Source organism: Apus apus, chromosome 4 (genome assembly GCF_020740795.1).
Source record: "Apus apus isolate bApuApu2 chromosome 4, bApuApu2.pri.cur, whole genome shotgun sequence".
NCBI lineage: Eukaryota > Metazoa > Chordata > Aves > Apodiformes > Apodidae > Apus > Apus apus.
Genome location: NC_067285.1, coordinates 99499556 through 99768651, shown reverse-complemented (window position 1 = coordinate 99768651; position 269096 = coordinate 99499556). Strand labels below are relative to the sequence as shown.

Genomic DNA, 269096 nt, shown 5'->3' with positions numbered 1-269096 from the left:
AACTGGGCAGAGTTTGTTGTAGCTATGAAAGCTACCAGCCAAACTGAAAAGCAAGCAGGAAGGATCCACCTACAAGCACAGCAGGCAAGGGGAGGGTGGTGTGTAAAGCTGTTCTATTTTCTTTAAATAGAAATTGTTACAGAGAAGAGGTCAATGTTTTGGCCACAGCTTGCTTCTGCCAGGACTCACTGGATTTCTCACAGGACTTTCACCAAGTGCTCTGTGTGTGCCTCACCAGAGATTTTCCAGTTGAAGGCCACTGCGTTGCTGCAAAAGGCAGGCATTGGGATGGGTGGGAGGGTAACGTGGGGAAGAGGCAGAGCTGCCTGGCTGGTCTCTCCACATCTCTCATTTAACAGGTTCAGATACCCCTTGAGTTTCATCTCCTTTCCATCTGCTTTAGCTTCACGTTCATGACACCAGGGTCTGGCCAGGGTCTCTTCTCCCTGCCTTGGGTGCCTTCCTTCAGACATGAAGCCACAAAGGGGAGACTTTGGTAAATGCCCTGTTAGTCCAGGATGTTAAATTATAGGGTTAAAGTATCACCAAGATATACACGGCTTCCATGTGCTCCTCGATCACTTCCCATCCCATGTCAGTAGTTTCTAGAGCTGGAACCCTCAGGCTGAACCCTGGACTTCAGATTAAGCACTACTTACTTTCCACTAAAAAGTTTTATTCTGTTCTATGGAACTTGACAGCACTGTTGGAAGATGCAAAACACAGATCATCTGGCGTATTGTGTCTGGACTGAGAAGGGGAAAAAATAATATAGAGATACATAAGTTTTAACTGCATGGTGGCAATATTTTAGCAAGAATAGAGTGCCAAACTGTCAAGTCCCCATCCACACCCCAGTGAAGATGTGAGGCTGTACCCCAGCAAACTGACTCGTTACTGCTGGGATGGAAAATATTTCAGTACTTTTCTTTGAAAATGTACAGAGATGTTAACACTTAACCGGTGAAGATGCACACTATCTGCCGTGGTCATCAAACTGTATCGATGAGTCAAGCATGACATTTCAACTGTGCTTCACAGTTGTGTGAGGAAACAATCGCAGTTAACTCACGTCCGCCTCTCACTAAGAAGGATCACACAAACCCCACAGAGGCCATTCCCTACGTACGCTCTCGAAATGGGGCTGACAGCAGCTTCAACTGCTGCGTGGGTCTTCTTCCGTGAGCTGTATTTCAGCCTTTAAGGTTAAATCCGGGCTAGCATGACATCATCTGTCCAATGTTCCCATTTTGCATGAGAACATGGCACAAGTTTGCAAAGGTTTTGAGCGCTGTGTGGAGTGAGTGTACGGGGAGACCCATAAGAGATTATCAGGAACCACAGCAGTTTTACACCAAGTTTTTTAAAGCACGGGAGTAGTACTTGCCTGAAATGTCCTTGTACAAGGTAAGAGTTTCCTTTAAACAGAACTGAAAATTGAATACTCTTGCAGCAATGCTTACAGGCAACTCTTTATCTATAAAGGTATCTTCTTAAAAACTGAAGTCTAAATGAATGCCAAAAGGCAAAGATTGATAAATAGGCTGTCATTCATGATTGTAAAATAGTTTAACATCCAAAGTTCAGAATAAACCATCAAAATAAATGGTTGGAAGTCTGAAAATTCAGAGATAGTATCCAGTGATTAACTATGTTATCTCCATTCCTAGTCACAGGGAGATCATATCTGCAGTAACAATTTCATTAAATTCCAGGTACACCATCAGTCCTGCCCTCTGCCTGCTAGAGCTTTGCCATGGCTTCTCTTGCAGTCTGCTCTGGGAGCTGAATGCACCCCAGCCTAGGCAGGAGCTCTTCGGTAAATCTGGTTGTTCTGCCTGCCAACATTGGTCTCAGACTTACAGCATATTGAAAACAAATCGATTCACTTATTGGTCTTCTGGTCCCCAGCACAGGGGAGCTGGTACAGGGCAAGTTGCGTTGATTCCGCTGGTTTGCTTCACGGCTGGGTCAGGGCCAGGATTTGGGACCTGGTTGTAGAGGGCAAAAGGAGAGAAGTTTGTCAGTCTCTTGACTATTTGGACAAGTTGAAAAGATATATTTTTCTTGTATATTTATTTTATGGAATTATTTCTAACTACAACCCTCAACATAAATGAAAACTTCCCTGTTATACTTAAAAATCCAAATTGTATCTACCTCCCAAGGAGGCAAAGCCCAAGCCAGCATGGCAACCTGCAGACAGGTTGAACTGGTTTGGTGCAGCTGAACTTCTGAACTGGAGCTGGATCACATCCCACCACTTTTAAGCACAGAAAGTGGTAGCCATGTGGCTTTCTCCACTAGACCGCAAAAAAACCACCCTCAAAGACAGTGTCTGGAGCCTGCTTAGACCGTCATTTAGGCTGTTTAGTAGCAAAGATTAGATTTGGGGCGTTCTCCAACAACCTATTGCATCATCATTTACTCCCATTACTACTACTCCAACAGATTTCAGTGACCTTTGCAAAAATAGTATCAGACTAGACTGACATATTTGCTTGAGAAGATGCTAATCAATATCTATTTTGTTAGCCAATATGGTTATGTCTCCTATTATTGTGATTTATTTCAGTTTTGTTGACCAAAGGTGGTTGAACAGGTGATAACAGCACTGAAAGTGGCAAGGGTTAATAAATTCAGATGAGGTTGTCATCTTATTACCAGAGTGCAGGAAGTGAAGCACAGCCATTTAATTAACCTAGTCGCAATGAATTTCATGCAACACGCAGTTAACACTTCATCTATTAAAACTGCAAAGCAGATGGTAGTGAACAGTTCTGTCTGCTGTAAATAGAGTACCAATTTAAATTACTTGCTGCACAGGATTTTATAGGACAAAATTATCTAGTTATTAAATGGTGAGATACATAATAATCTCTTTCTTTTAAGCCTTGCATATACCAAACTCCTGGTACAATAGTACAAAACTCAATTATTTCCATTAAGTCCCCAAAATGGCAAGCTAAAAAAAAAAAAAAAAAAAAGTGTGTGATACAGCTTCATATGCACAAAACTATTTAAACACTTCTGGAACTTGCCAGCTCTTGAAATTACTTCATGTACAAAATTGCTGCCCTCACATAAAAGACAAGGCAGAGATGCTAGGAAGAAGTAAGAGGCTCTTCTAAAATCATCATTGCTTCAGGACTGTGTGAAACCCATTTTTCAGCAGAGAAGCAAATGTTTGTTTGAAATCAGAGCAGAAGCCCAGGAAGAAAAGGAAATCCTGAGCCAGCTGAGCAAGTAGGTCATTGCAGCCCCAGGGGTGTGTGGCTTCCACAGTCCCAAGCAAGGGCAGAAAATTATCTTCCCACTCCTTTGGAGAAAACAGATCTGACGGATCAACCTCCTTCAGCAATCTCCTTCTCCCTCTGCGGATGGAGGCTTGACAACAAGGCTCTGCTTCTGGCGAATAAGGTTCATTAAGCTCACAGAAAGCTAGAGGGTGTGCATTCATTTATTTGAATGACTCTTGGACACTCCTTTATTTGAATGACTTTTTCCTTAGAGAGGCAGAAGGCAAGTGTGTCCTTTGTCACCTCCTCTGATTGCTCTGTCCACTGAACCGCTGGCAATAGCTATCAGAAAGTCTCCAGAGATTTGAGGCATCACAATCCATGACAAAGGACATAAATTGCTCTTTTCACAGATGACATCCCGCTTTATCTCAGTAAAACACAATTCTCTGTTCAATGCCTGTGGAAGTCCTGAAACTTCTGAGCAAGGCTTCATGTAAATATGACTAAATCAGAGGTGATCCTTATACAATCATCCAGTGAGATTTTTTTCATCGTCTATGCTATTCATTGCCAGAAGAATTCAACGATGTATGGTACCAGCCCCATCCTACTTAAACAAACTGCCACAGTTCTTTTTTTTAGCCCTTCATATCAAGGTCAAGAGCTTCATTTTTGGTGGTACATAGCAGTACAGGTTTGGTGTGGCTGTATCAAAAATGAATCACATGTATTGTCCCAAGCAATAAGTAACATGCAGAAGAGACCACAAATCAACTTTCTGAGGCACAGAAAAAACAAAAAGCAAAATGAAGCCTTAGCCCCAATGGGAAAATTTTGTTAGCAGGCACTTTTACCTGCTCTCTAGGGAAGAGCGTGCAGAGCTCCCAGCACCTACCCCTCCGCCTCAGTAGTGGGAGGGAGCATTTGACTACTCCTCAGCCTTCACGGGTGGTTTGTGACAAAGGCTTATGGCCTTTCTGAGGAGTACAGGCAGATCTAGAGACCATCCCATTGCTTCTGGGAAGAGGACAATGACATTACCTTTGTGCAGCCACACTCACCTCCCAGCTCCCACAGATTCCCACAGCACCGGGACACAATGCTTAAAAGACAGGAAAGAGAGGACTGAGGAGCAGAACATGGTCTTTCATCAAGACCAAAACCAAATAAACTTTGAACAGTTCAAAACCAAATTCTATTCAGTTTCCTTTCAAATATACTACAAGCTATTTCCATTCATTACTGCTGAAGAGAAATGGACAGCCCGCCTGGTGCAGGAAACAGTGTCCTAAGTCACAGGAGCTGCCATGGCTGCCAAGTGGGATCTCTGCCCTTCTTCACTCAGAAGAAAAGAAGAAAAAAACATGTCAATACTTCAAGTTTGAGAGTGGCAGCATTTAAGCTGCTCTAACTTATTCTCAATCCATGGATACCAAAGCACATCAATAATATCAATATTCGCTGCCTGACAACTTCCCCCTTTTCTTTAAACATCATTAGCAGGGTGAAAATGAAAACAAACACTTCTAAAACTGGAAGATACTACTGCTAGACTGTGAAACAGATTAAATTATTGATAGGACATTGATGGATATTGATTGGATATTGATGCATTTGTTAAGATGGGTCAATATTATTGATCAGTCTGAGATGCTGAGGCATTTCAAGGCAAAGTGGCCAGCCTGGACCAACTCAAGAGGTCAAAGTCAGGCCTAGAAACAAAATTTGTCTTCTGACTACCAGGTCAGTGCTTTATCAACCAAGTGCATTGCTCTTTAGTATTTTCATTTATAATGCAGATTAGGTGGATGAGAGAGAAATTTAATCATTTAGAGTTACTAATAACTATGCTAATGTGTTCAGATAAAATAAGAATTCACATATGCCAAAAGCCTTTATAGTGTAATAAACTTCTGTTATCTTTTGAGGTGTGCAGTACTTTGATTTTCATATACCTTTTCCTCTTTATGTCAAGTGCAATCAAAACATATTCTTTTAAAAAGATTGCAAAGCTCAAGACTGCTGAACCTCTTATCAGTAATGCTTGTGGGGAGTGCTGGCAAACTACTTTGAATAGTGGGCTTGGGGGCTTGGTCTTTCTTTGGTTGGTTGGGGCTTTTTACTCTCTGACAAAATGTGTCAAACCAGTTAGATAAACTGGACTTTAGAGATGGCAAAGAGTTTGGAGAATATTCATTTCAATGGGTCTGAGACTTTGTGTGTACAGCAACATGAATCCTCTTGGAATTTACTTTTATTTCCCTGCATATGACCAAACACCTGCTTTGAACCTCTGTCTAGATTCCTGTTCTTCACACAGCACAGACACATTTATACAACATTTTAAGAATTTTTTTCTCTTCTGCTGCAGACACAGGTGCTAATCCCATCCAGAGGTCTCTGCCATCATGTGTGACACCTGCAGCCTTACCTCTGCCTGCCGCTCTTTTGCTGCATCCTTCCCACTGCAACCACAGACCTCAGAGTCACAGCTCCTGAGGTGCAGATCAGGCTGAACATTTTAGGGAGCAAATGGCTTTTGTCTAAAAACATCTCCAAGTGGTGCTGCCACTGGAACAGGAGGCCAGCCCTGGAGCCCAGCAGCCTGTTCCAGCATGGCCCAGCCTTATCTTCCTTGGGGAAAAGTACAATCCTCTTCTTTACTCTTGCGCAGCCACTGCCTGTATGGAGCACTTCAAAAGCAGAAAAGTGAGAATTTATGGGAAAAAATCATCTCAGAGGGATAGAGAAAAAAAATAAGAAGCCAGAATTTGCTGTTAAGTTCAGCCTGCACTAAAAAAAAGCTCAAGTCTATTTGGAGAAAATAAACTGTTTTTCTTTTTTTTTAAAAAAAAAAAAAGGAGATCTAGCAAATGTAGTAATATTATTTATTTAATCTTCTTCACTTAGGAAGAAGGAAATATCAAAAAAGTTCAGTCAGTAAAAGGAAAGAATCACCTCTCAGGTGGCAATAAATTAGCAGATACTAAAAACATCATCAAGAATAATAGAAGGTCTTGGGGTTTGTTTTTTATAGAATCATAGAATGCTTTGATTTGGGAGGGACCTTAAAGATCATCTAGATCCAACCCCCTTGCATTGGTAGGGGGTTGCACCTCGCACTAGATCAGGTTGCTTGGAGCCCCATCCAACCCTTTCAACAAGACAATAAAGGATAACTAAAATTAAAAAGCATAAAGCAATGATGTCTCATTCTGGATAAAAGCACAAGCCTCACTAAAGACATTAAAACAGGAACATTCCCTAAAATCGGAAACCTAAAAGCCTCTCTACCCAGTCAACTTTTGTGAATGAGTGCAGACATCTCTCTAAAGGGACAGCTGCCAGCACAGGAAGAGGCAGAAGTGCTGTGGAGGACATCTTCAAGGAAAAACTGGAAGATGAGTCTACTAAAGCTGAGGTAGAAAATAGAAGGAAGGCTGATTAAGAAAGTGCAGATCTTAGACAGTACATCAGGGAAAAATTTCTACCTGTTCCCATCTCTGTGATGATGCCCGGATTATATTTGGTACTTGAAATGTTGTCATTCCCACTCTGCTAAGTATTTGCCTGTGAGAACCTGTTTTTAAACTACAAGGTTAATCAGTCATGCTGGAAAACAGTGCTAGAGAATGGAGACAAAGTGACTGAAGTGTTGAAGTCTTTCTTTAAATAATTTGAAGAATTTTGATATTTTCTAAGCTAACCTTAAAATTCAGATTCCAATGGCTGTATTCTTTATGCAGGAGAGCTATTGAAAATAGAAGGTGATGGGAGGATTTTCAGTATTTAACATTTTCCTGCAACTATGAAAATAGCCAGGAGGGAAGATTCTTAGGCAGAGGTGAAGCTGCCACAGGAGCTGGGAGAACCAAAGCCTCTGGTCCCAAAACACCACCCCAGATGCTTAGGGGCGGTTAAAGGCTTAGGGCAGGAAACTGGGTTATGTTCATCCTGGCACAGGCTCACTGGACCAGTGGAGATAACAGTCCTCTTCTGCTTTTTTCCGCTCCTTAGCAAAAATGTCATAACTAAGTGCAAGGTGTGAGTATTGAGGAGGAACATTTCCTTATCTCTTAATTAAAAATATTACAGATAAAGGGTTTTTTTCCTTACTGCAAGTTAAGTAGAATCATAGATTTTTCCAGTCTAACCTTTTATAGGCCGGGCATGTGATATGTGGTGAGAGCCATGAGAGGCATTTAAATTACCTCTTTTGAGGCCTTGTTATGCTTATTTTAGTTTCAATAGAATTGGGTCTGTTCCATATGTCCTGATTCACTACAGGATGCTTTTCTTGTTGGAGGAGTGGCTCTGTTGTATCAAGATGGTACTGACCTCATTTGTGAAATCAAGCATCAACTCAGTATACGGGGAAGTATCTGCCTAGCATAGCTTCTAACAAAAATCTCAAAAAAGGAACCATTTTATACAGGTTCTATTCAGATTAAGTGAGAAAAAAAACCTCCAAATCTTATGTAATGTCCTATCTCATAGACATTTAATCTTCCATTCCCCTGATTAAAATTTTAATCAGAAAAAAACTCTCATCTGAAATAAGAGCACTACTGTATTTTTAACAGTCTTAGGCTTCTGACAACATGAAAATACAAGATGCTGAAATTGCAATTGTAAGACTGGATAGCTCTTGGTTTTATCTCTATGAGTGAGAAGAAATGGATGTTGCTATTATCTACATGTTATTATTCCCTATTCACAGATACAGAAGAGAGGGAGAAGTTTTGCTCCATTGTAACTAGCTAGACATTATCAAGCTGTATGCACTATGTGAACAAATCAACCCGTATTTTAACAGCTGTAATGTTTGCAGAGCTATTCCTTGAACTGTAAAACAAACAAACATACAAAAAAATAGTGAAAGATATATCTGAGGTACCCTCAATAAAAAGCTGTAAAAATGTTGGTTAGACTACAGCCAATGACTATATTTAGATATATGTTTCCCTGAAGAATGCAATCAACTGAGGTAAAATATTATTGGTTGGTTTATGGCTCTGCTATTTCCCTTTTACTTCTTCATTCGTGTGCATGTAGAATAGAGCAAACAAGCATTTGGGTGAGGAGCCGTGGGGACAGGCTGAAGAGGGGACTGTGAACAGGCAGGTACCAGGGTAGGGGCTGGGTAAGGGGCTGTTACACACTCATCCTGCTCAAAGAAGCTTTGGGAGAAATCACTCACCCCCTGTGGTCCAAGGTCAGCCTGCACCAGTAGTACAGAGCGGCACAGAGTCAATCAAATCCTTTCCTCTAGGTGTTTTTTCACCTGAAGAAATTGCAGTGGAATTCAACTGGCACTTGCCTGAGAAAGCTCTTTTGAAGGCTGCAGAGATTTGTGCACATCTGTGCCCAGACCTGATGCCGAGTGAACACCACGTGCATCTCCGCTCCCCTGAAACCAACCACGACATCACTTCAGCCAACGTCAAGCCATCAGCAAAGCCTGCCAGCGTGGACACACTTGAGCAAGGCAGCAATGCCAGCAGCTGTGGGCTGTGGGCTGCTGCCCATGGCTCCTGCCAACGCCTGGTCCCAGCACGGCCGAGGACACACGTGCCTGGGTTGGTGTGGCCTCACAGCAGCTGCCATCCAGCAAAACATCCAAGGGAAAAACTTCTTGGCATCGATGGACAGACTCTTTCTGGCCTACAGCAATGAACATGGGAGTTTGCTGGAAGGAAAAAGGGAACAGCAGCAGTTTTTTGGATCAGCAGCTGGAAACAGAGAGGCCACGTGGGCCGTTTCTCAACTTGATCATCCTATCTGAACTCTGTTTTAAAACAGGGAAAATGTGAAGCATGCCTGAAATCTGACAAATGGTGCAGAAGATTTCCAAAAAGAAAACTACAGAGAGAGGAGATATTAATAGTCACCCACCCTCGGAAGCTTTTTGTGCTCACTGAGCAGGGCTAGGAAGGATTTCTCATGGTGTAGCATTGCATATTCAGTAAAGATAAACGGGCATTTAGATTATTGTCCAGAGCATCCAGGTTTGACCATTGCTAGAGACAACATAATACCCTGCTACAGATGGATCCATGGCACACTCTGCTATGGCAATTTCTGCTATGATGAATTTCCAGGAATATGGAGAGTTGCGTTAATACTGAAGCTATGGCTGTCTCAGCCATGGCAATGGATCCTCCAAGTTACTTGTCCCAGCTGTTTAAGAGAGGAAAGGCAGATGCTTTCTGCCTTGTTTTCTGTTGCTGTTTTTAAATGTAGGAGATGCACATGATTAAAGCAAAGTGTCTACATCTAGACATCATATTTTAACCTCAGGCTGTGTGAAAGAGACAGAGACAGCCAGAATATATTTGTTTCTGAATTAGTGTTTGTAACAGTTCTACAAACACTCAGACAAATTCATAGTTAAAAAGATAGCATCAATGTTTCATTTAAAAGCCTCCTTAAGGAGTTTCATTGCATTATGTTGAAAATGCAATCTTTAAAAGAGCCAATGTCTGAAAGTTTGGCTTATTTCTCAAACGTGTCAATTGGTATTTTCCTTCATTTGACCTATTTATCTTAAAACATTCATAATCTGTTGGGGGGACATCCATAGCTAAATGTCCAATTTGGTTTGTTTGTTTTTTAAATCTGCCATCCTGTTGCCAAGAAATTAAACAAACAGATGCCACTCTTTTTGAGGGGCTCCATTAAATACAATGCCTTATGCACCATCTGCTGGGTCTGCAGCAGCAATTAACAGCTCCATGTTATTCCCAGAGCAGAGCTGACAGCAATGGATGGTGCCGGGATACTGGCAATTTCTCCTTCCTGCTCCTCAGCCTCTCTCTTCCAAATACCTTTAACACAGTATTTCTGCATAAATGAGTGGATCTGCTGAGGGGGAAAAAAGTTATTTGTTCTCCAAATAGTGATGGATTAAAGTCCTTTACAGACATTACACATTTTAAATAAGGTGCATATTCAGCAGTAATGCCTGAGCTCATGGATGTCAGCAAAGGTAACACGGGTAAAGTTTGTTCTGCATCTTTTGGAATTGTTCTCCTCCGCAAGGGTGCACACAACTCTGCCCTTTTGCACTGCTGGTTTAAACCCACTTGGGTGGGAAGCCACTGAAAATTTCTACCTGTCTTTGATATCTAGCTTGAAATACCTGGGTAGGCTCAGCCTAGTGAGCAATCATGAATCACAAGCACTGGGTGTGACTCATGTCCCTTGTCTGACAGCCAGGCAAATGGCTTTGCACCAGTAAAAACTCCTGGAGATTGAGTCTTTTCTTGGCAAATGGTCCTCTTCTTCACAGGGTAACATGGACTGCATGGGTTTACTTTATTGGCTGGGGCATCAGTCTGCAGCCTGCAACCCAGCCTTTTCTGATGGCTGAGCAGATTGCTTACTTACCCTAGAAAAAAAAGAGCTTCCCTGGCCTTTTCTTCAGTGATTGTAGCCTCAGCACCATGGCTTTTTGTGGACTATTTGGCCTAACTGTTAGTCAGGCCCTGCCTGAGAGATGTGAAGGCATCAGGAGCTTCTCAAGGCAGCAGAGGACTTTTTAATGCACTAAAAGGTAATTTAAAAACCTCAATATACCTGAGGATTCAAGTTTCCTTTTGAATTGATACAGAAAGTCAACTTGCAAACACACTAGCCTGCCCATTCCCATAGCTTCTGACAGCCCTCCACACATCACCATGTCTGTCTGAACATCAATGTCTTCCTTCAAAGCCATGAGTTTCTTCCCGTAGACATATTTACTTCACCTTGTGTGAAAAATGCTTGATGCCATAAAAGTGTAATTGCTTTATTTTATTGTAGAATCCTAGAATTGTTATGGTTGGAAAAGACGATTAAGATCATTGAGTCCAACCATTAACTCCACCAAACCCAATGTCAAACCATGTCCCTAAGCACCATACCTACATGTCTTTCAAATACCTTCAGGGATGGTGGTTCAGCCACCTCCCTGGGCAGCCTATATTGCAGTGTTTGACAGCCCTTTCAGTGAAGAAGTTTATCCTAGCATCCAACCTCAACCTCCCCTGGCACAACTTGAGGCCATTTCCTCTCAACAGTTGTTAGCAGGGAGAAGAGACCAACCACCACCTTGCTACGGTCTCCTTTCAGGTACTTGTAGAGAGTAATAAGGTGTCCCCTGAGTCTCCTTTTCTCCAGGCTAAACAACCCCAGTTCCCTCAGCCTCTCCTCATAAGGCTTGTTCTCTAGACCCTTCTCCAGCTTCATCAACCTTCCTTGGACATGCTTCAGCACCTCAATGTCTTTCTTGTCTTGAGGGACCCAAAACTGAACACAGTGCTCGAGGTGTGGCCTCACCAGTGCCAAGTACAGGGGCACGATCACTGCCCTAGTCCTGCTGGCCACACTAATTCTGACACAAGTGAGGATGCTGTTGGCCTTGTCCACCTTGTCCACACTGCTGTTCTACTTTCAACAGGTTGTTTGTATTGCTGCAGCAGCAGAAGGATTTCTTTGCCTCCATTTGTCAGGCTCATACCTGTCCTCAATACAACTTATTTCTTCTCCGAGGCATGTAGGAAATAAAGGAATCTTGGGGCTTAACATTTCAGATGTTCAGCCTGGCCACAGTGTGAGTATAGACAGGTGTATGTTATTTTGGAAATTAAAATTTCCATCCTGACAATAAATCTGTATGGTAATTATCCTTATTGCTCTGCATGGTGACCATCTGTAAAGGCGATCTGAACTTAAAAAGGGCATCTCATAAATCAGATGAGATTTAAAATCTTCCAATAGTTTGCAAATCTGTCCAGTATTTTGGGATTAATTGAAGAGCAGACAGCTTAATACATTAACCTTTCACCTCTCTGGGCCTGGGTTCAAAAGCTGGCTTAGGTCAAGAAGTAAAAAATTAGATTGGTGATTTTGTCTTGGTTATTGGGAGTGCTGGGGTTCAGGAGAGTCTGGTTTGTACTGCTCACAGTGCCCAGTTCTTTTGCCCTCAGGGTTACACATGTCTTGTCTGCTGCTGGCACTCTGTTACCAGGGTACTACTTCAAGAATAAAGTCAGGTGCCTGAGCAGTCCTGTTAGTAGGATATGGTGGCTGTAAGAGAGGTCAGGAAGCATCAAGGATGGTCCTACATGTACAGTGAGTGTAGCGCCCAGAAATAGTGTATCTCCTAAAATTGAGCCAGGTCACTGAAGGGTTTGCAGAAATGCTGGGGCAGAGGATGACAGGAGGGGACATCCCTGTCAGCCCCTCTGCAGCCCTGCTCAGCCTGGTAGATGGCCTCAGTCATTGTTGGTCCCCTTGCTCCAACTCCACTGCACACCATGTCCTCCTTCCAAGCCTTGCCAAGAGAGCAACATTCCAAGGAGGCTGGTGAGTGAAGCTGGGGTCAGCAAGCATTCCTGAATTTCTTTGTCTGTGTCTGAACTCGATATAATGCAGTGACATGCAGCAATACAGTCTGTCCCTACCCCAGTTTCCTTTGGCCTGTGGAAAATGGGGATGCTACAGAGGTCCTTGCTGCAGCCTCAGCTGTGTGACACAGGGTATTTTGTCACTCAGCAGTGACCCTCAGTGTCCTGTCCTCACTGACTGGGAGGCACAATCTGCTTTTCAGTGATGCATTGTTGCTGAAGTTGAAAATGTAGCTGATGTCCATACAGGTGGTATGGCTGGCAGGTTGGGGTTGCCCCTTGCCCACGGCCCCAGCTTGTCAGCAGCTCATTTACAGTGGCTTAGCACTGACTGCTGGTGGCAAAACAGTGATCTGCACCCATCTTGAGGCTGGGGAAAGGGACTGAGCAGTGCAAATGTCAGCAGCAGACATCTCTCTGGGGAGCTAACTGCACTCTGAATCCTTATTGAACAGCACTGGATCAGGAGTCACTGGATGGGGCTGTCCCTCTGTCTGTGTGCAAGTATCCCCATATAGATTTATGTTCCTCACACCCTTCAGACCACCCTTGAGAAATACCCATGAAAAAATAAAAATTACCCGTGACCCTTGGCTTTGACTTGTTGACCTCTGCCTTTCCCCTGCATATGTCCTGTCTGCTCAGAATTTGCCATCTGACTAACGAGATTGGGTGAGATCTCTGCTCTAAAAGGACACTTGAAAATAATGTGATTTTCCGGAACCCACAAACACACACAATCTACATTTCTCATGTTGGGTCAGGTTTTTTGGCTTGTTTGGAACACATGTCGTTCTGGGGGGTTTTAACCTTACAAAAAAAGCATTTGTTACTGATGCAGGTCAGAGGTGAGATGAAAAACACACTGTGAAATCCAGTGATAGAAAGCTTAATCATTTATTTTCTTGCCTCGGATCTTTTCACTTGTTCCAGCTGGTTCAAAAGCACTTGGAACGTATCAACAAGGATTACACGACTGAAAACAAACCCTTGCCAGCAGCAGAACCAGACCGACAGAAACAAGACAATAGTCTTTTTCATGCCACAAAAATGCTACTAAGAAGCATATAGTTCCATGTGTGCTTCCATTCTCCCCACCTCCTGATTAAACTGTGAAATGCTATTTACTAGCAAAGATTATACTTCACTTTTTAAGGGAATTAATATGATTAAAGAGTTGGTTACAAAGTGATGATTGAAGTTCCAGCTATTAAAATGTACATCAGTGTGCAGGGAAAATAAAAAAGGCACTGAAATTCTTTTCAAACCCAAGCACCAGGTGCGTTAATTACATTTCATTGCATGTTGGTTTATTACTGCGGTCACTTGTGCCTTATGATCTGCATTAACACCTGCGTTCCATGGATATCTTGGTATTTCACTAAACAAGATGAATATTGGCCAGATGGTGACTCCACTAGGAAGCATTTCACATACATTTTCCTGCTCTGCACAGTTGCCTGTAAAGGAATCCTGAATGTCATACTACACCAAAGCAAACCCAAAAGCACAGCACTGAATTTGAGATCAACTGCCATCACAGCATATCCACACAGGATCAGGGGATGGCCAGATCCAGGCCTTGTAACATGGATCTTGCTAATAAATCCCTCGCGTGTAGCGCAATGGCATCGATCGTACCAGCACTTCACCCTGTGGGGTGACCCTGCCTGGTGCAGAAACACATTTCTATGGAAAATTGGGTCAACCCAGGTCTGAAACACTGAGTACAGATGACTCGGTGTTTTATTGGTGTGGGTTTTTTTTGTTTTCCAGGTTGCATACATGACCTTTCCTCCTCCACAGCACAGGTTAGTTAATGTACAACTAGCATCCAGCCCGGGGAACTGCCACGACAGCCCAACCACTCCTGGCACCTTCCCCTTTGACTAAAGAAAGGAGCACTTCAGGAGAGGCAGGATGGGTCATGGACTTCACTGCCTTGTTACTTGCACTTTCTGGCCCTTGTCTAACACATCAGAAGTTACCTGCTGACCTGCACAAGAAAAGAGCAACACATCTCAAATTTCACACTGGCATGGTATTATGTTGTTAAAAACTTGAACAAACCTTCTAAACTGTGCAATTAACACCTACCTCAGACTCACATCAACTTAGAAAACACAGCATTGTTGCAGGGCACTCTCCTCTGCTGCCTGTGAGCTTTGCTGTCCTTATTTGCTGCTGCTGTAGGACAAGGAGAAGGTTTTACCTGAGCAAGTGAGAATATCGAGGACATCCATGCTCGTGCCTTCTTTTTACATTCCTTCACTTTTGGCTGTGGGTCAAGCACTATGTAACTATAGCAAATAAAGTGTCAATACAAATTGTCATATGATCAGAAGCATCCAGCTTTTTATGGTCCCAATGGTTTTGCAGTGCTCTTGCCTTCTCTGGGAGCACTAGGAGGAGCTCTGGGGGCACAGCCTGTGCATGCCAGCTCCCTCCTCTGGCTGCTTCTGCCAGCACCAGGAGTCTTCCAAGAAGTTGCCCTGGCCCACTTTTGGGTAGGCAAAGGAGGGATGGTCTGGGTGAGGTCCTCACAGAATATGGTCCCTGGGCTGTTTCCCCCTTCTCCTTCTCCACTTCCCTGATCTCTCCCTTGTGGCACAGCCCATGGATCCTCGTGTTTGTGTTGAAGTGCCCCGTGCCTTGCAGCTGGGAGAGCTCAGGAATTCAGATGATGATGCCTCTGCAAGAGGCCAAGCTGGCACAGGGGGTCTGAGTGGAGAAAATATAGCAGGATGGCTGGCAGACAGGGGTACAGAGTGGGCACATTGTTTTGGAAACCCAGGACTTACTCTAAGGGCAGGACATAGGCAATGCCTGACAATTGGCTTCCTGAATTCTGTCTTTCAGGAAGTGGGTACAGGATCAAAGAAATCCCCAAACACAGTCTCTAAGTCAACAGACTGATGAGTGCAAACAAAGGCAGCAAGGAAAGTACAAGCATTGCCAGTCACCCAGCTCAGCCCCGTGCTCAGGATGGATGCAGAGCACCCACCAACTGGCTCCACGGAGGCTGTGGGCAGCCCAGATCCTCAGCCTGCTGGCATGCAGGGATGACAGCAGAGCTGGCAGCTGCCATCCCCTCTGACAGCCGAGCTCTTCAGCATGATGACCCCGTTGTTGCCCACAGAGGCACGCAGAACCAGATCCAATCTACGGGAACAACAAGCCAAAAAAACACAAATTAACTCTCCCACCTTTTCCCCAGGCACGTTTCCCCTCGAGCTGCTGTTTTATAGAAGACCAATATCTCACTCTTGGAGGTGTGCAGGCAAATCCTATTACAGGTTGAGATTAACCATCAGTCAGATAACCCACCAGTGCAGAGATCAAATATAAAAGATGTATGTTGTGTGTCATCTGTTTAGCAACCTTAAATTAGCTCACATGGGTGGATGGTGCTGGCCAAATGGCAGAACATGTGCTGCAAATGGAAATCAGAGTCAAAGCAGAATCCTGTGGGAGACTCCCAGCAATTTTGAAGCAGCTACCTTATTACCTAAGCAATTTTTAGGGACAAGCAGAATTCAGACCCAGCCGACAACGCTCTCTGGTCCCACCTTGGTGAAAGTACTTCATTATTATTTCAGTAGTGCCTGGAGAGCTTTATCTGCTGCTCCAGTTTCTCTGCAAAATCCCTCTCAACAACCAACAATAAAAGACATCTCCTGCGAGGACAGGCTTACAGTTTAATTTAAGACAAGGCACAGGAAGTGGAAGTAACAACCAACCACAGAGATGAAAAGGGAGAAGGTGATGAAAATGGTAGAAAGCACTTGTCCTCAGAGTCCCTGTATGTCTACATATAAATACTACATACAGATTAATGTGTGCACAGAGATTTTAGAAGCCCTATAGACTGAATATGAGACATCCAGAAAATAATTCATAAAAGAAATGCACACATGGGGTGGAGGGCTGGAGGATGGGAGAGACCTGCCTTGTGCCCTGCTGGGGAAGCAACGCACAGGGGTGGGTTTCACTCGGCTTCTTTTCATATCATGAGCAGCTTTGGCTCCATAGGCACTTCTCTTATCAAGTCACATACCTGATTACAAACTACCTTGTTTTTCAATATACATAGTATAAAGAATTGACCTCATGGCCTTGGTCTGGGGAGCAGAAGATATAGAAGCATTCTGCAAAGCAACCTGGAGGGATGCTCAAATGAGCCTCATGTGAAAGCCAGGCACAGGGATGGCTGCAATGCTGCTGCGCTGGACACAGGCCAGCCCACCAGACACACAGGGGTTCCTCAGGCCCTCAGCCATCCTCCTCAGCAGGGCCCGGCAAGGATTGCCCTCAGGAGGAGAGGCAAACCATTACAGAGATATTTGGCCTTCCATCTGGAGCAAAACATAATGAGGCTGTCTCCCTTTTTGCTCCTTCAGGGCATGGCTGCAACCAAGCCAGGAAGCAAATGTCTTGATAGCAAAATTCACCCCAAAGGGATCTGTTTCATTTTATATTGTTCAAAAAGTTAATGTTTCTTTTAAGTCTTGCTGAACAACTACTGCATTGCCTTCTTTCTTGCTGAGCCCCCACCTGGTTCCCAGGTCCTGCATTGCTTACCCATGCATGTGGGTGAGGAGGTTCAGCCTGGCAAATGCACAGGGGAATCAACACATCCTGGACCTCTCCTAGGGCTGTAAGGAGGTGAGAGGGTGGTTTAGAACAGCTTCTAAGGAAACTAGGTGTACTGAGCCTATCTCCTTTCTTCCTGCCCCCCAGCATCATGGTTATGGTAGGAAACATTGTTCAAACACACATAACTCAAGAAAGGTACTCTAAAAGTGAAAAATAATTTGCAGACCTACTGATGGCAGCAGGATGCTTTGAACATTTGCAGATTTGTGTTTGCTCAGGGCTTGGGGATTCTCAGAGGAGCCACAGTAATGCCATTGAAGTGCAAACTGCTGTGAAGGTGACTGTTGTAATCAAAACCTAGTGCTTGTTTGGAAGGGACATCTTAAGAAGCAGAGAGATAGTTTTGAAGAGATCACTTCCAAAAAGAATAGTAACATTTCCTCAGGGTCAACAGCAACGTACCCTCAGATGAGGAGATTCCTCTTTATCCCCAAACTCCTAGCAGCACAATGTGCAGAAGTTTCTCCTGCAACCCCAACAATGTGTAATAAAAATTCCCTTTGAAAAAAGAGCATCTCCAGTGATGTCTACAGGTTTTTGACTTTGCTCTTTCCTTCAAACACCACTCGTGATGCCGAGCACTCATTCTCCTGGCCTATTTGTTCCTGGCAAACAAAGAGCAAATTCCCCTGGGTGCAGCAATCCATTTTTAACACTCCGTAATTATTTAGGAAAATGTTTTGATAGGAGCAATGAAAAACTGGAGCATTTCAGGTGTCCCTGAGAAAGTTCTTAGAGCACCACGTGAAATGGGGACATAAAGTCTCTATTTATGGCAGTACCCCCAGCACTCCCCTACCCTCCCCCCCCAAAAAAAAGTCCACCTTTTCAACTGTGGCATTTGAATCTATTTGCAATTCATTCAACAGCCCCATCTGCCTGTCATGTCCAAGTGCAGAAGGCACAAAACTCCTACAAAATGGTGAGGGAAGGGAGAACACCAGGAATCTGCTCCACAAGCGTTGCAGGTGGGGCAGGTCTGGAAGAATGTCCCTGTCTGAGTTATTATCTCCTTCTGTCCTCCCAAAATCTATGGACTTCATATGTTAATTTAGCCTTCTGGGAAGCCCTCTGATGGAAGACATTGGGGCAGAAAATGTAAGAGACCGTAGCAGGAGACTTGCAGCACTATGAGTTATACAGCCCAAAGGCACAAAAGCTTCATACAGCCAAGGAAATATGTCTTCTGCTGTCCTTTGGCCAGCTGAGAACATCAAGGATGAAATCCAGAAGCTAAATGTCAATGCAATTTTGCTACGAGGGTGTATTTTTCTTTGAAGCAAGCAGAGGCATAAAACCACTCAGATGAAGTTTGTGCACTCACTGCAGCTGCCTGCAGATGTGCTGCCTGCCAGCTCCAAAACATGTCACCCCCTCTTCTTTTTCACCCCCAAATATTAGTGTTCAGTGTCTGTGATGCTGTGTTGTACCCATTTGTAGGGGTGAGCCACTCACACTGTAAGTAGTAGATGCTGTGTGCAGGGTGCATTGTGCTAAAGAAGGAGACATGGGAAGGATGTAAGTACAAGCAACGGAAAAAGAAAATTAATCAGGAATGAAAGCGTTATGGCTCAGTTGTCCTCAAAGGACCCGTTCTTTTTCAGGGAGTATGCACAAGTGAAATAAAGGGGGGGTTGGGGGAACCCATACTCAGCATCCTCACTGCCATCTCCTGGTGGACCGAGAAACAGCCCTATCCCTGCCCCGTATATTAGAGCATTTCTAACACTTCAGTCACTGTACAACCGCAGACCCAAATGACAGTGTCAGGAAAAGGCACTATCTGTATTTTGGAAATGTGCTGCATTCTAATGCCAGAAAAGCGTTGGGGCAGCTGGTGTTCTGCACTGAAACCAAGGGCAAAATCCCCCTGCCTGGGCGGGGAGCAGGGTCCATCCCCACATGGGTGATTAACATTTATGACACCTCTGTGGCAGCCCCTCGGTGGCAGGAACGAGGTATCAGCCAGAATTAGAAACCCATCAGTACATACAATTTGTCGTTTAGAAAAATTCTCAAGTGCAATCAGGAGCCGAAAAAATGTTAAAACAGTAAATGAAATGGGCCAAGATGGATAAATCATATTACCTGTGGATCAACGTACCAGCATTTCTAGGAGAAGAGCAGGTTCTGCAGGTTTGTGCTAATCAAAATTAATCACTCTTTTTCACATTATACTTCTTGCAAGAGGAAAAAGATCTTATAGATGCAGAAAGCAACATACATAGGAAAGCAGTGTAGTGCTGCAGGGCACTAATCCAGCTGAAAACCCAGATTGCCCCAGCTCCTTGCTGCAGGGTCAGCATCTCTCCTGTACCTTTGCTCCTCTTTCCCAGCTAATGCTCAGGAAATGCAGCGTCAGGAGCTGAGATCAAAGCCAAGGAAGAGAGATTTGACTTTGCCCTCAAGAAGGGATTAAAGTGAGTAAAGGAAAAGTATTTGGAAATAGAGTTCAGCCAAGATACCAGTGATTTTACACAGTTTAAGAAGCAGGAGCTTTAGTTCCCTCTCCTACCCTGTGGAGGCAGGTTGCAGGCAGCATTCCCTGCTTGGCTCCTGAAAGCATCACTCAGCAGTTTTAAGTACGTTATTGCCAGGATCAGTGTCTCCTTTTAAAGGTGAACCTTTGAAAAGACACCTCATCAGTAAGGCAGCATGGCAAAGCCCATGGCACATGGAGCCATTTTAAAGCTTCATCTGATGGGGCTGGTATTTCATGCACCTCTCAGGAGCTGAAACCTATCACACAGTGGCACTTGGAGAGGAAATATTGTGACAGCTTTTATTTCTGGTGAAATACACCAAAAAAAGACAGAGTCAGGTGGCCAGGTGCAGAAGAGAAAGGGCAGGGAAAAAGCAGATTTGAGCTGAGAGAAAGCTCTTGTTGCACTTATCCAGAATTGCCTTCTCTCTCCCTTGCTGTTTTCAATGTTTCCCTTCTGCCTACTTTAGCCCCAGGATAAAAATACAGAGAATCTTTTAAAAGATTTTAAAAGAGAAAAGAAATCCTTTCTTAACTGAGATGTAGGTTATTGATTTCTGTCTGGTAATAAAAAACAAACTGAGATCTCTAGCTCAGGAAAACTCCAGCACAAAGAAAAGCAGACTTCCTTTGGTTTGCTGCTGTAGGTTGGGTTGCATATCTCCATGAGACAGTATTGTTCATCAGGTTCCCCAGTATTTCAACCTCTCATGCATCACTCTGGGTTCCTCAGAGCACTGTACCGAGAGTCCCACTCCCAGTGGGACACGGGTTGGTCCCAGCACTGCTGCCACTGAGGGCAGAGCAGCAGAGGAACATCTGTGCCTCTGAAAGCCAAGGCATGGTGCCCACACTGGAGCTGAGGCCAGCTGCCGGGTGGCTGGTCACCCTCAGATCTTCCAGCACACTGGATCTGCTGGACCTGCTCCCAGGAAGAGGATCTGGGTGGGTGACTTTTAGCGTTAGAGCTTTTTAGTGCATGTCATTTTGAGAGCTAACTAGCACATGCAGTTGCACTGGCAGGTCTGAGAAGATGATGAATTTTAGGAAGGAAGAAAGGAAAAGAGAAACAGTTTTCAGCTCTTCAGCTACACCGAATTCTCTTTAGAGTCAAGTGATGCCACTGCAGTTCTGATCTGATTAGTATATTCCATCCGTTTGACTTATTTTGCACAATTACAATTGCTTTTGTAATCACTGGGCAGAGATAGATATCACAGATCTTATAAGAACAAATTATGTATTGCTAATTTCTGAACAATGGACAGAGAAGCCACATCTGAATGATTAGGTTAATTCCTGAGACCCCCAGTAGTATCATGCAGCTACCTCAGTTAATTTAGTTACAACAAAATAATGGATCCTACAAGTATACAAACTGTCATAGTTCAAAATTTAATTAATCTTATCATTCCTGGGTTACTTGCCCTTGCAAAGAACATACTTCCTTTCACTCATTTGTTTAGCTGTTCATAAATATTTCAGAAGTCTAAACTCGTTCTGTTGGCTGTGTTATAGTTTGTTGCTCCAGCTTTACAGAAGACTTTCACCTTGGGTTCAGCCAGAAATATACATCTTGTAGGCTATCAAGAGAAAGATGGCTATGGTTTACATTACATATATGCCAGAGAAATTCATCTGTTTGAAGAAATATGGACTTGTCGACAAAGTTTCCTCTGAAGACCTAGATGGGGTCAGAACATGAAGGTATCGTGCCAGCACAAGGGGTGGTGCTCAGGTGACTTGCTTTGATGAACAGCCAAGAGGAGGTGCTCCAGCAGGCAATACTGGTTATTTCATAGTGGGCAGAATAGTTTTGGTTGCATACTGAGAGAATATTTTTGCTCTCCCATTAGTTCATAGAATGTATGTCCTCAACTAAGGTGGTCAGTAGTCTCAATCCTTATTCCTACATGGATGTAACCAAGTGTGTAATTTCTGCTCATATTGATGTGGAATCAGTAAACTCTGATCTTCCAAGCTTTCACCTGCAGTGGTTTCTTGTGGTCATAAGCTCTGCAGGAAAGTGTTATTAGAGCTCCTCTTTTCTATTTATCACAACTGAGTAAAAAGAAACTGTTACCTTATATGGTTCATTATTTTGTATGCCACTCTCACGTGCTTCCATTGCCACTTTTTTCTTACTGGCCACTGCTTCATGCCTTTCAGAGGGGGTTGGAATGAGACTGTCAGGCTGGGAAGGAAAGACAGCTCCTTGGTTTATGCTTCAGGAGATGCTCAGTAAAGCCAGGAGTGTGGAGAGGGGAGACAGAAGGAAAATGTATGGGTGTATGGAAAATCCTACATACGAGGCACCTCTCATGCGAGGACTTTGGATGAAGGTGGAGGCTCTGTATCAGCCCACACTAGCAGATTGCGTTGTCAGGCTGTAACCAAGCAAGATGCTGCCTTGTTATCACCCATGTGCTCAAATGCCTGGCCAGGACATGCTGCCCCTGTGTGGCTTTCCAGGCCAGCATAGGTAGGTCCTTCTTGCAGAGATAAACCAGAGGGGCAGGAGGGGCCCTGAACAGCCAATGCATCCTTTGCAGTGCAGTCTCAGATGCTCTCCCTGCAATGCCCTCTCTGCAGCCCTGGGCCCAGCTGTTGGTCCTGCAGCAATGCTGACCTTCCTTACCATTTGTTCCTTTTTCTCTCTCAAACACCTTGATCTTTCTCTAGGCAGCCTCTTCTATTTGGGAAGGAAGGGGAGACAGCCTCCTGTTGTAACTGCATGGCCGATACTTGCCCTCCACAAAAGCTTGAAACTGCTGCAACGCTCCTTGAGAAGCACCAGCTGTCCAACCAGCCAGCTCCAAGCCAACAGTCTTGCTTCATATTTTGCAGAGATCCCTCATTTTCATGTTATTCTGTGCTGTACATAGACACAAACTCTTTCCCATAGATTTTTTTTTATCTACTGATTATGCATAGCCACTGTAACTTACTTACCAGTGTGCTGTTTGTTGCCTGGTCCCTCCCTGGCTCGAGCTGCAGATGAACTGGTTTTAACTTGGTGTAACAGGGAGTCAGGCCGTGCCTGCAGCTCTGGATGGTGCCCATCAAACCAGGCACATAGCACATGAACTTTCCACTCTGGAGGATTTTACTCTTTATTTTTTGCAGGGTGGCAAGCTCAAAGACAACTCAATCACTGATCTGAACTCCTAGACATTGCTACAATAGCACTGACGAACAAAGGCAGGCTTTGATTTATGCAGTGAAAACAGAGTGGGTGGAAATGTCTCAGGATTCAACAGCCCATGTTAAAGCTCATCCTTAGTCCCTGTAAATTATGCTCATCTTAAAAGCAAGCTTGGAGCAGCAAAAATAAATTGGGGTATTTTGTGTGCTCCCCTCCCCCCCTTTCATCTTCATGCCATCCTCCAGCCTGACACCAAGCTCACATATTTCAGTGGGATGCAGCATTTCAAACCTTTCATATGAGAATTTGTTGTGCTCCCAATTCAGTTTTCTGAAACAGTATTTTTTGTGCTCCCACTTTGGATTTTTTAGACAAACAGAAACCACTGCAGTTCCTGTTTCTGCAGAATCAATTTGTTTTAACCCAATAGTTTGTTTAATTTACTGAAGCTGTGGCTCTAACACCTGCAAGGTACATCCTCGTATAATTTTCCAACAAACAGGCAACAATCCGATAGGAGAATTAGTTTCCTTTTTTCCCTCTTTTTTTTTTTTTTGTTTGGTTTTTGTTTGTTTGTTTGGGTTTTTTGTTGGTTTTTGTTGTGTTGTTTTGTTTGTTTGGGTTTTTTTTTGGGGGAGGGGGTTGGTGTGGCAGAGCTGCTTTTCAGTAAAGATGCCAAAAAGTTCTCTGCCCAAACAGTGAGTTTAGTGTGTTTGGCTTTGGGATGTGAATATTTTTACATTTAGTGTTATTTTCTATTAATAATTTTACATCTACTGTTATTTAGCAACAGTTTTTACAGGGTTATTTTCCTGCACTACTTAGAGATTGCTTCACAAAGGTTTTTAACAACTTTTTGCCTGGCTTATTCTTTACTGCATGCATTTGTCCTTGAAAAACTTAGGAAAAAAATGGGCTAGGGGATAGAAAGGCTTTAACTCTCCTGGCTGTACAGAAAAGGTTGAAAAGATGGGTTTATTTCATACAAAAGATTCAAAAGCCAAAAGGAAAAGGAAGACTCCCACATTTATTGTGTTTAACATTTTATCACTTGGCATTGGGAATAGCTGAATTCATGAATTTTGAATGTTTGGAAGTGCTCTTCTTATAATCACAGCCTAAATCAAATGCTAGTGGCAATAATCAGATCTGTTTTTGGAAGCTCGTAGACAAGCAAAAAAACCTTTAAATTACTTGTAAATGTGCAAATGAAAGCTTTCCAAATGACCAGATGAGTGAGAGAGACAAAATAATTATGCTAAATACATTTAAATTGGGACTGCAAACAGTTTGATCATATATTCTAGGCATGTCCGACCCAAGCAGTTACTATAAACCCTCAATACAAAAATGAAAGGCACAGCACCAGGTCTGCACACCTACTGCTGAACATCAGACACTTCTTTTGACAAATGGCTGCCTTTTTGCTGGAGTAATGTTCACTTCAAAGACTAAACAAAAGAATGATTCACAATAAAAACAACATCCTTAAATTTCCTGTGTTTAGCTCTGCAGATGCAGGGTGCCTGCAATCATGCTGCTCAGCTCCGGCTGCTGCTGTAAAATCCGAGCTCTTGTCTCTGCGCAGTGCTGTTCCAGTTCTGACGTACTTCTTGTAACATAAAATAGCCTGCTAACTGCAGAAATTAAATGTTTTGGAACACTGCTTTCCCTATAATGGAAAAATCCTTCAGGGGTGTATAGAGGATGTGTTTAGGGTGTATTTTTTATACCTTAACTGAATGACTTTTACGTGTACTAATTCATTTGACCACTATGATTAAATAGCTGTATTTTTACAAATTCTACATCTTTTGCCACTGTCTCAGATAAAGGTCATACAATAATTCCACAACTGTTGCACCAGAGAGTCCACCTGGAATACTGTGTCCAGTTCTGGAGCCCCCCCACACAAGAAGGGCATGGAACTATTGGCGAGAGTCCAGAGAAGGGCCACAAAGATGATCAGAGAGCTAGAGCACCCCTCCTATGAAAACAGGCTGAGAGAGTTGGGCCTGTTCAGCCTGGAGAAGAGAATTTTCCAGGGAGACCTTGTAGCAGCCTTCCAGTACCTGAAGGGCCTACAGGGAAGCTGGGGAGGGACTTCTTACAAGAGCATGTAGTGAGAGGATTGGGGAGGGAATGGTTTCAAGCTGAAAGAGGGCAGATTTATATTAGAATTTAGGAAGAAATTCTTTACTGTGAGGGTGGTGAGACATGGGAACAGGTTGCCCAGAGCAGTTGTGGATGGCCCCTTCCTGTAAGTGTTCAAGACTAGGTTGTATGGGACTTTGAGAAACTTGGTCTAGTGGGAGGTGCCCCTGCCCATACAGGGGTGTTAGAACCAGATGATCTTTAAGGTCCCTTCCAGCTCAAACCATTAGATTCTATGAGCTATTGTATTTTGTACCCATTGTGTTAGCATGAACATGAAAAATCTACTAGAAAACTATCACCACTGTTTTCTCCAGTGCATGCTCAAGGACTTTTGACCTCCAGTGCCTCAGCTGGCTTGGAAGTGATGAACCACCGAGACTCAAATGAACAGGGGAGCTCAGTCAACAAGGAATGCTTTGGAAAACTCTTACCACCAGGCCAAAGAAAGGAAGAAATTGTTGTAAATCTGGACATAATCACTTGGCTTAAGCCAAGTGCTACAAGATTAAGGTCACCTACTTGGTGGTCCTAGAGATGTCCCAGCAGCACAGGGTGGCTCAGCACCTAAGAAGAACTGCAGCCTTACTAAATCCCAAAATGTTGGCTGGATGCTACAGGCTGTTGGAAGGGTGCCATGCCTATGAGGTTTTGTGCTCACATGCCCTCATCTCCCTGGCCTCTTTCAAGGGTTGGTAGAGCAGCACACCAGTCATCCCACAGCAGACCTACACCAACGTGCCCATGGGGGAGGGATGGGGAGCAACTGGAATGCACAGGTGAAACCTCTTGCCTTCACTGCTCATTCATAAAATTAGGATAAAAAGCACTGTGCTCCCACAGGAGATATCCTGAGCTAAAATCAAAGCCACTAAGTGTTTGAGTGCTTCAGTGGGCATGCTAGCACCCAAACAGGTATTCTCCAGACTGCATATGGCTCCTTCAGTCCTGCACACCACTAAAAGTGAGTCTCCTTCAGATCTGCAGTCCATCTCCTTCCTCAGGAGACTGGCCCTGGCTTCCCTCCCTAAGCCTTTGTGTCCCCTTTCCTTGTGCCTGCCCATGAGCTATTTCTACATGGAAATAACCTCATCAGCACATAATTCACCCCATTTATAGTGCAAATAAAGTGCTACCCAGCTTCACAGTGGCAGCATTTTGTAGCTTAAAAATGGCTTTTTGGTTACTGCAAATAGGCAGTAAACTGATATCCACGTTGCTTCTTCCATCTTACTGCTTTCATCCCAAAAAGCAGATAACATTCTTGTTCTGTATTTAAAGAGACTTTTCTTTTAAAATTATGTATCTTGAGGTCAAATTGTTGGGTATTTTCTCATTTGCTCTAATAGCAACCTGAAATTCCACTACCACAAGTAAGTTTATTATTTAATTTTCTGTATTATGTTACTAATTCAATTTTTTCTAAGAAGAAACTTCAACAGATTGCTGAAAGCTTGATATTGCTGAAGTAAAATGTGTATTCGATCCCACTCAGGAGACCTGCAGGTGCTGGCAGGGACCTTGAACAGGTACTGAATTCACAGAGCCGTATATCCAAAAATAAAGAGGAAACTCTGTGATACACTAAGACCATTCTTGGAGTTAAACAACAAGCCAAATTACATATTAATCTTCATCAGCAAGAGAGAGGTGTGCCACACAGCTGCTATTGAAAATACCAGGGGGGATTAACATCTCAGATCTCTAAAAACTAAATTTGAGATGTTAAAAAAATGGGAGAAGAATGTACTCCTTTGAGCACAAGGACTGTGAAAACAGATGGAAGACGCTGGCATTCTTCCTACTTTGTTTTTCTTAAAGAAAAAGGCATCTTCTAGATGACACTGTATACAATTTCCCAGTTGAAACTTTGAACCCAGCCCTCTAGTTCATCAGATAAAACTGTCATTAAGGCCCCAGACAGAAGCCTGAAACATAAAGGCCTCCTCCTTTCACCCACGTGAGAGGAGCCACAAGATGGCCAGCTGTGCCTGAGCTCCCGGGGGCACCATCCCGCAGCCGCAGCCCTCTTGCTAACACCACTTTTTATCCCTAGGAGTTAAAGCTCATTCCATTGGCACATTCATCTCCGTAATGAGGAATTAATTTCACACACTAGTTTGCAATGTTAAGGACTACGGAAAGATGTACTTTCTAGTTTGTAACTGCAGCAGAGAATTCAGTGCCTGGGTTCAGCTTTGCTGCTTTTTTGCATATTGAATCCCTTTTAAGGTCCCTTTTCTTTCCTCTGCATCTTTGCCTTGCTTCCTTCTTCCAGCCCAGCAGATGCCTCTTGATCCTTGCAGGCATTTGTGAGCTCCCTGGTCCTTTCTCTCTCATGTGCACAGCCCTGGGACTTGAAAGCTTCCCACCAGAAAAGCACCATAATATGCTTTTCTCACTTTGACACAAGGGAGTCCCAAAGGCCTGTAAGCATAGAAGATATTGCCAACAGCTAGGTTGGCTTTGCTCCTGTCTCACCTGTTGGCTGGATTAAAACAGAGCTCAGACCTCAGCTCTGCTTTTCTGGTTTTTGTTTTTTGTTTGTTGGGGTTTGGTTTGTTTTGTTAGGCCTGAACTGTCATTTAGGTAATGCAACAACCATTTTTAAACCCCTATGAAAGAGATTCACTGAGTTTTGGAATATCTGGGTTGAATGGTTCAGGCTGGTTACCTTTCTGATGTTCTTCTGTCTTGTGTTATTTACAGAGCAGACCTGGTAATGCAGCCACGAAAGCAGAGGATAGTGTTGGTGTAATTGTGTTAGCTGCTGTCTGGTGGCAGAAAGAGCACTCCATGCCAGCTGGCCTACTTGGGTTACTACTTTTCAGGACCATACTGTGAGACTGCAGCCTCACCCTGATACTCTGCACCCAGTTTTCCTACAGCAAACCCTCACATCAGTGAAAGCTGTGGGCAGTCTGGTCTGTGGGGGGATATTTCCCAAGTTTTGTCAAGCTGGCTAAAAAATGTTAATGTTTTCCAAACTCATTTGAAGTCTAGGTGAGGGGAATTCATTAGTTTCTTCAAATGAAAGACCTATAATCTTTTAAGTTACACCTGTAGGAAAAGAAAAAAAAAGTGTTTGATTCTTTTTTTTGTTCAGCTGACTCCTGGTCTTGGTCCTTTTGAAAGCAGAAAAGTTATGGGAAGAAACTATAATGCTAAGCTTGTTTTAGGGCAGATCAGCTCCACCCATTTTCACTGATGTGCTAGAGCAACCATTTAATTGCTATCCTGGCTTCAGAAAATTAAAAAAAAATTAAAAAAAAATATTTTTTTTTTAAGTTATTGGACAAAAACTTGGCTTTGGAAAATAAATCAACTGATACTCTTAGCTTGTACACAGGGCAAGGGGGATGTTGAAGCCTGTCCACTGGGATATGCTGTTCAAAGACTGCACTAAAGGGTGTGCAAAACCAGGCGGGTTTTGCCTGACTAGGCAGATGAAACACCAGCACTGCAGTCCCTACTGATGAAGAAGGAGCTTTTAGAATATCCTGGCAACCACAGAGTTATGTTTTAGCCTCGCCAGTCCGAGATCACGCGAGCTGGTGATGCAGCCAAACACGTTAGAAGCAAACTGTAGACCAAGAAGAATAAAAGCAACGAGGGACAGAATGGCCGTCCCAGGAGCTAAAATCATGGTGGCATTTTCAAAAGTGCCACCAGAGGGCAATAACAGGCAGAAAACGAGCTAACCTTGGGCTTCCCGGGACTGGGTGCTTCTCGCTTCTCGTCTCCCAAGTGATGGAAAGGCCTTTGCCTCCTCTGTGGGGGGAGAAAAAATTCCCCCTGATTTGCCTTGCTCAGCCTGCATGGAAATGCGAGAGGAGTTTTCATTTTAAGCCTTTGCAAAGACTTCTTTGCATCCGGCAGGAAAGCGGGCACCCGGGGTCCCCCTCCATCCCGGTGTCTGAGCCCCGCCGGGCAGGGGCGGGCCCGGGCGGGCAGCCGGAGCGGAGCCACCGCGTGTCCCCGGCAGCCCAAGGCCACTTTCCTGAGGGACAGAGTCCAGGCATGTTCCCAAGTCCTTCTCCTCTGGGGCAGCAAATGAAGCTGCTAGAGGCACAGCCAGTTTTCAGCTTGGTTGTTTGTTTGGTTTTCCTAATGATGTTGGCTTTAATTAATTTGAAGGAAAATTTGGTTGGATGGCTCTTGTGGATATTGATGCAGCAGAGGGAACTGGGCTCATTCTCAGGAATGAGGTGCAGATGTGTTTGTGGAGGTGCAAGGATTTCCATGTTGGGAAGGAGACTCACCTTCACACATCTCTGCATCCCTGTATCCCCACAGCCTTGATTCTCCACATCCCAGCATTTCCACTTCCCTGCATCCCTTCTCATCCCTGCCCTACACATCCCCACATCCCTTATTCCCCCTATTCCAAAATTCCAGCAGCCCCTCTGCCCTGATCGTGGCTTATCTTCACTGCTCAGCAGCAGACACTACCCTCAGTGAGTGGCTGGGTAGCACTCATTTGATCATTTCTGCCCATGGAATTCAACTGTGACAACAGCCAATGTTGCTTTTACACCACTTTTTTTGTTGTTTTTTTTTTCCCCCCCTGAGGATTAAAGTAGCCACTAAACTAACAGATTATCTGGAATACAGCTAAGTGGAGTATTCTGTTTCCATTGCCTTTTCTTTGAGGAGGGGGCAGGGGAATGAGTCATGTTATCTTGAAGTAAAATAATTTTGAAGCAGCAGATGAGAATTTGTGAACTCATGCTGAGACTTTGGTTTGAATCATGGGAAGAGTGACTGGGAACTGGAGCCTCCCACATCACTGGGGAGTGCCCTCACCCTCTCAATGATAAAATAATCTCTTTGCTGCTGAAAACATTTACCTAGCCTGTGTAAGGCTCAATTTACAATAGAGAGAGGATCCACCCAAGAATGTCCTCATGGCTGGACATCAGGATATTTTCCTGGAGGGAGGGACGGATGTAGAACTCCTGAAGCAGAGGAAGGAGTTGGTCTCCTACACTTCATGACAGTAATTTTATAATTTGTTTTGCATCATCTTTTAATACCAGTGTTAAAAATAGTAAATATTTTTTTCCAACTCAAAGCAGTTCTTACCTCCTCCTCCATTTTTCCTTTTATCTTGCTTGAAAAAAGGAAGAAAAAGCAACATTAAATATTTCAAAAGAGCTTCACTCCATTTGTTCTCCCAATTGGCAGCTGAATAAAAAAAAAAAACATGAGCAGCAAAACCCTTATCCAGACTTTTTAACCAAATATTAAAAGGCATCAAATACGAATGTTTGAAAATAGCAGATTTCTTGTTTGTGGGTAGCAACCATACACACACAAATTCTAACTAGAGTGGGAAAGAGTAGTTTAGCTCATGTGAAAAATAGAGGGAAGTGGTCAGATAGAGTTACCTCCTGTATATCATCGAATCATAGAATAGTTTGGGTTGGAAGGCTCACCTTAAGGATCACCTAGTTGTAGTCTCCCTGCGATTGGCAGGGACACCTTCCACTAGACCAGGTTGCTCCAAGCCCCATCCAACCTGGCCTTGAACACTTCCAGGGAAGGGGGCATCCACAGCTTTCCTGGGCAGCCTGTGCTAGTGTCTCACTGCCTTCCAAGTGAAGAATTTCTGGTATGCAAGGAGAAACATCAAGCTGTGCTCCCTTTCTTGGCATGATTAGCAGAATGTATAGAGATCTTCCGTGCTTTAAGCAGTAACGATGGCCTTGTGGCATGCTGGGTGGAAAAAAACAAACAAACAAACAACTAATTTTAAACAAGAAGTTACAAGAAAAAGTCACCCCTTTCTTAGCAAGTTATGCTCAACCCCCTGTGATGCCTCATCCCCTCTAAAAATTGCCGTTTCTTCTTGCACTGAACGCTGGCAGCAGGAGGGGGCCTGGGGTGGAGGACAGCCTCTCCCTCCCGCTGGAGGCTCTGGGAAAGCCGCCCCGGTACCGCACGCTGCTGCGGTGCCCGTTCTGCCCCCGGCGGGCAGAGGAGCATCCTATCCAGGTGGTGTTTGAAGCTTCTGCTCCTCCTGCACGTGGATCCCTCCCTGCTTCCCTCAGCTGATTCTCTCCAGTTCTGTGAGTTTTGTGATACCACGTGTCCTCAAATGTGTGTCCTTCACAGCACCTGAGGGCCTCTGTAGGGATCACTTTTGGTGGCCAGGAAGGGAGTTTCCCTAAAATCCCAAAGTACACCTAGGAGTTTCACATCTTTAGGTTTAATCTGCGGTGCTGGGAAAGAACAGCATTTAACCCTCACTGCTTGGGAGAAGTGATTCTGAAGGTTCTTTAAAAGACATTTGGAAAGTGAAGAGAAGTATCTTTTTTAAAATAGCAAAAACAACTTATCAAAATAGTTCCATTTTTCAGGTGTTCCATTCTCACACTAAGGACAGGCTTTCAGCAGCAGAGAGGGCATCAAAGAATCCTAATTAAAGCTGCAGTCATGCTCTCTGCATTAGGGGTCATTTGGGAACCAAAGTAATTCTCCCTCTCAAAGATGAGTCTAATACCTATGAGTCCACTCAGGTACTTCTGCTCTGGCAGAGTAACCCTTAATGAGCCCTCTTAAGCACTGCAAAGAGGCACAAAGAGACATGAGTGCAAAAAGAGACTGAGTCCATGATTTCTTAGTAATTTCTAATGATGTAATTCTTGTGCCTTGCAGTACTATTATTCCTGGGTTTTTGGCTGAAGACATTTGAGAAGCTTCAAGAAATTCTGGAAAACAGCACTATGGAAATTAGAGGTCTCTCTCATATCTGTGGGGATAAATACATTCACAGCTCAATTAGTTACTGTGGAGTTGAAATGCTGTCCAAAAAATAAAAGGGGTGGAGAACAGGAACATTTTGGAACCAGAAAAGAAAGATATTTGGAATTTTTTTTTTAATAGAAACCCTATAGAAAACAGGTCACATGGGACAGCAAAAGGATATCCTCATTTATCATCACTAACAAGTAACAACATTGTAATTAAAAACAGATTCCAGGATACTGATCTGTTTATTCACTATAGATTGATTGAATTAGCAGTGAGTTAGGAAACATAAACATGCAAAAAGATTAAAAAAATGAAGGTATAGAAGACTTGTCTTTTTCCTTTTAGACTTCCATATTCAAATACACCCATCTTTTCATCTAAGACTGCAGGCTCTTGTCTTAACGAGCTGCAGTGAGCTCGTTAAACAGCCCCCTGCCTTCGCTGGAGTGGAGCATGGCGGTGATGGGCTTTGCAGCTTTCTGGGCTTGTTACCACTCCAACTTCTGCCGAGTAGTACGAGTTTCCAAAGTCCTTACTGTTCTTCACATTACATTTGTACCTTCATTTCCAAGCAGTGAAGGCTGAGCCGGAGGGCTGGGTGAGGACGGAGAGCAGGGACCCAGCCTCTGGCAGGGGCTGTCTCCCATCCCTGGACAGCAGAGCTGCAGTGATGCTTGTTTCCAGCAGTGGCAAGGAAAGCATCAGAGCTACTCTCCTCCCCTTCCCGCTTCTATTTCCACTAACACCAGCATTTGAGCTGTTGTCCCTAGGGCCTGGCTGAAACCATACAGTCCCACCAGCCAGTTCTGGGCAGCTCCCCGTTGCTGCTTCAGCCCTTCTCTCCATCCACACCTTCAGCCCAGCACTGAGCTCTGCTATGACAGCAGTGGGGCAGGAAGGAGAAGAGTTTCCAAGTCCTTTCTCCAAGGGCAGTGCCCCAACAGTCAGGCTGTGCAGCCTCCATCCCTCCCACAGAGAGTGATGCTGAGAGTCGGGACAATATGGGAAGAGATCGTAAGGCTGTAGCATCTTCTGCTTGAGGCACTCTAAATAAGAACCTAGAACGAAGATTTATGGACTGGGTCTCTGTTTCTTTAATTAATTTTAAAATATCCTGCAAACCTAAATCAAATCGCACTGCCCAGCTCAGTGAGTGCACTCCCTGTCTCAGCAAGAAATTGCAATATCGCTGCCTCTGGCCATGTTCACAGCCCAAGCCGAGCTGTGGTGCCTGGTACAGCCAGCATGTGCCACTGCCAATTGCTGTGGGCTTTGCAGCCTACAGAGAAGAGGGTGGTGATGCCAGTGGGTGATAACACCTTCAGCTGCCTGGGTCTGACCTGTAGTCTTGTGTGGGTGGGCACCTCCAGGGCCAGTGGCCACAGCCACACACATGTCATATCCCTCCCTGCTGCAAGGACTGACTCCCTGCCTACTCCTCACTGAACTCCTTTGCACTGCCTTTAGTGCATCTTGAGCCCTCCAGTGACACTTTCAGCTTGTTAATTTGGGAGAAGAAAGATGCAAGTTCTTGCTGGATGAGTTCATCCCAGGTTGATGAGATGAACTTGCCCACAGAGGTGCCCAATGAGTGGGAGGACCAGAAGCAGGAGCACAGGGCAGGGTCACTTAGGATGAATGTTAAAACCTTCAGCTGTGCCTGCTAAAGTCCCTTATGTAAACTTCTGGCCTTTCTGACACATCTCTGAAGAAAGGTTTTTCTGCTAATGAAATTTTCCAGCTTTTTAAGATAAATTGCTCATTCTGGTCAGTGCAGTTATGCTACTTCAGCAGGTTTAAGTAGTCAAGCTAATTGTGACAGCAATGATTTGTTTGTTCTGAATTAGATGTTTCATTTCAGAAAGTTATCATCTATATTTTGTTACAATCGGTGTCAGAGAGCTGGTCAGGAACTGTGTAAAGCCAACAGCCTACTCACTTGGAAGGCTTCCACAGACAATAGTTTTATGAACAGAAATTTAATGGCATGGATCTTTCCAGACTTTCCAAAGAGGCTGAGCTTAAATTATTATTTTTGATGCTGAGTCCTTGTAGTTAGATATCTTCTGGTAACACAGGCTGCCTCCTGCTCCAGTGCTGTACAGTGGTGCCGTCAGTAATTAATTGAGCTTCAGCCTCCCTGATTTTTTTGTCTTAGCTTGGGGAGATGGAGTTGATTAACAATTAAAAGACTCATTTTTCCATTGAATCAAAGAGCATTAAAAAAAAAAAAGAGGAAATAAAAAAAATAAAAAAATAAAAAAAGGAAAAGTAATGGCACCCTCTGATAGCAGTTTAGCAGCCGGAAGGGCAGCCTGTCAGCCAGCCAGAGGAGGAACAGCTGAAATTAATATACATGTGTAACCATATGTAGTGTTTGGCTTTTTTAAGCAATTGCAAATTTATCCTGTAGTAACTCTGGAATCATTTGCAGGAGGGTGCCTTCTTCAAACCCAAACCAGCTGGATGTGCAGCCAGGGAGATCCATATTATGCCTCATGTGCAAGGCTGATCTTTGCTGGGTCATGGAGACAGCTCTAAAGACTGTTTGGGTGACTGTCTCATGGTCTGAGCACTGAGATGCACTCGGCAGCTGCCCCTTCTGCCTGAGAGATGCACAGATCAAGGGCCACACTGGGTAAACTGGAAGTCAGGACATTTTCTGAATTCTGTAGAAAAACTGCCCCTCTTCAGGCAAGGGACTTTTTCAGTTTCCCCGTTCATAAAAACCACCCTCATCAGATAAAGCACGTGTATTTTTTTAAATGTTTTTGTCTTCCTGGTTATATATTGCATTAATTCCGTACAATTCCTGTTCTTACTGGAAGTATACAGCCTTTTCTTATCCAATTGTCTTTTAGTACAGTGACTAATTGCTAGAACTTAATAATTAGTTTTGAGACTGGGTAACTGGTCCAAGACTCATCCAAATGCCATACTTCTTTCTGAACAGGTCTGTCAACATTTCAACAAAAATTGTTGTGCTTGTACACTTAAAACTTCACTTTTCCAGTGTTTTGATTTCTTTTACAGTGAGTTTTTCACCAATGCTCAAGACTAATAGTGCTTGAAACACTTCCATAAACCTCACTTTCGAGGTTTTTGTGATGTTGTCCACACCTCCTTTATTTTGAAGAATTCACTCCTTGTCTCACACAATTAGAATAGACACAGAACTCCACATCCAGGGGCTCAACAGTCTTTTATAAATAGCCCTTGTCCTGGGGAGTTTTATATGCAGGTTGAGAGCTACCCTGAGCCTGAACAAGTTCAATTCTAGATGTCTTGCTGCTCAGGAAGGTGCCCTGACCATCAGACTCTGGGGTGCTCTTCCTAAGGACATCCTTTACCCCTCTGCTGAAGCTATGCCACACTGCAGAGGAGAAGCTGTGAATTCACTGAGCAAATGGGACCTTTATTTTCTCTTTAGCCCTGTGAGTAGCGTGAGAAACGTTTGTTGAGTCAATGAACAGGCCCACACAGATCCTTCAGCGAAGCACAGTTTATTTACATTCTTGCAAGAATGGGTGACCTAAATAAGTAGGCACACCCATAGCAAGGTGAATAACGGTTTATATTCCCTATTCCTGACGCAAAGTTCCCTCCCCTGTTTCCCCACTGGCTGGGTACTCCAGGGTTTACAGCCTATCCAACGCTTCAAATTATCCTATAAATTTCCTGCCCTTGTTTACACATTCCATTCTAGCAGTTTACTTTTTACCTTTTAAGGTAAAATTTTGACCTTTCTTGCCCCCTTGGCTGTCTTCCCAATTAACAATCTACTGGTGTCATCCTGCCCTGAGGAGCAACATAGAAGTAGCTTTGTTCGGCCTTATCTTGGGCCATAAATCCTTCTCCATGTTCAGATGCCCCAGACGGAGCCCAATTAAGTCCCTCAGTTTCTTGGGCCGTAAACCACTCTTGGTGTAATTGGAATATGCAGATATCTCACTTATCTCAAGCAAACTATTATATTCCTAACACTAAAGTATATATATATATGTGCTCAAACTATATATTCCTAACACTAAAATATAAATATATATATATATATATATATATATATATATATATACCAAACCTGACACTATGTTTCTAACACTAGAATGCAAAATCAACACTACCTTTCATTTCTAACAGTAGGGCCTTCCTCTAGAGATGGTGGATCTTCTTTCCTACCTGTGCTTTTAGAGCTGTTTTGGTACCCATTCCTAGCACTATCAATACTAGTGTTAAAATGGACATAGCACTCACCCCTGAACACTCATGGGCTGAACACTCATGGGGATGAGCATTTCATGCTTGACATAAAGAGTAGGAAGGCAATCTGAACATGTGCATGGGCACAGCAGAGTGGGCATACTCTGGAGAACCTTGCTTGCTTGGAAGCTGTAATTAAACAACTAACTCTGTATCAGCTTGTTCAACTCTCTCCTTTCCCCCCCCCCCCCCCCCCCTCTTCAAATTCCTTGGCAAAACTGAGGATGGTATAGTTAAAAGTAATAGATTACAGGGGAATAAACAAGGAAAATATGAAGTTTGTGTTTAGCTATGTTAAATTAAAGGAGCTGGCAAACTAGTCAGAACAAAACTAGAGATCAACAGTAGATATTAGATCACTGTGAGAAACAGGAATATTAACTGCTTTGTACCGAGGTGATGGGATCACATTAAATTACGAATTTTCCCAAAATGTTTTATCAAAATACTGTAATATATTAATAATTTGTCATCAGTTGTGAAGTCCAGGCACCTCAGGGAACTTTTCAAATTCTGCATAATCCTCAACGTCTGTGAGAAACACAATGAAATATACCCCATTCTTAATTGATTCCTTTTGCACCACATTTTTCACACAGACTTGGCTGTTGGCCTTTCTTTGCTAAGTGAGGGTTTCAACAAGTAGAGGAGATGGATGGCCAAACCAGTCAGCTACAGAATATGCAAAAGGTCAAAGCGCTCAGCTAGCACACTGCAGACTGCTTTCAGATAAACCAAGCATAATAAATGGGATAGCTTTGTCTTTGAACAAACAAAACAAGGAAACTAGAAAGTAGTTCAAGCTGATAATGTTTCCTATATGACTTGAAGTGCTACATACATAGTCCTGTGGAATATGAAACAGGTTAAAGTCCTTTCCTGCCCTATTCGGTTGAAACAGAAGAGAACAAAAATAAGTAACTTGCATCTGTGATGCTGAATAGATTTGCATCAACATCTAAAGCAAATTTAGATTGATGTGTGCAAGCAGTGAAATGTTGTTAAGCTTTGTGAATAGTTACAGCATTCCTCTTCATAAGGGATTTGAATGAGGGGCTTGTAGAAACATGACTTCTCTAATGTACCTTTTAGTCCTGGGCAGTGAACTTAGGGCAGGAGTGCTTGTGTACTGCTGCTGCCATGGTCTCTGCTAGTGACTTCCAATGCCAACAGGCCTTCATTGCTGTAAATGTGTTAAGGCCTAGGATTTAATGTTTTGGTGGTCAGTGCTGGGGAGTTCCTGCCCACGACATGGCAGTAGCAGAGGGGGCTGTGGGAACTTTGTTGGTGTCAGAAGAGCACTGAGGAGGGCCAGCAGAGCTTGCTTTCTCGCATGTACAAACCCAATGCACAAAGGAAGGGGAAACTGTTAATAATGCTCAGAGGAAGTATTTGGTTTCCCAATCCTCCCAAATCAGTATGTGTACTAAGTTTAAATGGTTCTCCCTTACTTTCAGACTTATCTTTAGTTGCTGCTTGACTGCACTTGGTAGAAGAGAAACAAATAAAAGCTGTTCTTACTACACTAGCTTGAATATCAAGCATGTTTTCATTCCGTCTAGCTAATAGGAGTAGAATATAAACTGGTGGCTTATTTAATCTTCCAAAATAAAGGAGACTGATAAACTGAGACCTAATGGAGAGGAAGCTGTAGTGCCTCTGGAGGGTACAGCTGTGCATCCACCCATGACACAAATACAATAATCTTGCTCTGAAAGGAATGTGAACTGACATATGTGGGCTTTATTTCTGTTTCCATCATAGACTGTTTGTGTGGATTTGGAAGAAAAAAAAAAATATATATATATAAAACATCTCTATAACCTGTGAAGAGGCTTCACCTCAGCCCACATGAGGTCCTAACTCCCACGCTAGATAATCTGAAGTTAGACCTTGTTTTGTCAACTATAAGGAAGGACCTGTAGCCAGTGATACAACCTGACACTTCCTGAGTAACACAAATGTCCAGCATTTAGAGAACAGATACTTTGGTCTGCGTTTGGCACAATGGTCACTCTCACTTCTTTGAGAAAACAGTCTAACCAGGAGAAAACAAGATAGAACATTTGGACAAAGCACTGCTTTTTGCAGAGGCTGTCAGCTTTACCATGGCCCCACTCATGTCAAGAGCCCTGTAAATCTCACTAGGTTCCAAGTGATGGCCTGAGGCATCAAAACATCTTTGCAAGTCTGGGATCTGGTGTTTAAGACTCCTGCTGTAAAAGTGTGCTACTGAAGGAAAAGGGAGGGGAAAAAACAGCAAAAACAGGGAAAAAAAACCTCAACATGTGGAGGTGTGGGCAGGTGAAGTGAAACTCTAACAAAAAATATTACTTGCAGATGTATAGTGGAGGCAATGGACCTGCAATACTCTGCCCCATTAAGACTCCAAGCCCTGACACTGGGGTGATCTGACTCACTGGAGGGTGAGAAACACAACATGCTGTGCTGCTTGCAACAAATAGCATTTGATTTCAAAACAGTACATCTAGCAGAGTTGTTCCAAGCTGTTCCAAGCAGATAAGATTTAAACCCTGCATGTTAGTTATACACTGGTGAGTAATGATTCAGTGAAGGTGCAGAGCAGAGTTGTTTTAGTTAGGTAATCTCAGTGGTTGTGTCTCGTATAGATTAAAAATGCATGTGGAGTTAATCCATTGGCACCCAGATGCCTCCCTGAGGTGTGCAGCCCCAGCACCTGCACAGTCATCTGGACACGAGCTGTTCATCATCGGTATATTCCAGTCCTGCAGCCATTCACTTCTTGGGTATCTCCAGATGTATGCACCAATTGGGAGTCATTGAAATCAGCATCTCTTAAAAGCAGACCACAAATACCTTCCTTTTCTGTTTCCGTACAACTGAATTTACTGAAGTTTTCACACTGATCTGTTTCTTAGATATTTCTGTGTTATGACCCGGGGAATACCTCATCAGCTCTTCTTCTGATCAAGCTGTAAATGCCAAGAGCTAGCTATTGAAAACAAAACAAACCCCCCACCCCTCAAACAACCAATCTAAGCAAAAACTTCCATGTGTTTTGACATATTTCCATGTGACAACTGATTTTTCTTCTTATTTTGGGCCACTGAACAATGTCATATTTCTGTTTACCTGGATGAAGCCAGTCTTCATTTACACCACTCTGTAGGAGGGGAGAATTAGGCTTCTGGCTTTTAGCAGCTCTGTGACCTCCCAGAGTGTGCATTGTTATAGGTGAATCAGGAATTTAATTTGCTGATCAAATGTGAATGTATGTAATTGAGTGTTAAGCTGCAATGTTTGTTAAATGTTTGTATTTTTGTTCTGTTATGTAATGGTTAATGTTGGAAGTTATACCTTGTTATGTCATGCTAAATGCTGACAGCCATATCAGGTATATAGAATTATGGGTTGTATAACTTTGGTGTATAGAACCATGGGTTGTGTGACATTTTGATTGACCGTGCAAGTCCCGGAGAGTAGCAACAACAACGCAGAGAATGGAATTTTCCGAGAGAGAGGCAGACCCCCCCCTCCAAAACGGCGGGAAAAGGGATGGAATTTTCTGAGAGAGGGGTCGACCTCCCAAAAACGGTGGGAAAAGGATGGAATTTTCCGAGAGGGGTGGACCCCCCGAACGGCGGGAAAAAGAACTGTATAAAAGGGACCCCCGCGCAGAGCCATGTGCGCGCCGTTGGCAGAGCACAGACTCTCCGGCCGCCCAGCGCTGGATCTCGGCCGCCCAGCGCTGTTTGCTCACCTACCTCAAATATATTGATTAATTTCTAAATTCTTTTCCTGGCTGGTTATTGCTGATTACATGCATTGTGCCATATAAACCTGTTCATTCGCTCCCTGTTGAGGCAAGGTGACTCCTGAGCAGTTACATTCACATCTTGGCAACTGAACTCAGTATTATCTGGATGTAAAAGCATTCAGCCATAGCACAGGAAAATCCCAAACTCCAGCATCAAAGGATACTTCTATTTTTAATGCCACAAATTAATAATTCCTTCCTGTCAGCAAATAAACTTCTTAGTGGTTTGCTGCAGATGAAGGATTTTGTTTGATTCCTGGTTCAGATACTTGTGTTGGAAACATCCTTGACACTTACTAGAACATGCTGAATCTTAAAACACTTTGGTCTGAGAAAGGACTTAAAGATGTCACCAGGCAAAAGTCTCAGCTGCTTGCCACATGAGAGGATTAAACACAACAATTTGTCAAGAGTGTGACAGCCATACTCCTTAGAGCACATTTACTCATTCATCTATTACATGGATTCAATTTTTTTTTGTCTTCAAGATGCAACAGCCTATTATGCAACGAATGTTCACACTTAGAGGACCATATGAAGACTTGCATGCACACGTGAGGCAAGAGGCATTTTTTCCCCCTTGAAATTTCTCTGAGATGAACGATTCCTTTTTTCCTAACCCCTGTGTTAGTGGCTGTGTTGTACCTGTGAGGACGTGAATGCCAAACACCATTTCCCAGTTCAGCTGCTGCAGCTAGCAGCTCCATCCTACCACAGAGGTGTCTAGACAAAGCCAAAAGCAAGAAAATCAATGTTCTGGTGAACTGCTGAACTATGAAATAGTTGCCTAGAATTGTAACTTTAGAGGGATTAAAAATGAGCCTATCACAAGCACCAGTGAGCAAGTCTATAAAAATATAATCTTTCTTCCACAAAACATGACCCTCTATTTTCTGTTGAACACTTAACCCTCCAAGGCTTGCAGAGAGCTTTGCGGTCCCTCCTCCACTTCTACTGTCTCCCACCTCCAACGTGGAAAGCCTGGTAAACAAAAGAAATTAGTTCAAATCCTTCCTTTTAAGACTCTTACTATGTTGGGAGCTCATGTCCCCTTCCATCTGACAAAGCTTTAACTTCATCTTCCTCTTTAAGCCTCTCTCTCTGTAACATAAGAGGGGAACTGCCGGCTGCTGCTGTAACTTTGTGCTGGGGGTGTGCTGGTTTGGTTTGGCGGGATTTTTGGTAGCGGGGGAAGGGCACCAGGAGTGGCTCCGGTAAGAAGCTGAGAAGCTCCCCCAGCTCCAAACCCAGCCAAGGAGCCATTAGAGGGACAATAGATGCGCCTCTGCCTTTAACATATGAAAGAAACGAGGCAAGACCTGAGCAGAGAAGCACTTAGTAGGTAGAAAAAAAGAAGAGCTGAGCTGGGGAGGTGAGAGCAGTGCTGGCGTGAAGATCCTGGTGGTTTATGAGGAAGAAGGGGAAGAAGGTGCCCAAGCAGAAGTTTCCCTGCAACCCATGGCGAGATGGCAGCTGTCCCCCTGCACTCCTGGAGGAACGTGGTGAAGGCGCCAGGAGGGCTGAACTTGGCCACTGGACTTGGATTTTGTGGCCAGTGGATTTGCTGCCTGTGGGCTCTGATTACGCAGCTTTGGAAGACCCCGGCACCAGGGGAGTTTGTTCCCGAAGCAGCCCGTGACTCTGTGGGAAGCCCAGGCTGGAGCAGCTCCGGATCTCGTGGGAAGGACTCATGAAGGAGAGGTTCGGGGAGGACTCTCTCCCATGGGAGGGACCCTGTGGGGAAACAGGGAAGGACTGTAAGGAATCCTTCCTGAGGAGGATGGTGCGGCAAGAACCATCAGCTTGTGAACTGACTCTAAACCCCATCCCCTGTCCCCTGTGCTGCTGGGGGGAAGGAGGGAGAGAAACCGGGAACAAAGTGATTTGGGCCCGGGAAGAAGGGAGGGGTGGGGTAACATATGCGAGCCCTGCTCTTTGTGTTGCCTGTGTCCTGTGTGTGTTTGATTAGTGTGAGATTAAATTACTGTTTTTCCCCAAGTTGAGTCTGTTTTGCCCGGGACCTTAATCGTGAAGAACCCTCCTTGTGCTTTGTCTCGACCCAGGAGCTTCTAGTTGGGTTTGTCCTCCCCAGAGTGTGTGTGGGGCAGGTGAGTGAGCGGCCATGGGGCTGGTTCTTGGTTGTCGCGTTGGGCCCAAACCAGGACACTGGGCCACAAAAGATACATGCAGGTAGTACCGGAGGGCATATAGCGTTAAGAGCTCAGAATAAATATTTTATTTTTAATATTGTTGCTATATAATTAGTGGGATTAATACTATTTGCTACTTCACTAATGGCTATTTAATCCTTAATCATATTCCTATGAGGCAGGTTAATGAATGGAAGAGAGGAAGGCTCAGTTCAGAGCTAGCTATGAATCAGTGGCAGAGCCCAGGCTTGTAATTCCAGCCAGTCTTCTCAGACTTGTTAGAAAACATCCTTTTTTTCCTATTGGGCAGGGGCTACATCCTCGTCTACTCCAGGAAGACTCATCTGGAGGAGAAAGCAGCATCTCATGCTTGCCTAAACAGGAGCAGAAAGAGGCCAGCTTTGGGCAGTGCTGCTCTCCTGATGATCTTTGAAAGTTTTAGGTAATACCTACAAGAGTGAAAAAGACAAGAGGTGCTAGTACCTAAAAGGGTATGCCTAATGCCTGATCACAACATGAAAATTAAGATACAGAAGTCATGTAGGCTGTTTCTACAGTGCATTTAAGTGACAGGATAGGATGATATTTGTGCTTTCACTGTTGCCCACCTGCATCCAAGTTGACCAGCAGATCCACACAGTAAAATGAAAACATTCCAGTAGCTATACCTTGGGGAAAAAAATAAAGACTAATCAAATCATATATTGAAGTTTTCACATTACCATGAGATTTTTTTTTAACAGAGTATTCTGTCTCCTGGTTATTATCATTTATTATCAGAATGAAACTCCACATAAATAAATAAATATATAGATAAATAAATTGGTTATCTTCAAGCCCTTTCTCCCATCATTGCCAGTGGTATTTTATCTATATTGATTGAATGCACAGGACCCTATTTTTTAAGTCGCAGTTACAAATGCTAAATAATATTTATTGTCATGTAAATTAGAACATTCAAAGGAACAAGATCTTTCATAGCCACTTCAAAGGGAGCATTTTGTCATAGGCTTGTTTTGTCACAGAAGATTCATTTCCTCTCTCAGAAGCACCAAACACCTTTGCAAATTTCAATCTAATGATTCCATTTTCACTTACAGTAGTTTCATGAGAAAACCGAGCTGACAAAGCCAAAATAACTCAATAACAATTACAATAAACCTTATGCCACCTTAGCATCAGCAGGTCGGTTGGATGCATTTCCAAAAAGTGCTCAGAGATTTGGGCATAGTTTAAGATAGCTTTTCAGGAGTCTCAGTTTCAGACAAAAGTTTGTTTTGTTACTACTGTGGAAGCTCAGAGACTTCATTTCCCAAATCACAATAATGTTTTATAATTTGGCTTTTTGTTGCTTGCTTTTAGCTACTCTGCAGGGAAGACTCATTGGCAAAAGGAGACCTGTGTCAATTCATGAATGCACACAGTGTGTGTCAACTATACCTGGATGAAAGAAATTCCTTGCAAAAAGGAGAAATTTGACATGGACACCAGCAACTCTCCTGCATGAACAATATTTCATATTTACCACTGTCTTAATTTGAGCAAAGCAATCCCCAGTAAGTGGATGCCTTTGAAGATCAAACTCTGTTATTTAAAGCTTGACAGTGTCTCAGAAGATAGCATTGCCATGGGTTTATTTTGAAACTCTTAAAAATCACATGAGGGAGCAGTTTGGGGTTATGCTCAGCCATGAACTTCAGCTCTGGTGTCCCACCCCTGTTAAAGGGACACCCTGCATTGCATTAGCAGAGGAAGCCCAGGAGAAAGCCCTTGAACCTGTCCCAAAAGCCTCAGACCAAGGACCAGCACCTTGAAAAATACTGGGAACCTTTTGGCCAATTTGGGGCTCCTTTGGGAGCTCTGAGCACTGTGTGTCTTTGAGGCTATTGCTTTCTTCCTCCAAGTTGAGGCAGATGCTGCTCCTCCTAAATCATACGCTGAGGGGACTACATGCCAGAAGCAGCATGATTTTTTCCTCTTCTCTGTGACTTTACTGCAAAGGAGACAACTTAGACAACATGCTTTCCAAAGATGATATAACATAACCCTGGGGAGGCTATGTCCCAGGTCCTGTTAGGACTCTGTCATACTACTTCAGTCTGAAGCATACGCCTGCTCCTTGCTCCGTGGCATACATCGAGCTCCTTCCAGCAGGAGTTTTACCGCAAGCTCACAGTTGCTTTAAATTAGAAAAGTTGGCAAGCATCCGAGGAAAGGAGTGGGAGCTTATTTAGCAGAGACAGTTACAAAACTCAATACAAGAGCATCAAGCTTCAAATAAGTCTTCATGAAGTACGTTATTTGTCATCGCAACATTTAACTTTGTTTTAAAGGATTTTGCATCACCAAGAGTTACAGGTTGGAGTGAATTTACACCTCTTATGACACTAACCGAAAGAAGTGTGTTGCTTTCCCTGAAAAGCCTGTTGTCATCTGCTCGACTGTAGAGGTAAGTTGTAACTGATTCTACTTTGCTATTCTGACTTCCCTGAAATGCATTTGAAGGAGGGAATGGAATAGAGAGACCTTTCAGAAAAACACAGTTTTTTGCTGGGTTACATGTGATTCTGTTACCAACAGACTGCAGCACAGCTTCACTGAAATCTGTTTATGTATCTTGTCTTGCAAGAGAAGAGTAATAAACTTGGACGTTTATGAACATAACATCACTGTCTGAAAGTTACCAGGCAGATTTTTTTTTTTTTCTCAAAAATCAAGGACACAATTTTCTGGCAAATAAATATTTTTAAATGTCTACCTTTCACAGGGTTTAGGGTGATTGAATTGCTTAAAGTATTTTTAAATATTTTCTCTATTTAGCTTTACTCTTACATTCCATCAGCCCAAAAAGAGATTATTGGTTTTTCCCTCGTGAATATTTCCAACATTCCAAATCTTCACTTTAACCTTTGCTGCTGTGGTTTCATAGAAACTTGTTTTTTTAAAAAAATATCTAAAATCCAAATAAATAATTTCGCTTCAGGGTTGTGCTCTTGCAAAGTTAAGATCCTGCATTTAACGTATTAAATTCTCACAAATATATCTATTTGTTATTTTGTTAGGGTGTTTCTTATGTTTGGTTGCTTTTTTTCAAGGTCGTTTAACTTCTTGTGCTTCCACTGCTACCAGCAGCAGGCTTTGTGCCTGCGTGCAGACTGAGGAGAGAACGTGTGTTGTTAAATATAAATGAAATGCTAAGCATAAGTGATTAAACACAACCTTGGTCTAGGTCGGTGAGAGTGTAAAGGAATTAGCAGCTTCTTGCTCCCTTTTTCCCCCCAGGGTCTCTGTTACCATTATCCAGGCAATGCTGAGGCAAGGCTTGCCTGCATGTCAGCTGCCCAAAACCTGATACTCAAAAGGGTGGCTAATTTCTCTAAGCCACTCGCTTTCAAGGAAATGATGAAGCTTTTCAGGCTGAAGTTTTAGGAAAATGTGGGTGTGAGTGCAGCATTACCCACAGCCCTTGGAGCTCTGCAGGCTATGGAAATTGGCAAACAGCAACCTGCCTGAGGAATCACACAACTATGGTGTCATATAGCATGTTGCATTAAAGAGGATAAAATCCCTTCTTCCTGTAGTGCCTGCCCTCTGTTTTCCTTGGCTTGGGACTTCAGCTGTGCTACTGGACCAGATTTTCCCAGGTGGGAATACAAGGCTGTCAGTCCCCCTGATGCTGTGTCCCCATCGGCTCTGCTCCACCTAACACATGCGTTCAAGAGTAGGGAAACACAGAGTAGGGAGGGCAGGAGGAAAGGTGCAGAAAAGCTAAACTGGAAGTGGAGGAGCTAATGGGCCTTCCCACTGTCCCAGAGGAAGTCCTGAAAGCCTGGCTGCCGTTGAAGCTGCCCTTGGGGTCACTTTTGTGCTAAGTGAGTAGCTCACTATCACCATCCTCACTGGTCTGTGGAAAGGTAGAGCTAGGGACATCTCCATCAGGTGTCACCTGGGTGAGGACTACTACAGGGATTTAAAAGGGTATTCCTCTCTCTGAGTTGCTGACTATTCCTTGTCCTTCCTCCACAATACACTGCCAATCTGACAGGTAGGTGAGAGTGAAGGTGGTGAAGGCTGGTCCAACTCTGTGCTTCCAGATGACACAGGAGACAGGATGGTTTCTGAAACTGAGTATCTCAGCCACAGGGACTGCTTCCACCCGAGCAGCAATAACAGAATAATGCAAACAAAGTATGTAGTGTTTGTATTATTTCATCCCTTGTGTCATCTCCACACTTCACTGTTGCACTTATCTACAGTTCAGTCACAGTGGCAAGGTGAGAAGGTGGATGGAAATTCACAGAAATGCAGACTCCTGACGGCCTGGTTTGGGTGCCTGCAGATCTTCTGTCCTATTTTACTGTGAAAGAGCTGAATTACATCCTTAATTCTCTGTGACATGTCCATTTCTCAGGTCTGTCCCAGGCAATGCTAAGCCTTATTTCCAAGGTTCTTAAACAGATGCTACAGCAAGTTTACACGTACTGTCATTGCATGATGAAATAACATCCAAGCTACCGAAGAGAGACATTGCAGATGATAAAATGACAATTTAGATTAGCTGGAAAATCTTAACCTCACAGAGGAGTGAAAATCCTAAGGCTGCAACCTTTTATACAAATAAGAAGCATTAAAAACAGTGTTTTGGATCCCTAGAGGTTTCTTGTCACAGATACAAGGCAAGTCAAACTCCAATTTATCTGTTGACTTGGAATCTTCGTTAGTTGAAAGGACAGCAAAGCAATTGTGTGATTGCCTTGAAAGAGAAATCTAGAGGCTTTGCAGACTTGTCTTCATTATCATACCCAGAAAATAAAGGCTGCAAGTGAGATAATTTCTGGCCAGATTCACATTTTAGTTACAGGCATCAGGCTGCATCTGTCAGCAAAAGGCATTTCATTTCAGTTCACAGTCTCTCTGAAGTAAGAGGTGCAGATCACTAGAGTGGTTTCTCTGTTGGGTTAAAGAAAATATCCAGATTACTCTGATTTCCAAATGCTGCAGTAAATTGTTTGGGTTCTTAAATTAGGATTCAGCATTAATTTGGAAGAGCGATGTGAATCTGTTCCTGGGTGTCTAGGCTCAAGCCTCACCTGATGTTGGATGCAGATGGGAAATCTCAAAGCAATGAAGGTGGAATGCAGAGGACCTGATTCAAGTCTTCAAAAATACTTTACGATTTCAGTAAACCCTAGGGAGGGTGAGGGAACAGGACCATATGCTCAGTCTATACTTTTCTGTGAGGTCTATGCTTTGGGAAGGGCAGAACAGTATAAAACTGATTCTTATCACAGAGAGTAATGGGGATAATTTTTAAAATGGAGGAATAGACTGTGCATAATAGCAAAAAGATCCTGGCACTGAGAGGTATACAATTATAAAATAATCCAGAGGGAAAGTTGGGAAAAGTCTCATTGGCTGGGATGTTTCACTTACTCTGGGCAAACCTAGAAAAAAATCTGTGGGGAGCAATCTCCTAGGCTGAGAGATGTGAGAATCCATATGTTGTGCTGGCTTAAATGTATTGGCTCATCTTCAGTCTATCTACTGGGTTTCTCTTCCTCATCTATGTGAGTATCACATCTCTCAGACCTGAATGGGGCCTACAGAAGTGGAGGCCAAATCTCAAGCAAGATTTAATGGAGATAGTTGATTGTGTTTGGATGCCATCAGGCCACCCATCCCATTTTCAGTTTACACTCTGACCTTCCTCTTTGGAGAGACCCCAAAACCAAAATCAGACACCCTGCAATAAACAGGAACATCTGGCAACAGTCTGAGCTTAAAGCTGGGGAAGGAAGGGAACTGTTCAGTAAGGGGATGTTTTTCTCAAATGTATTATAATTCATGCGCTCTGTTTTAGTTCTCAGATTTTGCTACGTTCTTTCAATAAAGATATTTTTCTTTCAGAAAAAAAAGGAGAGCAGAGAGGGTATTAATAATGAGGTGAGACCTGAAATGTAGTTTAAAAAATGTGCAATAAAAACAGGGAGTAACGATGCTATAAAAACAAGGAGGGCTTGAAGGGCAGAGCTAAAGAGATGTGTGTCCGGCCTTCTCACCCCACCTCTTTCCATTGGTCAGATGGGCCTCAGAGCTGGCTTCAGGCCACCATGGGCATCTCATCACTGCAGCAAACGGAAACCTGGTCCATGCACTGCTGAGAGAGGGACATCCTTTTTTTTTTTTTTTTTTTTTTTTACCCTTTGGAAAAAAGAAAGTCTGGACTTCTTCTGGATTTGTCCAGGAAAACTCTCCCTTTTCTTGGAGGGAGATGCTCCCTGTGCTGGAACATGCATCTGCTATTCTCACTAGCAATTGCGACTCAGGACCAAAAGTCTTTTCCCTTTTCAGCAGACTATAAAAACTTGATGTTACGCCAGCCTTACTAGCCCTGCACTGATGTTCCTGCACAGTGCCGGCCTGCTGCACTTCAAGGCACCTGGGGATTGATCCTGCCTCCCCAACACATCCCAGACTGCTGTTCCAAGTGCTTTTTCACAGTCACTAAACAGTGAAAGTGGCTCTTTTGGGACTTAAATACCTAGGTTACTTTTTGCATCCATTGCTTATTTGAGACACCATGTCATTTGTGATCTGCTACCTTGCCCCTCCCTTCTGCATCCCCAGAGAGAGCAGGTTCTCTCTGCCCAGGACTGTCCCCCAGGTCTCAGGTAGGGTCTGCTACACACCCAGGTCTGTGGATGTGCAGAGCGTATTTTTTGGTTTCTGTAGAGGAGGGGCTGCATTTAACTATATTGTAAGTTTTTCATCTGGATTATGATGTTTTGCATCAGACTGGGAAAATCCCCATTGGAGGCTGCATTGGAGGTTACCTTCAGCATTCTAAGGGGAATTAAGAGTTTCCCCTGCAAGATGTTTAGGATATCTCCCTGCACAATGACAGGCCATGCCCTTTGTAGCTAACTTTGTGCCAAACTGCAATTCAAAATTTCTGTGCCTGGATTTTGTCAGACAGAAATACATGTACATTGCACTGCATCACACCTGAATGGTGCTTCCTGCACTGCCAGGAAGTGTCCAACTTGTACGATGCTGTACAGCTGGTCTGAGAGTTTGCACTGAACCTGGGGTTTCTTGTTCTGACAGAGCCAACAGATTATCCAAAAATCTTGGTTAAATGCACATAATCCTCACACCCATCTGGAGAAAATATCCAGGCAGAAGGAGAGGGCATCTCAGGAACAGGAGCTGTTAGAAAACACCCAGCATCTCAGTTTATCCCTTTCTGCAGGCGTGCTCTGTCCTTGTGGACCAGGGCTGACATCTGAGAGTTTTGATTGCCAAAGGCTGAAAAAAGTGTCTGACTGGTGTGTGTAAAACATCTGTTTCTGCAGCCTAATAGGGCACATATTAAAACCCTGCAGTGAGATCCAAGCCACGCTGAGGTCAAAATGATTCTTGTGGTTCCCTTTGGCAGGGTGCCATAAGGCAATGCACAGACCAGATCCGTCGTGGTTGCAGCTCCACAGATGCCCAGGTTATATTTGGATTGCTGCATCTGACAGGATTTAGCCCCAGCTTTCCAATCCTGCAGATAACAGCTTGTAGCCAGGAGGATTGTTTTCATACCTGCTGCACAAGGCAAAAACCCACGTGAAGCACTTTGACGTGTCTCTTGGCCATTTCCAACCTGCCTTGGCAATTGGGAGGTTTTATCACCTCTGCGGGGATACACCAAGGTTGTAAAACCTCTCACTCCCCTCAATTAGCACTGTTTTCTTCATCAGAAGGGCTGTCAGGGCTGCTTACTGCCATCATTGCTCACACTTGAGCAACCTCAGCAGTGACTCTGGCATGAGGTTTGGATTCCTTGACATTAAGACTTGATGATCCCATAGCAGAAACAGTTTTGCTTGCATGGAAGAACTGCCAAGACACCCTTAAAAGGAAGGCTCTGCTGAGCACTCACCACTGGAGATGCTCAGTGCTGCTCCAACATCTCCAGAAACCATCCTGAGCAAGGCCAGGAGTAGCCATGTGTTTCCCCTGCCCTGCCAAATCCCCATGCAGAAGGGAGAGGGCCTGATCTTTTTGGACCCCATGGCCAGAGGTCAGCAGGACCATGCCCCGGTACCGAATCCTGCCCAGCGCCGGAGCAGCCTGGCCAGCTGCTCTGCTGTACGTGCCCCCTTCCCAGTGTGTCAGCGGAAGCAGATGTTTCTAATTTATCACTAAAAACAAACAACTTAATCCCCCAAATATGCAGCAGTGGAGGGTGAGGAGGGGCCTTTCCACTTAAAGTTGATTTATAAATTGGATAATTAAGGTTAATTTGTCCGTGAATGAAGCAAATATGTGTCAGATATCATTACCAGTGCTTCCTCCCTCAAATTTTTGTAAGCCCTGAACATTCAAAGCCTCTTCAAGCCTGAGGCAATGGGACACGTTCCTCTTCCGCCAGCCAAAAGCGGCTGGCGCTGCTTCCTTTCATCAACAATCCTAATATTTATCTATTAAGGTCTTCAGAACATTATTTATGTGCAGCAGACATTGCAGCCCTCCGTTGCACTGATGCCAGAAGCAGGCCTCAGAGGCAGCTCCAGAACACCCCTTCTCACTGGTGAAGACATGACAAAGGCTGGAGCACGGCGCACAGACCAGGCAGGACTGCACTGGGAACCCTCACAGAAACAGCATTTGCTTCACCCAACAGAATGGCTGAATCCATCCATGGCTGGATGAGAAGGGGCTCAAGTCCAAACCCATTCCAGATAAAACCAGCCATTTTCTCAGTATTACCTATGTTGTGTCAGTGAAGGAGGCCACAGCTAACCTCAGGGCAGCTGTACCTCAGCATGTGCACAGATATTGAGCCATCATCCAGCCTACAAACAATAAATGTACCCTACATCTTCTGACACCTACTTCAGACCACCAGTTCTACTGCTTACAGCTTGTGTTACTGTTCATTTAAAAAGGCTCTTTTCCAGGCAGCTTGGCATCTAGCCACAGCACATCTGCCATGCACAGGCAGTACTGAAGTAACAGCAATTCAGTAGCTTTGAAAAGATCTTGACAGCTCCTGGAGACATGGCAGTGATGCCAGCCCAGTTCTGTAGAAGGGCAGAATTTGGGGGCTGCAAATTTGGGAGGTCTCTGAGCCTTGGAGCATCTGTGAAAGGAGATAAGAAAAAGCAAGTCCTTTTGGCAATAGGACAATCAAAGTGCCTGGCCATCCACAAAACAAAAAGCACAGCCAGCATAGAGTGCTCAGAGAGGCAGGGAGAGGGAGGCAGGGCTCCTTGGCATGGTGTTACCTGAACCCTGGGGGCTTGCAGGTTTATTACCTAAGACATGAAACAGGAAGAATACTGCGTTCGATCTGCAAATTGCTATGCTGAACCTAAACCTGCTTCATAGGAAATTGATGGCTCTACAGATTTCTTCAATTGCACCTTTAAAAACAGGGTTCACTTAGATGTCCTCTCCTAATAGATGCTGCAGTGCTTCCCATTCCTCATATGTCAGCACTCCTGCTGCAGAAAGGGAGCCAGCAACATAGGCTGTGCTCCCCCTGGGCTCTCACACACAAAGAAGCCCTTGCCACCCCAGGCATGGGGGTGCATGTACTGCAGCCATGGCATAGCATGCTGGTTTTGGAAGTTTGGTGTTTCAGGTTTCATTGCAGCAGCTGAATGTGTTGCAAGAAAATGTAAAATAGCTTCGTATGTAGCTTTTTGCTAGGCGCGTGGGAAATCAAATCTTACACAGGAGTGGTGAGAAGGCTGTGGGATGCTGTTGCAATGACTAGCACTCTTCTCTGCAGCAAGTCTGTTTTGCTGTAAGCAGCATCTCCTGGGGCTGGAGGAGTTGAGAAACCCTTCCCCTCCGTTGTTTCTATTAAATGGTAGGACTAGCCAACATACCAATATTGCAAATAACTTCTCATCAAGTTTGAATGTCAAGTATGCTGAAGGAAAGAGTGTGAAGGAGAAGAACAAGAGAAAAACAGAAGGAAAACAGGATCAGAAACAACAGCAGTGCTAAAAACAGGAACCAGAGCCCTCAGTGCTCTTCTCTATTACACTCCCGTCCCACCCATAGACAATATCTATTAAGCGATCTGGGAAAACAGTGGGTTTGAGAAGAAAACTGAGGACAACTGGAACAACACTGAGCTTGAACAGAGCTGAAGCAATTCTATTTTTGGACTAAACAAACAAACAAAAAAATTAAACTCAATCCAAACAAGTCTGTATTACTTAAGCAGTTGTAAGCTATATGCAATGAGAGCACCAGCAGAAATCATTCTGCAAAGCTGTAATCTGCTTTTCAGTTTTGAAGCCTTTTCCCTAATGAAGAAACCATATGCCATCACATTACTTTGTACCAGTGATGTAACCCTTTAACTCTTTCAAACTGGACTGCACTTCAAAGTACACAATTTAAGTGGCTTCTTCTCTACCTAGGTAAGGAGGTGCCTTCCTTCATGCTGTACTCGTGAGGGATTGTCAGGGAAATCTTTATGTCAGCAAGCCTCATACTTGCAGGAAGGAGACTGGTTGGAGCTCGTTGCAAGAAAGGACCATTTCTCTTTGGTATTTTCAACAGTTTGCTCTGAAATAGCCTCAACCTCACTCCCAGATCTGACAAAAAGACTGATGGATTTTAAACCTCTCTCAACTGTCTGAATATGTCTTAAACATTATATTTTGGGATAGTAATTTTTGTTTCTGACTGTGGTTTCCAAGGATTTAACTTATGGGAGATTTGATCTGTTGCAAAAAGCATTATTTTCTTAAACTGTCAAAAAATTAAACATAATGCTTTACTTTCACGTCAAAGGTACATGACTAGCAGAGTTTTGATGGAAAAATACCACAAAGTACTGATAGAAAGTATGCTTTCTAATTCCCAAGAAGTTTGTTTTCTATTCCTACCTCTGCTGAAGCCGGCAGTAGTTGAAATTAGTTTTGCTTTGTCTGAAGATACACCCTACGATGGAAGAGAGAAAATCCCCTTGCCTTAAAACATAGAATCATAGAATGGTTTGGGTTGGAAGGGACCTTAAAGATCATCTAGTTCCAAACCCCCTGCATGGGCAGGGACACCTGCCACTAGATCAGGTTGCTCAGAGCCCCATCCAACCTGGTTTTGAAGACCTGCAGGAAGGGGCATCCACAACCTTCCTGGGCAGCCTGTTGAAGCATCTCACCACCCTCACAGGAAAGAACTTTTTCCTAATGTCCAACCTGAATCTCCCCTCTTTAAGCTTCAGACCATTGTCCCTTGTCCTCTCACTACACACCTGTGTAAAAAGCCCTACCCCAGTTTTCTTGTAGGCCCCCTTCAGATGTTAGAAAGTTGCTATAAGGTCACCTTGGAGCCTCCTCTTCTCTAGGCCGAACAGCCCCAACTTCCTCAGCCTGTCTTCATAGGGGAAGTGCTCCAGCTCTCTTATCATCTTCGTGGCTCTCCTCTGGACATGCTCAAGGAGTTCTGTGTCCTTCTTATGTTGGGGACTCCAGAACTGAACTGGACACAGTACTCCAAGTGGGGTCTCACTAGAGCAGAGTAGAGAGGGAGAATCGCCTCTCTCAACCAGTTGGCCACACTTCTTTTGATGCAGCCCAGGACACGGTTGGTTTTCTGGGCTGCAAGTGCACATTGACAGCTCATGTTAAACTTCTAGTCCATCACTACCCCCATCTCCAGGCTTCTCCCAGGTTGCCTGACCTCTAAATGGCAAGGTTTATTTGAAAATCCTTTCTGACACTCAAATGCAAGATCCCACAGCTCCTCAAGAGAAGGCACAGGATGTTTGTATCTAAGCTTAAGATTTGCTTTTGATGTTTTTAATTATATGTATTTTTGATGTTCCTAAATTATATAGTTCAGTGAAGCGTCCAAAAACAAATGTTCAGCCCCCATGGGGTATGGTAAAAGGCCTAAGGATGAGCTTTGATGTGGATATAAATCCATGATGTAAATGCCAGGTCTTGAGTCATCTTCCTGGGGCACCCACATGACCAGACAGGGAATATATATATATGCTCTTGCACATTTTTGAGCCAGACCTTTAACTGTTATAAATTAATTAAGCTGCCTTTGCAGTCAATGCAGCAGTACCAATTTATGTCCACTCAGGATCTGGCCACTCAGATTCCAAGACTGAGAAGTTATATGGACAAGATGTTACACACTACAGGTTTAAAAAGATTGGCTTTTTAAACATTAATGACACACTAAAATTGAAATAAATTACACACTAAAATGTCAGAATTCTTCTTTTTAATGTGCAATTTGAAGCATCAACAGGAAGTTGCAGCTCCTGAGTTTTTGCCCGTTGTTCACTAGCTCATATACTAGCTGAGACCATGTGAACAAGTGCCGTTAGCATCTCACCCTAAGCGAGATGTCGCTGCAGCCCTGATTTGGCTGGCTTGACAAGTCTGAGCAGGAGTGTAGCATGGTTTCCAAGACAGAGGTTGGCAGTATGGGCCATCCACATGTGGGTTCTGCAGAATCATAGAATCATAGAATCATAGAATCCTAGGGGTTGGAAGGGACCTCAAAGATCATCTAGTCCAACCCCCCTGCCAGAGCAGGGTGACCTAGAGTACATCACACAGGAAGGCGTCCAGGCGGGTTTTGAATGTCTCCAGAGAAGGAGACTCCACAACCTCTCTGGGCAGCCTGTTCCAGTGCTCTGTCACTCTTACAGTAAAAAAATTTTTCCTGATATTCATCTTAAACCTCCTATGCTCCAACTTGTATCCATTACCCCTTGTCCTATCACTGGTCTTCACTGAAAAAAGCTTAACTCCATCGTCTTGACACTCACCCTTTACATATTTGTAAACATTGATGAGGTCCCCCCTCAGTCTCCTTTTCTCCAAACTAAAGAGACCCAGCTCCCTCAGCCTTTCCTCATAAGGGAGATGTTCCACTCCCTTCATCATCTTTGTGGCTCTGCGCTGGACTCTTTCAAGCACTTCCCTGTCCTTCTTGAACTGAGGGGCCCAGAACTGGACACAATATTCCAGATGCGGCCTCACCAATGCAGAATAGAGGGGGAGGAGAACCTCTCTTGACCTACTAACCACACCCTTTCTAATACACCCCAGGATGCCATTGGCCTTCTTAGCCACAAGGGCACACTGCTGACTCATGGTCATCCTCCTGTCTACCATGACCCCCAGGTCCCTTTCACCTACACTGCTCTCCAGCAGGTCAGCCCCCAACCTGTACTGGTGCATGGCGTTTTTCTTCCCCAAATGCAAAACTCTACACTTGCTCTTGTTAGACTTCATCAGGTTTTTCCCCGCCCAAGTCTCCAGCCTGTCTCAACTGAATCGCTCCAAGAAGCAGAACAAGTCTGGGACAAACCTGTGACCCATGCAAATTTGTTGTTGTTTTGTTGTTGATATTTTTTTCCATAAGTAATATATCATTGCTTTTCTATGTGCCGTTTATATGTATACTCATAGGACCAGGCATAAAACTAAATGTGAGATTAAAGTGTGAGAATCATGCATATGAGCACCTTGATTAAATATTTTCATTTTTGTTCCTATCTTTCAAGACAAGACTATCTTGTCTTTCAATTCTTCCCAAGCCCGCCTTCTGTACAAACTGAATTTCAAACCCCAAATTGATTCCAGATGTCTTAAGTATATTTTTCCAGGCCTGCAATTCAAACAAGTTACAGCAATACTCACCTTCATATAGTTTTTGATCTTTCTAATATGAGTTCTCACTGACAGCAGTAGAGAACATGAGAACTTTTCCTGGTTTCCAAACCCAACTTTTCTAAATTGTATCCTGTTCCAGATTGTCAGAAGAGCTGTATTTTGAGGATATTCATTCACTTGGTGATCCCTAGTACAGCTGCCCACCACACGTCCAGAAGGAGGATTAGCACTTTTTAACTTTCCCCCACTTTCAGCTTCTCACTGGAACCCATTACGATAGCTGACATCTCACAAGTGCTATGTTACTTTGCCCCTTGCCTCAAAAATTGTATGTAATAGCAGGGTGGCTCTTAATACCTGATAGCTAGCTGATGGCAGGAATGCACAGAGGGGTGACAACAGGTAGGATGCCAGCCCTGACTCAGTTTCTTAGTCTGCACAGACTATGTGAAGTCTGACAAATAATGTCATTCTTATGCCTTAGGTCCACATCTGTAAAATGAGATAATATTTTTTGGCATCCATGCCAGGTAAGTCTAGTCAAATGATTGGCTTATCAGATACTGCAATAACCAAGAGTCTGTAATTACCTTGGGAAAGGGATGCAAAATCCCTCTTTATCACAATAATTGAGTCGGCTCCTTGCTCTTGAGGGTAATGGAGGTCAGGTGCGCTGTATGGAGTGGAAAACCCTGAATGGTAGAGTCATGATGGCACATACTGCAGAGACAGCTGCCAGCTGATTAGACCTGCTTTGAGCAGATGTTGGATGAGATAAACTCCAAAGGTCCCTTCCAGCCCAAATTACTCCTGTGATTCTAACTCTGTGCTTCCACAGATACATCCTCTTGGGGCCCTGGAGACCATGCTGCACACCCCCAAAGTAGCCCTGCAGAAAACAGCTTGTCTCCATCAGGGATATAGCAAGTCATAATGGACCAGATTCAGGGCAGCTCAGTGCCTCCACCGGAAGTACTCATGGCCCTTGAATCTAGAAACAGTGTGAGTGCCTTTGGGTAGCACTGTACCTCCACAAAGCCAATCTATGTTATGGTTTATTTCCAGATCACCATCTAAAGGGCTAAACTTTGCTCTCTAGTTCACATTTACCTGTCATGTCACCTTACACTGCCACTGAATCAGTGCTTCAGTCCTCCTGGCCCAGCCTTTTCATGCCATAGTGAAACTGAGCCTTGTGGTTCCTGCTGACCCTGTGTATGTTGCACCTCTCATGAAGTAGCTCAGTGTGGGCTTTGTAAAAGCTTTGTGAGCTGACATTCAAAATAACACCTGCTGGGTTGTATATCCCTGCAATGCCCAAATTTTAAAGCTGTGCATAAAATCAGCCAATTTCAAAACAAATCTGCTCAACATACTTGAAAGGACTGTGTCACATCTGACATAGGGACCTACTTCCTCAGGGTCTCAGAGGCAACCATATGGTGACATGCCAGCAGAGCAGTGTTCCCAGCCCACAGGCAGCACAACGCAACCAATGTTCTGGAGGGTGTTTGAAAATAAATGAGAAACATAAGACTTTAATTTACACATAACGGTCTGCACGTCTACCGGGAAAAAAAAAAAATTTAAAGTTTTTGATGTGGTAGATTATGACATGGACTTCAACCAACAGGTCTCACACATTTCTTCATGCTTTACAGCTTCTGGGGTCCTGGCCAAGCTTCCACTTTCACAACTGCAATTATAACTGTGACCCATAGTTTGTGAACTGTTTTCTTAACTCCTATATAAAAGTCTGTGAATGCATATACAGTACTCAGTAAAGTAGATTATATTATCAGAGACTTCTGCTGCTTCCACTTGAAAGACATGATTTCACATGGCCACTGTAAAAAACTCAATGCCTCATGGCTTGCAGGGCTTACACAGCTGTGTTGTGGCTGAAACAGGCTGGGGGAGAAAATACACTCTTCATGCACAAGGGCTGCAAGTATACAGTGGTTTGGTGCTTCCTCAGGTGAAAGCCAGGAGCCCTGGGGCAGAAATGGAGTCACGCCTGGAGGTTATTGGCTGGCGCTCAAATTTGTGGTGTGTTTTAGGTGCCTATACTGAACAGAAAAGATTTGGTTCTCAGAAGCTAGGTATATATTCTGCTTGTCTCAAAACACTTCACGAAGAGGCAGGTAATAGCTCCCCCACCGGTTTTTAAGTTTAGCTTCTTGTAATCACAGACAGAAAGCTGGATGGGATCCTGATAGACCCCAGTAGTGGGGCTGTTGTCTAAAACTGGGGTGTTGGTTAGCAATCCTGTGTGCTGCGCCTTGTTCCTACAAACCAGGTCACAGGGTCTCTGCATTGTAAAACAAGATTAAAACTGAAAAATCTCAACTATTTTCTAAAAATAGAAAGGCTGAACTGGGAGAGAGGGAGAAAACGTGCTTGCTGTTGGCTTATCAGAGAGGGGAGAGGTCTAGTCTAGCATGGCAGGTGACAACAGGCTCACCCCTGCATAACTGAGCAGGAGCCAGTGCAGGGCCATTCAGCACACAACTAAGCCCTAGATAGGAGACTTGAGCCCACTGTGGAGAAAAGGTGTTCTTCTATCTGAAAAATAATACTTACACTACTTTTCAAGCAATAGCTTTCAAACAGGAATTTGATTGAAAAAAGGCAAAAACAACAACAACAAAAACACCAAAAAAACAATGCTAATACTTTGACATTCAAGATTTACGTACATGTTTTGATAACTCCTCCTATTTTGAAAATGTTAGTGAAGAAAAGGAAGAGGAAACAGCAGGAAGAGCTGAAAAGTGTCAAAATTAATTGTACACTGAAGAATTACAGCATTTGACAAAGTGGATATAAATGGAAATTAATTGAACTTGCAACTTTCATTCAAAACAATGTATCACTGCTACTCATCAGCTACAACTGGGAAAGACAATTTAACTACCAATAAACAACTCTGAAGTTGTACATGTGTTTTACTGTCTTAATATAAAGTCAGAAAAGAAAAAACAAACAACCAAAAAAGAAGCAACAAGAAAAGCTGAGCCCAACTCTGAGGTTCAAGAAAAACCTTGATAACACACATAAAATATGTAGAGGTTTTCTAGTCGATTGTCACACAAGGAGAAGAGCACACTAGACAAAAGAGATAATTTGATAATTCTTCATTAAAAACTATTATTTCCTTAAGCTAGAAATGCTTATTAAAATTTTGGAAGTTATTTAAATATATATGTTTCAGAAACCTAGGAATACTGCATTTACGATATTTTAAAGTTTGATTTTAGACTGTAAGTTTGTTTTCCTTTTTCCCTCTTTTGCAACTGAATACAATGGATTGAATTATGACTTTACTTTCTTATCTCTTTCTTATTGCTGCTCCTTTTGCTATGCCTAAAATACAGAGTTTTTTGCATCCTCTTCATAAAATTTGTCCGCATTGTCTGGGAACTGAAGGACTGTTTAATGTCTTTATTCTTGTGTATATATTTTTACAATGGAGTGGGAACTTCTTTTTAGCTGAAACTTACATTTACCTATTTTAAGCTACACCATTATTCTGCTTTTTATATTTGCCTCACTATTTGTTCTACTGAGAACTTGTGCCAAAAGCTATGCTTGGTTATATCGTGTTTAATAAGTTTAAGCAAACCAATGGAAAGAGAGAGAGAAAATAATTAAGCAGATCTTTTGAAGGAGAAAAAAACATCATCTGAAAAACGCTCATTTTGCTTGCAGGCGAGTCATTGCATTTATGATGTCCAAAATGCTGAACTTCAGCCTGGGTTACATTTCCTGGCTGAGAGACAGAGATTCTCAGAAAATTGAGGTTTGAAATAGAAAGTCAGCAGTAACCCCATCTGGAGCTCAAGGAACCTCAGCAGAAGGGACAGAGCTGAGAGCACTGCCACTTGGGAGCAGTGACCTGAAATAGAGAAGCCTGTAGTTTTGTTATGTTTTTTAAATATGTGAACAAAATAAAAGCTGCAAACAGTCACTGTGTTTTCATTCTGCTATGCCTGCACTAGCAACATTGCTCACATACCCACCGGTACAGAGCATGACATGCCACAGTCTCTGTGCTCAGATCGCTCACTCTTATGTTACTGCTCAAGTATGCATTCAGAAAAGAGCCAGCAGATATACTAGATTTATTCTAGTTGTCAGGGTCAAGAACTCCTTTTTTTTCCTCAATTCGGCTGAGACGGAACAGTTTCCTCGTAACGCCAGACAGCCTTTCTGCTTTGCAGTCCACTGTCAGTGTTCACCACTGATAAAAATACATGTGAGAGCATTTTTAAAGGAAACTATTTATGAATCTGAAGCACCGGTGAGTTATGTGCTGTCTCCAGTGCCAAAGTTAGGAGGCTTTCAGCAAAGCACAATATCTACATGCACTGCAATTCTGACTCCAGCTGCTGGAAGCTCTTGCAAGCCATGTAAGTAAAGGGCTTCATTTTGCTGAAGTGAACGTTGTATGTTATCTTGCCTCATGAAAACTCTGAGATAAACTAAACTTCAGATTCACTTTCTAATACTAGTAATGTTGTCTTGCTGCTGCTTTGAATAATGCACACTTGTTAGCACAATAAATAGATCACTTACCTTTCTAGAAATGTTTTGCTTGTGAGTAATGCGAGGAGCAGAATCTGTATGCAGCTCAGGAAAGCACTGCTTGCTTTTCTGATCACCAACAATTTCTATTTTCTGTTTGCAGTCGGCACGGAGAACTGTCTGATTTCTCCGATCTCTTGTTACTCTGATTTCAAGGATAATGGGAAGCTGGCAGGAAAATGCAAAACCTATGCAAAGGAAAACAAAGAGCAGAAGGGTAGTTTATAAAGCGGTGTCAGTGAACCCAGAAGTGGTGTGTGTAACCTCCACGTTGAACTTCTGGTCTTGTGGGATTTTATATGCTTAATAGCGAGGCTCAAGAAGTCACAGATTATGTGACTAAGAGGAACACTAAGTGGCAGAAGAAAAATGTTTATGGCTTTATAAAATGTATCTTGATGTTCATGCTTATATTTAAGTTAATCACTTTCTGTGTGGCTATTTGGAGTTTATTGCAGGGGATGGATCAACTCTCCCTGAGCTTCAGACTGCAATTTAAGGTTATGAAATATTTCCTTGGTCTCAACACAGTTCATGTACATATTTGCATTGAAAGGCCTGGCAGACAGGCATTGAAACCCCAGAATTCTTGTCCTGTCTTTCAGGTCCTCCCTGCCCTTTTGATGTCTGCACATATGCAGAAAGGGTAATAAGTGGAATGGAATGGAAACTGTCTGTTGTACCAGGAAGCTTGATCAGCTCCACTGACCAGGTACAGGTGGTATTATCTGATACAGAAATTTAACGTACTCAAAGTTCCCAGTATCTTAATCTCCAGATAGACTCTAGCCCCTTTGCATTCTTTGCAACCTTTCCAAAAGTACATAATCCCTCTGACTTCGCACCTTCTGGTTGGCTCACACTTCTTCCCAGATCCCAGTAACTTTTAGCAAGTCCTTCCACCCAGAACCATAGGTCTGCAAGATGCAAACTCTGCCCTTCAGCCCTCACAGTGGAAATCTAGTGCATACTCTCAGGGCAATACCAACTTTATTTATTGAGAATATGCCACCACAATTGCCTCTTGCATCAGTTGCTCAAAATAACACAGTTGCTGCCCCAAAGAGCTTACCGCTCCCAGCCATGCTGTTGACCTTCATTTCCATGGCAATGCAAAAGCCACCTGAGGAAAAGGACACTGTCCATTAAGGGAGATGCTCACAGTTCACTGAAGGCAGTGGGAAGCCTTTCATTGACTCCAGCCAGGCAGTCACACCTGGGTGCCAAAATAGCAAGGATGTCGATGGACATGCAGGGCTGTTGAGCTGCAACATGTTCTTCCCAGTGAAGCTGGGGTGTCACCTCCCTGAGTGAGAAGGGCAAAAGGCTCTGTAGAAAGAAGGTTGCAGGGTGGAAACAATTGTGTTTTGAAGGTGCATCGGCATGAGTAATTCAAAGATGTAGGGGGTCAGTGTGAAAGTCAGAGTCGTATGCTGATGGAGAAAGATGTTACTTTTCAGGACTATTTGGAGTTTAATTTACAGTACAGAGTTGGTAAAAGCTAAGGTAACTTTTTAATTATATTTTTCTTTGCAACTCAGCTCTCACATACCTACCTGGTGTAACTGCACTCGAGGGAGAAAACAGCAGTTTGTTATATTTTTGGAATTTATGTATATTCATGTGTTCCATTAGTCTCTTGGCAAATGCATCTTTTGAGCTTTAAAGCTTTCTGAACCTTTCATATAGTCCTTTGCTTTGAAGCAACAGATGTCTGTGATAAGCAGATGGCTATGGCTTTGAATTTGAAAATCTTTAAGTACTCTGTTGTGTATATTTTATGGGGAGGAATGTACTCTGTCTTACTGTGCAGAGCTGATGCATTAAATGAGAAGTATTCATGTCTGGATACTTGGTGTCACTTTCTAGCTTACAAATCAGTAAGTCACATGTTTTTCAGGATTATTTGTTGTGAGATATTTTCACCCCATTACTCAACTTGTGTTTCAGTCAAAGCAAACAAGCAAGAAAAAGAGTCAAAAGAGCCCTGGTTGTGAATTGCATTCTCACTGCAGACTGTGAGCAGGCTGAAATCTTCCTCTCACAAAATTTCCCAGAGTAGATAATGCAGTGGTTATGGAAATAACTGAGAAACAAAATCTTTTGATCTTTCTTATTCTAAAAATTCATTTTCCAAGAGGTACAGCTATGAAATTCGATGAGCTGGGAAACTAAGGACATAAGATTTTAGACTAGGAATAAATTTGGGAACACAAATGGAAAGAATAAATCTCAAAGAAGGACAGAACTCTCATTTTCTTCCAAGGAAAAGAAGCCAGATAAACAGATTTTATCCAAATGTTTTGCTATCGGATATTAATTTACTTCTCTAAAAATTTTGTTCTTTTCCCCCTCTTCACCTCACTTTCAGACTTGAAGAGGTTGTTTTTTAAAGAAATATCTTCAGACAGCCTGTGATGTGTGAGAACTGTTTAAACTTGAATTAGTTGATCTTGAGAATGGATTATTGCACAGATTGTCAAATGATTTGTTAATTTTAATTACATAAGATACATTATTGCATGGAGTGAGCGCTTACACAAGGCACCATCCTGACTTGAAAGAAGACAAATGCCTCATTTTAACCAAGCTTTGCAGTTTTTGTTTCCACATATGAGAAGACAAGAGGGTGTTGAAGGGGTGCTGGAGGTGCTAGAAGGGCTCAGTGGTGACGCAGGATATGCTCTTCCGCTCCCGTTTATCTTTCTCTTTTCCCTCTGGGAACATTTTCCTTTCTCACTTCTCCAGGATACAGTAGCCGATAATGCCAGGCTGTCCCAGAATACAGGTGTATTTCTTATGTACTTCAAATCAGTCTCTCTAACTCCACAACACCAGGGCTGATGTTCAGCCTTGCTGAAGAAAAGTATTGGGATAAAGGGTCTGATGGGGAAGGCTTGGGATGGAGAAAGGGTCTGAAGTCCACTATTCGGGCTGCAGGGGTTAATTCCCATCTCTGCAGGTAAAATCAAAGTAGCCCAAGTGCAAGCAAATCATAAAGGCTGCTGGCCCTTGTAGTCTGTTGTCCAAGGCTAATAGCTACTTTAATTACTGCCTTGACTAGCTATACATTTCTTGGTGGTTTCTTCTCCCAGATGTCTTCTGAGACTGGTCATTACCCAAGATGACAGCGGACTTACAGAACCGTTGGTTTGATCAAAGAGAACAGTTCCTTCAGTTCCACTTTGAAAGTTTTAAAATCTCTTCTGTATCTTATACAGTGGGGTTTAAAAGGTTGGGGGGGAATTGAAGGGTTTTATTTGATAGTTTATAATTTGATAATATCAGATACAGACATCTACATACAAATGAGAAGGAGTTGTGAAAGCTTCTGATTGATGAGCTGTTTTACTTTCTGACAATTCTAATTGTTTAAAGGCTGCAAATGTTCAAATCCTTCAAAAACTGCAAGCACTACTCTGTCTACAAGACAATCAGCAAAACATACAACAAAGGACCATAAATTGCAAAACATCCTGAGGTGTCCAGTATGGAGAGCCCAGACCAGTTACCATTACTGTAATGCAGAAGTTCTTGGCAGGCAAGGAAGCAGTGCAGTGGCATCCCGCTTTGCAGATGGAATCTAGTCTGGAAGCTGCTCTAAGCTAGCTGCTGCAGTGGAGGGTTGTGATGGGAACATGGCCTTTTCACTTGTAGGAAAATCAGCCTTCTGGAACAGGTAATGTCATCCTTACTTACGAACAGCTGTTAGTTAATGCCACCTCTCTGTGAGTGACTGCACATTTCCAAAGTTCAGTGAATTAACATAATTGATATCTTAGATGTAGTTGTGGGGGGAAAATCTGCTTGTGTTCATATTCCAGAGGGAATTATTTCAGTTATATTTTTAATGTTTCCTCCATGGCTTTTAAGATATTTCCTGAAATCTGCGATTAGTTTAATGTGCCACTGGCATCCAGCTTTTTATAAAATAACAGCAAAGCAGGCTATGTGGTAATTAAAACGATTCTTTCTCTGAACTTCATCTCCCTTTCAGTTTCACAGCTGATGCTATTGCAAGTGGTTTCTGCCTTCAGGGGTTGTTTATAGATAGTTCACTGGAACTGCTCAGCATCTCAGCTGCCTTGTCCTGCGAGGTCCTTGATGACACTGAAAAAAATTTCACTGTTCACCACATAGTGACTTTGGCAGTTATCAGTGGTTCAGATCCTTGACAGCTTGGAAAGCCTTTGGTGGAACATGTGGTAAAAGGTGAGAGTGCAGCGGGTCACAAGAAAGCATTGGGACTGTTTGTTGGGGGGGTTGGTGGCAATGGGAACCAGATGCAGCACTGTATGGTCTCAACAGCAAGGGCACTGCAGGACACCCTGATCACTGCCTCAGTGCACGAGCAGCCTCCCACCTACTTGCAGAGTCGTTAGCGTGTCCCCTGGTTGTCCTCCCTTGGAGGAAAAAAATTCAGACTAGAGAATCCTGGAGGATTGCAGAAAATCTCCAAGGTTCAAGAGAGCAAAAACGTGTCTGAGCATCTCAGAAGGGCTGAATAATTCCCAGTAACAAAGCTGAAGATTTGGAAACTATGAGACTATATTGCATTGACCATAGCATGGCTGCAATGTTCTGCTCCTTAAAGTAAGTGCTCTCCATTCATGGTCAGGAAGGAAAATGTTCAGCTTCCCTAGTCAGAGTGTGTACCGACAGTCATAGAAGAAGAGGGTTAGAGACCATAGAAACCGAAAGTTAGGGTATTTTGTATTATAGTTACTGACAGACACCACATTCTCCTAGATTTTTGTAATCTGCAAATAGGGAATAATCCTTCTTTTATATATACCTGCTTTTGAACATTATTTACAATCCTATAGCCCAGATGAGAATCAGAGAAAAAAAAACCAAACAAACCAGCAAACAACATTTGGAGGTTTCTGCTTGACAAAAAGTAATTGAGGCCAAGAAGACAGACATAAATTAACACAATACCTGTGGGGTTTGACAGATGGCATCAGGAGGAAAGCATGCAGAGATGCTTGCATGAAAGTGTTGCCAAAGACCACCCAAATAGTGCATATATGTCATGAATATCACACTTGAAAATACCCAGCAACAGCTATGTCATCGTGATTTGGATACTAATACAGGCCATGCAGTAGGGCTCTGGAGAGATGAATCCACAGTTAACTGGCAATCAAATTTTAGGCTTTTATGAATAATTGAAATGTAAAAATTCTCAGGGGTGTATTTCTCTTAACTTTGCACCTTGCCTCTTAAATGAGGAAACATCCTGTTGTGGCCACATCTATGACATCACCTCTTCAAGGATGTAATACATTACTTCTATCTGAAAACAGCAGGTGCAGAAACAGAGTTTTGGACATTTTTCATGCACATGAGCTATGACAAAAGCTTGCTCATTATCAGCTTTCTGGTTGAGAATAATCCTGTGTTATGATTGGGAATAAGCTATGTTTAAGAGTCTATGAACCACTAGATCCTGTTCCAGAATAAATCACTTCAGGAAGAAATATGAAATTCCTTTTCATGAGATGACTGTTGTTTCCAAGATAATCCCATGACAGAAAGTCTTTGAGCTACATGGATATTTGCAAAGTGTGAAAGGACAAGGACCCTGGCTTCATTTTATGCTGCAGGCAAGGAAGGAATGTGCAGGTTCAGAGAGGCCCTTCTGCACATGGTGTCGTGGTGCCTGGCAATTAAGCACTGGGTGGGTCTTTTGCCATCTTTGTCCCCCTCAGTGTAGCCCTTTCTCACTCGCATTTTTCCCACAGAAAGAATTAAAAAACTTCCTGCAGCATCTCCTCACTAGCAGGAGATTTTTCAGTGTTGGATTATATAAATCATATTTTGCTAATATGTATTGGAAGTTTTGACCACATTTCTGTGGTCAGGGCTGTGTGTGTATTTGTTTACATTAATTTCACTGTAACATTTAGTTTTCCCTGTTGGCCCAAGGTGGTATTTTCCAGATTATGAGTGTATTTTCCCTAAACTGAAAGTGTGTTACATGTAGCACTGTCTCACTTTGCTAAGTCTTTGAGTGCTCAGTTTTCATGCAGGGGCCTAATGCTGTTCTTGAAGTTTATGCTCTAACACAGACAAGGTGGTTAGTTGACTAATTTCTGCTTCAGATGGCTTCTACCATCTTTTCTTTATTGCTGCCAGTGTTTTCTCTTGCTTCCCTAGGGATACCAGATGCATTTAAAGAGTTCACTTCCAGCTTCCAAGCTGAAACAGGTCATGGACGGCAGCCATGTGTTGTTCAGATGCTTGCATGGGAGGAAGAGACTTGTTTTCTTTTTCTGTGGATGAGCCAATTCACTCAATAAGAACTTAGTTTAAAACATATTGGCATTGCTTTTTAGCTAACTCCTGAATTCCATGTTTTACTGAATCCTAAGAGTGAAGTTGCCTCTAAATAAAACTGGTACATGGGACAGCATACCTTGCTCCCAGCTTAAATGATAGGAGAAGAAAAGCGTTTAAACCTAAAAGTCACAGGCTGAAGCTGATGAAAAATACTACAACAGCCAGAGACATGCTTCGCCCCGGTGTTGCATAAGTAGATATAATGTATAATGTACTGCAACATCACAGCAGGTCTCCCAAATTGAAAACAAGGAGGAATAAAAGACTACTGTGCTCTGGCTCTTAAATCCCTGAATGTGTTGTCTGTGTTGATTAGATACTTTGATTTGTGCCTCCCTGAACAGCTCATTTTTTCCTTTAATAAGAGTTCGGCTTGTAAATTGCCACTTGGATTGATAGTATTTGCACCAAACAGTGTAATTAGGCTGGAGTGATGGAATATATCACACTGTTTGTTTTCCATTATGTTTATTCTCAATGTTTTTTGTCACTGACTCTTTTTCTGAGCTGGGCTGTTAATAAACATAGGATAATTCTAATGAATAAATTTTCTGGGCACGGTATAGATCTGTGGTGGTGGCTGAGATGGGGTTATGCCACTGAGTAATGGGCTCTTATTAGAACTACAGAAATGTTCGTTCTCCCTCACATATGAGAGTGAAAACAGAACCTGTTGACAGTGAGGGGTTGAAGAAGATACTTGGGTGGGTTTGTTTTTTTCCTTTAAAGGACATCAGTTTAAAAATTAAACTGAAGTTATGATAAGTGTACAGTTATGGTGCTTTATTGCTTCTTTGGACAAGGAAAGTGTTTTATAGCAAAGCTGTCAAGTGGGTAGATGGGTTCAATCCTTTCATTGCTGGAAAGCTCCTCCATACCCTTGAGCAAGCTGTTTTAGTCTTTGTCTCAGTTCCTGAACAAGCACTTCTTTTCTTCTGCATGTTAACCATCTTCTGTCTTCAAATAAAAGTTGTTCAAAGTCCCTGTCTAGGCCGGAGATGCATACATGATATTAGAAAGAGAACTGGAACATTTTGGAGGAAAGAACCCACACCAGATGAAGATACAATGTGGAAGTCTACACAGCACCAGGGCTGTCTTAGTCTGTTTACTTGACAAAGTGATGTTGACTGGAGAAAACCAAAAGCCAACTAAATGACATGACAGCGGGCCTCAGAAATTCGTATTAAGGAGTTTTCCAGTATTGCCCTCTTATTTTTCCCATCAGAAAGATCATAAGAAAGCTCAAACAAAACAAACAAAAATAGATCTATTCTACCATCTATCAAAATTTTTTAAGTTGCATTAGAAGAGGTGACCGTGGTTACTGAGCAGTAGGACCTTAGAGCTCTGGTTAAAGAGCACTTCTTTTACAAGATCAGCCAAAAGTAGATTGTAGCAAACAAATTTTGTTTCTCTGAGTTCTTCCAGGAACCACATAATTGGGCAGCTGCCTGCAGTACTGCCTTTTGTCAGTACGAGTGGCTTCTCACATTTCTGTTAACTGCTTAGCCCTGCTCTGAGCAACTAAAACAGCGTCTCTGTCCCATTTAGGTAATGCAAGGCAACACTTCCCCAGGTGAAAAACCAAGCTGTTAACACAAGAGTGTTGATTTGCCCAGGTTAGGAAGAAAAAATTGTCCATGTGGACTCATGTGGGCTCACTAGTAGCAGGCTGGGGAGCCCAGTCGGTGCTGTGAGCTGGGTGGTCTCAGCCACAGTGGATTTAGGCACCTTGCCCTCTGCCAGCCTGGCTGCGCTCCCCTCCTGCCCTTGCCTGTTGCAGTGGTGTCACCAGATCTAGGGGAGAAGGGAACAGCATTTCCACGTATGAAATGGAAGAGCATCTTCTTCTTTATGTTGTTTCCAGCCACATCCCGGGAACTGGTAATGAAGGATCTTTCTCCTCAGCCTGGCATTACTTTTAGACCAGGGAGCCAGGCTCACAAAGACAGCACAGTAGGTGGCATTAGCAACCACACCATATATTACCAACTAAACCATACACCTCTTACGTGCCCTTGTCAGAGATAAGCTAGCTAAGATGCAGCCACAGAAATAAGACTAAGCACTTCTGTTGGCTGGCATTTCTGAGGGTTTCTTGGAAGAGGAGCAGAAAAGCAATGGGCAGAAGAAGCAGGATGTGTGGAAGCAATGATTCAAGAAGCTCTCAAAAGTAATGGTGAGCTGAAAAAGGCAGGGAGGGCACAACTGTTTCAGTCACCAAGGTATAAGGAAAATGAAAATACAGCCTGTACCCATGGCACGGGGTGTCCTGCCTGGCCAGGCTGAGAGGCATGAAAGCGTTAACCCTTCTGGAATCAGTATAGGACATTCCAGCTCTTGAATTCACAGGGTAAAAATAAACCCTGAGCAAGGCATGTTGCCTATGGGGTTTATGCTCTGCTTTTTGATTCAATCACTCAGGAATGCAAAGCCCTTCTACCAAGCCTGGGCTTTAACAGTGCCTCCACTTTGCCTTCTCAACACTGTCGCCAAAGGTGAAGCAGATCCGTGGTAATGAAGCTACAAAGGTCCATGTCTGCCTTCAGCCACTCAGTTATGCTATTTCTATAGGGCCTGATTAATCTCTGTGGACTGTGCTGTAGCACCAATTTTAAAAACTGAGGGCAAAATGCTTTTGCTCCTGTGTGTCGTACCCACCATGCTCTTCCTAGGCATCACTGCATATCCACTTACATGGCAGGGCAATCATGAGTATGTCCCATGAAGGCCAAGGGTTTTTCTGGGAAATAGTATAAAAGAACATCCTGCATGTCAAATTCCTGTGTCTTTAGTTGGCAGGGTAAATGGACAGTTTAGTTGTCTGCAGTCAGTTCAGTCTGCATGCAGTGTCAGACTGAAGGGCAGCAAGGTGCAAGCTGGACAACAGCATTCCCAGGCAGGCAGCCGTTCTGGGGTGTTTTTCCTGTATTGGCTAGGACAGGACTTGGCCTTTGTATTTTTGTTCAACCATAGTTTCTTCTTCTGCCACTGAAATATTTGTTTACCCCAATTTCCAGTGCTCAGAGACCTCTTCTTGGAGTTTCCACTCATTTAACATCTTGGTCTATTACGCTCCTTACTTTCCAGGTGACCATGACCAGATACTCCCACATCACATCCTGCATCCCCAGGTGGTTCTTTGGATGGCAACTGCCTCCCAAATTCAGTATCATGCTTCTGGTCCCTAGAGCCACCAGCTCCAAGTGCTGAAATACTTTTTCTTAATATCTTTTTTTTTTTCACCTGCTCTTCCAGGCTTCTCTCAGCTCTCCTTTACCCCCTTCTCTCCATCTTCTCACACCTAGGATTGCCTCTGTATTTTCAGTACCACCTTTTTGCTTGTTTTTTTCTTAGATTACGGGATTCTTGAGGCTAGAGGTACTTTCCAGTTCCTGTATTTTCACACTAGGAGGTAGCACACTAAGAAGGCCTGCAGGAAAAAAAACAACACATGGTAGTGTTATTTTTCCTCCTCTTAACAAGTGGAGAATGTGCAGTCAGTCAGATATTCTCATTGATTTATTTATGAGTAGTTCCAGTGACAAGGAAGTGGAAGAGAAAGTAGAGGAACATTGGACAAATTTCTATTTAGTTACTCATTGGAAAACTGGAAATAAGCATGACATAGTCGGGTGTCTTACCCTGGATTTACACTAGTGCCAATACGAACATAATTTAGCCCACTGATTTTACACCATATCCCAGTGGACATGGGTAACACAAGCAGTGTGTTAAAACCTATCTGAATGCTTATTAAGAGTCCAATAATAATAATGTTATTTAGTAAGGATTGTTTAAAAATGCATTTTCTTTCTTCACTACTTCTATCTTATCTCTTTTGGTCATCTGCTATTGTCACCACAGTTGATTAGTACCTTGGCCATAAAGATGAACAGCAATTGTGAAGTCTTTTGTGAACTTGATGAAGAATTTGGCAATTCTCATTTTACTTGTTCTGTTTTCCGCTTAGATCTTCTTAGTTTTGTCTTCTTAACCCCAGAATACATTACTGTGTTTGGAAATATTCCATGTAGAGTTTTGAAAGAAAAAGAACCCATAAGATCCAATGATTATGTCATGAACTAAAATGTATTTTATTTTCTTTATGAAAAGGATATCCGCAAAATTTTAGTCTGTTTTAAGAAATGTTGATAAGTTATTTGATCGCTGCATTGACCTTGTTTATAGCACTCAATGTGGCATTTAGCAACTGTTAATGAAAACTGTTTTCCTTGAAGATCAGTTGCATAGCAACTTTTATAGTAAACTGAAATAGGAAAATGTTCTAGGTCTATTATTAAGCTTCATGCAATTCTACTTGTGCCATTAAAGATGCTTCAGAAAATACTGCACGCCTGAGCCAAGTCAGCCTCTCTGCGTATAGCTTGCATTATCCTGTAAACCCAGTGCACATGCCTGACTTCATTCACATCACTGCTCCCACAAACTGATGTGTTGCAGCACGTGCAGCGTACTTGAAGCTGACAACCCTTTGACCAAAAGAAATTAGGAGGGGAAAAAAGCTTGTACTTTCAGTACAGAGGAGTAGAAAGCAGGAGAATGACATCAGAGCAGGAATCCTGCGTGGCGCTGGAGGCAACGGGAGCTGTACCTTGTGCTGCAAGTGTCTTCAGCCTTCTCCATTTATTTTCACATCTATGGCATGCTAATGTGTTAGCTTTACAGTTAGCATGCTGCCAGAGCATTGCAACAATTATGTTCAATGCCAGATGCTAAAAAAGCTTCTTGAAATATTACTAAATAACATATTGTGAATGTTCTACATGGGGAAAATAACTAAATCCCCAAGCAGTAAGAATAAGGGAATCTCTTAAGTCTATTAGCTATTTGTCAAATGCTTGTACTTCTTTATGGTGTTGTTCTTCCCTTTCATTTAATTCTCCAGCTTGCCATCTCAGCTTGATAATTTTTTTTTGAAACTAAATAATCTCTAATTTGTTAGTGCTTCATTATGGTCTTAATTTGAGATTCATGTTGATCTATTTAGAGTAACAACACACCAAGATTTCAGTATCTAGAAAAAAATAGTATCAGAAGACTAATTATTTGACACAAAATGATGCAAAGGGCTAAAATTTAGTACTGTTGCTGGGCATATTATTCTATTTCCTATATAGAGGGTTTGTTTTTAGGATCATAAACTACTTCCTGCAGGTTGCCATGGTAGGTCACTAACTCACACAGTCTCTGGCTGGGAGGGGAGCACTGTACTTGCTTAGTGAACTTGGGCAAGCCCTGGCTATGAGGGAGGACAAGTCATGGGTCCCAAAGGATCATGATCATGATGCTAGCATCCAAGGCTGGAACCCAAGACTTTTTTCCATAGCCGCATATTCAGCACTAGGGATAACTGCAAGGCAACAACCCTGCATCAGCCTGGCTCAGAGCCTGCTGCTGGAGGGATTGTGCGATGCTCCTCGGGGCAGCAGCAGCCTCTTCTTGCTCATCACCTCCTTCCTGCCCCATCTCATCACAGCAGGCTCCTTTCTGCAGAAGACCCAAGGACCTTCTCGCCACTCACCTGGCACAAAGGGCTGGTCTTTCTTGGGTTGGCCACGTTTCACAGCACATGCTGCATCTGCTCATCCTGTGCAGAGAGAGCACTGGCACCTGAACCCAACCTCTGTGTAAACCCTTTTCTACACATCTTCTATGTACCACATTATCTCTCCCACTGGCTGCCAAGATAACTTTATTTGCTGTTTCAAATCTTAAATGGAAATTGAAAAGTCTCCAACATCATCACTAAAATGTGCAGTGGGGACAAGCAGAAAACCTAAATTTATCACTGGAAAAACAAAGTAAATACTCTTGTGAGTGGCTGGAAATCAGTTTGGCACTGTAGTTACAGTTCTTCAGTGTCTTATTTTTGTTATGAAAATTGTTTTCTCCATTTTTTCAAGGCCAGTCAGTAAACATTTGTTTTGTGGGGTGTGTTTTGGTCTGACAGTTTTCATGTCTCTCTCATTCAGTCTGATTCCCCAATTTGCTTAAGAACAGCTGAGAAAACTCAGATTTCAGATAAACCAAAAATTACTTTTATGCCATAAATACCTTCTGTCATTATGGGAAAACACAGCCAGTCTCTTCTCATTGGCAGTGAAATCAGTGTATAAAGCATGCTTGAATATCATTGTCCATTGCTGCAATATTGTTTTCTCAGGGACATAATGCCAAATTCTCTTTTTTTTTTCAGTACTGTCCTTATCTGAACCCTTAAACTCTTTCTAAATTATGAAAAGTAATTCCTAGTACACCTGGTAAAATCCTCTCCTCTCCTTAGGGCATCCACTACACTCAATAACGATAAGAGTAAATAGAAATATGTCATCTCGTGACCACAGCAGTCATACCAATTGTTGTGGCAACATTTTCCCATTCACTTATAATTTACAATGGATTCCTTATTCTTTTCACTTAGCTCTTAACTTGGGTTAGAAATGTCTTTGTTTATGGTCAGAAGCCATTATAGTCAGATTTCATATTTTAGTGTTAAAATCACCAAAGATCTTGATCCTGGGGGTGTACAAGAGACATTACCTTTCACAGGAGCTGCAAAGCACTCTGAGCAATTAGTATTTTTAGTTATGAATAAGCAACTGAACTGCACCAAAGCTTCAGATTTGAACTGAAAGTTGCCTTCAGCTGGAGGGAAGCCGGACTGTGGGTGGGGGTCAGGCCATGCAAGCCATCATCCATCAGGCTGTTTCTTTAACTCAAGAGGTTTTAGAGAGCAACAGGCAGGCTGTTTTCACTGGCCATGATATTTCCATAATGAACTATACTGCAAATAGAACAAAACCATGGTAGTCCATTTCTTTCAGTGGTTTTACTTTCTTTCAGTAGCTTTCAGTAACATTTCTTTCAGTGCGGTTATAATTTATCTATACTCCATCATCTTATTATAACCATCACATAAGAATAGCAATAGCTGGATGGTGCAGGATGGACAGCCCAGGAGAGCTCTTCCTTACAAGTAGTTTTGGGAGTCATTGGTATTTTTCTTCTCTCCATTTGTGCTTCATGATTGTTAATTAACTCCTCCGGCACCACTGCGAGGCAGGAAATCATTGCCCTTCGTAAGGAAATAGAGAAATTAAGCAGATTATGTGATTTGCCTAAAGCTACAAAGAGAAATCATTATCAGAACCAATAGGAGATCTGATGGGTTTTTTTTTAGTGCTGGTCCTATAATGCAATTAGCAGAGCAACCTCCCTCCCCCTCATCATCTGCTGTGTTATCCTCCAACTGAGAATGGCACTGACTTCAGCTGTCCTTGCTATTTGAAGATGAATTTTGCTGCTAAGTTTGATTTCCACTGAAATTTCTGCATCTAAGATAAACACTAATGTATGCCTTTGATTAGAAGTGATGTAAGAATCCCCTTTAACTGCAGCGTTACCCCAACACTTGGTAGTTTTTCAGGAACAAGCTGCTGCCTACAACCGCAATTTTTATGCCATCTAGTGGTCATAGAAATCAAATGCCAAGCTCAAACCCAGTGTGACACCCAGCAAGGGCACAGCAGCAAATCTAGCTCTTGCTCTGATGATCCTTGCCTCGATTAGGGGTGCTTGTGCCTCCCTTTCTTTTGCTGCTGCTGTTGTCCATCTTTCACTTGGAGGGCTGCGAGCTGTGCTGCTAAAACTCTGAAAAGCTGCGGTAAGAAGGGGCCTGAAAACAGTTAAGTGGGTACTCTTAGGAGTACTCTCAGATTACTTGAATGATGTGTTTCTGTGGAATAGGGAACACAGTTTCTTCACTGCTTGGAGAATGTGAAGGAGACTGTGGGGACTGATGAAACAAGCAATAAATAATAGTAGCTTCTGTACACAGAAGATTAGTAATTTGTTTCCTGAGGAGATGGACACAACTGGATGCCTTGGAGAATGGAGGTGGCTGCTGCTCTGGGCTCACCACCTTGTCCCTGCAGGGAAGACAAGCAGCACACAGGCAGAACCTTGGGGATAGAGCTTGGACCTGGGGTTATTTTCAGCCACCTTTTAGTTCAGTTCTCAAAAAACACAGATGGGAACTGATTTCTGCATGTAACCACGATCTTTAAAAATACAATCAAAAGAAGTACTCCGCTAGCAAGGGCAGTAAGGGAGGACTGCATTATGTATGCTTAATTAAAAACCGGCTTGGAGAGTTAAGGAAAGGTGGCAGCACCACCAGCAATAGTGACATTTTTCCTACTTCTCTGTGGAAACAGCATTATATGCCTTCTTTAATAATAAGCAGCCATTGAGCAATTGAGAAGAAACCATAAATTTAGCGTGCTTGACACTAGGTCAGCTCAATAGCTGCAGTCAGGACCACATAGATGGTTTTGTAAGGTATCTAAGGTGCTTTTAAGTTAATACATTTTAACTGAGAATTATAATGAGAATGAATATGATAGTTCCTAACGCAGATAGGGTTCAAGACACGAAAAGCATGTGAATTTGTCACAGTTGACCTTAGTGTTACACTAAAAGTTTAATACCACCTGCTAAGATAGTTTTGGCCAAGCGAAGCTAGCAGCTTACCAGACTTGGTCAACATTGTGTCATACTTGGTCTGTACACACATTAACACATTTAGAAAAATATAACAGCTTGATGAGACAAGCTTCCTTGTTTGGATTGGACTGCCTTTGACAATCCTTCATCAACCCCTGTGGCCCTAGACCAAGCCAATGCCAAAACCCTGGGAAATGAGCTGCCTAAAACCGTTGATTTCCCTGCCACCCTGTAAAATGTCTCTCCCACAGGTCACCCCCCACAGCTTTGGCAGCAGGACACGTTTCTGCTCCCACCCAGGTACAGGAGGGCTGCAGACAGACTACCTTGTCTAGATCGAGCTGTGCATACCCAAGCTTGTCCCCTGTGCTCCCACTGTTCCCTGACCAGTTAGGACTCCCCACTTCTTGTCAGACACAATGAGTCAGAATAAGTAAGAGCTCTCCTATTCCCAGTGTACAGGCCAGTCTTGTTCATTTTGACTGAAAGAAGGTAGGAGACACACTTTGGAGCCCCCAGCAGAGCTGGTGCTGTGCAGAGGAGGACAGCATGGGAGGCAGGCAGTGACATCTCCAGCCATCACCACCTTGGATGTATTTTTGCACCCTGCTTGAGCCAAAGAGGATCTGGGCTGGCTGCCAGCAGAGCTGCGAGGGCAATTACCTCCAGTGGTGTGGCTTGTAAGCTTCATCTGCCGCATCTCTCTACAAAATGAGCATCTGTCCAGGGCCTAAAGATATGTTTCAAAGCTGATTTAATTAGACCAGTGCAAGCACCCATCTGGACACTTTTAGTGCTTTGGTTTCCACTCACCTGGCAAACAATGGCACTGGATAAAAATTGTTCTCACCTGCCCCAGTTGCAAAGTGGCCAGAAGGAAAGGATAAGACATGCTAGAGTCTTAAACTTTTGACACGTAAGTCTGGAGAATCCTTATTAGGTGCTTTTTGGAGCTGCCACCCTCTGAGATCTCCTGTCCGAGGCGGCCACAGCTGCAGGAAGGTCAATGGGAGGAACATGTGCCTTTGGCTGTGCAAAGCCCAGTGTCTCAGCTGAAACAGCTCATTTCAGTGGGTCCAACGAGCGTAGGAACAGCTTACACTGCACTGTTTCCTGGTCACACATTTACTACCTGGGAACCCTTCCTTCTCGTACTCCCCTGGCTCCCCTGCATGCTCCCCTACACGCTCCCCTACACCACAGTATTGGATAGCAAAGCATACAAGTGCTCTCCTTAGGATTTAATGCAGTGTTGGGTGTGTGGAAGTGGCTGATCCACAAAGGAAGGGAGCTCCTGCAGAAGAGCAGTAGCAAACTGCAGAGGGATAGTTACATGTTAAACTCTTATACACATTTCTGCAGCAAATGCCTGACTATATATCCTTAGCTTATATAGCCTGACTATATCCTTAGTTTATATAGCTCCTTATTCCAGTTTAGGCCAAATAAAAATAAATTGGTTGATTCTAGATCAGTTAAGGCATCCGCTGAGGACATGGCATTTTTTTAAACTAAATTATTTTAAGATAAACCAATACAAGCTTGTGCAGGAAAGTTAGAAAAACATATAATTCAGATTAAAATTTTAAAAACCTCTATGACAATTGAGAGCACCCTCGTATTTTCAGCACCATTTGGAGGCTTCAGATAACCCAGGACTCTAATTGATTTTTTTCTAAACTCTTAATAAAAACCTACCATTTAAATTACTTTTAATGTACCTCATGCTTACTATCCATTGTTAAAATCCTTCTTAAGAAAAACAGTTGGAATTTTAACTAATTACAGATGGTGGAGATAAAAATTGTTCTTTACAAATCTGTGTTTAAAATAGGATTTTCAGGGACTGTACTGTTAACGTTTGCTAATGTTATCCAGGCTGCCTATTTGTAAGCAGGAATCAAAGGTTTATGAGCTTTAGCCTGCAATAAAAGTAAATCAGAAGAATGAGGGAAGACTATGAAGTGTTGAAACCCCCTGATACTCTGGAAGCTGCTTTATCCTACACAGACAGGTCACAGCAAGGGGCAAGCTATGAGCAGAAGGGAACAGATGCCCTTCACAGAATTTCAGCTGTCTTTATGGAGGGGATAGGATTTCTAACTCATCATATGGTCAGATTTGACTTCGTGTTCCCCTGGCCTCTTCCTAATACTCAGACAAGACCATGATGATTAACAGGGATGTACATAGACAGGGAGATGGCAGGGTTCCTGAGCTGTTTGCGCTTTCTGGGAGGTGGTGCAAGTTCCTGGGCAGGAAGGATGCTGAACTAAGCCTCCACCTGAGTTCTGCCCACTGTGGGTTTTAGCTGCTGTTGCAAGTGAGTAGGCTGGCAAGCCTTGGCAATGTTCACTGCTCCTTGGACGAGCCTGGCTCCTACCTGCTCTAAGAAAGCAGATGTTCCTCCAGGCAAGAGCACAAACTCCCCTTTTGCTTAGCACAGAGAGATTTGCACAACCTCTTGCTTTATTCTCTGGCTACATTAATTTTTCCCTCAGGGATATCAAAATGAAGCCATGCAAAACCCAGAACCTACCAACCATTATTCATTTTGAAATGGCAGCAGCATTGTTTCCATGCACTCACTACACACAGAAGGTCTGAGCTGCTCATCTACCTCCAGGTCTTTGGCTTTTGGGCACAAAAATTGTTGCAGATGGCCTGGCTCTCCCCAGACCTCATTGCAGTACCCACAAACAGCAGAAACGGGGAAGGTTTAAAAAATTATAGAAAAAAGCAAACCCGCAGCTTACAGATGAAGCTCCAAAACAGAACAACCTCTTTGCTTAATGGGATCCTTGTTTTTGCCAAGCCCACTAAGTTTGCTAATAAGTGGTGAGTCATTATTGCCCTTTTTTCACACCCGAGGGCCTCTGGAGAGGAGGCTGTTTTGGCTGAGATGACTCTGCACAAGTGGTACCACCTGCACAGTATCTCTTGTTTCCAGGGTTTGAAACAAAGAATTAGTCTTCAAAAGTCCACAAACAGAGAGAGAGCAGAGGCAGTGCATGGTGGCTTGGGGCTATACCCCACACCCCATGACCTTCCAACAGGTCCCTCTTCTGTAACTGCTGCCCTACTGCATCCCTGTCAGGGTTTGAATATAAGACCTCGATCAGGGAGATGTGACTATGAAATCTGGGCTCACTACAGCTTGAACATTCACTACAACAAACAGTTTACTTCAGCCAGACTTCTGGCAGGAAAAACAAGTTCCACATCTGAGATTTCCATTTAAGGACTTTTCCCAGCCATCTTTCAACTTGGCCAGCTGTAGCATCACACAGTGAGGACAAGCCTTCTCCCTGCCACCTCCCTGCCACCATGCTGCTCTCCAGAATGGTTCCCACTTTCTCTCTGTCCCATGTGGACATGATGGCAATCTGGAGGAACATAACAGAGGTGCACCAGGATGGCTCTGGCAGCCCCTGGGCTTTGCATGCTGCTGCATCTCTCCTTCCCAGCCTCAGTGTCTGGCAACTAAAAAGAAAATGCAGAGGAATCCACATCCCAACAGACAACAAAGGGGAAAGAGTCTTTTCCCCACATGCCTGTTGGGAGCTGGGCAGATTTTGACCTTTGGGCTTGTGATGCTGGAAGGTGAGCTCAGCAGTGTCAGTAGCTCAGCAAGGAGGGGAGAGCTCGGCACTGGCAGACATGCAAGGAGAAGAAGGAGGAAGAGAAGAAGGAGGAGGAGGAGAGCCAGGCACTGGCAGACATGCAAAGAGAAGAAGGAGGAAGAGAAGAAGGAGGAGGAGGAGAGCCAGGCACTGGCAGACATGCAAAGAGAAGAAGGAGGAAGAGAAGAAGGAGGAGGAGGAGAGCCAGGCACTGGCAGACATGCAAGGAGAAGGAGGAAGAGAAGAAGGAGGAGGAGGAGAGCCACCCAGACAGAGAATGGCAAATGTCATCACCCCATAACCTAGTCATCATTGTGGCTCTGAGGACATGCAGTCATCAGTAACACCACTGCATTCAGCTGGCTACTTGTGGAGAGCAAAGCAAGATCCATATAATCTGACATTCTGGGGTTAAAACAGATAAATAAACAAATTTTATTTTGAATAATAATGAGACACATCTGTATTAAGAAACCATGGTTGTTTTGGTAAAACTGTGCCAATTAAAGCAGTACTTTATAAGAGTATCTGGAAGACTGTCCTTTCAGCTGTCTATAGTAAACACATGACAGTTTATGCAGCTCTGATGAATTCAAAGGGGTTTTTTCTTTCTATAAGAGCCACTAACATCTCCTGGAAAACATATTTATTTTTACTACTATTCTTGGCTTTTAAGTCTAGCAGAATGACAATCACCACAGTGGGTTGATTCTGTCACATGTTGTACATCTTTGGCAAAAATTAGACAACACAATCTCAGGCAGCTGCATTTTTGCAGCTGTACTTTTGCACTTTTGTTAGAGATGAGAAATTTATGCTGATCTGAAGACATAATATGAAAACAGTGAAGCTGCTAGATGTACTGATCTTGTATGTCATTCAGAATCTTGCTCACTAATATTAATACACTAGAGGAAAAGAGCAGATGGCTCTTATAATTTAGTGGACCGTGTAACCACTGGAATTTGTAATTGTAAATTAGAAATATTGAACACGGAAATACTTATGGCAATCACAAAGAGTCCAAAGTTACCATTTGGCTGAGAAAGTTAACGAACTAATCACAATTAATGCAAGGAATAGAAGGAATCAAATGAAATTATCAGTTAAAAAGATTTCAGGGAGATAACAAGGTTTAAAGGAGACAAATGTGTTCTGTGCATAATTAATCCAACAAATCTACTGATGAGTATGTTGCAGAAAGCCAGAGTTTAAACTCTTTCCAAGTTTCATAGAATCACAGAATCATCCTGGTTGGAAGGGACTCCACCACCTCCCTGAGCAGCCTGCTCCACTGTCCAACCACTCTTTCAGTAAAGAAATTCTTTCTAATATCCAGCCTAAACCTCCCCTGGTGCAGCTTCAGGCCATTTCCTCTGGTCCTGTCATTATTCAGGTAGTTGCACAGAGCCATGAGGTCTCCTCTCAGACTCCTCTTCTTCAAAGTAAACAATCCCAGTTCCTTTAGCCTCTCCTCATAGGGCTTATTCTCCAGACCTTTCACCAGCTTGGTTGCTCTTCTCTGGACATGCTCCAGGAACTCTACATCTTTCTTGTCATGAGGGACCAGAACTGCACACAGTACTCCAGGTGTGGCCTCACCAATGCCATGTACAGGGGCACAAGCACCTCTCTGCTCCTGCTGGCCATGTTATTCCTGATGCAGGCCAGGATGCCGTTGGCCTTCTTGGCCACTTGGGCACACTGCTGGCTCATGTTACACTGGCTGTCAACCAGCACCCCCAGGTCCTTCTCCACCATGGGGCTTTCCAACCACTCATCCCCAAGCCTGTAGCTTTGGATGGGGTTGTTGTGACCAAAGTGCAGGGCCCGGCCCTTGGTCTTGTTAATTGGCCTCGACCCGTCGATCCAGCCTGTCCGGGTCTCTCTGCAGAGCCTTCCTACCCTCAAGCAAATCGACACTTCCTCCCAGCTTAGTGTCATCTGCAAACATACTTAGGAAGCAAGTTTATGGATAAGGAGTCCGGCAAGGCTGGCAGAAAGCGAAGATTCAGAAAACACCTTCAGTTCAGAAGAGCTCGGCTGCAGAGCGCTGGAAGCGGGAAGAAAACCTCCTGGCACACATGGCTGCCCATTTCCCACATCCTCAGAGCACAAGGGTCTGCTACAGGCCACGGAGAGTGAAGGTTTGGGGCTAGAAGGGCTTTTGATCATGTTTAGCAGAGTCATTCATATGTAACATTAATCCCAAAACAGAGACATAATGAAATTATTGTTACGGATGACTTCATAATTGCCCCAAGAGAAAAAGCTGGGAAACTAATTAACTTTATGGAGAAGGACAAGCAGTGGCTTATGAACTTCTGGAGAGACCTAGTTTCATGCATCAACAAAATAAGCAGAAGAGATAAAAGCTACAGGAGAGAAGCTGTGGCAAAATGAAGTGTTTCAATGTTCTCTCCCATGAGTTGATTAAATTTTAAAAATTACTTTTTTAACTTTACAGTGCGTATATGTACATACATATATTTAAACTTTCCCAACAACAGAGGAAAAACAGAAGCCTCATAATAAATCCCAGTATCTCACAGAAATAAAAGGAGAAATCTAAGCAGGACAGATGTGATGTTTAAGCATGTGATGTTTAAGGTGAGTTTTCGATTGCAATTATCCTGTTCAAGACATAGGGTGCATTTTAAGTAATAAACAAAATCTCAAATTTCAAAACAGAACTTCCTGCAGTGCCCAACGAAGATACCTATCACAAAGATAAAACCAGCAAAACAGCTTATTACATACCAGTTTACTGTTTATCAGCTAGAAACAAATCTAAGCACATCACTTATTCAGGCCATCAGAGGATAGCCCGGTATTAAAGAAAATTAACTGCATCGGTCAAAGTCAAATAGAAAAAACCTCTTTAATAATAACTTTGACATAAAATGCATCCACCACACTCCAGGGCCTTGGAAGAAAAGCTAACTGAGCACAAGACTCCTTTGGCTGGTAAAGGAACAGATGTGGATGTGTGTGCACACATGTGCACACATGCACACACATTTATCTGTGATAAAATTATGCCCTGGCTGAGGGAAAAGCAACAGCCTTAACTGATCTGAGAGACTGTAAATTATGAGGGGTTTTTCAGTTTTATATCTTGATTCCATGCCATAAAACTTAAATAGCTTTATCACTGAAAGGAAAGGTCATTTAACCAAGGCAAAAGAAGCCTTCTCCATGTTTTATGTATTTTCAACTTTATTTGCAAGTCAATACATTTTGAATCTCTGTAGGTTTCCGTTAAAATGGAAATTGCAAAACCCTTTACCCTGATGGAAACTTGAAGTTAATATGCTCTAAGCCTTGTATGACCCCTCTTTTTTAGTGTATTTTATTTGTATTAACAATTATGCAAGGACATTTCTGGGGTACAGATCATTAGAAACCATTCTGGCAGTGTTAGGCTAGCCAGAATTTAAGAAATAAATTTAAATCAAGATTACTGTTTTAAATGCAAAAAGGCTCATGGCAGACAGCTGCTATGGCATTGCAACTGTAAAATAACACTAAGTTCCTTATTATCATTGTAAATTTTATTAGTAGATACTTGAATGAGAAGCCTGAGCAAAACTCTAGATACTACAATAAGGCAAAGTCATAGTCACTGATTATGGAATTGCAGAAAGGGTTATCTATAATAGCTTTTCCTTGTAAGAAACATGCATACTTTGGCATAATCTACCAAATACCACTACCTTGGACTGTGTTTGCAGTGCAGGTGCACCCCAAGACTGTGTCATGTGTGGATATGACTCTTGTGCTGCCTGTGTGTCCTTGTTACTCCTTGCCCTTCTGGTGCAGTGTCTGGGCAAACCAGCTGGTACACCCAGGGCACAGTGCACCACACAACTTAGGGTCCACCCAAATACATGTTTATCAGCTATGTGGACTCACCTCAGTGTGCTGCATTTGGGTAAGATGTCTCCATCTGTGCTATTTGCTACACAGTGGCATCTCAATCAATGTAGGGAAGACCAGCCAGATTGGGGACCTCCTAAGGTGACTCTTAACACCTTGTGATTCAAGCCTACGTGAGACTTGTTGGCAGGCTGAGATCAGGGCAAATTCAAGTGAAAATGAAATAAAATTGGTTGTTAAACACTGTCACCTACAGACCATCCAGAAATGCCCATGTATGTCCTGTGGAGACCCTGCTGAGATTACCCCAGAACATAACACACATGCAGAAGAAGGCCAAAGTAAAGCCCACTCCTTACCAGCCAAAGGCCAGACTTTCTTTCTGAAGAGTGGAAAGTTGACTGACAGCTGCAGCCTCTTTTTGCTATTCCCTGGAGGAACCCAAGGAAGCGAACACTTCCCAGACAGAACTGATTTTAAAATAAAATAAAACTCTTGTTGCAAGAACTTAAGTGAGAAAACACCTTCAAGGCCAGATATAAATACAAGGTAAATGGTTTCAATGGAGTTATGCCCAACTACATGAGGCCCAAATTTTGTTTTTAATGATAAGCAGGAGTATGGCTGATGCTCTGTTACAAAGTCAGAAATGACCAGTTGTCAGACACTAGACCTCATCTGCACTGCACTGAAAACAGCAGGAATTGTGCTGACTTCATCCATTTTAATCTCCCGTGAGAGAACTGACTTGAAATACGAACAAACATTTCAAAATTACTTAAGAAAAGCAGAATCTGAAAAATGTTGAAATTTAGAAATAACTTGCTTTTACATCAGCAGAGCAATATTACCCCTGATATTAATGATGTTGTTTTACTGATGAAGAAACAGAAGCATGTAAGATTAAATAATTGCTATGGAATAGACATTTCTGATTGAGATCAGATTTCTGATCAGATCAGATCTGATTGATCTGATTTAGATCTTCTGAAAGAAAGCTCTATGTTCTGTTTTCTTTTTTCCTCTCCGTGTGTCTGATCAAACACTACTGAGAGATTTGCATTTTCTTTCAGTATGTACAGAATCACGCTGACAAATTATTATGTGTATCAAATTGAAATTATCATATCACAGGAAAAACTGTCATTCTTCTAAGTGAATTTATGTCAGACAAATTTGTGTCAGACAAATTTGTGTCAAAGCAGACGAAGATCTTTCCTCTTCTCTTCTCTTCTCTTCTCTTCTCTTCTCTTCTCTTCTCTTCTCTTCTCTTCTCTTCTCTTCTCTTCTCTTCTCTTCTCTTCTCTTCTCTTCTCTTCTCTTCTCTTCTCTTCTCTTCTCTTCTCTTCTCTTCTCTTCTCTTCTCTTCTCTTCTCTTCTCTTCTCTTCTCTTCTCTTCTCTTCTCTTCTCTTCTCTTCTCTTCTCTTCTCTTCTCTTCTCTTCTCTTCCCTTCCCTTCCCTTCCCTTCCCTTCCCTTCCCTTCCCTTCCCTTCCCTTCCCTTCCCTTCCCTTCCCTTCCCTTCCCTTCCCTTCCCTTCCCTTCCCTTCCCTTCCCTTCCCTTCCCTTCCCTTCCCTTCCCTTCCCTTCCCTTCCCTTCCCTTCCCTTCCCTTCCCTTCCCTTCCCTTCCCTTCCCTTCCCTTCCCTTCCCTTCCCTTCCCTTCCATTCTCTCCTCTCCTCTCCTCTCCTCTCCTCTCCTCTCCTCTCCTCTCCTCTCCTCTCCTCTCCTCTCCTCTCCTCTCCTCTCCTCCCCTCTCCTCTCCGCTCCTCTCCCCTCCCCCCCTCTTCCTCTTCCTCTTCCTCTTCCTCTTCCTCTTCCTCTTCCTGCTCAGATTGAGACCCTGCAAATCAAAACAGTCTGGGAGACTGATGAGAGCAAGAGCAAATCCTGAAAGACATGACTTGGTTATGTGGCTCAGTGAGTGGCCTTGGATGCTGGAGGTGCCTCCAGCTGCCTTCAGGCTTACCTGGTTCCTGCTGGGGTGAAGGGACGAGGTCTGGCTGGGGAGACCCTGCCCTGCCACCCTATTGGGAGCTGCACCACTCCCAGCTCTAAGGAGCAGCAAGCCCTTGCCCAACAAACACCTCCACAAGATGTCAAGTTGTAAAACATCAGGCCCATCAACCAGGTCCCATGTGAGCGCTTGCTGGGTACCAATGGGATTGCCAGAGGGTGGGCTTGGGTGGGAAATACCATAACACGTAGAATCTACATGGAATTTTATTTTACAGCTCCAAAATGTTTAGAGCTGTCTTTCTAATGTGCATGCCCTTCAGTCTCGCAAAGAGGTCAACCTCACTAAAAATCAAGTTGTTATTTAAAGGTTTAATTTAATCAGGAAGAAGCATACTTAAAAATGTGCTGTTACCCAAAAGCAGGCATTACATAATTTTCATTCTATTTTTTTATCTTCCTGGCTCCAATCTCCTTAATCTGATGTTAACCATAACATACACACATGTGACTAAACCAGGCCAAATTCTCCTTTTTCTATTCCAGTATAAATATAGAATAATCCTGTTGAAGTAATAGCTTTGAGGTAGACTCCCTCTACCAGAACAGCATTTTTCTCAGAACAGCCACAGTCAGGAAAGTATGTTGATTTCTAGGCCAGATTTTTATCTCCTGTAACTGACAACTTAGAGCACCAGTTTGTAGGAGACCACCAGGGCTGATGTGAGAGCCTGGCAGTCCCAGAGGCTGGGGACATAGGTTAACGTGGGTGGCATTTTGAAAATCACTTGAGGCTTCAAAGCTCTCGTGCCATTTTCAAAATGCCTTAGGCATTAAACATTCAAGCCCCACTACTTTACAGTAAGGCTTAAGTTTTTAAATGCATTTATAGTTTGTGCTGATGAGAGACAGCCTGCTGAAAGTCACATCTCTGTGAGACTCAGCTTCACAGGGACAACCTCTCCCTTACATTTGACTCTTCATGTTGAAGCTCTCTCTTTGGTGCTCCTGAACATGTCGCCAATGGTGCACCAAGGGTCAGAAGATGGAGGCCTTGCAGCTAAATCTGGGCAGTGGGTAGTGCAGTGTCCTGTGAACACTATCCTGCAGGAAAGCTAGCAATATTTGCATGGCTACAGGTTGCCTGGGCATTGAGCCATGTCAGGTGTGCACAGCCTGGGACTCATGTTGCTGTCCCGAATACGTGTGTTGCACAGCACTGCTCCTGCAGATGTGCCTGAAGGGAGCCTCTTCAGAAACTCTAGGCTAAGGCAGCCTCTCATGCTCCAGTTGGTACGTCACATATTTTATGGTTCATTCATTTGGACTTAGATATCCAGCCCCCCAAGATGCAATTTATTTGTGCTAAAGTCATATGTAAAAGTTGAAACTTACAGGAACTTTAGCAAATTCAGCCCAACCACAATTGTGCAGTTCTCTCTTGAAGGTTCTCAAGCAGGAACTTGAGAGCTGTAGTGAGTTTTTTTCAGGACTGTTATTACCTGAGGTCTGTTGTGCAGTTCTGCAGTTCCTGGGAGCACAGCTTGGCTAGCATGGAGGACTTCAGAAATTCCTGCTTTTATGCCACAACATATAAATTCTCAGTAATAAAACTCAGAGTGGTTTAAGATAATTAAATTCATACTATAGGGTTTTTATAATGCCTTCCATCTTCTAAATGTCATATAAATAAAAAGTAATTAGTACTCCACAGTCTTGTCAGACATGCATTCTTACCCAAACTTTTAAGGTAGAAAATTTATACTTTAGTCTGCCTTTGCACTCTCCAGTACATTAAGCACTGTTTACAATATCACCTGGATTGAAGCACCACAGTGTTTAGCAAGACATTGCTAGGTGGGGATTTGCCCGTGTGGACCAAATTTCCAGTTCTCCTCTCGGAAAAGCTAGTGGCTTGCTGTGTTGCAACAGCAGTGTGGGAAATCAAACAACTTAGTCCTGTCTGAGCATTTAAATTGCTCCTTTGGTCTTTGCCTAGTTTTATGTAGAATGTAGTCTCTGGCTGGATGCCTCCTTTTCTGCAGGGTTTCCAGAAAGGCATATTGCCTGGATGATACTATTTTATGACCTTCCAGAAGAAAACAATGTGCAGGGGGACAAGTGTCCCTTTCAGGGTCTGGAAGCTTTCTTCTCTGCATCATTATCTTTTCAAATGGTGAGCACTGTTCCTTGGTACAATATGCTGTCACCAAAGGAGCAACTGGGTGAAGAAGAATCCATCTTCACAGTTGTCCGTGGTCTAATAAATAACATTTACATTGAGGGGATGAGAACTAAGCCATGCCTGGGGACTGGAACATATTCAGCCAGAAATCCAGTGAAGTTCCCAAAGTTTTTTCTTGGTGTGTGCTTCCTGAGCTCACTTTGCTGGCTGGTCTGTGCCAAGCGCTTGTCCTCATGATAGGAGCTCTTTATGGACTTTTGCTCACAAAGCCAAGGTGTAAACACAAGTGAGTACAAGGCAGTGGAAGTCCATCCCGTATGACCTCTGGCTGTGATCTATGACTTTTGTTTTTGTTTGTCCTCATGTGCCCTGCAGTCCTTTTGCACCCTCTGCTTTGTCCCTTTCCATGCCTAAATGGTTTTCTCATCTATCATCACAAGGTTGGTAAAGCACAGTGTTCTAAGATAGAAGATAGAAATTCTCCTGGCAAGGGCTGAGGAGGAGCCAAGAGGAGGAAGCCTGCCTGAACTGAAAGGCACTCCATGGGCACACTGCTGTACACATCTATACACATCTTTAGATGCCTACATACTTCCACATGCTTGACTCCAGTTAAGATTCATAAATAGCCCTGAAAATTGCAAGTCATCCCTGAAGGCAGCTTGTGATTTATGACTCCTGTCTCTTTTTATATTATTATTATTTTAAGAAAACAGAGAAAATCTTTTAAAGAAGCCTGTACCCAAGGTGTAGACACACTTGCATCCTGAGTCTTCAGTGCTAAAACTTGGCCATTTTTCACTACATTGCAAGCAAACATATGATTGTCTCCATGTTAATTGCTCACTGTAAGCAACTGGCCCAGCTTCATGGCTCTCTGTCAAGATAAATTTTGTCAGGTTTCATTTATCTGTGTGTTCTGGTACAGCTGGCAGTGAAACTGCTTTGCCAGTCCTCACGTTAAAATACCCCATAGCTGAGTCAGATTATCTCACTGATAACACGCCTTGACCAGCTTCTAGGGCATTTTTTTGTAAAAAAAACCTTCCAAGTAACAGGAATGGCTGGAACCAGAATGAGACACTATATTTCAAGTCAGACACTGAGAAGTAAAATTACTCCCACTCCTTTGATATTTTGAATATAATACACATTGAACTTCTGCTCTTGATTATAAGCATTCTGTTTTTCACGAAGGCTTGAAATGTGTTTGAAGAATCTGACTGCATGCAATGCAGTTATGGAGACTGTTCAAACATGACTGAGCACAAACTTCAGCAAGACCATTAAATGTCAGCAGTACTAATAAGGCCTTTAAGGATTGTTTTCCCAGAAATACTTAGCTAATGTTTCTTCCTGCTGGCTGATTGATCCCTTTGGGCACCATCGACCATTCTGGAACAGGGAATCAAAAGTTCAGACTGCTCAGAAAGTATCAGGTCACCCCCTCCTCCTTACACAAGGAAAGTAAAGACAATGTAAAGCCGTATGAAGATTGCTGGATTGAGTAGCTAACGCAAGGAGTGTGGTGGTGGCCAGCTATGGTCTTGATTCCTTAGAGTAAAGCATGGTCTTACACCTGGAGCTGTGGAAGTCCAGCATGGTCTCCATAACACAAAACAAACTTGGAGATGCATAAACCTGTGCCCAGCTGAAGGTGAATGATCAATGTAAAATATCTGGGGGAAAAAATCCATAATTAAGACTTGTATATTAAATCATACAATACAATGAAACTGCAGAGTGTGGTGTGCTAAACTGCAAGCCACTGTTTCTGAGGCTTTGTAACAAGGCCAGTGGTGGTGGCAAATTGAATAGCAGGTTTGGACCTTATGGGCACGTGGACACAACTGATTTTTATGCATCATATTTTGAGAGGGCAAAGACAGGCATAGCTAGTGAGATTTCAAACTAATTGCTGAGTGTGTCTTTCTCTTCCTCCCATCCTGACTTATTACCTCCTTCTCCACCACAGCTCTCCTGGATGGGAGAGCTAGAGAAGGTCTGTAGTCCCACAGTGGGGATGTAAGGTAGTGATGTGAGATTGTACAGGTCTTTGCTCTTGGAGAGCCAGAGGATGTACAGTCTACCTCGTTCTGCACCACTAAGCCATTGCCAGTGCAGCAGAGAGAAAAGGCCCAGGAGCATCCCTATGTCTCGTCTGCATCTTTTTGCACAGGGAAGTTTAAACACACCATCTCTTCAAAAAGATGTGAATATGCAATGCAAGTTAATTCAAACCTAGCGAGGGAAGACAAAAGTAAAAGCACAGCCAGGATAACTTGTGACTAAAAATTGCTGGCTTTCACCCAGCTTTTATTTATAACAGATTCAAGGGAAGTTTTCTAGGATTGTTTCAAAACAATGCCAATTAAGAAATTTTAGAATTAAGACCTGCATAGCTGGACAAGGGAGGATGATTAGATCATGTACCAGGAAGTCTCAAAACTTTATTCCTAAGCTTAAAAAAATTTAATGACATAGACTGAGTATATTAGTAATGAAGTGAGATTTCCTGAAGGCTTGATGTTAAAAACCCTCTGCCCAGTACCTTGCTTCAATGAGAACATAACATACAGGGTATCTCCTCAAGGTAGATCATAGAATCATAGAATGGTTTGGATTAAAAGGGACCTTTAAAGGTCATCTAGTCCAACCCCTCTTCAGTGAGTTGGGACATCTTCAACTAGATCAGGTTGCTCAGAGCCCCATCCAACCTGACCTTGAATGCTTCCAGAAATGGGGCATCTACCACCTCTCTGGGTAACCTGTTCCAGTGTTCCACCACCCTCATTGTAAAAAACTTCTTCCTTATGTCTTGTCTAAATTTAGTCTCAGTTAAAAGCCATTAGCCCTTGTCCTATTGCAACAGGCCATACTAAAATGTCTGTCCCCATCTTTCTTATAAGTCCCTTTTAAGTATTGAAAGGCTGCAGTAAGGTCTCCCTGAAGCCTTCTCTTATCCAGGCTGAACAACTCCAATTACCCCAGCTTATCTCAGTATCAGAGGTGCTCCAGCACTCTGATAATTTTCATGGCCCTCCTCTGGACTCGCTCCAACAGCTTCATGTCTTTCCTGTGCTGAGGACTCCAGAGCTGGACACTCCAGGTGGGGTTTCACCAGAGTGGAGTAGAGGGGGAGAATCATATCCTTCAACCTGCTGGTCATCCTTCTTTAGATGCTTCATTTGATTCTTTAGAACTGTCACTTAACAGACTGCAAAAAGGTGCTAGGTCCACAATAGCTTTTTCCATTATTTTTCCAATATTCAATGAATCAGGTGATCTTTTGGGTGTATGCACAACAAGAATGTTTATACTGTTTGTGCAACTTGAACTGTGATGGAACAAATGAACCTGCCACCCTCACTTAGAAAAGCTGTTCCAGAAATCACTGCACATTAGAACTGATCAGCATCTCCACTGTCTTCCAGTGAATGCCTTGGCATGCACTCTTGCTCTACCTAATGGATTTGGAATCCATTAAAATGCAATTTTCTCAACTTGGAAAAACATTATTCTAATCCTGTGTTAATCCCATTCTCATTATTATTTTTGGTGATGGTTTTGATGAAGATGATTGTTATTGTTGTGAACAAAAATAACATGGGCTTGTTCTGGCTTTCAGTATTAAATAAATAAAAGTTAACTCCTCAAAAAATAATTTGGCATATATAAATGACATTGTTTGCTACGCTAGCTTATGGACAAAAGTTTGTGTCTTTGAAAAGGACAGAAAGAAGCCAGGATCAAAGTGTAATTTATGACTCCGTTTCTGCCTACTAGTTAATGCTCTGTGATCAAGCATTTCAGAGCAACATAGATGACACCTGAGAAAGTGATCTGGGAGGTCTATTCCACCGTCTATCTTCATGAGCCCATGAGAACTCAAATCTCTGATTTTGGCCTCCTAATTCAGCCTGACATTTCAAAAGCATGGCTATGTGTTATCATTAACCTTCAACATTACAGTTTAGCTTTTAGAGCACTCACCAGGAAACAGGGGGCATGGGTTCAGTGCTATACATCTTTCCTTGGTCTGAGAAGATTCACACTTTCCAAGAGACTGCTGCAATAACAAAAAGAGGCACCTTCCACCTCTCCTTTTAAAACTGGACCATTATGCAGAAAGAAATGCAAGAATCTGAAGTCAAAGGGCAAGAGAAATTCTGATGCCCTGGCCTAAGGCACGGTTTCCAGAAATGTAATTTGTTGGGTACCACTGCTGGAAGCAGCCTTCTCTATTGCCTCCAAGCCTAAATTCAGAACCGTAAACATCATCACCATTTCCTCCCACTCCCAGCTCTGTTCCCTTTCCTGCAGTCCCATCGTTCTGTTTCACAGCCCCATCACTCCTTAATATCCCCAAGTCACAGTTGAAAGCTCCATGTATTCCCCTCTGTGCCTTCTCCTTCCCACATCGGTTCTCCAACCACAATGCTCCAGGCATCTAAGGCACATCCCTATCCCAAAAACTCTGTTCCACTCACTTTCCTCAAATGACTTTTCCCCATTGCCTTAGTAGAAAGACATGTCCTAGACTAATTAATTTCCCGTAGACATGTGAGAAGAACAGCAGGGGAGGTCTGGGAGCTGGAGACAGCTTCACACATTGGTAAGTTACTGGCCAGCCAGTACAGGAGCAGCTGTGTGAAGGTTCTTACTGATTTGTAAAAGATCCTGGACACAGGCAAAATCAGCAGTTGTTGAGAATGCTTTTGCTTGGCTTATATGCAATGCCATCTGAGAACATCTAGCCTACTGATTTAGACTTTCATATAGCAAAGGACAGCCTTTGTCCTAGTCCTTGATCCTTAGGTCATGTCTGCTTCTTATCCATCAGGTTTGTTTAAAATGCAAATGCAGTCTTAGGCAGGAACTCCCTCCAAGCTGCTCCCTCCTGGCTAAATGCTTAAAGTGGTTGTTCTCTGCAGAGAACTTTGTTGTTCCCATTTTAAGTCCTCTGAAAATCCACGAGGTTTATTTGGGTACACTCAGTAGTACATCAGAGCTAACGTCACTGTGAAGTTTGTGCTTGTACCTAACTACTACCTTGGAGTCATCATTTGCTGCTCTGCTGTAATGTTAAGCATTCATGTTAATGTTAATTCACTCTTGGAAGCTGTTGTGCCTGACTGTACCTGTATGGCTTTATCAAATGACAGCAAAATTAATAGTTTGGTTTCTGCCAATTTGATACAAGATGCATAATGTGAAAAGCAGAAAATACATCACTGAAGAGAACTTTGGAGCCTGGCTTATTTTTCTCCACCTACAATATTTTTATGCTTTTTTCTCCTTTACCAATGATACCAAGACAGTTTCTAATTTCCTATTCTATAAAACAGAAGAGATTTTTCATAGAGACTGTGTATATGTACATGTATATGCTGATATTTTTTCCTGCTGAATAGATTTGGCTATGCCATATACCAGTTAAAATATTATGAGCTGCAAGTAAATATAACGGCTTGGGGTTTTAAATCAAGCACCTAATGACAATCAGTATCACCAAGAAGGGAATGGGAACAACGATTCTAAATTAATTTACTTCACTGAGCCATTAACTCTGAGTTTGAGAATGAATTCCCACAGATATTTTTCTGAATCCCCTACTCTATTTCTTCTTTTTCTCCCCAAAGAAACCAGTGAATTATGATTTCCCTGAATGCTGTAAAGCTGTGAAGGAATGGGCAATTCCAATGAAAAGTTCCACACAAATCTTCTGAGAAGCCAGCAAGGGAACTAGGAAAAACAGCTTGACTTGCAAAATCTCACCTGACCCGTGACTGACTCTATGCTAATGCAACACTAATTTAAGACACCTTTGTGCATCAGGTACTGCAACTCCTTAGCACATTCCTGTTTGTACAGTGTTTATCTTCTATAGTCAACCAGTATGTAGTGGAACAGAGAAATCTGATTTGCATTTTGCATTAAATTGTTTATTAAAACACCCAAATACAATCTATGAGGCTTTAAACAATTTACTTGTGAGATACTGCAAAGCTGTTCATTTGATATGACAGCCCTAGCCAGGCTTAAAAAAGCCCCAACCTGTTAGCAGCCATTCACACTCCATCTGTTCCCCACAGGGGAGCTGCCTGATTCAACCTGACTGATTAGGGTGAAGGGGTTATTTGTGCTGTGGTCCAACCAGGCACCAAAGCTCTCTTACTGGTATCCATTTTGCAGGCTCAGCAAGTTTCTGCTGTGGCTATTCAGGTTGTAGATTCATCTGTAACCATAAGGCCAAATTTCAAAATGGAATCAAAATGTAAGCTGTGTCCTCACTAGAAGAGACTGGACCTATGGGCACATCCTCCTAGCACAGATATAACTCCCTCCAGCAAGAGGGCTTACACAGTTTCCACAGACAAACTCTGCAAGAAAAGGACTTTGCATTGAAAAATCTGGATTATTTTTTTAACCTGTCGAAATTTAGTCCAAAAAAGCTGGTATTCACCAGTTATGCTGTGTCAGTCTAAAGGCTACTTAAAAGATATAGAGTAACATGTATGGTGACCAGGAAAAGTCCAACCTGACAGTTTCCTTCTTGCCTCCTACAGGGATTCTGGTAATGCACATGGACCTGTGCACAGTGCACCACAGTGTCACACTTCTTGGCATATTCAGAGTAATCTCCATGTGACTACAGTGCCATAATATGCATAAATAGTCTAATACTTATTTATTTATTTCAGACCCAAGGATGATTGTGTTGCTTTATATTACAAGTTTTGCCATCTACACAAGCGAACAACCTCTTCAAAGCCAGTTCAAAGGAGAAAATTACTACACCAAATACATCTGTAGCATCCCTGGTTTGCCAGGCCCTGCGGGTCCCCCTGGAGCTGGTGGATCCCCTGGGCCACACGGACGCATTGGTCTTCCAGGAAGAGATGGCAGAGATGGCAGGAAGGGAGAAAAAGGTGAAAAGGGGAGTGCAGGTATTCAATATTTATGTAACCTAACACACTAGTACAACAAAGTTAGACCTTTCATGTAGACATGTATGATGAATGTGTGTGTATGTGCCTGTGTGAGTTTCAGTGTGATGCAGGTATATATAGTGAGAGAAAGAAAATATTAATATATATTTTAGATATGTCTATATGTATAGACTGAAATCAGTGTAAATAAATGTCAGTGCATAGCCTTCCTGCACATAGTTGCTAAGAACAATTTTGAAGCATTTGTGCCATTAGCTAGGAATAAAAGATTAGCAGGTATTTAGGTTCACACCGAAAATGCTCAAATAGTAGGAGACATTTAGTGCACAAGTATCATTATATAGGTAGCTACACTGCTGTCTGTCCCTGCAGCAGTGGCCCTAGTTCAGTCAGCAATGGATTGATTAGTCATCAAATTCTTCAAGGTGTAATCAAGACATATAAAAAAAAAGTAGGAGTATAGAAGCAAAGGATCCCCAGGCTGCAGAGCCCAGTCCTCTGTTCCAACCTGTCATTCCTTTCACAAACTTACTAGAAGATTTTGAAAGTATTTTTTGAGTATTTTGAAATTCTGACCGTGTTTTTCTTGTTTGTTCAGGCACACACAATAGCCCACACAGTCATTTACTGAGATGATATTTGCAACGATTAACTAACTTAAAATGTTTTTAAAGGTCTAAGAGGAAAGACTGGGCCATTAGGACCAGCTGGAGAGAAAGGAGACCAAGGTCAGTCTGGTAAAAAAGGACCTGGAGGATTGATTGGTGCCAAAGGTGAAGTAGGTCCAGCTGGACCACCTGGACCTAAGGGAGAGAAAGGAGACCGAGGAGAGCCAGGCGCCCCAGGGGTCTGTAAGTGTGGACAGATAGTGCTGAAATCTGCCTTCTCAGTTGGCATCACCACCAGCTACCCAGAGGAAAGATTACCAATTGTATTCAACAAAGTACTCTTCAATGAGGGAGAGCATTACAACCCTTCCACAGGGAAGTTTATTTGTGCCATCCCAGGGATTTATTATTTTTCTTATGATATCACCTTAGCAAACAAGCATCTTGCAATTGGGCTGGTTCACAATGGGAAGTACCGGATAAAGACATTTGATGCCAACACAGGCAACCATGATGTAGCTTCTGGATCCACAGTGATTTACCTTCAGCCAGAAGATGAAGTATGGCTTGAGATCTTCTACACTGACCAAAATGGTCTCTTTTCTGATCCAACGTGGGCAGACAGTTTGTTTTCTGGATTTCTCTTATATGTTGATACAGATTACCTTGATGCTTTATCGGATGAAGATGAGCTCTGAAGCAGATGATATCAAATGACATTCAAGCTGGACACCCCAGCACAGGCTTTTATCTAGCTGGGGAGGGGGTAGGGAGGCACAAAGATTTAAAAAAAATAATGTGGGAATTTATTTTTGCTTTGATAGGAGCCCAATCTGAGTTCATAAGGATCTTTCTAGAATCTAACCTGGATTTTTATTGAACAGCAGGGATATCAACAAAAGACTGTGTCACTCCAGGACTGATTCCTCCTGCAAGTTATGTTTATAATACTATTTAAACAAATTTAAGATATTGTATTAAGGATTTTATATAAAATATGCTAAGTTGCAATGTAGAATGGGTATTTTGTATATGACATTAAAGTAAAATCGAACAATTGGCAGCAAGATCATCTTTGGACATTCTAAGGCAGGAAACACTTTCAAAACAGATAAAACATTGATTTTGAAGAAGGAGAGGAATAGAGTAAGAATGTCAGCTTTGGGATGCAGCTAAACAGGTCACACCATACAGGTCATACCATCTGGTATTTTCACCAAAAAATTATGTTAATAATTAACTAACCTCCTAATAAATACAGGAATATTTGTACTAACTGAAGACTGCCCAATGGCCGTCATAAAAGAACAGAACAAAGATATTAAACATATAAAATAATTAAAAACTGGGAGATATGAAAACTTGGAGATAGATAATCAGTACTCAACATATTTTAATATAATTTCAAGTGGGTTTGCTATACTTTCAAGGCTATTCAGTGTCTTTATGAAAAATGTGGAAGAAATATAAACTTTTTGCTGAAGAAAATTATGGATGCAAAAAATCTGATAGAACAGTAATCAATAATGAGAATAAATTACATGGAACAAACTGAGTCACATCATTAAAGCAGACTTACTCATATTTCAATATGGTCAAAAGCAATGAAATAAATGTAGGTCACACACAAGACCAAAAAATGCATTTAGGAAATGAGTGAGCTTCAAAAAGGTACGTGGGACCTCCTAAATAACCAGCTAAATACATGTCATCAGAGTAGGCTGTTGCTACAGCCCTTTGGATGAATGATAAATGGAATTACGAGTTGGAGTAGAGAGTATTTACTTATGAATCTGCTACTTCTGTCAATGTTTCAAAAACTTACTTAAAAATGGAAAAAAAAAGTTTGTAATTCTACCTATGCAGATTCCACAAGAGCTGTAACAAGTTCAAGTTCTTTTTCTTGTCAATGCATTTAAGAGGTGATTTGATCACAGTCTCAAGTACCCATCTGGAGATAAAATTTCTGATAGTAGCTGGCACTTCCTTCTCTCAAATAGGAGCACAGCAAGATCCACCAGTGAGAAACTATCAACTCCCACTGGAAATGAGGAACCCATTTTGCCAGTGGTGGTAATAAATAATTTTAAAAGTACCTAGGAACATAATGAGCTCTCTAGCATTCAACGCCTTTAAGTCAAGACTGATAATCTTTACCTGGGTGTTCTTACTTTCCAAGAATTTACAATCTTATTTTATTCATCCCAGATTTACAGAAACCTGCTGTTTCTAACAGCTATTCAGATAGTTTCAATTGTTAATGGTCCGTGTTGCACAACTGATCCCCCTTTATGAACAAGGCAGAGGGAAATTTCCAGGCCTTTTCTGTGTACTTGACTTAAGAAAATGACAGCCAAATAAAATGACACAAAAATACCACTAAGATTGCAAAATAAGCACTACAGTTATGTCTGGAACGTTAATCTGTGTAGCCTGTACCTGGGCCCTCACTTCCCCCTGCATTAACACGCACATCTTCGAGTACATGATTGCTGCTTTATGAAGTGAACAGTTGCAAAGTCCTGTTCACAGATCAAACTGGCGATGCCTGGACAACCTTTATTTTATTTGACAGTGAGAAATGTGCAGTAGAAGACAAAAGTGGATTATTTTTCTAACTAGACATCTAATTTATTATGGTTATACAAGGGCTGCTTCCTGCGAAAATTATGGAAGAGAACACTTAGAAATTCAGTTTATCACTGTGCTGTACAATCATTTATACATCTGCAAATTAAGCACAATGTGAGTGCAAAATGCAGCCCAGTCATCGTTTACAACAATGATTGATGCTAATGCTTCACAGCCAGCAGTGCCTATACAAGGCACAAAGAATATCAGCATTGCTCAGTGATGTCTGCAATGAAATTCCATGGGACAGGACAGACAACCATGTCAGGCCCGTGACTTCCAGGAAGCATCAATCAATAAATGTAGGATTGCTGGACCTATAATGTGTATTTTGCAACAAAAGCAACTAGTAGAGGTATTTAATTGCATTAGTTCTTTGGGGGGGTCTTTTGGTTTGGTTTTTTTTTGGTTGTTTTTGGTGTTTTGGCTTGGGCTTTTTTATTATGGAAATATGTTAGCAACATTTTAATCAATAGAATGTTTATGTTAGGAGAAACAAGTCAATTTTTATTTGAAATATTCCACACTTCCAAGTTAGAAAATGTCCTATAAACCAAATCTTAGGAAAAAGTATGACTGATTTTCTTCAGTCTCTACAGAAACATATTTGGTAGTTACAACAAATTTTGAGACAACATGAAATTTCCACAACTGAATAGAGAATAAAATGGAGCTTTACAGTGTCAAGTTCCTGGCTGCAATCCTAACTAAAAGCAAACTCCTTCCATGTAATAATCTTGTAAAAAACAATGAAATGGAAAGGAGATATTTTAACCACACCTATGTTGAAAATGATATCATGTGAGTAAGTAAACCAAGAGTTATTGCTTCCCTTAACTTAATAAATGCTTAGATCCATGTTTGTACAATCATAGAAAAGTCATTTTAGCTTCCCTAAGTTTTCCCATTTGGATTCTGTAGTTATTTGAACAGTTTAATATTTTGTCATGAGCCGTTAAAAATAAGTAATTCTGTTGAATTATTTCTACAGTTTTTGGCAAGAAGAATGTTTTTATTGCAAGTATGGACAATATATTTATAGAAGTAGTATGTGTCCCCTGCCCTCGTTCAGGAGGTCAAGACATTATTTTAAAGTAAATAGATGTTATTATTATTTTACTTGAAAACAGATCAACTTTGATGACACGATATTTCATTCGGGGTATTCTTCTGTCTAAATTTGAATTTATATGAAAAATAGCTTGTGCTGAAGTCTTCCCACTATTTATACCAGTAGGTGGGGAGGTCTAGTTTGTTTTCAAGATGTTGTAGGATAACAAAGAGCAGAAACTCTTTGGGATTAAATTTTAAATTGATCAAAGATTTCTACACAATGTATCCCTCATTCTACACATACAAATTTATACATCCAGACCTAATTAGTCATCTCGACTTCCCTGCAGTCAGCAGAAACTCCCAGGAAAAAGCATGTTATTGCTGCAGTACTAACTCTTGGGCTTTCTGACTGAGGCTGGAAACACTCATACAAACCTGAAACCACCAGGAAACCTTCAAACAATAATAAGAAAATTAGTGTTCCTGGGATTCGTAAGTTAAATATATATATATTAGATATACAGATATATACCCACACACACTTGGGATGTATGTATGTAAATATTATGTAAATATACATAAGTAAAAATAAAGTTACTTGAAACAAAATAACTCCCACAATATTTTACTCTTTCAGACTTTCATTATACCAGGTAGAGTGACATCAAAGAAGCTGTCAGTCACAGGTTCCATTGCTGAATATTTTTAATCTAGATAGCTAAGTAAATATTAAGCTCCATCATCAAATTGATATGAGTATTTTATTTTTGAGAAATACCTTCACTTTCTTCACTACAGGTTAACATCCATATGGTTTACACTGCTATACATTTTTTTTTCGGGACCAATAGGTCCTAAAGATTTTTTCACAAAGCTCAGAGAGTACAGAGAAAAAAGTTAGTATTGGATATCAGTGCTGAAAACATTATCTGCATTCTTCACATCTTTTTAAATCTACCTAACACCTTTTATGTGTTTTTGTGACAGGAAAAAAAAAATCTGACAAGCAGCTGATTTTGTTCCCTACAAAGCATGTTTCATTAACTGGTACAGTTTGTTTAATACCTTATTTATCTTCCACAGGTCACCCATTAGGTTCAGTTCATATTTATTACTATGACATTTACTGATTAACTCACTTTTAACTAATAGGTTTAATTTATCCATTGACAGGCAATTCATACTCAGGATAACATGCTGAAGTTGTACTAGGTAAATTGGTAAGTAGGAACTTTAATTTTATGTGGAGATGTGGCTTACTTTGTACATATATTTCAGTTGGTAATGAATCCCATCAAAAAAATAATGCATGAGAATAAACTGGAGAAAAATAAAGCTGAGAAAGCAATATTACACAGCCTCTCTGAATCAGTAATACATTGTTTTCAAGAAGAAATTTATTCCTTTCAGTATAAAAATTTAGACTTCAGCTTACAGAGCATTTAGAGGTTATATTCATTTTCTCGTAACTTCTTAAGTTAACACACCAAACTGAGTCAGTATTCCGAATTTCAGAGGCATGTTTCTTCCTTACACTGGCATGAAGAAAATTCCAAGAACTCTGACAAAGTTCTCTGTCTCTGACACAGGGTTTTGGCCTAGTTGCATTCATCAGATCAATTCATGAAAGCTACTACCTAAAGCAAAAGAAAAACTAATTACACACATTATACATGTATATTTTAATATTAAATACCTACAAAGAAAAATTTGTCTCAGGTTATTTGGCATTTGGTTTATAACTCTCAATTCTGAGTGTAACTACTTTGGTATGAACCAGCAGCTACCTGCTGGGTGAGGTGTAAGGAGATTTTTCCTCTATGCAGACTCTTCCTGCAGAAGCATTTATTAGTGTAAAATTTATCTTACCTGACTTTTATCTCTAAGGATCAAAGATCATTGCTTAGGCTAAATTAGCTGTTAGCTCTCCTGTCACCAGTGAAAAGAAATAGGTGGGGTAAATCTGTTTATATTAGGTGCCTACCTTAAGAAAGGAAGAACCTGGAGATACCTGTCTCTTCATATTGCCTGTATCGATGTCACTAACTTAGGTTAGCCTTTACATTTAAGATGGCAAAAGCTAAGTAAGATGTCTGCTCTTAGAGAACGATCTGCTAAGTGGAAAAACTGGCATAATTGAATATGGCAATTTATATGCCTCACAATTAGAGAGAAGATGTGGATTGATGAGAACATAGAAGTACCCTTGTAATGATGGAAGTGACCTCTTGTCAGACTTTCATAAAGTATTGCTCAAGTTCCTCCTAAGACTACTTCAAATGCAATAACTTGGCTGTCCTCCAAAAAATTTCAGGTGGGCTAGATAATCCTCTCAGGCCTCCATATTCAACACACTTACATATATATATAATATATTGATGTTCTTAAGGATACTTAATTGTAGGTGTAGAAAAATTAATTGTATCCTGGAGTGCTTCTGCTTATTAAAAAGAAAAAGTATGAACTTGTTTCTTTTCAATTTTAAAGTACCTGTCAAAATCCTAAACACAATACAAAACATACCGCAGTATTTGCAGAATCATGTCTGTGAAAGAATAGTCTTGTTTATGTCATGTTAACAAAGGGATGAAAAATACTGAATTCTTGAAAAACGCAAATGAACTATGATTCTCAGAAGGCTCTAAAGTGAACTCTTTGCAAGCAGCAGATAAGGTTTCCAGAAATGAGTGAATTGTATGAAGGAAAAGTACCAGCAGTCCCTTTTCCCTCTCTGCTTTCAAAGTGTTGTTATCCCTGGGCTTGAAAGACAGTGGGAAGGATTTAAAGTTTTGAGTTGAAAAACAATCTTTAATCATCTGAAAACTCGTGCAGCATATATAGCAACCTAAACCTTGCACTGTCTTCAAAGCCTGAGAATAAACTCTTGTTGTTCATTATCCACTACTCATTTTAAAACTGTTTTACCCCTGAACTTGGGGTGTGTGATCCCTTAGCTCCTCGGGCAGCCTGCACTGAGGCACTACAAGCTGCCATGTGCCCTGCCTGTGCTAAAAGCCATCCTTGGCCATCACTGACAAAATAAGGGTTTATACCAAAGTGTGACAGTGTCACATCTATCAGAGCAGAGCTGCTCACATCATCTTACTTGGAGCACTGAATCTGCTGTCCAGTTTAATCAATGACATTGGGCTTGCCTTTGTTTTTATAAAGCTGACTGAGATCAACGAGTTGTTCTCTGCCCCAGGAAATGTGTGGTTTGAATTCTGCATGTCTCCTGTGAGTAGAGTCATTGTACTAACGTGTTTTCAAGCAGCTTTCCATCCTGTTAAGCAAAGGTCTCCCACTGCTCTTTTAGGATATTATAGTAATGTTCCTTACCTAATGCTGTTCATATTTGTCCATCATTTAAGCTGTTTGTAGAACTGTGTCTGAGACTGGAATAAATCGCTGGGACATAGATGCATTAGCAAAATGAGCTGATGAACGTGAGCCCTTGCCAAAACTTTGGATGAAGGTTCACCCACTGGATCATTTCCACAGTTCCACATACAGTGAGACTTAGCAGATAACAGAGACTGTGCACCCTAAAAAAACCTCTCTTCTGATTACTTTTCTTTCCCATTCTTGAAAGCTGTTGTCATGTCAGGTGTTTTCTAGCTCTGATGCTTCCTCTTTTAGCAATTAAAAATGCACAATCCAAATCTACAATGACTGTTTACTTCTTCCCTTAATCTCCTTCTTACAACAGTATTCAGAATTGGGAAACAATTTAGCCATCTCTTTTCATGTGATTCCAGCTCCTAAAACTTAGCAATAACAAACCTTCAGATGTTATAGGGACTGTTTATATAAAGAAAATTATAAACAGGTCTAATGACAACTCCAATTAGTATCAGCAATACTGTTTATTCTGGTCATACTAAAAATACTAATACATGTTTCCATAAGAAATTACTTTGTTAACAATCCAGTGCAGGAGAAAAGACCCCTCTCCACATTTGAAGGAATACTATAAAATATTTTGTACCAATAAAAATTAGGAATCGTATATAAGACAATCCACATTTCTAAAAACTATTTGATAGCTCTGACATTTCTGCTATTCCTAGTATCTACATAAGCTTGTGAGCATTTTACAAGTAGGTAACTTACTCCCCCTCTAACAAGGGTTTAAGGATTGTATTTCTCTTTAAGCAGGGTCTAGAACAACCCTAATGAAGTTCTCATACCCTTCTTTTTTTTTTTTTTTTCTGCTGTCCAAGTATTAAAGTATACTGATAATATAATAAAGTTATGATTTGTCTTACTTCTTACTCTGGTTTCAGGATCCACCTTCCCCAGACTCAAAGCATTTACCAATACACTTTTTAATCCTAGTGTGGCAAAAAGCCCGTCTTTGCAAATTAGAGCTGCTGAAAGGGTATACCTTTCTTTAATTCTGCTATGTTTCCCACTATTTTTTCCCAAAATGACATGCTAGGAAGTTCGCTGAGGTTTATGCTGACTTGTAAAGGTAATCTGTAAAGAATAATGCATCTTGTCCCCTTGATACAGCTTCAGTTAATAACAACTGGCTACTGACCGTCCACTTCAAGGATTTATCCCTACATGACTGATGCCAGGGATTTTTTTTCAGAGTTAATCTAAAAAAACATAAATAAAAAATTCCTTGCTGGAATGCTGGCATATAGTCTGAATTAGTGGTTTAACATCTCCCTGTAGTCAACAGAGTAAGACAGGCTCTTCAGCAAATGATTGATATTCAGGAACCACTGCTCTGAATTGTACACAACCCGAGAAGAGTCTGTGCCTCTCTAGTTACAGAAGTGTACAGAAATTAAGTCAGATAATTTAGAAAAGTTAGGTGCTTAAAGTTAGGAGGAGTGACCATCTTGATGGCATTTCAGTCTGAAATAACTATCCTTGATCCTGGAAAAAATATACTATGGATTTATTTCTTTTTTTTAAGTCAGTGCAGAAACTGAAATGCACTGCTGTCTGCAGGAGCTGCAGTCACTTCATCCTCCTCGTACTTTGTTCATGGCTTTCCCTTTTACTGGAAAAGAAAATGTTTACAAAAAAGAAGTCCTCCGGAACTGTTTTAGTGGTTTAAGGAGGCGAATCTGACTCTTCCGCTTCCCAAAGCAAAGCTGAGGTTTTGTTGCTAGGGGGAGCGCTGTGCTTGGCTCTTGTCTGTACACCGAAAGCTGCTGAGTAAGAAAGCCCAGGTAGGAAACAAACATTTTCCTTTAGATCTGTTTGAATATCACTGCATTCTGAGTGTTTTCATCGATAAGACAGATTTAAGAATCAAAAATCCTGAAAAATATCTTTCAGTTGCTGTTGATGCAATTATTTTTTTAAAGAGCAGGGCGAGAAACTTCACTGCGTTTCTGTTGCCAGATTTAAGTGCTTTGGAAACAGCCTGAGATCTAATGGAGAGCTTTATAGTTCATGCATCCAGTTGTTTATTACATTTTACAGTGCCTGCTATAGTACTTAACTTCAAGAAATGCTAAAAAAATTGTTAAAGAAAGCAGCCATAAGGCCCTTCTGCTATGTTGCCAGCGCTGCCATTTACATGTGCCTTTAGGAGAGACTTTAAATTTGATACATAAAGCCTGATATGAAAAAGAGGCTTATGTGCCAAGGAATAAAAACGCTCTCCCTTCTTGTGGTGCTGTATTTTTTGTGCCATGAAGAGGGTATTTGATTAACTTTGCAGGCAGCAAGGAAATGTTGCCATTTTTGGGAACATCACCCTTAGCCCTGGTGAGGGAATTGGTGCTGAGGCAAATAGAGCCGTGGTTTGGGAGACAGTCATATTTGTCTCTTGTTTAGGTCAAGTTCAGCTCCTTGTGCTAGTTAAGACTTACTCAGAAAACTGAAAACCCTTGAGGCTAGTAGCTGGTAAGGGCTGAGCCTCAGGCAGGACATGTGGCTCCTCCTCTGCTTTTTCAGATTTTTTAATAGGTATTTCCTAAGGGATAAAGAGTGATCTTCATATTCCACCCTGGGTTGGAATCACTTTTTGAGGCAAGTATGCACTAGCATGTACATACCCAGTACAAAGAAGTGATGGGGAAACAATGGATGACCTGTGCAGGCCTCAGCCAGCCCTCGTGACAGAGGAGATTTTGCCAGGTGCAGAAAAAGGCCCCACATTTTACTCCCGAGTCGTTTCATTGGGATTTTGAAATCCAGAATAAATTATGCACAGGAGCAGCTACATTTGCACAAACTTTGAGTAGTAAACAAGTACAGGTGAGGTCACTTTCCCTTTGGCTAACAGTAAAGCAGGACAGGAGCCTGCAGCAATAGTAGCAATGAATTGAGCTATATAGGCACAGATTTAAAAACTCCCTAAATGCTTGTAATCAATAAAGCAACTTTCTAGTGTAAACAACGCTGAAGTGATTTGGTGGGTTCCAGGTTTGGTAAAATTGGAACGCCAATCAAGTCCAAAGCTAGAAGCAGGAGAAAAAAAGGGATTGAACATGTCTCTGTGCCCCAAGTCCTGTAGATGACTTTATGGACTATAGGTGAGTTATTAAAAAAAAAATTAAAATGTAACAAGTGTTCATACAGTGTGAACAGGCTGGCATTATTCAGTTTTATGGAAAAATTAAATTAATGGATGCATTTATTTTTGAACCATTCCTTTCTGAAAAAAATAAAATTAAGCACTAAGTCTGTGCTTTAAATGACATGTCATTTGAGTGTTCAGGGTGAAAAGCTTACATGGAATGTATCTCATTATGCACATATTAAAACCTATCTCTCCTGAGTCACTCCTGTGTTGCCTGTCACAGCCAGGTGTCAGCCACTGACCAGATGAACCGCAGTGAAGAATCCCAGATGATCATCATGGAGGTTAGTGCCCAGATAGTTGAGACAAAAATGGTGTACGATTGTTTTCCACTGAGAGTAATAGGAATTTTATATATATACAAGTATATAACTGCAAAAAGTAAAACAAGTCAGGAGTGTCTTGTAAGCTCGTTAACCCAGTCAGTGTAACATTCTAGTTTGTGAAGGTTTGCATAATTACTCATTTCTACGCAAAAAACATTGCAACCATACACACCATATGCTGTAAAATAGGCACATTTTAGGTGTATAATTTTATTCCATGTCATATTGATCCAACACACAGGTAACTTCAAATTATTATTTGAAGGTATTTAGCCTTCAGTAGGTTGCAGAAACAAGAAGTTAACGTTTTCTCGTCAGCAGACATGCTTTTGAAATTACCACATTTAAACTGCGATTGGTGCTATGTCAGTAAAATGTCTGGAGGGGGTGGGGACGGGACCCGAAACGTCTCCGTGGTATGAAGAGATAAACTGTAGCGATAAGGCAGGACCTTTTAGATCTGTCGGTGGGCTTTAATCTTGCTACCAAACAGCAGTGTGTGCTAACTTCAGTGGGTGTCCGGACTGTGGCCTGAAACTGGCATCAGTGAACAAGTGTATCTAGAGAAAACTGCTTAAATCGGGTATTTAACAGGTATAAATCGGGTATAAACAGATTGTTTCTGCGGGCCCGGGGACAAGGCCAGCCTCTACCGCACAGCACAGCACAGCTCGCTCTCTCTCTGTCAAAGGAGTTCCTGGATGAGGACGCTGCCCAGGTGGAGAGGCTGAGGAGGACGCTGGCAGCTCGGAGGCACAGGAGACAAACAGCGGTGAGCGCCCAAAGCTCCGCCGCCCGCTCCCCCGCAGCCCCCGGGCCCCTCGCGCCGCCGGCAGCGCTGCGGGGCTGGGGCTGCGCCTGCGCCGCGGCCGCCGGGCCGGGCCGGGCCGGGCTGCGCGCTCTGGCCGCCGGGCCGGGGTCCTCGCAGGGGCGGCCGCCCGCCCCGCCCCGCTCCGCTCCCGCCCCGTCCCGCTCCCGCCCCGGCTCCCCTCCCTCCCGCCCCGTCCCGCCCTCAGGCGCCGTCCCTCTGCCTCTGCCCCGCTCCAGCTGCCGGAGGCCGCGGGTCCCCCCGAGCCACGGACACAGGAGCGAGGCCGCGACAAGATGGCGGCACCGCCGCCCGACGCCGCCCCCCCGGCCCCGCGCGGTGAGTGAGCGTCCGGCTGCGGGGCGGGCCGGGGCTGTGCGGGGCGGGCCTGGGGCGGGCCTGGGCTGCGCGGGGCGGGCCGGGTCTGTGCGGGGCGGGCCTGGGGCTGTGCGGGGCGGGCCTGGGGCTGTGCGGGGCGGGCCGGGGCTGTGCGGGGCGGGCCTGGGGCTGTGCGGGGCGGGCCTGGGCCGGGGCGGGCCTGGGGCTGTGCGGGCCGGGGCGGACCTGGAGCGGGGCGGCCCGAAGGCCACGGGGCACTTCGCCCTGTGTGTGTAGCGCGGTGGTGCTTCCACTTGGGAATTGCCTGCGGCTCGTGGATGGAGACGTGCTGCGGGATCTGGGCGCAGCGGGCGCAGCGCGCTGATTGCTCCTGCCTGCGGGGCGGCTGCCGCAGCTCGCTCGCCGTTCCAGGGACGGGGGTGCCCGTCGTGTCCCGAGTCATCCCGGAGCGTGGAGCCTCCGGGCACAGCGGTGCGCGCGGAAGACAGGCCCTCGTGCTATCTCACCACGAGGAGACAATGAAGTGTTCTTGCATAAAATACACAACGTTTTTCAAAGGTGTCAGTGTAGGCCTGGAGTGTTTACATATTTGAATGTGAGCGTCACGTTTTGCGCTTGAATTCGTGCCTAAGGGGGTGTGTGGGATTCTTGGTGGGCTGCTTTAACTGTCGTGTGAAACGCAAAAGTGAGCGCAAGAGACTCACTGGGTGGGAAGCTGTTAGAAGTGAATGGCTAATTGCAGGCTTGAAAAGAATGGGGGTTGTTGGTACTCAAAAACTGATCTTCAGTTTCTTCATCAGAATCTCTGCAATATTTCTGTTTAATACTTAGGGCAACACTAATGTTGCGAGTGGTACTGCATGGGTTTATGGGCTTAGCTAAAGAGGATGCATAAAAGAGCTAATTAAGAACAGAGTAACAAGTCAACCAAACCAAAATCCAGTGAAGTATAAACAAGCTTAATTTTTCATAAATAGCAAAGTTTATGAAAATAAAATGTATGTATTGTTCTTAAACTCATTTTAGCAAGTTACAGTATTTGTTACAGACATCTTCAATTTGGGGATGTTTCCAGCTCTTTCAAGGTTTGTGTAATTTCCTTTTGAATGTTTTTTGACTCTCACTGTGCCAACTTCTGCTAGGAAGTGATACGCTGTTGACAGATGGTTTCCAAACAGTTTTCAGAATTGATTGCATGGGAAAATCAAGAGACACCCTCTAGTGATGGTTGTTTTATTTTACAGAAGCACATTTTCCAAGAATAAACAGACCAGCACAGCAGTACTCTGAGAATAAAATTAGCCATTAGTTCCCTTATGTGATAAATGTTTTGCTCGGTCTTGCTGCTTCTGAAATCCCTGCCATTCTGCTAATTTTGTATGATTGAGTGAAAAGTACTGCATGTGGTATTCTGATCAGATTGTATGATCGTAGTATAGTTTATCCATTGGATCTATATTTTTTTAAATTAACATCTAAATTTTGAGAAAGACTGCACCTTGAGCTGAAGTCTTCATGCATCTATCCAGAACTTACTTCAGTCTTTTTTTATTTCCCCTGGAACTCAGTCTGACAGATTTGTAAATAAATTTCCAGCTTCTATATATTAAGCTTTGGAATATGCTGACACTGTATATGCTATTTTGTTGCACAGTCATAAGGTAAAAGTAGATTTCAGTTCCTCACTGCCTTTACTAGGCTGAGGATCTGTGTATGAATTTCTTCTTGTCATTGGGGGGTTGGACTAGATGATCTTTTGAGGTCCCTTCCAACCCCTATGATTCTATGATTGTCTTGACAACTGTTGACTAACCATTGAAAAAAACAAATGTAAACACCCCCCCCCATTTTCCAGGTGCCACTGAAAAATTTTATATAGGCAGATTCCTCTACTATCTTCTGTTGGTTTTGCTTTACTGCCTGTGATAATGCATTATGTCTGTTTCTAGCGCTTTTTAGTTTGCTGTGGTTTTCACCATATTTATTCATTGTTTGTGTTTAAAGTATACACCCCTTTTTATGAAAAGGGGACTGTATGTTTTCTTCATTGTTGAGTTTTTTTAACTTTAGTTTTTGAGTTTTTTAATTTAATTTGTTAGTTACTTAGTTGCAGTTTCTGGAGTATCTTACTTGCATCCATAAAAAATATACTGAGATGTTTCTAGAACCTATGCTAGAAGTTACCATTCCCTATATTCTTTCAGGTAACTGATGCTTGGTCACTGCATAAATGTCTGTCTGTGCCTGGTTTCTGCATCCTCCTCAGATAAATGATTGCTGTCAAGACACTTGCAGCAGTTCTGATTTTGCACCAGTGTAAAGAACTTTGAAGTTGCGCAGAGACCTTGTGGGTTTGGGCTTCTCTGAATACAGGTGAAATCAAGGGACAAGTTTATTTTATTTTCAGGCTCTCAGTTTGCTTAATTTTCAGTTTCACTATCTGCCAACCTTATTAGATCTGCTCAAAGTAAAATATGGAGCCATTGTAGGAAAATCACAAAATCACAGAGTATTAGGGGTTGGAAGGGACCTCCAAAGAGGTCCCTTTTTTTGTTGTTTGGTTTTTTTGTTTGTTTTGGTTTTGGGGTTTTTTAACTTAAAAGCTCACGCTAGTGGAGATTCCATAAGTATTTAAAGGACTCAATTCCAGTGCTGGATTACCCCAAAAGTTAAAAAGCTTTTCCAGTGTGTAACTGCCTTCCTTATTGCAATTAAAGTATTTCATTTCCATCTCCAGCAGACACAGCCTTTCTGTGTGCAACAGCCTTTTGTGGGCTTCAAGCTGTAAGACGTTGAGCAAATGTGACTTCTGACATTTCTTGCCTGCATGATTGATACACAGACTTTATTCCATCATTCAAACCTAAATGCTTTAAAGGCACTAGGCAGACCCTGAAAATACCTGCTCAATATGTGGCTTGAATTTATTAACTATTACTTGCTTATCTTTTTAAATGTGATTTTTCAGTGACTTGCATGCCCCCTGCTCCCCTTGTGTATTTGTGAAAATATTGACTACTGAGAGATGCTTTCTCAGAAGTTGAGATGCCTGCATCTTCCCATTGTTAAAGAACATTACATTGGCTTGAGAGGTCTCGATCTTTGCTAGTCTAGGCCTTCTGTTATTATTTTACGGTCTTTTTTTTACAAATAGGCTGTCTTTTTTCTAGAGTTAAGATATGACTGATTTGTGCATGCCTCTGCAGCTTGCTCTTTCCCATTCTTAAAAAAAGTCACTTGCTCAGCATTTTGGAACTTGCCAGTTCTCCACCACTGCTCAGAATCACTGATAGTTCCAATGTTGCTGCAGCCAGTTCATTATTGGATACTCTGCAATGATGCTTTTTAATTACCTCAGTCTGATGAATATTTATCTAGATTTTGTCATCTGTTTTGTCATTCATTCTTACCCTGTGTTACTCTTACTGAAAAGGCAAAATGCAAGTAGGCTTTTCTGTGTGTCACTTCTTAGTGTCTAAACTGAGTACGTGCTTATTTCTCTCTCTAGTATTCCCCTGCTAAGATGATGGTTGTGGGATACTTGCTTTCCTCATATGTGTCTCATGCTAGTGATACTCACTTTGTGTCTTGTTCTTTCTTTCCAAATTTTCCAAATACAATGAATGCTTATTTTTACAAATATATGCAGTAAATTGTGTCATTTGAAAAGACTAGGCTTCTCCCAAATCTTTTTGATATTTCTGAGTATAATCAGTATTAGTGAGGTTTATCTTAATCTATTTTTCCGAAAGTGGAATAAGGTAATCCAATAAATTAGATGGCACTTTGATATAGTAGGTAGCCTTTAAATGTTTAAGTTGTATATTGAACATACAGAATTTTCTGCCGCCAGTAAAGCTCTTGAAATAATATTGAATCGGCCATAATGTGATGTATGTTGTGTGACATTATCACTTCTAAGCCCTTACCCTTTGCTGTTTTATGTCCTTTTCATGAATTTAATGCTGTATATAAACCTGAAATCACCCTTTACTTACACCTTGGCAAACAATGTTCTTTTGTAAGGGCAAAGAGCAAATCAGTGTTTGGCTCAAAGAACTGACAAGCAATATAATTCTTTAACTGGAGGTAACTAAAAAAACGTATTTACCTAGAATATCATGTTCACAGATTAAAAATTAAAGGAAAAAAAAAAAAAGCCATGCTCCGTAAAGCACGTGTGCAAAAAGAGTTGCAGGTTTTTCCTGCTAACTTTCTTACAGTTCCAGTGAAAGGGTCAGAGTGTTCCAATGTGCAATGATGGAGCTCCTTCTGGAAATAACAGCTATTTACAAAAGCTCAGAGGAAAAAAAAATATTAAAATCCAAGGATTCCACATCTAAGAAGGGATGCAGAGCATTCCTCTTTAAAAAGTTAATACTGTGTGTTTCAATCAAAGTTAAATTTTCAGTAAGCTCCTGAGAATTTCCAGGTGAACTCCAGGGCTCCAGTGAGACTGAAGAGGTCTGTGCAGATGAGAAGACAATTATGTAGCTAGAATCAGTTTTATTAATGAAGAAGTGAATTAGGTCTTTGAAAAACAAAAACATATAATTAATTTCTAAGCTATTAGGCATATAAAACTATGTTTTCAGCTAAAAATATTCTGGAGACTTTCATAAAGAGGATAACAGTGACTCTTCTACAGTGGTAGTGCAGTCCAAAAGAGGGACATGAATTATCTTCTCAAAATACTGTGTAGAAGACAACCATAATTGTGATTAATAAATAAAGCTGCTGGAAGTGATGCCATTTGCTTACACATACAATCTCATTTATGTTGTACATTTAAAATTCGTTTTTATATGAGAGGATATGTTGTAAGTATCCACTCCTTTGTATTTCTGATCCCAAGAGTGTAGCTTCTCTGTAAACTCTTAATTATTAATTATTTTTATTTGGGTATCAGGGAATGCAGCAGGGTCTGGGGTGATTCTAGTAATATTTCTTGAACTGTAATCTAAGAGGATCTGGTATGTGGGAGATAAGGGGGAAGAATGCTTGTGCATGAAATGGGAATTTACTTGATGATACTGTCAGTCTTACATGGGACAGGGTAAAATGCATCTTACTCTCTTCATTGCACTAGAGCTATGGCTCAGAAATGCCACTGGATAAATTAGTATTTTGTCACTACAAACTGCAAGTAGCTCTGAGCTGAAAAAGGAAGCAACTCTTAAGTTCTTTACTGTTCCGATCACACCCATATCAGGATTTAGAACACATCACCATTCCAAATTAGATCTAGACAGCTCCGGCTAACAGCTTATAAAATGCCAGGTACTTCTTTATGTATTTTAAACAGATAAAAAGTGTGTATGCACTTAAGGTCATTCATAGCATATAATGAAGGGTGTATCTATTGCAGCTAAAGACATTCAAGTGATCGTCTAAAGGTCTGAATTTCAAAAAATGTTTCATTCCTTCACATTTTCCCATGCAAGTTCTTTCTGCTGGAACATGGAACTCTGGTGTATATATATAGTTTTATTTTGCATAATTTTGTTTCAGAAAATACTTAATTTAAATGTATTACTGGTTTTTTTGGTGTTTCAGACTTGCCACCTGCTCCTTCTACATCAAGGGCAAGCTTTGCAGAATGTTCTGTTAGGGAGCGAATGAGAGAGAAACTAAAAGCAGCAAGGGTGAGATCCTTCAAAAGTCCTATTTGATTGACTCTTGTCTTATAAATACCACCCACTTCACTTCGGTTGCTTAGTGCTATGTGAATCTGAATCAGGAAATCTGCTGGTTTATTTCTAATGCTAAAATAATACTTGGTCCTTCAGTACAGTTATTTTCCAGTGTATTTCTATTGCTGTATTTTTCTAAAGTTTATATTTAATTTTTTTTTTTAGTATAAAAGTTACCATTTTTTATAATTCAAATTATATAATCATTACAAGATTCTTGTGTATTTTTGTAAAAAAATTCCTTACACTATTGTGAAATAAGTGTATTTCCTTGTAACCTTGCTGTGCAGTTTAATAAGAGGTATTAACATCTAGGTCTGTAAAACTACTTAAGCTGCTTATGTAGTTAAAAAATTCTTATCCGTAACACACACATGCATAAGTTGTTGCATTCCTGGAAATTACTGTAGCTTTGGTCTTACTATATTTCTATTGTAGCTAAGCAGGGTTTTGTTTGTTTGCTTAGTCAAAAGCTGAAATTAATGCATTACAAGAAGACTCCAGTCCACATCCAAGGCGTTCAAAAAGCATCAGAGAAAGGAAAACAGAAGTCAAAATGGATAAAACGGTAAGAAGGTTTATTTGGTCTTGCTATTTTGATAGTTAAAAACTGAAATATATCAAAGACTACACGTATTCTTGAAGATCAGTTTAATTTATTTTAATGGGATCAAAATTATACTGTTGTTTGAATCAGTAAGCAGGAAGGAACGTTTCTGATTATTGCTGTTAATGTATGTATTTAACAAAAATAATTTGCTTTAATTATTTAATTAGACACAGTGTGAAACTTCTATCATTTACAGGTACATGACTTCTCTTTCTCTTCCTCTTCTTCTTTCTCTGCCTTACTTAAAAATTACTGTAACAGAAAGGACCGCTGTGTCATAGCTTTATATACATTTGTAGGGTGTAATTACTAAAGGCTGGATATTAATTTATGTCATTGTGCTGTACTGTATTACCATATTACTACTTTTTATTCAGGGTTGTTTTAGTATATGCATGTTCTTTGTTACAAAATTAATTTTGTATTTAAAAAAACAAAGGCTATGTCTGTGTAGAGCTTGCACCCAGGTATTCTTCAGAGTTCACGAAGAGATTGTTTGCCTGTAGAAAATATGTTCCAAAGAGCATGTGTGCCCAGGAATTAACAGCATGTAGCACTTTTATGTGGAATTCCAAGCAATATTAATTAGCCTAACTAAATTGCTTTTCTAGGGGATAAATATCTATTCCTGTAGGTTGGGTTACAGTTTTTAGCAGTGTTTTCTTAGGAAAAGTAATTGTTACTGCTCTCAGTTAAGTAGTATAGTTTTAATATGTTAGTATTAGGAAAATGTGGAAGTCATGCCCTTATTGAAGTTAGCTGCTGATTTTATATATCTGAAACGTTCCATGTGTTGATTTCATTTTCTGTACTTCTTTATGGACGTGTGAAGTATTGTTTTGCTGTTAAACAAGCGGCAATCAGGTTGCCACGGTTGAGATTTTATTTTTCCTGGTTTTATATTGAAGTTTAGGTTGAATAGATGTAAACTTGAGAAATGTCTTCCTGTAATCTGAGTTCAGGCCACAAGAAGGAAAATCACGTGTGTCAGTTTGACTCAGGATATACAACAATGCTCTCAGTTCCCCCCCCCCTCCCCCCCAGGTAGGGAAGGAGAGAGAGAAAAAGAGACTTGGCTGGATTGAAAACTAAACTACACAGCTTTAATTAAACACTAATGATATAAGAAAATATATACAATTATATACAAATGCGTTCAGGAAATGTGCAAACCCCTATTGCTTCCCCCCACCCCCAACAGCTCCCACAGCATCCCCTGAGCTGCCAACAGTCCCGAAAAGTCGCGGAGCTGCTGGAGAGAGCACAGAGAGATGAGGGTCAGGAGAGCTCGAGCCTGGGGGTCAGTGGTGATGGATGGACGGAGTCCTCCCTGGACCCTGGCCATGGATAGAAGAGAAAGGAAAGAAGGAGCAGGAAGGAAGTTGTCTTCTGTGATCTCTGACCTTCCTCTGAGCTTACATAGATACATGAATGGAATTATCTCTGGCCAATTTTGCTGTCTGTCTCATTCAGCCTCCTATTGGGGGGTCATAGATCTCCCCATAGTGTCTGAGCCAGCAGAGTAAAGATGTGACCTTGAAGTCCTGGCAGTAACATAAACATTCCAGTGTTTGTTATCAGTCCAAGCTGGGAAATTTAGTGCTAGTTAAAAGAGAGTTTACAAAGGAAAAAAATCAGTAAAAGGAAAATTGGCTTAATCCTGGCTCAGACCAGGACAAGGTGGAATGTTAGATGTGTTTATGTTGTCTGGGCCTGATGAAAATCACTTAGAAGCACTTAAGTGAACTTGCTGAAGCAAGCTTAGAACAGCATAGGGACAGAAAATTGGAAATTGATAACTATGCTGCCTGCTTTCTTGAAAAGGCAGAGTATCAACCATGGAGTTTTAGAGCAGCCTAGCATTACTTGTTTGAGAGAGCACAAAATAAAGAATCAAGTCTGTATTTAAGGCACAAGCAACAGACTCTACCTTTTTTGAGGCTTTTCCTGATTGCAGCAGGTGCTCTAAGAGAAGCAGGCCGTAGCACCTCGGTTTTTTTCCCTGGCCAGCAGCGTCTGTCTGCAGCACCTTGCGGCTCCTCCTCGCCTTGTGCTGTCTGTCAGCATTTGTAGACGGGAAGATTTCGCATTTGCTGCCCCGTTTCTCCCCCTTGTGGAGCTGGGCACGTGTGTGGCTGTGTTCCGGAGCGCAGAAACGATGACCTCATCAGCAGTGAAAGTAAACTAACGTTTATGGAGAGAACCATTTCTTGGTTCTCTGCAGGAGAAAGGAAGTTAAGTAATAAATATATATATACCCTTCTTTCTTTTTTTTTTTTGCTATACTTTTGCTATGAAAATGCAGTATATAATTTCTGTATTCAGCTGTTTGTCTTTTTTTTTTAATGGATCAGTAAATGTATTTCTAATTTATGTATGTATTTTTTATGCAGTCTGATAATGGTAAATTTAGGGATATGCAAGAGGATGAATTTCACTTACCATAAATGATAAAGTTTTATGATTCTGTCAAAAAGCTTAAGCAAAAGTCAACAGTAAATACCAATTCCTTCATTCCAGTAACTAATTTAATTTAGACTTTGTCTGGTTTCATGATTCTTTTTGCCAAAGCAGAAGGAATTCAGTCTTAAGCAGTAGAGAGGGTTTTATTTAAAAATTCACAAACAGTATATGCTAAATCTTGAAGTATAAAAAGGTAACCTTCATCAAATATAAGAATGGCTTTGGGTCTTTTGATTATTGGAGCTTGGTGGTTTCTTCTATTCTTTCTACTGAATGCCACCAGTTGGCAGTCACTAATCTGCAAATTGCTTTAAACTTATATTTATTAGCCACAAAATGCTACTGTTAATTCTTTTACTAGAGGATTCATCCTAGCACTAAAGGAGCCTGGATAATTCAGAAGCAAAATGCCATTAGAAATTTCTCTTCATATCATTCACCTGGTTATCTGCATCATGGCCAGAATTCATACTTTGGCATTTCTCATTCAAAAATTCTTTATATTTAAAACAATAAGCTGGTTAGAATTGAACTAGATGACTTTTTAAATAAAACATTGCAGTAAATATTTAATGAAATAATATTATAGCAATAGAGAAAGTTTAATGTATCATGTAAAAATTTCAGTCAGCTTCGGCAATTGAGTGAGTTCTCTGGTAAAATAATTATTATCCTGTGACAGGTGTTTCTACATGCTGTTACTGCTATTACTAATGGAAAGGTATCTTTACTGGCCCTAAGTCTCTTAAATAACATAGGAAAAGTATCTTTATCTTCTTTTCTTAGGTCCAGAATGATTTTCCTTCTGCTGAAGAGGCATATAATTTCTTCACCTTCAGTTTTGATCCTGAACCAGAGAGTATAAAGGCTGGAGCCAGGAAAAGGAATGGATTAAGTGAAGAAGAGGAAGCAGAAGAGGAATGTGTAGAAGCTAATGAGGATGAAGAAGAGGAGGATAAAACGGTGTGAGCTATAGAATAAACGTTCAAATTTTTATTCAGACTTCTTTAGTTAATTTTAATCCTCTAACACAAAATGGCAACATTTTTTGTCTTAAAATTCTGAAAGTATACTTTCTAATGATCTCAATTTTAAGCAATAGATGAACTAACAGATATTTGCACTTGAAACTATAGGATGAAGACGTGCGCCTAGTTAAAGATGATGATTTATTTATGATAGGGCAGACAGCTGAAGATCTTGTAGTTATGAAACCTGCTGATTATGAAAGCTACTCTGAGCAACTGAAAAAGGAAAAAGAATTTCTCTTCATTCCCAGCAAGCTAACAGGTATTAAGACTATGCTTATCCATTTTGTTCCTGGATTTTGCATGGCATGGCACCGTTGGATCTGCTGAAAAATCTCGTATCAGACTGTCTCTAGCAGTAGAGAGATATTTAATTGCAATACTCTGACACTGATCATCCAGTCAGGTCTGAAAAGGTCTGAGAAAACAGATTGCCTGGGAACACCCACACCTCAGCAGGTCACCAGCTGGTGTGCTAGCAAGTGAACTCAGGGCACGTGATTTGCTATGGAGTAATTAGCTTGGTGCTGTCTATAGTAAATTCAAGATTACTAGCCCTTCTTTAACTGGGGTTTAGCTGTTAAATTATTTAACATATGCAGAAGGCTACTGGGTACACACATGTAGGTACTAAGGGTGGCTCATGTACTCCACATTATAACTTACATTGTTTCCTCACTTGGCCACACCTGTACATTTTTCCATGTGGCAAGTTTGTCAAGAGTCATGTAAGTAATGTCAGGATTTTTGTGATTCAAGGGGCCTTTTCCCAAAATCTGTTTGGAAATAGTTTGGAAATAGACAAGATAATGTCTTTGAGCTTTTTGCCTTATTCCCATAGAACTGCAAAGTCCTAAAAAATTGCTGTATAATATCACTTGCTATTTAATATTTGAAGTGGAAGAAGCAGAAATAAGTCTCTCCGTAGTCTGTACCAGAATGGTATCTGCACAGCTTTCAATGCAGTGTCAAAATAATTGACATTTGCTGCCTCTGTTTTTTCATGTCTCCTAACTTAGTTCTGACTTCTTCAAGTGTGGTCCACTGTGTTCTGGTTTAGGGGATAAATTTTATTGTAAGCGTCAGTACGATCTCTCCCTATTTTGAGATTTTGCCTTTAAAAATACTGAGCCCATACACACCAGTGAAATAATCCTGCAGGCAGAGCTTTAAAGATGTCCTGCTTTTGTTGGGCTAAATGACTTTTTATGCATATTCTGTATTTTTACAAGAGTAGCTTAAGCAAACTAGTAATTTTAGTTATTAGTCTTAGTTAAAAAGTTTCACTTCATCTGGGAAAGGCTTGGAAATGTCTAGTCAGTTGTTGCTGCTAAAGGGGTTTTACACTGTTGTACAAGCAACCATTAAAACTAAACTACACTAAGGTATTTGAAATATTTTTTGTTGAGGAAGTGTTGAAATAATTAGAAGACTTGTGACACTTGTATGGCAGATTTAAACCCTGGATCTGTCCTGATTGAGTAAAGGACCTTTTTAGGTTTTGCATTTATTTCTGTTTCCTAGTTAGGAAAATATTTCTAATAGCATTGTTAATATGCAGTGCCATTCATTTTAAGAATGGCATAGGCTCTTGGAGAATTACTAAACTAGAACTACAGTTATAAGATATTTTATATGCTTTTCTATTTAATTTCTCATTAGTGTCTGCTTCCGAGAAGATGCCTGGAAACATGCAGCCTCGGTACCTTGAGGATGAGGGTATTTACACAGGAGAAAGGCCCTCTGTATCACAATCTAATCAAAATATTTTAGAAAACAGAATACTCAGACAGGAACAAGTAAGTCTTAGTTGTCTTTTTAAAACCATTTATTTATTAAGATAATGTCTGGCCAGCAGATTAAGAGAGGTGATTCTGCCCGTCTACTCTGCCCTTGTGAGACTTCACCTGGAGTGTTGCGTCCAGCTCTGGAGCCCCCAACAGAAGAAGGACATGGACCTGTTGAAGCATGTCCAGAGGAGGGCAACAAAAATTACCAGAGGGCTGGAACACCTCTTACGAAGACAGGCTGAGGGAGCTGGGGTCGTTCAGCCTGGAGAAGAGATGACTCCGGGAGGACCTTATAGGGACCTTCCAATACCTGAAAGGAGCCTGTAAGAAGGCTGGGGAAGACCTGTTCACTAGGACATGTAACAATAGGACAAGGGGTAAGGGTTTAAGCTAGAGAAGGGTAGATTTAGGTTGGACATTAGGAAAAAGTTTTTTAATATGAGTGGTGGATCACTGGAATGGGTTCGCTAGAGGTGGTGGAGGCCCCATCCCTGGAGACATTCAAGGTCAGGCTTGATGTGGCTCTGAGCAATCTGTTCTAGTGTGAGATGTCCCTGCTTATTGTAGGGGGTTGGACTTGATGACCTTTGGAGGTCCCTTCCAACCAAAGACATTCTATGATCAGTACTTCATTTTGTTTTAATTAGGTATGTAGATGATCATGGTAATTATGGGTCTTTCATCTTTAAAATGTTTAGCGGTGTCAGACATAATGAAATCTGGATTTCTTTAGGAATGTGTTTCAGTGTATCCCAATAGTTAGAGCACCAAATTGGGTCTTAGAAAAAGTGTGTTTTCCTGGCTCTGCTTGTAGCCTGCTGGGGAACAAATGGCTTCCCTTATCTGTGCCAGAGTTTAGTTACCACTAGAAAAAGGGTAATTGCAGTTTACATTTTTTATAAAATACTGTGAGAGCTCGTGGTATGCATAAAGACTTACGTAAGAGCTGGGCAGTGTTGTTAGTATTTACTGGAAGATCGTAACAAAAGGAAGCAGTATGAAATGGCTCTTTTCTGTGTCCACTGAAGATAAAGTAATATAAAGTAATAGACTTGTAGAAGTGTGCTGGTTGGACTATAAGGGTAATTAAATATTGGTGTAGATTGTCTGGAGAGGTTTTAGAATCCTTTTAGGTTTTTAAGAATGGCTTGTGGAAGCATCTGTGAAGGTGGCCTGGATATATTTTACTTTTCTGAATTATCCTTCTATACACAGTAAGATGTGTATAATTTGTTATAGGTTTAAGTTACTATGCAGCAGTTGCCCTTTATTGATGATTCTATGAATTCTTCATGGGCTAGCAGAGGTACTTTTATGAATCAGATTGGGACTATTTGGGTCTAAAATGTTTAATTAACCAGCATTAACCCAGTTAGTCTTCTGGTTTGCTTCACTGTGTTACCACATCAATGTTTGGTTCTAGGCTCAGCTTAAACAGCTGTGGGAATTGTGGAAATTAGAGGGAAGGCCAGCATCGTTTAGCAGCTGCACTGGCTTAAGCTAATCTTGAATCCAGGTGATGAGGGTGGAAGGATTAATTAAGACAATATTTAACATGTGAAGCCATGTGTAGAGAGATACTTACCTTGTCTGCTTTCATAGATGCTGTTTAATTAGTTCAGGTTCTGGACTAGAAGAGTTGAGAGGTGCTTTGATAAATGATCTCTGAGCTGCCATTTAGCTCTTTAGTTCTTTGTTTTATTATTTTTATAATCCATTTAAAAGGTGTGAGTGGCAGTCTTGTGTAAAACATTACAATTCTTTCAACTTCAGTGATCTAAGAAACATAAAATTTAAATGTAAAGTAACTTTTATTTTTTTCTTTAAATCCATAACACTGAATGTTGAAAGAAAAAAGTTCTTAGTCTTTTGATTTCAAAACTTGTCTATGGTATATTTGAAGATGCAATTTTTGGGTCTTAGAAAAGTTTTGGTTATTTCAGGGACAAACAATTCATAGTCATCTTTTCTTCTGTAATTGCTTTCCATAAGAATTATAACCTTGCAAGTTACTTCTATACAAAATAAGAAACAATATAAAATTCTGTGTTTATTTGTAGGGGAAAAAGTGGTTTGGTGACGATGGCAAAATCTTAGCATTGCCTAATCCAATTAAGCAGTCTTCTACTAGGCCTCCGATATTCTCACTGGAAGAAGCCATTGCACCAGAACTTGAAACAGTGTATGCAAAGGTAGGGATATTTCATATATGTGGTTCTTAAGATACACTATCTTAGTTCTGCACCAGAAAGCTGAGCGGTTTTGTGCAAAGAACCATGAGTATTGATTGTTTTTTTGGGTTTCTACGACTGGTCATTAAATGTGCTCTACTTTTTCAAGTATATTCCAATTATATATTAAAGTGTATATTATTCTTTTGTAATTTTTCTGTATATATTCAAGTATATGTTATTTTTCTGTAAAAATGATGCCTATAAAAGGATGAAGAGTTTAGGTGGTACTACTGGTAAAACAGTAAAGTGACAGATGGCTTGAAGGCTCTGAGTCACCAATGCCTCTGAGAAGATATTCTCATGCTGAAGTAGAATAGTCCTTATATTAGCGTATCTATAAAGCTGGTTGTGGTGGAAGCTGGTAAGTAGACTTTGTGAACAGAACAGAGGTTCTGTCTGCAGATTGAGAGAAATAATTGAAGCACATGTGCATGATGTTTATTTTGCAGTGATGAAGCTCCTCCCAAGTAAGTCTTTACATGCAGTTTGCTCGTGTAGAAAGCAAGTAATTTTGAGTTATGTTGCATCAGTTCCGATTTTTTTTGGTTTTCCCTCAACCACAGCATACCTACCCTGGCAGACAGCAGTTGCAGTATGCAGTCAGTACAAATCAAAATAAGTTTCAATTAGAACTATTAGCAAACTTTAAGCAAGCTTTAATTGTTCTGCTTATTAGCACTCTATTATCCCCCTGGAAAGCTGGCTTTTTTGACTTGGAAGTAGATTGCTCTTTTGGGATGCACAAGTGTTTCTGTCTGCTGCTGCTGACACAGATTTGAATGTTGTCCTTTAATTGGTGCTGGTTAGAAACAGGGAATTCTCAGGATGCATCCAGTACTACATATCTGTGCAGGGCGTTTCTGCATACAGGAAAAAAGATTGCTGCTTAGATCTTAGTAAAGATAGGCCAAGAGACCTTATGTTTGAAAAACACCATGTTTACACGAATAATGACGTGTAAATCACTGTTGAAAGTAAGACATTAATCTTAGGGGTCCTTTGTGGGCAGAAAAATAGTTAAAGGATGAAGAATTTAAAGCTGTTGTTTATATGACAGATTATATCATAAAAACTTTTTAATGAGAAACTAAATGAGAAAGGATAAGGTGGACTTCAGTGCGTTTTGTGGCCATTTATACCAACCCTGTAAAAGAGCTGTGCAACAGCTGAATTCCCCTCTCAATCCTCCTTCTACCAGTTCTTATGAAGGGGTAAACACACTACATAACTAAAAACTTCATCTTTTATGGTACCAGAATATTTCTGATTAATCTCTTCTGAAGAATTCTGTGAGGGGAGCAGCAGCACTCAGGCAGGAAGCACTGATAATTCTCTTCCAATTTGAGTAAACTGAGGACAGAAGCCATTATTGCCTTTCAGTTACAGTGGGTTGAAGCAGACTCTTGAAGCTTTGTTGCTGAAAGTTTTCATTGGGCTTTGTTGGCGTGAATTTCCCTGGCTTTAGAAAGAGGAGGCAAAGAACACAGATGAGGGGAGAGCAGTGGATGTTGTCTACCTTGACTTCAGCAAGGTTTTTGACACATCTTCCACAGCATCCCCATAGGCAAGCTTAGGAAGTGGGGGTTAGATGAATGGACAGAGAGGTGGATTGAAAAATGGATGAAAGATAGGGCTCAGAGGGTTGTGATTAGTGGCACAGAGTCTAGTTGGAGGTCCATAACAAAGTGGTGTTCCGCAGGGATCAGTTCTGCTCAATATATTAATCAGTGACCTGGATTAAGGGAGAGAGTGTACCCTCACCAAGTTTGCTGATGACACAAAACTGGGAGGAGTGACTGACAGACCAGAAGGCTGTGCTACCACCCAGCATGACTGGGACAGACTGAAGAGTTGGGCAGAGAGGAACCTTGTGAAATTCAACAAGGGCAAGTGTGGGATACTGCACCTGGGGAGGAACAACTCCATGCATCAGTACAGGTTAGGAATTGATCTGCTGGAAAACAGCTCTGTGGAAAAAGACCTGGAAGTTCTGGTGGACTACAGGATGACCAGGAGCCAGCAATGTGCCCTTGTGGCAAAGAAGGCCAGTGGCATCCTGGGGTGCATCGAGAAGAATGTGGCCAGCAGGTCAAGAAAAGTTATCCTCCCCCTCTGTTCTGCCCTGGTGAGGCCACATCTGGAGTACTGTGTCCAGTTCTGGGCTTCCCAGTTCAAGAAAGACAGGAAACTGCTGAAGAGGGTACAGCGAAGGGCTACAAAGCTGATTAGGGAGGGGACTAGAACATCTGTCTTAACTGGAAAGTCTGAGAGACTTGAGTCTTTTTAGTATGGAGAAGAGAAGATTGATGAGGGATCTTACCAATGCTTACAAATACTTAAAGGGTGAGTGTCAGGAGAATGGCGCCAGTCTTTTATCAGTGGTGCCCAGTGACAGGACAAAAGGTAACGGGCACAAACTTGAACATATGAAGTTCCATCTAAACATGAAGAGGAACTTATTTACTTTGAGGCTGGCAGAGCACTGAACAGGCTGCCCAGATGGTTGTGGAGTCTCCATCTCTGGAGACATTAAAAACTCACCTGGATGCCGTCCTGTGCAGTTTGTTCTAGGTGAACCTGCTCTGGGAGGGGGGGTTGAACTAGGTGATCTTCAGAGGTCCCTTCCAACCCCTGGCATTCTGTGATTATATATTATTTCCTCTTCGGCACAATTGAAATGGTCTACAAGGAAAGCGATCTCTGAAAGCTGGAGCGTTTATCTCCCAGCTTAGTTCTAAGATGAAATAAAATGACACTAAACAACAGGTAAAAAGAGAGCTAGCAGGCTTTTCGTTTTCCAATTCAGTGTCATTGTCTTCACTGCTTAGAAAAACACATACAGGCAAATGACTTCTTATTTAAGCCTCATATGGGCTATTGAAATTCTGTTGAATACTTGTGGCTTTATGCCACCCACTGTCAATAAAGCAAAGAGGTTACTGCAGAAGCCTTTACAGTTTAAGACTCAGTAGTTAGGTGTAGGCAGTGCTAAGTGAGTTATTTTCTGTCACAGAATCTCTTTGCGAGATATTTTTGTCAGGGCTTGTAAATAATTTTTTTTCTTTCTTGTCTTTGCAGGCAATAAAAATGACAGCTGCCAATCAGTATCTTGTTGGACCTGGAGATTTTCAGGGGCCATTTCAATTGGATATTGATATTTCTGGACTGATATTCACCCATCATCCCTGTTTTAGCCGTGAGCATGTGCTAGCAGCTAAACTGGCTCAGTTATATGATCAGTATTTAGCAAGAAAACAGAAGAATCTTACTGAACTTCTCACAGGCAAGGTATTTCTGTTGTGTCATCATAGCCTACTGAGATAATGATGTGACAGTTTAAGGTAAAAGCTGGATTTGTGTCTTCAGAGTAGAGTGATGAAACTCTGTGTGTAATGAATGGCTTTTTGTCAGACGATTAAAACCTAAGTATTTCACCTAGGTTGCTGTGTGCAGAACTACTTTTTTAAGATTATAGATTTCTGTGCTCAATTTACAAGAAACTCTATGAACACAAAAATGTTTTTTAAATCTTTTTAAATGCTTTTGAAATCTGAAAGGAGAACAATGCTTTAGAAATGTGAAGTAACTATTATGATACAACATAGTAAGGCTGGTCTGTTAAAAATTAGTTTGATTATTAATTATATAAAAATTCAGATTTCCATAGATTAAAGGTGGTGAAGATTCTCTACCTTAAATGGCTATTATAAGGGAAAATTAATCACTATATGCGATGTCATTTTTATATTACTGTAATGAAGGTCAGTAGTGCTATACAGATACTTCTGGATTTTGGTATAAATCATTAAATTACAGTTCTAATACTAGCCAGACATTTCATAGTGTCTCAAAATAATTATTTGGTATACTTCAGTCTGTCATTACTTTTGACGGATTTGCTTTAGTTTTCCATGAAACAGTGAAATAAGACATTTGGCTTTTCCACCCCTACATTACATAAACTTATGTGTGGAAGAGATTTTCTGAGTGTTTCCACAGTATTTTGCCAGTATTGTAGGCAACTGTCCAATGTATTTTTCATAAACAGATTTTAACAAATAGGTATTTTAGCCACCATTTTAAAACATGTCTGCTCTAACAGTCATTATTTAATGGCCAGATTGTTGCAGCCAATTTGTTCCTAAGGCTAAAGAAGCCTTCCTTTTCATCTCCCTCCCCACCATATGCCGGTGGATTTCTCCTCATCTAGTTCTGGTCCTTGCTTTTTGTATTTTAAAAAAAGTCCCCATTTTGGCAGGCTAAACAATATGCACTTTCTGTCTCCTTTAATCAGCTACACAGTCTGTGCCCCAGATAATTCCAGCATCTTTTAATGTGTTCAGTTATTCTTTCATTTAAAAGTTCTTTTTTTAATACCGTTGAGTTTCATTTTGTGGTTGCCCATGTATGTTTTCAGCAGAATTGTCCTTGTTTGAGCTTACTGAAGGACAAAAAAAAATCAGTAAAAGGAAAATTGGCTTAATCCTGGCTCAAACCAGGACAGGAATTCTTCCTGGTGTCCAGTTATATTTTCTCTTCAGTTTGATAGATTTATGTAAGAAATGTTCACTCCTTGATTTGTAATTTCATTGCTTCTACTTTGGTTGTAGTTGTTTTTGTCTCCTGCAGTACCATTAGCCATTCTGGTTTCATATTCAGCATTGTCCTTAAGGAGATCTACAGCAACACTGTAACTAAAATTTTAGTTCCTGTCCTACTGTTTCTTACTTTTCCCTCTTCTCCTAGTCAGACCTTTACATTCTCTTGTCTTCACAGCCAGGTATAATTTTGCATTCTCTTAAACTAGGTGTCCCATCTTCCAGATAATCATTTGAAGGCTATCTTCAAATTTTAGTTGAAGGGATTGCCTCTTGTCTTGACAGTATGGTTTCAAAAGTGCATTTGAGCTGTACCATTGTTCCCAGTTCTGCCCTTAGACCTCTTCTTCCAGTTGTTGTGTGTAATTTGTTATGCTTAAATGCTTTGTTGCAGGGTGTCCAGCTTCTTTCAGGCACTCACCAAATCTACAGTCCAGTCATTTTTGTTGTTTATTGATTTTATAGGGTTACGTTTACTGTGTTACAGTGTTAATTGTTTGTTTGTTTAAGCTGGATGCTCTGAGGAACGCTGTGCAATGTAGCATAGACGGTGGTGGGGCTGGTGTTCCTGTGGCACAACAGAGGATACCTGAATACAAACTTGAGATCAGGTAGGTGTGGATTCATTAAATCATTGCTTTTTAAAACTGTATTCCTTTTTTCCTTTCCATGCTGGTACAGAACACATGTTCAAAGACTTAAATTCTGCTGTAAATTGCTCTACATAATTTTGAAGGCTTAAGAGTTCTTACCGATAAGTTGAGTAAAAGAATTGTGAAGAAAACACAGCTTAGGCTGAAATCCTGATTCAGAAGTGGTCTCATTTGATTATATTTTATTAGTTACTGAGTAAGTATTTATTGGTGTGTTCTGCACAGTTAAAATTTAGTTAAAGTTTTAATAGACGTCAGCTGGATACATGAAGCTCACAACAATACAAGTGAGATAATTTTTTGAACAGACAAAAGACCTAGTTTTTTTTTCATTTTCCTCATTACACAAGTGTTCTTGATTCACTTCCCATTCTTAGGTATTTTGGCCATCTTTTTACCAGTGGGTTGATATACATAAAATGGTAGATTTTTGTTTTACAAGATTGCTGGTATTGTTCTTGGACAGTATCAGGGTAGTAAAAATATATTACAGTTTTTGGCTTGGTAGTGACAGTATTATTTTTGGCAGAGGGACAATGGTAAGCAGTAAGATAAAAATTAAGTTAGTTTTGAGATCTATGCTGAATAGCCTTTTAACTAGTTGATGATTAATAAAAATCTGAGTTTTTCACAATCTGAAGGTAGGCAATAGTGTATTAATTTATAGAAATGGAAATTTAGACTGATGTAATGGGTCACATGATAATGCAATAATTTTTTTTAAATTAATAACAATTCTACTTCGAGCCTTAAATCTAATCTGCTTACACTTACACATCCACTCATTACTCTTAGTTTGGAAATTGCTTCTTCAGATTTTTCATCCTTCAAGTACTCTGTCTTGTACTATATTGGTATCTGTGCAGGACATAAAGAAGTCTATAGTGTATTATTTTATACTGAAGGACAAAGTCTTCCTTTTTGTAAAAGGAGTAGCTTTTGTTAATATTTTCCTGACATATCTGCTAGGGTACTAGGAACAGGCACTGCACAGTTACCATACAATACCTTGGAGACAGGAGCTCTCACCAGGGAAAGCATGACAATAGCAATGAAAAGGTTCACTGTGGGAATAAGCTTCTTGGATTTTGGCACCAATACTGAGGCTTGCTTGATGGTGAATTATATCTTAGAATATTCCTTCTGGATATCTTAAGTGTTTTCCTAGGTCTTGAATGCTTTAGTTTAGTGTCACACTATTACGAATCAGAAGGAAATGAGGTCAAATCAGTGAGATAAGTGTTGCCTAAGCAATGTGAGAGGAACTTGGCCAGAATTATTCTAGGGCATTTTATATCTATAATTCTTTCTGGCTGCAGCTCTGTTGCTGGAAGCTGTTACACATATGACGCTCAGATGGGCTCAGGAATTTTTACTGTCATGATGTTTAATACAAACTTGGACCACATATGTTGGTAATAACATCTGACCAGCCTAGTCTCTCTTTTAACATTGCATTTCCCTAATGGTCTATGTAGTACTCTCATGAGAAATTACACATGTGAAGAGAGTGCCGCATGGAAAATTCTGATTGTTTCCTCCACCCTCCAGTAACATAACTGGTGTGTACTGTCTGCTGTCTGAAGATGAGAGCTGTAGTTTTCCATTAGTTTGAGGAAGAAATGTCATCTGAATGCAGAAAACTTTTGCAAGTTAGCTATTTCAGCCTTCCTGTCCTAATTTGCTGAGAAGGAAGCTAACTTATGCTGTGGATTGCAGATTTTAGGCTCTTCTGGCTGATGCATTTTAGTGGAGGTGATTCTCTACTGAAAGGCCCTGCTTCCAAATTCAAGTAGAAAAGTGTGATTACTGACTTGAATGTTCCTCATGTCTTTAAGGTTTGTCTTTTAGCTTAATCTAGTAGACAAAGAGAAAAAGCTGCATGGATAAGTTAAATTAAAATTGCTAGCTAATGAAGCGGATAAGTTACTCATGGTGTTCTGGAAAGTCTGTATTTAATCTTTGTTTACTGTTTTAATTAATTTGTTTATGGTTTTAAATAAAGTATGATGTATTTCTTCTCTCAGCTCTAATTCAGCCTCCCTGTCTTCTATATTCTCTGAGTATTAGAAGGTGTAATGTGTTTACATCTTCTTGTGTTTGTTTTTTTAAAAGTCATGTTAGTTTTATTAGACATGTTTAGCTACCAAGAGTACTGGAAACAGTCTGTGCTTGTGCTGCATAGACATTTACATCAGAAGTGTGTGTTGGTCGTTAAAAGTGCTGATGAACAGCCCTTTTCCAAACAGATTAGAAGGTGAAAATAAGAAATACCAATTCTGAGGGGAAAAAAAAAAAAAAGCAGCCCTGTTAATTTGGTGTGTGTTAAGGATCTTTTAGGGCTGTCAGAGAGCTTACATTACTTCTATATATCATCACATTATCTTTGTGATTCCTTTTAACTGGATCTAGAAGCATGTTAGGTTTAAAACATATTTTGTAATGTACAGTTTTAGTAAGAATTACTTCATAGCAGCAGCAGTAAGCTTCCTGAGCTGTTGTTTACATAAATTGACTTTAGAATTATTTTAATGATGTACAGCTGTAATAAGCATTTCAGAAAACTGAGATCTCTAGAGAATGATCTGTAGTTGAAGTCATGTCCAAAATGCAAGAGACTAGGGTACAGAAGGGAAGAAAATCCTGCCTTCTTCAAGTCTGGGCTTTATGCTCTTTGCATTTAATCCACTGCAGCCATCAATCAAATTGAAACCCACATCCTTGGTTTTTGGCATTGCAAGTTTTCACTGTATTGTTCCACTGAATTGTTAAAAAATTATGATTGATTTTGTCCATATTTATATATATATTTCTAGGCAAACCAGAAGACTTCGTGATGCTGAAGAAGAAAAAGACAGAATGTTGCTTAAGACCATTATAAAAGTTTGGAAACAAATTAAATCCCTCCGTGACTTTCAGAAGTTTACTAACACACCCATGAAACTTTATTTGAGGAAGTATGTTTTGATAATGCTTTTTGTACATCATTTGCCAGCAGTGGAGTTTTGATAAGATTAGTCTATTTGGGAATTTACAATTCTGTTATGACAGGTGCAGAAGTAAGAATTTGAGTAGTGTCTAGTACTAGTTGAGCCTGCCACTGCTCTTTTTGAGTCTGGGGAGGCAGGAGGGTTAAAATAACAAGTAACAGACAGGAATTTCTAAAGGCTAATGAGCAAAGACAAATTATCTTAATTCTGGATGGTAACTATCTGCTCTCAACTCTTAGGCTATGCTAGTATTTTAAAATAGAACACACTTCTGATATAGTAAAACCAATTCATGGAGAAGTAGATTTATTATGTTATATATTATAGACTTAATTGTAGCTCTTCTGTTAACTTATGCAACATGTTGCCAACTATTGTTTTGAAGGGAAGAGACTGATCAGAGATTAGATGAAAAAAGATATGAAGCAGAGATTCAGGCTGAAATAAATGAATTGCTTGAAGAATGTACAGAGGAATATGAAAAGAAAAGAGCGGAGTATGAAACTGAGCTACAAAAGTGGAAATCCTGGAAGAAGATACAGGTTTGTTTAAATTATTCAGTTTCCCAAGAAATAAAATTACTACTAAATGTGTTAAAAATGTGTCCAGAAAGCCTACTTCAGGTAGTTATGCATAAATTTTCTAATGTATTTTGATGCATTCTGTCTACTTAGAATTAATTGATAATTTAAAAATTGAAATGTGCTATGTTTTTGTGGAGCATTGTCTTCCTGCTATTGTTTTTCAGCACTTCAGAAGTTCTTTCTTTATATTTAATAATTTTGCAGCATTCACATTCAATTCAGGCCCTATATGCAAAGAAAAAGCATGGATTAATTTTGTGGTGTGTGAGTATTGAAGCAAAATAATTCTGGGGTGTTTCTAATGAGCAAGCAGTTGATGTAATCTCAATAATTTATGTTCAGCAGTGTTCCAAAACACTTTTAGCCTTTTATTTCTGAAAAGCTTTATTTTTAATAATCTGTACTGTAGTTAATGTCTCAGTCACGCTTCAAGGGGATATTGACAGATAGAGGAGCTAGAACAATACACTGCAACAGGATGATCTTTGAAATAGCCTGTGGCAGTGTCAGCAAAATCAGACTTGCTTTCACAGTTACATGGCAATGTACTGGATACTCCAAGGTAATAGTGATTATGCTTGAATATAATTACTGCCCAGTTTGAACACTGTGGGGTTTTGGATACTGAAGCAAAATAGTTTAAGGAAATGCTTCAAAGATAGTATCTACTGATACTTTTAAGGAAGGTGTTTTCACATAGTAGCATCTGCAGAGGGTATTTCAAGGTGTTAAGAGGGAAAGCTGGTGTGCTGCTATTGGAAATTCTTGACCACTAGTGTCTTAAGCACATGACATAAATAGTCAGTTCATTTGTGGGGTAAATTGAATGAAAGTAAAGTGCAGATAGTCTTGAACATTGGTTATGGGAGGTGTTGTCTACCTCTAGCCAGTTATGCCTTCACAAATATAATGGTGGATGGTCCGGCTGAAGCAGCTCTCAGCATCTTTTTATTGTGTTAGTCACAAACTGTCTTGAGACTGTGATGATTGTGGTTCTTTCCCTTTGGAGCAAAATGTAGTAAACAGACCTTCCTTTCATGCCCAGAAGTACTTTTACTCAGAGTACTTTGTTTAGAGTCTGTTTAGGGTCTGCTGTTAGAGTCTTACTAGCACAGATCATGTGTCCTGCTTAGATTCTAGAGGTAGAAAAGACTAGATGAATTTTAAAATAAATACAAGAACAAAAAGGGTTACATAAAATTAGACCAGGAAAGAAATAATATTTGTTAATAAAAATGTGTGAACAACTTGTTAGGCTAAATACTTCAGTTGGTGAGAAGAAACTGCTGGCTTTCCTTACTTCCTCCTTTTTTGCTTGTGCTGTCTTGAATCACGAAGTGGCTGGTGCTTCCATGCACGCGGTGTGTCCGAGCAATTTGTAAGTCTGTGGAAGAACTTGCTTGCAGTTGTTTAAAGCTGAACATGCACATGAACACTGAAGTTCTGCAATTTAGGAGATGCTGAAAGATATGTTCATTGTTACATTTGTTTATTCTTCTGTTTGGTATAGAGGAAGGGAGGAGATCATTCTGCTCATGCTGAAGATCCTGTTAAGCTAAAAAGCTTGTGCTCTAGGTTTTGTGGCACATGTCCACTCACTTTGTCAGTGTGTATGCAGACAATGTAAATCAAAGAACTGTGGCTACTGGTTGAGTAACCTTCCTTCAATCCTAACAGAAAGCACATGGTAACTCAGGACAAAAGATAAGTCAGCTGCTAGGCAGAATGTTTCAGAAACATGTTTATTTTATAAGTTGGTTGGGGTGGTTAAATAAATGTTCTTTGAAGCACATTATGTTTTTGGAGCATATGAATGGAATGCATTGCTGAATTCTGAATCTGAAATAGTACTATATAGAATGAGAGAAAACCAACTTTTGTGTGTGGTGATTTTAAAGCTATACAGTCATTTCTCATACATGTTTATCACTTGTGAATCAAGAGAACATGACAAAAATACAGCTCTATTTATTGAAAGAAGTTCAAGAAGAATATTATTATTTTTGTATACAGAAGTCCAAGAAGAAAAAGAAGAAAGACATTAATGAAGAAGAATCAGTAGAAAATTATGATCTTGATGAGGAACCTGTAAAACCCATCCCACCTAAAAAGGCCAATATCCTAGAAATAGAGCAGCAGGTTAGAGAAAAAGCTGCCAGCTGCAGAAGGAAACCTGGAGAGCCTGCTGTAATTCCTGAACTGGTCCTGTCAGGAAGCATAACTCCAACTGAGCTGTGTCCTCAGTAAGATACATTTTCACCTGCAAATTACTTTTTCTGTTATTTTCTGCTGTTATTGATTGAGTGTTTGTACAATTTTAGAAGCCTGTGCTCACCATTCTGTTCAGCCTAGTGATAAAGCTTCTGCTTCTGAAGCTGATATGATATAATTTAATTTGTTTTCAATTCACATGAAACCTTTTATAAACTGGGCTTGGAGAATGCATGTCTACACACTGCCTTTTGAACCTTCTGGTGTTGCTTGAGCATAGAACAGTGGTGTATATATAAAAAAGTTGTTTTCAGTGTAGTCTAGTACCACTGTCACTAGCTAGTCCTTTATGCCAGGTCTGTGCTATAGTCAACAAAGGGAAAAAAAAAGAAATAGTATCGTAAACCAGAGATTTCACTGTGGATAAAATAAATGTATTTGTTTGTGTTGCTTTCTACGTATACACATGCAATTTAATATACATATAATAGATTTTAGTAATTTTAAAAGTGCTTTTTTTCATATTTATTCAGCAAATAGCCTCATCAAGGTTTATTGCTTGGCTGTTCTACTCCTAGTGACTAAAAACTTCAAAATCTTAATTCAATTTGGAGGAAGGGAGTAGAAGGGAATTTTGTTTCCTTAAATAACCACCACTTGGAGGTGGCTTTGCTGGATCTAAAATTTGACCTGTTTATTTTAAAATCATTTTATACTCCTGAGAAGAAAAAAACAACTATTAATTAATAGTTACAAAGTCATTCCTGTGTGGTGAAATTTATAGAAGAACATCAGCTTTATTTGTGTGAGTTTTGTTTCTTCTTGAGGAATCAGATTCAAATTGAAAATAACCAAATAACAAAAATGTTATTAAAATTATATAACAGTTTGTTTTAACGTATTTACAGGGCAGAAGTTTTGCGACGAGAAGATGTGAAGAAACGCTCAGCATTTATAAAAGTCCTTTTCAACTCCAAAGAAGTATCAAGGACTGTTACCCGACCAATAAGTTCAGATTTCAGAGTTCATTTTGGACAGATTTTCAATTTACAAATATTCAATTGGCCAGAGAGTTTGAAACTACAGGTAGGTAATGGTTTATCATAGAAACTCTGAAAAAGATAATATGAAATGTAATTACTCCTGTAATGCTAGTATTTTACTCTATGGTAGTGGTGTAAAGACTGAAAAACCTGTGAAAGACCCATTGTAAATTATCAGTCTTACACCCCTTCCTTGCTTCTTCAGTCACAAACATTCAACTTTGCTGCTACATTTTTAGTGCTTGTGCTTTAAAATAAATACGTATGTGTGTATGTTATGTAACATGACTATGGGCTGCATGGATGAAACAGAATAATTGGGACATGATAAATTATGTTAATGAAACAGCCTCTTAATAATTTTAGAAAAAGTGATTCATGTTGCAGATAAACTTGCCTCCCATTCAGGGGAGGATATAATAGTCCTTGCCTGTTCAGTTATGTAGTGCACAAACTGAAAGGGAAAAGGATTGCCATATTCTTGGATTAAAAACATCTGAATGGAGAAATCACTTGCATCACTCTGAGCCTGCAACCTGCCAGGAAGGAGAGAAGCAGCCTGCAGTACTGCCAGAAATGGAACTGTGTGCCTTACCCAGCCTTTTGTGGTAAGGGAGAGTTAGTGAGGCAGAATCCCTTTGGCCTGTTTACCTGATGCCAGTGACTGTCACGAGCAGCTGAATATTGTACAATGATGCTCTCTGAAGCCTGGAGTTTGTTGTACTATTCTCAGTTGTGTTAGAAATGTGAGAAAGGATATACTTCTAATTCAGGCCAAGTTAGCAGACCTTTTATCTAGCAGCAGGTAATTGGGTATTTTAAATTAATACAGTTGCATTAAATTAATTATTTCATACTTAAGTCATAGTAAAACCTTTTCCCTGGTTATCCTACAATATATTTTCAACTTTAATGAATTCACATGTTTATTTTTTATTATGTCTGTTGCCATGTTTTTTTCTAGATATATGATACAGTGGGTAAGAGCAGTACCACCTTGTTGGCTGAAGTGTTCATACCTGTTCCTGAGACAACGGTTCTGACAGGCAGTGCTCCTATGGAAGAAATAGAATTCAGCAGCAATCAGCGTGTGATGTTAGACCATGAAGGAGTTGGGAGTGGTAGGGACTCTCAGTCTCTCTCAGTTCGGTATTTCTCATTTTGCTGGAATCACGTGCCAGTAACAGGCTGGCACAAGTTTCAGAGTAAATTCTATTAAGAGTGTTTATAGCTTCTGTAACTGCATCTTATAAAATAGTCATGATTCTTGTTATTAAAGTTTGCTGTGGAATTTTCCTATCTTTCTAATTTTAGTAGTATTACTGGAGCTTTATTATCTATAGAAGGTTTTTGTTGTGGGTTGTGGGTTTTTTTTTTTAAGTATTTAAGTAATCAGGCCTCTGACACTGCAGAGCAAGCAGATTCTATTAATCAGTGTAGCTCCAGTGATTGTAATAGTTTAAATCACTGAAGAACTGGCTGTGTAAGTTTAAATGCAGAGTAATTTTTTGTCTTCCTTTTTGCTTTGTTGACATCATGCAATGCATTTCATTCCTGGAACCTTAGAAAGATAAAACAAGGGAGAAAGGAAAAAGGGAAATAAGAATAATCTGTAGTAGCATATGGAACTTTGAAGTTTATAAAATAAGTTTAAACCACATTATGAGATGATTGACTGGCAAAAATTTGCCATATATGAATTTTAGATCAAGCTAGAGCAGAAAAATAGATAAAAAGCTGTGGAGGAAAGAAATGTGGTAAATTATTACCACAAATGTGTAAATGTAATTGACCGTGATGACTGTATATACAGTTGTGTGTCAGAAAGCTTTAGACTCATGCAGAATTCTTTTGACTCTGAATTTCTGTTGCATTAATAACAGTATGCTGAATCTGAAAACTGCCAGAAATACTAAATAGTGTGCATCTGGGAAGGAAAGAAAAGCCTTTGGCATAGCTTTCAAGGCACAACCTTTCCTTTTAACCCAAAAGGAAAGTGTTTCTGTACGTAGAATAGAATCTTTCACTTCTTCTATAGAACAGTCCTGTCCTACAGCATGCAGCATGTAGCAGAATCAAGTTGTTCCACGTTAATCCTGTTTATATAAAGGCACATGTTATTTGACTACTTATTTTCAGGAAGTATCTTTAGAAATGTTTAGGCATTGTCTTTGAATGCATAAATATACTACTTGGAGTGTTTTCCCCCTTGTTAGGTGTGTCCTTTTCATTTGAAGCTGATGGTAGCAACAAAATGACTTTAATGACTTCTGGAAAAGTATCCAATAGTGTCTCTTGGGCAGTTGGAGAAAAAGGAATCCCATTAATTCCTCCAGTATCTCAGCAGAACACAGGCATTCCAAGGTAATATGACATAAATTTTTAATAATTAATGTGAAACCGATTATACTAGTATTTAAAAAAAACAGATTTTGATAATCAAGAATTTTCATCTTTCTTTTTCCTTAAGTTTAGATACTTTATTTTGTGCTATAACCCCCTGCAGGTATCTTAGAGTACACATTTTTGGTAAACAGATTTTAGTTAGAAATTGTATTTTTTACAATTATTTATTTATAGACAGTATTAAAGATAAACTCAAGCTGATTAACTTACTTCTATGGTTTTCTACTAGAAGATGTGTATATTGGCAAGGAACTTTCCTGTTATTTCGTATTGAAAGTGCATTTCGGGATGCTAGTGGGACACATGCTTTAAATGCTATTTTTGTTATTAATGATAAAAATAATGCTACGAAAGCAGTAGAAGTTAGTATGAGGGCCTGACACTGTTAGTGAATTAATCAATGAAAAATTCTCGTCTGTCAGATCATTCCACAATAATGCTCTTATGGACTTTCTCCATCAGAAGCCTGTTGGCCTGCAATAATGAGTATATTATTCCATTCAAAACAATCCATTTTCCCCTGTGGCTGCAAGCCGGGTATTGTAGAATATTTATCAGTTTTCTTTTGCTTTTATATCATACCAGTGAAGTCAAAGAGATGATATGTAAATTACATGCTTTTGTAATATCCTGGGCTAACTTCACTGTAAAGCTTGAAGAGTTTTTTCATACTTATTAACACTGAGCAAGTGCCTCTTTTAGCTGATTCATTCTGTCAGGTTTATATTTATTTAGAGGCTAGATATTGGTATCCAAGTCACTCTGTTACTATTTTTGACTCAAGCTGCAGCCATTAGGGTAATTTGCTGATCCAGCATATAGTAACATGCTGACTTCAATGAGACTAGAGTAGCATGAGATTGAAATAAAAGGATGCATTCCCAAAGACTAACTTTAAACTTGGAAGACTAATCACTGTTGTAAGTGGAAAAATGGGGAAATTCAGAAGGATTGTAAAACATTCTTCTTTGTATCACGCTCTAGAGATGAACTGCCCTCTGTGACTTTCCGTTGCCTGTTGTGAAAGTCAGAGACAAGATATTCATGCCTAAAGTTAGCTTTTGCTGCCCATCAGCTTTTCAGCACAGTTGTGATTCACTGTGCATTTGTTCAAAATTGATGCCTATAGATAAAACCTTGATGTTACTTCTTTATTTTCTGCTCCGGTGAATGCTGGGTATTTGGCCGATTATAAACAAGCACAAGAGAGATCCATAAATTCTTAAAGCTTACTTGAAAATATTCAGATAAGCAGAGAACAAAGACTCAAATTAGCACTCCTAACAAGAAAAGGGGCAAAATCCACCTTCTGTGGTATTTGGCAAACAACATGCATGTCCTAGTGTACTGGGTTTATGTGGCATGGTTTGGTGGTGGTGGGGCTTCAAGGGTTGCTCTCATGGGAAGATGCCAGAAGTCTGTCCTGACTTGTATTGTCAGGAAGGACCAAAAGCAGGGCTGCAGCACGAGGGAGGGGCTGCAGCACGAGGGAGAGGCTGCAGGGGTGTTCCAGCATGGGTAGTGCTCTGTCCAGCCTACAGGCCTACAGGAGCTGAACATGACTGGCCAAGCAGCGTGCTGGCAGCAGTCCCAGACATGGCCAGGGGACAAATTGGGCCCCAGAGTGTATCCAGAAACAGCAGGGAAGGGGATGGAGACCAAGGTTACAGAGCAGGTCTGACAGAGCCATCCAGGAGGCTCAAATACAGGATTTAGGGCATAGCACAAGCAAGAACTGTACACCTGAGCCTTTTGTAGTATGGATTGCCAGAACTTTTATGTTAGCTTTCATGCTGTGAGGCAATTTATCATCTTGCTTCCTAGTAATCAGCAAGATGGAATAGTGTAGGTATATCATAAACATATCACTAAGCACCTTATTACCTTGTACAAAAGTTTCTTCCACCAGTTCCTTCGTATTTCCACCTTACTTTCCTTTGCAATTTATCATGCTCTCAGTTGCATAGCTACATACAAGAATTGTGTAGTGGAATTTACTTATAAGGTTGTGGGGAGCTTTTTGCTTTTTTTTCTAAGATTGTTCAAAATACTTATTAAATATTGCTAAATGTATTTTAGGTATAAGTTCTGTCAATTCTGTCTTTTTAGTTCTTTAAAAAATATTGATGCTATTGCATCCATTGGCACATCAGGCTTAACTGACATGAAGAAATTAGCCAAGTGGGCAGCAGAAGCAAAACTTGATCCCAATGACCCGAACAATGCAGCTCTGATGAAGCTAATCATGGTAAGCAGCTTTTTCAGAGTTGTAGGGCTAATGGAACTATGAAGAACCTAATCACCAGTACCCCCTCAGGCAATCCACATGCATGCCAGAAATGCAGTAGCCTTTGAATTTGTGATGGGCATACTTGGGTCAGTGTTAAAAAGAAAAATGCCTATTAAAAATACAATTTATTAATCCATCTAGTAGTGGGTTAATACTTTATTAATGAGTATGATTTATTAATCCATTCAGTAGTATTCTAGTGGTGAAAAACAGGTGTGAGGGGAATATGCAACTGATAAATTTATAAATTAAAAAACTACAAAGTTTAAGTTTGTTATTTCCTTATATTGCAGGGATATTCCCAGTATACCTGTATGGCATTAAATAAGTTACTTATGAATAATAACTGCTCAAGGAGGTCTAGTGTATTGTGGAAGTTGGGACTTTTCTAAACATCAAATTGAGGAGCAGTTTACATAGCTGAAGTTGTGTAAATGAATCAATTTACATAACTGAAGTTGTGTAAATGAATTGTCTTTTCAGTACAGCTTTCTAGGTTACTCTGCTGTGTTACAGTTTTCCTACTCTTGAGTGTTTTGTTTATGTTACAAGGAAATTGAATTTTGTTGTATTGTCTCATACACTTTGCTAACAAAAACCTACTTTAAAACACTTAGTGTTTCAATCTGAGTTTGATCCATCTCAATTGCTTTTGCTTAAAATTAACATCCTTGCAATATGTATCTAAGACATACAGAAATTATTTTATAGACATTTGTGACTTTGTATTAAAAGGTTAATTTTTTATTATTTTTTTTTACTTAGGTTGCTACAAGTGGAGAGGCACAAGTTCCTGATTACTTCAGATTGGAACCATTGCAGCAAGAATTTAATTTTGTTTCTGATGAGGAATTTAATAGATCAAAGAGATTTCGACTCTTGCAGCTCAGGAACGGGGAGGTGGCAGAGTTTCGAAACTACAAGCAAGTCCCTTTACATGAACGAGAAATCAGTGAGAAAATATTCCAGGTAGAATGTCAGCTGAAATATTTCTTTCTAGTTTTAATGCTAATAATAGTTGACTTCCAATTAAGTCAGCTGGTCCCTTAAAGAGCATAGAGCTATGCCAATGGGTAAAAAAAGTAGAATTTTATTCCTTCCATCTTTGCTGTTGTTATTTTAGTCTAATTAAGGTAACTTCCTTCCAAGGCAATATTTCTACACCTATACTGTGGAGGGAAGAAAATACAACACTTCAATTGCTATAGACACAAATGGTCTAAGATTTTTTTTTTTTTTAAAGTTAAGAGACTTTTTTTATTTTTTAAAGGTTATTTCAAATGAAGAAAGGTAATGCAAAGATAAGTCAGGCTTAGGCTTCTCTGTGGAGGCTGCTGGAAGCAGTGACTCTTAATGAGAATTAAAGCCTTTTTATGTTTTACTACAGCAAATGGTGCAGTTTTTTCTGTTTTAGTATATTGTTCCAATTAGTTTACCCTGTCCTTGCCTTTCTGTTAATTACCTTACTGAAATGCAATGTGTGCATTTTTTCATTTGGGTCACACTTCGATTATTTTTAATCTCAACTTATTAGTGTTAAGTTACACATTCTTTTGTTCTTTAGCAATTCATGTGGCTAAGGAGCATTTCAGTATGTTCATTCCTTAGGATCAGAATCTTCTCTGATTCTGGCAACTGTTGCTTTATCCCTACTTCTTCCTACATAAATTTATTTGAAAAATTCCTTTCTTCCATTTCTTTTGGATTACATCTTTTTTTTTTAAAAGATATGTATTAATTCAGTCATGTCCACATACCTAGCAAGATGATGCAGTGAAAACAGCAAGACTCATCTGAGAGGCAGGACAATGATAGACTCAAGTTACTCCAAGAGAAATTCCAGTTAGATATAATGGAAAAAAAATTTCTCAAAGTATTCAAATTCTAGAACGTGTTGTCCAGCAAGTTTATAGAGTTGCCATCTCTACAGATGTTGAGAATTCAGCTGTCAAAGGCCCTGAGCATTCTAATTGGAGTTGCTCCTGCTTTGAGCGAGAGTTTGGATCAGATGACCACCAGAAGTTTATTCCAACCTACATTATTCTAAGATTCTGACCTCTTTTAGATCTGTACTCTAGGCCTCAGAGTGTCTTAGTAGTCCTTTAGTGGACCCTGTCTAGTTTCTCCACATGCTTCTTGAAGTGGTAATGCCAAACTGGACACAATAATTCAGGTATGCCCTAACAAGCACCAAGCTGAAGGGGCTAGTAATTTCCCTTTGACTGTAGGCCATGTTACTCCTGCCCTGTGGTTTGCCTTTTGCCAAAATAATGTGTTGTTCCTTGTCATTAAACCATAACCCCCAGATTTTTTTCAGTATGTCAGTTACTCTGTTGGCCGCTTTCCAGTCTGTGCCAACACAAGCAGTTACTCCACTCTAAATGAAGAATTTTGCCTTTTCTTCATAGAGACTTCAGTTGTCATAGAGTCAATTATCAAGAGCTCTCTGAACTGTGGTTCAGTCATTCCTTATATTAACCACTCTTCCTAATCAAGTATTGTTGGCTAAACTGCTGACACTCTATTGTGTCTCCTCATCCAGGTCACTGATGAAGATACTAAGCAGTATTAGCCCTGTAGTCATTCCCCTGGGTGCTTTGCTAGTTAGAGAACACAAGCCAGTCATTGAGCTATTCATCCGTACTGTTTGAGCTGAGTTGTCTAACCTGTTTTCAACACAGAAAGTAGTCCGTTCAAACCCTATACTTCCTCTAGTTATCCCAGCCAGGAAAAATTGCATTCTGCTTGTTGACCGTAGTGATATTTTCAGTCTATATCCTAGCTCTTATTCCTAGATGAAAAATTCTGTAGTCATACCTAAATCTGATAATGGAAGTTTCCTGCTGTCAGGTAGCTGTGGTAGACCACCAAGTACCACAAAGACACTTGTTCACTTGCCTACTTTCTCCTACTCTGGACAGGGAAGAGAACAGGTGGAGCAACAGCAAGAAAACTTATGGGTTGGGGTTGTTTTTTCTTTTTTCTTCCTCTTCCCTTTGCTTATAAAACTAATAAGCAAAAAACAAGTGATATAAAGGCACTTCCCACCTGTCACATGTAGACTGATCCCTAGCCACTCTCTGATCAATGGCTACTTTCCCCAAAATCCTTTAGCTTTCTGTCTTACTGCTGAGCATGACATCAGATGGCATGGAATACCCCTTTGGTCATTTTAGGCTAGCTGTTCTTTTTGTGTCCCCTCCCAGCTACTTGCACACCCCCAACCTGCTTGTTGGTGGGGAAGCTGGAAAAAAAGAGACTCCATTTCATGCAAGCACTGCTCAATAAAAAAAACACTGCTGTGATAGCAACATTGTTTTAGTAACAAATTTAAAACCTAGCACCATACTCGGTGCTATGAAGAAAATTAAGTCCATCCCAGCCAGACCCAATACAATTAGGCCTTGTAATTATCTTATTTTTTTCCCCGCTGTGGTATTTCCTCAAGTGATTGTGTTGTATTCGTCCTCTCCAATCTTTTCACAGTGTATGGCACTAACATGCAATACTGCTATGAAATCTTACTTTGCTTTATATTTTTGGCTCCTTGTGTTCCTCAGAACAAATGGGTCCACTGCCTCTACCAATAAACTCAGCAGCATGGACTGTAGGTTGTCGGTAGTCCAAGACATGCCATGCTTATGGGCAAGTAGAATGTCTTGATGCACTTAGGGAAATAAAGCAACACAAGTGTCTTGGGTCAAATGGGAAGAGTTTTATTTTCAGGTTCAACGTCAAAGTTTGGGCCAGTCAGCCTGTATCTGAATATTTGCTTTAGCAGAAGTTTATGATCTTTTCCTGTTTCTTCTGAAAGTTTATTTAATACCAACAGTTTACTAACAGTTAACAAGTACTAATTAATGATCTGTGGTACTCTAAATCAAGAGTGCAGTAAAAAGACTTCTGAAGGGATCAATGCATATGAATGTACCAGTTAGACATTCAGTTCCTATTACTGAACTTCTGGCTTAGTCATTACTAGATCTGCCTGAAAATTAATATTTCTGCCTCAGAAGAGCTATTCTTATTTTGTTTGGTTGCTAATCAACAAATTCACTATGCACCAGAAAAGTTAAATAAAGATTAATTGTGGAAATAATGAAGCACTGTTTCCAGAATGCGCTTCCTGGCCCCTTTATCTTAGGAAAAAACTATGTTCTCATAAGCAACAACAGTAGCAAAATGACCTGAAGATTGATTTTACTCAGTAGCTTTTACACGACTAGCTGTAGTTCTAGAGCCAACCTGATTTGCAGACTGCCATAAAGCTGTAAATCCTGGTAGACCCCTTAGACTTGTAGGCTGTCTTTTGTTGGGAGCTGAGTGTTAGTTCTAGCCTTTTCTTAGTTTTCTTCAGTTTACAGCAGCAGGTCAAAGTTCAAGCTTTAAAAGAGGGGGAAATCTTTAAACTATTCACAGTAATTTAAACCACATGAGTCTTGTAACTTAATGGAGTTCTTGTCTCTATTGATGGAAGTTATAGCAATGCTACTGCTGTGTACGTTGGCATTAAAAACAGCTTTATAAACCTCTGACATCTATTTCGGTTTACTGTGATCCACACATTAATATTAATGAAATATTTACTGTTTTACTTGTATGTAATAAATCACTGAAGATACATCAAATCACAAACTCTAGTAAATATCTTTAGGACTATGAGAAGAGATTGCAAGAGAGGGATGTGATTGACAGCAAAAATGTCATTGATGCACACAGAGCAGTTGTTGCCAACTATCTACAGAAGGTAAGCTAGAAAAATACAGATACACCATATTTCTTTAGGTCTTATTCTGCTTCTATACATGGATGCTTGATTTCCATAAATACTAAAAACTGATTATTCTCTAAACATGACCTACAGATATCTTTAAAATTCCAAGTTAAGCCAGAAACTGGTCTAATTGAACAAGTGAAGATTTATGAATTAATTATTTTGTGTTAATGAAAAAAGATGCAATGTACAAAATGACCAGCCATTCTGGATTTTTCTAGCAGTTCCGTAAATTATTTTTTGCTTGAGTATCCCAGAGATTTGTATTGTTGTGTTCCAGTTATTCGCTGATTTCCCTCTCCTCCCTATTTTATGTAAGCAGTGATGTTAAAAACTTATCTTTATGAAAATGGCCCTAACCACTGTTAAAAATCATTTAATGCAATACATAGTGCCTTACCTTGCAGCATAAGGCAAAGTCCATATCTTCCATCACATTACCTTCCTTGTGGTATTAGAGTAACATCTTCTCCCTCTTATCTTGATGTAATTTATTTTTCTAGTCTGTTCATTCTGCTAAGATGACATTCTCTTTAATCCTAAGATTTACAAAAAACAACCATAAGAAAACATTGGTCATGTAACCAAGAGCAGTTTGTAATTTCAGACATTTTGGCGAAATAGCAAGTGCAAAACATGGCCACCAGTATCTCACCAGTACTGGAAATATCAAAAAGTGGATCACATTCTAGCCAGCTAGCAAAACATGTAATGTGATGATATGGTTGATTTGATGTAAGGCAGAACAAATTTTCTGTTAGAAAGAATGGTCTGTAAAAGAATTGCAGGCTATGAAGAGTGTTTAAATCTTCCAGGAAAGTGCCAGAGCCCAGATTGAGAATGATAATATATAGAGAAAAAATAATTTTAATAAAGCTGACATGTTTGTGTCAGCCCTGTAGGTTTTGTGTGGCATGTGAGTGTGTGCTTAGACAGTTTATGCAGTGCCCTGACTGTAGTGGTACAGTGGTACAGAGTAACGTACAGTATGGTACTTTGTCACTCTTTTAGATTAAATACAAGTAGCCTTCTTAAAAGAATATTTGGATATTTTACACTTCTACAAATTGTCAGATATGCTTGAAAATTAGATTGTTTGCATCAGAACTGAAATTCAGTTGATGCTGTAACATTTATATGCCTATCACTCCAACACAAAGGTATAATAACTTCAATAACAACCTTTTAAAAATAACAAAGGGAGATGTATTGCAGAAAATTGTTATTGCTGTCCTGCTAGTGATCTTGTAACAGCGCAGTTTATGAAGGGGTTACTGGTGTTAGTAGTAGGAAAAAGGCAATACTTTCTCAGTTTGCTTCCACGTAGCTTTTGGGAGATAAGGGAAGACTTTAATTTCTATGCTTCAGTCTGTGAACTTGGCAGAGAAATAAAAGGAACTGAGGATTTAAAACATTTATTTGGAATCATAGTATTTGTAATACAGGCTTCACCAATTGTTCTGCAGTCAAAAGCATTGCTTTTATTCCCTATGAATAATACTGTTTAGATTTTTCTACAGCCTTTTCTGCAAATTCAGTTAGATATGGAAAAGAGATGATTGTTAGTGTCATTTATTGTTGTGATTATTTCTGATTATGAGTTCTATGCAGGTAAGATTCATTTTCTGATTGTGTGCTTTCCTATGTTATTCCTGGATAGCCAGTAGGTTTCTAGCGAATCATTGTATTTGTAAAATGAGTTTATGTTCTGAAGAAATATCTGGTAGAGAGGAATGTTCCTTGACCCATGATTCTTTTAAATTGGGAAAAAATAACAAATGTCTATTTGGACATTATGTTTAATAGACAGAATGCAAATATCTACAATGATTTTGAATTAGGAATATACTTTTGTCTCTTCTCCCTCCCAATTCACAGGTTCGAGAATCAGTAATTAACCGTTTTCTCATAGCAAAACACCATTTCATTCTCTCTGACCTTGTAAATGAAGAGGAGATTCCCAGCCTGGGGTAAGGGAGCTACCTTTATTTGTTCCAAATAAAAACAATTAATGTAAAACCATCTCTTATCATTTTTTTTTGCCATGTGTATTGATGTGACTAACTGATGCAATTTTGTGTTTGGTGTATAAACTTCTGTCACTAAGTACACCTCTGCCAGTACAGACAGTGTCTTGATACACAGAGTGCATAAAAACTTCATAAAGAAAAAGTCTGTTTAGGGCAGCAGTAATGTGACAGCATGTAGATAACACTGAGCAGGATATAATCGTCAGGCTGTGATCTGATGAGCTGAGCACTGACCTTGCTAGTGCCTGATGGAAGGGTTTCCAAATAGCAGACAAACATCAGAGGTAGTAACACCACTACTGGTTCTGTAGGTGATGCTCATTTAGAGTCAGTGCATGGGCCCTGTAAATAATGTGGAATAGATTATTTTAATAGTAATTTTCTTTATTTTACTTCTCATGTATTTCTCTTTGCTGTTGCTTCATATGCTGTTTACTTTTAGAAAGATTACTGGGTTTGGAAATTACTTATTTTATCCTTAAAGATTATTGTTTGGTTTAATACCTAAGCTCTTCGAATTTTTGTTCTAAATCCCATATTTGTTGATTATGACATTTATCAGTCATCACAGCGTAGATGACTCTTTATTAGTGTTGCTCACTTAAAAATCTGTGTAAGTAATTAGGTAATAAAAGATAGTTATTTTTTCTTTTATCTAAAGTTGCTTGTGTTCACTATAAACCTGAGACCCTTAAGAACACACAAAGCTTTTTCTGTCATTAGTATAAATCTAAACAGTCCCATCTGGTGGAGATACAGAGACTTGCTCTCTTACAAAAGAGTTCATCCTATTTTTTAGTTCTTGTTTTCACATCACAGAATGGAAAAATCCAAAGGAGAGTAGTCAGCTTGGGGAGACATTTAAAATCAAATGCTTCATTGATATGTTCTTATCATGAATGCTAATTCATGAATTTAAAATACACCATTATTTGTTTAAAGTATCAGTTTAGTTAGATATTTCAGCAACTCCTGGGTTAATGTTATTTTAACAATAATTACTGTGGTGGTTTTTTTATTATGTATAAAGTAATAATGCCATTTGCTATCAGTTTTTAAAGCGAGTTTTGAAAAGTCTGCAGTGAATATCAATGATGTGTAAAAATATACACCTGCTGTTTTTTCTTTTCCTATTTTGTTTGGTTTTTCTTCTTTTTTTCTTTGTTTCTGCTTTGCCTTGGGTTATAAGTTCTGAGGGTCCAGGGTATGTTGTGGCACTTTCATTTTGCTTTCTTTCTATAGCCTGTTGTTTGTTACACATAGCTGCATAATTAGATTTTTTGCTTATTCCATAGAGTGGTAGTAATCATCTGGTAGATACCTTGTTTATAGCACTGTAGTTTAGATCTATGTTGAAATTATGTCTTTGCCTTATTTGTACCTATAGTTTTGGAAAAAAACCCACCTTTTTTGCACATTTAAGTTATAATATCTGAATATAAGATAGAAATGGATTCTGTCATATTCAACAATTACAACATTTGTCAAAATGTTTTTTCAAAGAGTTTTGTATGGTGCTAACAGGAACATGTATTTCCTTTTCATGTTAGTGCATAACTTGCATGTGGGTGATGGGAACACTAGAATATTGGGTTTTATGCAAAAATTACTAAATATCTGTTTTATGATTATTAGCATTTTAGGACTCGGCCTCTTGAAACTGACAGAGACAAAACGACCATTAAAGCCAAAAAGAAAAGAAAGGAAGAAGGTCACAGCACAGAATTTATCAGATGGAGACATAAAACTGTTAGTAAACATCGTTAGAGCTTATCATATTCCAGTGAGAAAATCAGTTATGAGGTATGTTTAAATGCCTGTTTCCAGTACAGATCCATTTTCTGGTTGCAACTGTGTTTTGAGGGCAGCTGAAGCAACTAATGTTGAAATTCAGCCATGTGTGTTGTTTTGATCCTCATAATAAAAACATATATACATTTATCCTTTTATTAATAATGATAAAGAACTGCTCTTTTGTAGGTTTGTAGAATAACATACTTTATCAATAACTGCTAAATTCAATAAAAGTTTTACCAAAAACTGTCTTCATCTGCTTGAGGAAAAAATGTCTGGAAGATAGCTTACAGCTTTGACAATATTATAACTCTGGTCCTATCAGATGAATTATACTTTAAGCAAGCCTGGTAGTTATACTCAGGGCAATCTGAATCGTTAATATCTTAATTAAATACAAAAAATAAGTATTAAGAAAAATCATGTTCCTCATTGAGGGATATTTCCTTCCTGAGTGTAGTATGCAGATCTTCTTCATGAACTGTTTAAGTTAATGAACTAAGCCTAGTTTGGCTCTGGCTGATTTTAAAGGTGACCGTTACCTTCAGGCACATCAGGGCAATGCCTGCGCTGCGTGGTGCTGCATCATGTGGAGGTGCTTGGGTTCTGAACAGCCTGGTTCACTTCCAGAAGCAATGAATTAGTGCAGCATTCTCTCTCTCCCAAAATGAATACACCTTGAATTTAACTCAGAGGTGTTTTCAAGCTGACAAATTACTGTGTATACAGAATTTAGCATCTTCGGCTGTTTTATCTCTTTACTACAATAAACATTATGTTGGATTCTGTAAATAAGTTCATACTGAGAAAAGCAGTTAATAGTAGAAACATGTTGCCAGGAAGGAAAAGGTGGTAATTTTTACTCATTATCGTTATTACAAAAATAACTAAAACCTCTCCCAATCTTTTTGCATTATACGATACCTTATTTGAGCTCCTTTCTCCATAAATAGTTACAATTTTATAATCTCCACTGTGTTGTTATTACAAAAAGAAGTTACGTGGAAACACTATAAAAATAAACTTGTTAATGTTTATTTTATTCCACTCATGGGTTGCCAATTGTGTAATATTCATAGTTTACTTTTATCATAGAGGCCTTACCTTGATACCATGAAGTCTACACTGTTTATTAATTCTGTGGGGATTCACCTCCTTAAACTGAAAAACTTGTAACTTAAGGAGATTTTACAGGGGAGGCAGAAAAAAGAAGTTTGGGGTTGATAGTTTTCAGAGAAGAGGCACTCCAGGCACAAAGCACTTTTTTGCAGTGAAGCTTACACGAGGTACACACTTGCTACCCTTTTCTGCCATTCTTTTTCTGTTTTTTGATTGAATAAATATATTTCCAAGGTTAAAGTCATAACATTAAAAAAATCAGAAGTATTTCCAGAATTCTGTATGGTTGATACAAAAAGTGAGGGATTAATGTTTTGTAAGGTGTCCTCTCTTTTCTTATTGTTGTCTGCTTCCTCTTGTAGCAAACTTCAACAACCATCCAAATCTTCAAGGTCCTTTAACGAGATGTTTGCAGCTGTGCCATCAGCTCAGAGCCCAGCTGATAGCCCAGATTGGGCATTCAACCAGGTATATTACAAAACTAACATTCTCTGATTGTGAAGTCTTAACGTGAAGTTGTGAGCATTCGTCTTTTCCACAGACAGTAACTTTTAACATCAGAAAGATACCTTGTTAGTGAGATAGGCACATTGCCCACTCTGTGATCTCCGTAGAGATAGTAAAGCTGCAAAAGGTTCAGAGAAGGGCAATAAGGATGTCAGAAATATGAAATGGGTACTGTACAGCAAAAATTGGTGGGACTTTTCAGCCAGAATTGCAGGAAATTTAAGTAGAGGAAGAGAAATATGGTAGAGAGACACAAAATCATGAGTGATATGGATACTGTTGATAGGAATTGACTGTTGATAGGAATTGACTGTTGACTGACTCAGTACAAGAGTGAGGGATTGTCAAATGAAGCTGGTAGGAGTTATGTTCAAAACAGAAGGTTGTGACTCTTCATGCACCAATTAGTACAATACTCTGAGAAGCTGCTTACATGTGTATGGAATGAAGAGCTTTGCTTGCATTGAAGTGGGTACCGGGCAAGTATTTCAAGAGTGATCCATTGGGAGTTACTAAATAGAAAAATAGTTACAGGCTTAGGGAAGTCCTTCATCTAAAAATTATTAAAGTCTGAAAGAGTAATAAGAAAAAATATCATATGTGCCTGCTCTGTTCTTACTCTTCTGTCTGTCTGCTGGTGGCCATTTTCATAGCCTGAATTTTGAGCAGAGTGCACTCTCAGTCTAAACGAGCTCAGCCATTCTTATGACTGATGCTGAAACAACATTTACTTGCTATTGACAACTAAATTCAACATCCTTCTGAATGAAGATGGAAGCCCTTGTGGATTTTTTTTCTGTTTTTTCTTACCTTTTTCCTTCAATATTACTGCTTCCTGAAAAATAGAGAACATTCTGCAATACACATTTGAACATTAATGAAGTGTTCCATTAAGGCATTTTTAATCACATTAGAGGTTTGTTGTGTCTAGTAGGAGTTGCTTATCTGTGATAGGGACCAGTTTCAGAGACAGCCAGAATTGCAGCAGAAGGCTTCTTGGATTACAGATAAGAGGATACAAGTGTCCTTTTTTCCACTGGTGTCTGGTTCACATGTTCTATTTCAGTTTCTTTGATTAGATAGCCAGTAGCTTTACCACTGTCAGAGGGAAAAGTGGTTTTGCTGGTGTATGTCAAGTATTCTGAATACAGTATTTTTTGGAAATGCTAACCTAAAATATTTTTAAAGCTTTGTAAATGCTTAGAAGCCTGGGAAGTGCAGTATTTAAGGTGTATTAAAGTTTTATCTGGGCTGGACAAGCCTGATCTCCACAAAGTATATGTTTACTTTTCTAAATACATGAAAATGTGTAATTTAGTAAGTTCTAGTGAATTTTTATAGTGATGTTTCCTTTGTTTTGATCTCTATGTATAGGTTTTAGTCCGCCCCTTTGTAGAAGTTTCTTTTCAGCGAACGGTCTGCCAGACAACAACAGCAGAGGGTCCAAACCCCAACTGGAATGAGGAACTTGAGCTTCCATTTAGGTGTGGCAAAAATGAAACCAAATTAAGTCTGAGTCATTCAGATTCAATTTTAGCATGCAAATTTATTCAAATTTTCCTCTTCTGTTTAAATCACTTTTTTGGTTTATTTAACCTTCTCAGAGCTCCTAATGGTGACTACAGCACCCACAGTTTGCAGTCAGTGAAGGATGAAGTCTTCATTAATGTTTTTGATGAAGTACTTCACGATGCTGTAGAGGTGAGTTCATCATTGAAGGACAGTGTACATTAAAGAATATTACGAGCTTCTGGAAGTTGACAGACTTTCTCCAGTGTAATAGCTTTCACCCTCCTAGGCCTCATTTTTTTTTAAACTGTTGGAGAGAGCAATCTTTATAGTGTTAACTTTGGCTGTACAAATTGAGCTTTACTACGTTATCTGCTGCTAGAGTTAAACGTGTATGTAATCTATTTTTACTGATATTTAATAAAATTGGAGATACTAAAATTGAGAGGCAACATATGCACTGTAATCTGAATTCTTTTTTTAAACTGAATCAGAATCTTTTGCAAAAATCCAAAGGAATGATCCAAGTTCCTGGTTTTTTTATTCACTATCTTTTTATGCTCTGTCTCATCCTATTTTACAAGCTGTTTGGTGAAAAAACAAACATCTTTTTGTTGTATATATTAATGTTTTGGAATGAGATAAAATTGCAAGTACTAGTAAGAAGAAATTTTTGTAAGCTCTCAGTGTTGGCATAACTCCTTCCCCTGCTGAAACCAGTGAAAGCTTTCCTAGTCAATACAGCATGCACAAAAATAGCAGCATTCAACCATCTTGAAAATACTACCCAAAAATAAATAATGCACACATTTCACTGAGAACAGAATTCTGTCCTCAAAACTAAAATGGATGATGCAGCAGAAGGAAGAAATATACAGTCTTGAAGCACAGATGTCCCTCTAGCTTTTAGAGAATCTTTTTTTTATTTTAAGTAACTTGTAGGAAATCCCTGATAGGAATACACACAAAATCAATGCTTCCATTCCCCAGGGTTTCATTAGATTTTCACACAATTTTACCTTCAAAATGCTTCTTTAAATACTAGCAAAAATTTTCATTAGAAGACCATAGTGTCATTTACTTTGAGAAGATTCTTGTGGACTTGTCAGATGTTTGAATTCTCCATTAGAGATTTTATAGAAATTGAACCCTGAAGTGCAAGCATTTTTTATCATGGACCATAACTTTCTTGTATTAGTTCAGGATCTGGCATGCTTGAAAGGCATGCAAAATAATCATTGCTATAACTGAACTTATCTTTATAGTAAATTATTAAAACAATACCCAATTTTTATTAACACGTTGATTATATTGTTGATTGAATTGAAGGAAGTGAAGCTGTCTTACAGAGTTTTATGCTGGATGTCTTTTTAATAGGGTGATCATGAAAGAGGAAGTGGAATCCACGCTCATGTTGAGAGACACTGGCTGGGATGTGTTAAGATTCCATTTACTACAATATATTTTCAAGGAAGGGTAAGTGTCAACTTCGAGTAAATCTCTTAAGATACAGAACTGGAGAATGGAAAAGGGCTGATAATGGAATGTCAGATTTAATGACATTCTCTATACATTAGTTTATTTTTATGGAATTGTGTCTTTGAAACCACTGTTTGCTGTCAAATTTGGTGAGCATTTGTCAGTTAGTTCAACATTTTGAATGGAAAAGAGATAGACATACTTCCACACTGACAATGCAGCCTGGCCTCCTCCACTAATGAGGTTAAAAGTGCAAATTCTTTATATGGTTTTGGCAGTGGCTTTTGAGATCTCTGGTATTGCACAGCCTAGATGGATGAACTATGAAGAGGAATATAATTTAGATAGGTGATAAGAAGCTTGACCTAATTTTTCTTTTTTCACACTTCTTATTAATCACCAAATTTTCACCTTTGCCTCTCCCCATTTCTCTTTCCTCCACATTTAGAACTTTTCAAGGGAAGATTTATTGAAGAGATATCAACAGTTAGTCATGGGAGTGATACTAATACAGGCAGCTCTTGATAGGGGAGAAACTTTTTTTTTTTTTTTTTTGTCCAGCCACCCATCCTGGGCTTAGGTTAAGGGAAGTAATTTTTCAAATCCATAGTCCTATCATATTGTAATCTTGCTGTAGGACTCTTTCTGCAGGGCAGTTACTTTCATGTGTCGATCAAGTCGTATCACAAAAGTCCCAATTTCTTACTTCACGAAGATTCTGACATCAGTTGCATAGATAATGGTACATTAATTTGCTTTTATCTGGCTCTGATTGGGCACTTCTCAGACCCTTACAGGTTTAAGACATACTGTGAGCCTCCTGGATTCTTTAGGTGAAGGAGAAGTCTTCAGGAGTCTCAATTAATTTAAGTGCAGTGCTTGGACTTCAAAGTGATTTTCTTGGGCTCCTTGTTATAATTATTATGGGATTCAAGAAATCATGGGATTCTTTCCATTGTTGAGGAATTTTGGACAGTGGACATCTAACCTGTGCTAGTCCAGCTATGCTAGATCATTAGTAATATGCTGTCCTCAACTTTGGAGGTTAATCAATGCATTTAGGTGTTTGAGGGTTGTGGTGTCCTTACAGAATGAAACTTTGACTTCAAAGATGATGGACATAGTAGGTCTAGCCTTCTCCATGAGTCTTTGGGCCATTCTAGGCAGACAGTGTCACATCATGTGACCACAGTAGTTACAGGTCAACAAACAAGAAAGAACAAGATCCTTCACTTTTTTCAGGAAAAGTTCCGTGCTGAATGCATGAAATCCATTTGAGAAGTGTCTGCTCACACTGAGAGACTTAATGGGCAGACTTAAACATTTTAACAGACTGCTTCTTACCAGTATGTAGAGAAGGACACAGCTTATAGTCTGTCTTTGAGGATTACCAATATTGATGTCAACATCTCTTCTTCAAGCCTCTTGTTGGTGTATCAGCCTTTCTGTTGTAGGACCAGAGTAGCTCCAGGATTCCTATCAGATGCACTCATGACTCTCTTTGCAGAGGTGTTGCAGTTTGTGATTCCATAAGCAGTGTGAGTGCCTGCACAGATCTTGCTATCATCAGAGATTCTTTTCATCTCAACAGGATTTCTTACTGATTTTTGAAAAAGCCTGATCGGTCCAGCAGTTCTATCAAGGTGCATCTAGCAATTAAATTTCAGTGACAATTAAGCATTTCTTTATCCTGTTCCACTGTACTGCAGCAGAAATTCTGAGTTACTTATTTAGTTTCATTCTTATAAAAACTTTTTTTTGTTCCTAAATGTTTGATGGGCCAGCCCAGTGAGTCATGTGTTCATCTTCCATGTCCACTGAAGACATCATTTTTGATGGCAGTCATCTGAATTCTGCCCAAATCAGGAGGCAGATCATCTTCTTTTTCTCTTAAAGCAATGTACTTCCACTGTTGAGACTTGCCTGGCATGACCTTCTTGAAGAACTTTATCTTCTTTTTGTGGTGGCAGAGTGAGGTGTAAAGGGCTGGTGAGGCTGTCAGAAGCCATGGGGAAGCTGGCTGAATGGGCACCCAAGAAGCATTGGCAGCTTTAGGGCGGAAGGCATCCATCTGTGGATATTAAATATTAGTGCAAATAATATGCAAGAGAGGCTGAAATCCAGTTGTAATTAATGCATTTAACCCTGAGATTCCTTGTGTTTTCCCCACAGTTAATCAGCATATATGTCATATTCTCTCATTTTACTGTTGTGCAATTCAGATAAATAAAGAAATCAAAGGAGTAAAATATTTGAATACAGGTAGTAAATTTATTTGGGAAGGAAGTTTTGGGTTTTTTGCTTCTAATGAGAAGTATTTTCCTGTAAATGTTGTAGATTGATGGTACATTTAAGATGGATATCCCTCCAGTCCTTCTTGGCTACAGCAAAGAAAAGAACATGGGACTCGAGAGGGGTTATGATTCTGTGCGAAATCTGCGTGAGGGCTCGTATATTACCCTGTTTATTACCATTGAACCACAGCTCATTCCTGGAGAGTCAGTGAGAGAAAAGGTAACTAATCAGTAATCCATCACATTCTTGCTTTTTGTTTCCCGTGGTGCAGGTTTTGAGATGCATTTAAAGAGGTTATGCTCAGTGTGCTGAAGGACATGAAAACGAGTATGGAAGGACTTGCATACAAATTCCGGGTGTTCTACTTCAAATTTCTTAGCTCAGTTCAATTTAGTTGGAGGTACCATTAAGCCAGATGGACACTTAATACATGAGAAGTAACTTTCACCAGGTATCTAGTTCCAGAATTAACAGGAAGCAAATTTGCATTCATTATCTGTGAGCATACAATTTTCCCATTACTTCTGTAAACAAAAAAGTATTAATGTGAGTGTCTGTTAACAGTGGATGAAAAGGAGGTGGCAACTGCAAATATAGTATTTTCTTGCTTCTATGTTTATACTATTCAAAGAGAGCATTTATTATTTATGGTTTCATGCATTCCTTCATATCTTGAAGACAGTTATTTTTAAACAGCAGCTGTTATTTTTTTCAGTTATTTTTCTAAACCAGAAGTGCCTTACACTAACAACAACAATATGTAGTTAAAATGCATATACTGCTCGCTCTTTTATGTAACGTTATGGAATGAATTTGAGATCCATTTGGCAAGAATGTATGTTTTTCATGAACAAACAGCAGCAGTTCATTCATTTCCAATTCAGTGCTACACTGGTTACTTACTAGAGCAAACAGGAACTGGAGAGAAACGCCTATGGTTAAGTAATTTCTTTTTCAGAGTAAATGTGAAATTGTATGATGCATTTTAAAAGCCCTCTTTCCTGTTAAATTATAGTCTTGGAAACTATCCAGTCCTGTGTTTTCTTGCTCTCATGCAATACTGTGGGAAGTGTTACAATTTAGTACTGTTGAAAATAAAATTAATAAAGCGCATTCATGGATATCTTTTAAGGTTAATCAGTTTGAATGATAAGATTATTATTACTAGGACTCAAAGCTGTAAATATAAACTTAGCAGCCTTTGAAGCTTCTATAATAGATGAGTCCTTAGTTCCTATTCCTAGCCATTCCTTCAATAGCTAGGTCATTTTAAATACTCATGTACTGTTTAGGGTGCTATGCTTAATTTTAGTTTAATTTTCACTGCCTCTTTTTGTTTCTTCAGCTATTTTTCCTCTCTTTCTTGCTGTCCTTCCTGAATCTCTATATAGATGAATGAAATGCTTAAGGTACAATATTAATAAATAAGTTTTAATTCCTCTTGTTCCCCATTTAAGATTTAGTTTGCTTTTTGCCTTTAAGCAATCATTTTGCTGTTTGTGCTGTTCAACTCTGATACAGTGCTTGTTTATTTGTCAGTAATATTTGCAGTGAATTACTACCTGCGACTTTACAAAGTGCTGGAAGCTGCATGCTTTGGCTGTTGATTATGGTTCAGAAGAATCACCAATGTGTGCCTTCTCTGCTGACTTGGAGGTCTTAGTTACAGGGCACTGCCCAGCTGTTCCACTCCTAGTTAGTTTGAGAAGGGTAATAAACAACAAAGTGGTTTACTTTGAACAAAATTCTGTGAAGCATGATCTTTAATTCTCAGCACCACTGGAAATAGACAAGTAAAAAACTATTTTGACCGATCCTAAGACCTTTAAAAGATGACATCTTAGGTGACATGTGAAAAAATAATTATCATTGCTGCATAACTAATATGTGCTTTTGAATCCTAGATTTGCTTCCAGGAAATCTCATCTAAAAGCATTAAAACTTTAGACAAGTCTGAATGATAAGGATTTATCTAAAAATTATTTGGACCTTCTCTGCAAATATTTGGACATTGTGCATAACCTCAGCTGTGGTTTTAATGGAGTGTGATGGAGTAGCATGTAGGATTAGTTCCTAACAATAATTGTTGACTTTTAATTAATGTGTGGCATTACATACTCACCCCTGCAGCTTTACTTGGCCATAACTTCCACTACGTTTTTCAGTGCTTTAAGAAAGCCTGTACTTACAGGTACAGGTCATTATGTGTGTTTGTAAGTAAATGCAATTTGCCTGACTTTCCATCACCTTCAACTTTCTTGTGTCTGTGAGCCAAAGAATGTACTGCCAGGAAAGTTAAAAATGCTGCTAGGAAATAATTTTACACTCCTTTTTTGCTCCTGTAAATGGTGTAATAAGGCCAAATATAGTAAAGACTTAAGCCCAAACTATAAATAAAACTGCTTTTATATTAACTCTGTGTCTTTTGAAGTTTGATACCCAAGAAGATGAGAAGTTGCTCCAGGCAGCAGAGAAGTATGAAGCTGAATGTACATCAAAGTTTCCAAACCGCCAATGCCTAACAACTGTAATTGACCTCAGTGGGAAAACAGTTTTTATTACCAGATACATCAAACCTCTGAATCCACCACAGGAGCTTCTTGATGCCACCCCAAATAGCTCTCAAACAGTAGCAGTAAGTACTTAGAAAAGATAGTGAAGTTTCTGGGATATGTATTTCAGAATGTGTGTGTATGTATGTGCACGTGCACATGGACACATAACGTTGTGTATGTTTGCTATATAGCTTTACTTTTTGGAAAGGAAACACTAGAGATACAGAATAAATTAGTAATGACTGTGTAATATACAGTAAATCTATGCAGAATGATGCTGGAAAAGGATATTTGCCTTTTCTGGAAAAAAAGAAGTATATTAAAGATTATTGTACTTTTAAAGGACAAAGAATTATGCCAAACTTCATTGACAGTAAAACATACCAATCTTTGATACAAATTCTAAAATTAGTCAGCAGCTACTGTGATGAGGTTAGTCAGTGTTTTGTCACTGATGTCTGCAGAAACAGCATTGTGCTTCACATCTGGTACAAGACCACTGGTGTTAGATATCCATGTCATGGATGGAAGGTGTGACTTGTTGTTTTGTGTTCTTGCAGGAATTGGTGGCTCGATATGTCGCTTTGATTCCTTTTTTGCCAGATAGTGTGTCCTTTGCTGGAATTTGTGACTTATGGAGTACATCAGACGTAAGCAATGCATTAAACAGAAGTCCTTTATCTTCTTGCATATGAGTTAACATCCCAGCAGCTTTTGCTTCTGGGAGAAGTTTGTACTAGATGAGCACTGAGGTGCCTTCAGACCTATTATTATATATATGTATTATAATGCCTATATTATTGTGAGGTCTATTTTTCTTTATAAGCCTTTTTTTCAAAGAATGAGGACCAAAGCTGGAGAAAAGTTACTCATCTTGGTATGAGCCAAAATGTTCATTTTTGATAAGTTGCAAATGATGTGCCCTAAGAATGCTTAGAGATTTAAGCTTTTCCTGTTTGATTGTTTTTTCCTTTATATAGCAATCCTAAGTGGCTAGTCATGCACAAGTGAAAGGGTGCTGACTGATGGAGAATTAAAAACTAGACTTAAAATGGACCATTGTAGTTTCAAGGAACTACAGAAAAAACATTGTATGTAATGTCAGAAATAAGAGACAGCATTCTTTGTCACATACAAATAAATCTTATCTCTAGAATTACAGCAAATGTTAAGCATAGATTACATTTTTACTGTCTCAGAACTTTTCAGAGTAACTCAAAAGACAAAGACCTTGGTTCATGTGGTAGAATTTCCTATCTGCATTCATGGATTTTTACAGCATTCATTTTTCATCCTGCATGTTGAAGCAGTGCTCAATAAGTAATAAAGATCAATTGCAAAGATCTGAGAGGACTCCTTTGTTTCAGAAATGTATTAAGAAAAATAAATTGAGAACACAGTTGACAACTGCATAGACTTTTTTTTTTTCCTTGCATCTCAAATAGCAATTTCTTTATCTGCTGTCGGGAGATGAGGAAGAACACGCTGTGCTCTTGTGTAATTATTTTCTTGGTATGGGGAAAAAAGCCTGGCTTATCATTGGAAGTGCTATTCCTGAGGTAAGATTTTTTTTCATTTGGTCTGAATATTCGCTTTGATTTTCTGAAATCTTTGGTTCCCACCAATGGATAGAATTGTTTCTTGCTGGTATGTTTTTCCAGGAAGTTTTCTTTGGAAGAAATTCTGTAGTGTGAGGGTGGTGAGACACTGGCACAGGTTGCCCAGGGAAGTTGTGGCTGCTTCCTCCCTGAAGTGTTCAAGGGCAGGTTGGATGAGGCTCTGAGCAACCTGCTCTGGTGGGAGGTGTCCCTGCCCATGCAGGGGGTTGGAACTAGATGATCTTTAAGGTCCCTTCCTGCATATGGAATATTGCATCAGTTCATGGCTGAAGCAAGCTGACTGAAAGGAACCTGTGTTTTAAGAATGGCTCAGGGCTGTGTATGTCTAACATTTCTCTGCCACAAAAAAAAGACAGAGAACACATCATTATGTAAGTGTTGGTTGGTTGAATTGCATTGAACTTGTAAATTCTTCCAACCAGTTGGCCCCAAAAGTTTAATATTCTAAACAATACAAACCATACTGTCTTTGTAGCCAGTTTTAAAATACTTCTCATACTTTTTTTTTTTTTTTTTTTTACTTCCTAGGGACCAACTGCCTATGTATTAACTTTGGAACAAGGTCAATATGTAGTTTGGAATCCCAGTACTGGATGCTTTTATGGGCAGTATGATACTTTCTGCCCCTTACAAAATGTGTACTGTCTGATCAGCTGTGATAATGTAAGTGTACCCAGCACTGTCACATTTCTAGACACTTTAGAGCTGACAAGTTACTTATTTTTCTTGACCTTACACATCATCATTGTAGGTGTATGTTCGTCAGTGTAGCTGTAGTTACACTGTCATGTTATGATTGATTTTATTCAGTCTTAATTAGGTTTTTCAGCTACTTTAAATACTTAAGGAAGTTTTTTATAATTAGCAGTTATGTGGATCATGACATCCAGTCATACAGTTTTCATTACTGGGTTTTACTTGTATGACCTAAGTTTACCATTGCTTAACGGAGGAGTGGTAATTCAGCAAAGCTAGTAGCTTGCAGGTGAAATGTCACTGAAAAATGAAAAATAACACAAGGAGAGTCACTTGGGTTGCATATGTAATGTTAAACATGCCTGAGTGGTCCAACATGGCAAACAGAGCTGGCACTACCAGGCACAAAAACTGAGTTGATTTTCTGCCTGGTGTCAAGTCCTCCTGTTTGTTTGCTGCAAGTAATACTAGTGCCTGTTCACAATATATTGTTTTATTGTGTGGCTGGAAACCCCCTGAGAGATAGCAGTGAGGGAGGGGACAGAAGACATCAGAAGAGCTGCACAGCTCAAGAGCAGGTGAACCGTGGGGCAGAGCTGATCCTGCATTGAGAGGGACGGGAACCCTGGTCAGGTTCCTGCCAGCAGCATTCCCTGATCTGGCTGGAAGCCAACCCTCCCAGCTTCTGGGGACAGGGTAGCGAGGGGGATAGACGTGCGAGAGTCTGAAACGTAGGAAACAGAATTGGTGAGTTTAAAAAAAGAACCCTAGGGTTAAACTGAATGAAAACTGCAAGTTTAAATACAAATGTTTGGTCCTCATTGTTTGGAACCTCTGAACAGAAACAGCGAGTCAGGCTTCCATTGTGCACCAAAATATAGCAAACATTTGCTTTCCTTTCTTGTATTGAAAACATGCCTGGAAAAGTCATTTGCAGTGTTATGTACTTTTAAGTTTGGGGTTTTAATCTTCTAGGGTCTTACTTATACAAAAGACCTTTTGGGTGTCAATTTAATATTCTAAGGTGCATGTATTTCAAAAGTGTCAGTTCTGTCATTAAAAGTGTTCTGGGGAGTACTTTTGATTTGGGGTTGTTTTGTATGTTCTCTCCCTCTCACTGCTAATTACTAGAGGGAGTCAAGATTAAATAGAATTTTATTGCCATGTAAGTATATAACATGTTCCATAGCTATGATTATATGGTGAAAGTTAAAACAAAATTGCTTTCTTGTAGATTTGGTTTAATATGCAAGACTATGATTCCCCAGTACGGATAAATTTTGATACCAGCAAACCAAAACTTTGGAAGTCTTTCTTTTCCAGAAGTTTGCCATACCCAGGTCTCTACAGTGTTCAGGTATTAATGTATCTATTCTTAACTCCATTGAAGAGGTTGAGATCACAGGCTTAGTATGAAGAAGTAGAGAATAAGTTATTTATGGTTAATTATATTTATTTAATAGCATTGGGTTTTAAAAATATTTTCCCAGACACTCTTTAAAAAATGAAAACAGGAATAGGGCAGTCTTTGGTTTTATATAGAATGAATGCACAGCTGTTGTCTTCTGTGTAAGATCTCAGTACAACAGTGAAGTAAATGGGACAAATCTCTAACACAACCCTATCCCAAGAAGTAACATGGTGTTACAAAGAAAATGTCAACTTTTGCCTTACAGCTAGGAAGGCATTATTTCAAGCTGTACACACATCCTTTGCAAACCACCAGGCAATTTTCTCGTTTACTACAGGTACAGTTTACTAGGAAAAGAAAAAACCCACATCATTACACACAAACATCTCAATGTTTTTATTAAAATACAAAATAATGGTCTACTAAATAATTTTCACATAATGGTGCTCACATGTTCATTCTTAGTGGACCTCCTGAAGTTCCATTGCTGTATAACTAGAAGAAACTGTGTTTTTTAATATTTAACCTTTGTATTTATTGCTAGCCTGAAGAATTAGTTTATCAGCACTCAGACAAGGCTGCTGCAGTGGAACTACAAGGCAGGTAATTCTACCCCCAAAACAAATGTTGTCAGTGTTCATCAACAGAGGTGGAGCATCTTCTTACATCCCCATCAAGTATGTTCATGCATAGGTGCTAAAAACCTGCTTTGAACATTAGGAATTGACAGTGGCCAAAAAAAAGTCAGCTTTAAATGCTCTTTTAGAGATTACGAGATAGAAAAAGCTGATCTGGCGGTGCTGTGGTTTCCTAATAAGCAAAAGAAAGCTGTAAGCCCCTGGCCTCCCACGGTTAGTGGAGATGCAGGCACCATATAGCTATGCTCGGATTGCTTTTCTGTGCTTTTACATAGCACTCAATTTAACTGAAGTGTTTATGTTACCCATAATCTGTGCTAAGTGTGTCAAGGTGTCCGGTAAATACCAACCTGTAGTAATCAGTATATTTTATTACAGGATTGAAAAACTATTAAAAGATAAGATTATGGAATGGAGACCAAGGCATCTAACTCGCTGGAACAGATACTGTACCTCTACCCTCCGTAACTTTCTACCACTGCTGGAACAAAACCAAGGCAAAGATGTAGAAGATGACCACGAGGCAGAGCTGCAAAAACAGCTGGGAGATTACAGGGTACAGCTGTGAATGTGTATGGCTTGTGCATATAACTAGGAGGCTAAAGCCCTAGGATTTAGTACCAGTACTCGGGTATAAAAAGCTTTTGTACCATAAGATAAACCAGTGCAATATTTACAGACTGAAGGAGTAATGATTTCTTTGATTTCATTTGTTGATGTTGAGGATAAAAGCCTCTGTTGAATGTAAAGCTAAACTGGCTGCACTGTTCTTGTGTTACTGCTGTACCAGAGCAGTCACTACCTCCAATACATAAACGTAGGTGCTGTCTCCAAGCACTGAATGCTTGTGGGTTGATCAGTGCAGTAGCTCTCAAGTCTGGTCAGTAAGAACCTGGCACTGGTGCTAAGTAATGCAGCACAGTCCACTTCAAGGACAGCAATGTGCTCTACACTTCAGCTGTCTACTCTTTGCTCCACCCTTTAAAGACAGAACAATATTAACTTCAGTATTCACTGATGCCACCAGTGTATTTATGCATTTCCTCCAGGCTGTTCTAAAGGGTTAGTCCTTCCGCTCTTCAGGTGAAACACTCATGTTACTGTGGCAACTTCCAAAAGAATTGAGGTTTCTGTTGGACCTGAAATCTATTATGGGCAAGCAATATCTGCCACCTCACATCCCCAGCCAGAAGAACACAATGAATTAAAACCAGTTAAGAGGCAGAAAAGCCACAAAGTTATGCTGTATGCCTTCAGTAACATCATTTTATTCTACTGGATTTCTAAATATCTTTAGTTTGAACAGAACCCAAACTACAGAGGGAAAATGTCCAAAGTTTGCCAGGATTATATGAAATAGGGAGGTGGTATTAAAATACTAGATGTGCTTTTTATTGCATCTCCTCAGAACAGCAACAGAACAGATACATTTGCATGCACAGTGAAACAGATTTTTAAAATTATGTATTTATTTAGGTGCCTTTACTTTTCTTCTTACCTTATGAGGTTTTTTTTTTTCCTTTTTTTCTTCCAGGTCTCAGGATTTCCCATTCACAGGCCATTTACTGAAGTCAGGCCTTTAATAGAAGCTGTACACAGCACAGGAGTTCATACCATTGACATTTCCAATGTTGAATTTGCTTTAGCTGTGTATGTTCATGCTTATCCCCAAAATGTTTTCTCTGTATGGATTTATGTGGCTTCACTTGTACGAAACAAGTAGTATAGACCAGTCAGAATACTTGAAGAAACTTGCTAATGTAAGGGTAAATATAACAGATTTCTCACACTGCTGAATCCAAAGTGAGAACCTGATTTTGAGTAGCTGCAAATACATGAGCTTTATTCACCCTGCAACCACTGAAGATATTTAGTGGTGTAAGACACATTTTCTTTAAAAGTTAAAGACAAAGTATTTTAATAAACATTTGTACCAAAAAGTTAGTGAGTTTCTACTAATTTTATACAAGAATTTCTGACTGTTACTATGGAGTGCAAGTTCCTTCAAGTTACCCTAGTAAAACATTAGCAAAATAAGTTTACTAAAAATAAAATTCACTTCTTAGTGTGTAAATAGTGGTGTTAACTGCTAATGCTGATATAAAATATATATCCTTTTCCTGCAGTTACCTTACTTACTAATTAAACTCTTCCAGGCAAAAATGATGGTGGGTTGAGCTTAAAAAGGATGTTCATCAGATTGCTCTTGAGTTTAATTCCAAACAAGTCTCAGTCCATCTAATAAATACTAGACAAAATCTTTGGTTTAGAGCCTGTGGTTGCCACCACAGGTTCCCTCCATAAACCTCCAGGAGAAAGGAGTAACTGTGCTAACATGCTTTGCTGAACAACACTGGTAACATCTCCTAAGTTTAGTCCAAGTCCCCACCAGAGAAAGGTGAAGTAAGTGAACAGAACTTTCTGCAGCTCATTGAGGCCTCAGCTGTGTCTTTGCCAGTCTGCACAGAAACCACTACCTACCAGCAAGAAGAAGGACCTCTGGCTGCACTTTTCCAGCCTCAGAAACAAGAATTCTGGAACACAAACAGATGCAAGAAAGCCATTCCTTCCACTCTGCTTCAGTCAGCATTGGACAGATGGACACATATGTACCCTAACCTTTGGGCACTAAATACATTTAATGCAGCTTACTTGAATCAACAGTTCCTGGAATCATGGTATCCTTCTATACCTCTTCTGTAGGCTTCTAACTGAGCACTGTACATTCTGCCTGTAGTTCACATTCAGCTGTTAACCATGAGCAGCTAACTGCACCAACTCCACATCCACCAGTATTTTCCTTATGTTACTGCTCCTCAGTACTGGGACCAAGATGGTATCAAAACTTGCAGTTTTGTGTAATCTCCAGCAGTGCCTGCAAGTGGACTTCCCAGACACCAAGAATCTTCAAAGCCACATACGCCACCATGGCTCCTGTCCTAAATAACACTACTTAAAATAATGTATCCAGTTAGTAGAACAGGTAAAAATTACTAGTGTGATGTGTCAGACTTCAAAATTAGGCAGGATGGGGTGATAAAAAAACCTATCAGCCTTCTGCAAAGGCTGCCACCTCCTCCTCTTCTGCCCAAAAGAAAAACCACCTGCAATTATGCCACTTGAGCAGATCACATTAACTTGGGCTACACTACCCAGTCTTGCAGCAGGCTCTTTTCCAGACCACCCCACACACAATTTATACGTTTCTCTTTATTTTAGTGCAGGTTTTGCTCAGCCCAACAACAGAGCCTGCATTCCCACTAGTCTCCACTGTTCAACGAGGGCTTGTTTTTAAATCAGAGTCAAAGCAATGGGGAAAGCCTAGTGTTGTCTTCCACAGATTTCATATGAAGGAAAACTACCTTCCTTGGAAGTTGTTTCAAAAGTGCCTCTTACCACAATCATGCGAAGAAAGAATTGAAAACAACTCCCCCACACACTGCAAGATTCAGGGCTCTGCAAGCACCACACCTACCCATCCCATCTCTGCAGCCTATTGGCATTAGACTCCTGGATACTACACCTCAAAAGCATATACATTCATATACATATACATACTTTTTTATTGGTGGGAATGTTTTATTTGAGTATGTCTTCCAAGCCCAAATACAAAACCAAATGCAAAAGGAAGGTGGGAATTTTCCTAATTTTGCAATATGAAGAATTACTTCAGGATAAGGGGAAAGGGGAAGAAACAAGGCTCCTAAAGATGTAGAATTGTTACCCAAATGCAAACAATACATTTCAAATTCTCTGCAGAGCTTTATATTGTACTTACGGATTCAAAATAAAAAACCCATTCACTTAACACAAAATAATCCAGTAAAGTATATTTAAGTGCCAAACTTAAAAGAAAGTGGCATTTTAAAAAAAATCCAGATGTTTTCCCATCTTCCCCAAATTAAGAACAAAACACCCTTCAAGCCAAATGAGATTTTGTGAGATTGTTACAACACTGTACAGTACACTCATAATTAAGATTTGGAAGTTGTGGGCAGGGTCAGGCTAGTATAACAGATCTCACTCCAAGGACTGTTAACACAAGATGCAAACTGTAAGTAAAGTGCATGAAAGGAAGCCTGCTCAGCTAAATGAAGGAGACTGAAAGAGCAGAAGTCAGAGGTCATTCACCAGAGCGGCAGCAGGCCCGAAAACCACACTGCAAATTCTGGCATCCACTGGCGGTTTCAGCATGAGGACCTGCACAAAAACAGAACAAATGTGAAAAGAAGAAAAGGCCATTTACTTGGATTCTGAATTGCCATCACCTGGTAATACACTAAGCTTCATTCACCACTCGAGTCTGAAGCACTACTAGTACTATCACAATGTAAAAACCTCAGCTGGAAGAGTTCCTTGTCAAGATCAGTTGATAGCTTAGTCCCATGAAGATAACACATTTCAAGTGACATAGACATACAACAAGCAACAGTAAAAGAGCAAGCTGAAGCAAGCTCTCACAGATAGCTTTCAGAATTGAGGTGTATTTTCACAAGGCATATTTAACTCCTGTTTTTCAAATTCAGATGATGACTAATGGCATTAGCAAAGAAACCATAATCTCCAAACTACTTCTTCTATAATGAAAATGCTTTTACTCTGGAAGGTTTTTTCTTCATGAACATGTCATGGCTGGCTACACTCATGTAGTCTGACTGGGAATTCAAAAATAAGGAGAAAAATCACCTTTAGTACCACTGCACTTATCGAAAGCCATAAGGCTAAAAGCTTCCCATTCAAAAAGAAACAAAGTTGTGAGCACAGACTGTATAAATCAATTCTGTAATTCTACCCACCTCCATTTACCTTCACTTACTATTATCCCTTTAATTTGATATAAGTGATCATGAGATACAAAACTATTACATTTATTAGTACAGGATCTTATTTCCCATAGCCATATGCCTGCTTTAGAGAGACAAAAATTCACATTCAGGTTGGCTGAACTCTGGCACACAACATATATTGGCTGTAGGTTGCTGAGTTAACGAAAACAAGCTGGTAACGTCCTGGCCAGGACAAACCAGATTTCCCTACTTTGTATTTGAAACAAAGCAAAGAATATTTAAGGTGTTTTAATACATCTAGAAAGGACTAGCAAAATAATATAATGAACTAGGGCACTATGCTATGTCTGCCTTGTTTTCCCCTTGAACAGTAACCTAATGTAATTCAATTAATTTCCAAGAACCTGGTATCTGGAAAACAGCTTTCTGCTTCTTGCCCCACACGGATCAGCAATGCTGTGCAAAGTAATTAAGTTAACATGCATGAGACTGAATATAACAAACCTGAAGCTATCACAAAGGACAACAGTTACAATATGCAAAACAGTAAACTTTTCATTTGTCGATAAACTCATTTTCCTTTTAAAATGTCTTCATTCACCTGAACTAAATTTTGATCCTCCAAGTCACTTACGAGCTAGAGTTTGAAAGCTTCTTCTCAAGTCCTGTACAAAGGAGACTCGGTGTTTCTGAACAGCTGGTTTAGCAGAGTATGTTCTGTGCAGCCACATTTTCCAAGTCGGAGCTGACCTTCCTCACCACTGCCACAGCTAAGCAGTGATCTGAAGTGCATTTGAAGCAACAGTCACATTTCTAGTAAAATGCTTGTTGAAAAAATGTAGAGAACCAGAACATCCCGAGGAGTGGAATACTCAGTGTTCTTCAATATTGCTCTTCATCCTTTTCTTGCTCATTTTAAGAATGTTCTCCCTCATAGTCCTAACTGGAATATGAAAACTGCTTTTCTAGGTCTGACCAATGGTCTGTCTAACCCCACCTTCATCACCAGCAACAGTAAGTGTTACCTAGTGAGATGATATAAGCCTATTGTGCACACCTTCTGTATCTCCCCTGTACCCCTAGCTGCTGTAGTAGGGACAATAAAGTCCATTCCCTTTAGTATATGCTTACAGCTCTGCTGCACATGCATTTGTTTAACCTTTTTTCAAACCTGCTGATATTAATTGCTTCCACAACTTCCCACAGGACCAAGTTCCAGAAGGTCACTACATTCTGCAAGTACTTTAAATCAATTAATTGCCTAGCCCCTTCATCTGTTTTTGCTGAGTTCTAATACTGGAGAATTTGGAGAGCTGCTGTTCACCTCATATGCTGCTTTCCCAGTTCTGCAGTCACCCCACTTTCAGCCTTCTCATTCCCAGACAGAAACATTCCAGGCTTTTGAGCGTCTCCTTGCAAGACAGCTGCTCAGCTCCCTAACTCTTCAGAAGAGATCTCTCTTCTGTGTCTTCTGTTAACTCCATTACATACACTCCTCAAGATGGGGAAACCAAAACCACATGCAGGACTCCAAATGTGAGTGCCCCAAGGCTTCCAGGACCATGCAGCAACACCCTCTATCTTGCTCTCAACACCCTGATGATGCATAACATTGGTGGCTTTTTTCTCTGCTGCTGCAAACAGGAAAGATCTCAGAATTAGCACCAACAGCTCTCTGAAATCATTGTCTCCACGTTGCAACTGCCAGTTCTGAATTCAGTTTCATGCAATCACAGTTTGCTTATTCCCAACCACCCAGACATATAACCATACATACAGCTGTAGTGAAGCTCATAAGAAGTCCTTCTGGAAATCTTCAGCACCAGTACCATTACTTGAGGCAGCTCAGTACCACTCACATTTGGAAATGACAGTGTGCATTTCTTGTACCATGACAACAATGGACATGCTGAGTAAGACCGATCACAACACAGAACTCTTGGGGGGGCAGGAATGGGAAGAGAGATGTCATCTCCCAGATTCCTGTCTGCCCTGAACAGTGGCCATTAAGCCCTGCCCTTTCTTCCTTTAACTAGTTTTGTGGTTTTAAATTTAAACCAGTCTTACGGAAACTTCTATAAGTAAACTGCAGCATTTGAAACATGTATAGGTTCATTTCCTAATTTATTACAAATAAATAATTACAAATTAAATTCATTACAAATTACATTAAATCAGACCACAGTGAAAGTTTACCCTTCTTCCAATGCTTCATTTTTTGTCCCATGTCTAATCCTCATCCCATCACTAACTTTCCTTTATAACCTCTGATAAACAACTGAAAAAAATTAAATATTCAGTGTTCTAGCCACATCTCCTGAACCCTCCCAGGAATCCTATATTCTTTCTCAGCATAGACAGGCAATTCCTGTAATCTGAAGGGTGTTCTATGCTTTTATTACAAGGTAGGAAGAGTCAATAATAGCTGTTTTAACAGTAGGGCTCTTTGGTTATGACTCATTTATGTTTTGACACAGCAATTCATCTCCTCCATCACAAGTCATTTATCTCCTCACCCTCCATAGCTTATTCTTTTCACATCCGATAAAGGTAACAAAATTGAAATACCTTTGCTTTTGATACCCATGAGAGACCATCTTTATCTCCCTTGCTTTATTTACTACAACTGACTTTTGGCTACACCACTTTGACTTCCTAATCTCCCATTTCCCCACATTTTGCTGCAAACCTCATTTGGACTGGACTGTGTTTTCAAACTATCCCTGCTTAAATTTGATTGGCCTCTTTGATCTCACCAAAAAACTCTTTCTGCTGTTTTCTTTAGACTCCATATACAAGGTCTCCAATCCATCTCACCTTACTGGTGCACCAGATTTATAGCAATATGGTAACTGTGTAAAGTTCCTTTAATATCATCTGCTGAGCAAGACTGTCATTTCAGATCTTACAGTGGGGCTGGATCACTTTCAGAATGATCCCTCTCTTTCTGATGACTGTGAAGACTTAATGAGCACTACTAGTGAAGTGCCTAAATAAAAAGTGTTTTGGGCTAGTTCACCTGCGAAAACAAAGTTAATCAGATTCTCATCTAACCTGCTACTGTCTACGTCGCTGGTTTAGTTACCTCTAAACAGGATTATTATAATGCTCTTTACAAGCACGTCTGGTTAGTCAGATGCTTCAGGAGACCCAGAATAGAGGTTACTCATGATGAGCAGCTCTCTTTCTTTTCAAATAAAGTACATATAAGCACATCTTGCAATGTAAAAAAGAAGCATAGCTATTTGATTACTCCATTTTGTTACACGTACTAGTGAAACAAAAATTAGTCAAAACTTCCTAGAGAGAAGTTAGGCATTTCACGAAGAATACATGACAACCCAGACCAAGACCACAGTGGAAGAGCCACTGCAGCCAAGACAGCTGGCTGCCACCACCACATCCCTTTAGTCACTTGTTCTAGCTCTCATTCATGTGGCTTACAGCGAGATGGACCCCTGACCCATCCAGGAAGAAAAAAAAACTTTCAGCTCCACCAGCAAGATGCTCTATCATCAACACTGAATACCGTATTTAATGGCAACATAGCAAAATTAACACATTACAAGGGAATTACTAAAAAAGCGATCAAATTAAGCATTAGTTTTAATATATATATACACACACATATATATATATATAAGCAATGTTAAATTAAAATCTCAGTTTACTAAATGCTACCTTCTATCAGCCTTTGGTAAAGTCACACTTACAGATCATAAAGATCTGTAAGAGAGCACCTCAAGATCTCAAGAGAGCACCTTGATTACCTGCAGAACTTCAAGAGTTTGGTCTAAGTCTAACAACAATGCATTCCCATAGAAATTTGCAAAAAAGAGTCTATAAATCTTAACAGAAATTGCAAAGTCTTGGCTCCGTTGCTGGAAGACAGATCAAATTATGACCAATGAAATTTCTAAATGCCAGAAGAAAAGAGTGAATCATCAGAATCACCACAGCTTTATTTCATTAATGCCTGATTCCTTTAATTACAGCTGAGGACTGCATAATTAAAAAACTCTAGAAGCTGAATCATACTTAAAAACTGCAAAGAACTACTGCTGCAGAAATTAGGGAGCCCCACTCTTCTCCACTCCAGGCTTTAAAACTGAGAATACAACAAGGAGACTGAATACAGCCTGTGGAGAAATATAAACTTCTAAATGTCAAGAGGTAACTCATACATTAAACTCATGATTCATGCTTGTAAATCAAATGTGGTTTAGACATTAAATAAAACCAGGAATTAGAAGGGGTGTGCACTGTCTGAATTTCTGAAAGTTAAGCCCTTATATGTCAACAGACAAAGTGACATCTCTATTATTCAAAGATGGCTAAATTCCATGCTGTTGGCTCCATTTTTTTGTTCTGCAAAACCGACAGGTTTTCCAGCATGATCTCAGAACATATCTCCTTCCCCCAAAAAAAACCCTGATAAGCTGGTGGGCTAAGAAAATTATTATTCTCTACGATCTTACAACCAATAATCTTTGTGCAGGAAGCAATAATACAATTTATATATGCTCACAAACATAAACAGCTTCAGATATGGATTTATTTAAAAGAAATAATTATTGCTTTCCCTAGCTACTTTAGAAATACCAAGTGATACTGAAATAGATGAAGCTGTCAGAAATCCTGCTGCCACAGGATGAAGTAACACATTAGTTTCACACTGAAAAGCCCTTCCCCAATGAAGTTTGAGTTGAAATACAAAGACTACCCAGATAAAACTGCAGAAAATTCAGTTATAAAAGGTTGATTCCCATTTCAGAATTTTGCTCCAGAATCCCCTGGAGGTGTTTACTGACTTTCTTCTCAAAGAAAACAGCCACAAACTTCTGAGATGCTACTACTTCTCAACAGATCTGAGAAGTCAAGACTAACAGCATTGCTCTCCTGTTGATTTCTCTCTACAGCAGTAACTGTTGATCCAAAGGCATCCATGATGCTTTACAAAACCAATCAAAGCTTATAGGCTCTCAGCTCCCAGCATGCAATAGAAGGAAGAAAATAAACAGGAAGAGGGTGAGGACACCTTTACAGAGTAATTCCAAAATGTATGCTGCTTAAAAATATATAATTTCTTGAGGATATTATGGAACAGCCAAGCTTTAAAGCAGTGTACTCACACAAGAGATTCTGGCTTTGTAAACTACTACTAAGACAGCACAGTAAATTTTAGGGACAAGGAGCAACAGAAATTTCTGAAGGCAAAACAGAACATCAAGTCTGGTATTACCGACAGAAGTGAAAACAGGAAAAACAGCAAGGAATCAGATATAAAAGAAGAAAGGCTTTTAAATGGTCTTTGAAGACATCTTTAAACCCAGCACAACACAGGAAGGAGATTCAGTGAAGGATTTTTAAAAAGGAACCTTAAAATTATCAGGTTGAAATCCTAGAAGACAGTTAAAAGCTGTAGTAAGGATGGAATGGAAGGAAGTAACAAAAAGCATCTCAAAAGAAAAAAAAAAGCCAAAGCAGCAGTGTCAAAAAAGTGCATAAAGAAGCTCAAAAATTATGGAAGCAAAATATGATTTAATGCTTCCACTTCTTCCAGTCCAAGTGCATTATCTCAAACCTGTTCCAATGGACTGAACACCCAAACATCAGTACAGATTTACTTGTAGTACTAGAGCCCTGACAACCTGTACCCCTGCCGTGGCTGCATCTCGATACAGATGCAAATTACACAGCTCAACACCATGAACTACCAGTGAATATAATTTTGTTTTACAGACAATTAGTTCTTATAATCCTGTGAACACAGTTATTATCCTCCTTTTCCTTCCCCACACCCTTCTATTGCACTTACCTGTTTTATATTCACATATACAATTTAAGTCACACCACTGCTTCCATCTCTACAGCTATGAATGCTTACTGGGCCTAACATAATAGACTGAACTCCAGTGTGGTAAACCCTGAAAAGACTTGCACCATAAATGTATTTTATGCATTTATGCAGATCTTTCCACAGCTTAGATACATCCCTAACTTACTGACTCAAGCAAAACCAGGAAAAATTAAATTATATTTTCCATAAAGACATGTGATGATAGGATAAAAAATATCCTAGACCAAAACTACTCCAATATGGGACGTTTGCATGACAAAACATGTCATTCCTTTCCTAAAAATCACCACTTTGGTACCAGTCTAATGAAGCCTCTGTCTGAAGCTACAACCATTAATAAAACATACAGCTACATGGGTTTACAGGACAAGTGTGTATTTGATACACAGAGAATTAGTGTCTAGCCCCTATTGCTTGTGCTGAGATAAATTATGAGATACATGGACCAAAAATTTAATACAGAACTGTAATAGTGACTAGCAAAAAAACCCAGCAGAACAAATGAGTCTGTGAAACTCAGTGCTACACAGCCAAGGGGAAAAAAAAAAAAAAAAAAAAAGTTGGGTTTTGGTGCTTCTTTTTGTTTTACAAAGTGTCCTTAAACGAAACATGGCACCCCAGAAAACCACCACATCTTCATAAAAAGACATTACCGTTAATGTTGTCACAGTAGTAAAAGTGTTCATCGTTTAGAGAAGGGCATGCAGAAACTAAATCCTGCAGGCCTGCACCAGTTACAGTGAGACAACCCGAGAGGTTAAGGTGTTCCAGATGTGGCAGTCCTCCTCCCAGAGTCAATGCCCTGTTAACAGACAGAGAGGTGTTAAGAGCCTGCACAGCGCCAGACTGACAAATACTCCAACATGTCGCCAGGTCACAGACTTAACTGCATCTCATAACAACACCTCTAAGGAACAGTGTAGTTTTAAATCTGGCAGTTTCATATCCTGTCAAGGGGATCACCCCTGAAGCTGCATAACAGACCTGAAAATTGAACTGATTTCTACAGAAATTAACAATTCCTTCTGACAGACTTAAATGGTAAATCACTTTGTTTATTAATTACTTCAGAGCTGAACAAGTATTTCAAAGAACTATCAAGACATTCTTAGGCAAAACACCACTGATTTTGACAACTCTTTCAAGGTTATGTGTATTTCTTGACCCACCCTATAAACATGACACTCCCAAATTTGGCTCATTATGCTTCCAAAACTTTAACTGTCTCATTTTTTCAGTTAACATTATTTGGGAATCCAAATTTGTGTTTTCCCCAAGACTGACAGCAAAGCCTCTCTCTGCCAGCATACCACCTTATTATTCATGGGGATTTCTCTGGTGTTTTTTTTTTTAAATATATCACACCTGAGCAATCCCTGTATTCCTACTTGCCCCTCTGCAAGTTCACAGGGCAGCAAGCCCAAGTTCTGTCACAAACAGGCTCATCCAGCTGAAAAAAACACCAGGTCTGAATCACCACGCTACAGATCCAAGCCAGCACATAAAACTGAAAATGCCTTCAGAGCATCACTGCACAACTTTCTCCTGTCAGCCAGCAGAACTATTGACCACAAAGCCAGCTATCAGTTAACAGCTTTATATGAAATGAACCAGCAAGTGTTTCTATCAGGAGGTTTCATTCTCCCCGAGGGACTATTCCGGTGAATGCAAGCAGCACATTTTGCAGCACCTTCTCAGCACTTAAATACTGTGTTTTATCCAAAATGCAACAATGAGACACTGGCAACACAACTAAACTCCTCCCATGACTCAACTCAATTTCCCTTTGGTCCTAGATTACCGAGTCATGAAAAAACAGACCAGTAACACACCAGCTACAGACAGCATGACCTAACCAGCAGTATCCTCTCTGCCACTTGAACAGTAACAAGCTCAAACATGAAGCAGAACTATCTGAAGCTTACTCTGAGCAAGAGTAACACTGGTGAGTGAAAGAGAGTCCAAAGAACCACCACAGGAGATGTCTGAGCAGCTGGTGCTTCTGAAGATCAAATGGGAATGAAGCCTCTAGAGAGACAAATCAATGCCAGCAGCACCACACAGTACTTCTCAGTTGAATACAGCATGAAGTACAGGTAGGCATGAAGTCTTCCCACTCCAAGAAGCTTTAATCAGCTCTAAGTGCTAGGAAGCTTTAATTAGCCTTAAGTGCTGCAGCACACCTGGGTAGCAAGTACCTCAGCATCATCGCATTTTTACTATGAAGCATTAACGACATTTTTCTGACATAACACAAAATACCAATGACAAATATTATCCCACATAGGAAATCTTGTAACTCACTTGAAGTTATCTCAACCCTCAAGTCAACTTCAACTATTTTTTCTCTTCCTTTGTCATATTAACTCACATTCAACATGATGCTCTGCACATACAAAATTATCAGAAAAGCACAGAATCATTTAGCTTGGAAAAGACCATTAAGATCAGAGTCCAACTGTTAACCCTAGCACACTGCCAAGTCCACCATTAAATCATGTCCCTAAGCACCACATATACACATCTTCTAAATACCTCCAGGGATGGTGACTCCACTACTTCCCTGGGAAGCCCATTCTAGTCCTTGACAATACTTTTGGTAAATAAATCCTTCCCGATACCCAATCTAAACCTCCCCTGGTGCAACCTGAGGCCATTTCGTCTAGTCCTATCACATTTGGGAGAAGGGACCTACCCCCACCTAGCTCCAACCTCCTGTTTGGTAGCTGTAGAGAGCAGTAAGGTCTCCCTTCAGCCTCCTTTTCTCCAGACTAAACAAGCCCAGTTCCCTTAGCCATTACTCCTAAGATCCTTCACAAGCTTCACTGCCCTTCTCTGGACTCACTCCAGCTCCACTCTGGACTCACTCCAGCCCCTCTGAGTCTTTATTGTTGTGAGGGGTCCAGAACTGCACACAGCACTCGAGGTGCGGCCTCACCAGTGCCGAGTACAGGGGCACGATCACTGTTCTTCGTCCTGCTGGCCATGCTATTCCTGATGCAGACCAGGATGCTGTTGGCCTTCTTGGCCACCTGGGCACGCTGCTGGCTAATATTCAGCCAGCTGTTGATGAACACCCCTGGGTCCTTTTCCCCTGGCCAGCTTTCCAGCCACTCTCCCACAAGCCTGTGGTGTTGCATGGGGTTATTGTGACCCAAGTGCAGGAACTGACACCCGGTCTTGTTGAAGCTCATATAACTGGCCTCAGCCCACCAATCCAGCCTGTCCATAAATGATGACACTATTCAGAAAGGTTAATTGACACGTTACTCCAGTTTTATGAAGTTTTAGGCATATTGACAGGCATAATGGAAAAACCAGTGAATCAACACAACTTCCTAATAAGAAATCACTAAAAATCAAAACTAAAAACATTAATACTACCAAGAACAACAAAATAAAAAATACTTTACTTCAGAGGATGCCTCTAGAAGACTGTGCATTTTTCAAATCCCCAGAGGAAAAGCTGGAGAAAGTTTTCCAGTCTGGTATTATAAAAGTGTTAAGATGCAATGACCACTTCAAACTTACCAGATTCTTCAACAATGTTTCTGCCAAAACTAGGCAAATTAACCCCAGAATGTCTCACCAAATACAATTTAAAAACATGCACTGCAGCAAAATAGCTCTTAAAAATGTCTGCTCACCTGAGAGCACGGTCTGTGATCTGGTAACACCCAGACAGACTGAGAAACTGAAGAACTCGTGCAGTCTCTTCATCTGTTTTTTCACTCCCAGAGTACGCAGAGTCTTTTTTCTCTGACTGCTTAGTCCTTGTTGGTTTTTTACACAGTGCAGAGGACTCTGGAAGTGCCTGAATAGTTCTTAGTGCTGTCCCAGCACAACAGAATGAGTGACCGCAGTAGATCAAGTCAGTAGACGCACAGTGCTGCTGCCACCCTCTAGTCCTTAATCCATAAATGTCTCTACTGTAGCAAGATGCTGAACAAGTAATATGGGATGTTGGTTCCATAAGACAAAATCCTTCAACATTTCTGTGTCTCCACTCTGCAGCATCTTCAATGTCAGCTAAATCATCTGCATCTAGCATCCACACATATGCAGAACTGAAGCTTTCCGAGCCATCGGGTTTAGTCCAATGCTGCTCACCATCTCCTGCCTCAATGAGGTTTTCATTGCTGATCTCATGCAAACAATTATATTTCTTGTTGGACTGCAGAGTAATCTCTCTGTTTTTCCACAAAGTCTTGGCACTCCTGCTTCTGCAGCTTTTCAGAATACCTCTGGTATGGTGAGTTGACAGGATACCCAGTGCTCTGGAAAGCCTCTCTATAGCCACATCTGTGATTTTTTCACATCCAGATAGATCAAGGTGGCGGAGATTCTGGCAACAACCAATTGACAACCAACTGAAATCAGAACAAAATGGTTTGGTTGGTAGTATTTGATTCTTTTAGTTTTTGTTCAGAAACAGGTGTTAAGACTAAACATACAAAAACATTTTCTTAAGTAAAGTACTTTTATTCAATCACAGCTAGATTTGATACTCCAAGTGATGTATAAATACCTAGAAAAATTACATCTAAAGAAATGTGAAATCAATCATGAATCAGTAACAACCTGTATTTTTTCCATAACATAGATAATTAAAATAAGTCCAAATTTGCCATACATTGAACAAAGTTTTAAATAGTAGATCAGGCTGCAAACACCAAATACACGTGACAAAAATTTCAAAAGCAGCTTCTGTTGTGTACAACAGGTTCGTCCTGTTACCAAGAGCCATCTAAGTTACTAGAAAACCTAATTAACTTCTCAGAAGGCTAAAAATAAATGAACTTGCTGGACTAGCAAATTTCATTCAAAAAACCCACACAAACTCATCCCTTTGGCCTTATCTTTTCCAACTGAAGAAATCTAATCTACAGTAATATTGTCACATTATTAGCTATAAAAGTATATAACTGATTTAAGTGACCTTTACTTATTCACAGTTCATGTTAACCATCATTTACTTTCTATAAGCAATTACTTAAATTTACAGCAAGCCAAATTAATTTTTTGAGTTAGTAATATATGAGGTACAGCAAATAATTAAGTTTCACTAGAGATTGACAAAAGCTCACAAAGACTGGCGTCTTTGGTATCTCACAATAAAGCCCATTGGTGCAGGATCTGCAACCACACACCATCCCACTGACATCAACAAAATTTCTGCAGGCCTCAGTAAAACTCCGGAAGCCAGTTACAGCACTTAAGCTCTAGAGCTTTGCCCACCATTTGATCACTCTTTTAAATGACAGTATTTCAAACACTACCAGTTATACTGGACCAACTACCACTACTGAGGAATTCTGCAAAATCTATGGACAAGTTCAAGTTTTTAATACTAGGACAAAACAATTATTGTTATAGATAGCTACACACTGACAGGTAACACATATCCAATAGTGAAGAAAGAGCCTTTTAAAGAGCCATTTCAACAAGTTACATGCTTCACTTGCTATTTCACTGATCTGTTACTCTCGTTAGTTCTTAGTTGTGTGAATCCTGAATGCGATTTCTCTGTTTCTCTCTTTATTGGCAATGGATTAAGACATTTCTGAATGGTTTTCACTCTCAAAAAGCTGGATTTTTATTATTTTTAAGAAAAAATAAATTATCAAACCTTTCAAATGCAGAGTCTGAAATATCAGTTTGAGTAAGATCCAAATATTCCAAGTTTGGGCAAAGCTCCAAGATCTGTCTAACCTGGAAAAGGAAAACAATCAGTGAAGACACAAGACAATAAGGCTGTGCACAGTGTCAAAAGACAAAATATGAATTAACATTCTCTTGAATTGCAATTCACTTTCATTACCGTAATGTTTTGAACTTAAGCACATCACTTACTAATTAGAGGCCGTATAGCCACAATTATTAAATGCCAGTTTCAAATTACATACCATTTTGCTGGACACTGCAGAACTGTAGGCCAATACTAATGTCTTCACTGAGGAGCCTACATGCGGGAGAACATTATGAATTAAGCCATGAAGTAAATGTTTTTCCATTTGTGCTATATTAATGGCAAGCGAATCTTCAGCTGCTTCTTCTGCAAAACAAAAGCAAAGAGAAAGACTTAAAATATGCTTTGAGTCATTTGGAATTCACATTGCCATCTTGCATCCAAGAAGTTATCAGAAAACTAAAGAAACCTTAAAGCCGTAAGCTTCAGAAAATACCTTACATCAAACTTTGACTGAATTCTAGCTCAACATGCTACGTAAGTCTCACCTTCAAAAAACTATCTGCTTGTCCTTCTGACAGTACTGATGAGTTTAACTCAAATACCAAATAAAAACATTAAGTCTTAATAGAAAATTATCATTAAAGGAACTGGGATAGATATTTAGTACAGATCATGCACTGCTCAGGGCTCTGCGAGGCAGCTGTTTCCACTGACTTCCACTTGAAATACTGACAGGGCACTTCAGATCCAGACATCCCCATAACTCTTTCTGCCTGCACTCATGTTCACTCTCTCCCAGATTAATTACTTAAGCACATGAAAACCAGCTCCGTGCTTCTCCTCCATCTTGTCTCCCATTCCCCTTTATTTCCACCCTGCTGAGAGTCACAATGATATGAAGATGAGAAAAAATAGCAGTCCTTTCAAAGGAGGTGCTAGATAAAACTTCCCAAGTTTTTTTTTTACTGAATAAGTCTACTTGACTTAGTAAGCATTTAATTTAGACAGATGTATTATTGCAGTTTCATTATTTTAATGGTGTCAACTATATATAATAAAAATCTGTATTTTAAACTGATTTTACATTAAAAACTCCATTTTATATATTTATTTCTTATAGCTAGGTCATCTTCCAGGGGGAAAAAAAAATAAAAATAAAAAAAATCACCAAAACCAGAGTTTACCTACCAGACTCATCTATGTCAGCATCTTCATCCCATTCTTGGAAAGCACGACTTTCATCTTTTCTGTTCTTCACCCATTCTTCATCAGGTTCTGCCTCAAGTTCTGCTGCAGGACCACTGTACCAATCACCTACTCATCCCACCCACCCCAAAACAGAAGGAAAGGAAAAAGAAAAAAAAAAAGTTCAAAACAAACTTCTCATTACTGCAAGAAAACAGCAATAACTTCTCAGTATATTGTGACCTGAATTAAAGACATAAATGAATTCTGCATTCATCTCAACTACAGTTAAAGCTTGACATAATTGTTGTTTGGTCTATATTTTTAGGCTTCAAAAGACTGCTGGAGCAGTTTCACTACTGTTCCAGAACTCATAGGATATTAAGCTATTTTGAGACATGCCTGTTGACCTTGTTTTCTTAGTAGGGACCAGTAGGATTGCAAAAATAACAGAAACTATTATGGAATATTTGGACTGTGTAGGTGCTCAGGTTTTTTCTGGTAGATAAATAAACCATCAACTTTAAGTATAACATTAATCAAGATGTTTCTGTTTTCCTCTGAAATCTCACAAACATACAGTCAGCCAGGTTGTATTTTATTAGTTTGGTTTTGGCCACTGCACATGACAACTCTAGGATCAAGAAACTCAAGTTCTGTAAGTAGCCTACTTAAAACAACTACGCAGTATTCAATTATAACATACATATGACTCAAATCAACTTATGATAATTTTTTAGATCATCTTGATCAACACCAAACAACAGCAACTGCTCCACTGCTTTAACTAGTAGAGAAGTCACTCTCCCTGAGGGTTACTGCACGAGTGTAATTTACTTGTAGTTTGGGTGTTTTACAGTGTTGGGCTTGGTATACACTGGTCTGCTGCCTCCCTCAGCAAAGACATGCTTAGAACAGCTTAACCTACTGTGTCACTAGTGGGGACACTTCTTTCCCCGAAGCAAGGGCAACCCCTCCTGAGTGGTATCTAGAGGAACAAGTTTTCTTCTACGAGCAACACAGTGACAATGAAATCCTAATCAACTCTCAACCAACTGTGAAACAAAAGGTTTCAGTAACATTTCTCATCTTCTTTAATTCATCTTTATAATACATAAAAAAGCCTCAGAAACCCTCTTTGTATTAGAAGGAAAAAAGTTTAAAAACTAATTCAGCCTGTATTTTTATGGGGTTTTTTTCCTCTTCCAGCAGTAAATCCTATTTGAGAAGCTTCCACCCAGTTTGAAGCACATCTGTACCAACAACTGCAGTAGTATACACAGTAAGTCATAAGACTGGCTTCTGTTGTGCCAAAACCAGGTTTTGGAGTAAGTAATTTTAAGCACTTGCCAATTATCTTTTTTGCATAGCACTGAATTATCAAGATGACTAGCTTTTAGATGAAAATTTAACAATTTGAATTCTGAAACCTCTCCACTCGGTCTTCTGCAGCAGAGGGACTAATCTCTTACTTTCATTAAGATTATCCAACTAAAAAAATTAGTTCAGACCCAGAAGTCATTTAACTCCTCTCTGCCTCATACAGATTTCAGAAGCCATAAAGGTATGGCTAGAAAGAAATGTTTAGCTTTTATGTATCTCAGAATTTAAGTTATATATTGCTAGCTTTTTCTCTTAAAATCTTACAAAAGCACATAAAATACAACTTATCAAACAGCATTGATTGCCTCCTTTTTACTCAAGTACACCAACATGACAACAACTGTGAAGCCTGCAAAGCCATACTCACATTGTTTAATACTCACAAAATTATGCACAAATACAAAAAGAATTATTTAAAACTACAAATACACTATACCGACTTGTAACTGGCCTCATTGGAATATAGAGTATTTTGTCTGTTTGAACAGGCACTTTTGCAAAGGGTACACTTCTCAACAGGAAATTTCAATTAACAGGAGAGTTTGAGGAACAGAAATAAACCAAACCACTTAGTACTTACTGCAGTAGAAGTTATTGAAATAAGATATCTAAAGAATCTATACTAAAACTAACACTCATACAGTTTTCTTCAAAGTTTGACTGTAAAAAGTAAGAACAGATTGTGAGGAAATGTTAGAATTCCATTTGTTACAAACTTCCATTCTGCAGCTAAGTCTGAATCACAAGACAGACCTCTGAGAAGAAAGCATACTAGTCAGGAACTAATGAAACATGTATTTTATCTCTGCCTGGTAGCCTCATGAAATAATAATGTTGCTCATATAGGTGTAACAACAGCATTTGTAATTCAAAACCTCTTAATTTCTTAAACCATAATTAATAAGTTATATTAATGAATAAACTTGTTAGCATTTACACAAGCAAACAAACTTCAGTAAAACTAACAGTTTGTATACAAGAGCTACTCACGAGTTACAACCAAGGCAATTTCTAGTTTCTTAGTTCTACAAGATGGAGATACGTTTTTCAGATTTTTAACACTGAACCAAGTTTCAGGGCACTATCCTTGCCAAAAGGGTGCACTCTTCCAGCATGCTAAGATGTCGGGTTCTTTGTACATGACAGCCTATGCTGTTCTCTTCTTCAGAGATTCTGATAATTAACATGCTTTCAAAAGAAGAATTATATTTAACCTACCTCTGGCCCAGCGAACAGGGTAAAGATGTTTCCAGAGAGATCCAGTTTTAGTCAGCTGTGACCATTCAGTGCTCACTTGACTGCACTGACATAACTCTTGGGGGTTAAGGTAACTGAAAATGGTCAGCATTACTTCAGGAGGAAGATTAGTAATATTTGTGGTGTGCCCTGTTACTTCAGTTTCTGAAACACAGAAAGCATGTGTTAAGTGAAGCTTTCCTCATAGCTCTCCGTAACAATAGTGAAACTCACATGTTGACTAGGACAAACTAGGACTAGGACAAAAAATAGTGTCTGAAATATTTTAAATAATTGTTTGGCAAAATGATTGGAAATAAATAGGTATTGCTTTAGCTTTAAAAAGCTTTTACTGTCATACCACCTTAAACAACACAATCAGCTTAGTTTTCTGTTTGCCAATTTCTCAGCTGGCTAGTTTTTTCCAACCATGACCCCCCACAAGTCATAAAAGCTCTGGATAAAAGCAAACTGCTGCTACTCAACCACAACAAGATGAAAGCAGTATTTGCTAAAAATGAAATGCTCTAAGAAAAATGCCTTAAGTCACAGAAGATATATATACCTGCTTTGCCACGTTCCCAGGGAACAGCTGGGACCACGCTCACTGAAAGTGCTTAAACTCTTGACCAGAACACCGTAAGAAATCCTCAACTAACTCTCTGCAGCTGTCTCATGTTTTATTTCTAGCTTTAAGTATAGACGATTAATTTTAACTTCTGAATGGTACACATTGGAAGGTAAACATAAATACTAGGTTAGAGACTAAACTTTTGACCACTGTAATTAATATAATTCAACGGACAGCAGCAGGAACCATCACCAAGAGGTATCCTTTAGTGCCCAAGTACAAAGAAAGCTGCAAACTATATAAAATAAAAAATTCATAACTTTGGTTAGTTGGGAGTTTTTTGCTGTTTTAAAAGAACTTACAATGCTTTATTTAAGGACTATTTACTTGAGAAAAAATATTTTTAATATAGTTCTCAGGAATCCTTAGAAATACCAGATTTCTCAAATTAGTAGGGATTTACTTCTAAAGTTAGGACACAAAGTACTTAAGACTTAACAGGGAAACAAGCATCAGGTTTCTTCTTGCAAGGGAGCTTCAAAAGTGAACAAAGTAAACTTTACCCTGTGGTAATCTATTGGTACTTCAAAAAATATAATTAAATACAGTTTCACTTGATGAATCAATATATTTATTCGTATACATGGCAAGTCACTGCAGGAAACTACAGAAAATTGCACACTAAAATGCAACTGAAACTGCACAGGACTGCAAACTGTTATTTTCTCCCACCTTTAAATAATAGATGCAGGATACATACTTTCCTCTCCCTAAAATCTGGAACAAAACCACTGCAGAATTACTACTGTCCCAAAACTGCTATCCCTGCTAGACTTAACAGCAAGTACTGCTGTAAGGCTACTTCTGTCACTTTCATCTGTCCAGACTCAATAGTATTTCACACCATGGACCATGATCTTTCCTGAAGGCTTCACATGAAGAGCAGAAAATGACCAGTTCAATAGTTAAGAAAAATCAAGTTTAAAAAAAAAAAGCTGATTAGAGAGTAGTTTTTCTAAGGAGAGAATGACATCTTAGCAATGCCACCAAGACAATTCATGAGGGCTTGCTCTACTTAACAGTCTTACACCCCAGTTCTATACTTTTGGTGCATTAATTCCCCTTCTTTGGGGCAGCAACTCTTGTTTGTTAGTTAAGAGTGAAAACTGTAAACACGGACAACTTAGGCTGCTTTAACAGTCACAGAACAAACCTGAAGTGCACTTAAGTAGTTATCCATTTATTCTAAGGAAAGGTAGTTACAAGTGAACACAAATTAAATATCCACTTTCAGAACACATTTCATCTGACCTACTCACACACTGCACGGATTCATTCCCTTGCATCACTCCACACAGTTTCTTCCTTTCTGATTCCCAAAGGCCCACAGAAGTTAGGTAGTGGAGTTGGGGAAGGCAAGTTGCTTTTAATTTGAAATATTGTCAGTTGGCTAACTACTGTTAACAACAGAAAAGCCTACAAAGCAGTCCTGAAAATGAAGAATTAAATGCAGAGCCTGCAAATAGAAAATATCATTTTGGCGGAAATATGAAATTAAAAGTTAATTATAATTTCTACCTGTTTATCCAGTATTATATATCCAATATCCAATATTATAATGGGAGGGAAGGGAGAGGAAGAAGGTTCATAACAGGTAAGCAGTCAAGTACTGCCTATATTACTACCTGCCAAGAAGCCTGTATCAAACAGTAAAGTTCCTGAAGTTTCAAAAGTGTTTAGAAAAAATTCCCATTTCATAAAAACTATCTTATCTGCCAGTATATAGCTTTAGGTACGTCACTGGTGTGACATTTTAGATAAACACTGCAGTTTGAAAATTACTTTAATTAGATACTTCACCTTGATCTGCCTTCTCGTCCACAGAATACTTAAAGACCTTCTGAAGCTCTTCTGCTTGATTCCATTTACTAAGACCTCTGAATTCTGCAGCCTCCTTCTGTGTGCAGTGCTGTGCAATCACTTTCTTCTTAATATCTTTCAATTCCTCATAAGTAAAGTATTCCATCAACATTGGCTGAAAAACCTAAAGCAAAGGAACAAGGATAAATAAAGTCTGCTGCTGACAAACACAGTTGATAATGCTATACAGACCTACGAGCACAGAATTTCCTGTTTCAAATTCTCTCCAAGTAAAACATGTCCCACATTAAACTAATGTAAGGACAGGACTATGGACGTTTTGAGTTCCAACCCTCTGTTTGCCAATGGATCACTGCACAGTCTCAGGCAAGCTGTTTAACTGTTTTATCCAACAGAAAAGGGAAGCTATTAAGGTTGCTTAAACCACATAACTTATTGAGGTACTCACACAGAAGGCAAATTGGCAAGGAAGAAAAACATAAGAAAAGGCTTCTCTTGGACAGACTTCGGAAGATCTACTCCCTCCAGAAGATGCTTCCCAGGTTTTGGATACCCATAAATCATCAGACTGGCAGTACTAGTCTATGTTTCAAATATAGGTCAGAGGCTGCCTGGGAGTGTCAGTTTGAGTCATAAAGCACTGGTTTACAGGACTTTGTTTTCCTTTAAGTTTTCTTACACTTCCCCTTTAAATACTTACCTGCTGCAAACAAATCCCAGCCCCAGTGGATGATTGTTATCAATTTTTGAAGGACCCAAATTTCATAATAAATTTTCAATACATTCACTGTTCCAGAATGTGTCACTTTGCAGTCAAGAGCACAGAACAATTACACCACAGTCATGAATGCCAACTGACATAGTAATAAGAATGGAGAATTGTGAAAAAAATGAACCTCTAAGCCTTTTGCCTCTTTTTAGTCATCCCTACCCCCAAAAAAGATCAGCATAATATTTAAGGACAATTTCTACGTACCTCTTCTTCCTCTTTCATATGAGGAAGGAAATCCCTGGTAAAGGCTTCCAGTCTCTCCTTCAGCTGTTTCGCATAGTTTAGCTGTTCATATTCATTCTAAGTAGAAAGCAAAGATTTAACTATTCTTGTCTATTCACTCAACAGTTGAACTGTTAAATAAACTAGTATTTTCAAAGTAAACTCCATTATGTCTTCCCCATGCACACAACACATTTGCTCTATTTCACGGTAAGAATGTGTTCACTTACAAAGTTTCACGACAAGCTGACAGTCTGTATGGCCTGTTACTAAGCAGAACAAAGTATTCTCCATCCTGCCTGATTCCAATTTATTTTGTTATGAAATATGAAATAACTTCTCTAATCACATTTTTACTTCAGAGCAAAGACTGAAGTCTGCCAATCTAGAGTCTCACCCAAAGTTCAAAGTAGTTACAGACTAAACTAAGTATTCTTGCCTAAGAATTATCGTAGGATACAGCAGTTCCACTTTATCTTTTAAATGCATACATTTCACCTTAGTAATTCTACAATTCTAGTTCCAAATTAGAATTTGGAGTCCCAAATGCTCTCCGTTCACTTTCAAAAGAAAACTTAATTTTCAAAGAAAATACATAACTGACTTTTAAATGTTAAAGTTAGACCAACTTGTATATGAATTTGTTAGCTTGTTCTCTGTGCCAGGAATGAGAAGCTGGCTCTGAAGTCTACATTAATTGCAACATACTGAAGTTCCTCAAAGCCCTTACAGTAAATGTTGTAAGTTTTTATTTTCAAACTTCTACAACATCAGGAAATCCTGTTACAGAAAAAAGCTCAGAGCCATCAGTTTAAGTTAAACTAACCAATGTTTAATAACAAAGTTAAACAGTTAATCTGTTTTTCCACACTTAAGAAGTAACAGAATAACACCAGCACCCTATCAGAGCAGGTATAACACAAAGCCAAGCATTAATTTTCCCCTCTCCTACAATTTCTTTCATTTTCCACTTCATTAATGGAAACAACTTAAGACAAATTTTAGGCTTCGATATGCAAAGGGAAAAAACTATTTGCAGGATTCCAAGACTTAGACAGTAAAATGGAATCAATCAACTGCATATTAGTATTTTTATTAAAGAAAATATGGATAACGTGTACTAAAAACCTAATATCGGATGTCAGAATTTTACTGTAGACTAGAGTTCCTGAAGTGCAGGAAGGGGGAGTTGAGTTGGGCACCCCAGAGAAAGGACACAGCACAATTCAAGTATGATTCCACTGGAGAATAATTTAACAACTTTAAGTTGTGAAAAACCAGCTGGATAAGTAACATTTACAGTTTCTTGAGGACTGGAACATTAACAGCATTACTGAGTAACAGATTACTGGAAGGACTACATGACTCACTAATGGAATAAAACAATGCCTTTTTTTTAAGAAGTCCGTTAATCATCTCCATTTGTGACAAAAATACGTTATGTGCCACACAAGAAAAAGATATTGGGAATTTCCTGACAAATTCAAAAGAAAAATTATTTCTATCATCAGAAAATGCTATGACTGCTTAGCAGAGCGTTCTTCATATATGAAAATTCCATTTTGTCTCTGCAACTATGCAGTGATGGACTTCTGTCACAAAATACACCTCTGAAAAGAATTTTTACAGAAATCTAGTAACTGTGATGAATGGAGAAAAAAATGGTGTTGATAGTGTCATTAAAACTTTCCAGTCAGCAAGAAACTACACTATTTCTTCTTCCTCCTTGGTCTATTTGTAGAGAGTATCGAGAAAACTTGAGGCAAACTTAACACATAATCACAGCATGTTTTCCTTAGGACACCAGGCCCTTCTTACAGTCTACTCACCTTTACATTCTTCAACCCTTTCTCAAAGAGGCTGAGCATCTCTGATAGTTTGTTGTCTGAGTGCACATTGTACACTGTCCGGCTACGTTGCTGAAGTAAACCAATGATACACTCATTTTCAATCTGCTCATGCATTTTAAATTCCTTGAATGTGGCATAAAGAGACTGCAGAAGAGCCCGAAAATCATTGTTGTTGGAGAAGTTGGTCTTGGAAAGCTAGAAGAAAGAGAAGCTCATTAAAAATAAATGAAAAACATGTCAAGGTCAAGCTAAATCATTAGAACACTATTAGGCTCTTGTTATTAATTGCTCACATTTCTTACAGCATAAAAGCTGAAAACCTTCAGTTTTGTAAAGAAAACAGGCAAAAATAAAAACTGAATTTGCAATTCAAGAGCAATCCACTTCAAAGAGACAAAAAATTAAGAAAAATTAATGCTTTGAACTCCTACCTTCAAGCACAACAGATAAAAATCAAATATTCAAGTGCATAGACAGGAATACACAAACTAGTCTTCTGGTCTCCTGAGGAGGTAGACTTGGGAGTGTTAGCTGATGAGAAGCTCAACATGGGCCAGCAATGTGCACTTGCAGCCCAGAAAGCCAAATGTATCCTGGGCTACATCAAAAGAAGCATGGCCAACAGGTTGTGGGAGGAAACTCTCCCCCTCTATTCTGCTCTGGTGAGACCCCACCTGGAGTACTGCGCCCAGTTCTGAAGCCCACAAAAAAGAAGGGCATGGACCTGTTTAAACGAGTCCACAGGAGGGCCATGAAGATGATCAGAGGGCTGGAGCACCTCTGCTATGAAGACAGGCTGAGAGAGTTGGGGTTGTTCAGTGTGGAGAAGAGAAGGCTCCAGGGAGACATTATAGCAGCGTTCCAATACTTGAAAGGGCTACAGGAAAGCTGGGGAAGGACTTTTTTTACAAGGGTATGTAGTGAGAAGACAAGGCATAACAGTTTTAAGCTAAAAAAAGGGTAGATTTACGTTAGATATTAGGAATAAATCCCATGAAGGTGGTCAGACACTGGCACAGGCTGCCCAGAGAAGTTGTGGATGGCCCCTCCCTGGAAGTGTTCAAGGCCAGGTTGGATGGGGATTTGAGCAACCTGGTCTAGTGGGAGGTGTCACAGCCCACAGCAGGAGGATTGGAACTAGATATTTAAGGTCCCTTCCAACCCAGATAATCCCATTATTCTATTTGAATAGTAACTTTCCCATAATTTATCAGTGCATTAAAATACTATTTAATACAATTTCTTTCAGTTGTAGGCAGAATCAATATTGCCATTGAATAGTACAGATTAACAAACATTTACATAATATCCCTATTAATGACTTCTGAAATTATTCAGAGAATATGTAGTTATTTTAACCTTCATGACTGACTTGCCATTTGATTTTTATCTTTGAACAGGAACTGACACAAACTGTAGAAACCACTCAAAATTGTTTTAAAACTTTCAAAAACTCATAATTTATTATTGCTTAATTTATGCTCCTCCTGCAGTTCATTAAAACAGTAAGGTATTCACACTTAAACTCTGTTAACTCCCTAAAATAAGTTAATGGAGCATTTTTACAATTATGTCGTGCTTTGTGAAGGAGCTTTAAGTAAACTAAGAGATTTAATTGCACAATTCTGATTTCCAGAGGCAGCTATGTAACTGCATTTCCCATCATAGGCTATGAAGAAAAAAGGCAACTATGAATTATTACAAGGAACCTATGGGAACTACAGAAGTTTAACAAAGCATAATATGTGCGATAATGCACATCATAAAGAAAAGTATGTTACATTTAATCAGACAAACTCTGAAGGCAAGTGTCTCATTCCACACGAATGAACAGAACTTAAGAAAACAGCAAAGGAGAATGTTAATTTTTTTAAGGAATGCAGCTATTGCATTAGCTTTAAGAAGGCAGTAAAATCAAAGCTGTATTTTTAGGAACATAAACCCATCTTGTGAAACCTTGAGATAAACAAATGTAGAAAGATTTCTGGGTAGAAACCAAAGCAATCTCCCCAGCCCAGCAGGTAACCGGAAGGATCAGCCACTTTCCCAGATACACATTTTAGTCTGTACTAAGAAGCCATTCTCCCAGGCGCCTGAGACCCACCTCTAGGGTGTTATTACCCACGAGGAACACTGAGTCCTAAAAGTGAAAGCAAACTATATTAGCTGTTAGAGAAGGTTTCTAACAGACCAAGAACCAGAAAATCAACAGCACAAAGTTCTAAGTAACACGGTAGTGCCGTTTTTATATGCATACAAACAGTCCCCATTAGCAACGACACATTTTAAAACCGCATTTTCCTTTGGTAAATAGAGAAGTGTACGTTTTTTTCCATTCTTATGTTTTAGTCCATGTGCAGCTTCTACAATCATAGTTTACAGCAGAACACAAGAGCAAGCATTCTAAAAATGAGAATGTTTTAATTTAACACAGAAAACAAACCACTGGAGTATTTATAAGTGTTTTAGTTTACAAAGATTCTGCAATCTAAGGGTTTTACCAGAAACGGGAATCTGAGGCATAGATGTTCATACATAATACTTACATACATAAAAAAATAACCATAAATTGAGATATCTAAAATGTTGATAGTTTAAAAAAGCCCAAATGCACTTACTCATTCTGACATTGCATTGCCACTTCCTGGCAACCACCAGTGCTGCAACCAAAACACGCTGGACATCTGCCAAGTACTTACACAATGCCAAGTCAGCTGTGCGTACTGTACCTTACATGCTGTACATACAGGCAACATTTTTGCAATTATGGAAAAGAAACATTACTTAGCCTTAGCAGAGCCACAAAACAAGGCAAGCAAAGGGCTTTTTTTTTCCCCAGTATCTTTTAGCCCAACTACTGACAAGTCAGAAAAAATTCTTACGTTTGGGATGCACTGTGCTGGGATTTGAGGCGTGAATTGTTATGCTCATACCACAAATTGGAGATAACCTTCTCTCTCCTATGCTAAGCTCAGAGAATGCAGTATTCAGAGCAGTGGTAGTAGATGGAACTACCGGCATAGACTTTCCAGGTGGAAAAGCAGAAATCTGAACCAGCACAGAAGACAGGTACACAAATACCTCTTCAGGGTAGCCTCCTTCACCTCAAGCCACTGGGATTCAGACTTAATGGTCAAGTTTAGTGTTTAATGTAGCATTTCTATTGATCAGGGATTGTCTCAAAACTGTCCATTCTATCCACAAGGTTCTACAATACCTGAAGTCAGTCCCCAAAGACCCCTTCCCCCAAGAATCCTATTTTCTTCCAAATTCTTGACATTTTGATTGACATAAAAACATATACAAAGCTTCTGAAGTTAGACAGGAAGGTTAGACAAAACTGTTTTGCTTTGCTCTTGGGGGAAAAAAAAAAAAAATCACACAAGTGATTTTGACACAAAAAAACCATCATCTCATCGTCCTGACTCAAAATGTTTCAGGACTCACTTCTGTTGAACCTACCTATTATTATCAACATGTTGAACCTACCTATTATTATCAACAAATCTGAAAGAACGAATCCATTTGTGGACACAATTTAAGAATTCCTCATATAAATCTTATAGAAGCTACTATTCACTCTGCTACTGAGGCTTCCAGCAGATATCCAAGAGATTAGGGACTATGGAAAGGACATTGAAGTTTAATGACTGTACTTGAATCAGCAATCACTACGTTAAAAAAGTCAGCTGAAGCAGAAGAAAACCGGCTTTTCAGAAGACAGGTAGCCTAGCAACAAAGTCACTTCGTCAGATCTGTAACTTCATTACCAGGACTGATGATGTCCTATGATGGGGGACCAGGACTATTAACAGACAGCAGCTGCTCCACTCTTGAGTTTTACTTTTTACCAGCTCTACTACACACAGTAAACTAGTACAGGAGTTTAGTAGGGCAAAAAGAAAACCAACACCCCCCATGTTCAGACTGAGAATCCCAAGAGATTTCCCAAGGGGGAGGAAACAGATCGGATTTTGGATATTTGCTGACAGGTAAAAAACAAAGCACAGAGCATGTGTGATCCCTGAGCAGGCTTATAATACACTGCACTAAACTGATTATTACAGACACAGGTGTCAGAGATACCTGAGAGCATGCTAGACTTCTGAAGACATTACACAAGTAAGTAACAACACGACTGTTTTTGTATTTGAAATGCAAACTGGAATTCAGGAGCAGCACCGCAGACTAAAAAGTCATGGTGCCTCCTCAACCCTCACAAAATTTCAGAATTTTATGTAACCAAGACAGTCTGAGCAAGAGGCTGAACAGTCGGTCAGTCGCATTCCAAATTCTCTCTGTAACACTTCACAGATCTTTGGCTGATGCAGGCATACTCAAGAAGTAGCCAGGAGCTGTTAAACTCAGTATTAACTTTATTAACAAATAAACCAACCAAGCAAAACCACCACCAATAAAACAACACCACATGTCGACTACATTTCATGTAAACTGGGAAGGCATATCAATAATCCAAACTCCACTGTGTTGCCAGCAGTGAAGTAAAGCACACTGTCACAAAATGTACCAAATCTTTTCAAGTAAAAGCACGACGAGGGGACAGTCACACTAACCTAGCACTGCTGTTCTCCTCTGAAGTTCTTCATACTTAACTGGTCAATGTAGGGCTTTTGCAGCATACAGTACTTAAAATAAAGACTTAAATAAAAATCAGAAATACTGATTTTTTTCATCAAGGTTGAAAGCAATGCATAACTAGTATTATTAGTATTACTAATATGTACATCTTGGAAATTCTATACCATTGATAAAAGATCAAGTAATTCCATTCTTCCATTGCAGGAAAAAATAATACATTAATTAAGAAATCACTTGCAGTTAAACAAAGATGACCATCTGTCCTGGTTTGAGCAAGCATGAAGCCAATTTTCCTTTCACTGATTTTTTTTTTTCCCTTCAGTAAGCTTTCTTCTAACTAGTAGCAGAGTGTTCCAACTAAGACTGATAATGGTGGAATGTTTTCCTAACTGCTGGGACTTCAAGGTCACATCTTTGCTCTGCTGGATCAGACACTATGGGGCGATCTATGACCTCCATGACCCCCCCATACGAGGCTGAGTTAGACAGACAGCAAAATTGGCCAGAGATATTCCATTCCATATAATCTACATAAGCTCAGAGGAAGGTCAGAGATCACAGAAGACAACTTCCTTCCTGCTTCTTCCCTTCTCTTCCGTCCACGGCTGGCATCCAGGGAGGACTCCATCCACCCATCACCATTGACCCCCTGGGCTTGAGCTCTCCTGACCCTCATCACTCTGCTCTCTCTTTGGCAGCAGTCTGGAACTTTTTGGGACTGTTCGCAGCTCAGGAGATGTTGTGGGAGTTGCTGGGGGTGGGGGTAGGCAAAAGGGGCTTTGTACATTTCCTGAACATATTTGTATATAATAGTGTATATTTTCTTTTATCGTTAGTGTTTAATTAAAGCTGTGTAGTTTAGTTTTCAATCCAGCCAAGTCTCTCTCTTTTTCTCTCTCTCCTTCCCTACCTGGGTGGGAGAGGATCAAGAGAATTTTTGTCAAACCTGAGTCAAATGGTGACACCATCATATGACACAAAGAATAGCTAGGCTTGAAATAACTTTGTAGCTCAGACAATCCTATACTAGTTTTAGGTGGGTGCCCAACACCACTGGACTACGACAGAGCCATTAACATAGCCAAGATGAATATACAGAGATGTAGCAAACACACCCTTACTGTAAACTATCATTTCACTACTGTGCTTCAAGAACACAATGACAATACTGGCAAGATTAACAGTAATTGTTGTTTATACAGTGCTTCATGTTTGATCAGCTGAATGTAAAACTAAATTCAACTCTTGCATCTCCTTTGTGGCTGTAGTGCTCTCACCAAAAAAATGAAACTTTCCATCAGATTAAGACAGATATATTTTTATCCAAAATGTTGCAAATAAATAAGAAAACTCAAGACTGTAAATTAAATTGCCAAAAAACCCCAGGATATTATTTGGTTTATGGAAATGTTTTTACATATAAACAAATACGGAAAAATGTCTTCCTAGAAGAAAATAAATTTTCCAGGAATGTTACTTTACAGTAAGTAAACACAGTTATTTAATTATATCTATGCCAAAAATAATTTAATAAGTGGAAAGGTTTACTTCTTCCTTAAAAATATCCAAGCACACTACTAACCCACAAGGAGAAAGTATGCTGCTCTTACCAGACTAGCACAGCAGTAAGAAAAGTCTATGCTGTGTCCTAACTTTCCCATGAAGAAGTACCTCTCTACTCCCAACTGTAAGTTGAAAAACAACAAAAATATGAGGAAAGATAACAGGAAAGGGAAAATTGATTTTTCCATTCAGCCCAAAGACTTCACAAATTTAAAATTGAGTAATTACTCAACATTAAAGCTAAAAGTGGCTAAAAAAATCACAAACTGCTTTATTCACGTGAGGCTTTCTCCATCAGCACCCACCTCTAAGTTCTGAACAATCACCAACCCTAAAAATTCAGTCTAGAACTTAAAAAAAGTAACAGTTTTTCTTGCTTTTTATGTATCATCACACATAACATTTTCGATAGGTCACTTCTATATATTCTACTTTCCATGTGTAACCACTGTGCTCATTATGACCTATACAAGCAGTTGATTGCCAGTGGAGGTGAAATAAAGATACAGCCTTCCTGATGATCAAGGCAGACTAGATTTCTACTAGTCAACTCGACACATTTAAAACTCATTTGGAAAAAAAAAAAAAGTAACATCTTTTCTATTATGGAGCTGGAAGACCACTTTCCAAAAAATTAAAATGTTTAGAATAGAAAAGCACCAGGAAAAAAAAAAAACACACAATAAAACCCCACAAAAAAAAAACCAAGACAAAACAAAACAAACACCAAAAAAATCCCACACCCAGCATGGCATTACTAGTCAGCAACAACTTTTAACTCTAGATATTTTTAGACATTATAAATTCACATATGAAATAGCACTAAAATTCAATGGTTGGAAACCTGGACTCTGCAGAAATATTATCACAGTTATGAGCAAGAAAATTGAGCAAAATAGTATGGTGTGCCTGTGTCAATACCAAGAGCATTTGGGTTTTGTGTTATACGTATCTGCTATAAACTAGGGGACAGGGGAGGAAACACTCAGAAGCAGCAGCCCTGCTCCTGCTTCCAGCTATATGTTCCTACCACCTCCCTAGAATATGCTCTTGCAGCTGCGAGATGAACGCATTTGGGGTACTGATCCAGTAAGGAGTTGTGCCTTTATAGTAGGTTCATCTTTCACCTAGTCAGTGCGCTAGTGTGACAGACAGCCTGCAGTGACACCTACTTACATGCAATGTCTGTCTTACGATTCCACAAATCGGGTTTATACTGTCTTCAAGGAAGAAACAGTGCCAAAATAACCTAGCAAAAACAATGACTGTCCTCTCAGTGTCACCTGCTTCTTAGCTTACTCTTTATGCAGAGGTACATGAGGTGAACAGTAAGAAAATTAGCTAAATTACTTTATGATCCAGCTGTTCAGATGTGTGAAGCCTTAAAACAGAGGAGTAATGCGGATTTTATCCCCGGGTGTTTTTCTTGGCTGTGGGTCAACCCAAAATGATAGCATTAAGTACAGCAGGCAGGTAGGACAGGATCTGACAGAATTCAACAAGAAATACAAAAAACTTTCTAATGCCCATCTGCTTTCTACTCTGCATAATCCTGTCCTCTATGTAATCTCGTCAGCTGTTTTGCAGCTAACTAAAATCTTTAAATAGTTTTTTAAAAAGAAAATAAACTAAAAAAACCAAACAAAAACAATAACAACAAAAACACCAAAAAAACAAACCAACAAACAACCCAGCGACAAACACTATATTAACTCAAAAGTAAAGATGGATAAAATTTTGTTTTCCAAAGAGCACAGGTAACAGGGCAGGTAAAATCTTGTATTGCCTACATTTTGAAAGGTAAAGTTCCAGCTAATAAATGCCAAGCACAGTGGAGGTAGAAACAAACTGCTGTATTTCATTTTTATTGGAGTCTTTCATATCACTCTCTTGCACTACAGATACAGTTAATATTGTCTAATGAACACCTGTAGACGATTTTTTGAATCATGAAGGGCAAACAGAAAACTTTTTCATACAGTTCAAGAGCAAAAATAGGTGCTAAGCAATTACTGGAAAAAACCCTTCTACTACATCTGGCATAAGAGAGAAGATACCTGAGGGTATTTTCTTATGAAGGCAAAGAGACAAAAGGGCAAAGGAACTGACAGGCAAGAAAAAAAAAAAAAAGTGTTTTTATAAACAAAAAAAAAAAATCAAGAAATGGTGAGAAGGGTCGAGGTGGTAACAAGAGCTAAAAGCATTCTGAAAAAAGGAGGGAAACTGCTGGTCTGAAGAGCCTCACTCAAACTCCAAGCATCTTTTTCTCACTGATGTCCCCCATTTCAGACGTCCTTTAGTATTTCATTTAAAAATACATTTGCTTTAAAATGTAGCTATTTAAAACACACTGTCACTTCCAGGTTCATCTTCTAAATACTCTTCTGCATGAAACATTAATTCAAAGGTGTTATTTCCCCATAGCTAGAGCAAGAAGTTACTTAACTATTCAGCATCCAGAAGCTAAGATGGAAAGCCAATTAATTGGCAGAGTCTTTGATTAAGTACTCAGAGGCATGGACAGAGTTGCCCATCTACCTCTGGATGCTAATGAGGAGGCTCATTTCCTCCTATGTAGAAGGAATTTCTTTCCATCTTCTGGCTCTAGAGATTGTGTGGCCCATCATTTGCAGATTTACTAACATCAAGAATCCTAAGTAGCTGTTTATTCATTCTAAACATAGGTGAAGGCAAACGCTTAAGCTACAGAATGTTAATTGTTAACAACCAGATACTACGAATTTCTAAATCAACACACACATAGCTAAAGCAGCAGTGGAAAATTATGAGAGAGTTCTGAAATACTGAAAAGGTATTTCAAAAGTCGAATATAAGCTTTACCAATATTTGTTGATTAGAAACAGAAAAGCCTTACCAACTTCACAAAACACTATTTTCTGTTCTCAAGGACATAAAGAAAAAAAAAAAAAATACTTGACTTTCTGCTTCAAACACAGAATGTTGATTATTTGTCTGATTTTTCAGATTTAAGCAGCCCTTACTGCCAAGAGAAGTGTAATTATAATATGGACACCTAATTCCCTGCCCAACGCTTTACAACACCAACTCGGCTTAATTCAGCAGTATTTTTCACTCTGAAAATAGCCTGTCTGGAATATCCTTATCGTAAGAACTTCACAAATTTAACACATGAAAACAATTCATCCTCTCCAGCAGAGTTCAAAGCTTGCAAGAAAGAGAAACAACTGAAGCGCAAATGAAGGCTATTGAGATAGACATAGAAATGCAAGTTATCAAAAGAAGCCATTACTGGGAAATAAAGAGAGGAACTTTTTAGCTGTATCAAAGTTTTGAAAAAATCCTACAAAAATAAACAATAATTTATCAAAGCAGGTAAGCAGAACAGTACAACATTTAGACTTCAAATGTGGAGGACCAAAGACACCAAAAAAGGCTGTATGAACTTAGGTAAAAGAAGAAAAGGGATACTTTAAGTCAACTACTAAACAGGAAAGGCAGAGATTACAACAACAAAACTAAATGTCTTCTTTGCTCAAGTCTTCATAAGGAAGTTAACTAGGAAAAATATTTATGGCAATTAATTTTTAACAAGGAGTCAGAAGTATAGGCTAGAAAAGAAAAATACTAGTTAAATATTTATACATGTTCAATTCATTCAAGTCAGCAGAACATGACAAAATTGATTTGAATTTCCTGGAAGAACTATCAATAGTAATTACTGAATCACAAGAAATAACTGCAGAGATCTTTTGTAGAAAGTTGAGATCACAGAAGACTGAAGCCAGGCAAACAGAATGTAGACGTTTTTGATCAAACATCCAAGAGTTTCACAATAAAGCTGAGTTATTAAAGCAGCTGTTTAGTTCTGCAATGGTTAAGCCCGGTTCCCTCCCCCCATACTGTCAAACCTGGTTCTGGAGCTTGTTTGTCCTCTTAGTGAGCCAGTTTTAGTGAATCACCTTTTGCTTCAGTGCACTAGATAATACATGCACATCAAGGTGCTATACAAGCATAGAGGAGATCATCAACAATTAACCATTCCAGCAGCAGCTAGTTATTAGATCCATTTAGTCAGAGTATAAAGCCCAATGCTAGTTTTGAGAGGCAGACAGAAACACATTAGAAAAGTCAATCACCAATAACTGCGTTACAGCATTTAGAATGTGACTATATCTCATATTCCTTTTCAAAGCGGCCTGAATTTGCCGAGTAATTTTATAACACGAAGATCTGAAAACATGCTCTTTACCTGCAGTAACTCCACGAGACAGCAGGAAATCTGAAAACCCACAGAGTAATACCAGGTGTTCTGTCTCTGGAGGAGGTCCAGTCAAAATGTAATTGTAGTGTGTACCTAGACCTGAGTCTGTTACTTGAATAACCCTGATCTTGAAGCTAATGAAGTAACAACTGACCAGCAGAGATTTGTTTAGAAAAAAAAGAAATAATCTAATTTCCTTTTGATAAGATAAGCAAACTACTTAAGAGGAAGAAGATACACGTTACAGATCATGTCTTCTCTAAGGTTTTTGGTACTTTTTTGCCTTACAGCAAACTACAGGAAAATTCTACAGGAAATGGCACAGCAGCTCAAGCACGTGCAAATAGTGCTCTGAAGCTGCAGCTACCAATGTTTCCAGCCAGAGCACAATGGGATTTTCAACACACTATCAGTTGAAATCTGTGCTACCTCATGACAGATCCAACACTTTCAGCTACAGCTGGGAAAGCAGGAAAGCTGGTAATACAACGAGTGGCGTGTTCTCGAGTGCAGGAAACACAAGATGATAAAATGACAACAGAAACAGTCTCTACTGGACATTGACATGTTGGCTTGGATAAGTCCACTACATACAAGATAGCAGTCTGATGACAAACATGAAAGGAAGTTTGAGTACCAGTCCTCAGAGAAACATGGGATTACAGAGAAGCACAAAGCAAGTACACTGTTGTTAAAAAAAAAAAGGAAAAAAAAAGAAAAAGAAAAAAAAGAAAAAATAAAGGTTGCAGAATAACACATCCAAAACACATCTGCTCTACTCAACATCAGCAGCATCCTGTTTTGCACAGACATAACTAGGCTTAAGCAAATCTAGTTGCTGGCTGTCACAGTCCCACTCTCTGCCTCGCATTGGCTCCAGCACTCATCTGACCAGTGCTTGCGGGCAGCACTACATCAGCAGAAAAACTACCCTGCTTCAAAAGAAAGATATTTTCTGCCAGCTTAGGGCCTCTGTGAGTCACTTCAAGTGCTCATGGGAGCAAGAAAGGCATGCAGTCATAACAGCAGCAGTCAGATAGCTAAAACTGTTACAGAAAGGCAGCTTAGTCCTGACAAAAGCAACTAGTACACGGAGGTACAGACAGCACAACCCATATGGTGAAGTAGCATGAATCAGTTTGCTAAGGCCAGAGAAGAGATAACCAAGATGGAGGACAGGCTACAATTCACAGACAGGCAGAAGATCTTTCTGAAAATGAAGAATGGTTCACCAGATTTAGGAAAACAGAATCTGCTCTATTTGTAGCCATGATGATGTCAGACATTAGGAAAAGCATTTTACCTACAAAGACTGTCTGCTGCAGCACTCCACTACCTACACGGAGGTACAGGACTTATAGAATCTATGATCAGAGTTGTCAATCTATGATCAGTTGTCAATGGACTTGACAACTTTCTGGGTTGCCTTACTAAGCAGAATTTCAGTTATTCTTACTATTCAAGTCCAGGATATTGTGTGCAACACAGGTAAAAATGGCATTTAAGAATGCAAAAAACATACAGCGAGATCTCTGCCTGCAAAAGTTAAAAAGGAAGGAAAACTTTCCTACTGCACCAAACATCTTAAATGTCCAATTCACTGTTCTGTCTCACATCAAGTCCTAGAAGAACAAAATATAGTGTGTCTCTCTGTCCTAGTACCTACATATTTTACCCATCAGTAACATCATGGTTGTTCCCCTGAAAAGCAAAGCACGGATGCACCCATTTCACCCTTGCTAACATGTGGTGGAATTTACTAAATTCAGCCACTAACAGAGAGCAATTATTATTACAGTGTAGAGGGAACAGCAGGTAGCATGTAATTCACAAAATTAAAGACCCCTCAAGGACAAACTAAATTTATAAAGAGCATAGCTTCACAGATTATAATTGCCATGCAAGCAGAATTAAGTCTTACAAATTATAGCATCTCAGCCACACAAGAAGGAAAATCAAACACAGGTCAGAGAGTTGTTTTTTTTCTACTAGCATTACTTTAACACAAAGGTCAGAGGTCAGGCAGTCTCCAAGTTCTGAAACAGGGTTAAAGGATGCAAGATTTAATACTTTTTTTAAAGTGCCATTCATTCATGCTTGCACTTCTACAAAAGAAAAAGAAAGCAAGCAAACTCCTGTACATTTAATTATTTTTTAGAAAATGAGATACTACATTAACTGCAAACTGGGTAGTTTCAGTCACATTGCCAGTATTTAGGAAAATCAAGCATTCCTGCCCAAGCAGTTCTGCTCTTATCAAGTCATAGTAAATTTGGTCTGAACTTTGTGGGCGGCTCAATAAAAGTGAAAGAATAAAACCCAAATGACTACAACATCTGGAGGTTCAAACAAAATCTGTTCAGCTGCTGTCAAAATACACTAATACTGCTACTGGAAGCCAGGGGCAGAAGAATCTCAGGTGTTTGTTTCCTTTCATGTAAAATCAACTCTGTTAAGGTATCACAAGTTTTCATGCCGCCTCAGATTAAACAAAGTTAACTACAAACGCACTAACAGATAAAAGGAAAAGTGAAATTGCAAGGTCTCACCTTCTCCTCCCCCCAGCCCGTCTGCTGAGCCTGTTCAGTTAGCTAACAAAAAACAACTCACACTGCCTTTACCCGACTAGCAAATCAGGCTCCCACCAAGCGATCTGCTGAGTCCCAGGGCAGTACAAGGTGCCATGTGGAAAAGAGGGGAAGGAAGCGAAAACTCCATTATCCTGCTGGCAGCCGTAAGCTGCCAACTCTGTCTCTCATGTAACTTCACCCTCCTTTTAAAAGTCTGTTAGCCAAGCTATTCTCCAAATATGCCGAGAGATGGGAGGCAGCATCTATTTCAGTACGAGTGCTGGCTTTGAAGTATTTCACTGAAACCCTTCTACTACAACCAAAGCTGCTGCGGCAAAGTTTTACCTTTCAGGTGACTCATCAGCCTTGATTACTAACTACCCTGATGCAAAAATAAAAATTACTTTCCTCCGCCAGTAAAATCCTATCTATTTAAAATAACAAATAAGAAAACCGTACCTAGGGTTACCTTTGAGGTACTCACAAATTAAAGGAGGCGCATGCAGGCGCAAACACAGCCGCTCGCAGACTTTCAGCGAGGGCCGTGCAGAGCAACGCGGTCTCCCCCGGCACCGGTTAACTCACAAAAAGCGGCGGGTGTTGCCTCCCGCCCCCCCGCTGCCGCCGGGCCCGGGGCACCCCCTCGCAGCCCCGCGCCGCAGCCAGGGCTGCAGCTCCGCCGCCCCCGGCAGCACGGGGGAGGAGCAGGCGCCGACGGCCCCTCCGCACGGCCCGGCGGGAGGCGGCGGGAGGGCGCGGCCCCCGCTCCGCCGCGCCGCAGGGAGCGGGACGGCCCGCCGGGGCCGGGGCGCAGCGCGGCAGGGGCGCCAGAAGCGAGGGGAGCCCCGGGCCGGCCCTAGAGGGGCCGAGCGGGGCGTGAGGGGCTGGGGGAAGGCGGCAGCACCAGCCCCACCGCCCGCGGCGAGAAGGACGGCCGCGCCTCGGGAGCCCCGCAGCAGCGGGGAGGAGAAGTTGCCGGCGGGGCCGGAGCCGGGGCGGCGGGGCGCTGACAGCTGCGCACTCCCGAAACCCTCCGTCCCGCCTCAGGGGAGCGGGGCAGAGGCCGCCTTCCTCCCCCCCCCGCTACCTTATCGCAGTAGAGCCCCACGAGCTGCTTCATACGCCAGTGCGGAGCCGAGAAGACATCCACCTCCTCGGGGAAGGGAGCCATCTTCTCCCCATAGGGCCGCGCCGCGCCCGGCGCTAACGGCGACACCCGCCCCGCGCAGGCGCGCCACGTGACCACGCCCGCCCCGCCAGCGCCGCCGCCCGCCCCGCGGCCGCGCGCATGCGCAGTGTGTGTCCCTCCGCGCCCCGGCGCAGGGCGGCGGGCGGGCCCGGGCCGGGGGGCTGCGCTGCCGGGCTGCGCTGCCCCGCGTTGCGGCGGGAGGGGTCGGGCATCGCATGGGGCGTTCACGCGAAGGAAAGGACGCTCTCTTTGCCCAGATAAACCCGAGGCGATGACAAGACGCTGCCTGCGGGCGAAGTGGCGGCTGTGAGGGAAGGTGACGGCGTGTGGCAGGGCGGGCTGCCGCGGGAACCGGCACCAGCTCCCGGGCGGAGGAGCAGCTAAACACTGCGGTCGTGGAACATCCGAGACAGGGCAAGATGGGCTGTAGTGCTCGTCCACTGGCGCAGCATTTCAGAAAGAGTAGGAACACGTGCCGGAATGGATCACACACGTCGGTCTGACAGAAGGTGCAGCTGTCAGCCAGCCCGGCACTGCCCGGGAATTGTCCCCCAGGACTGTCAGGCATGTAATCAAACCTTCCTGGCTGAAAAGTACTGCTGTGCAAAGCCTGTGTTGCGGATATTAAATAGATTAAAAGCTGGCTAGTTTATAGGTTTAAACAATTAACTCATTTGAGTATTTCAAGCAAAGTCACACGGGTCTGTAGCCCAGTACTCCTCAACGCTTGGAAATAAAATGTGAAACTGTTGCTGGTAGTAGATAGTGAATTGAGAAAGATCCTTATCTAGTTCACACTGTGCTCAATAATCTTTTTATCTCTTTATCTAAGGAAATGAGGCTTAAGCAATTGCAGTATTGGATGTTTCCTTTTGCATTCATCCTTTCAACCTCAAAGGACTTTTGAACATGCTGGCCTACTTAATCGTATTTGCAAACATGTACAAACCTTGGAAGGTTACATTCGTGCAACGTTAGGGAAAAAAAAGGGGTGTTCCAGGTGAGAGAAGAAAAGGAAGGCAAAGCACAGGTGTTACACAGCTGGCCAGCATTTACTGCTTGGCTGGTAAGCACAGCTCTGGCTTCGGGCTGGTGCGTTTGTTGTGCAGAGAGTGTATCACAGCGTGTGAGGGAGCAGGTGGGACCTTGGGCTACTGCTCGGGGTAGAATCATGCACCAAAGACACAAACCCTCAAGAAGCTACGTTTGGTGAAGTTTGTTGCTTACAGAGGATCTTGTTAATAGGAACAGTTCCAAGGTTGTATTTCCAGGCCTAAAGCATGAAATCATACATATTTTGGGTTATTCTGCCAGCAATTCATACTAAGTCATAATAAGGGGGTAATGTTCCCACCTGTTACATTTTCCTTATGCTGGAAGTTACCACTGCCATCTGGTAGAAATAACTAGAACGAACATGTCCATTCCTCATCTTCCGGGGCTTCAGAATATAAACATGCTGAAGTTCATGGTCATTTGAGTTAATATTTCAGTTTGTGAACTAGAGATCTCTGGATCAGATATGCCACCAATTTTGCTGACTCTGCTTCATGGGCAATAACCTCTTCTGGGAGAGAGGGACAATGATCTGCATCCAGCATGAGTTGCCAGAGCTTGGGAGAGAAGACTGACAGCCGGCTCATAGTGGTGAAGTACAATACTTAAAAGAAAGTGCCTGATAATGGGATTAAAATACTGAATTTTCATGGACAAGTTGAGGGGAGACTTTGTCATTTTCTACCAGAAGATTTCTGAGGGTAGTCTTCATTAATGTAACAGAAAAAGACATCAGGAGATTCAATGACTGGAAGCTAGAGGTAGACAAGTCCAGGCCAGGGCTAAGGTTTGATTCTCAAGTCTATCAAGCAATTGGAACAATTTCCCTGGTGGTGTGTTTGTTAAGCCATCACATAAAGATTTAAATCAAAACTAAACATAAATTAGAAATGGCTCTGTTGAGTGAGATCATGAGGCCAGTCTGGCCCAATGTTGTGTTTCTAGAAATGGCCAGGGGGGAAAGGGAGCTCCACGGGGTAAGAGAAGGGGATTCTAGCCGTTGGTGGATTAATGTCCATTCCCTCTGGGATGTTATGACAGGTCATCTCTTTTTTGGAGAACACCACTGAGCAGCACTCACATGCTCGTCCCAAAGCTGATGAGTCCTAACCTGGTTTCTCCTTGTGTAAAAGCCATTGCAAAACTTGGTATCTATGTATTTGTAACTTAAACTGTCTGTTTTAAGTAGAAGTTTTAGTTCTGATGTAAAAATAGGTGATAATTTTTTCTCTTTTCTATCCTGTCCTCGTTTGAGCCAGGATGAAGCCAATTTTCCTTTTACTGATTTTTTTTTCCTTCAGCAAGCTTTCTTTTAACTAGCACCAGAGCGTTCCAGCTAGGAATGATAACAAACAGTGGAATGTTTCTCTAACTGCTGGGCCTTCAAGGTCACACCTTTACTCTGCTGGCTCATACACTACAGGGAGATCTGTGACCCCCCGTACGAGGCTGAGTTAGACAGACAGCAAAATTGGCCAGAGATATTCTATTCCATGTATCTACGTAAGCTCAGAGGAAGGTCAGAGATCACAGAAGACAACTTCCTTCCTGCACCTTCTCCCCCTTTCTCTTCCATCCATGGCCAGCATCTGGGGAGGACTCCATCCATCCAGCACCGTCGACCCTTAGGCTCAAGCTCTCCTGACCCTCATCACTCTGTGCTCTCTCCAGCAGCTCCGGGACTTTTCAGGACTGTTGGCAGCTCAGGGGATGCTGTGGGAGTTGCTGGGGGTGGTGGGAGGCGAGAGGCTTTTGCACATACCTGAACTTATTTGTATATAATTGTATAATTGTATATATTTTATTTTATCATTAGTGTTTAATTAAAGCTGTGTAGTTTAGTTTTCAATCCAGCCAAGTCTCTCTCTTTTTCTCTCTCTCCTTCCCTACCTGGGTGGGAGAGGGAGGGGATCGAGAGCATTGTTGTCAAGCCCGAGTCAAACAGTGACATATATGGAAAATCACAGTGCCTCTGGTTTCTTTTAGCCCTGAAATTACTGACCAAGATTCAGTTGCATCAATGTTGATAATTAAAAAAAAAATAAAATCCTTTACTTTGATGGTTTATTGCACTTTCTAATACTGAACCCAAAGCAGTGACTTGAAACCATTTGATTAACATCCTAGTGCCCTATCAGCATGGCCATGTTTCAGAGAGGTTAGGAAGAGAAATAGGGAGAAAAAACATCACAGAAGTATCTGAAGTACAGCATTTGATTTGTCTCCACCATATCAAGCACAACATTTCATGTCCATTTCTAGTTAAATGTGGCTGTCCTGGACACTGCTGCAGGTAACAAGCCAAATGCTTATCTTTCTATCACATTTCCAGCAGAAATCCATCATTAGCTATTTACTCAATGATTAGCAAAATTTTGCCTCCAGCAAAATCCATTAGGTGAGTACCAGTGCATCAATGTGAGCATGACACTATATAAATAAGTACATAAATAATAAAGATGTATATATTCACTTAAGCCTGGAGATTGTTAAACAGAATGAGAAAAAGAACCATTGTGTTCTCAGAATTGTGAGTTCATAGAAAAATTACTCTAAACATAACATTAAGTTTTTTTAAAGAAAAAATAGTGGTGTGGTTGTATTTGTAGCAGTGCGTGCCACATAATATTTATGCTGAAGATCAGATTAATTGATGCCTTTTAATGATCTAACAAAAGTATTTAGGGAAAAGAAGCTGGAACGGAGAATAAGAGTAAACCAAAGTTGAAGAGATTCTTCAGTGTCCAGGAAGAACATCTTAATTTTGGTTCTTGTTGTTATTGATTCCTGCTGGCAAGGCAGTTTTGTTAATGAAAAAGACTTTAAAACACATGTTGTTGCACCAAAACGTTTCTCTCAGTATCCAGAGGAGAGGTGGAAAAAGAGCTATTACCTTACGTGTGATACAAGATCACCTGAGAATTTGGGTATTTATGCAATCATTGGTATGCAATTAGGCTTTACCTGCATGTTTCAGGTGTTTTTTTTGTTTTTGTTTTTTTTTTTATATGTATTTCAGCTTTTTTTTTTTAAGCCATTAGAGAAATATGTCCAAAAACTATAGCTCTTTTGAAAAGAAGAGAAACTGGCTTAAAACATGTTATCTTCTAGCACTGGTGATATTTTAGGAACATGTAGCATGGTATTAAGCAAACCTAAAACATCCTAAGCACTGAAGTGGTAAAGTTTTTTTCCCTCCCTTTACTGAAATGTGCTGTAATTCTTTCCAGTTTTCACCAGGTGGCAATATCATGAGTTTAAAAGTCTTGTTTTTCTCAAGTGGGGAACAGTTAGGCACGAGGAAGTGATGTGTCCTTGTGCTGCAATCGATCCAGGAAACAGATTACAGTCCCCACCAAGATTCAGATTTCCGTCTAACTTTGTCCTTTGTCTTCAGGGCTATACCCAGTATTGCAAATACTAAATTTTAAGCCTCCAGTTTTCCAATTACATTGTATCATTTAACTCTCTTTCCCCCCCCCCCTATCTCTTTTTTAAGAACTTGGGTTGTCAAGATTTCATTATGAAGAGTTTTTTTTTGTCCCTCTTACTTGTCTGTGTTCTGGGTATGAACAGCTTCTCAGAAGTGCAGGGAAGGAAATGGAAAGGTGAAGGTACGACAGAACACCTGGAAAGTATTGTCATTGGAAGATGCTATGATTATATTAGAACTATGAATCCTTCTGTTGGGTAAGTTTTTGCTTGTTTCTGGATTCGTTTTTTATGTTCTGTTTTAAATCATTATTAATCAGAAGCCTGATGTTTTGCTTATAGCCATGCAAGTCATCCTATTGAAGCCAGCTTGCTGCTTGTAGCTGTCTGGAAGCAAAAAATGAACTCTGATGGATGTCATATTAATAAAAGTAGTGTAATTAAGGCAAGAGTTTTCATCCTTCTGCTTTTTATTTCACATTTCTCCTCCCCTAGTGCCACAGTGTTCTGTAAGAAGGTGGCACAGACATGGTGGAGGTGGTATTTGTGAAGTACCAAATCTGATGTGCTCCTGCTTTACTTTAAAGACCAGCTTTACTTTGCATGCTTTGTATGTCATGTAAGGGAAAGCACCACACTTTTCAGCTGTCTGGTGGTACTGGAAGAGACTGTTTAGCTGGTCCACCTGAAAAATCAGGTAGGAATCAAATGCTGAAGTATGATTACCCGTGAGCTTCCATTGTCTGTGTTACACAGAACTGGAGGTAAGTGGCACGCTGCTAAAAAGACTTTTTCTGTCTTCCTTACATTGTCTGGGCTTTGGTAAAAAAGAAAAAAAACTAAGGACTGTCTCCTGGAGTTTAGTCTTTATTGTGCCACTAAAATTTCAAAGCCACTTCCAAAGTTTATCCTTTTTTACAGTTTGTACACTTGTATCATTATTAAGTCAGCTCTTACTGCTTCAGTTAAGTTTAATTTCTGTCTTTCCTGGAAGATAGCATTGCTCCTTCACGCAATATGAATATAGTTGGCAGATGTCTCTAGTGATATGAGTCAGTTCAAAAGTCAGTTTACTGAAGTCCATTTTACACTCATTGTTCCTCCACATTGTCTGACTCCTCCAGTTAAAGATTCCCTTACATTTTGGAGGAAGCTGCACTTTTGCTGGCAATTACATGTTCATGAATGGAAAAATGAGTTAAAAACACTTGCAGTCTTGATTTTTTGTTATATTTCCCCTGAGTGTTTCAGACAAGCTTGGACAGACAGGCAAACCTGCTGTTGCTGCCACTGGTCTCTGATCAGCCAGCGCTGCACCAGCGCCGTCCAGAGAGGGCAGCTCTCGGTATCCACTTCCTCCTGTTCCACTTCTCCAAAAGTTTCAGTTAACGTGCTCACTTCAGGTCTCGTCTGGCTGCCAGCAGACACTGACAACCACCACGTCTTGACCTTCCACACCGGAGCACCAGTAGTTTGCCTGCAGGCACCAGGAGGACAGGGTGGTTCTCCCATTGCCGCCACTGGTCTCACCCCGGAGGGGACAACTGACAGTCCCTTTTGCTCTGAAGGGTCTCAGAACAGTTCAAGTGGCTAAGAGACACCCCAGCTCAGGTGGAGACATTTAAGAAGGCCCGTGACAGGGAAATCAGAGCACATCTAGGCTCAGGCTTGGACCTGCATCTCACAGATGTCCTTACAGACAAATGCAGTTAACAGAAGTAACTTCATTTATATCTGAGGCAGGACATGACTAATAATATAATGCATTGAAATGAGCAACATGAAGGATTGTTATTGTGGAAATGTTACCTTTATTGTTAACTGATTTGGACTTTTAGAAATATAAATACAATGCTCTTGTAAGTATTTCTGTATGTCTCATGTTTATGACAGTTTTGTAGTCTAATTATTTTCTATGATATTTTCACAACGTCATTCTAAATTTGGTAAGTCAGAACACATTGATCAAAGTGTGCTTACTCAGAATAGCATGAAGCCAGGCTGGACATTAGGACTACTTTCCTGAATTAAGGCTTAGAATGGCATTTAAAAAAGAAGAGCTGCACCATTAATTTAATATTATGTGTTTTTTCTCTTTCCCTTAGTCTATAAGCAAATAGTGTAACTGAAACAAAATGGAAATTTCACATTGCACAGGTGCAAAACAGATATTCTAATTATTTGTAACCCCTTCTGTTTATTATCTGTTTCTTAATTGCCCCCAGGGTAACTTTTACAGAGGCATAGCCACCTAGATAGATTTTGTTTCTGAATTTATGTGTAAATAGAGTAATTTTTAAAAAATACTTTGCTAACAGGAAAGAAGATAGCACAGCCTGTCTTTACACTGCAACATACTTAAAACAAAGATTTTTATAGAAAGGTAAGAAAAAGCTTCGCTTTACATTAAAACAGAATGTACAAAATGGCAGTTAAAAGAGGCATTTTACAAAATGCTGTGGTCATGTAGAAGTGAGGCATTTGAATGAAGATAGTATTTGAATTTTTCTAATAGGAGTATGCCATAAAACACACATGTTCCTGTAGTGCATTTCCTCCATATTTCTTTATTCGTAGTATATAATGGAAGTTTGGAACATACTTTTTTTTTAAAACTGACTAGTATAAAACAAATGTAATATCACTCTTTATTCTATATTAACTTTACGAGGAATTGTCCTGAACTGCAGTTCTTCCCCACCCTGTAGGTTCAAAAAGTATTTTTGCCAGCTAAGAAATTTTCAGTAACAACAGAATAACCCTTCTGATTTACAAGCTGTTCAAACCTGGATGAGAAGACATGAAGAAAAAAATTGCAGGAGGTGATAACCAGAAAATTACTGCTGGATTCAACTGTCAAGAAATATGTTAGAGAGTTCAGTTGATGATAATTTTCAAGTGCTAGCATGAAAATGCTTACAGTAGACTGCTCTTTAGCAGAATGAGACATACATATATACAGCTGTCAGAAGCTGAACAGCTTGAAAACAGAAATATGGTGCAAATCCTCTTTCTATCAAGTAAGGCTATTTAAACATTGGAACTACTGATAAAGGGTCATCTTGCATCACCGAAGATGTTCGGATCCAAGATCCCATATTTGCTTATGATATATTGGCGTTTTTTATACAGTTGTTGGAAGCATGGCCAGAGACTACTGTGGTCTGTTTCCTGCATGGGAGCTGCATTGCTCATCACAAAGCAGTCCTTTAAAGTATCTGTGACATTCAGCATCACAAAGCAGCTCCTAAAAGAATCTCATGAGGAGAAGCGCCTTCAGAATCCTCGCTGTCTGTGGATGACATTAAATGAGCAGAACACTGTAATGGCATTTTGGTTTACTTATCAGGTCTACTGTTGTTCAAGCTACAACTTTGCAATTACAGCTGTTAGCGCTATGAACTCTGTCTGCACATAAAATACATTATTCTGTTCTGCAGAGTGTTAGAGGATAGACATAACCACCTATGTGGGAAAGATACTATGGGGAAGTGGTGAAATTGGAATTTCCCTTTTTAATCACTCCAGGCAGGCTCAGAGCTGTGACAGATGAGATGGACACCTCCATCCCTTGGTGGCCTGGCCTGTGCCTCTGTGGGTGATTCTTGTTTCCAAGAGAGAGCTGGCAGAAGGGGACTGTCAAAGTGCACAGCCTAGCATCTTATTTCAGGCCCCCTACATGAGCAGGTTAAATGTTGAATCCTAAGAAGATTCTTGTAGCTACTGCGCAGTGACAGCACATGTCCCACACTGTCACCGTACTCATTTCAGCAAGGGAAAGCTGCATAATCCTAGGGCCTACATATACAGAAGTAATCTCTTTGTCAAAACTATTATGCTACCATTGAAACCTTTCAGTAACCGCTCCTGCACTTGAATTTGATGTTTTAAGAGTAATTTTACATTCCTGTTGCTTTGCACATTCAGCTACACTTCAATTGAAATGGCATTTTGAATCTGGAAAATGTAAAAGAAAACTCTTTTCTTTAGTATTTCTACAATGCTGGGCAGAAAGCTCACTTTGTACACTGTACTTTTCTAAGGTTTTTGTTGAATTACTATGGATTTCTAACTCCACACTACTATTTTCATTGCTACTTCTTCCCAATCTTCTGCTGTTACAAGTCAGGAAAATACAAGACCTGTATGTGCTTCCTGGGTTGCAAGTTTTCTACCACCTTCACTTCAGTTTTCTATCTTAAACTTGTGAGGTTTTTAATTTGGGAATCTAAAGAAGTTGGGAATAAATTACTTTCTGTCTTTGCTTTGGAGAAACAATTCTGCTATTTGTTTGATTCAATTATTACAGTGAGAAGAATTGTTCAGAAATGTGGGAAGCATTTAAAAACGCATTTATTAACAAGGATCCTTGCAGTATTCTACCTGAGGACTATGAATTATTTATCAACCTGTCATTGCACACAATTCCACCTAACAAGGTAATGATTCTTGGTGTTACGTTAACAGTCCTGTGACTTCCAGCAGATTTTCCATGACACAGTTAAAAATTGACCAAGAATCATTCTGCAGCTGAGTTAGGATTCATTATTTTTGGCCCGTCTGTAGTTTACAAACTGAGCTTGAGCTTTATGGCATTTTTCAGTGTGTTTGGCTGCATTTATTTTATGCATTAACTTCTCAGCAACTTCTCTATTTTCATTCTACAAAGATCCCTCCTTTTTCCTGCCATGCCAGGAACTCTGTTGCTGTTCCTGAACTTCCACTTCTACTTTTCCTCAAGTTAGGTGCTCTGCTGGCAAAGCCTGCACTTGCTATCATCTTTTGCTTGCACTCCTCATAGCCAAGTCTCAAGGAAATTACAAGTTAAACATTGACACGTTAAACAAGCATAAGCAGAAATAAGATAGGACAACATTATATGCTAGTAAGAAATAAGGATTTGATGTGCTGGCAGTTGCAGAGAACTGTGAAACTGCAAAACCATGGCTGTTCATGCTGTCCTATCAGAATGTGTGCTTTGGCCTTCTCTAAAAGGTAATGCTTTATAGCAGTTTTTCTTCTAGCATTATTATTCCTAATTATTTCTTATCTCTAAATGATACAAGCTAAACCAACAAATATTCCTGTTGACATAGCTGAATTTATGAAAGAGTTTTGCATACAAAGAAGTAACAGCCAGACATATGATTTTTTCACACCATAAACCAACACAGCAGTGTGACAGAATTCTGGTAAGATACATCTGGTTTATAAATATCTGTCTTCTCTTTTTTCTCCCTTTTCCTAAATCTGTCTGCTGAGGAAGGCAAAGCTAGGCCTAACTGTATTTAATGTAGGTCTATATCTATTCCCATCAAGGGATAAATGCACCTCAAGCCTCAAGTGATCAGAATTTGCACTACTGGAAAAACCCCCACTTTGTTCAACCCCACTTTGTTCTTCTAGAGAGGTAGCTAACATTTCTGGTTATTAGCTTGATTTTGAAAGAAATACTAAAACATGTCTTAAACTGTTTTCAACACTTCATAATCTCATTGTATTCATATCCAAGTGATGGTTCATTTATTCTGGTTTTTTCCCCCTTTTTTTTATATAGTCTCTGTTCTGGGAAAACAATCAGCTGCTAGTCAATAGCTTTGCTGACAGAGGCCGTCGCTACATGTCTGTGGGTGACACCCTGTTTGGCTACTTTGCAGACTTTCTAAACTGGTGTGGACAGGCAAACAGCACTGGTAAGGCGATGGGTGCTATATTAAATATCTGTCTGTAAAACAATAATAGAGACCAACTTCTGTGTTCTGGCAGAGCAAATTTTGCTCTTACCTCAAGAAAAATCGGGTAGCTTCACTGTCTCATTCTCTTCTGTTTTGTGTGAATATTTAACATAGCAGTCAGGGGAGCACACAGTAAAATTTAAACACTGCTGCATGGAGATAAACCTCCTTCTCAGTCCTCTTAGAGTATACAGTTAGAGCTGTTTCAGCAAATTGTTGAATCCGCAGAATGTCACTGTATAAATTGCAAAGGATGGAAAATGATAGGAAAAAATACAACTGTCAGTTTTCAGTGTGTTGTCAGACCATCTTGTGTGTTCAGTGAGTAATACAGGAACGTGTTTAAATGCTTTCTAAGGTAACATTTTATGGTTGTTAACATCTCTCTAATAGCACTAATCAAATGCTTTTCTGCAGAACTGGACTATGAATCTTGCCCTACCACGGAGGAATGTGAAAACAATGCAGTGGAATCTTTCTGGAGGATGGCATCTATCACTGTAAATAGTGCATTAGTCCTGAGTTTAGTCCTGACTTCATACATTAGTGAGTGTGTCCTGGGTGGTTCAGGAAAACATCGCCCAATCAAAACAGATTTAAGTCTGTAACTGTGCTAGATTATTTCCTCTGATACAAATATACTTTTTAAAACTGGGTACAGTGCTTTAGCAAGAGCAGCCTTATCTTCACCTTAGCTTGGTAATGTGTTAAAATTCTGTGTTAGCTTTATAAATACACATTAATAATACACTGAGCACTATAAGCACACTAGTTGTCAAGCTGAATACATGTCCTAAAGTGACATTTGACAGCCTTTATTCACAGATCAAATCCAGCACAGAGTGCCAAAATGCTTTCTTCCTAGGTTTGAGAAAATAGTTTGAGAAGATGCATTGAATTAATGCACTGGCTGGTTAGTTCTTGTCCTCTCTACTGCAGTGACCTGCTAGGGTGCTAGTTTGATATTATTATTACAATTCTGGTATTCTTCTTGGTAAAATTCTTTCCTTGGTCATTGTTGCTTGCAATACAATACTAAGACATATGACAAATCTGTAAGATTAAAACCTGTTATGTATTGCAGTATGCACAGCAGAGTTCTGGGGTGATACACGTCTTGTTGAATGGTTCTGCAGCTGGAGGAGCTTATCCAGAGCCAGGGTAAGAAAACTGATTTATTTATGTGTATTTATGTATTTATTTATTTATCCCTGTAAAAAAAAGGGTCAAGCAGTCGTTTGGGTCTTCTGTTGCAGAAAGCATGAGAAGTGCAGCTGGAAGAGCCTGTTGCATCTAAGTCTGCTGAGTTATTGGAACAACTGTTAATTGTCCCCAGCTGTAGGAATTAACATGAAATGGCTTAAAACAATCCTTTTGACTCCTGCATTTTACAAACTGCTATGGCAAGCAGGATAAATGCCTTTTGAAAGCAGTCTTCAGGTCAGCCAAAATAGTGTGGCAAAATGTGTTTGTCTTCAAAAAGATGAGCATTGCAAAATTTCCATTGAGGGACATCTCCAGGGAGCACGTCGTTACAAGGAGTGTAGCCTCTGTCAGTCCTAGGAGCAAACTCAGTATGTTCTATAGGGAAAGCGCCTGTTATTTCTCCAGGACCAAGACAAGAGGTAGTTTGAGATCCATAACGGTTTAAGAAAGCAAAAAAGCTCATTGAGAAACATATTAACAAGGATTAGCTTCCTCTTCTCCTTATTCCCTTGTATATTAGGGACAGATGTGTTTTTCCTGATTTGCAAGTGTATCACTATGCAGAAGTTCATCTGAGCTTATATTTACAATTTATTATAAAAGTGCACCCTTAAGAACTTTTACTGAATAGGTAGCTGTAGTGACTGCCTTTGATAAAAAATACGTCTTCCCTTAGCTCAGTAAATATGGTGTCCAAAGCAGATTAAAAAAACATATTTAAAAAAAACATAGAACAAATCCTCCTCCTCTTGTGTACTCACTGAGGACTAAAAACATTTAATTTTATTTCCAGATAGAAGAGAAACAAGAACCATCTGTTCCAAAATGCCTAATTACCTTTGTCCCCCAAAAGGTCCATCTCTGTATACAGCTTTCAGCTAATCAAGTAGATGGTCTCCTCGGGTTGATCAGGTGGTCAGCTGGGATCAAATTGTCTGCAGATGATAATACGTGGTAGCAGGTCAATGCCCAGAATCCAGTACAGTTTCCTTATTTCAGGAACCCCTGAAACATAAATTAATTATTTTCATCAGTTCCCTGTATTGCCTGTCTGGTGGTGTTGTGACCAGTGAAATCTCTGCCTCTGGAATATAGCCTGCCAAGAAAAAAAACAAAGCAAAATACTCAGTCTGTTTTCTTTAATGTGTTCTGGTCCATTTATGACTGATTTTTTTTTAAAGACCTTGTTCAAAAGAGGCTTAGAGATGAATAATTAATAGCAGAAAGTAATCTGAAAGATCTACCTGTTCCCAAGCATCTCTCTGGTCTGTTTTCAAGCATTTCAAAGCCACTTCCAAAGTTTATCCTTTTTTACAGTTTGTACACTTATATCATTATTAAGTCAGCTCTTACTGCTTCAGTTAAGTTTAATTTCTGTCTTTCCTGGAAGATAGCATTGCTCATTCACACAATATTAATATAGTTGGCAGATGTCTCTAGTGATATGAGTCAGTTCAAAAGTCAGTTTACTGAAGTCCATTTTACACTCATTGTTCCTCCACATTGTCTGACTCCTCCAGTTAAAGATTCCCTTACATTTTGGAGGAAGCTGCACTTTTGCTGGCAATTACATGTTCATGAATGGAAAAATGAGTTAAAAACACTTGCAATCTTGATTTTTTGTTATATTTCCCCTGAGTGTTTAAGACAAGCTTGGACAGACAGGCAAACCTGCTGTTGCTGCCACTGGTCTCTGATCAGCCAGCGCTGCACCAGCGCCGTCCAGAGAGGGCAGCTCTCGGTATCCACTTCCTCCTGTTCCACTTCTCCAAAAGTTTCAGTTAACGTGCTCACTTCAGGTCTCGTCTGGCTGCCAGCAGACACTGACAACCACCACGTCTTGACCTTCCACACCGGAGCACCAGTAGTTTGCCTGCAGGCACCAGGAGGACAGGGTGGTTCTCCCATTGCCGCCACTGGTCTCACCCCGGAGGGGACAACTGACAGTCCCTTTTGCTCTGAAGGGTCTCAGAACAGTTCAAGTGGCTAAGAGACACCCCAGCTCAGGTGGAGACATTTAAGAAGGCCCATGACAGGGAAATCAGAGCACATCTAGGCTCAGGCTTGGACCTGCATCTCACAGATGTCCTTACAGACAAATGCATCCTTTGGATTTGGCATTGTTGGATTAGACATTAGGAGGAAATTCTCTCCTCTGAGGGTGGTGAGACGCTGGCACAGGCTGCTCAGAGAAGCTGTAAATGCCCCCTCCCTGGAGCTGTTCAAGGCCAGGTTGGATTGGGCTTTGAGCAACCTGGTCTAGGGAGAGGTGTCCCTGACCACGGCAGTGGAATTGGAACTGGATGATCTTTAAGGTCCCGTCCAGCCCAAACCATTCTGTGCTTGAGTTGTCATTTTATTATCTTGTTTTAATTGTATTTAAAGACCTACAAAGTCGATTTACACAAAGCAATCAAGTGAAAGATGCCCTAGGCCAAGGATGGACATGTCTGGAAGTTTCTCCTTTATGGTCTTAGCTATCCTAGGAAATAGTTCATGTTCCTGTTGCTGTGATTTTGTACCAAACAGCCTTGTGGCTGTTGTTATGTTTCTCTTTAAAGCAAAATTGTCTTGTGTCGAAAAGCAGTAACTGCAAGAATTAACTTTTCCTTTTTTTACTAAGTATCAAATGGTTTTGGGTTTTTTTGCATTTTTTGTAATTCACATTCTAGTTCACCTCTGAGTTGTAAGTTTGTTTCAGCTGAGCCCATATAAGATTACAACTATGAAAACAAAACTTCTTACTGAAAAGCTTTGCCCTTTGAGGACATTCAGAATGTGACTCAGATTTTTTCTGCTCTAAGTTGGGACTGATTGTAATCAGAAGATATAAATGTAAAAATGGAGTAAGCCCATATCCCACAGCATGATCAGAGCCTTGATTAATGCAAATGAAAAATATATTATTTCTTTTTTGTGTTCTTCATAGTTCTAATTTTTTTTTTAATCAGCTTTTTTGCAGATTACGAAATACCTAATCTCCAGAAAGACAAAATCACACAAATTGTAATCTGGGTTGTGGATGATATTGAAGGACCAGATATGTAAGTTGTCTTCCAAAAAAATTAAGTTTTCCCTTTTGGATGTCTTTAAAATTTCACCTTAGCTTTCTGTTTGAGTATAATTGTATAGCAATTAAACTTAAATGTTTTCACTATCACATAAAGCACACCCTGCCATTCCCAAAGAGTATACAAATAGCAGAATTACAAAAATATAAATAAATGCTAATATTATGTATGTAGTCCAGTCTTAGGTAGAGGGAAGTGCATGTGTATCTCATATCTTGAGTGAAGATATAGCACACAGTTTTACTAAAACAAGAATAAATCTGAATTTCAGATTAAATGCTGACATGAAATATTTATTTTGCCTTGCCATATGTATTATTTTAATTTGCACCTGTCTTAACTGTTTTAAAATAATTAGAAGCAGAGAAATACGACTGGGGGGCTCATCTTCTCTCAATATTTAAAATTAATCTAATATAAAAAGTAGGCTTTAAAAAGATCTCATTTTGCTGTTAGTTTAATTAAAAAAAAAAAAAAAACAAAACACAAAAAAACCCAAACAAATAAAAAAATCAAAACAGATCAGTCTAAACAGAATAACCTATTGGTAAATAGCCAAAGACCAAGTGATGATTTTAACAGAAACATAATGGAAACTGGACTCTGAAGCTAAAAAATTAAATCATTCGGCCAGAAATTAGGCCTTGTTTGGGACTGATTAAAGGAAGAATTAAATAATGTATTGATGATATCTTTTGTGGGGGTCCCTAGAGATGTGCATAGATGAATCTAGGGTAGAGGAACAGAAGAAATCGGTTTTACCCCAACCACCCACAGGGTCCCTGCAGTTGAATATAACGTGGTAGCATTTCATTGGTCTTAAAACTCCCCTGACTGAAGAAGGCCAGAGAAATGGGCTCAGAAGTCACCCTGTTCACCACTGGTGGCTGAATCTCTGGTGTCATCTGCATTCTCAGGAACGTGAGGTGTACGTTCTTGCTACTCAGCACTTCTTATTTGCATCCATTAATTTTGTGTCATTTCCCTTTGACATCTCATCTCTTTGCTTTTCTTCCATTCAGTTTTGGCATGGTGAAATTTAACGTAGTGCTGTGGAGTCTATGAAGCTGTGGAGCTATGAACTGTGGAATCTAGTTCAGATTAGTGGTTTTCAGCCTTTACCTTTAAATCGCCCTTCGGGAAAAAACAAATGAACAAAACTCCAAAAAAAACCCACAAAAACAAAACAAACCCCCAAAAAACCCCATACGAGCTCATCTTTGCAAAAGTTGCCCTTATTACAAAGAAAAATTAAGCAGTGAATCTTAATTTATTTTTCAGTTTGTGCTCGTCTGGATGCATAGGAATATTTGTGTATTTTTATTAATTGCTTTTTACAGTTATTTTGTTGGTCCCCTTATAATTTCTTTAGAGTTGTGAGTATTTTACTGACCATGGGGTAAGTAGCACTGGCCTTGGTGCAAATTTTAGATATCTCAGTAGGTTCTGTACTATGCTAAACTTTCTTTAGCTATTTGGGCCAGAAACTTAAAAAACAGTGTTAGACACAGAAGCTGGGTTTAGGATTGTTTCTGTTTTTTTTCTCTCTCCTTGTCTTTTTGTGTTGTTCTGTATTCGAGAGAGTACAAGAATAATTCTAATTTATAATAACCAACTTATTCTGTAAAGAGCTTTGGCACCACATACACAGCTGCCAAATATTACAAATTAAACACTTACTATTTTACAAAATTGTTTAGCTCTTTTTTTGTTTGTTGAGTGAAATATTAAAGGTGGGAATATTGGTTAATAGAATCTGCAAATGCTACACTTGCTGAAACAAATCTTCCAGTCTCTGCAAAATGAGTATAAAATGTTAAATGACCATAAGCAAATGAAGTATTATAAATAGCAATGTACACCAGTTTTCTGTAGGTGTTAAGGAATATTGAAGAGGGAAAGCAATGAGGATTTACTTCACTAACTCCATCAAGTTCAGTGAAAGGAAATTAGATAATAAAAGACTTGCAATAATATTAGAATTCTCTCTCACAGAGATTCTTGTGGAACTCATACTGTACAGATATTAGAAAACAGGCTGAAAACCCTTGGTTATGATGTCACCTGCACTGACAATTACAAGTAAGTGAAAATTCTTCTTTAATATGGTGTATTTGCAGAAGCATCTAATCTATTTCAAATTATTTCTTACCATCCAAAACTTAAGTGCCATTAATATTGTGTCTTTAGTAAGAAACGGATACATTGGAGGGGTGAGGACACATTTTTCAGGCTTAGCATTTTTCATTCATGAATTGGGCAAAACACTAAACCATACTGTATAATTAAGTGAGCCACTGTACTTAACCAGTGTTAGACACAGAAGATGGCCTCATGTATTCTGCTTCACTGTAAAACCTTTATATGGATGGAAAATCTACACAGCAGTTAAAACCAGCACTGAATGTCTGCAGAATTACTAGTTTTTCCCAGTAGTATTCACAGCTCTAGCTATCCACAGTAAATTGTAAGATAAATGTAATGAAAGGGAAGATTTAGACATGATTACACTGTTGGGTTTGTTTCATTTTTTCTGTTGTTTTCCTCAGTTTTCTGTCTGAAAGCTGCTAAATAAAGTTATATATTCACAGGACTGTAGTGTTCTTACTCTGTCTGGATTATCCTGATGATTCTAAGTGCATCCTTTCATCGTAAGTAAAAGAAGCCCAATCCATCCTCATTGTCATTACAATCAAATAAACAATGCAGAAGTCAACAGTTCAACAGATTCCATCTCTGACATCTATTATTTATCACCCATATGCAGTGTACAGTATTCTTGAATTTGTTACTTACTGTGGATTGAGAGAGCGGTTTCTGTCTACATACTGTGCACAACTGTCAGCACCTGCTGTTCCAAATTTGGTGTTAATCCGTTCTCATCAATCACACAATCACACTGTATATGACTGATGGTATGAATGAAGTTTGTAAACGCCAGGGTTCTGATGCAAAATCTTACAAATTTGAAATTGTTTTCATCAATATTCTTCCTAGAATAATGACATTGTAGGTCAAATGGCAACAGATCTAAAGGACATTTCTCCAGCTACTGGAATATTAATTTCCAAATTTTGAGGAAGTTTTTTTTTTTTCATCTTCTGTTTTGTGTGCAAACCCAATTTCTATATGTAATGTATTTATCTTGGGCCAGTAGGTTATCTGCAGAGAATGCAGATTACATCTAAAATACATTTTTCTTAATTAGCAAGCATCACTCCCAAACGAGGTTTTAATAGTTTTCCTTCCTATCCATATTTTTCTTTATTATATAAAGAGGAAAAAATTAATTTATTATGTATGTCAGTGAATTTACAGTAAAGATGATGGTGTCCAGCTGTGGCCAGCTTCTTAATCTATATGCTGTTGCATGGATAGGTACACATAAGGTACTTGAACATGTGAATGCAAAAACTTCGTCACAGTTTGGAAAGCTGCAGGATACATAGATGCCTAAAATTTGTTCTCTAGTTATACTATTTTTATGCATAACTGATATTTTTGGCCACATCCTATCTCTTACTGTCCTTTCTGCCCTAATTCAAGTACCTGCAAATCTTCTGTATGTTGATATCCACGTAATACTGCAATGATAACTTCTGCTAGAAAAACCTGATTTGCTGCCCCTGGTTATGGCAGCAGAGAGGTGTGACTCCTGCTTGTCTGCCTCCGGTTATGTGGCAGTAGTCCCTCATGCAGTACAGAAAAGGAGGTGTGCATCACTTTCAGTAGTATTTTAATACATCTGTGGTTTTTAATATGTCCTTACAGAGAAAATGAGTATTCTCTGTTCCTGATGGTCACAGAAAGCTTTTATTCATCGTGTTGTGTGACAACATTCCTTCTTAGATCCAAATTACATCCCAGCACCAATCTATAAATGTAACCTATAAATGTGTGATGAGAACAGTGGCGTTTCGGATACCACTGATAGTTCCAGACTCCTTCTAGGTAATAAATCATAGAATAGGCTTTCAGTCCTGTTAAGGTGTGTTTGTTACTGGATACCACTTCCATGGTGGGTTTCCTTGATCTGACAGTGAATGCTAAGGCAATTTGTTCATGTGTCAAAGGATAATATAGTTGTCCCATGAAAAATTTCAGCTGTGAATGTGGTTACAATGTTAACAAACTGGAGGAAAAAAGTCTTCACAGAACTTTAAAAAATACAATATAGTGAACCCTTGACAGAAGATTTTTCTCTTCTCTCAGGTTTTAAACCACTTCCCTCAAAGTTTTGTGATGTGGGTACATTCCTCAGCTGAGAAAACCTGGATGAGAAGGCTTTTGGAAACCGTGTTTTTTTCCTTTCACCTAAGGGATGCACATACCAGTTCTCCAGTATTACCACATAATGCTTGCAGGGGAGCAGCCACCCCTTTATTTTCATCCATGGCAGTACTTAAATTAACATAATCACTAGCATGTTCTAAGCACCAGCCTCATGCCCTTCTGGGGTGACTAAGCAACTCAGTTCTTATAATCTCCCTTAGAAGTTTCTTTTCTTCTTTCCTCCCTGAGGCCTCTGTTCCCCCCTGTATGCATGGCAATGTAATAAGCTTGAAGCACTTCATATCTGTGCTATCCCTAATCAAGAAAGAGCTTCCCACTCTGAATACTATCATTGCTTCTCCCTGAAATTTAAGTAGCCAAAATACTTTGAGCCAATGAATACTTACACTCTTACCCAAATCACTTCCTTCTCTTCAATAAATAACATCTCAGTTGAAATTAGCAGCCCTTTCAGAAAAAAACCTTAAGCAGATGTATATAAATGATTTGATGATTATCTTTTAGATCTGTTTTCTCTGTGGATGGATCCCCACTCTCTGATGGTCCATTAACTGACATGGGAACAGTTTGGTCAGTAGTAGTATCACTATTAAGAGTGTGTATCTGTTGGGAAAAGCTTTCCTTTGCAGAGTGGGGGCTCAGTGCACACCCAGTGTTCATAAATAGTGAGGCCAGGCATGCAGGCTCTGTTGCATCCCCTTTCACCATGGCTATTTGCTGTTACAAGACTGATAGATGTCTTCTCAGCCTCCACAGAATAATGTCCCAAGCCCCAAAACATAAAGAGTTGTGCAAGTGACTTCTTTTGTCACGGTGACTCCTGTCACATTGGCCTACAAAGGAGAGGGCTGCGTCAGGGCAGCAGAGGGATGGCCTAGAAGGTGCTGTAATGTACCTGGGGCTTCTTAGGTAGTGACAGTGCCCCTTAGCTCCCCTCCAGACTTGAACTATGTTGCTGCTGAGTCAAAATTTGGACTTTGGCTTCTTGACACTTGTTTGAAGAAAACTTGTAAGTAACAAAATACCCGCTAGATGGCATAGATGGCTTACAAACAGAAGCCGAGAGGTCGCCAGATGCAAGCTATTAGTGGAGGTATTTATGACAGTATTGCAATGTCAGGGAGACTTAGAAAGGGATCTGGATACTGTATCAAGTGCTGAAAAAATATAAACTTCTAGGACCACTGCTGTCTAGAAGATCTCTATACAATGTCAAGCATCAGGCCAGAGACAGTAAATGGATGTGGAGAGACAAGGAGGCTCAGCAATTAAGTAAGAAGGAGCGTTCCCAGGGTTTGCACAGATATCCTGTTTATAAAGTCATGACAGCCAAAGGGAATCTGGTGGTGAGCTCCTATAAAGTGACTTCTAGCTTAGCACTTGGACTGCAAACTTCATCCCTGGCAACAAACCCCTGATATTTAAAAGAATCCTAACTCAGCTCTGTGCTGTGAACATCCTTTTTGTTTTCTTTTCTTCAGATCTGCACCAGCAGCACAAAGAGGACCCATATCTTCAGACAGAGGAGGCAGCTGGAACAAGCTCATGTTTGTTTCTTTTGCAGGCTTTTTGTTCAGATTTGCTTTAGTGTAGTAAGTTAATCAACTGAATCTATATAATCTGTTTGCTTTAGCTGGCTATAAATTTGGCTTAAACTAATTTCTAACCACAATTTCACCCTGATTCTGGGACTGGCAAACCTGCATATAAAACCCCTGAGTACTTCTATCTAGTTACCAACTGTTTTTTCTGCTATCTATATATGAACTACTTTTTAAAAAGTTATTCTTCTGCTGAAAGTCTCATCTTTTATTTCCTTTTCTTGAAGAGAAGAAATCCATTGCTAGTTCTTCTTATCCTTATTATCCAGAATTAAACTAGGAATAATGTTTCCTGTTCACATATTTCAGAAAGGAAAGTGGAACTATGCCTGTTGTACATCTCCCACACAGCTTACTTGTTAATAAAAACAGTCCCAGCATTTGGCCTTGGAAATTGATTGTCATCCTTTGGGAAGAGGAAATATGAATTCAGATGGGAAAGAGCTTAGATTGCTCACCTGACTCCAACAGTCAGGAACACCAGGCCTAGAAAGTTCTACATGTTTTTCACCATGATGTGATGGTTGATCACCATTATGTGTTTTATGGCATATCAAATTCAGATGAGAACCTGCCAAGTCAGACATCTACCTGCATCCAGTGAACTCAGCATGCTTCAGAATATACTGCAGAGAGAGCAGATGCTGTCTGAAAAGTCTCTTGGATTACTTCTCTGAATTATCTAAGTGTTCCAGCTAGATGCTCCTCTAAACCACTAAGACATCCAGCTACCAAGATGACACCTAAATCTTTGGAAAAAATAGTTGTTCTTCTAAAAATAACTTTAAGTAGCAGTTTTTTGCAGATTCTCTGTTAGCTTCTCTATTATTTCCTTGTGTTTGTATTAGCTGGTTGTCAGGAAATTAGAATAGGATGTTCCTGTTATCTTAGTGCATCTATTTTAGGACTCTTGTATGTTTGAAAATATCTAATATAAAATATTATATCTAATATATCTATATCTAATATAAAATATCTAAAATATTAAGTTGTTAGTTGTCTGGCTTCCATTCCTGTAATAATCTTTAATTTAGATTTAATGCAAATCCCTTTTTATTACACATATAGTTGTGTTTGCTTGTCTCACAGCTGGGTTTAGGCTCCAGCTTGAAGAATTTTTGTGTCTGTTTCAGCAACAAATCAGAAGTTACAGACATTTGAAAATCTGGGCTGTATTGCTCCTCAAAATTGCTCCCTACCTATGCTGAAACTTTGGTCCTTTGATTAGTTCCTTCAACATCCTTCTCATTTTTATTGCTTGTTTGATGCTGTCCTTAACAGCAGACAAGAGAATAATAAGAGAGAGATCGGTTTGTAACACAGGCGCATCTCAGATAACTAAACCAAACTTGATCAGTCTTCTCTTTGCCCACAGCAGAGCACATGATGACACATTTTGGACCACAGGCTGCAGAGACTCTGCATATGAGGCTCACAGAAAGGTGTCCGAGCTATCGTTTGGTCTAGGGTTGTCCCACCCACTGACCTGGGTGTTGTAGCATGTGTGAGATTCAGAGAATAGCTTAATACCCTTAACAAGCCATTTGCCTCTTAGGCAGCTTCTATCCACAAGCCAAGCATCCCAGCTGGCCGACTTTTGCTCTCCAGCCTATGAAAGCTTTTCAGCCTATGGATGTCATCCACCCCAGCAGTGCAGTCAGTGCTGACATAATTTATGATACCAAACACACTGTAGAAAGTGCTAGAAAATTCAATTTTGGGAAAAAAAAAAAAAAAAAGTAGGATAGATACAATTCAAGTAATTTTACTTTATTTACTTCCTAACCTTATATCTAGAACACCACACTCAGAAAACTCTTGCAGTGTTTTCTCATTCCTAATGGTATAGACCCTTTTCCCACTACTTTAACTCAGTAGCAAAGGAAGCAATCTTTTCAATGAAGTGTCTCAAACTTGCTGGAAAAAGCTTGAGAAGATCTGTAAAGATTTTTAGCTAACCAACTACTATGGCTGGGGGAAAAAAAAAAAAAAAAAAAAAGGCAAAGTTTTAGATACACAGCCTTCCTGAGATCTTAAAGGTAGCAAATTTCAAGCTGAGTGTGGGTTGTTTGTTCTGAGTTTAATATAATGGCCTTAGTCTGTGTGAAGGACCCTTGTGGCTGCATCTCGGAAGAAGAGGGGCAGAAGTGTCAGCAAAGCAAGAAACAACAAGGTCATTTGTTATTGCAGGAGGAAGGGAGAGACATGAACAAAAAAGCTGTGAACAAGATAATCTATTCTATCTCTGTCTTCTTTATTTCTACACCTACAAAGTGTATGAATAGTGCTATTTACACATGTATCTTACACTTGTGTGGTGAGAGTCAGCTAGGGAATGCCTGTGCTCTGTCTTGAACACTACGTAAATGCTCTGATTGAACTCAAAGCTCAAGAAGTTGTGCAATACTTACTGTTACAAGAAAACCAACTAACTCTTTTGATAGTTTTCAGTTGGATTAGCTACAAGTAATCTTGATGTATTCTGCTTCAACAATAGAGGGTGTAAAGGCTGCTTTTAGCAGAGTCAAGAAGTGTGGTTTAAAATAGCTCAGTATGGGGAGGTACCGTCTTAATTTAGCCAAGCGTTGGGTAGCTCAAGCACTTCACAAGCATTTCTGATTTTCAGGTTTTTTCTAATTCCAGCTTCTGCCTAGTCTAAATTTACTTGCCATTTTATTTTAAATGTGAAGAATATAATCTGCCAGATTTTATTTCTAATCTGCGGGTGTCTGATTTCCTACAGTTTTCTGTGAATTCTGGAGGCAGGCTCAGAGGAGACCCCGGTTCGCTTACTGCAGCAGCGCAGCTCAAGTGCAGGCTAGCAGGGAGAGGGGGGCAGGACACTGGGGCCTGGGATGGTGGCACATCCGTAACCTCACAGCATGTCAGAGCATCCACCCTGCCTGGGCAGCCCCTCTTTGCCTGCCTTCTCTTTCCTGCAGCCAGGAAGCAGGAGCAGAAGTGAGGATTAGATTTACTTCTGTATAGGAATGAAGAGTGTGACACAAAAGAGTTCTAAAGTGGTCCACAAAATGAGCAAAGACAGGAAATATTACCTTAGTATCAGTAGCTTCCACAGGTCTGTGTGCAGAAATGCAGAGCATCTTGTAATGTACATGATGATTTGCTATAGGTAGTTTGACGCTAACAGACATTAACAGATTTACACAGGACTGCAGCATCCAGCTGTATTAAAAATGAAGTGATATACATAATGTTTTAATATGAAACATTTTCCCCGTTGAATTCAGGTCTGGAGACACCTGTTTTTCAGTACTACTAGTATAACTAGAAATGATTGAAACATTTTTAATCTCTATTTGAAACACCCTGCTGAACATTACGAGGCTTGTATGAGTTTACGGAGAGGGGCAGATGCCTTTTATACATTAAGATTTCTCCAAATTTGTCTCAGCTGTTACATGAGACATTGCAAAGAAGCTGGTGAAGGGCCTAGATAATAGATCTTATGAAGAACACTTGAGGGAGCTGTGAATGTTTAGTTTGAGAAAGAGGAGGCTGAGGGGAGACCTCATCAGTCTCTACAACTGTGAGGGACCAGCCCTCCAGACCTATTTTGGGAAATAGTATCGAAACCCCATTGTAGCCCCTGCTCATATGCATCCCAAAAGGCCTGCCTGGGAGGACAGAGACTGCAGTAATGGCCTGCACACAGGCCTGCAGAGATGAGATAATGACAATGATTCAGATAACGATGGTGATCGAGGGGCGGAGGGGACGGAGGTCCACTCCAGCTGCTCACACATGTATGGCTCAATCACACGTAGTCATTCTGAAATCAAGATTCTAGGCCTATGAAATAGGGGGCTGCCATGGTGGGCTTTGGGAGTTTCATCAACACTGACCATGGACACCGACCCTCCCGTTGGCTGGACCAACATCGCTGGATCCAGGACCAGTGATTTTCCTGTCCTCTTTATCTCTTTCTTTTTCCCCACCCCCCCTTCTTCTCACCTTTTTCTTCTCATCCCCCTTTCCTTACTTAATATATATATGCAGGTGGTTTTGTTTAGGTTGCTCAATATTAACTCCTACTAGTGTAATAAATGTGTTATTTGTTCTAAACAGACCTTGTGTGTTGCTGCACCTTAATCTGATCAAGGGGTATTGGACGGTTGAGCTTTTACTCGGACCATAATACATTTACTCTCTCTGGGAAAAGATCAGGTCTGAGAGAAGGATTTTGAGCAGAGCTGCACCTCGGCTCCTCTCTGAAGGAAGTCTAGAAAGCAAGGGGATTCAGTCCTCATCTCCCTGGGCTGCCCAGTCTGAGCTGTGACACGTACAGGACTGGATCCAGCCGCACCCAGGCTCCTCTATTGCAGCAGGAGCTTAGAAAGCAAGGGGGTCCAGTTCTAACCTTCCTTGGTTATTAATCTGGGCCGTGTCAACTACTACCGGAAAGGTCATTGTAGAGAGGTTGGGACAGGTCTCTTTTCACATGTAATTAGCGACAGAAGAAGAGGGAATGGCTTCAAGCTGCAACAGGATAGGTTTAGACTGGACATTTGGAAAATTTTTTTCACAGAAAGAGTGGTTAGACACTGGAACAGGCTGCCCAGGGAGGTGGTTGAGTCCCCATCCCTGAATGTGTTTAAGAGTCGTTTGGATGTGGTGTTGGTGGATATGGTTTAGGGGAGAACTTTGCAGAGCAGGGATGATGGTTGGACTCAGTGATCCCAAGGGTCTTTTCCAATTTGAATAGTTCTATGATTCTATGAGTTACTTCAAAATTTTAGCAGAATATGTGAGCGGAAAATTGTGATGTTGGAAGTTTTATAGAAGGAAAATGAAGGAGGGAATTATAATACACGTTTCCTTTTGGTAGCAGGCAGCAAAGTAAAGTTACTAGTCCTTTATGTGTGGCTGCTTGACTAGGAATGCCTCTGTGCTATGTAAGCAGTAAGTGCAGCATGTTCCTAAACATGCAGAGAGGGGTTCCTCTAGAACTGTGTGTCTGGAGTAACTTGAGTTATACCATTAGTTTCAGTAATTAAAAATGAAATAGCATTTTTTAATCCATGTATTTGTCTGGGCATCTCTTACTGACTACACTTTATATGATCTGGTGTCAGCTGCTAATGTGTGCTTGGATAAATTCTTCACAAGGAATGTGAATATTGCAGGTAGAAACTAGAATTATAGGTAAAGAATTTGGCAAATGTTTGACCACCAAAATGCAGAAAGATCTTTTTCTTTTCCCACTTGCAACAGGTGAAGTCATGAGAGCTGAGAAAATGACGGATGTTCTATATGCTACACTAAATCAAGTTATAGGTGTGGAAAAGTGCCGTTTTGAAAAGCAGCAAGTGAAGAAGCACATGAGCAGAAATAAGTATTCCACGGAAATTTCATCTTGCACTACCAAATCCCAGCTTTAGGACATGCTGGCCTGTGTTATGGTCCATTCTTACTTCTCCCATTGTTTTAATGAAAGGTGTCAGAAAATCCAGAGATGGTATTTCCACAAAGCAGAATGAATGCTCTGGGGTTTCACCCTGAACTTTCTGTCTCCACTGTCTATTAGCATGGTGTTAAGTTACAAAAGAGCTGCGAGTATGACATGAAAAAAAGAGTGATGACAAGCAAAGCATATGGCATATATAATGCAAAAGGTTAAGAACAGTAAGCATAACTCATGAACTTGGAAGCCACAGCATCCAATTCTGGACAAATATTTATACTTATGTAAACAAAAGCATACTTTACGTAATTGACAGCCAGGAAACATCCAGTTTTTCAAGTTTCTTGTTCCTTGACCTTTGAACTATCACATGGATTGTTTCCAAGTGGCATATCTACACCATATAGATTTCTTAGGAGAAATTTTGCTATTTACACACTCCTGGACTTGCAGAGCATACTTTTCTATCAACTTTGTTTCCTCAGCTGCCTCAGCGGGATGGGAGCCTGCTGGGTATTTCTCCTCAGAATGTGTGAGCAGCATAATAATTAGACCTGGCCAGAAAACAAGCACTCAGTTTCATGAAAGTGGTGAGGTTACTGCATTTGCTTTTCCTCTGTATTAAAACGAAACCTTAAAAATATTTTGCACAAAAGAAAGTACAGCAACCTCATCAGAAATCACGGTATAGGTTATAGCTTTGGATAGCTCTCACTTACTTGCGAACTCTTACGTATCTCAAGTACAAAATATTTTCTTCATAGTCTTACTCATGTTGAATGCAGGATTCATTAAACATGTCTCTCACTTTGCAGATCAGTGCTTTAAACACTATACCCTAGAATGTGGTCGGTTTGTGGGTTTTTTTTTAAATTTGTCTAGGACATAATTGTATGGTGCTATGATTTTCTGTCTAAATAGAAAGGCATATAAAAAGCTAAAGGGGAAGGTGATACAGAAGAGTGAAGCAACCTGTCTCCTCAGACTGTTCTGGAGCTGCTCCACAGCTTGTGACCCCACTCCACCTCCTTCTCCACAAGCCATGTTTTTGTATGTAGGGGATCTTTCAGCACATCGCCTTTCTCCCTGAGAGTATCAATGCACAAAGCCCAGCTATGACTTTGTTTTGTTGCAAACGTACCACTTTGGCTGAGAAAGAAACTGGAACTGCAAAATGCAAAAAGCAGCCTTGGTGACAGCAGGAAATTCTTCAGGCAACAGCAAAGCTTAGGGAGCACCTGTACAACTGCCAGGCCCTCCAAGCTGAGGAGAAGGAGCAGATGGCCTGACATTCAAGAGAGCCAGCAAAGGAAACAAGCACCGAACGGGAAGGAAGAAGCTTGGTCCAAAGGGGGAGAACTTCTTGGACTTTTTGAGATCTTTGTTTGCAATAAACAAAGAAAAAATCAGTCATTAGTGTCTGTTACCCTGTCTCACACTGAACAGCACAGTCAGTGCTGTCGTGGCTCCAACAGGCAAGCTCGCGCAGCAGCAAGCGGAGAAGCAAGCGCTAAGCAGACAGACAGGGAGAAAGGAACTTGGCTGTGCACGTCTCTGCAGGGAATGATTAAGGAACAGCTGTTCCCAAACACCCCTTCTGGGTACATGAGCTTTAAATGCACATCCCATCATAACATTATTAGTTTGTAAGGGAGTCAGAACTACAGTAGAGTTTGAAACATATAAGCTGAAAGACAGATGTCACAACTTCTGAGAATGATCAGGGTACTACATTTCAATTCTATGTTCTTATATACATCTGTGTTCTTGTCAGTGTATCTATCTCACAGGATCCTACTGAAATAATCTGACTGTTGATAAATCCCATAGTAGAAAGAAGCAGCTTAAAAACTAGTCATTCCAGGGCTGTTTCAGCAGAGCACAACACTAAGGAAAAAGCAGGCCAATAAATTAGGGCCCTGAAAAGCTCTCATGCCTAATGCTATCTGTGTTGCCTGCTGTGAAACCATAATATGTAAAAGATAGGAGCTTGTTTTCTATATGGTGTTTGTTAGGAGTTTCCTGATAATTCAAGATTTTAGAAAAAAAAAAAAGCATATATAGAACAAAAAAGCCTTTCAAAACATCCCAGAATCATTACTTAAATAAAAACTTTACAGAAAATAGAGAAATAGGAATAATTACCCATACAAAGACAAAACAACCTTACCTATCCAGGAAATCAGAAAGGTTTGGAAAGTAATTTACTGATCAGGAAAATTTAGCACTTACTGATAAAAGATTTCTCCGTAGTAAAGCACAATGTTTCATGAGAGGAAAAGACACGGAGCTTCCTTTATTTCTTCAATTGTGATTTCCCATTTGAAAGTAAAGGCATTTGGAAGGACAGAATAAGGTAAGACAGAGATTGTATCACAGTGTTCAAGGGAACTGAAGAGTCCACAATCATTTCTTCTTTATCAAATCCCTAAGAATTAATTTTTAAAAAAAAGGAAAACAAACAAAAAAAAATTGATCCTGACACAGCCATGCTGTAACTCTCTACAACAGCTTCCCTTAATCTCAACTATTTTTTTCCAAAAATATACATCTAAGGGAAAGTATTTCTTAAAATCTTTTATAAATGAGTGATGGATGGGTGTTAGAAACCTTGTAAAAGCCTGAACATTAACTATTCATAAGACACTTTCGCATGCTAGAGAGGGACTTGTTACAAGGGCATGTAGTGATAGGACAAGGGAGAATGGTTTCAAACTGAAAGAAGGTAGATTTAGATTGGATATTAGGAAGAAATTATTTACTGTGAGGATGGTGAGACACTGACGCAGGTTGCCCAAAGAAGTTCTGGTTGCCCCATCCCTGGAAGTGTTTAAGGCCAGGTTGGATGGAGTTTTGAGGAACCTGGTCTTGTGGGAGTTGCCCCTGCCCACTCCAATCCAAACCACTATATGATTCTACAGCAATAAATCTTCCAAGAGAAGATCCAGAAAGGATAATTTCTTCCACTACCTATAGAACATTGTAGAGAAGATGAAGCCATACTCTTTTTCAGGGGTGCACATTCAAGCTTAGTCAGGAATTCCTCATTTGGTCAAGCTGGCTTACTGCCACAATATTGACCTCCTGCCCATCAGGATAGACCACTCTTGGCTTTGAGGAGATTGTCCTTGAATCAACTTGCTCTCTTGGGCTCCTTTGACGTTCAGGGTCCCCTGGAGTCAGACCTATCAAGTCTCTGAAAAAGCCACAGTCATTCAGTCACAAATGTTTCTGTCACACCAGACTGAGTGAATCTATGATTCTCTATGTGTGTTTTCCTTCACAATGCCATTTTTTGAACATTTTCTAAGCAGTAATTTCTGACATTATTCTGATCATAAAATTCCCCATCCTGCTGATAAGCATCTAGAAACGGGTCACTAACTCCATGGGTTTTGAGAAAACTACTGGTAGGCGAATTTATCCCAAATAAAACAGTGAAGCACCCCTCTAGTGCACCAGGTCACTGAAAGACAACCCACTGAGTGCTGGTGCCCAGCACTGGAGTGCTGGACTGATTTGTCCTGGGAAGTTGATTTTGCATGGACAAAGACAAACTGTGGAAGTGTGGCTGAGGCAGAGAGCTGCACAAGGTGGCAAGAGCAGCTGGGGGTGTGGAGGGAGGAATTCCCGGCACAACCCAAGCAAGTCCACCAGGCACTATCCCATGCCCTTCTAAGCTTATTCCCAACTGCAGATCTGACGAGTGACAGATAGATGAACCGGACCATCCAGTGATTCACACACTGGAATGAAATAGCTGTGTGCTGGTGGCCTTAAGTCATGGTCCACTCTGCCCCTCAGCAGTACACAAGTATTGTATTTGAGAAACGAGAGGCAGTAGGGATGGGGGAAGGAGACTGGTGTGAGCCTGTGCAAGTACAGGAAGGTTTTGCCTTGAATGAAACTTCTCAGTTCAGATGTTGCTTTGTCATTTGCTGGCTCCTTCTGGCTCTACAGTTCAAAACTGGTGCATTGGCCTGAGGATGCAGTCCAGCATGAAATGTGTCATACATGTGCTTCTTCACATTGTTTACACAAAAAAAGCATAGTATTTACTAATTTTATTTCTATTGCTTTTTCTTTCCTTATACCCTCAGCTTCCTACCCAAGTCTTGAGATGAGGAGTGGCCACACCACATACAGCCAGGAGTGCATGTAGGGTAATGAAAAGGTCACTGACAAAGCTACATGACAGTGGTGACATTTGGTCCTCCCACACTCTCCTCTTGTGTGAGAACCCATAGGAAAAACATAGTACATTCCGGTTGAGAGAGCATAATATGTTATTGAGAAGAAACAGGCATCATGCTGGTCAGCACAGGCTGATCCAGCATTCTCATTTCCCCACCTAAACCCCTCAGCAGCACATGATACAAAGTGAATAACTTCCACATGGAAAAACAGGCTGCTTACAAGTGATACAGATGAAAGAGACGGAAAGCCCCAGCAGCCTGTAGTGGACAAACTGCAAATAATTACTTGTGGGTGCCATTTTCCATGATAACTTTCTGCACTCCAGATCCAGCAGCTTGAGCCTGTGGCCCAGTGGCCAGGAGGGCCTGCTCTCACCTGTAGCACTCAGAGGAGGACCTCTGCTTGAAGCAGCATGGATGACTTTGCAGTTTCAAACCTACATGCTCTATGGGAGGCTAACTCCAAAATGTACCTTCAGCATGGAGCTATGTGCATGCATCCACAGCTAGATGCAGCAATAACACTGGTGGGACATGGCACGTCTCCTACCCAAGTGACAGCATTTACAGCAGCAGATAATGGCAATGGTCCCTCTGCATAGCTCTCGACCTTCCTAGGATATCTGCTCTTGAGGATATACTGATCATAAACACCATCTGCAGAACCTGCAAGTAGCAGTGGGAGCTAGCTGCTTTTCTCTTACAATACTCTGAGGAGTATATAAGCAGGCTGATAAATTATACATAATACAGGTCCATTCCATTCTGTGATTCTTACGGCAGTCCCCTGCTGCAATACATGGTATCAAACAGAGGCTGGCAATTACGTGCCTGTAGTATTTCTACCTTCTGACCTTTTAGACCCACTTTCTAATCACCCCACCCAAAGATTTAGGGCTAATGCTGGCAGAAGAACAGATACACCTTGATAAGACCAGGACTAGTTTAGATTTACTAGTTTGGAAATTCACATAGCTCAGAGGGCTCCAAATGTTGGCTATCAATTTACCAGACACAGTGCTTTTAAAACAGTAAATTTCCTTATAGAAGGCAAAAATGACTACTAGAAAACTAGTTCTAGAAGGGTAGAGATCCATGAGTGCTTCACTGCAATCTCAAGGGAATTCTAAATTGCAATTCCTGGAAGTCCTATTGAGGGTACTGAATTCCTGTGGAATAAAGTCAGTCACCTTAAGGTTATCTGCTTGTGAAAACTGCTTAGGAAAGAAGTAGAATCCAGCTCATTGCACAGACCTAAAAAGGGATGCAAGAACTTGTCAAACACTCTGCTTTTCACCTCCCTTCGTCCTTCCTCAGTTCATTTCAGTGCTCCTCTCCTGCCACCCTGTTCAAGGAATACTGTTTCATCCCTTCTTCACTAAGACACCATTATCATCTTAGTTATGCCTCTCAGGGAAATATTCTTGGGCCAGAACATTTGAAAGGAGTAAGTTCATGCTCACGTTCATACTGGGAAAGAAACTACCACCTTATGAACCACTTGGAGTATGTGCTTTTACTGGCCTTTCTGCTGCCCTCTCTACTCTGCTTGTCATGTTTACTCATCCTGATTAGGCTGCCAAGGCTAGCTGAAAGGACACATGACATTTACTTGCCATTCCTCATGAAGTTGTGGAGGTGTTACAAGATCAGCAGCACGTACACCTTCCAGAGCTACAGAGCCTGAATTTGCTTCATTTATTTTTTCTTAGTGTGTCAGTGTCATATCTGAACAGAAGAAAAACATTTTCTCACATCAGATTACTGAAAAACATTGTTTTCTAAAAGTTTCAAACTTTTAAATTAACTGTTCCACTGTTCTACTCTAAAAGCAGCTTCTAGACTTAATGAAGATAGGTATCTTCAATATCCAGAGCAAGCAGAGATTGCCTTTTACTGCATAAGCTGCTTAGGGTAGCTAGTTATTTTTCTTGCAGCAAGTATTCGTTTAGTTAATGAAACTGAAGAGCAGGAAGTTGAAAACAAGCAAAGAAATATTACAGAAAAATAAACCAATTCCATAATCTCTCGTGTATAAAAAAAGATCAGGGAGTTCAGCTGCCAGTACCTTGAATTAATATTTACAGGATGATGAAAACAAGAAACAAATAAAGAATAATAATGTCAGCCTGCCAAGGCAAAGCCTACATGCTCACTGGAAGGATTATGGAGAAAACCTCCTTTATGAGCTAATTCTTCCTGAATTGTCTCCTACAGAGCTTCCTGCACTTTTTGCAGAACCTGTGATGGGAACCACTGAGGAGACGCAAACAGTGTCATGGAGAACCCTGTTCTCTCTCTTATGAAGAGATTACAATATTAGTAAGAGATACAGAACATATCAATTGGAAGGGACCTACAACATTTATCCAGTCCAGTTGCCCTGACTTCAGGGCTGACAGCCCAATGTGCCACTCTGAAACCAAAGCTTCAAGTCTAAGTGAACCTTCCCAAAGTTTTCATCCTATCTCAGAAAGCAGGATCAGAAAAAAAACACAAAAAAACCCAAGCCAAACCCCAACAAATATATAAATATAAATATATATTTATATATAAACATATATATTTATATATATATAAACCTATATATGTGTGTATATATATATATAAAAAAATATATATAATGTACTTAATACATTTCTTACCAGGGAAGGCTTTGCTATCAGCAGAGCATTTGCCAGGTCTTTCAGAACTGCCTAGTCCCAACAGAGATGCATCTCAAATGCACTCAGTGTCAAACATTTAAAGATGGATGATTGGTAAGCAATTGCTAACAAATTATTTATAATTTATAGTTAACATTATTTTGACAATATATAGCTTATTTTGTTTAGATTTTGAGATTTGAGTATTAGATTATGTTGGCTTTTGACTAAGGAAGTAGAATTGCTCTGTTTGGAGAGCACAGTAAGGAGCCAACTTCCTTCTTGCAGAGAACAGTTAATACTTCAATTAGGTGACATCACACAGCCTCAAACACCCACAATTTACACATTGCTCTTAGAAATTCATGTGACCACTAATCCAAGCCTATATGCAAGGAAAAGAAGTAAAATACTCCACTCTGTTGATGACTTCAACTGTATTTTTACGACTACTGCAAAGTTCTTAATTGCTTTCAGTAAAGTTAGATTCAACATCAATCACTTAAAACCAAACTCATTTAGAGATAACCGACCAGCGTCATTTGAAATCAGCTTTTACTCACACATCAGCTGGAGCATGTCGCTGCAGTGGGATCTTTATCTGAACAAAGGATTCGGGAGTTTTGCAAGTAATTTCCTGCGATTCTCTTTTGGGAGTTATCCCTGGTGGCTTTGCAAACTTTACCTCGGGCAGCGGGAAGCAGAGGGCAGACAGCAGCGAGGCTGTCATCTTCCCGTGCCGAGCACCGAAAAGCCATCGCTGGGCTTTAAAAAAGACTGAACTGGCCCGAGCCGGCTGGGAGCGGGGCGGTGCGAAGTGGCCTCCGGTCCTGGAGGAGCTGCCCCGTGTCCCCGCACCACCCCGGGCCGGGCCGGCCCCCCGGGAGCCCCGCGGGCTGCGGCAGCCGCTGCGACGGGGCGGGGGTCAGCCCGGCCTCCCGGGCTGGGCTGGGCTGGGCTGGGCTGGGGGAGGCGCTCGGTGACCCGCTAGAAAGTGATTTCGCCTTTGGGCTGGGAGGGCAGTTGCTGCTGCTCTTCAGCGAGGCCTGGCAGGATGCCGTTCCAGCAGGGCTCTGCCCGGACCCGGCAGCGCACCGTCCTGCTGGCGGGGATGGCGGTCCTGCTGGCCGCCCTCGTCCTCGCCGTCGTGCTGGCCTCCCTGCTGACTCACGGGAAGCAAGAGGTCAGTCCCCAAATGCTGAAGTGGAAGGACAGGGGGACCACTAAGAATCTGCAAGAAGTCATCCTGGGAAGATGCTACAACTACGTCATGGCACGGTTCCCTGATCTGGGGTGAGTAGAGGTCCCGGTGGTCCATCAGGTGCATGAAGAGAACAGAAAAGAGCTGGGTATCACCTGCCCCGGCCACGTGTGTTAGGTTTGTGGCAGAGTGAAAACAGGGAGTAAGACCCATGTCCTGTAGCAAAATGTAAAAACTCAGACTGCAACTGCCAGTGCCCAGCTGCTGTTACTTTTAGGGAAACTGCCGGCACAACCAGTGTAAAGAATACTAATCCTAGGTCAAAAGTCAATCGTAAATACATTTTGCCAGAAATCCTGTAAAGTGTGACGCTGCATCCACGTAGCTAGAACTACACAGGAGGGAGGAAAAGAAAAAATACAGATTTACAGGATGGAACAAAGATCTTAGAAAAGCGTTGAGAAATATCTTGAGGTTAACCAAAACAGGTGATTTTAGCATGTGGGTAAGACATGGAGATGAGCCTAGGCAGCTTGCACGGTGGGGTACAAATGGCTCACAGGGCCAGCATGGGCAGTCCCAGGCACAACCTTCACCCAGTGGTGGACTCTGCTCAGCCCATCACATCAGATAGTCCTGCAACACCCCAAGCAGCCCCTCTGCTGCAGAGGAGGATTCCCTGGGGCCAGGTCTGCAATAGCATTTTAGGGCTGAGAAGTGATTTTCTGATCCCTTGCCCCTCAGGGAAAAGCGGAGTATGGTATAAGGAGTGCCTTGGGTCCCCTGCAGGCACTGGGGACACCCAGCTCTCCACCCAGGAGAGGAAGCAGAGCAGTCAATGTCTCTCAGCAGGCACGTACCCATCACTTCTGTGGCACCAGCCACCTTGTGTCCTCAGTAGTTCTCTGACAGACATTTCCACCACTCCAGGATGAGCACCGTGGGGCTGTCTCACACCTTGGCCAGATGACAGAACTGCTCTGGTCGTTGCCCTAAAAAAGACAATTGCCATCTCTCCTGACATTGAGCTGATAAAAACAAGGTTGTACATATTTTGCATGCATTTGAACTTCTCTTGGCCTCGGATGTCCAGTGCTGTATGAAGCAGCTGATGTGCAGCATTTGAAGGGAAATGGGCAAGTGGAGAATCATGGCCTGAGCATGCAGAGCCTTAAGTTCACATTTTCCATGAAACACCTAAAGTGGGTTTAGTGAGGAAAAAGGTTTTTTTCTTGCAAATAATAAGATCCTGAAGCTTTTGCAAAATCATGTACCAGGTTCTAAAAGCACACATTAGTTTATTAAAGAAATATACACTCAATATTTAAAACTGAAATTATTTTGCAACCGAATAACCTTTTTTTCTTATGATTTTGTGTTCAAATTGGAGTGCTGAAGATGTAAAAGCCACTTTGTATGAACGTGTCCAGCCAGTTTAATGTATGTTTTCATTCACAAAACTGTCTGAATCTGATGTGGGAATATTTGTTCAAGCAATACTTTCAAGGATGCTTTTTAAAGAAATCACAGACTCGTGATAGTATCTTGCTTTTACAAAGCATAACATTTTGTGCTATTCATAATCCAACTGTGTTAATAGCTTCATGGCTGTGAGCTTGCTTTCTTTCAGATAAAATGACTTTGGTATAGTAGGACCCTTTTTTTTGTTTTGTTTTATTTTATGTAAGAGGCAAATTTATCTGAGACAGAGAGCACTGAAAAAGGAAAAAATACACTCATTTACCTATACCTGAAATATTCAGGAGATTCCTGAACTGGGGATTAAATGTAGGTGCTTTTCTGGGAATCCAGCCTGAGTTTCCTCCTTTCTGACCCTGCTAAGCTCAGTGCAGTTTGTCGTGGAACCAGCCACTTCTGTCACTGGTGCTTTCTGATAATAAAGCAGGTGCCTTTAGGACACATCAGAGAGCCCAGTATCTTTCATCCTGTGCTCTTTCATCATTCATGTAGGCCTTGACTCTTGCATCATGTGAGGTCTTTGCTGCACTTAATCAAAGAAAAGGAGTAGGAACAGGGAACTGCGGAAACTTGGACAGGCTTGTGAGCTGAGCTAGCTGTGTCCTGTACTCAGGACTGTCCTCACCAATAGTCTCACCATGGGAACTTCCCTGCCTTGGTTAGAAATCTTCTAATTTCTTCATAAATTTGTCCATAGTGTCAGTTCTTGCCCTGTAATTTTACATCAACATGTGCATTTGTTTAAAAAGCTCTGATTTCGGTAAAATAATGGACATTTCTTTATGTTGTTATCAAAGCCACTAAATTCCATCTCTGGCAATTTTTTTTTTAACTTAATTTTTAAGTAGCAATCTGACCTACTGCAGTAGTTAGTGTGACTAGTAACTACATTTTAGAGTTCCATATTTCAGATTGCAGTAGCTGTCTGGTTTTGGAAAAAAGAGGGATTATTGACGTGAATATGGACTTTATAACGTTTCTAGATATCACAGATAGCTTTAACAGCAGCCACAAATTTATAGCCCCCATTTAGCTGTACTGGTGCAACTGCGTACTATAAATCATATGAGAAGGCCACAGACATGCTAACATACACCTTCACTATCACAGCTGCTTTAATCTTAGAGGATACCTCCTTCCTGTCTCACTCATATTACTGGACCCCTGGATACCATACACAGGCAGCACTCTCTGGCCACACTCTTGTCATTTCTGGTATGAACTGTGGGCTGAACCCAAGCCCAAACCAGCCACTGAAAGGACTGCTGTGGTCTGCAGTCAAGTTTTGGAAGCAATCAGATTTTATCCTGTTGATTTGCTTATTCTCGAGTATCATCAAAATGTTCAGCCTTTGTACTGAACTTGCTCACTAGAGAACAGTTCTCAGATACTGCATACAGCATCTGCTGGTAATATTTTTTTTAACTGCCTGGGTGCAATACAATCTTTGGTTTTATTTCTGCTGGCTGGATTACTCATCATTTGTACTTATGCAGTTTCCTCAGTGAGTCTTCCTACGTAGAACTGTAATTGTGCCAAAGTTGAGGAGAAACAAGCAGAAGATCCCAAATGCTTCAATATTTTCAATACTGGCCCCATATTTTAGTATAGCAGCAGGCTTTAGAAGTTTCCTTCCCTGCACACACAGTTGCACATCTAGATACAGACATTAAAGAGTAGCAGTATTTCTTTCTGGCTTCCCTGGAAGATACTGGCTGCTGCCAGAAGACAGAACTATTAACAATAGTTTTTCTAGTTTTTCACAGCACAGAAGTCTTGTTTTTTTTCCAACATTAACAAAAGCTGTGAGTTCTGCTTTCATTAATCTTGCAAAAATCCCATGCTCACCAGCTGGCCGTTGGTACGTATTGTAGTTTTGTCTGAATAAAGGCCAAAGGCAGTGTGTTCTGGAGGAAGAATTTGACCTCAAATCCCTTCGTCTCCACTTTCCCCGTAACAGGGACTCCCTCTTGTGGCTGAAAGACCAGTGCAATGCAAATATAAGTTTGCAAGAATTTATCCCGGGTCTGATCAGTGGAGAGAAGTGTGACGGGGTGCACAGTGCCAGATGATCAGAGGGCTGGAGCACCTCTCCTGTGAACACAGGCTGAGAGAGCTGGGGTTGTTCGACTTGGAAAAGAGAATGCTAAGGGGAGAACTTGTAGTGGCCTTCTGGAACTTGAAGGGCCTGCAGGAGAGCTGGGGAGGGACTTTTTGCAAGGGCATGTAGTAGTAGGATGAGGGGGAATGGTTTTAAACTGAAGGAGGGGAGATTTAGATTAGATGTGAGGAAGACATTCTTTAGTGTGAGGATGGTGAGACACTGAAATAGGTTGTCCAGGGAGGTTGTGGATGCTCCATCCCAGGAGGTGTTCGAGGCCAGCTTGGATGGGGCTTTGAGCAACCTGGTCTAGTGAAACGTGTCCCTGCCCATGACAGGGGGGTTGGAACTGGATGATCTTCAAGGTCCCTTCCAATCCAAATCACTGTAGGATTCTAGGATTCTGTGATTCAAGTCAGTGCTGGTCAAGAGTGGTTGTGGTGACCTGATAACTTACTCATCACTTGAAGAATTTTTTATTATGTTTTTGTACCTTGATGCTTGCTGGGGGACAACAGGTAGTAAGAGGTGTAGCATGATACCTGTTGACAGGCAGTTAACTGGTTTAATTGCCCTCCTCACCAAGTCTGAATCGGCAGGATCAGGTCAGATACGATTCGCAGTTTGTGACCTAGGCAAGGAGACAAGAAGACACTATCTACAAGGAGGTCATAGTCACTGATATTCAAAATGCAAATAATGCTGCTTTTTCAGTCTAGAAGTAAACTCATCTTACATTTGCAACTCCAGATGTTTTTCATTCCCAGATAATGACTACTGCCCTTAATAACATGATTTAACTTTTGCTTGGCCCTGAATTGGTCAGGCAGTGGGACTAGATGATCACTGTAGGTCCTTTGAAACTGAAAATATCCTATCCTATCCTATCCTATCCTATCCTATCCTATCCTATCCTATCCTATCCTATCCTATCCTACTCTACTCTACTCTACTCTACTCTGCTCTGCTCTGCTCTGCTCTACTCTACTCTACTCTACTCTACTCTACTCTACTCTACTCTATTCTTACCTGAGAGAGGGAGTAAAGAAGAGGGAGCCAGGCTTTTCTCAGTGGTATCCAGTTGCAGGACAAGAGGTAAAGGCCACTAATTAAAATACAGTAAGTTCAATTTAAATGTAATAAAGAAAAGCATATTTTTTGCTGAAAGGGTGATCAGAGTGGAACGGGTTGCCTGGAGAATTTGTGGAGGCTCCATCCTTGGAGATACTACTCAAAACCCAACTGGACCTGGCCCTGAACAACCTGCTGTGTGAGGCCCAGCTCTGAGTTGAGGGGTTGGACTAGATGATCTGCAGAAGCGTCCTCCTATCAATCCATTTGTTTGAAAACGCTTTTAGTCTTGCAAGAAGTCCACGGTGTAGCCGGGACAAACAGCAATGCAGAAACTTTTTGACATATCTGTAGTGGCAAGGGTGTTGATATCTATTGCTACTTTGGTTTGTCTCTCAGTATTAAGATGGGCACTGTATCATCATAATAACACACTGCTTTTTAACATTCCCAAGTCAGAATATTTGTTACAATGCTTCAGCATATGCTCTCAGTATCACCCTCCCCGTTTCATATGCTAATGTGTTGACTTTAATACCTTTTCTGTGTTGGCCTTTGGTATAGGAAACATGCATAGTTCTGTTTTTAATTTCTTCTGCCTTTCAATATTTATGACAAGATCTTCTTTTACAATTGTTTTTCCTTAACTTGTATATGACTGCTCTTGTAATTTCTTGATAAGTTAGATATAATAATTATAAACGTTAACAATTGTTTGAGTCTACTCAGAGGTACACTTCCACTGTCTTATGCTCTACAAATAGATAGATTAGCACTTTAGGATATAGAGATAGGGCTACTACTTCTACAGCTGGTCTTTCAAATGCATCCTCATGCTGTTTAGAGCAAGTTTCCGTAACTATTCTGGGCTGTGTGATGTGGCTCCTTTGGAGTTTTATTGTCATCTATTTCCAGAGGCAGTTCATCAGAAAGAAACATTTTTTTCTTTAGGAAGAGACAAATTCATATGGCAGTGGGTAGCTATAATTCATTTGTTCTGGAGATAATTAGTGACCAGCGTATTTATTTCTGCTCTTCTGGAGTATAAACATGAATAATAGACTAAGAAAGGCCATCCAATTCTGTGCAAAGCTCATACTCAATTCTCTGCAGAAAATGTACCCTCCCAGCCTATAACTCCACTAACAATAGCAACCTGAAGTCTGAGAGTGTCCTGGAATTTAAGGGGGAGGTGTCAAAAGATGCATTGTCTTTTCTCCATGGCCAACATCAATCTACTTCTGAGCTTCAGAAACACTGTTGAGATCTGAATTTCTCTCTCACTTTGGCAGCCATATGTCAACTCATCTGTCTGTTGTCTATATTGAGTTATAATCATATAAAGGTTGATATTAAATTACTATATATTTCTCATATAGTAAAGCTTATTACTTTTTTACCAGTGGTGAGATATTTAATGGTTCTTACTGCAAGATTCTGTAGGATTTAAATTAATTTTTCACATAACTGCATCGCGATTACCACACTGTCATATGTCAAAATCTACTTGCAGTGAAGGTCTCCTTTGACATTTATCCCAGATGCCACAGAGAAACATCATTCTGTCTGTACTGGCCTTCTACACATTAATCAGAAGTATTTGTTGATTAAATACTGCTCAACTTAGTTTTCTGCTGCAACTGTATACAGGTATTCAGTCACACACAGTCAGCTGCCTGTTCTTTGCCTTCTCTCTTGCTTAGTGATTTTACAAAACTGGCTATACAGAGCAATGGCTGGTGGCTGTCTGAAATATAGATCCATCCTAGGATTTAAAATATTAAATGTTTAGACAAGCTGATCAAAGAGCTTGTTGTTGCTGAAAGAGGGAACCCTGTTCCCTCCCACCTCTCCTTGCTTCAGTTCTCATGTAGCATCTATAGAGATGTCAGTGAAAACAGCCGTGCTCAGAGGTGACTTGCTGATGGTATCACTCGGCTGTCATCATTGTTAATGGATGGTGTCATTTGTTAAGTGATGGTGTCATTCATTGCTAAGGTATGGTAAGGTATTGCTAAGGTACGGTGAGAACTGATTAACACCCCAGGGCACTGTAGGGAAATACCACTTTGCTTATCCATAGGGATAGGGACAGAACCTTTTTGCCTCTAAAGACAAATGAAAATCTCCCTCAAGTGTCCAGGGGTAAAAACAGATACAGTCTGTCTTCCCAGGAGATGACACCATGCTTAGGGATTAGCAAAGAGCTCACTCACAGTCATACTAAAGCTTCGGTCTGTTTCCTTGACCTTGTCTTGCTAACACCTGCCAACCTTGAAATGGGGACTCCTCCTGACTTACTGCATTCATGCCACATCCCAGAAGTTTTAGTTCTATAATGTACTGCACATTCCTGTTATTGAAAAAAAAAATCTGCAGCTGCAATAAGCATTGAGTGTTTCCCTGCTGTAACATACATTTATTTAGATAATTCTTATAAAAGTGTTTTTCCAAGTTTAATATTAAAAATAAAACAATACTAAACATACACTTTCAGCTTCAATTTGTTCCTATAGTATCTATTCAAGACATGGCCCTCACTGAAAATCTTAAGCTGTGGGGCAACTATGACCCTCTGTCAAAATGCAGTCCAGGTGAGACTGCTGCCCTACCGGAGGCTGCGTCCCACTTACACAGCATCGTTGAAAACACCATCTGCTTAAGTAGCTTGGTTTTTGACTCAGGAAGGCTGAAGTCCATCCAGAAAAAAAAACCTGCTTATGTAGATGAACTCTTTACTGGTTTATAGCTGCCACCTCTTGGCTCAGTCCTTCCTGGAAGGCTCAGTGTTGTCCTGGAGCACTGATTCCCAACTCATATAAAATACTCCAGGAGCTATAAACCAAAGCCACAAATACAGCTGCCCTTACAACCCTCTCATTCCTGCCAAAGGTGAAGGACTGGTGGGATAAGGAGCTGTCATTTGTTCCAGGTCATTCCTTGTACACAAAGGTACACAGCCCTGAGGTGCAACCTGCAGAAGTATCACTATGTACTTATTTTTCCAGACCTCCAGGCTCCCTACCTCTGCTGGGAATTTAATTGCTCTGCCTACATGCAGCCTCTCCAGAAGTCATCTTTCTCTTAGGCATAGTTTTGGATCTCTGTCTCTAGCCTCAGTCAGTTCCTCTGGTGCTTTCTTTACTGGCTTTTGAGTTATTCCATTAACAGAGAGCAATACTTAAAAAATCAAGCTGCCAAAAAATCTGAGTGTGTCATTCTCATATTGAAAAAAAGTCAGTTACTATGAATGTTACAGTGGCAGGCACTTTGAAATAATTAAATTAAGTGGGCAATGAGAGGCTGGTGCTTATTGAAGGCACTGAGACTGACAGCTCTTACGCTACTTTTTTCCTTCATCATTTCCCTTGGTCATTTTCCCCCTCTCTATTATGCTAATGCTAAAAGCAGCAGGCAGCAGTCTCCTCAAATCCTCAGTGGTGACAGAATATTGGCTGACCTCTCAACTCACATTTGTCTGATTTTTAGCACAAAGATTCCTGATGGGAGATTTTAGATGCTAAAATAATAAGGAAGCAGTTCTGCTGTGTGCACGTACCTGTTTTCTGGCTGAGTGGTCTGGAGATGGGTCAAGGCATCACCCAGCGTGAAGACCCACACGCCTTTGGGGTTGTCCTCAGCTGCTGCTTCTGAGAAGTCCCTTCTCCCACGCGATGGCAGTGTTCACCTTGTGTTCATCTCCTCGCACCTCCTGCTCTAGTTGACTGCAGAGAAGTCCCAACTCCAGCTGCTTGGGCTGGGCTTGGCAGTGGCTCCAAAAAAACTACTCCAAGGGGCAGCAGAAGGAAAATAAATTTTGAAGGTGAAAAGGTAACAGAAGGATTCTGGGTTACAGAGGCTTCCCCTTCAAATTATCCATTGCATAATTTTTTTTAATTATATAAAGACATAGCTACTCATAAACGCACGTGAAACAACATATGGAATATGGATGCATAAATTGCACCACTGTACAGAACCATCACAGTTTACCTAAAAGAAGGAGATAAAGTGTCACACAGGCAAAGATGTGTATGTTAGATGCAGAAACATTGCTACACCATTTAGATCCTTTGATGAGCATTCTCCTTCTGAAAGATCTGGTGTCCTACAGGTGAAGATGACACCTTAGACTCCCAGCAGGGTATGAATAGATCTTCTGCCTCTAAGGAGCTTTTTTATAACCACAAATTTCTCACTGGCTTTTTAAAGACCCAGATATCTGAGCACTTAGGTGCATATATGCATTACTATTTTGGCTAACAATGGTAGCAAATGAGAAGGAAAATTTTTACAAATTGCAAGTGCTGGTGGGGTGTGATCCCTGCACAGGCCGGTTACAGAAGGGCTCTGGAGACTGTTTCCAGCTCTGACTTCAGAGTCTCACCACAGAGGCCACAATTAAAATCTCAGTGTCATAGTCATGTTTTAGAAAGAAAACTCAGAACTTGCTATTGACTGCAGGGAGACCATATCTCACCAGGGAAATGTCTCTGCCTGGCAGAGGTATTTGAACAATATGGGCAGAGTTGACTGAGTTCTCCAGCTAAAGCCTGGAAGTAATTTTCACTTGTAAATTTTAAATGGGCCCCATACTTGAAGTACCTCTCTCAGATTTTTTGAGTAAAAAACTAGGGGCAACACAAGGCCAAGGAAACACTGCCCTTCTGAAGATGTTTTGAGCATCCAATGTCAGTCCAGTGCTGCACTGAAAACAAGACATTGTCTGTGGTGTAACTGAAAACACGAGGCATGAAGGTCATCCTTGATATTATACTGATTAAATCAATTTCAATTGAGGGTGAATTTGCTCTGTCATGTCTGGTTAAAGAAAAAAATAAAATAAAATTACAAAGTAAAGAAAAACAAAGATCTGTATTAATTGTGATTTCCAAGGTATCTTGGTGCCATCCCATTCCTTTAAGCAAAAGGATACTCTTTCAAGGTTAGCCAGACCTGGATACTGATATGCAAAAGATAATGATGCACAAGCTGTCAGTTTTTCTAATATTCACATTAAAGTTTGGCTGATAGGATAGCTGCTAATGGCAATGTTCTTGGCCCCAGTTTCCATTTGATAGATTGAAGTGATATTAATAAAAATGGTAAATGGCTAGAAATACTCAAATTCATTGGAAAATGCAACTTCTACCCAAATGTAATGACAAATGCAGGGTATGTTTTGCAGTGTATATTATACCAATTAAATCAACTTCAACTCGGGATGCTGCCCTTCTTAAGATGCTTTTAGTATCCAATATCAGCCCAATGCAGAACTGAAAACAAAACTGAAGTACCATAAGGCATGTTCTGCAGTCCTTGCTTTCCACAGAAAGGGTGACACCTTCAGTTCCTGAGTTTACAGTAGGTTTCACGGTGCTCCTTCTAGTCTATTAGTTATTATTTCACACTTTATCAGCATTTTCCAAACTTTATTCATTAAAAAAAAAGTTTGAAAAAGTAGCATACAATTTGAGTGTGTTTATTTTGTGCGTCACCAAATTTGGATTAAATATTTCAGATTCTGTAGCAGAATAAAAGGCCTTAAGTATTTCAACATAAGCAAAGTTAGCCTCAAAGGAAGAACTTCATTATGCATAAAAATATATTTTGCAGATACGATGCAGAATTAGTATGCAACCCAAACCATATGAACAAAAAACAAATAAGAAAAGCACACAAGCCCCACAGCAGTGTGGTGCATAGTCATATTTACCATGGACTCCTGTGTCTGAATTAGATAAATTTAATTCACTGACAGACTAATAATCCCTTCCTCACCCTCCCTTCTGTAAACTCACAAAGAAAATGAAATAAACCCATTCTCTGACTCACAGCTTCTCATTGGGAAGTTTTATGAGCACAGTTTGTTTCTCAGGCATTTTTTGGCACAACAATTGTGCTTGTTTTAACCTGAAACTGTTCTTCCTGGAATTTTTAGCATACCAAGTGCCAGCGAACTTGAATTGTTTTCAGGAGCCCCAGAGCTAAAGAGGGTCTCTGCCTTTACCTCAGTCAGTTAAATGATGCACACAGACAAATATTTTCTTGCTGTTCTGGTAAAGGCATTGCTGAAACTTTATTAATAGCATCTACCTCAACAGTGAGGCTGGGAAGAGGGGTATATCTTCCTGGAGCTGGGATTAAGAAGTCCTAAACATTTTTCACTGGTTGTTTTTTCATAAATCAACCAGAATCACAGTTCTGTGAGACTGGTAATCTCTTTGAGATGTGAGGGATCACCTGTATTTTATACCAGAGAAATATCTTTGCAATGGCAAATCAAAGAATTCATTTTATTCAGCTATAACAATATACATGTTGATAAGTGAGGGTAGCAAAAATTAAATACTGTTAATTCTTTTTAATGTGTTTTTCTTTTGCATTGAAGATCTGTACTTTGATTTCTAAAATAATGCTAAAATTTGGGGGGGGTTGCCTGGTCCTTCCCAGTATGATACTAGACCAAGCCCCTGCAGTGTGTCTGATAGAGGCATTCCCTCTGCTACAGAATGCTGTCAGGTACCTTTCAGTTTGCCCTTCTGCTGCTCAAATGAGCACTCAGGAGATATTTTGACCACATTCAGTAGTAGGACCGAGATCACACAACTGTAGTGAAGTTTAATTTTTAAAATATTTTGAAACCCTAAATGAATTACTATCATTTTCCCTAATCCGTTTAGGACTATTTTAAAGACTAACCAAATTCCACATCCTATATATCACCTGAGTACCAACTGGCAACAAAGGCTGTAGCTGTGTGTCTTCTCATCTACTAATTGATCAGGGCTATGTTTATTTCTAGTGATCTGAAGGCATTAGCTTCTTCACACAAGACCATTCCTCAAATGGTTTTTAGTGGGTAGACATTGGGAGATGATTGCAAAGAGTGAAGAAGACTGGAAGAATCAAAGACAGTCAGTGTAGCTCCATTCAGACATGCAGACAGCAGGATAATGCAGTCAGCATTTGAAATTTACACACAAATAGGGAAGCGAAGGATGGAAAATCACTGCATTACAGTCATTGCTGTAATGAGAGGGGCAAGCTTTCCAAGTGGGCCTGAAACTACAGGAGCCTGAAGAGGAAGTGCACCCATGGGGAACAGCCTTCAAAACAAATACTAGCCAAACAATAGTTCTGAATTATCTAAACGTAAAGTTTTAATTTGTTTCTTCAAGTACAATATAGTAAATGTCCTGAGCTGTTCCAAACATGATTACATGCTGCAGCTTCAGGAAGGGAGTGTGGAACTCCTTCATTACAGAGATATAATTGCTTGCCTGTGCAACAGATTTCCTCTTGGTAGTAGGAAAGGAGCCCTGCTTCTGTCAGAAAGAAGTGTAGGCTGAGGTGATAGGTTTGTGTTATGGCATGAAGCAGCTCCCCCAGTACATTTAGTGGAATTCCTCTGACTCACCCAATTGAGAGCAAAAGGGTCAGAACCTGTTACATGGTGGAGAAGACTGAAAAAACCCACTGGAGACTAAGCACCTGATTTGGATGTTGGTTATATATGTGCAAATCAGTCATGGCTCCAGCAAAGTCAATAGCTGCAAATTAGCACATAAATGAAAATAACATGAGGTCCAAAACAGCCAGACCCCTGCTTTTGTTTTAAGATACTATTTCTGTAGGGTTGAACACTCTACAGACACATGGGGATATTTTTGGCTCAGTTTACCTAAGGAGGCAGTATCCTTTAGCCATACTTTTAAAGTGTACAAGCTATGTTCTGCTGTATTTGCTATTCATGATCTGGTTTGAATAATGATAAAATTTGATCCGTGATATCAGCACTGCTTTAAAAATTCAGATATTTCAGTAGTCAGTAATTAAAAAGGCAGGAGAGAGAGAAAGATGTTTTAGAACTGCTCAGTCCTCAGTTTATACTCAATTTACTGATGATACTCTGCTTTTGTAATGGATAATGCATTTTGATGCCCAGGCATAGTTAGAACTCTTTTAAAATCTGATCCATAGTGTTTGAGCATAACAGAAGGACACCCTTTCACAGTCGTAAATACTCATAAATACTAATTAACTATGTTTTAATCTTTCGGCAGAGATAAAGATTGCCTAAAAATATGGGAATCATTAAAACATGCATTCATGTACAAGAATCCCTGTAATATCACATCAGAAGATTATCAGCCTTTAATGGAGTTAGGAAGTCATCCTATACCCTGTAACAAGGTAACAGTACAACGCATGGTGGGCTGCCTACGGAGGGCTATTGTGGGACAATGTGTCTGTGCAGTGCTCTGAGGAATGGGACTTGTCCATAATAACTGTGAGTGTCTGTAGGTTGACAAGGAGGATATTTTGCTCTTGCACTTAACTGCTACTGTGATATCATCTTTGGACCCCAGTAGCCCTGTTCATTCTCTATGGCTGGAGAACATCTCTGTGTAAGGTTTGCCTTGGATGTCAGTACCTTGGTTGTGCTGGTGAAGTCACAGAGATGCCCCTGTTCCCTGAGCGTACAGCTCTCCATGAGGAGCATGCTAACATTCTGTAATAGAGGGACACTGCTTCCAAAAAGCAGCTCTTCCACACACAGTTCAAAAGCACACAACAAATGAGGTATATATCCTGTGAGAAGTACTGAAAACCTTGCCTTCAAAATGCTTCACAGGCCAAACATGTCCATTTCCATCAAAAACAACCACCTAAAAATATTTTGGTAATGTGAACAGGGGCAAAAGAAACAAGAACTGACCCACTAATGTGGATGTGCAGCATTTCAACGAAAAATGAAACTCCTTCATTATGGTTAAAGCTTTCTTTTTTTCCTCCAGGAAAATTTCCTGACCAACTTGAGTATAAATATCACTTATTAGACATTGTACCTTATTTGACAGTCACTGTTCTGGAGCAAGACAAATGACCTCGTTCATCGTTACACAAAATCCAACCAAAATTTCCTTACCTTGGAGGACACCTTGCTGGGTTACATGGCTGACAGGGTTTCATGGTGTGGAGACCCCTCTGCCCCAGGTAATAAGTAATATTTTTTGCAAAATAAATATGAACACTGGAATTCCAGATTATTCTTTCCTCTTGCATATCTTGACCTAAACAGTCCTTTTTTACATACTAATTTCTTGTAATTTAGTTTAGAACCTTAACTGTATTTCTGTCCCATGTTATGAAAGACTGAAAATAGTACCTAGTTCTCAGGTGAATTTAAAAACTACGATGTGGCTTTTATTAAAATACCAAGTTGCTGCTTGGACGAATGGTCCTATCTTGCCTTCTTTATTGAGAATACTCCCTTCCTTCCTGTGGCTTCTATGGGACAAATTGCAGAATCAGAATGCCACTCAAGAATGCCAGTCACAGTGGTGGGGTGGGACAGCATGCAGGCACCCCGGGGTTATTGCTGCCCACATGACTCCTGGGTTGTCACAACCTCTAAGTTAGGCTGGAATTGCTGGACAAGCTGGGCAAAGTTGATTTTTTCAGCGTGATTGGACAGCATTTGTCAAGAGCCAACATGTTTCTCACATTTAGGAATACGTTTTCCCTCCTCAGTTTTCTGAGAATTATTTGCATACAAGGCCTGCGGTTACCTCCCTAAAATGTGTGGAAGCAAACAGGAAGACCTTAAACAGATGCAAATTCATTTTCCTCTTAGAGAATTTTCTGCATGTAGCCCTCTTGCTTTGGTAGGGAGCAAATCTTTTTGCCGTCATTGATCAGCTCTCAAAGCTGTATTAACATCGCAGCAATATTCATCCTAACCTTAGGTTTCTATAAACGTATTTCTTCTCAGGAATCAACTATGAGTCTTGTCCAAAACGAAGTGAATGTGAGAGCAATCCTAGCTCTGTATTCTGGAAAATGGCATCCAAGATGGTAAGTTCTCTCTAAATAAAAGAATCTTGAAAAGCACTAATTTCCTGGCACTGCCAAATATGTGATTTTGGAGATAGGACTTAAAACATGGAATAGTAAAAGTTCACATGAGTTTTAGCTTCAGGTGCATAAAATCATGGCTTTGGCTATTTGTATTTCTAAGGTCCCTTATTTTATGTACAAGACTTAATGTCACTGTAGTTTAGGCGTTCTTATCTGGGGTCAGAGACTGTGGCAGTGTCTTAAACAACACTTGGCAGACAGCTGGAGCTTTGCAGATAATATTTTAAAATAATAATAATCACCACCTTAATTAAATTACAGGACTGAAATTGCCAAAATAAAATACATTTTAGCATGTTAGTGTTTGGAGCAGTGCCCAAATTAGCACAGAAGTTTACCAAAGAGATGAGGATCCCTTGCACCTTCTCAGCAAAAGCCTGAAGAGCACATCCTCTCACAATAGCATCTGGCAAGGTTCCTGCGATGTCCCCACCCTTATTCACATGCCAGCTCCTGTCACATGAATGAGACCCTACTAGTCCAAGTTAAGCAGTTAGCCTGGCTTTGTTGAATCAGCACTTTACAGAAAAAAAAAAATCCAGAAAAATAACTGCTCTCCTGCATCAGTTTCATTTCACATGTCAAGACTTCACCCTCAATAAGACTACTAGTAGAGGACTGTCCAGGTGGAAAACAAGCCTTCCTGTACGTTTCAGCTCTCATGTGTGTAAGAAAAAGTCTACTTGCCATTAAAATATTGTTTTGTGGGTAAAGTAATGTAGATAAAGTTTTCAAAGCTCAAACCAGTTTTGATGTACTCCGTTCCAGAGTCTGGGAGGGACAAGCCACCATATAGACTCAGGCTTGGTCTACGGCAAGCTTTCTAGTCCAAATAAATTTAAGAGCTACTAAACCCCATGCTTATTACATGAGAAAGTTACACACAGTCAAACTTCCTTGCAACTTTACATCTCTCAATAGCTAAGTTTGTACCACACTGTTTAGATGTAAGAGGACTTGGAGGACTAGAGTGATACTACAGTGGATCCACTCTAGACTGGATGCTATATGTTGTAACATTACTTGGTAACCTTTAAATATTTGGACCTGAGTTTTAAAGGATAAAAGAGCTGTGATTACAAATCAAATAAAACTCAGTGATGAGTTTTACTAAAACAACTTGAGAGGAAAATTCCCAAGCCACAAAAAGAACACAGAGTATGAGTCACAAGGTAATGAATTCATGATTGTTTGCATATCCTTAAACTTGTGGTACTTCAGTTCTGGCTCATCCTCACCACCTGAGTTAAAGCAGTCTAAGGATTATTCCAGGTTACTGAGGGAGGGAACAGCCCCATCAGACAGCTGAAGCTGCTGGGGCTCTGGAAATTTGCATCCCTCTGTAAAAACTAAAACCAGCAGTGACAGCAAAGTTTCTCTACCAGTCCCATGCAACTTCAGATTGTCCATTCATAGCTGAAATGCAACTCTGTGTCAGTTTTGCCACAGCCTGCAGAGGTTTGGTGTTAAAATATCGGCTAGATCCTCTACTCATATAAGTCAGTTCTCGGCATCAAAGAAGTTACAGTAATTTCAACTAACCCCAAGTCTGAGGTGACACTGCATGTAGTGTCAGACTATAGTGCCCATTTGTTTTGTTCAGTTTGCAGAAGCAGCATGTGGTGTGGTTCAGGTGATGCTCAACGGATCAATAGAAGCTGGAGCTTTCAGAAACAGCAGGTATTTACTCAGCATGCTGCTGAATGTTTCTGTGGGTCTGCATGCTGGTGAATGTGTCTTTGCTAATGAGTCCCAGTCCAGACAAGATGTTAGAAAACTCATGAAGAGGTCTTAAACTATTGGCTATTGAAGAGGTGAGTCACTTAACTCCTTCTGTACTGCAACTGTAATTTCAGTCCTTCTGAGGGCATGTGGGTAGAATCTCCACTATGCTATTACTACACAAAGTAACTTTAAATTACAGTTAATCCAGGTTTGTACATTACATTATATTCATGTCAATGACACATTTCTAACTGCTCATAGAGGTAACTGGATTTTCCCCCCTCCAGACTGTGCTTCCTTGGGTTACCTGGCTGGAGGTGCAGTCTTGAATAATATCAAAAGATTGAGAACATGTAGGTTGGTAGAAGAGCCACGTTCATTTCCGTTGCACCAAGCCAAGCCAATAGCCAATAAGCCAAACAGGAGAAAAGGCATTAAAGGTGGAAAAACTTCAGCTTGTTTCAGTCTTCAGACAGCTTCAAAAATTCTTATGAAAGAGAAATAAGAATTGGGAGAAAATCTTTTACCACAAGGTAATAAATAGTCTGTGAAAATCCATTGGCAAGATAATGTTCTTTCACTGAGAACAATAGCAGCACTAATAAGGACTAGTCTTTGGGGAACATGCTTTCCACATCTTACACTAAGAATGTTTTGCTTTTTCATGTCCCATTCTTACAGCATTTTTGGAAGTATTGAGATCTTTAACCTAAATCCAGACAAAGTCTCTGCAGTACACATTTGGGTGATGCATGACATTGGTGGCCCTCAAAGGTAAGTCACACTGGGATGAAGCGATGAGTGGTGTGTAGAAAGCAGGTGGTGCAGCTCAGTTCTGACAGGTGACTGTCTGACAGTGACACTGTCTTAAATCTGCTGATGAAACCTGCCTTACATTCACTCTCCTCACTGCTTACTTTGCTGGAAAGGATAACATTTTTTCTGTTGTTTTCTTTGGTATTTTTTGTAGGTACTGCTGAGCAGTTATAGCTGACACAATGACATTTTCCTTCCTTTCAAGAAATCCTGTGTCCTTTAAATTCTTCCCAACCCCTCCTGAGCTCTACAAACCCTTATTATGGGTGCAGCACTGTGGTCAAAGATCAGGCTACATTGCCAGAATGAACAACTGGAAAATGGATAATTATGCTGACCAGAACCATTTTTGACAGAATAATTTCAAATGCAGGAGCAGGTTTCCCAGAGAGGTTATGGAGTCTCCATCTGTGGACACAAAACTCAACTGGCAACCTGCTGTAGCTGATACTGGTTGTTCTAAATTAACTCAAGCAGTCCCTTTCATACCTAAATTACTCCTGATTTTTAAAAAGAACTCTGTAGTTTAACTGCTTATAGTGGAATTACTGATACCAGAACAGCGATCTTGGATCACATCTGAGCCTTTCTGAGTGACCTTTTTCATAGAATCATAGAATGGTTTGGGTTGGAAGGGACCATTAAGATCATTTAGTTCCAACCCCCCTGCATGGGCAGGGACACTTTCCATTAGACCAGATTGCTCAAAGCCCCATCCAGCTTGGCCTTGAACACTTCCAGGGAGGGGGCATCCACAATTTCTCTGGGCAACTTGTTCCAATGTCTCACCAACATTACAGTGAAGAATTTCTTCCTAATGTCTAACCTAAATCTATCCTCTTCCAGTTTAATATCATTACCCCTTGTCCTATCACTACACACCCTTGTAAAAACTCCCTCCCCAGCTTTTCTCTAGCCCCTTCAGATACTGAAAGGTCACTACAAGCTCTTCCCAGAGCCTTCTCTTTTCTAGGCTGAGCAGCCCCAACTCTCTCAGGCTGTCTTCATAGGAGGGTTGCTCCAGCCCTCAGATGCTACATGCTTCAAGAAAGCATTAGCTGCATGGAAGCAAAATACACAAATTAGGGCTCCTGCCAATGCAAAAGCATTGTCAAAATAGAGTAACAGCAGCAACAGGCTGAATCTAAAAGATAGGAGTTGCTCATATCCTGTTGCCTCCCATGTTTTCTATCTGCTTCTTCATATTATTTGTCATACCTAAGTCTTAGATGCTGCTTTTCATGATTGGCTCTTTCTCATCACACAGAGGACTTGATCACTTTGTCCTTCCACAGATTTGAATGAGCCTTATATCATGTTCCTGCAGATGGAGGTCACCAATGGCTCTGGTGCAGTTCTAGAGCACATTGAACTGTGAATAGAACTGAGTTGTTTCCCACAGATATCTTCCAGTATAACGTTCTTGTGCAAGATACACAGTTGAATATCACATAGTTTCTACCAGCAAAGGCCCAGTGGTAGCCAAAACTCTACAAACCCAATAGCCTTTACAGCACATTAGCAAACAAGCTTTTAAACAGTCTTACCTGAAATAAAGCAAAAGAACACAGTGTGGAATTTAGCTGAGCTTCTTGTACACACAAGTAAATCAAGTAACAGAAGACTTTGTTTTTCCAGTGAATCCTGCTCAGGTTATTCCATAAAGAGGTTAAAAAGCATCTTAGAAGAGCGAAACTTTAAGATCAGCTGTGAAGACAATTACAGGTAATAACCTGCTCTTGCTGGGGCAAACTTGCTAACATAAAACTAATATTGTATCTCCGTTTTGGTTTAAAATAGGTTTCTTGGTTTACAGCAGACTAGAGCAGACTCCCCTCTTACTCCATCAGATCCCATCAGTGTGGTTGTGTCCTTCTCGAGGGCTTCCCCTCGTGCTGCAGACCTCATGTGGGTTGGGTCTGGGGCTTGCTCTCTGCCCAGCACTCTGAGAAGGCACCACCACTACACATGTTCATTTGCTTTCTGGGTAGGAGTAATCCAGCCTCTCTCAACAGGTTTTCATCTGACCGGGCTTTTCCCTACAGAAATCACAACCAAAGATGCAGCTTTCCTCCCTGCTCCATGCATGATAAAGGAGGATGTCAAGGATGGCCCTTCCTTCCTTCCCTAGAGTTTAAGCTTACTTTCCATTCAGTTGCTTTATAAGAGAGTGAGACAAGAGACATGATAAGAATTATGAATTAGTATAGTTCCCTATTATCAGGAGATAAAAATAGGAGTCCAGGAAACAGAACAGCCTGAGTTCTGACTTGCCTGGAATCTCTACCTGCCTGCTGAGGAGAAAACAAAAGTCTGAAACCCTTTATCCCTCTGTGTGGATTCAGAGACCTTCACACAGGGAAAAAGTGTTCTTTATTGACATAAAAAAGCAGCAAGGGTTTCAATATTACTCATATCTTATCTGTCAGGAACAACTTTTCAGAGTGAAAGACTCATACTGGGATAAGAACGCCTCCAAAATTTACATCTCTATAAACTGCTGAGTTACAACATTAATTTTAAATAAGGAAAAGTTGGTCTGCATACGAGACAAATACCTTTCTGATGCTAGGATTTTAATCTTGAGGGCAGAGCAATATATTCCTGTGTAGGTATTGCTCACCCTGATTAATGGGTACCCTGCACTTTGTGAAAAAAGTAACACTGGTGTGGTGTGTAAATCTGCCAAATGGTGATCATGTATGTGCTTTCTCTTTGGGTAACTGCAGTTTTTGACTAGTACTCCCAGGAACTGTAAGTAAGTACAAATTATTTCAGCCTGTGATGAAATTAGCTAAAGGGTGAAGGACAAAGGTGAAGTATGTTGTAGCTTAGATCTGTTGTGGCTCAGCACATGGAGAAATCTGTCATGTCACAAAGACTTGTTGATGTGCTTGTTGCTGTGGCTCACAACTCACTTCTTAAGACAGAGTAAGAAATGACCTTTTGTGAAAGCTCAACTAACACATGCATGAACGACTGTGTAAAGCAATAGGGAAAAATAATTTTTTATACAGAGCATTGACTAAATAAGCAATTTACATGTGCAGTGAAACTCTTCAAGATGAACTGTATAAGTTAGCTTCACTCCCCTGAAGTCATTGCACGCCAAACCTTTTGGGTTTGTATCAGCTGAGCATCTGATTTTTCTTGCCACATAGCAATTGATACTGATAATTTTCTCTTGTTTTTGCTAGTGTCAGTAGTGTCTTCCAAAAGTAACTAAACACTTTTATTCACTGGATGTACTTCTAGCAAAAATTCTAATAAAATCTGACATTGTTAGCAACAGCTTTATATTCTAGCAGTAGGGGTTACCACTGGTAAGGAAGGTGGTGAACTCTAGCTTAGCAACAGCTCTGTAGTCACTACAAGAGAGTTCACATTTTTTTGTAATTATTTTTGTTATCACAGCATAGCTGACATGCTGGGAGTTCAGATCCTACTTTATTTCATACTCATTTGCTTTTGTCCCTAACCCCTAGAGACATCAAAGTTATCTTTTTGCAGCAAGATCTAAAAAAAGCATCCTAAGAAAAGACATCCACTTGATAAGCACAGATATAATATACACTTGGAGTTTCATGTTGCATTTAGTTACTGTGGGGTTTCATTCTGTTGTACCTGCAAAGTACATACTAAATACTTGCTTGGTTTTGTGTCTTTTCACAGGCCAGTTCAGCTCCTTCAGTGTGTGAACAGCCCTGACCACACAGACTGCAGGCTCTGCACCAACACCACAGCAACTCCATAAATGGAGCGCTTGGCACTATTGAAGACTTTCATTATTTGTGTGTAAAGCTGGACAAGATGTGTCTACATAGCTTAGAGTGATAAATAGCAGCTTGGTATGTACAGAGTCCATAACCAGAAATCCTTGCTGTGATGCTAACAGCCAAGTAGCAGGAGATGATATTTTAGATGTGATTACTGTACACACACGCACACAAATATTATTTCAGGGTGGTTGGGGCCATGCTCAGGGGTTAAGGCAGATGCTTTTCCCTAGATTGCCCCCTCGTGCACAGCTCCCCTTGTGCCCAGAGGCTCAGAGCAGGGATTCCCCAGGGTGTGCACAGAGAAGAAAGAGACTTTCCAATGGAGACAGAACTTGTTTGGATCAGCGCTTGGCTTCCTACCTGCTAGAAGGCTGGGGGAATCAGCTGAGCTGAGCCAAGAAAAGACCGGAAGCCACCCAGAGAGTTGCCAGCGTCTATAAGAACGTGTCAAGTGTGTAGCTGGACAGAGAAAATAGCAAGACTGACTCAGAAAGCCCCATTAAAATCCTACTGGAAACACCGTCGCAGTTCAGATTACATTTTCTTCTTAATATAGCAGTAAGCATAAGCCTTCCAGCTTTCATTAAAGGTCACTCAGACCACAGCTTGCCCATCCATGGTAATAGAGACAAACATCAAAAGGTTGCCACAATGTGTAGTCTCTCTAGAGCTCAGTTTCTGAGGTGAAAGGTGATGCCATGTGGAGTATAAATTCACGGGCATGGACATACCATAGTACATTGAAATGGCAGGTTTCATTGATTTCCTTTGATTCCTGCTTTGCTGGTTCAGTGTTTATAACACAACGAAGATCTTGTGACCATGGCTGTAGTGCCTTTGTGCAGAGCCACTAACACTAAGAGAACAGAGCAGGCTTTGCTGCAGATGTGTCCTAGGTGTTGCAGTGCCAGCACAACCAGCAGTTGCCAAACCATGAGGCTGACAGAGGTTTCCATGATCCCACAGGCAGAGGGTTGTAAAGCCACATGTTTTAGAGATTTCCCAGGGCACAAAGCATCCTCATGGAACTACACAAGCTGGTGCAATTTTGATCACCTCTAGATAAATCTTTTCTCTGTAATACACAGGCCTGCACCGAGCATTGCTGGACCACACCCAAGACCTCGCCAATAATGTTTACATTCACTGAAATGTATTTTTATTTACACTTTCCAATAGGTTATTTCTGACTGTAAGTCAAGACTTTGTCTTCACACTCATTTTTGTACCTCCTCTGTTGTAATATAAAATATTGAGAGTAAAATCAAGATCTATAATAAAATCGCTGATGACAAATGTTGTTCATTCAGTTTCACATTCTACTTAACCTTAGATTGAACCTGAAAATAAGCCACTTCCTAAAAATAACACAGAAATTCATCACTGTATGCAACTCTATATATACCCACCCAGGAAAGCAGAGAAAGGTCACAGTATGAGTCCTCCCCAGACTGTACTCCCTAAATCACCCTTCATCTTTTACAGAGAAGTTACTGTTTTTGTAGGCGGCTGGAAGTGAAGCATCCTGTGTCTTTGTCTTGAACACAGACATCCACATACATATGTTGTTCTCAGCCATATTAGTTAAGAAAGATGACTGTGGTTATGGAGCAAAATGCTAAGAAGAAAATCAGTGGTTTTGAAAGCTGAGGTGCTGTCCTGGTTTTAGCCAGGATGAAGCCAATTTTCATTTTACTGAATTTTTTTTCCTTCAGCAAGCTTTCTTTTAATTAGCACCAGAGCGTTCTGGTGCACTGAAGTTTTGCTGCACTGAAAGTTTATAAGCCAAAAAACTGCCCAAACCAATACAAAATACCCCAAATTCACAGAAAACTAAATAAAAGGGAAAATAATCTATGTGTTTTTTGCACCACATGGAAATTTTTTTCTTAATATAGTTTGAAACATGTTGACTTTTGAAATTATGCTTTCCATCGGATGAAGTTAACCTCTGTCATGACTTGTTCAAGACAAATGGCCCAGCTTGTACCCTAGGCCCAGAGCAAAGCCTTGTCAAAGAACACTACCCAGAAAATCAAGAGGAATCTGAGTTATCATGTGATACAGTGATATCAGTGATATGCACTCCCTGAACCACATAGCACTAGGAAAGCTACTTCTATTACCCTTTTACCACAGCCTTGCTCCTTCCCCAAACTTTGATGTACTTAACCTGACAAGAGCCTGCAATTATTAAACTTTTTTTGAGATTAGGAAACAAAGTAAAGACTGAAAGTTTTGTTCTCCTTGCTAGCCATGACTTGGCCTTGTGTTTGATTTAAATCATACCTCTCCTAGGGGCAGGAGGCTCGACAGGGTGGTATGGAAACAGCCTGAATTCCACTTAGGCTCATGTGCCACATGTTTCCTTTTGGCTGACCCCAAGTACCAGCCCCAACACATCACTACAACCTCCTGAATCCCCCTGTGGTCACCTCACCCATCAGGGACCAAAAGCTGTCTCCATTGCTTATGTGTAGGGACGTGAGTGAAAGTAATGGCTGGGACTACAGGGTTTCATTTCAAATAACAAACCTTACGCATCTAGAGAAAAACTGAAAAACTGAAAAGAAAGGTTCAAACACATGAAGGGCAATAAAGCTTGCCCTCTTTTTAAAGTATCTTTTCTAAGTTATTGTGGTGCTCTTTTTGGAGTCCAAAATAGTGCAGTGCTTGTAATGTAATCTATGTGGGAAAGTCTTGGGAGAGAGGGATTTGATTTTGTTTATGTATGTACTGGCAGCACATAGAGCAGTGGATTTGTATCCCCCTGGACACTGGCAACAGGGGAGTGATTTTGGGTGGGACTCAACGTAGCTGCAGCACAGCAGGGTTTATCAGTCAGAGGCAGAAGTTCCCCTATTGCTTGATTTAGGCTACTCTTCATGCATATACCTGTGATGCCACGTACCTGATACTTAAAACAGTGACCCTCAGACATTGTCTTACATAAAAGAGCTCAGTAGATAAGAGTAGGAAGATGAGATCAGCAAGACTTCAGGTAGGAACCCCTGCAAACAGGCTGCATCTTAAAAACTCTCTTAATAATGGTATTATTTATAGAATTAAGAGAACAATAACGTGGTAAGAGGCTGTGTCCCTGTGTAGCCTTTCCAGTTTGCTCCTTTATCATGCAGTGGTATCCCCCTTGTTCTCCCAACACAAATGTTTCATGAAACTCCTGATGAACCAGAGCAGGCAAATGGTCTGGCATAATATTTTTTGCCCCCTGCTCAGAAAAAAAAGAGCTTATACATGGCTGGGAAAAAAAAAAAAAAAGTGAATCAGTGGGAGTTTTTTTATTTCAAACAATATGCTTATTTTCATGACTGCTTTGTGCAGTGGGAGAGAGCAGCTGCCTGCTTGCTGTTTCTCCTTCCTTGCTGGGCACTGCTTGTCCAAAAAAGAAGAGCCCAAGAAGCACGTACAGCAGCATCTGCTCCACACCAGCACATTTCACAGCAATACAGCTATATTAACCCTGCTTAATTTTCCTGCAGGAATCTGGGTTTGCATTGAGGGACAGTAGAGCAGAGACAGTTCAAATCCATAGTAAATACTTTAGATAGGATTAATATTTAAGATTAGTCACCTGATTGTACTGACTTTCTCTATAGCCAAAGGGAGAAACCAGGCACCTGAAAGCAGTTATGCTGCTGTCTGCTAGTGGGGCATGGATGGTGGCAATGATGTGTGCTCCAACAGAAGATTCTTATCTCTCTCCACTGACTATGAATGTTGCCCAGATAGTTAGCTCAAATTTATAAAATTAGCTTCCAGGTGGCTAAAGTTGCATAAAAGTAATCCCAAATGTAAAATGTTTCCCTTTGAGAAATATTCCTAAACAGAAAAAAGACATCTAAACATCCTCTCACTTAGAGCAGATTAAAGGTTTTTTGCAAAAGATTTAAAAAACATAATTTCACGAACCTTTTTCTGAGTATGTGAAGCCCCAGTACTGAAATTTGCTGGCCATTTCAGGAGCTGACTGTGTGATAATGCAGCCTTTTGAGCATACCAAATGCAGTCAGTTAGAAAATCTGGTACTGTGCTAGAGAAAAAAACCAACAAAACACTGTTATTAATCTGCTGCCTGTATTTCATATGTTGTTTTCTGTTGACTGCCTCAGTTTTCAAGACTCAGACCATATTTACTTCCTGTAGACTTTCCTTTATATACATATGCCATAGATCCTTAGACTTTATTTTTGCCAATTTATTTACAGAAGCACAGCCAAAATTGCCTGATGCCACCACGGTAAAAATTTTACAATTTCTTTCCTGTTTCTTAATGGAGTAAAAACATATCAGGTGTAAATATTATTTAAATAGCTTAGACAATAGCCTAAATGGTTTTTTTTCTCTTGTTGAAACTGAAAATACAGAAGTCAGTCAATGCAGGAGAGTTACACAAATGTTTTTCGCAGGACTGGGACAAATTCCATGAAAAACTTTTTTCATTCCTACTCTTCTTGAAATACTAAGCAGATCAATAGCAATGCCTTGCAATTAGACCTGGGACTTCTGCAGCTGAAGTCTGAACCTTAGAAGCTTGAGCAAAAGGTCTCCTGTCTAAGAACAGCAGCAAGATTACATTCTCAGTGGTCAGACACAAGGGGGATGTGTAACTCACTAACCAGTCAGTTGGAGCTGCCCTAGGATAGATAATACACTTCTTGACAATGAGACCCTATGCAGAGCCATGTTTTTGTGCTACAAGATAATACATACAACATTAGGTAACCAGAAGGAGACAGCTTTGCTTCCACTGAAGTTGGATTTTCAACATCAGTGTATGTCTACGTGTTTGGTTTAAAGGAGGAAAACATAAAAAAAAAGTCTAAATAAGCAGTCTAGACAGAAATAAATTCTAGAAATAAACAAAACAGTAATGTGGATAATAGCTCATTCCTCACACTAAAAACATTACTAAAAATAGGAAACAGGAAAACATTTTCCACAAATTTTTATGAGAGGATCATAATTTTCACTATTAACATCAGATACTTCTGATATTTGGTATGAAGGACCATTTCACACAAAGAAGTAAAATAATAACATATGGCTTGATAAGTTTAAGCAAGTCCTGGGACTCTTGCATCTTTTTTTTTTTTTTCATTTATCAAGTACATTTTTATTCAAGATGCAGCTGTGTTGAATACACTGTGTAGAGATTAATTTCTAGTGTTACTAGGGACTTGCTTTGTGACACTGGGCAAACAATTTAATCTTTAGATTTGAGACTTCCTCCCTAAATGGGAGGAAGGATAAGTTAATATTTTATAATTTTAAAATAGTGATATTGAAGCTGATCTTATGAATACTTCAGCTTTTTCGTTTCATCCTATATCATGCATCTACTTTGTCCTCAGTTGTGCTCCAGGTTAATGCAGCCTTTGTAAAGAGGAACTAACTTCATGCTCACTGATAACATGAGGTGATGAAGCATCTGATCTTCCTATTGTAGGTTGTTCCAATAATTACTAGGCACCTTTATTGGAAATTATTTTATATGATGCCTATATTCAGGTTCTAGCAACTTCTTGTATCTTATGCTAAAGATGGTTTCTCTGGTGGGAAAGGGTGGCTCCTCCTCCTGAAAGGAGTTCTCAATCCAGACACTGCTCAGTCTCTTATTTTTGGTAAATTAAAGAGATCAAACATTTCAGGATGATACGTTTTCTGGAATTTGTGACTTTTTACTCTTCCATTCTTTATTATTCTTGTAGTGCAAAGAGGCATCTCTCCTATGGCACATTGACTTTTGCATTAGACTGACATAGCCAGACTGAAATCCAGTCCCAGCTTTTATTGTGTTTATCACTTGTGAGTCATAGTCAAATGATTACAGAAAGTACTTACAAGTTCGTTGGAGCAAAGTCAAGAGGCAGGTTCTCTACCACTAAAAACTAACTGAGTTGTTACTCCAACAGCAGAAGTCATGGTCACTGTGGTCAAAATGCTCAGCTGGAGGGAAGTTTCAGGGAATCTCTCTTTCAAGTATGTCTTTCATTTAAGTTTTTAACATATTATTTTTCGTAACATAATGGCACCAATCAACGCATTATAGTAGGAAGATTTTTTTCTAAAACTTAGACCAGAATATTTTGTTTTCATTCTGCTGTGGTTAATTGATCACAAATTGTACTTCCCTTTAATTCTTAGCCCAGAATCTATAACTTAACAGAACTATAACAAGTTGATTTTTTCTTTTCTAATCCAGACATTTTGTCACTCAAACATTCTTGAGAAGAGAATTTCTACATAGCAATACACCTGCAAATACAAATGATGTGCATCAAGCTTTATTTATTAGCTTTCCTGAAAAGCAAAAACTCTCATAAGCTTCAACATATCACTGTCTAAATTTACCAAGAGAAAAACAGCAGTCCTGGCAAGTTAATAGCTCTTTGTCAATGCCTGAGTTCTTTCCTAATCTAAATACTAAATTGAAGCATAGAGAGTCAAGGAAACATAGCTATAGCTATAGACATTCTGATGCCCTATAGTCCTCTCTAACTCCCAATGCAGCCCAAGTGCCACACTTTTCATCTAACTATAATTCTACTCAAAGTTCTCGTTTTACGCCATTTCTACTCAGTCCTCCAGGAAAACAGAGATGCCCATAAGTAAACTAGATGGAAGGCACAAGCACATAGTCAGTGCAATGTAGCTGAACATTGAAGCCAAAAAGAGATGATCAACATTTCAAAGAAGAGGAGAAAAATCACTTAATATTCCATGTCCTTTTAATTTGGATTGCTTATGTCCTCAGTCTCATAATATTAGCTTAAAATAAGTGGCACAGGGAGAATTTATTTGGAGATAACTGATTTTGATCTAGGGATGTACAGCATGAAAAACTGCATCAGTGCAAAAGTAATTGCTTTTTAATTACAATGTCAAAATTTTACAGTCATACTACAGGAATATACCAGTCTGCATTTCTAAAATGGCCACTCTTTCCATCAACATTATGTTCAATTATCTCAGATAAGGTTACTCTTACCTAGACTTGGCATGATAAATCTTGCTGCAGTAAATTAAAAATTAATGGGAAATTATTTATATATCCCCTCCTCTACTGTTTCATCAGCGAGTGGGTTGTACTAAGTCTTAGTGGTAGCAAAAGTAGAAAGTGCTTGGGCTGTCACATGAGGCACCTGCTGGGCTATAAACCCATGGCAGAGACTGTTGCAAAACATCCCTAACCAGAGATAAGAATGTCATTGTTATTATTATTACCTGAATTCAGTTAAAACTTAGTATTGGCAGGGATATTCCAGTTAATCATTACTGACACAGAACCCAGCCTTTGTGCTGCTTTGTCCCCAATTCCGAGTCCAGCCAGGAAACAGCCCAGCCCTCATGGGTGCAGATGGAGCAGCACCCTTAGTGACTGTGCTGTGGTCCACGGTGTACCAGCATTCATGGTGGGCACCACTTGGAAGAGAAGTGCTGGAAGAGCACCCAGAGGAGGAGAGCATCAGCCATTCCCTGGGCCTGCTTGAGCATCTCAGAACTGAAGGAGGAATGACTGCAGGAAAAAAATCTCCTGAGGGCTGGATAAGAGCTCTGTCACCAGAGACCAAACATTTCCCGCAACAAAAGGCTGGATGAGGGGTGAAGAAATATGATACATCATTGGTAATGGTGAATTTTTCTTCCTGGTGTGATTGTTGGGATTTTTGGTCATGCCTAGGAATCTTTAAGCCTTAGAAAAAGCTAATGCTTGGAAAGAAGTATGCCCTTTCTAGAAGATTTCACCATGAACGCTGCAGCCAAAACTGCAGTCGTGGGAGACTGGGATTAGCCAGCTTCTCTGACTACTTTTAGCACACACTAGCAAGGCCCTCCAAACACCCACAATTTTGTGATGCTCAGCAGATGCAGAGAATTTAAATCCAAATTCAGTGCTTGAATGGAGTATTTGGAATATGCATGTGCTACTGATATTATGACAGTCTAGCATAATAAAGATATGTATTTTATGTTTATAATTTTTCCTGTCATGTATACAGCACCTCAACAGGCCTCAACAATACTACAGCTCTTGTTACCAACTGAAACAGAAGAAACCATTTGCTATAAAAAACATTGTTTCTTGCATTGTTCCTGCCTGTAAAATTCACAATGTATCCTCAGGTTAACTTTTCTGGCAAATACTACTGGCAGTTTTCTGGCAACAGTACTAAGCAAATAAAAGGCTGAGTAATGTTGGATTTTGACCTGTCAAATTTAACATTTTAATTTTCTGCAGACAGGGTGAACAACAGCAGGTTCTGTGGACAATATGCTGCTCATAAGCCATGGGTTTACATTATGTATTTTGGGTACGTCTTTCATGGAAATAGCACAGGAATAACAGAAACTCAATCTGTGACCTATAGGACCTTGGACAATTGCAAGTAGCATGGATAAGATTAGCACTGGTGTCACAGATTCCTAAAGCTTCTGCAAGTTTGTCTCTGCTCTCTGTGTTTCCCCTAACAAAACTACTGTACTTGACTCTGGTTGCAGACAGCATGTGAAATGACACCAGTACATCCAGAATTTATTAACATACTACGTAATGTGCTGGTTTCCTTCAGCTCTCTTTAAACGTTTGCTTATCTGGAATCCTAGGTAAGTCCTCAGAAATACGCAGGACAACACTTGCTGATTAAAAGAGAGATGAAGTTCAGGCACGGCCATGCACATTGCTCTTCTAGTTTATTTCCCCAAAAGGAAAATCAAGCTGCAACATATTTCTCTTTTGCCCCATCCCCACAGTATTTATTGTAAGAGGTTTCAGCTCTATTACTTGCAAACAAGGCATTTACCATCATCATATAGCCCTTGTGGTTGAGAATATCTGGTGAGTTAACCCCATGCCTTCTTCAAGACTACTTAGCATGACAATTGCTGTTAGTCTGTTTCTACTCACTATTTCTCAACTGTGTACTATCCCAGGTCTTGCACTGCTGATCCAAAATGCCAACAGCTTTCCTTATCAGGGTGCTCCATACTGCTGCTTGCAGCTAAGCGCTGCAAGGCTTTGGTTAGAATGTTGCATGCACTCAAACACGTCCCTCATATATCCTGAGTCACTTGTCTTTCCTCATTAGCAGATTATATCTAATGAATTAATAATGAAAAAATGTAGGCTTTTGACTAAACCGAAGCCTTAGGCATGACTGTTTGAACATTTCATTCCATATTTGATCCACTTCTTCATATGAATGGCCACTAAACAAAATGTCTAGCAGCAGGTACTATTACTTGGTATTATTGTTATAGTATTATTGTTCTTTGATTTTTCCAAAATTCTGGGCAAAGGCTGAAATTTTTATATGTGCATCTTTGTGATAGTTGTGGAGTATTCTGACAGCATTTGTGCTGAATTCCTGTCTTACCTACAATGGCAAGCACAAATAAAGTTTAGCTACGAGGCATATGAGAGGGACTCACCTCTATCTATAGAGGCTTCCCTGGAGCAGGGTGTTTGGTCTCTAAGGCAGGATGGATACTGCAGACCTGCTCAGCTGTCAGCCAAGTCTAGAAGTCAGAAGCAAAGAAATTATTTATTTAGTGTGACATACAGATTTGAGTGATTTAAGTGTGGGTGTAGAAGACATGAAACATTTTTAATTGTACAGAAAAGGGTAGTCATTCCATGTGCATTTTAAAACTCCACACACAATGGTGGCTGGAATTGCCAGCTTGTTGCTGCATCCATTGCTCAAAGATTTTGAGATGCTGACCACAAAAGAGGCACATGAATTTCCTCATGCTCGAAAAATAGCTATTTTTCTAACTTTTTATCCAGGCTGAATCTTACCTGGCAGCTCACCAGACAGAGTTCATTGCATAGCAGCTTCTCAGTGTGAAGTCTCCTCAAATCTCAGCGAAGCAAGCTGGTTTCTGGAAAGAGCAAAGAAAGCTTTGTTCATATGTGCTTCTTGTTGCCAGTCATGCTGGCTGAAATGTTTGCTGAACTCCTGCAGAAGTTGTGTTGTATTCATGAAGCAGACTAAAAGATATGACACTTCTTTAAACTGACAAGGAGTCTGGAAAGAGAGCTGTTGACAGTAATTTTTATGCCTTTTTTACTCTCTCCTTTGGTCCTGTTTCAGTAGTTCAATTCATTAAGCCATTAATTGTTTGGCCACCTCTGGCTTACTGGTCAATAGTAAATTACAGTAGCTATTTAAAAGAATAAAGTTAATCCTAATGATTGGCTATATTAGCCAAATTTACTTCTGAGTAGTACTTACATAAGTCCAGAGGAGCTTCATTAGTATTGATTAGAAAAATATCCCTGAAAACAGTGGGTTTGTGTAAATGTGTGGACTGCAGGGGGAAAACACAAGGCCTCTCAAGGAATATAAATATAAAGTTTTCAAATGCAAAGGAGATGCCAAATTCAACATTCATTTGGCAAGAGATAGGAAGGGCGATATGAAGACGGGTGCTCTGTAGGAAGAGGAGTTAGTTTGCATCTCTAAGCAAATCTCACCCAGCTTCCAAAGACTGAAGCCAAGATACTAATAGAAATGTTAGCTGTACTCTTGTAAGAACTGTCTGCAGAAGCAAGCATGGGGCAAATTCAGATGAAAAATACAGGCATGATGCAGCATCAGCAACTTCTAATAAAAGCATAAATTCAGGCAGTACAGTGACTCCAGTGCTGCAGTACTAGGTAAAAAAAATAATAAATCAAAACAAAATAAAAATCAGAAAAAAGAAATGCTTACAGTTTTTAAGGGGAAGGGCTCAGAAAAGCCAACAAGCACCTGCCAGTTCAGGAGTTTGTAATGGCTCACCAAAACTCACTAAACCTGCTACAGTTCTGGTTTGGGGTTGGGTGTTTGTTGTTTGTTGGGGGGTTTATTGTTTGGTTTTTTTTATTTTATTTGTTTGGATTTTTTATATGCCCCTGCTTCATACTTCATCTGTTGTTCTTAGAGAGGAAGTAGATATAAATTTGTGTGATGTGCTTCTGGAGTGATCCTGGTTTATGCACATCATCTTCAGTTCTTTCATTGTCACAAAGGGCTATAAAACAAGCTGGATCTCGAATATCCACATGAAGAAAAAAGGTAGGCTCATAATGTCAAGAAAGAAATATATATGATAGTAGTGGCATCCAGACAAACATTGCCAGGTTTTGTAAAGGGAAATTCCACTGGAACTTTGGAAACATACTCCAGCTGGCTGAGGAAAAACTACATTATCAGCTTCTGAGAGATGTTTTTGATACTATGACAGCTCTTTGTTTTACTTTTGGTAGTAAAATTACTGCATGTTAAAAGAAGTCTTTCCTCCCCCCCCGCCCTGCTTAATATAGCAACACACACTATTCTTCAAAGACTTTTAATTAAGGGGGTAGAACTTTTAAAATATATTTTTATGACCCTCCCCTGTACTCTGAAAAAAATACATTGAAATTAAACTAGACATAAATTAACAGTCTATGTTTTCTGTGAATTATATTTTTATTCATCTCTAAGCATCACACCTGAATCTCAAGTGATAATTTCTTAGCATTCTTTTGCATGTAGATTTTTTTTCTCCTTTTAATTTGAAAATCAAAGCTTACAAAAGTAATTTCTATTAATATTTGCTCCCATTCCATTACCTGGAACCTCTCCCTCAATTTTACCAATTTGAAACACTTTGAAGTCATGAGCGAACCTTATGAGATTAAGTCAGAATATAATTTTTAAGGCAGTAATAAATGGGGAGGGAGATACTTTGTATTTGGTGTTTGGGTTTTGAACTGCTGACATGGACTTGTCTATATTTTTATGCCTAACTCATACTGGGAAGGCTGGACTATTCCTTTATTTGAATGAAAGCTAAGACAGGATTCTGTGGGTTGTAGTGTAAAAGAAACATCAGGGTGAATCTCTCTGAAAAAAAAGTAGATTTCCTGTTCTCGTTTTTATACCTTCACTTTTAGCTTTCCTTTTGTCTTTTCTCTAGATAACAGTTGGAAATTGCCCTGGCAACTGATCCTCCTTCAGGCTTCGGGGACTGGAATTCACATCTGGAATATTCACATCCGGAATATTGTGTCTAGTTCTGGGCCCCTCAGTTCAAGAAGGGCAGAGAACTGCTTGAAAGAGTCCATCACACAGCCACAAAGATGATGAAGGGAGTGGAACATCTCCCTTATGAGGAAAGGCTGAGGGAGCTGGGCCTCTTTAGATTGGAGGAGACTGAGGGGTGACCTCATCCATGTTTACAAATATGTTAAGGGCGAGTGTCAGGACTATGGAGCTAGGCTTTTTTCAGTGATGTCCAGTGATAGGACAAAGGGCAATGGGTGCAGACTGGAACATAGGAGGTTCCACATAAACATCAGAAAAAAACTTCTTTACTGTGAGAGTGACAGAGCACTGGAACAGGCTGCCCAGAGAGGTTGTGGAGTCTCCTTCACTGGAGACATTCAAAACCCACCTGGACACATTCCTGTGTGATGTACTCTAGGTGACCCTGCTCTGGCAGAGGGGTTGGACTAGATGATCTTTCGAGGTCCCTTCCAACCCCTAAGATTCTGTGATTCTGTGACTTCAGTAAATATTCTCCCAGTCCCCCTGCCTGAGTAAAATCAGTCACACCCAAATGTTAGTGGTCAGAGCACAAAGCTATTTAAGGTGGTGAAGAAAGCGGCATCTGATTGAAATTCTAAGAGTTTGGGCAACCAAGCAAGTGTTGTTAGCCCCAACACACTGTCTGCAGCAGCACATGGTACCCTAATATTTTGATTGAGGAATTTTTCAGATACAAGATTTCATCTGAAATAGCACACAAACCAGCATGTTCATGCCTGCAGGCATGAGACAAGACACACAATTCCCTGGAAGCTTGCACTGAACGGAAGAACTGCAGCTGTCCTTTGGAGAGCCCTTTGAAACAAGGAGTAGAGCAGAGCTGCCATGGCACATCTCTCAGTATTCAGCTGCTGTGGAGCAGACCAAAAGCAGTCTAAGATTTACCAGGAAATCACACCATGTCTATAGTGACTCAAAAACCACATCACCTTCAGGCAACAGATGTGAAAGTAACTCCTATTATATAAATAAAATCCTATTACCTAAGCATGCTCATTACATATAATTAGTGTACATACTAAGGATGCATAGAACACATTCCTGTTACAGATTATATTCTGGATTTTAAGATTCATCTTAAGATCAAATGTTCTGGCTGACTGGAACAACTCTCCACAAAGCACCACAGAGTGCTTATATGTGCACACTCACAGACAGTTTTGAACATGTTGCAGGCTCTTGCCATTATATAGTGTAGTCCCTTTGATGTGTTTGTTGCCTGGAAATCAGTGTGAGACTTCCATGGTCCACTGAGAGCCTCCATTTAATTAAGTCTATTATTTCTACATGGGGCCTGGTATGAACAGTAGGTGAGGCAGCCACATAGCAGCCACTTGATGGGAAGTCTTCACAGTTCTTCCACCTACTCATTATCACTTCTTTGTCTTAAAAAAGCTGTTTCTGGTGGGATCAGCAAGTAACTTTGGAAGAAGTACTAGTAGCTGAATAAAAAACATACCTACATGGACAGAAACATGGTTCCAGAGAAACCTGTTACATGAATCCTTGTTAAAGAGATAACCAAGGCCCTAAAGCATCCTTTTCTGCTAGATTTACAAACAGGTAAAAAATTTTGTGCATGGCCAGTCTGCTCTGTTTGTGACCATGCATTGACTCACTGCAGTCATGGCAATGGAAGGGGCAAAGGAGGCACCTGGATATCCTTTTGAAACCTCTAGGTGTTCTATGATTCTTGAACTCTGTATTCTTTCTGGCTCTTTGAAGAGAGGGGATGCTTGCAGCCAGGGTTCAGAGTTCCCCTGCTCTTTCAAAGGAGGGAGCAGTAAGAAGCTCAAAGATGTTAGAACACAGGAATACATTCAGTGGTCTTAAGAGCCATAAGATTTGTTATAACATTTCAGGTGCCAACAGGCAGTAGCCAATGCATGCTCCAGCCAGGGATGGAATGGTACCACCACCCTAGTGACAAGATTGAAAGGAACCACTGCAGGCTGGAACCTGCTGGATTGCACATCCTTGAAGCCAGATTTTTCCATTTGATCAATTCCCAGTGTGCTAATCAAAGTGGTAACACTCTTGGAAATAGTCCAGAGCAACAAACCATAAATTATATCGAAATGGAATGATAACTGGGCAAAAGCAAGGGTGAGGCACAGCAGCTACCAACAAGTATTGAGCTGCCTTGCCTTAAGGTAAAGGTGGAAAAGGGAGTGGAATTTATTATCTGGGTTCAGCTATGTCTACACGGATTGAGCGTGGCAGTGTGAAATGTGCCTTGTCTGAACACTCAGCCTCCGCTATGGTTGGTCAAATCCAGGTGAGGTGATATCAGGTGGTAGGTACTCATTGGCCCCCTCAGGGGAAGAAGAGGGCAGGGCACTCCTGGAAGCAGCAAGGTTGAGTCACTTGGCTCTGTTCTCCTACAAGGAGTCATGCAACAGAGGAGATTAGATATGTAATCTGTACTGTCGCCAAAGGGGCAAATGAATAAAGGAGGTTTCAAAAGGAGCGGAAACTCATTCCGATGAAATTGTGTGTGAAAGTGAGTAGAAAACACACTTCAGAAAATCATAAAATAATAAAATCTCTGAAGTTAAAAGAGCTGAAATTTTATGGCTCCTTAAGTAGTACCGCATCGCCAGAGCTTCTTGCTGGGCATTCACAATGTTTCCCGATTTCCTAGTGAATACAGAGATACTTCTAAAATTTTCTAGATCAGACTTTCATATACTAGGGTATAACTTTTGAAAACCTCTTAATTTTCAAATGTTTCTCTCCCCTTTTATAAAAAAAACCCAAACATATTTTTTTTTGACTCCACAAAGTTTGGTGAGCATTCTAGAATGTCTGGGATTATACTGGGGTTAGGTCCGCCTAAAAAGGTCATCCATATCTAAAGCAGTTACCAAATGTAAAAGTATTCCATATTGCAAGAGCAAGGAAAATCCCTGAAACCTCTGTACCCCTGAAATTAGAAAGCATTTCCTATCTTCAAAAGCCGTCTCCTCCTTTCCAAGTAAATATTCAAATTACAATACTCAGAGTTTTCTGGAGAAACAAACTATGCTGCCTAGAAAACAAGTTACTTTTCCCCCAAAGATACTCCCAATGATTTAAAAACATCTAGAAGCTAAGTTGGATATTTTCAAGAACAAATACATATAGCTCCTGTGCAGAATAATAAAATCATGAGGCACAAGAAGAGAGCTCTGAAGACCTCTGTTTAGTTTCCCAATTCAGCCACTAATTTTTGCTCCATGTCTGTCAAGGTCATCCAGTCATCCTGTACCTCATTTCTGAGATACAAAACGGGCTGTTTTTTCCTTAACTCAGGTTAATGCTAAGAAAGCAGAGATCCTTATGTTTTCAGTATCATAGGACAGAGGACTTGGGATCCACAGACATAATTTAAATACATTAATTGTTTTCCTTCACTGTGTTCCTATCTGTCCTGCTATAGAAAGTGTTAGAAAAGTCACTACCACCAGTATTCCAAGTTATTCAAACAGATGTTTTGACACTATGACAACTGGTGCACCTGGGGAAAAGAGGGATGGAATAGGACTCTGCTGTGAACTTTACCATAATGACCGT

At 40.3% G+C, this 269096-nt stretch overlaps 5 protein-coding genes across 14 annotated transcripts; 4 read left to right on the top strand and 1 right to left on the bottom strand.

Moving 5' to 3' along the window:
- The first annotated feature begins 44474 nt into the window (after positions 1-44474).
- On the top strand, positions 44475-98654 carry C1QTNF7 (C1q and TNF related 7). Of its 4 annotated transcripts, XM_051617912.1 has the most exons (5): positions 60021-60100; positions 60881-60987; positions 92437-92632; positions 93499-93744; positions 94422-98654. In XM_051617912.1, exons 4-5 carry the CDS (start codon positions 93507-93509, stop codon positions 95051-95053), a joined length of 870 nt encoding a protein of 289 aa, XP_051473872.1. In that variant the 5' UTR covers positions 60021-60100; positions 60881-60987; positions 92437-92632; positions 93499-93506; the 3' UTR covers positions 95054-98654. The 4 variants fall into 4 exon arrangements, with proteins under 4 accessions (XP_051473873.1, XP_051473874.1, XP_051473872.1 ...); XM_051617911.1 differs by lacking the exon at positions 92437-92632; XM_051617913.1 differs by lacking the exons at positions 60021-60100; positions 60881-60987; positions 92437-92632 and adding an exon at positions 44475-44482.
- A 4504-nt stretch (positions 98655-103158) lies between these two features.
- On the top strand, positions 103159-161024 carry CC2D2A (coiled-coil and C2 domain containing 2A). Of its 3 annotated transcripts, XM_051617881.1 has the most exons (38): positions 103159-103231; positions 104436-104545; positions 104816-104876; positions 105610-105690; positions 105966-106065; positions 111622-111710; positions 112225-112326; positions 115618-115794; positions 115968-116121; positions 117522-117658; positions 119710-119841; positions 122962-123171; positions 124992-125092; positions 127951-128091; positions 128510-128666; positions 130722-130951; positions 131828-132005; positions 132927-133083; positions 134179-134326; positions 136478-136616; positions 137424-137627; positions 141313-141405; positions 143311-143402; positions 145098-145265; positions 146738-146843; positions 148257-148366; positions 148487-148583; positions 149769-149867; positions 152208-152384; positions 153557-153574; positions 154597-154800; positions 155281-155370; positions 156166-156279; positions 156868-157002; positions 158270-158392; positions 158991-159049; positions 159463-159640; positions 160619-161024. In XM_051617881.1, exons 2-38 carry the CDS (start codon positions 104535-104537, stop codon positions 160805-160807), a joined length of 4761 nt encoding a protein of 1586 aa, XP_051473841.1. In that variant the 5' UTR covers positions 103159-103231; positions 104436-104534; the 3' UTR covers positions 160808-161024. The 3 variants fall into 3 exon arrangements, with proteins under 3 accessions (XP_051473841.1, XP_051473843.1, XP_051473844.1); XM_051617883.1 differs by lacking the exon at positions 153557-153574; XM_051617884.1 differs by lacking the exons at positions 103159-103231; positions 104436-104545; positions 104816-104876; positions 105610-105690; positions 105966-106065 and adding an exon at positions 108422-108438.
- FBXL5 (F-box and leucine rich repeat protein 5) lies at positions 158819-232214 on the bottom strand. Of its 3 annotated transcripts, XM_051617905.1 has the most exons (12): positions 231911-232214; positions 210954-211121; positions 184503-184718; positions 182656-182751; positions 181659-181842; positions 179210-179392; positions 176612-176737; positions 175638-175786; positions 175361-175443; positions 173379-174101; positions 170385-170533; positions 158819-163284 (listed from the first exon to the last, which is right to left on the bottom strand). In XM_051617905.1, exons 3-12 carry the CDS (start codon positions 184635-184637, stop codon positions 163208-163210), a joined length of 1905 nt encoding a protein of 634 aa, XP_051473865.1. In that variant the 5' UTR covers positions 184638-184718; positions 210954-211121; positions 231911-232214; the 3' UTR covers positions 158819-163207. The 3 variants fall into 3 exon arrangements, with proteins under 3 accessions (XP_051473865.1, XP_051473864.1, XP_051473866.1); XM_051617904.1 differs by lacking the exons at positions 210954-211121; positions 231911-232214 and adding an exon at positions 198586-198718; XM_051617906.1 differs by lacking the exons at positions 210954-211121; positions 231911-232214 and adding an exon at positions 197983-198077.
- Positions 203050-220022, top strand: LOC127384031 (ADP-ribosyl cyclase/cyclic ADP-ribose hydrolase 2-like). Of its 3 annotated transcripts, none has more exons than XM_051617909.1 (9): positions 203050-203433; positions 207485-207614; positions 208733-208868; positions 209328-209410; positions 209995-210071; positions 213068-213160; positions 215183-215269; positions 215779-215838; positions 219645-220022. In XM_051617909.1, exons 1-9 carry the CDS (start codon positions 203267-203269, stop codon positions 219646-219648), a joined length of 837 nt encoding a protein of 278 aa, XP_051473869.1. In that variant the 5' UTR covers positions 203050-203266; the 3' UTR covers positions 219649-220022. The 3 variants fall into 3 exon arrangements, with proteins under 3 accessions (XP_051473869.1, XP_051473867.1, XP_051473868.1); XM_051617907.1 differs by lacking the exon at positions 219645-220022 and adding an exon at positions 218962-219461; XM_051617908.1 differs by lacking the exon at positions 219645-220022 and adding an exon at positions 217400-219050.
- A 118-nt stretch (positions 232215-232332) lies between the features above and the next one.
- LOC127384032 (ADP-ribosyl cyclase/cyclic ADP-ribose hydrolase 1-like) lies at positions 232333-254739 on the top strand. Its single transcript, XM_051617910.1, has 8 exons — positions 232333-232640; positions 245266-245395; positions 246064-246199; positions 246978-247060; positions 248727-248803; positions 249530-249622; positions 251303-251389; positions 253337-254739. Exons 1-8 carry the CDS (start codon positions 232402-232404, stop codon positions 253416-253418), a joined length of 927 nt encoding a protein of 308 aa, XP_051473870.1. The 5' UTR covers positions 232333-232401; the 3' UTR covers positions 253419-254739.
- Positions 254740-269096: the final 14357 nt, after the last annotated feature.

What these genes read in the sequence shown, in the direction of transcription:
- CC2D2A (XM_051617881.1), top strand. An exon ending in CGCCCCCCCGGCCCCGCGCG is followed by an intron (nt 106,066 to 111,621) that starts GTGAGTGAGCGT and finishes TTGGTGTTTCAG; the next exon opens with ACTTGCCACCTGCTCCTTCT. An exon ending in GTGAGAAAATCAGTTATGAG is followed by an intron (nt 145,266 to 146,737) that starts GTATGTTTAAAT and finishes TTCCTCTTGTAG; the next exon opens with CAAACTTCAACAACCATCCA.
- FBXL5 (XM_051617904.1), bottom strand. Translation starts at nt 198,669, where the DNA reads ATGGCTCCCTTCCCCGAGGAGGTGGATGTCTTCTCGGCTCCGCACTGG. An exon ending in ATATGAAAGAGGAAGAAGAG is followed by an intron (nt 181,843 to 182,655) that starts GTACGTAGAAAT and finishes CCTTTGCTTTAG; the next exon opens with GTTTTTCAGCCAATGTTGAT. An exon ending in CTGCAGTGTCCAGCAAAATG is followed by an intron (nt 175,444 to 175,637) that starts GTATGTAATTTG and finishes TTCCTTTTCCAG; the next exon opens with GTTAGACAGATCTTGGAGCT.
- C1QTNF7 (XM_051617913.1), top strand. Translation starts at nt 93,507, where the DNA reads ATGATTGTGTTGCTTTATATTACAAGTTTTGCCATCTACACAAGCGAA. An exon ending in AGGTGAAAAGGGGAGTGCAG is followed by an intron (nt 93,745 to 94,421) that starts GTATTCAATATT and finishes ATGTTTTTAAAG; the next exon opens with GTCTAAGAGGAAAGACTGGG.
- LOC127384032 (XM_051617910.1), top strand. Translation starts at nt 232,402, where the DNA reads ATGCCGTTCCAGCAGGGCTCTGCCCGGACCCGGCAGCGCACCGTCCTG. An exon ending in TGGAGACCCCTCTGCCCCAG is followed by an intron (nt 246,200 to 246,977) that starts GTAATAAGTAAT and finishes ATTTCTTCTCAG; the next exon opens with GAATCAACTATGAGTCTTGT. An exon ending in AGCTGTGAAGACAATTACAG is followed by an intron (nt 251,390 to 253,336) that starts GTAATAACCTGC and finishes GTCTTTTCACAG; the next exon opens with GCCAGTTCAGCTCCTTCAGT.
- LOC127384031 (XM_051617907.1), top strand. Translation starts at nt 203,267, where the DNA reads ATGAAGAGTTTTTTTTTGTCCCTCTTACTTGTCTGTGTTCTGGGTATG. An exon ending in ACACAATTCCACCTAACAAG is followed by an intron (nt 207,615 to 208,732) that starts GTAATGATTCTT and finishes TTTTTTATATAG; the next exon opens with TCTCTGTTCTGGGAAAACAA. An exon ending in TCTAAGTGCATCCTTTCATC is followed by an intron (nt 215,839 to 218,961) that starts GTAAGTAAAAGA and finishes TCTTTTCTTCAG; the next exon opens with ATCTGCACCAGCAGCACAAA.